The sequence below is a fragment of the Symphalangus syndactylus genome, chromosome 14, assembly GCF_028878055.3.
Source record: "Symphalangus syndactylus isolate Jambi chromosome 14, NHGRI_mSymSyn1-v2.1_pri, whole genome shotgun sequence".
In the NCBI taxonomy this organism is placed as follows: domain Eukaryota; kingdom Metazoa; phylum Chordata; class Mammalia; order Primates; family Hylobatidae; genus Symphalangus; species Symphalangus syndactylus.
The window spans coordinates 102,093,320-102,337,449 of NC_072436.2; the positions used below are offsets into that span (position 1 = coordinate 102,093,320).

At 42.2% G+C, this 244,130-nt stretch overlaps 6 protein-coding genes, 1 non-coding gene and 1 pseudogene across 27 annotated transcripts; 4 read left to right on the forward strand and 4 right to left on the reverse strand.

The window, feature by feature from the left end:
- Positions 1-5,799: 5,799 nt before the first annotated feature.
- ARHGEF33 (Rho guanine nucleotide exchange factor 33) lies at positions 5,800-91,828 on the reverse strand. 11 transcript variants are annotated; one of them, XM_055242452.2, is made up of 20 exons: positions 91,685-91,828; positions 85,808-85,877; positions 62,592-62,701; positions 60,621-60,670; positions 55,767-55,910; positions 52,963-53,127; positions 52,212-52,333; positions 49,788-49,930; positions 45,363-45,422; positions 43,634-43,858; positions 37,133-37,262; positions 30,066-30,198; positions 27,979-28,062; positions 26,768-26,851; positions 24,199-24,347; positions 23,049-23,213; positions 20,608-21,415; positions 15,084-15,223; positions 9,309-9,383; positions 7,430-7,535 (listed from the first exon to the last, which is right to left on the reverse strand). In XM_055242452.2, the coding sequence occupies exons 3-19, from the start codon at positions 62,614-62,616 to the stop codon at positions 9,332-9,334; spliced, it is 2,679 nt and encodes an 892-aa protein (XP_055098427.1). In that variant the 5' UTR covers positions 62,617-62,701; positions 85,808-85,877; positions 91,685-91,828; the 3' UTR covers positions 7,430-7,535; positions 9,309-9,331. The 11 variants fall into 11 exon arrangements, with proteins under 11 accessions (XP_055098432.1, XP_055098425.1, XP_055098424.1 ...); XM_055242453.2 differs by having other exon boundaries at positions 7,472-7,542; XM_055242454.2 differs by lacking the exon at positions 7,430-7,535 and adding an exon at positions 7,968-8,245.
- A 5,184-nt stretch (positions 91,829-97,012) lies between these two features.
- On the forward strand, positions 97,013-97,119 carry LOC129463257 (U6 spliceosomal RNA). The gene has a single exon (XR_008651066.1). It is a non-coding gene; the product is annotated as a U6 spliceosomal RNA (small nuclear RNA).
- Positions 97,120-99,023: 1,904 nt separating this feature from the next.
- MORN2 (MORN repeat containing 2) lies at positions 99,024-106,339 on the reverse strand. The gene is made up of 6 exons (XM_055243462.1): positions 106,169-106,339; positions 105,897-106,026; positions 101,480-101,530; positions 100,985-101,091; positions 100,116-100,252; positions 99,024-99,277 (listed from the first exon to the last, which is right to left on the reverse strand). The coding sequence occupies exons 1-6, from the start codon at positions 106,337-106,339 to the stop codon at positions 99,175-99,177; spliced, it is 699 nt and encodes a 232-aa protein (XP_055099437.1). The 3' UTR covers positions 99,024-99,174.
- On the forward strand, positions 106,073-188,053 carry DHX57 (DExH-box helicase 57). Of its 5 annotated transcripts, none has more exons than XM_055243366.1 (24): positions 106,073-106,220; positions 113,230-113,462; positions 118,109-118,267; positions 119,302-119,490; positions 119,798-120,636; positions 122,782-122,957; positions 125,170-125,291; positions 126,386-126,581; positions 127,452-127,576; positions 133,434-133,567; positions 134,775-134,829; positions 138,607-138,812; positions 143,870-143,986; positions 153,988-154,084; positions 155,856-156,029; positions 156,497-156,697; positions 159,933-160,209; positions 164,699-164,794; positions 164,883-164,966; positions 169,131-169,265; positions 170,903-170,977; positions 179,028-179,162; positions 182,824-183,024; positions 187,407-188,053. In XM_055243366.1, exons 2-24 carry the CDS (start codon positions 113,236-113,238, stop codon positions 187,548-187,550), a joined length of 4,164 nt encoding a protein of 1,387 aa, XP_055099341.1. In that variant the 5' UTR covers positions 106,073-106,220; positions 113,230-113,235; the 3' UTR covers positions 187,551-188,053. The 5 variants fall into 5 exon arrangements, with proteins under 5 accessions (XP_055099341.1, XP_063474187.1, XP_055099342.1 ...); XM_055243367.2 differs by lacking the exon at positions 106,073-106,220 and adding an exon at positions 106,271-106,448; XM_055243368.2 differs by lacking the exon at positions 106,073-106,220 and having other exon boundaries at positions 113,230-113,326.
- Positions 170,984-175,537, forward strand: LOC129462892 (argininosuccinate synthase-like; annotated as a pseudogene).
- Positions 188,054-202,887: 14,834 nt separating the features above from the next.
- GEMIN6 (gem nuclear organelle associated protein 6) lies at positions 202,888-208,557 on the reverse strand. 3 transcript variants are annotated; one of them, XM_055243383.2, is made up of 3 exons: positions 208,444-208,557; positions 207,607-207,753; positions 202,888-205,236 (listed from the first exon to the last, which is right to left on the reverse strand). In XM_055243383.2, the coding sequence occupies exons 2-3, from the start codon at positions 207,732-207,734 to the stop codon at positions 204,861-204,863; spliced, it is 504 nt and encodes a 167-aa protein (XP_055099358.1). In that variant the 5' UTR covers positions 207,735-207,753; positions 208,444-208,557; the 3' UTR covers positions 202,888-204,860. The 3 variants fall into 3 exon arrangements, with proteins under 3 accessions (XP_055099358.1, XP_063474202.1, XP_063474203.1); XM_063618132.1 differs by having other exon boundaries at positions 208,416-208,510; XM_063618133.1 differs by lacking the exon at positions 208,444-208,557 and adding an exon at positions 207,998-208,386.
- Positions 208,558-213,885: 5,328 nt separating this feature from the next.
- LOC134732394 (tetratricopeptide repeat protein 39B-like) lies at positions 213,886-215,944 on the reverse strand. The gene is given in 3 exon segments (XM_063617058.1): positions 213,886-213,939; positions 214,750-215,845; positions 215,847-215,944. Coding segments are annotated over 3 exon segments (1,248 nt in total).
- Positions 215,945-225,447: 9,503 nt separating this feature from the next.
- Positions 225,448-233,230, forward strand: SRSF7 (serine and arginine rich splicing factor 7). 5 transcript variants are annotated; one of them, XM_055243379.2, is made up of 8 exons: positions 225,448-225,714; positions 226,734-226,914; positions 227,206-227,382; positions 228,262-228,336; positions 228,763-228,864; positions 230,127-230,180; positions 230,697-230,732; positions 231,643-233,230. In XM_055243379.2, exons 1-8 carry the CDS (start codon positions 225,687-225,689, stop codon positions 231,695-231,697), a joined length of 708 nt encoding a protein of 235 aa, XP_055099354.1. In that variant the 5' UTR covers positions 225,448-225,686; the 3' UTR covers positions 231,698-233,230. The 5 variants fall into 5 exon arrangements, with proteins under 5 accessions (XP_055099354.1, XP_055099353.1, XP_055099355.1 ...); XM_055243378.2 differs by having other exon boundaries at positions 225,463-225,714; positions 228,763-228,873; XM_063618130.1 differs by having other exon boundaries at positions 225,557-225,714; positions 228,763-228,840.
- The last annotated feature ends 10,900 nt before the right edge of the window (positions 233,231-244,130 follow it).

Consider the following 244,130-nt stretch of genomic DNA (forward strand, 5'->3'; position numbering starts at 1 on the left):
GGGTGTCACCTGGATGAAGTTTCAGAGTGCTAAGGCTTTTGTATTCCATAAAAGAAGTTTTGAGATATCACGTTCCCTGACAGGCAGCTTTTGCTGAGATCTGCTGGAGTGAGGTAGCCTGACCTTTAGCAATTCTTTCTAGGCTTGGCATGAAAATACGAGTTTAGGGTTGTAACTAAAGAATGATGCAAATATACTGTCATTCAGTGTGAACTATAGGATGTAAAAATTGATGAATCCTTAGAGAGCCAATCCCCTGATTTAAAAATTAAGGTAGATGAGGCCTGGAGAAGTGAGATGACTTAGCCAATATCATGTGGCAGTCCAAGCATGAATTATCGAGTATATTCTAGGTAATAAATTTAATAGCTATAGGAAAATAATGTTTTTATTAAACTTGATCCTGAATTTTCTCTTGCAGTGTCACTTCTTGTGAGCTTTAACTCAGTGATTTACTTTTTAACTTATTTTAATCTTCAGGTCATTGCAGATCAGTCTGTTTGGTACAGTCCATAGTTAAGCCTGCCTTTTTGCTGATAGGTGCACATGGTGTCCAGAGGGAAGGATGGCTTCAATATAGAGTACAATTCCAAAAAAGCAGTTTATGGCCATTCTAACATTTTAGGACTCTTGATTCTTACTGGAGGCAAGAAAAACTATAGCCCACTTAAAAGCTAATTTCTCTACCTCAGTAACTCATCAAGAAAAGGAAGAATCAATGTGATAGAAACAAGCAGGTGCTTTGGAATTATGTCTGTGTTCACCTTCTGGTTTCACTACTTATTACATGAGTGACTTTGCAGAAGTTATTTAATCTGTTTCTCATCAATACAAGGAGGTTAACAGATCTACTGTTTGAGCCTATTATGAGGTTTAAAGGTAATATGTGTAAAGCACATGCCTTTGACAGAGTAGGTGCTTACTAAATGCTAACTAAAGTTATGAGGGATGCATTGTCAAAGTTTACTGGCTTTTAGGTATCTTTTAAGAGGTTGGTTGCTTATCCTGAAGCCCTCATAATTTGATTCTTTATGACTTCCTTTGCTGTTTGTCATCACTTAAATTAGTTCTGAGTGACCTTAGGTTATAAGCATTTGATAAGGGCCCATCTGACTATTCAGCATTCAACAAATATTTATTCTTCAGGTACAATTCTGATATTAGGAATATGGCAATAAACAAAACTGGCAAAAGTACATGTCATCATGGGGTTTATAATCTAGTGAGGAGATGCAGACAATAAAAAGTAGTAAGCATAATAAATATATTATACATTCGAATGTTTTCACTTATGAACAAAAATGGATATGGTGACTGGGAATGTGGAGTCCAGGGAAGGTGAAATTTAAATGGGATGGTCAGAGGCCTGCCTCATAAAGCTGACATTAATAGACTTGGAAGAGGTGAGGGAACAAGACATGCATATATCTGGGAGAAGACTATGTCAAGTCACAGGAAACAGCCAGTGAAAAGCCCAGAGGCAGGAGCGTACTTGGTACATGTGAGGAAGAGTGACGCTGCTTGTATCTGGAGAATAAATGTGGGCAGAACAGAAGGAGATGCCATCAGAGGTTTGACAGAGCTCACTTAAGGCTTTAAAAGCCCTTGTAATGACTTTTGACTTCTTAGTGGCAGAGTAACCAGTGACAAGATCTGATTTACATTTTAACAGGATCACTCTGGCTGCCCTGTTGAGAATAAAATAGTGGGAATAGGGAGGCTAACCCAATAGAAAATGGCTTGGACCAGGGTGATTGATAGCAGTGGAGGTGCCTTATAAGAAGAGGTCAGGGCCTAGATATATTTTAAAGACAGCCAATATGCTGATAGACTGAATGTGAGGTGTAAGAAAAACAGAATTGTTAAAAATGACTTCAAGGTTTTGGCCAGAGTAACTGGAAGGATAAATTTACCATTAACTGGGGTGGGGAAGATATGGTTGAAGCAGGCTTGGACATACTAAGTTCAATAAATAAATTAGACATCTTAAGAGATGTCAACGAGGCAGTTGAAGATGTTAGTCTGGAGTTTGGGAGAATAGGCTAAAGATAGTGAATTGGGAGTCAGCTTTAAAGCTAGCAGACTGAATAAAATCACAAAGGAACTGAGTATAGACTAGAAAAAGAAGAGCTCTAAGCAAAGGAGAGCCCTGGGGCATTCTAATGTTAAAAGAGAGGGGACAAGCCAGGCCTGGTAACACCAGCTACTCTGGAGGCTGTGGCAAAAGGACCACTTGAGCCCAGGAGTTCGAGGTTACAGTGAGCTATGATTGTGCCTGTGAGTAGCCACTGCACTCCAGCCTGGGCAACACAGAGATCATGTCTCTAAAATTAAAAAATTAAGAAAAAAAGAAAAAAAAAAAAGGTGGGAAGAGATAGGGAATCAGCAAGGAGACCAAGAAGAAACTCCCAGTGAAGAAAAACGAAAACCAGGAGTATGTTGTGTCTTTGAGGCCTAGTTAAGATAGAAGGACGTGATCAGCCTGTCAAATGCTGTTTGATAGAGTAAGATGACTGAGAAGGAACCATTTGTTTGACAATGTGGAAGTCATTGGTGATCTTGACACAAGCAGTTCAGGGTAGTGGTGTGGGCAAAAGCCTGGGCCCTAGTTTGATAAAGAATGGCAAGAGAGGAACTGGAGCAGTTTCCTCTTTGAAGTTTTATGAAAGGGAAGCAGAAAACTGGGGCATGGCTAGAACCGTCAAGAAAGGATTTCTTTTGCTTTAAAGATGGGAGAAATAAGAGCATATTTGTATGCTGAAGGGTTTGTCCCAGTTGAAAAGAAAAATGTGATAATGAGGAGAAGAGACAGAAGCACAGATGGTATCTACCAACAGTCCTTTACAGTAGATCCTATTAATATCTTCAGATAGATAGGCTTACATACATGAGACGAAACCCAACACATTCAGTTTTCTTGATAAGAATTAAGAGCATTTACAGCTACTATATATCTGAAGGGAATGAGGCAAGAAGGAATAAAAATCTCTATTTTGTAGATAAGGAACAAGTTTAGATGTCTTATTAAAGATTATGTACTAAGCTCTTGGAAAACAACAGATTTTAAAGTTACTTTGTTTGGGAAAAAAAATTTTGATTATTTTTAACATCTGCCAATCTCCCACAAAGATATTTTTAGTATTGCCTACATTCATCCCTTTATGTTCTATATTTAAAACTCAGCTGTAGTGTTACACATCAATTTCTTTTTTTTTTCCCTTAAAATATGTAGCTCTCCATCAGTTTTCTCAACCTTCTTTTTACCCATATCCCTGTTTGAAAAACTGTACCTCTCCCTTCCTTTCCTCCCAACCCATCCCCACCAGGTGAGACTCACCAGCCCATATACTATAAATATCAGGCTGCTCAGATGCTGAGAATGCTGCTCTCACACCTGCAAATGAACTTTCAGGATAAGAGAATCCCAACTGTACCAAAAGCATTATTTTTCTAGGCTCAGGCAGAAAGTTATCAATAGTGATGTTTCAAGAAAAAGTTTAATCTGAAAACTAGACCTAATTTTATGATACAACTTAATGCAGAAAAATCTGTCATTTTTCTAAGTGCATGCAATTGGTTATCTGGAATATACAGTCAATTTTACCAATTTATAGAGTAATGATCATGTGCATATGTATATTCTTAAATCAGAATTTTACTGTGTGTAATTAGGCCAATAAATAGTATGATCTAGTATGTAAGTTTCAGCACTCAGATTCTATTCATAGACTGGATTTTAAAACACAATAAAGAACTGATTTTTGAGATACAGAAAACAAACTGTTCGTTGAAACCCAGTGAGTATTTTTGTTACGAATACAAAAATACTCACTGGGTTTCAACGAACAGTTTGTTTTCTGTATCTCAAAAATCAGTTCTTTATTGTGTTTTAAAATCCAGTCTATGAATAGAATCTGAGTGCTGAAACTTACATACTAGATCATACTATTTATTGGCCTAATAGGTGGTATCTCTAAAATTTCAGTGGGAAAATGACTCGCAGGACTGCATTAAAATGCAGATTCCTTTGGGAAACTACCTATCAGGTCCTGTGCTGATTACCTAGGTGACAAAATATCTGTAAACCAAACCCCCATGACATACAATTTACCTGTATAACCCTGCACATGTACCCCGAACCTAAAAGTTTAAAAATGCAGATTCCAGGACCCCACCTCCAGATATTCTAATACAGTGGGACTGCAATGGTGCCCAGGAATCTGCATTTTCTACAAGTGCCCTCATGGAGGTGATGTATTAGTTATGACTTAAAGGCAGTGAGGAAATGAGACATGAGGTGCTATAGAAAACACTGCTCAAAGCGTTTCCCTGATGTTCTAGTTTCAGGTCCCAGACTAAACTATTTCTTATGGGATGAAATAGCCCACTGGGGAGAACCCTAGAGTACTGGTCCACAAATCCTTGGTTCTCAAAGGCTCCAATTCTGTAGTCAGAGAAGGAGGGCAGTCCTTGCTTGGGCCTATATATACTGATTTCACGAGGCTGTAGAAAGGGCCTATTGCGACTCCTAGCCTGTGCAAAATATCTACTTCATCTTTTGGTAGAGTGCTGCTTTCTGATTATCAACCCAGATACTTCTCAAAGACATCTGTGGTCTCCTATGTACAGTACACTTCTCCAGAGGGCTGGAGGTCACAGATGTAGTCACTGTCAAGTTCTTTTCCACACTGCTCCATCCATGCATTATTTAATGTAATGCAACATTACATTAATAGGCCATAATGCAACATTACATTACAGGCCTGGTGGCCCATACCTGCAATCCCAGCCTTTTGGGAGGCTGAGGCAGGAGGATGGCTAGAGCCCAGGAGTTTGAGACCAGCCTGGGCAACACTGTGAGACCTTGTCTCTACAAAATGTTTAAATCAGCCAGGTTCCTAGCTACTCAGGAGGCTGAGGCAGGAGGACTGCTTGAGGAGTTTGAGGCTGCAGTGAGCTATGAACTTTTTTTAACTGGAGAGAGGTTTTCTAATGCTAGATGCTGTGAAAGTGGCAGTGGTGCCTTTAACTGCTTCTGAAGGCAACTATATTTTATTTCCTTCATGACTGATATTTTTTCTTTAAAAAAAGAAGGCAGGGAGGTAGAGTGATAACTGAATTCTCTGTCAAATTAAGAGTAAAAATTATTTTCTGTAGCTCTCTACTTATTAAAGCACCACCATTAATGATGGCATCAGCTACTTATTGAGCACCTACTATGCAGTCTTCTAGAGGTGGAAAGAAATTTAAAAATATATGGCACAGTTCCTGCCCTTGAGGGGACTTGCATTCTTACTGGGAAGATACGACAAACACATAAAGAGATAAACAAGTTACACCACAAGAAGTCACAAAAAGATGAAGGGACTTAAACTGGGTCTTAAGATCGGCAGAGAGGAAGGAACTAGAGCAAGGGCATGAAGCAAGAGTGAGCCTGGGCAAGATGCACGGCTGACTGGGAAACGGTAAAAACCCAGAAGAGTTTCACATAAAGCAATATTTGGGAATACCGTGTTAGAGACATGCAGGATAGATGGGAGCAAAGAGTACTTGTAGACAGTTAGAAACCTCAGGAAAACTCCAGGTATCAAGTGATGGGAACTCACCTGGAGAGTAAGTAAGTAAGTAGCAGCATTAATTATTACTAGTTTCATAAAATACAACTCAATTATTTTGGAGTTATGCTACAGATGTAGCATCAAGATTTTTCAGAGGATGCTACCAAAATAAAATTGGTGAGGTGTGTGATAGTTTTTAAACCTTTCTAGTAACTGATCAATTTTAGTGATAAACAGAAGATGAAAGGGAAAGGAATTTTATTGTGTTAACATTTTATTTAATAGATTGTGACTTCTGTAGTATTTCACTTTCCATGTCCAGTCGATTTGGCATTGTGCTTTCAAGCACTGCCGGCCAGATAATAAGAGAAAAATCTAATTTCAAATGAATTCATTAACTTCTAGGAAATAAAAATCTTGGCTTAAATACTGGAAACTCAAAAAACTTGGCGGTGATCCTTTATGTGTTCCAGACAACTACTGTTCAAAACGCAGTAGGTGGGTTCCTAATTTGCCATCAGACAAGAAGAAAACCTGCAACACTTACATGTGAACCTTTGCCTATTTTATCAACAAACGCTTCAATAGAGGAACAGCTTCTGAAGACACCAGTTTGAGTACCAAGATTTTGAATGAACAGAAACCAAATACCCCTAATTTACTATAGGGAACTGCCTGGGAATAAAGACAAATTGTTTGAACCCAATTTTTTTCTATTATAAATCTGATGTTTGGGGCATATCAAGGATGCTGACCATCTTGGACATATCCATGTGGAAACAGAGCACATTTTATCACCCCAGAGCCAGGCAGGCCTCGTTGCAATTTGATTCCTCTATCTGAGCTGTAAGAGCTTGGTTTCTTTACAAAATAGGAAAACAGTCAAGTACTGCAATCCTGAATTTTCACTTTGACCTGCTGTTTGTAGCAACTGCTGTGTGTGAGCCATTGAAGTTTTGGTGCTATTGCCACTTTCTTTTCAGGCTGCAGAAAGTCTTTTTAACAAGATGTGGCTAAATCACTGCTTTTTTCCTAGTCCATCTGGTCGTGTGTGTGACACTCAAGATCACTAGTGGATCTTGAATACTGAATACTCAATAAAACAGACTGGACTGTTTCCATCTTCAGCTCAACCCACACAAGGGAAAATGTTTCTTTGCCTTCCTCTCTCCCCAGTTTCTACAGAAATCCTTGTTCCCTTTACTGATTTCCGTAACTACAGAACAAGTTTGGAGATCAATGTGTTTTTAAGCTTTGAACCTTCTGAATCATGGTTTAAGCACAAATTCTCCATAACTCAGATTTGCAACATATAAAATACAGTTCTGTTAATTAATCCTTTGCCTTAAGGGATGTTAGATATTGCCTTGGGGTTTTGGAAGACATGAAGCAAGACAGAACTGGCCCCTAACATAGTGTGTATTAGTCTAAGAACACTGGATGAGTTAAGTTAAATGCCTAGGAAGCATAAAATTCACATCCATGTTAAATATGAACATGCTCAATATTATACTCGGGGAATGACTTCAAGTTGGAAGTTTGCATTCTTACAAACGTTTATTTTCCTCCAAATTTATTGTGTTTTTCTGTAATGATGTGAAAAGTCTTCATTTCCCTTTTCCCCAGTGTTAAGGTTCAAAAAGCCAGATCTTAACCAGAAACTAATCTTCATCTCTTCAATGTCTTGTATGTTGATTTAGTTTCCTATGTAAGTATTTATATTAGTTTTCCTCAGGGATTTATACATCGATATATATATAGATATATATATATATATATTCCTACACAGATATATACAAGCTTTTTATCCTCATCTTACCACTTGACAATACAACTTTAAATATGTTTTACACAGCTGTTCCTTGGTCAAGGTCATTTGCAAGAGCAAGTCGGTTTCTGAAGAAATCTTGTTTGGTGGGTGAAGGATCCATTGAGGGATTCTCATTAGTTTTTTCCCTGTATTCTGATCCACTGGACCTAAAATCTCAGCACACAGATAAAGTACAGGTTGATTTGGTTTTAATTGTTTTCAAATATTTTTATCTATCCCAATTGTTTTGCATTTGTAAAACAGTTGCTTCCTAGAACTGGAATACTTTTTACTCCCCTGAATTTCATGACTTAGGACATGTGTATCTAAGATTTGCATTGAACATAAAGAGAATATCTTTCTAATGCTTTATGGGGACAATTGTGGCAACTGTATATGTCAGTGTAAGATATTATGTAATAACATCATAATAGGGGAACAAAAGCTCAGAAAATTCAAGAAATCCTGTTTTTGATTCAATGAAGTAACAACTCCACAAATTACCAAGGACCTTAAATTAAAATGGATGGAAATCATAGTTCTCAACCAAGGTTATCAAGGACCTTCACTGAATTTGGCATTACATTACAAACTCTTGCTTTTGCTTGTTTTCATTTTCAAATGAAAGATTTATTGAAGCCAACCACACATATATGCTACATTTGGTAGAATGCAGAAATTTGTACAGTAATCAGATTGCAGAGATACTATAATCTCAACCACCACAAAAGAGACCAAAGCCAATCAATAGCCAACAACTCAAATCAGTCCATTTGAGTCCCCAGTCGAGGGTGCATTCTTCCTTTATCTTGGTTAAGCCACTTGGGTAATCCATTCCAGCTCTGCACCTTCTCCAGTTTTCTCATGTCAGAAGTCCCTGGAGGGAGGAGGCTTTCTGGAAATAACCTCTGATAAGCTAGACTGGGGCCCTTTGGCTAGCTTAAACTCTGACCTAGAATGGGTAGAACTAGTCCAGACACTAAGAACCAATATCAAAAAACCTCATGCAGGGTGTATGAAAGTGATGTTAGACATGAAGTTGCTTGTCCAAAGCTTCTATACAACTGACCAAGTTCTCCATATGCTGAGGCTGTCAGGTATGCTTCCACTATCCACCAAAGAAGGATCCAGGGCCTCCGAGTCCTTGCACTATCATTGGTTTGCTACTGTTGAGTCCTCACTCTTGTTATTAAGTTAATCATGACTATCATTTACTGAATTAATGGGCAGAATTCAAACATCTCTTTACATTATTCAAAGAAAGAAGTTGGATCCACAAAGACTAAAAACCGTAACGTCTGGAAACCTGATGACTGACTAGATATTTTCACTTTGCCCTCGATATTCAATATCACAGATGAAGCCACAGCCGCCCACCATGCTTTCTACTTCTGGTTGGTAAGGAACACTTTTCCACTACATCCCAGTGCAGAGAGGAAAAAACTATTCTATCTCTCAACTCCAGTACATCTGGATACTACTCATCAAGCAAGATATCTGGGTGGGATGAGGTTCTCTTCCTTTTCAGGAACCCCCGAGTTCTCCCTTGAAAGAGCCTCCACATGGCCCACCCTAAAACTCCAGGCCTTCTCTCATCTTTCACAGATCCCCCCTACCTCCAGTTCAAATCATCCCTGATAAGTGCAGTTGTGCCCCCAAATTTAGGAAGATATATTTTTGACCATCTCATTCTTTCTCTATGTCTTCCATTATTCAGAAGACTAGGAATGCCTATGTTTTAGGGGCAGGAAGTTGGGGGCAGGATTTGAATTGGGCTGCTATTTCTTCTTGTTCCCCCACAGGACAGTTTCTCATCAGAAAGTCATTAGTCAAAACTTGAAATCTTTGCCTCATATTTCCCCTCTTAGCTACATCTGGTCTATCCAAAACCCAACATGTCACACTTTGATGGTTCCAACATGCAACTGTTTAGTGTTTACCTGAAAATAGGAAAGCTTTGATGTCACCACCAGCCCCAAGGACCACAGAAATCTTCACCAGTTGCGTTCCCATTTCTGAAACAAATGCCAAAATCGCCCTGTCTAGTTTTCAAAGTCCACAAACTCAGCTTAAATTTTTTTAACTGCTCTTCTCGCAAATTGTACCTTCCCTATGTCTCCAATGTCTGAATTTCTCTGCATTTCTTGATATTAATTAAACTAACAGCTAAATTGCTCATCCTTTTCAAAATCCAGCATTCTGCTATAGCCATGACTAAAAGCTCATTTTCATCCTTGTAAAGATCATTTTAACTGACCTCTTTATAACGCTTACATGTATATGGCCACCTGGACTCTTCCAAAGGTGTGGCCGTTAGGCTCTGAAGTAGTGCATACCTAAATGACTAGGAAATAACCTGCAGGATCAAGGAGAAAAGGCGAGCAGATTTGCTTTTATTCCCTTTCTCTATAAAACAGAAATGGCTTTTGAGCTCCTGGAGCCATTGTGGCTGATTGCAGGGCATATCTGAGCAGACATTATAGGGACAGGCAAACACTCGCTGGGGAAGGGTACCATGGCTGCCAGGACATACTGTCACATAACCATCCAAGTATTTGATGGAAAGAGGAAAAGACAACAGACCTGTTGCTAACTTTTCCTTTCACTCAAGTGAAAAAGAAAATAGCAAATTCAGTAGGTCATACCAAGTCTAGATTTCCTATAAATAAACCTTTTGTTTGGAGCTGGGGATGGGGGTAGTTGAACCCAGTGCTGCAAAAACCTCTGATTTAAGAAGGCTTGGTTCTCTGATTGGAAAGACTATCCTCCTTGAAAGCTTTAGGAGACATGCATCTGTCTCAAGAAGTAAAGGGGCAAGGAAACACCCATCCTGTCAGCCAGTCAGTCAGCCCTGGTAATCAAAGCAACAGCCCTTTGTGACTCCACCTTTACTTTCACTAGACAACACTTCAGATTTTAAATACAAAGGATAGCACCAGTATCGTGGAGGCAATCTGATTGATGGAGGAGGGACTGATATATGAGAAAGGACAAGAGGACTAAGGGAATCCACTGGCCCTTTACCTGAGGAGAATTCCAAACAGCTGCAAGAGGACTGACAGCAATTAACCAACATGAGTTTGGAGAGCCCAAAGCAAATGAGCATTCATTTAATAAATATTTGTTGAGTGCCTACTATGTGCTATGTACTATACCTTGAATCAATACTTAGGTTATCCTTAAATTGATCTGTAAGCTCCTACTGGGCAGGAACTATTTCTCTTACATCTTTTGTGCTGGACAGAACCTAGTGTATTGAAGACACTTAATTGAATGGTTGATTTCAAATGGCTTATTGAGAAACATTTGTAATTAAGGTTAAGTAATCTAAAATGTTTACCCCTTCAACTATCCCCTTTAATGTTAAAGTTATATAGGAAATGAAATGGAAAATGAGAGAGAACCCCAAAGTGGGTAAGAGTGGGAGAGGGACTTGAAATGAGCTTTAAGGAAACAGAATAGGTGAGATAAAGTTATCAATGGATTCTTTAGCAGCCCTGCTTTCTATTACATGGTCTGTTCAACAGCTGAAGCTGGGCATATGCAAAAACTGCTGGGAAGACACCAAAAGAAGAGGATTCACTGAGATAAAATGATTACATACGGGGCCCTGTAGAAGTACTCTCTCTGTGTGTGATTAAGAAAATAGACAGTGATGGGACTGATGGAGGGTGATGACGAGAAGGGAGACACTCTGACGCATGTAAATTTTAAAGTGCTAAAGAGGAAGAGAATGAGCGAGAAAGTAATTAATCATTTGGAAGCCATATTCCTTATCTTCCACTATCCCGAAATTTAAGGATAAAAAGAGAGAGTACCATCTACATTCCCTACTCCTAAGCTATCTCACATGATCCTCTTCCCCACTGCCACATCTGCCATCAAGAACACGCGTTAACGTAAGTGTTGCAAGATGTATATATTAAGATGAAGTATCATTTGCCTCAGACTTCACAATAATCTAGGTTTAAGTCTTTGACAGCCTCTGTATAGATCCTTCTAGAATGGGACAGTTTGCCTTCCATCCTGCTCAAAGGCAGGGGAATAAGTATCGGTCTAGCTAACATTAGCCTACCACAGTAAGTCTGTTCCCTCTAAGAATCCTCATTTAAAATGTGTAAAATCACTTAACATTTCCAAACTTTAAGATATGTAGCCTTTATTCTGATCAATTATGGATACCTTTCAGGGACATGTGACCTTGTGTCTGCCCAGGACAAATGTGCCTGAGATGGAAACAATCAGAAGGTCATTCTTTTCCCCAAATATTTTGGGCATTTTTCAGGATTTTTTTAATGATGTCAACTTGACTCTCCCTTTTGAATCCTTGTGGGTATGAGCCTTCGGCCCTCCCAGCCTCAGAGGGAAGAGAACCCTTTCTCAGGTTTTCTGTTGCATCTGGCTCCATGCCTAGCTTCATCCCGAAGCAGCATTCTGGGTGTGTGGGGCCACCAGCCAAACAAGCCCCTATGGAACAAAAAGTGTGTCAGTGTAGACAGGAATGAGCCTCCAGAGGGCTGTGGGGGAGGAAGGCAGCAAGCCCCAGACATGACACAAGTGGCTTTGCTGGCACTGGCTCATTTGGACCTGTGAGGCCAGGCTCTGCAATGGTTCCAGTACTCAGGATTGGCCACTTCTTAAAGTCCTAGGGCTTGCTGCCAGCCTGACCTCCTGACATGCAGGAGGAAAATGGGCTGAATGTCTCTTCTGGTTCCTTCCTATACCTGTCCGCAGGCCTGACTTCAGAGTGCAAGTTCCTGTGTAATGGCTGGGACTATGTCGCTCATGATTCCTATACAAGTGTCTTGCATAGTGCATGCATATAAGATTGAATGCTTAATTGATGAGAAGAATGGTGTGTTCTCATCTGAGTTAAAAGCCACTGCCCTTCCTATGCTACAGTGGGGCCTCCCTGACCTTCCTCTCTACCTTATAATGGAGCAAATCTTCCATGGTCCTCATATGAAAACACTCGGAAAATGCTACTTAAGCTGCCTCTTCAACCCATGCAAAGTCTCCAAAGTGCCCACTGCAGCACCCTAAGCACCTGATGGTACTGACTGACCTAGGCCAAATCTAAAAAGCCAGGAAAGCCTGCTAGACAGACAGTCTTCTCTGTGGCTCCACCTTTACTTCCACTCAGACAACACTTCGGATTTTAAATACAAAGGACAGCACCAGTATTGGTGGTGGCAACATGATTGATGCAGGAGGGACTGATCTATGAGAAAGGACAAGAGGACTAAGGGAATCCACTGGCTCTTTATCTAAGGAGAATCCCGAACAGCCACAAGAGCACTGACAGCAATTAACCAGCATGAACTTGGAGAGCCCATAGCAAGTCCTCTACATTATACCAAGGTCAGTGGGGAGCTACAGAAAGATAAAACCTGGTCTTCTACATGCTAGGGCTTTAAAATTATAGGTCCCAAGGCTTCATTCATTTCTTGCTTCAGGTGATAAAAAGATGTGATTACTCAGATCAAGCTACAACAAAGTCAAACTACAGATAAAGCAAATCTCCACACTAGAAAGGACTCTGGTGATTTCTTAAACAATCTCCCACTTGATGCAGGGACCACTTTCATAGCATCCCTGACCAGAGGCATCCCATGAATCCATTCCTTCATGACGCAGCCAGCTCCAGTTCCATGCAGCTGCATTTTTAGGAAATTCTTCCTCTTAGCCACTGCTCCTAGTTCTGCCCTCTGAATCCAGAGAGGACAAATCCACTCCTTCTGCCTCATATCACCGGCAAAACATTTTCTTACATCTCTCTGATAAATAGGAATTGGTAAAGGGACCAGTGGTGAATCTATTGCTCATTGTTTTCCAATAGACAGCACCCAGTCATTATAAATGACAGTGGGCAAAAAATGGCTGTTTTGGGAATACCGTGGTTTAAAAAACAAAAAAAAGATAGGCTCCAGCTGTGCCCTTAGGATTTTGCAGTCCTTAGAAGGATTCAGGAGTCTGGCCGGGTGCGGTGGCTCACTCCTGTAATCCCAACACTTTGGGAGGCCGAGGCAGATGGATCACTTGAGGTCAGGAGTTCAAGACCAGCCTGGCCAACATGGTGAAACCCCATCTCTACAAAAAAAAAAAAAGAAAAAAAAAATAGCCGGGGCGTGGTGGCGGGCACCTGTAATCCCAGCTACTCAGGAAGCAGGGGCAGGAGAATAGCCTGAACCCGGGAGGCAGAAGTTGCAGTGAACCGAGATTGCGCCATTGCACTCCAGCCTGGGCAGCAGAGCCAGACTCTGTCTCAAGAAAGATTCAGGAGTCTAAATCAGGGTGGGCTGGAGAGGTGTCTGTTTCCAGGTTCTCCCACCCCTGTCAACTTGACAGATGTTGGCGCTGGGTCAAGAAAGATCTAAGTCTATATGATCCTAGAAAGAGGAATACAATTCTCAACTCTTCAAACCCTGAGTAAGGTGGGTTGAGGATCCAGCAAAGCAGCATGCAAGCATGCACTGGGTTCCTTAGCAAAACTGAGAGAGAATGCAGGGCTATGGCTAAATGCAGAGCTGTTGCTCTTCCTTCTTCTTCCCCCTTCTCCAGTAACAACAGGCAGAGACCAACAGTCAGAGGCCGGCTAATCTCAGTACCACCCTCCCCACAGGAGGATAATTGCAATTAGACAAACCAGCAAAAACAAAGTTCTCACTCCAGGGTTGCCCCCAATTCCTCCATCAGGACCACAATCTAAATCAGCCAGTGACCTCGACCTTCAAGGAAAAGGTGATTTCCCTGTGCTTCCTCACTTATCGGCAACTCTCCAAAGGCAGCAATAATGCCTCTGTTTAACTTTTCCATCTACTAAAATACGAAGACTTGTTATTTAAAACTGACTGCAAGAACATCCTCCACCAAGAGTAACTAAGCAGCAGGGAAAATCTCTCTAAGGGAGAGGGAGGTAGGCTGAGCCGGTGGAGATTGAAACAGCAGTCTCTCAGGCAGGCAGTGGCTGGACTGGCAGATCCCTCTACGGTCAAATGCTAATGCTCACCTCTCTCTTCCTTACATTTTATGCTGGGGTTTGGCCACTGCCTCCCAGAATGTAAGACAGTGCTGACCAAAATGCCTGTGGGTGATGTTTTATACAACAACAACTTAGAATCTCAGAAGGACCACAGGAGGAAAATACCTTATTTTTGCCTCCTATGGAATACAGAAACTCCATTAAAGTGATTTCTAACTAGGGCCAAGCCAAATCCACTCATTCAGGGAAAGCACTAATAGAAGTCCCAATAAACCTGAATCAGCACCCAGGATGACAACAGGCCCCTAAATGCAGAAGTGCTGAGATCCCTTAGAAAACTTTCCACAGACGAGGAGATCTGATGGAGCACCCATGACACGCAACCCCAATAGTGGATCCCACTCCTCCCAGTCTAAAGGGGCTTTGATTGTCACCAGCTCATTTCTCAAGGGAACCACCTCTGCCCACTCCTCTGAGGACACATGACTTTAGGAACAAGGAGGGAGGGATAAAAGACAGAAGAGGCAGGGCAGAGAGCTGAGTTTGCTTCTACTCTGGGATATTACAATGAGAAACATCTTCACCCCACCGGAACTGTGGCCACTGGGTGCAGGCACTGTACTTGAAGCAGTTGTGTGAGACCAGGCTACTTTATACTTATTATTGTTAAAACCTCAAGATTTAGCCCAAAGGGAAATGAGTTACAACGCTGTCTTGTCTAAGGGCTACTCACTTCTTTTTAAAGAGCTTGCGGAAGGAGCTGCGAAAGCCCCCCTTCTGGTCTTGCCTGGGATTTTGATCGCTGAAAGATGTTTGTTCACTTTCTCTTTCTTCTTTGGGACAGAATCTGGTAGTATCTTCTAAATGCATCTCCTGGAAACAAAAAAGAGGGATTTTTTTCTTTACTCCTTTCCAACATTATTATGGATCCTGACTATGGGACAATTTTGTAGTGTTGTGACTTTCCTCTCCCATGCCAAAAGACTACCAGTGGGCACCCAATCCCAACTAAAGCAAACCTAGGCTAATGAAGAAACCAGTAGGTGAAAAGAGGGTAATTTCCTGCTGAGTGTAGTATTTTCTATGTATCAAGGCAAATAGTCTAGCGTAATATATAACAATAATTAAAGATAAGGAAATAAAGAACATTAGCTAATGTTTAAAAAGTGGACTTTAAAAGAAGACTACAAGAACGTCCTCCACGAGTGAATAAATTCTTATTTTGACACCAACACTGTCATGCTAGAAAACCAGTAGCAGTCCCCTCTTATCTCCAGGTGTTTCTCTTTCTACAAAATAAGGATGTTCCTTTACTTGTAATGCTAGTTTTAAACTCATGTTCCTAACTCTCCATTTTAAGCATAAATGAGGGAAGGCATTTTTGAGAAGTCAGACCTGTTTAGAAGTAAATGTCAACTAATACTTTCAACCTGAAAATATGCCTGTAGTACAGTTTTTGCAATTCTTAACCCATGCTATTTGGAGTATAAAGCAAAATAAGTTAAAAATAAGGCTGTATCTTTTGTGACCTCTCTAGTTTTTTTTAAGTGTGAGATGTGCTAAATAGAAGTGCATGTATATTTATATGCATGTAAGCCAGATATGCATTTATATACATGTTTATATTCCATATGAACAAAGTATTTACCTTGAGGTGACTATAATTTAAAAGCAACTTTAAAAACAGCTGCTGAATTTTGAATAACCTTTAGAGAACCCCAAGAAGTCAAAGCAAAAACCACACCAATGATGCCCTAAAAGTCTCATGAATTAGATGGGTGACTGCTTGCTGACAGAGAAGCAAAGTGTGAGGATGGATTTTTTTTTTTTTTTTTTTTTTTCAGGAAACATATGGGTCTGACTTTGAGAACTGGGGGTTGCAGATACAGAAATTCTCTGAGATTCTACTAAGATTCATAACTAGACCATGGAGATCGACATGCAGTGTTTCTTAAAGGGTGGTCATGTGACTACAGGATCAAGTTGGGCCTTTATTTAAAATGTAGCTTCTTGAGCCCCATCCCAGACTTTCTGAATCAGAATCTCTGCAGTTAGGCCTAGGTAATCCTTACGCACACTTAGATTTGAAAACGAATGATTTAAGGGAGGGGTCCCCAACTCCCAGTACTGGTCTGTGACCTGTTAGGAACTGGGCCGCACAGCAGAAGGTGAGCAGTGGGGTGGGTGAGCAAGCGAAGCTTCATCTGTATTTATAGCTGCTCCCCATTGCCTGCATTACTGCTTGAGCTCCCCCTTCTGTCAGATCAGCAACGGCATTAGATTTTCATAGGTGCACAAACCCTATTGTGAAATGCACATGCAAGGGATCTAGGTTGCGCACTCCTTATAAGAATCTAACGCCTGATGATCTGAGGTGGAGCTGAGACAATGATGCTAATGCTGCGGAGTGGCTGCAAATACAGATTAACATTAGCAGAGAGGTTTGACTGCACAGAGACCATAATAAATCAATTGCTTGCAGACTCATATCAAAACCCTATCAGTAAGTGGCAAGTGACAATTAAGCTGCATCTGGTGGCAGGCTTTACAGCGGCAAGTAAGTTGATGAACTTCAATGGTACAGCTGCATCTGGTGGCCTTAAAAGTAGGTTTGAGACAATTTCAAATCTCCACATGTTCTGGATTAATGTCAAGGCAGAATATCATGAGACTGCCACAAAGCACTGAAAAGCCTGCTTCCATTTCCAGCATCCGATCTTTGTGAAGCAGGGTTTTCTGCAGTGACAGCAACCAAAATGAGATTACAGAGTAGACTGGACATAAGTGACACACTTCAGGTGTCACTCTCACATATTACCCCCAGATGGGACCGTCTAGTTGCAGGAAAACAAACTCAGGGCTCCCACTGATCCTAGATTATGGTGAGTTGTATAATTATTTCATTGTATATTTCAATGTAATAATAACAGAAATAAAGTACACAATAAATGTAATGCACTTGAATCATCTCGAAACCACCTCCCCCTCCACAGTCTGTGGAAAAATTGCCTTTCCCAAAACTGGTCCCTGGTGCCAAAAAAGTCGGGGACCACTGACTTAAGGCATGCTTCTGCCCACCTACACTTAATGTTTATATGAATCACCTGGGAATGGTCCTAAATTCTGATTCAGTAGGTCTGGGGTGCAAATTCTGCATCTATAACAAGTTCCCAGGCAATGCATTTGCTACTACCCCCAAGGACCATATTTTGAGAAATGGGCTTTTAGAGACTATTTAGTGACTAAATCTATTAATGGTTTAAGGAAAATCTTTCTAGGGAACCATGATCTCAATAGCATTTCACACTTTATAAAGCCTACTCAAAAACTGTATCTTCTTTGGCCTGATCCTCCCAACAACCCTGTGAGATAGGTTGTTTTATTTTGAGACAACTGGAGGCACAGAGAAGCCAAGTGACTTGTCCAAAAGCACACAGCTACTGGGCAGCAGAGCCAGGACTAGAACCTAGATCTCCTGACAGTCACGTGTTCTCACTAGAGCATACCATCTTCTTTCTTGACTCTAAAAGAGACAAAACACTAAAGACTAGGCCTCAGCTAGCTCTGCTGGGCTGGGTGAAAGATATACAGAGTATTTAAAGAGATGAAACACTAGTTTTGCACATCTCAAAAGCAAAGAGTTGATACCTTTACGGATAGAGCTTTTGAGGGGTTTATCTTTTGCAACTAAAACCCCATCCCACCATCACCTCCAACACACACAAACATGCACATATATACTTAGACATGCAGACATGCACATACATGCCCATGCACATATATATACCCACATGGTCTCTGCCCACCTGCACTCTGCATGCCACCTCTCTCTAGGACTCCTAATAACCAGGGCCTTTTTTTTTTTTTTTTTTTTTGAGGAGACTCGCACTTTCGCCCAGGCTGGAGTGCAGTGCTGCGATCTCGGCTCCCTGCAAGCTCCGCCTCCCAGGTTCACACCATTCTCCTGCCTCAGCCTCCTGAGTAGCTGGGACTACAGGAGCTCACCACCATGCCTGGCTAATTTTTTTTATTTTTGTATTTTTAGTAGAGAAGGGGTTTCACCGTGTTAACCAGGATGGTCTCGATCTCCTGACCTCATGATCTGCCCACCTCAGCCTCCCAAAGTGCTAAGACTACAGGTGTGAGCCACTGCGCCCGGCCACAACCAGGTCCTTTTAAGTTTTTAGAAAGAAAAATTGTGTCCAGAAACAGAAATAAGTAATGGGAACTTTGCATGCTTGAAAATTTTAATGATACTGCTAGAGAAAATGCCTCTTTTAACTGACTCCCATTTGCAATTTCCTCGGTATCTCATTTTGAGCTGACTTGATGCATGTCTTACACTGTTAGATGAAACTTGCTGTCCAGTATGTGCAATTAACGGTTCCTGATACATTGTTTATTGTTATTTGGTATGTCTGGTAAACAGCCACAAATATATTACTCATTGTTTGCTTCTCAGATATATTGTTATTTTTGATTAATGGTTTTTGTCTTACAATTGTTGAACCCCAAATTTTTTACAAATCAACTACAAAAGGACATTGTTATTACATACGAAATAAAAGTTCTTTACAGTACAGACTATACTAGTTAGAAGGTTTTGTATGTAAACCTCTGCTTATCCCAAGTCACACTGAATTGGCACTATAATTTCCATTTACTTCCCCTTTCAATAAACTTCTACACTCTGACACATGCCTAAGATTGATTTCTCCAAGAAATTCTGCCTAATCAAATTTTACAAAGCTTGGAGTTGAAAATCAGAGCTAGAGGAAAATCTGAGAACCCCAGGGAACCTCAGCAGCTTTAGCTGAGCACACTATTACATGTTTTTGTCCTCTGCACGGACCAGACACAGACTTTGAGTACTGGAGTGCAGGTGGGCAGCAAGCTCCAAGGCTCTTCATGATCCCGCCCCTTCCTGTTCCTCTGGCCTAATTTCCACCACTCTGACATGGCACAGTATGCCAGAGAAAAGGCATCACCATGCTTTTCTCACGCTTCCCTACCTCACTCTTCCCCTAGCCAACTTCTAGGCAGCTTTTACAACCTAATTCAGACATTCAACTTATCTAGGAGGCCTTCTCTGACCACCATGACCCCAAAGGTTTTAAATATCCCTCCCATGTGCTCCCACAGTTCATTACATAATTCTGTGTTTCTGTGTCTCCTTCCTGTACTAAGCCAGTGGTCCCGGAGGATAGAGACTGGTATATTTCTGAATTTTCAGCAATTAGCACAGAGCCTGGTACAAGACAAGAACTCAGTGTTTGCTGAAAAATTAATGAATGAAAAAAGTCAGTGTCATCACTGTTTCCATTCGAAAATGAGAATAGTTGGAACGGAAGGGTGGTCGCACAGGTCAGAGCTATCATGTTACTTATGCTCTGCTTAATCAGATCAGAGCAATTATTTGCTCAGAAACTATTAGCACTTCGTGGATAAGTATTTAAAGACCTCTTTAAATGACTTTCAGGCTTGCAGACACCACAATTAGACACCAAAATATCAAACACCGGTAGACCTGCAGACACAGGGGTTGGCAATCAGAATACCTCAACATTCACTGAGGCTAAAGTTGTTTCTATTTTGGGATGTCCCTGTCCCAATAGAGTTTGCAAATTAATAGGACACTCTTTTCCAGTCAAAAGAAAAGCAAGCAGAAATAAAGCTGGCTTTGCAGCAAACTGCGCAGCGAGTCTACCTTGAGCTAGGGCAACTTGCTTCCTGCCTAGCTACAAGCAAGAATGCTGCCGGGAGGAAGTGGAATAGGCTGGCGCACCGTGTTCCATAGAAACGACACCTCACAGAGAGAAGAAACACACTGGGCCCGGGACCTGCGGGCGGTGCTCTGAAAAATGTGCAACTCTTCACATCAGCAGGAAGAGATTCCCCATAACTCCCTGAATGTGTGTGTGCCAATCAGGTCTAAAGAGTGGCGGGCTTCTCTGCTACCTCTGCCATCCCTCGTGTACCATATGAGGCAAGCTCTTTGGATACTAGTACTGGAGAACAGGCGCTGCCACTCGCCTTCCAGGACCCAGGAGCCCACAGCTCGCAAGGCGCAGGGCCTGCCCCTGCTCTCCCTCCGCCTCCGCCCGCCGATGGCTCTCGCAGCCGCCCCCGAGCGCGCTCCCTAGCCCCTAGCCTGGCCCGGCCCCGCTCCCCTCCACGCTAGGAGAACTCGGGATGCTTCCTGCAGATCTAGGCCTGGGGCCGTCGACGCTGTGGGTTTCGGTTCGGTTTTACTTTACCCTCCTTACTTCCAAATAGGTCTGTTTTTCGCTTTGGGACCTCTGTTGGGGGAAGAAGGTCCGAGGGGCGCCGCGGGCGGCGACAGCGGCGGCGGCCGGGCCGTGCGGCTGGGCTGCGCGCTCGGCCTTGATGGGCGCGCGGCCGCCGCTGCTACTGCGCGTGCTGTAGAGGCGTGGGGCCACGCCGTCGGCGGGCGGCGCACGTGGGAACTCTTTGAGAGAGCGGCTCAGCGGCTTGGCCTTGCCGTGCGCCTGCGCCGCCGCCTCTAGCTTGTAGGCGCTGCTGCTGCCCGCCGGCGACGTAGCGCTCTTGGGCAGCGGCTGCAGCGGGTGCTCCGGCCGCTCGGCCTCCATGGCGAAGCTGACGGGCCGCAGGAAGCAGATGTCCAGGCTGGACTCGGAGGAGGCGGGCGAGCAGTTCTCGAAGAGGGCGGGAGCCTGGAACGGCTCCTCGTCGTAGGGCGCGGGCAGCGCGAAGATCTCGCCGCCGTACTCGAACTCTTCGTAGGCGGCGGGCACGAAGCTGCGGGCATCCGGCATGAGCTCGGCCGGGGCGCGCAGGGAGCGCTCCACGTTGCCCAGCGGCTCAGCCGGAGAGGGCTCGAAGTCCATCTCCGGGATGGCCTGCAGGGGCCCGGCCAGCGCCTTCACGTCCTGCTCGGCCGCGCAGAACTGCGTCGGTGCCAGAAGGCTCTCGGGCCGCTCGTGCTTCCTGCCGTCCAGCTCCCAGTCACTGGGCTTCCCGGGCTGCAGGCTCTCCATCAGGCTTTGCTGCTGTTGGCTTTTCTTCACTGGGGGCATCAGATGTCTTTAGTGGGGGAAACAGAGTACAAAAGAGGTGTGCTTACGGCCGGTTAGTGCAGGCCTCTCGCCTGCCGGCGCCCCTCCTGGCCGCCCTCCGAGGCGCCTGTGCATGCCACCTCCCGAGCTCCACAAACTTCCACTAAGGCGCTCCCACGAACCCCCGTTCCCAGGCGGAGAGTGGACAAGGCAGTCCGTCGAGCGGAGGCCCGAAGGTATTGTCTGAGCTTATGGGAAATGGCCTGCGGGCCAGGGACGGTCATCACCCCGCGTGGAAGCCCTGACCCTCCTCACCACCTGCGGTGCTCCAAGGCACACCTTCAACTCTCTTCTCTCCCTTGCTTGCCCTAGCAGGGTCATATAAAATAATGGAAACTCAACTTCTGTTCGACTTGTGGATCTGCACACTCAGAAACAAATTACGTTCCTAAAGTAAACGTGGCATGATCTTGATAACTGTTGAATTTGGATGAGGGCGTGTGGAGTTCACTGAACTCTTCTATGTAAATTTGAAATTTTCATAATAAAAATTTTAAAATATTCCTTGTCACTGTAAAGCATGCTATATAATTCATCTCAAACTTCCACCCACAAAGAATTACCAACATGTAAAAGCTGTCACTCGATATGCCCAATTTCATGGAGGGTTTTTGGTTTTGGAGTCATGGGTAATGGATAATTTACACAGTTTACAAACTAGGATAGGGTACCATCAGATGGGATGTCCAGTTGTTCTGGACTTAAATTGACAGACGGACACTGACCAGAAGTGGTTATTCTGCTAGTTTATCTATTCATATTTTAATTCTACCACAAAAATGCACAAAGACTTTGGGAGGCCGAGGCAGACAGATCACCTGAGGTCAGGAGTTTGAGACCAGCCTGGCCAACATGGTAAAACCCCGTCTCTACTAAAAGTACAAAAATTAGCCAGGCACGGTGGCAGCCTGGCCAACATGGTAAAACCCTGTCTCTACTAAAAGTACAAAAATTAGCCGGGCATGGTGGCAGGCGCCTGTAATCCCAGCTAGTCGGGAGGCTGAGGCAGGAGAATCCCTTGAACCTGGGAGGCGGAGGTTGCAGTGAGCTGAGATCATGCCATTGTACTTCGGTCTCAAAAAAAATAAAAACAATGCAAATATAAATGCTAAAACCAGTATCTTACTCTGGTGGTCTTAAAATGAAAATTAGGTGTCACGTTAACATGTGAAAGAGTGAAACAAAATATTGACCTCATTTGAATTATCTTTTAACTTGGAAGAAAGATTGGGAGTTTTATTTTCCATACGCAGAGTGCAGTGGCAGCCATATTGTTCAGTCTGGGTATAATCTCTAGGGGTTTTATATTTTGGCTCTATTTGTTGCATTTCAAAGAAGATGAAGTTTTGTAACTGCCTCAAGAGTTGAAGTGATCCATGAAGTAAATATCTACTTTCTGCCTCTCTTCCCACTTTCTACACCTGTCCCTTAACATTAGTGCCTTCCTCTGGGACCCAAGCATCGGGTTGGCTGCTTGGCTGGCACATATAGGCCTGATAGGGAAAGGGGATGGAGGAATCTAGGCTGCCCTGCTAACCCACACAGACTGGCTGGGTCCCAAAGGCATTGGCATTAACCTTCCCACAGCAACAGGTGCTTACGTGACGGCAGGGCCAGAACTGGGAGCAGAAGGGTAGGGTTGCAGCAACTCTTCTGAGTGGATCCCAGTGTCACGGACAGCCTCAGGACCTGCAGTGGAGGAAGCATCTTGCCCAGCATTGGCGCACTGGGAAGCCAGCCCTTTGTACAGTTTCGCCATGGATGACCTAACAGAATGGAAGTAACAGTTCTCAGGTTGTACAGTAGCAAACTGGCTCTCTGAACACATAGATTATGCCAAAAAAGATAGATGTCTCAGATAAAGTTTGCTGTGAAGGTCTCTATCTCCAGGGGCCTTTGCAAACTAAGTTCCTTTACTTAATAGGGTGCAAGCTGGCAGGACTAGGGAAGCTGATTCACTGGCTGAAAAGAGCTTGGGGGAAGGGGTTGGGGGTATGGAGAGACATCTTCCATAACAGGAGCCCTGGCTTGGGAGACAGCATCTTTTTCGGGTCTGAAGCTTCCACAGAAATGGTTGTTTTCCTCCACAGGAGTTGGGATGAAATTGAAGGAAATCCAGGTCATTAGGAAGCTGTGCTGTGGGTTGCTTCTGCTCCCTCTGAAGCTCAGATTCTCCCTAATCAACACTTCCTATTTCTCCCTAATATAAAACCTATTTGAAATTCCTCTCCCTTATTTGCTTTATTTTTATCCATATCACATATCACCATCTTATTTATTTGTTCACTGTCCAACTCTAAAAAGGAAGCTCCATGTGGCAAAGATTTGGTCGGGGCCATTTTGTTCCTTTCAGTATATTCAGTGCATGGAACAGTGCCTGACACACAATAGGTGCTCAATAAATATCTGTTGAATTAATAAAGAAAACTGTGTTGCAGCCTTTTAACTGCGATTTTGAACCAGGCAAGTTTAGGGCAGTTGAGCTATTTTTGAGGTGGTTAGCAACATGGGATGAGGGCAGGTCTATGTAAGCAGTAGAGTGAAGTGGGTTTTTTTGCTAAAATAATTTCCACCGGGTAGTCAGTGTCTTGCTCCTATAGCCAGCCTGACTAGCTCTTTCTCTCCCCTTCTCTCTTCCCTTCTACCTCCCGCCACTGCATTTCAGCTACTTAACACACAACGTGGGTACTTGTGAAAGACGCCCATAGTAACTGGTCTTCGACCCTCTAGACCGCACCGTCAGAACCTTACTTCTTGAGCTTTTTCCGTTTCTGAATAAGCAAATCTTCATTGCATTGAAACAGCAGGGTGTAGTGTGAGATAAATACTCGGAGGCGCTGGACACACACCAGTAGTAGATAATAGTCAGGGTGCTCCTGCTCTGTGAACTTCAGGACGTTCTGGATGGAGGGGAAAAGGAAGCAGCATTGCATAATTAGCATGAAAATTTGTTTTTTCTCTTCTGCACCTCACCTTGATCTATTGTGGGAGATTCATAGCCATTTAATCAAAACAATGAACAATACACACGACCCATCTAATTATATGCTGAAAGGTCAAACTGGCTGCTCTCTATCATACCAACAGAAAATAAGTCACTATCGTACCTGTTTGAGTTGAATGTGAACATAAAATAATTTCATCTGAAAAGTTAGAAGCATCTCCTAAGTAGACCTCTGAAATAATAGCGGCATTCTAACAATTACTGTCTATAAGTAGTGCCTTAACTCAAAAGAGCCAGACCAATGTTGAGAACGTCAGGCATCAAGGCAGGCGAGGGAGGAGGATGTTTATGATCAAGCCTGGTGGCCCCTCCTGTTACATTCCCCACTGTGCTGTAGTGGAACATGCCTAGGACTTGGATTTGGGAAAGCTAAAATGTATCAAGTACTTCCTACTGCCAGGTAGTAAGCCCTTTACATATATTATCTCATTTAATTGTTATCGCAACCTCCTTAAATAGGTACCATTATAAACTCCATTTAACAAATAAGGAAATCGAGGTACGAAGAAGGTAAATGATCTTCATCAGGTCACGCATCTAGTAAATAATGGAGGCAAGATTTGAACTCAAGTCAGAGAGTGGAACCGGGGCTTGTTTGCCATATTCTACTATTTGCAAAACCTGGGTTTCAGTCCTAGTTTTTTTTACCTACTAGGTGTGTTAACTTGGGTAAATTGTTAACTTCTTCGGCCGTAGATTTTCTCTTGTAAAACATGACAACAATAATACCTATTTCATGGGATTGTTGAAAGGATTAAAAAAGATCATTACTGTGAGAAAATGCTTTTAGGATCTAAAGCTATATACAATTGAAAGTCTTTTCAGGGCACGGGTGGTGGCTCACACCTGTAATCCCAGCACTTTGGGAGGCGAGGTGGGCAGATCACCAGGAGATCGAGACCATCCTGGCTAACACGGTGAAACCCCATCTCCACTAAAAACACAAAAATTAGCCGGGTGTGGTGGTGGGCGCCTGTAGTCCCAGCTACTCGGGAGGCTGAGGCAGGAAAATGGCATGAACGTGGGAGGCAGAGGTTGCAGTGAGCTGAGATTGCGCCACTGTGCTCCAGCCTGGGTGACAGAGCGAGACTCCGTCTCAAAAAAAAAATAAATAAACACAAAAGTAAGCCAGGCATGGTGGCAAGCGCCTATAGTCTCAACTACTCAGGAGGCCGAGGTGGGAGCATTGCTTGAGCCTGGGAGGTTGACGCTGCAGTGAGCCAAGATCAAGCCAAGATCACACCACTGCACTCCAGCCTGAGCAACAGAGCCAGACCCTGTCCCAAAAAAAGTCTTTTCAATATTGATACTTTGATACTGGACTACTGGACTACTACCTTAAATTAATCCTAAGCATTTCTAAGATGCTTTCATTGAATTACTTAAGAAGATCAGTCAGCAATTAAACCAGAACAGGTGGGTGGTGGGAAGAAGAGGGTCTAGTGGGGGTTAGTGAACCTCTCTTTCAACTTTTCTTCCTCTAGGATATCACAAGCCCTGCAGGAAAATGGTGTGAAGACATCAGCTCATCATCTTCATGCCTCTTCTGTGACATAAAGCTTAAGCATGGCATGGTAGAATCTTGGACCCATGCCAAAAGAAAGTAGTCAGGATAGCAGTTAAGTGAGCAGGTTAGATGGATATTTAGATGTCATGTGGTAGCATTTAGATAGCTGTAAAACCAAAATGAGAAGAACTGGATGAGGTGCTTAGAATCTAGCAGGAGTGGTTCTAGAAAGATCCTGGATCAGCTGAGGTGGAAGTTGCTGGTAAGTAAAAATAGAATTTCAGAGGTAAGCATCATGAGCTGAAAATTTTTAGAGATAAAGATTTTAGGCTGGCTGCAGTGGCTCACACCTGTAATCCCACCACTTTGGGAGGCTGAGGCAGGCAGATCACTTGAGGTCAGGAGTTCAAGAGCAGCCTGGCCAACATGGTGAAACCTCATCTCTACTAAAAATACAAAAATTAGCTAGGCATGGTGGCACATGCCTGTAGTCCCAGCTACTCGGGAGGCTGAGGCAGGAGAGTCACTTGAACCCAGGAGGCAGAGGTTGCAGTGAGCCAAGATCGCACCAGTGTACTCCAGCCTGGGTGACAGGGCAAGACTCTGTCTCAAAAAAAAAATAATAATAATAATAATTTAGCTCATACCACAGGGTATTATGAGTTATCATGTAATCATAACAATCTAAGTAAACACTTCTTAGAAATATTAATGATTCTTGAGGCTTTACAGTATTTCTCAGTTGGAAGCCAAAACCAGTAATTATTTAGCATGCAAATCAGTTTGGTGGCTTTCCCACCCATGCCTACCTGCAGATGTATCAGATATTCAGGGATGCGCTGGACTATGTGAAAAAACAACGTGTAGATGTCAGATTTAATCTCTTCATCACCCTGAATGAAAGAAAGGTCAAGTCACTCTTCAGTGTTCCTCCAGCTGTGGCAGCAGAACCTCTGAATCAGTCCCACCAGAGTAGGAAGGGTTTCCTCCCAGAGCATTTTCTTCCCAGAGATTGTCATAGAGCATTGATCTCTCATGGGAGAGGCCACATGTTCAGGGACATGCTCTAGGAGACAGCTGTTCTCCCGCAGGGAGCATATCAAATACTTATTTTGAATCCACCCAAATTTCCAAACTACCCTCTCCTTCCACTCAGCGCAGTTTCAGACAGAAGCAGGCACTCAATAAACTGTATTTGAGCTGAATTAATTCATTAAGACTCTCCAGCAAGTAATCGTGACAATGGTGTAGTAATAGGCTCTAAGGGAGACTTGGCGCCTCAGGAGAATGGAAAAGGGAGTGTCATTAGAACCTAGTCAGCTGGCCTGGGCCGCAGAAGACATGCTGCACTTTCTCCATGTCCCTTCCTTTTCCTTCTCTTCTCTTTCCCAGATATTTGCTGAAAGCTAACATAGTAGGCATTATACTGGGTTGGGAGTAGTGGGGGGTTGAAGTAGAAACTTAGTAAGACAGAGCCTCTCATCTCTTGTGAAATTTGATTAACTCTTAGTGTTGGGGCTTCTGATACTGTTTTTTCCTATTGGTCTGAAATAACTAAATTGTTATAGATGTGTATGTGCTTACTGAGCACCTACTGTATCATTGCAGTAGCAATACTTCAAGCACATGACTAGAGCCACCTTATGATCTTATAAACTGACAAAGGATGACTGAAGTTTAATATTCAGATTCACATCTTCTGAGACTGGAAAAAACCCACCACATACAGCATGTAAGCAGCCTGGAGATCTCTGCATAGAATGCCCATTATAGAACTATAGTTTGTCTATAGTTCCAACGGAATGGAACAGTGGGTCAGTAAGGCAGGGAGGGGACCAATACAATGGCACTGATCCTCAAGTGAGTTCCTTTAACGCCAGTTAGTAGTATTAGTGGCTGTGTTCAGGCCATTCCCCAGCCTAGAAAGCACAGTGCATGTGCTGTATTGACTGGGTGGATGAGCAACATCATATGATGCCATGTGCAGATGAAGGATAGCATATATATGGCGTTAACTCACCTCTTTCAGGACTACAACATGAACCAATGAGATGCACTCAGGCAGGTCCCTTAGGTAGGCAACATAATAATCCAAGAAATTATTCTTTAAAACAAACACAAAAATGCATGGTAAGAACCTGAAAACAGGATCTATAATATTTTTATAGAGTCATATATGTAAAAGAAGGGTACTTTGCAGAGATTATCTTATTCATTTAATATGTTCTTTATTTTATATATTTTGAGGCTTTAAAAAATTTATCTTAGCCTGGGCTCGGTGGCTCACTCCTGTAATCCTAGCACTTTGGGAGGCCAAGGCAGGTAGATTGCCTGAGCTCAGGAGTTCAAGACCAGCCTGGGCAACACAGTGAAACCCCATCTCTACTAAAATACAAAAAATTAGCCAGGCATGATGGCGAGCGCCTGTAGTCTCAGCTACTCGGGAGGCTGAGGCAGGAGAATGGCATGAACCCGGGAGGCGGAGCTTGCAGTGAGCCGAGATTGCGCCAGTGCACTCTAGCCTGAGGGACAGAGTGAGACTCCGGCTGAAAAAAAAATGTATCTTAAAAAAAATTTTGGTTTTAAGGTAAACATCCCTACTGCTTTGGAATCAAAACTCAGCATCGTCTCCCCAATGAGAGAAAGTGAAATAATAAATCCAGGGAAGAGGGAGGTTCACGTAAGCTGAAAATGTATTTTTTTAGTCATGTAACAATAAAAATGTATATTTTATTTTTGTAATTCCATTTCATTTCAGTCAATCATGTACGTCCAGATGAGGGACTCTGCCCATCCCACTTCATGTCATCCAGATCAGTAGTTCACAACATTTTCTAGTAATTGCATATTTCCACTAATTGCATATTTATCTATGCATTATCCCCTTAGGAAAATCATTCTCAGCTTCTAAAGTTATAATAATTCTCAGCTAAAGGAAGCATACTAAACACAAGCGAGTAAAAGTGGTATTAGAGGATATTAGTACATTATATGCACTCTAGTCTATAGAAGAAAATAATTTGCAAACTTTGTATTGTTACCCACAGTTCAGAATAATTGATACACAGAAAGTGATTTCAGGAAGTCTGGCTTGCAGACCAATCTTAATTAGCCCACACAATCTTTTAAAAATAAGAAAATTTCCCACAAAATTCTGGATTTCCAGCTTTTCTTAAAATATCAGAAGCTCTGGCAACTCCAGTCCTTTTTTCCTGCATAATGATTGGATAAAGCTGAGTAGCTATTCCTTGTATAACAACACAGCTGCTCCACTGCAGCTCACACTTCACACCAGTCCATACTGTGTTCACTTCACTCATTTATGCCACTGTCTGGCCCTGTAGGCATTTGAGTTTGCAGCCTCTGACTTGGATCATATTTTCTTTGTAGGATATTATAGAGATTGCAAAATTCAAGATAACAGCCACCCATCACATTTTTAAAAAAATCTCCAAGGAATGAAAATTGTGTGTGAAAATACACATGTATATACAAACTCTCATGTGTATATATATGCATGAGTGTGTATATATCTCATGTGTGTATATATGTGTATATATATATACACACATGCATATATATACATATTTTAATGTATATATACTTTTTTAAAAATTTAATAGAGACAGGGTCTTGCTGTGTTGCTCAGGCTAGTTTTGAAGTCCTGGGTTCAAACAATTCTCCTGCCTCAGCCTCCCTAAGTGTTGGGATTACAGGCACGAGCCACCACACCTGGCCCACAAATATATATACATACATTTATATAAACACACACACACACACACAATACATACACACATCCACATGTGTATTCAACGGAGGCAGTTATAGTACAGTGGAAAGTTATGAACTAGAAGTCAGAAGACCTAACTTAGGGCTCTGAAAGTCACACATCTCCAACTACCTAGCTAGCGGGGTGATTTCAGCGAGGCTTTTAAACCTCTCTGAATCATTCCATCATCTGTACGTAGAATGAGAAAGTTAGACTAGATCTCAGTGGTTCTAGCTGTGAAATTCACTGCTTCTAGATTCTCTATTAAGAGAAGTAGACAAACGAGACACAAATCCATATAAGTAAAATGTATAGAGGGGCAGAAAACACCTTACCTCATCATTTGTTAACTTAAGGAATAAATCTCCAAGAACGCCTTGGCGTGGCCACTTCAGGACCCTTTCCTGCAGTGCATGAAGCAGATCCAGGTGCTGCTGGACGAGGTACCGTAAAGAGCCAGGGAAGAGGCTTGAAACAGAATAGAGACGGAATCACACAAACTAGGTGTAGAGAAGAAAGGACCCTGCAAAAATACATGCAGCAGGGCCCATTCTCCCAGCCATCCAACATACTGTGAGTCACAGGCCTGCATTTAGGATTTTTTAAAGTTTTTCATTGCACACCTAATAGCAGATATCCTGACTACAAAAAAAAAAAAAAAAAAAAAATACAAAAAAAAAAAAAACCTTTACTAATGGCTTCTATACAAATGTGTATTGAACTAATAAAGAGGCCTGGCATGCCACACCTGTAATCCCAGCACTTCGGGAGTCGGGTGGATCACCTGAGGTCAGGAGTTCCAGACCAGCCTGGCCAACATGGCAAAACACTGTCTCTACTAAAAGTACAAGAATTAGCTGGGCATGGTGGCATGCACCTGTAATTCCAGCTACTTGGGAGGCTAAGGCAGGAGAATCACTTGAATCCGGGAGGTACAGGTTGCAGTGAGCTGAGATCATGCCACTTTACCCCAGCCTGGGTAACAAAGTGAGACTCTGTCTCAAACTAAATAAATAAATAAATAAAATACAAATAAATAAAAAGCACATCACTTGAAAGACCTTTTTACATGCTCATTTAAATGACACTCAGTGGAAATTCTAAGGGATACCTTTTTCAATGTTTTGGAGCTATTCCTAGATGTGCAAAATAGTCTATTCTAATTAGTGTTGTAGATGCAGCACTGAGGTGGCATCTACGTGACCATTCTCAGCTACCAGTAGGAGACTGCTATTTAGGTCAGTAGGAAAATTTGTTTAAAGTTGGCAACTAAAAAGCTCAGGGAGTTGTAGGGTATCAGAGGGTTTCTTTTTTCCTTTTCTTCAGTTTCTAAGAGGAATACTGGGCCAGGACAATCTTGTCTGGGTAGGCTATTAATACAGTTTGGATGTGTGTCCCCGCCCAACTCTCATACTGAAATGTAACCCCCAGTGTTGGAAGTGGGGCTTGGTGAGAGGTGATTGTATCGTGAGGGTGAATTTCTCGTGAATGGTTTAGCACCATCCCTTTTGGTACTGTCCCACCAAGTGATAGTGATAGTGAGTGAGTTCTCATGAAATCTGGCTGTTTAAAAGTGCGTAGCACCTCCCGTCTCTCTGTCTTGCTCCTGCTGTGGCCATGTGACATGCCTGCTTCCCCTTTGCCTTCCACCGTAATTGTAAGTTTCCTGAGGCCTCCCCAGAGGCTGAGCAGATGCCAGCATCGTGCTTCCTGTACAGCCTGCAGAACCGTGATCCAATTAAACCTCTTTACTTTATAAATAACTCAGTCTCAGGTATTCTTTATAGCAATGTGAGAACGGCCTAACACAGCTACTGACCAGGCCTGGCTTGTTACTCCCTGGAATTTTACAAAGCACTTTTTCTACCCTTCCATCCCTCTCTTCTCCATCTTGCAATGTACCTCCTTTTTTCTTTTTTTTCCCTTTTTCAGAAGTAATGAAGGGAAGAAGGGAGACGTCAGAGAAGGGTGGGGTGGAGAGGAGAGATAGAGAATCATGGGAGGAAGAGGAAGGGGGACTAGCTGGGTAAGAGTGATGTGATTAGAGGCCTATAGAAAAGAGGAAGAAAAAAATAAAAAGAAGCAGAGTTTTTCTGGGTTACAGCAAGGATTGGAGCTCTAACTTGGTAACTTAAGGTAGGTTCCTTTATGCTTTCAGCACTGCAAGTTTAACAAACAGAAAAGAGATGGTCTGGTTGATCTGAATTTACTTGAATATTTCCCCAGGGTCAAATGAGAGTAAACTCATGGACAACTGGGGTGATTTCCCAACAAGCAAACCTTTGTTGGAACAATAGGAAGGATGCCAGATCGAGAGGAGGTTTTTTTCAACTCATTTCCAAGCAAAGCAAAGTGACCCCTGTGACTGTAGCTCAGAGGAGACACACAAACATGAGAATAGGGTACCTAGCCCCCTATGAAAGGATACGAGGAAGCCTTCCACTCCCATCTTCCACTCCCTCCACCCCCTGTGCCTGGATCCCCCACAGGTACTAAAGAGGAGGGGCCTCCTGACCTGAGAGCTTACAATGGAACAGTGGGCTTAGGAGATCAAAGAAATCCCTGTCCAGATCAGAGGGGAATTTGGAGGGGTAGCTAGGGGGTATACTGACTGGGAGAAGACCATAAACCTGATGAAGAAAAATACAACTGATTGTACTGAAAGAGTAAAATGCTGCACCAGCCAAAGATCTAGGTGCAAAAGATTTCTTCCTAACCAGTGGTTGTAAATGACTTTGTGTAATAGTCCTGGTGTGACCCTGGAAGATATTAGGGCAAAATGGGAAGATCTGACTTTGTGAAGAGTTGTCTATATATGTATATAATGTCTTGGATTATCGATTTCCTTTTTCCTTCATTTCCCTCCCTCCCTCCCTTTCTTCCTCCCTTCCTCTCTCCCTCCCTCCCTCCCTCTCTCCTTCCCTTTCTTCTTTCCTTCTCCCTTTCTTTCTAGAGAGCTGCATTCTGCTACACTGTGGTCAATGTACTTGGAGAATGGGAGAGCTGGTACCAATCTCCTCCTGGACTGCCCACTGGGATGACTGTTTGAGATTTCAGGGTGGGGTCGGAGAAGGTTAAGGCCCCCATCAAGTATTGTGGAAGCACATAAGTTACACGAAAAACAATGACCTACAGTGGGTTCTATACGAAATATTGAAAACGGGCTTTAAACCTTTTAAAAAAATTTAACAAGGGTATTATTTGAAATTAGGAAGGAGTGTGAAATCAGAAGACAGAGAGCAAAGGGAGAAAGACGGCAAGAAGTATAGCCACACTTCACCTGTTTCACTCTTTTGCCTGGCGCCAGACCTGACGCCCAGAAGCAACTTTTTCATGAAGATGAAGTACTCAGAGCTCAGCTTTTTTTTCCTATTCCTTACTGGGGATGAAATTATGGCAACATTAGTAGTTTATTATTTCTAAAGCCTTCAAAGTTTTTATCTCCTAACAATATAGTACTTAATCAATGAGGGAAATACACTAAAAGCAAGAAAGAAAAATCCAGTTATAGTTTCAGGTTAATAACTTAGCTTTTGCCAGCCCAGAATGAGGCCAAAATAACTCCTGAGCTTGGCAGTAGCAGATTCCCGCCACCCTGGATGGGCATGATCATTAAACATGTGCCACCTGGTGGTGATCTGCAGCACGAAGCTTGTTAAGCTCTTGGTGGACATAGCACTGGAGTTTAGCTTACAAGGCTAATTGACAATCCTGCTGAGCTGATCACTGCTCCCTCCATAAGTGTTCAGACAGAACTGTAATCCTGAGGCTGTAGCTCTACCTAGGTGAGTCAGAGCCAAAAAGCCCAGAACTCCAACTTCTGTGATCCTTCGACAAATGACAGCCTGGGCAACAGAGCAAGACACCGTCTTTATAATAAACTGAAAAAGTAGCTGTTAGTGGTATGATGTATAAGAACACAGGGTGGCTCATGCCTGCAATCCCAGCTGGGGATGCTGAGGCGGGAGGATCACTTGAGCCCAGAAGTTTGAGGCTGCAGTGAGTTGTGATTGGGCCGCTGCACCCTTCTCCAGCCTGGGCAACAGACAGAGACCCTGTCTCTAAACAAAACAAATGAACTATAGCCCTCAAGTTCTGCCCAGGTTTCAGCCAGCAGCATGTGCCCCTGAAACTTCCAACCTTTTCAGCCAAGGGCAGGGCTGGCTTCAAACAGGCTGAGGAAGCTCTTGAGTGACTCACTTTTTTTTAGGAAAAACCTAAGGTTTTATTTAATAGGTTGGAGAAGATGTGGCCACCTCAGGCTTGACTGTCAAGTTGTACTTGCACGGGGGTGATTTGCAACCCAGCTTACTTTCCAATGGCGTAAAAATTGCTGGAGGCTTGTGATTTGTGATGGGAAAGTTAGCAAATGTTTTTTTTTGTTTGTTTGTTTTTAATATACTCATTTTCATCTTTGCATGGAGAAAATGCCGATAGAGAAAAGGAACAATCTCATTCTGCTTTGTATTTCCTTCAGCTGGTCTATTTAAAGTACACACAAAGGCTGGGCACAGTGGCTCACACCTGTAATCCCAGCACTTTGAGAGGCCGAGGTGGACAGATCACTTGAGGTCAGGAGTTCGAAACCAGCCTGACGAACATGGCGAAACCTCGTCTCTACTAAAAATATAAAAATTAGCTAGGCATGGTGGTGTGTGCCTGTAATCTCGGCTACTCAGGAGGCGGAGGCAGGAGAATCGCTTGAACCCAGCAAGTGGAGGTTACAATGAGCCGAGATCGTGCCACTGCACTCCAGCCTGGGCAACAGAGTGAGATCATGTCTCAAAAAAATAAAGAAAGAAATAAAGTACACACAGAGGTTTCAGGAAAGCTTTAAAAAAAGAAAGAATAAAGATAATGAGTGGAGGAGGATAATGAAAATCTAACCCTAAAATAGAAAAACGGCTGTACCGCCAAGCTCAAAACCAGAGACTTCATATTCAGTACTAATGAAGAGGGTGGGGTTGAAGCTTTTCTCTGCTTGGTCCATGCAAAGAAAAAGAGGGTTAGTCTAGCAAATAACTAACATGAATAGCATTATCACTGATATCTTGAAATAACTATGATCTTACTTTCATAGAGGATTGTATGATAGCTTTAATTTTTCAATCTTGTAGGATTTGAGGGAGAGATCTACTCCTTCCTCCCAGTGATGGGTCATAGGAGAACCACTTAGAAAAATAGGAAGTGGCAGCAAGTCAATAAGGGCCCTCTCTTTTATCTACCCAAATCTTCTGCAGGGTCTGGTCTCTCCTCTATGACCTCCCGCCTGCTGGAGGCTTGCAACAAGGGCTAGACAAACATATCTAGCAGTCCTACTTAACAAATCAACTGAGATCTGAAGTAAAAACGTACAGGCTGTTCAAGAGGGAAGACTGAGTTTTGAAATAGGAAGAGACAACTGTATGCTTCTGACTCTCCGAGAAACTTTACATATTGCTGTTAATGAAGGCGGTGGCCTTGGAGAAGTGGTCTGATGTATAAGAGCACACAGTACAGGGTCGGGCAGGCTTGCATTTGAATCCCGGCACTAATTGGTTCTGCGGCTTTAAGCTTCTCTGGGCCTTAGTGCCTTCGTCTGTAAGGTAGGGGTCACAGGTTCTGCTGAACATTTTGTGAAGTTACAAATCAAGTGCCTAGCAGAGCAGCTGCTTACTACTCCCTTCCACAGTAAACAGTTTTCTCTTTTCCCTGACTTACCCCACCTCCCCAGATTTTCAGACTAAGAAGAGATGCTGCTGGCTTAGAATTTTCTATGTGGAAGCAAAGCCACACCAAAGGGTACACCGCCTTTAGATTTCATTACCATAAACTGAGTAGGTCTTTGGCAACAGCAAGACAGCTGGAGCCCATAGAGACTTCCAGAGGCCTGCAGCGCAGCTGGGAGGGTCAAGGAGGGGGAATGGGAAGGGTCAGATGGGGAAGGAAGGATGGCTAAGAATCTCTGGGCAGTGTCTGAGAGGTGAGGCCCAGTCCAGATGGTCACAGCTTTAGCTGGGTCACCTTAGCCTTTCTGTTCTTGTTGCTTTGCATTTTGTTTACCTCAGTTTTGTAGTAAAATAACTCTTGAAAATAGGCCACTCGTGGGTCTGTCAGGGAGTAGTGCCTCACTCGGTCATTTAGGTAGGAGGGCAGCAGTGTGTTTTGAGTATATTGTTGGCAGCCACCAAGTCAAATAGATTTGGGGGGATGGTAAGGAGCAAGAAAATATAATTAGGGGCTTCCCTGGGTAGATTCAGAATTTATGAACCACCAGTGTATATTACCCGATGGAATGTTTAAACTAATAATGCCACATATGTCCATAGTAATCCATAATCCAGACTTCCCATTCTTTTGGATTGGCCTTTTCCTCAATTTTTCTGGATTATTATATATTCATTACATTAATCTTTTTCACCAAGTCTTACCTTCCTCCTTCCTACTTTCTCCCAACAGAGAGGGAAACAGAAAAAAATCTAGACTATGAACAGATATAGGTGGAGTGTTGTGACATTGTGAAAGCGTGCTGTTACAACAGGTGGCAGACCCTATGAGCACACACACACACACACACCCATGCATTACCCAGTACTATGAGATCACCCACACGAATAATAAGGCCCAGGTCCAGAGTTATATCAGCCCTGTGTCATTTCTCTAATGGCCACTGAGTGCTTCGGTTTGCCACACATTCATTCTCCTGTGCTTCTAAGAGACCTGTGACCCATTGGGACTCCATGCAGATGGCAACAGAGACCACTGCCTCCCTCACTGTAGCATTTTTTCCCCCTTTAAGTTTTTAAAAGACACGTTAGAGACACTGAAGGCCCAGGAGACTATACTCATTTTCTTACCTTGATGAAAATCTAAGTTTAAGACTTGCCAGGGGTTCCCTATTGCTATGATATAAATGTGTCCCCCATAATTCATGTGCTGGAAACTGAACCCCCACTGCAACAGTACTGGGAGGTGGGGCCTATGGTGGGTGTTTAGGTTGTGAGAACTCTGCCCTATGAATGGATTATTGCCACTACAAAAGGAGCCTGAGGGTGTGGGTTCTCCTGCTCTCTCCTGCTCTTCTGCCATGTAAGGCTGCAATATTCCTCCTCTCTGGAAGATACAACAACAAAGTGCCATCTTGGAACCAGAGACTGAATCTGCCAGCGCCTCGATCTTAGACTTCCCAGTCTCCAGGATTGTGAGACAATAAATTTCTATTCATTATAAGTTATCCAGTCTATGATATTCTGTCATAGCAGCACAAAGTGAACCGAGACACCTGCCATCACTGCCTCTTCTCTTTTCAAAGACTATTTCTGGGACTCTTTATAGGCCCCAGAAATCCCAAAGTGGAAACAATAAACCACTTACCTTAAATCCTAATGAATCTGAAAAGCAAAGGCAATGAGTGCATGGATACCTTCTCTCTTTGGAATTCCTCTTTCCATCTGACCCCTGGAATGTGGCTTTTATCTTCAAGATCAGAGAGATGTTAATGACATATTTTCTTTCAGATTCAAGCAGTTCCAGGGCCACAGTCTGTCTTTTAGCTTTAGAAACAAACCAAAGAGGACTTGCTATTAATCATTTCTTCCTAAAATCCCATTAAATGCAAGCAATAAAAGTGATAAAAGGATATTGAAAGCAATAAAAAAAAACCATCTGCAAGTTTTTGAAAGGTAGAAAGCAGAATGGAGGCACAGTAATTCATTCAGCAGAGCAAAGGGCACAAAGTCTTGGTGTCCCCATCTGCAGTTGGAAAATCTGCTGAGAAGCATCTGGAAAACTCAAGGATTGGAGACACCACGGACAATATAGATAGTGCAAATAAGGGACAATGCTGAAAGCAGGAGCAATCATTGAAAGTATACGTATGGGGCAATTGAACCTCCAGATCCTCACCCCCATACCAGATGGCTTCCTCACTTCCTCCCCATGGCAAACAAGAAAAATGAAACTAGAGAAGCCCTGGTTTCTGGGATCTGGGCTAAAGACTTTAGACATAGTAGAGTTCAGATGCTAAAATGAAAACAAAGGGACTCAGGGAAGGCTTCATACTGAACAGTGAGACTTCCCTCAGCCTCCTTCCCCTGTAGATATCAGAGTGCCAGCAGCCAGGTTTAAACTCTTCAGGCAGGAGATTGGAGGGTCTTCCACTTGAGAAACTGAACTGCCCAAGGGAAAAAGATCCACAGACACTGACATTAAGAGGTCAGCTATCAGCCGGGCATGGTGGCTCATGCCTGTAATCCTAGCACTTTGGGAGGCCAAGGCAGGTAGATCACCTGAGGTCAGGAGTTCGAGACCAGCCTGGCTAACATGGTGAAACCCCATCTTTACTAAAAATACAAAAATTAACCAGACGTGGTGGCACACGCATGTAATCTCAGCTACTCAGGAGTCTGAGGCAGGAGGATTGCTTGAACCCAGGAGGCGGAGATTGCAGTGAGCTGAGATCACGCCCTTGCACTCCAGCCTGGGCGACAGAGCAAGACTCTGTCTCAAAAAACAAAAAGAGGTCAACTATCAAAAGTTAATTTGCCATCTGATTAGCCTATCTATAATGAAGCCCACTGATTGACAAGCTCGGGCCAATACAAAATTTCCAGAGTTTTTCTAAGAGCTCTTTCTTATATATATTTAGCTAAGGATGCTCATACATTTGAATAAAGCTTATACTATAAAAGAATGAGAAGAAAAAAGCATATACACATATATTTTTTATAAAGGGGGGGACCCTGAAGAAACAGAGACAATGCAGGATACAAAAGAATAAAAATTTTTAATCTTACAATTCATATTCTCAAAGAAATATAAGAAACATATTCCAGTCATTTAACAATTGCAGGATGCTATTTTTAAAAAGAGAGGGTAATTTTTAAAGAGGAGAAACTTTTAAACATTGCTTAAAAGATAGAAAAAATTAAAAGGGTAGAAGATGAAGAAATCTCCCTTTCTTAAAAAAAAAAAAAAAAAAAGATAGGAGGGTCTGGGCGTGGTGGCTCACGCCTGTAATCCCAGCACTTTGGGAGGCCGAGGTGGGCAGATCAGAAGGTCAAGAGGTCGAGACTTGCCAACATGGTGAAACCCCATCTCTACTAAAAATACAAAAATTAGCTGGGCGTAGTGGCGTGCACCTGTTGTCCAGCTACTCAGGAGGCTGAGGCAGGAGAATAGTTTGAACCTCGGAGGCAGAGGTGGCAGTGAGTCGAGATTGCGCCACTGCACTCCTCCTGGGCGTGACAGAGCAAGACTCCGTCTCAAAAAAAAAAAAAAAAAAAGATAAGAAAGAGATGTATTGAAGAAAAATAGAAGAGCAAAAGATGTCAGTTGAGAAATCAATCCAAGAGGTCCAACATCAAATTAGTAGAAGTTTCAGAAAAAAGAAAGAAAATGGATGAGAAGATATTATCAAATTAATAACAGGCAAAAAAAATTCCAGGACATGTATTTCCAGAGAAAAGGGCCCTTGTGCCCAGTAAAATTAATGAAAAAGACTCACATCATTACAAGGCATATCACATCACTGTGAAAGTTTAGCACACCACGAATAAAAACAAGATCCTAAAAGTTACCAGATAGAAAAATCAGGTAATGGGCTGGGCACAGTGGCTCACACCTATAATCCCAGCACTTTGGGAGGCCGAGGTGGGCAGATCATGAGGCCAGGAGTTCGAGACCAGCCTGGCCAACCTGGTGAAATCCCATCTCTAGTAAAAATACAAAAATTAGCCAGGTGTGGTGGTGGGTGGCTGTAGTCCCAGCTACTCGGGAGGCTGAGGCAGGGTAATCACTTGAACCTGGCAGCCAGAGGTTGCAGTGAGCGGAGATCACACTACTGCACTCCAGGCTGGGTGACAGTGCGAGACTCCATCTCAAAAAAAAAAAAAAAAAAAGAAAGAAAAAGAAAAATCAGGTAACATGCAAAAAACTGAGTATCAGAATGGTACTGGACTTCCTAATAGCAAAATTAGAAGTTAGAGGACAGTGGAACAATTGCTTCAAAATCATGAGGAAAAAAGATGTCTTATGTGGCCAAATTATTAATCAACTATGTGAAACCATTTTTGCAAAATTATGACAGCAAGAGAAATCTGACATAGCTGACTCCATCTTGTTTCTAACCTCAAGCTGCCCTTGTACATTCCTGAGCATAGGCTGAGATTTTGGGAGCAATTTAGTTCATAGTTCAACTTAAAGCAGGGATGATAATAGCCCTTCCCCAAACTAACCCCACGCCCTCCAATTTGGTACCCAAACTAGCTTTGAAAAACTATCGAAAGGCCAAAAGGTTAGGATTATGAATTACACTAAGATGTAGGCATACTTAAATGATAATCAGCCATTGTTCTGGAGGTCACAAGATTTGTAACTTCCTTGGTTATTCCTATAGATAACATCACTACTGTAGAACCTAAGATTGGTCTTTTGAGACGTTTTTCCAGACTCTTCCATTTCTGGAAGCTGACTGACTCCACCTGGACCCACAACCCATGACTCAAGCAGTCCTGTGGCCCTCACCCAGAGGCTGACTCAGCATATGAGGACCACATCCCTGTGATTTCATCTGCAACCAATCAGCAGCACCCATTCCATAACCCTCTGCCCACCAAATTATCCTTAAAAAATCTCCGGTCTCTGAATTTTCAGGGAGATTGATTTGAGTAATAAACTCTGGTCTGCTGCATAGCTTGCTGTATGTTTATTCAACTCTTTCTCAATTGCAATACAGCAGTTGCAGTAAATCAGCTCCACCTGCACAGCAAGCCAGCAAGAAGGACCTGCCAAGTAATTACATATGTGGAAACTACTGGATGATGTGTTCCACCAAAACTGGGAGTAAACCAAGAAACCAAGGATACAGAAGATGAAAAAATCAACAACAGCAACAAACAGGAATCGAACAGAGGAGAAATATAAAGGGAATTCTTAAGAAGACTGGAAAGTCCCAGGATGATGGCAGTACATTGGGCCAAAGCAGAATAGGATGACGGAGGCAAATGCTCTTTAAAAAAAAAAAAAAAAGATGGCTGGGCATAGTGGCTTGTGCCTGTAGTGCCAATTACTTGGGAGGCTGAGGCAGGTGGATCACTTGAGCCCAGGATGTTGAGGCCAGCTTGGGCAACAAAGGGAAATCCCCACCTCTAAAAAACTAAATGGATAAAAATAAATGAAAAACTAAAAACATTGATGATGTAAATAGTAAAGTTTCTGTTATATTGCTAAGAAAAATTCAAGATCTATATAAATGAAGAGATACACCATGTTCTTTAAATGGAAGACTCAGTACTGTCAAGATGTCAATTATCTGATAATTGGAATTTTTAAAAAGAGAGTCTAAAATTAGATACCCATATAAGACCACTTGACTTTCTACATGCAACAATGGGAAACAGAAGGTATTTTCAATTAATGGTGCTGAAACAACTGGATAGCCATCTGGAAAAAAAAATGAACCTGGAGCCCTTTCTCACACTGTACATCAAAATTTATTCACGATAAGTCATAGACCTAAATGTGAAAGCTAAAACTATAAAGATTTTAGAAGAAAGCATACCAGAGTATCTTCACAACTGTGAGATAGCAAACGTTTCTTAGAAAGACAAGAAAGTCACGAGCTATTTTAAGAGTTTAAACTTGACAGCTGGGTGCAGTGGTGCACACCTGTAGTCGTAGCTCCTTGGGAGGCTGAGGAGGAAGAATCACATGAGCCCAGGAGATCAAGGCTGAAGTGAGCTGTGATCATGCCACTGCACTCCAGCCTGGGCAACAGAGCAAGACCCTGCCTCAAAAAAAGTTGGGCAATGGACTTACTTAGGCACTTTATAAAAGAAGATATGTGAATAGCCAATAAGCATATAAAAACATACTTAATACTAATAATCACCAGGGAAGTGCAAATTAAAACTACAGTGTGATACCAGTACACATCCCTGAGAATGGCTAACATTGAAAGGACTAACCATCCTTCCCAAGTATTGGCAAGTATGTGAAGCAACTGGGCTCTCATACATTGCTAGTGGGAGTATTAGCCAACTGCTTTAGAAAACTGCTTGACATTTTCTTTTAAAGTTAAACATAATCATAACCTACAACCCAGAGATTTTACTCCTAGGTATACACCCAAGAGAAATGAGGGCATATATCCCCCTGCTAAAAAAAAATTTGTACAAGAATATTCATAGCTAGCTAGGCACGGTGGCTCACACCTGTAATCCCAGCACTTTGGGAGGCCAAGGCAGGCAGATCACTTGATATCAGGAGTTCGAGACTAGCCTGATCAACACAGTGAAAACCCTGTCTCTACTAAAAATATAAAAATTAGCCAGACGTGGTGGTGCACGCCTGTAATCCCAGCTAATCAGGAGGCTGAAGCAGGAGAATCACTTGAGCCTGGGAGGCAGAGGTTGCAGGGAGCCAAGATCACGCCATTGCACTCCAGCCTCAGTGAAAGAGCAAGACTCTGTCTCAAAAAAAAAATGTCCATCAATGGGAGAATGGATTTTTAAAAATGTGATAAATTCATTCAATGTGATTAATAAAAAGGAATGAATTGTGTGCAAAAATATGCATAAATCTTTTTTAAAAAACATTACGTTGGGAGAAAGAAGCCAGACACAAAAGAGTACACACTGTATTATTCCATTTACATGAAGTTTAAGAACAGACAAAACTAATTTGTGGTACTAGAAGTCACAATAGTGGTTCTTCGGGTGGATACTGACTGGCAAAGTGCATGAAAGAACTTTCTCAGGTTCTTTCATGCACAGAAATATTGTATGTCTTGATCTGGGTGGTGATCACAGGGGATAGACCCATGTAAAATGTCTATTAGCTTAAGTATAAGCTCTGTGAATTTTACTCTATGTAAATTCACCTTCAATAAAGTATTAGTAAAAAAAAAATAGTGTAAAACTTTTTTTTTTTTTTGAGTTAGGGTCTTGTTCTGTTGCCTAGGCTGGAGTGCAATGGCGCTATCATAGCTCAATGCAGCCTCGACCTCCTGAGCTCAAGTGATCCTCCTACCTTGGACTCCCACGTAGCGGGGACCACAGGCACATACCAGGAGGCCCAGCTAGTTTGTTTTTTTATTTTTTGTAGAGACAGGGGTCTCTCTATGTTGCCCGGGCTGGCTCCAACTCCTGGGCCCAATGGATCCTCCCACCTTGTCCTCCCAAAGTGCTGGGATTACAGGTGTGAACCACTATGCCTGGCTAAACATCTTTTAAAAACATAGAAGCAGGGGAAGACTGCGTACCCAGTCTGAGCCTGCCATTCTCCCTCCCCTGTGCCCCCCAAAAGAAAACATGGAAGCAAGTACCAGAAAAAACTGTCAAAAGAGTTTAAAGTTGTTGGCACTCTTCTTCATAACAAACCTTTTAATACTTTTTTTCATGTATTTGATTTTAAAAATTCAAAATAATTTTAAAAAATTACCTCCCCACAAATAGCCAGGGGGAAATGCCATTGTCTGACACAGTAAGTGTTCAGCAATGATTTATGATATGAAGGGAAGGAAGGAGGGAAAAAGGAGGGAGGACAGGCTCTGTTGCAGTGTGTGATATTTTGGTGGTAGACTGTTGATGAAAGCCTTGTTTCTAGAAGATTCCACGTAACTGGCTAAATAGTTCTGCCTTCTTCTCCACCAACCTTATGCCTTCCACCCCCCCGCCCCCGCCCCATAGCACTCCATTACTAAGTGTCTTGAACACGCAGAATCAAGGTGGTAGTCACTGGCCCTGTGACCTCTAATGGGTCCCTTTACCTCTATAGGCTTTAGTTCATCTGAAAAGGAAACCAGGAACTAGGTGGCTTCATGTGTCCACTGAATCTAAACTGCAAGGATTCTCGCCTTTGAGTTCAAAGCTCTGGTACATCCCATTCTTTAAACTATTAGCCTGCATTCCCCCTTGGAACTTACCAGCTAAGGAGGTTTCACATAAAACGTTTTCCAAGGAGCTGTGTCTACCCTGGCCAGCCTCCTTGAGTTTATCTGGGTGGTCTTTTGTGACGTATTCTTCACCCCATTCTTTACCATCCTTAGGCTGCCTCCACATGCCAGATGGGAGATGGCCCTTGGACTGGATATCAGCCGAGAGGCAAGACTTGAGGTTTTCTTCTGCTTCTGGAGTTGTTGGGTTCACTCCTGGCGGGGTGGGGGGAGGGGCGGGGAAACAAAAAAAAACTGCTATCAAAATCTTTTTTAAAAATATGTTTGTTACCACTTTCAGAGGCCGAGGCAGGCAGATCACGAAGTCAGGAGATTGAGACCACCCTGGCTAACATGGTGAAACCCTGTCTCTACTAAAAATATAAAAAATTAGCTGGGCATGATGGCACACACCTGTAATCCCAGCTACTCAGGAGGCTGAGGCAGGAGAATGGCTTGAACTCGGGAGGCAGAGGATGCAGTGAGCCGAGACTGTGCCACTGCACTCCAGCCTGGGTGACAGAGAGGGACTCCGTCTCAAAAAAAAAAAAAAAAGTTTGTTACTTTTTTTTCTTTTTTTTGAGACAGAGTTTCGCTTTTGTCACCCAGGCTGGAGTGCAATGGGGCGATCTCGGCTCACTGCAACCTCTGCCTCCCGGGTTCAAGTGATTCTCCTGCCTCAGTCTCCCAAGGAGCTGGGATTACAGGTGTGCGCCATCACACCCAGTTAATTTTTATACTTTTAGTAGAGCCGAGGTTTCACCATGCTGGCCAGGCTAGTCTTGAACTCCTGACCTCAGGTGATCCACCTGCCTCAGCCTCTCAAAGTGCTGAGATTACAGGCGTGAGCCACCGTGCCCAGCCTTGTTGCTAACTCTTAACGAATCTGCCTCTGTTTGGGTACAACTATCCCTTGAGGATTAAATATACCAATTAAGGATTGAAAGTGTCCACAGCTGCATGGGGTTCCCTCTGTTTCTGGTCTATACAACCTCTATGCTTTATACCTAGTCTTTACTATATAAGGAGTTTTTTTAAAATGAATTTATCAAATAGTATAGCTAATTTATAGTATGTATTGACTCCTTGTATCTGCTTCCTTTCAGGTGGGCACACCAGATGCTGGAGCACTCCTGGAAAGAGAAACAGAAAGAGGAGGAGGAAGGGTGCCAAAAACAATGTCTTATTTGGCCATTTTCCCCTTGACCCTAATGCTAGAAAGGAAGGAGAGAGGGAAGCTTAAATAATTTATAAAATTCTGAATTGTCAATTAAGTAAATCCTTTTTAAAATTTTGTTTTATCTTCTTTTGTTTCTTTTCTATTATTTAGTCCTTTCTTTATTACCTGCACTACACAGATGTAAAAGTAAGTAACTTTTGAATTAAACTATACAGTGTGTGATCCACGGAAAACTTACGTCATGCTACATTCACCTGCAAGCTTTTGGCAAATGTGAATTCATTAGTCATTGAAATAAGCCAGAAAGAATGAAACATACTGGTTTTGTCTTAAGCTTCCCTAGCCCTTCTCTCTCCTTGGTTCAAATGAGTCACTGACCTGCTCTAGTACACATCTTGGAATCTTCGTAACTTTGTAACTTTATCTGTTGTGAGTTCTTTCATGCCTGGTTTGAAACTGAGGAAGTGGACGCAGGGAAGATAGAAGAGGAAAAGAATGGAATTGTTGGAAGAAAAGAAAACTAAGAGAAGAGTCACTTACCAGGACCCATCATTCCCTTCACATTACTGTCTCCTACATGAACAGATCTGGACTCTTGGGCTGCAGAGAAAGGAAAGCATTCACTTAGCGATCATTCCACTAACATGGATTAAGCACCTTCCATGAGCCCGGCACTGGGGGCAGACTCAGAGATTCTAGTTTCATAGGGGAGGCAGAGCAGTACAAAAAAGAAATTACAGTATAGTTGTGGCAAGTGCTATTTTCTCAGCTGTAAAAAGATATAATAGTGGTACTTACCTCAAGGATTACAATAAGAAATAAATAAGTTAGTATTTGTAAACTGCTTGAAGTTCTACCTGGCATATTGTAAGAGTTAACTAGTTGTTTAACTATAATGGTGGTGGCAGTGGTATGATGGTAATAATAAAAAAAGACAGAATGGTACTGTTGAAATGTAAGTCAGCCTGGGCAGCACGACAAAACTCCATCTCTACCCCCCACCCCCCCAAAAAAAACCCAGAAATTAGCTGGGCATGGTGGTATGTGCCTGTGGTCCCAGCTAAATGGGAGGCTAAAATAGGAGGATCGCTTGAGCCCAGGAGGTTGGGGCTGCAGTGAGCCAAGATTGTGACACTGCACTCCAGCCTGGGTGACAGAGCAAGACACTGTCTCAAAAACAGAATAAACCAGACCCTATCACTTCTCTGCTTAGCCCTCCAATGGCTCCCATTTCAGTGTAAAAGCCAAAGCCCTTATAAAGATCATACAGCCCTAGAATATCTACCCCCAACTCATGCCTGCTGTTCCTTTTTTTTTTTTAACTGCACCTCCTGTTTTCTCCCTGGTTCACTCTGCTTTACCCTCGTTGGTCTTCTTGGTATTCCTTGAACACGTCAGTCATATTCTCACAGGACCCTGACACTGGATGTTCCATCTCTTCCCCTCAGTACCCATAAGTGAACTTTCTCACTTCCTTCAGGTCTTTGCCTGGAACCTTATTTAAAATTACAATTCCTCTTTACTTACTTTTTTCCTTAACTCATCACTCTCTAACATACTACATATCTTACTTATCTTGTTTATTGTCTGCTTGCCTCAGAGGAAAGGCTCCATGAAGGCTGGAATTTTTGTTGTTTTGTTCATTCCTATATCTTACCACCTAAAACAGTGCCTGGGATGGAGGGGAGAGACGGGGGAGGGAGGGAGAGAAAGGGGAGGAAGGGAGAAAAGGGGGAGGGAAGGAGAGAAGGGGGAAGGAGGGAGAGAAGGGGGAGGGATGGAGGGAGGGAAAATGTCAGGGTGGCTTGAATGCAGAGGGAGAAGTTGACGGTAACAAAATATAAGTCTGAAGAGAAAAGCAGAGGCGAGTTCAAACATGGCCATGTAAACTGTGTTAAGAAACTTGGACTTTATTCTGAGGGTGATGAGGAATCAAAGAGAATCTAAGAAGGAGCATCCAGAAAGTAGGGGGAAAATCAAAGAAGTCACAGTGTCAGCCAAAAGAAGAGAATGTTTCAAGAAGGTGGGTATCAAGGATACCAAAAACTATCAGGAGTGGTAAGGATGAAAGCCAATATTGAGCGGGTAGAATAAACAGGAGGTAAGAAAGAAGAGATGGATAATAAAACCATATCTTTCAAAAAAATTAGTTTTCAATTTTCTCGAGCAAGAATATGTCAGGAGTGGGGAGGCTAAACATCTTGAGAGTTTCTTGGGTGGGGAAAGGAACCTAAAAGAGAGGTATACTTGTGCCTGTAAAATGACATTTTCAAACTGACAAGTTCTACAATTATCAGGCACATAAATGATGTTGTTGCATCATGGCTCACATAAATTGGCTGCCTTCTCAGGTGGGGCCATCAGCCATTTGTGATAAGCAGCTCCAGATGGCTCCAATTATCCCCACCCCTTAGCATTCACGTCCTTATGTAATCCTTTCCCTTAGGTAAGGCTGGGTTTACTGATTAGCCTCTACTGAATAGAATATGACAGAAAAGACAGAATACCACTTCTAAGATTAGGTTATAAAAAGACTATGGGTCGGGCACAGTGCCTCACACCTGTAATCCCGGCACTTTGGGAGGCCAAGGTGGACAGATCACTTGAGGTCAAGAGTTTGAGACCAGAGACGTGGCAAAACCCCGTCTCTACTAAAACAAAAATTAGCAGGGCATGGTGTCAGGTGCCTGTAATCCCAGCTGCTCAGGATGCTGAGGTTGGGGAATTGCTTGAACCCAGGAGGTGGAGGTTGCAGTGAGCCGAGATCACGCCATTGTATTCCAGCCTGGGCGGCAAGAGCAAAACTCTGTTTCAGAAAAAGGGAAAAAACAAAACAAAAAACCCCACTGTGGCTTCTGTATTGAGCATTCTTTTAGATCACTTGCCATGGGAGAAGCTAGCTGCCAAATTGTAAGGCAGCAATTTGGAGAGGCCCATGTTACAAGAACTGGAGCCTGTCAATAACCACGTGAGTAAGCTTGGTGTAGATCCCCCATGAGTAGAGCCTTCACCTGAGATGACAGCCATGGCCAGCACCTTGATTACAGCCTTAATGAGAGACCTTGAGCCAGAGGCACTCAGCTAAGCTGTACAGAGATTCCCGACTTAGAGAAACTGTGAACCATGAATGTTTGCTATTTTAAGCTACTGAATTTTGGGACAATAGATAACAGTTGTACCATTTTATCAACAGTGGATAAGCCAAGACTTTCTGAGTGTTTGGTTCTTGAACCCTGTGTTTTAACACAAGCTGCCACCAAGTATGTGCAGAATGTCTTATCATGGCACATTATTCTTAAATTTCTGCAGCAACTCAGTAGAATAAACTATGACCACGTCTATACAGGAGGAAAGGAAGGAGGAATTGCCACTAAATAGTTCATTGAAATCCACGTAGGCAGTGAAATCATCTGGATCAGCTATTTTCAGTGGAGTCAACACATTCTGTGATTATTTATGTCCCTGGGGGCTGTTACACACTGTCTAAACATGTACAAATTTACTTTGTAAAGATAATTTTTAACCTTTTATCTTATGAACATGTTTAGCTGCTCCAGACCTGGCATTGAACTGACTTTTATATTCTAAGCCTATCTCTTTTACATTCTAAGCCTATACTCTTTCCCAGAGAGGATCATCCTTTTATGTAGAGCTGTTCATGTCCTAGAGGAAAGAAAATAGAGCCACCTGCAATGAACCCAGTCCCCAGATGGATCAAGTGAGTTTTCCCAGCTGCATTGATCAGTCTCTCAATGAATTACGCAAATAGGTAAAAAAATAAAAAGGCAAGCCGGGCACGGTGGCTCACGCCTGTAATCCCAGCACTTTGGGAGGCCAAGGCGGGTGGATCACTTGAAATCAGGAGTTCGAGATGAGCCTGGCCAACATGGTGAAACCCCTGTCTCTACTAAAAATACAAAAAATTAGCTGGGTATGGTGACACCTGTAGACCCAGCTGCTTGGGAGGTGGAGGCAAAGAGGGGGAAAAACTTGAACCCAGGAGGCAGAGGTTGCAGTGAGCCGAGATTGTGCCACTGCACTCCAGCCTGGGCGACAGAGCAAGACTCTGTCTCAAAAAAAATAAACAAAAAAATTAAAAAGGCAAATCTGTACTTTGAAGTATGCCAATTAAAAGCCATTTGATTTAGATTTTTAGATTCAGTTATTCAGAATATACATTGTCTATGGTATATAAACCAAATTGTTCCATTAGTCTTAAGCATAGAAAACCACCAACCCTGTCTTTGACACACTGACGGTTGAGAAATCATTGAGTCATTCTTTTGAGGACTTTCTACGTGAGACCATAAATAACAGGAAATGTCATCTAAACAATGTTAATATCTACATTTATTTTTCTGTGTGCAGGTGCTTTGCTAGACATGGTTGAGGAGACAAAGACGTGGCAAATTTTTTTTTTTTTTTTTTTTTTACTTTTCCTGAGCTGAACATAAGTTAATAACCAAAACTCAGACTTCCACTGGAAAGCCAGTTTCTTCGGTACCATTTTTTAATATCTGTTTTAACATCCCTAAGGTCAGGAATGAGACTGGTGACTATTTCAGCCCACAGGCAACATCAGCTCTGGTTTTCCAGAGGAAGACAGGTGCTGAGTTAAACTGCCAATAAAATAACTTATTAGAGTAAGTGATTTTTTTCTAACATTTCTCTCTTATGGGTTAGCATAGTAATGATTGTACAATAAATTATTTTTAATTCAATAGAAATTTAGAAGTATCCAGATTAGTATTCCCCCCACCACACACCCAAAAAAAATATTTAAAATTGGGCAGACTCTCGTGGTCTCAGATCCTCTGGATTCTTCTGAATTCCTGTTACAAGCAGAAAAATTCTACACAATACACCATTTTCTTCTAACAAAGATGGAGGGTTTAAGCCCATTCTTAAGCCCTAGGAATTGGGGAAAAAATACTTGATTAATTCAGTATGATTTGTGAACTGTACCTTTTTCATAGGCCTGAGAAGGCAAAAGGTTGGTAAAGTCTTCGGTTGGAAGAACAGGCTCAGGGATATTGATTGAACGAAAAGGACTTCCTTGTGCTTGGGCAGGCCCGGCCTGTGAGCTGTGCTCTTCTTTTTGAGTTTTCCTAGGAAACAGAAACAAAGACAAGGCTATTCTGGTTCTTAATATCTGATAGGTTACGAGGAGATTCAGTTCAGAACAACTCAAGAAAATGTCTGAATTATTAGGTTGAACTATATAAATTGCTATTTTTGAAAATTAAAAGTGCTGCACAGCAAAAGAAACTATCATCAGAGTGAACAGGCAACCTACAGAATGGGAGAAAATTTTTGCAACCTACTCATCTGACAAAGGGCTAATATCTAGAATCTACAATGAACTCAAACAAATTTACAAGAAAAAAACAAACAACCCCATCAAAAAGTGGGCAGAGGATATGAACAGACACTTCTCAAAAGAAGACATTTATGCAGCCAAAAAACACATGAAGAAATGCTCATCATCACTGGCCATCAGAGAAATGCAAATCAAAACCACAGTGAGATACCATCTCACACCAGTTAGAATGGCCATCATTAAAAAATCAGGAAACAACAGGTGCTGGAGAGGATGTGGAGAAATAGGAACACTTTTACACTGTTGGTGGGACTGTAAACTAGTTCAACCATTGTGGAAGTCAGTGTGGTGATTCCTCAGGGATCTCGAACTAGAAATACCATTTGACCCAGCCATCCCATTACTGGATATATACCCAAAGGACTATAAATCATGCTGCTATAAAGACACATGCACACGTATGTTTATTGTGGCACTATTCACAATAGCAAAGAGTTGGAACCAACCCAAATGTCCAACAACGATAGACTGGATTAAGAAGTGGCACATATACACCATGGAATACTATGCAGCCATAAAAAATGATGATTTCGTGTCCTTTGTAGGGACATGGATGAAACTGGAAACCATCATTCTCAGTAAACTATCGCAAGGACAAAAAACCAAACACCGCATGTTCTCACTCATAGGTGGGAATTGAACAATGAGAACTCATGGACACAGGAAGGGGAACATCACACTCCGGGGACTGTTGTGGGGTGGGGGGAGGGGGGTGGGACAGCATTAGGAGATACACCTAATGCTAAATGACGAGTTAATGGGTGCAGGAAATCAACATGGCACATGGATACATATGTAACAAACCTGCACATTGTGCACATGTACCCTAAAACCCTAAAGTATAATAAAAAAAAGAAAAAAAAAAAGAAAATTAAAAGTGGTCAAATACTAGCAATTCATATGGTTCAACTTAATTCATCATCTCAGCTGGAGAAAAAACTTCAAATATTTACAAATCACCCTTCTAATTATAATATCCACATTCTTATTTTTTTGTTGCTGGCTTCCTTATCATCGGGATCTTTAGAGTTTGCAGTGGTGACAATTTGCTTGAAATGATTTATATTCGCTTAGCAATGCAACTCGAAAGTATCAGGAAGCAGCAGGTCCTCTCCTGAAAACAACCTATTCTCCAGGGTCACACACATATTATTCCTACATTTCTATTTTCAATTTAGTGATATTAAAAACACATAAGTAAGTTGAGCACTGTGGCTTATGCCTGTAATCCCACTACTTTGGGAGGCCAAGGCAGGAGGATCACTTGAGCCCAGGAGTTCAAGACCAGCCTGGGAAAACTTAAGGAAACCCCATTTCTACAATTTTTTTTTTTAAATTAGCTAGCATGATGGCCACACCTATAGTCCCAGCTACTCAGGAGACTGAGGTGGGAGAATCATTTGAGCCCAGGAGTTCAAGGCTGCAGTGAGCTGTGATCATACCACTACTCCAGCGTGGGCAACAGGGTAAGATTCTGTCTCCAAAAAAAAAAAGAAAAAAGGAAAAAGAAAACCACATAAGTAACAATAAAGATTATATATGTTTAATGGTGAAACTTTACTTGATTCAACCTGGTCCAGACATCGTTTAACATAAATTTATTTTCAACCCTAGAATTAAAATAATAATCACATTAGAGACATTTTAGAAAATTAATAAAAAAAGAAAATCACTGATGGTGTCACTACCTTAACATAACTATCATTATTTTTAAGTATATCTTTCTAGTTGTTATTTTACGTATTTTTACACTTGTAATCAAAGCATTCATGCCATTTTATGTCACTTTTATTTTACATATTGTATTAAATGGATTTTTCTATGGTAATAGGTACCATCCATCTTTGGTATCAACCAATTTTATAATTCTATAACCTCCGTCGCATGCCGAGCTGTGGAGCACAGTGGCCAGCTAGCTATATACTGATAGTGGGGAAGGTGTTCCCAGTTCCTCTGCAGAAGCCATTGCTTATGGGTTTGCCTTTGGTACATTTTTAAAAGACACTCACTTGGCTTTAACTTTTCGAGATTCTCTTCGCTTCTCCTGTTGAAGCTGCTCGATTTTCTGTTGCATTTCTTCTTGTTTGGAAGTGATGGCTTGGATCATCGACATGGCATTGCTCAGCTCTTCCTAAAAAATAAGAATTGCTATATTTTAATGTGGTACATGGGGTAAAAGTATATAACATAATCTAGCACACTGTACACTTTTAATACATATTTATTGAATGAATGAATGAGCAATTAAAAAGTTTACTTCCATTGTGGCCTCAAATTTTAACACAGAGCTCCAAAAAAGAAAACATGAAAGATATTTTTCCATGATAACTATGAATGGCCCAGAGGAAAAATTCTTATATTTGGCTGCTATGGAAAAAGGCAAGTTTTCGTTTTTTTCTTTTTTAAGACAGAGTCTTGCTCTGTCGCCCAGGCTGGAGTGCAGTGGCATGATCTCAGCACACTGCAACCTCCACCTCCTGGTTCAAGCGGTTCTCCTGCCTCAGCCTCCCGAGTAGCTGGGACTACAGGCACCCGCCACCACACCCGGCTAATTTTTGTATTTTTAGTAGAGATGGGGTTTCATCATATTGGCCAGGGTGGTCTCGAACTCCTGACCTTGTGATCTACCTGCCTTGGCCTCCCAAAGTGCTGGGATTACAGGTGTGGGCCACCACACCCAGCCAGAAAATGGCAAGTTTTCTACTCCTGTTACTGAGACCAAAATTCTCTTGTCAGCGGGGAAATTAAAGAGGGGCCTACCTTGAAATAGTTTAATGAATTCTTCATCTCAGTAACTTTTTCTTCCATGGAACATCTGCAGCTCTTAACCTTTTCTTCCAAAGCATATTCTCCATGTTGAATTCTTGACAGTTCTTGCATTGCTTCTGTGAAACCAGTTTTGAGTTCGGAGGCTAGGGCCTGCAACTAAATAATGCATGAAAAGTTAATTCAATTTGCTGGAAATTACTGTAAGTGGCACCATTGGCCCTTGAAGTTTTCTTTTGTTTGAGAAACGAGGCTCCTGAAAATCTACAGACCTCATTTACTAGTGTACTTCAGTTTGGACAACTTAAGACAACCTTGGCCCCATTTATCTAAGAAAAAGAGTGTCTTCTTTATATATAGCACATGCTGAAGCTTGATAAATGACAAGAAAGCAAGCTGTTAATTAAGTTTACAAGTGCTTCTGCAAGCTTCTGTTTATTCTAACACCTTTGATTAAAATGAGATTTGCTTGAAAAGAAACATGTATGTGAATCTTGATCCAATAACTCTTCTAATTCTGTGAAAGAAGAAAATGGGTCATATTCTCTCTGGTTATTATGAGAGGCAAGGAAATTCAGTTCTTGTTTTCTTAAGAAATTAAAGAATAAACAGAGTAACAACTAAGCATAACTGAGAATTTATTTGAAAGGAAAGAAGGTTTTTTTAAAAAAAATACTCTTGGATGATATCATGGGAAAGGAGGTAACGGTATTTTGAATGATGGTGGGCTTTAACTCATAAGGAAGGCAAAGAAATATCTGGTAGGGTATGGTAGGAGCTCAGAATGTTGTTGACGGCGATATGAATCACCTCCAGCAGTCAGTCCTGGTCATGTAGGTCAACTTTGACATCATGAAAGAGGTGTTTTGGATCAGGTAGGGTACAAATCCTAGTTCTACCCTAAAGTACTAGGACCTTAGGCATGTTGGTTAACTTTTTTGTAGCAGTTTCCTCATCCATAAAATAGCTATAATAATATCTATTTCACAAGGCTGCCTTGAGAATTAAATGAGTAAATGTAGGTAAGCTGCCTACCATAGCGCATACTTGGTACATAGATGTTCAAGAAACATTCATTCTTCTCCCCCTTTAGGTGGTAAATCAAAAAGTTAAGCACAAACAGAAATGTGGAGAAAATGGAGCATTTCTAAAGTTCAGTTTTATTTATTGAACAAATGAAAAAAGCATTTTCAACAGACAGTAAGTGAATAATAACAATAAGATAATAACATTACTTTCTTGACATTTATGATCTTACACTCTATTAAGTAGAGGAACTCTTAGCTCCACATGTCTCTTTAAAACAGAACCATTTAGAAGATTTAGTCTATAATCAAGTTTTTGTTGTTGTTGTTGCTTTGTCTTGTTTTGAGACAGGGTCTTGCTCTGTCGCCCAGGCTGGAGTGCAGTGGCATGATCTCGGCTCACTGCAACCTCTGCCTCCTGGGTTCAAATGATTCTCCTGCCTCAGCCTCCCAAGTAGCTGGGATTACAGGCGTGCACCACCACATCCGGCTAATTTTTGTATTTTTAGTAGAGATAGAGTTTCACCATGTTGGTCAGGCTGGTCTTGATTTCCTGATCTCAGGTGATCCACCCTTCTTGGCCTCCCAAAGTGCTGGGATTACAGGCACGAGCCACTGCGCCCGGCCTCAAGCATTTTTACTTTAAAGGAATGAAAACTAAAGTCCAGATACCTTAACAAAGTTTCTTTGAGTGTGTATTTCTGAACATTTTCAGAATCAGGTCATCCACATGATTCCCACCTGCAATGGCACCTCCCACTCACTATACAGTGACTTTGTCTCCTATATCACATTTTTAAAATATAGGACTTTGTGGTTCATTGTGCCTTACAAAGGATTGCTGGGAATAGAGAGAAATGAGAGGAACCAGAGAGATCATTCTGAGGAAAAAAAGCAGGGCCTGTCAAGTATTTGGGTCTAGAAGGCTGGGAAACATCATGAGCAATCTATTTTTCATTTCAATCATTTTTAATTATAATTAATCTTTGCAATGGATTTTGGCTCATGTCCTAATTCAGTCATCATGGTGGATTAAATCACCAGATCAACCACTTTCTGATCTGGTAATTTTTCATTATGTAAATGTATCTTCTGTGAGCAAAATAAATAAAATTGATGGCTATATAACATTAAATCAAAAATGCATGCAATTTTTAAAATTGGAAGAAGGAAAGCTGACATTCTTCTTAGTGACATTCACTTAGGTTTCCTGCTTGGAAAAAAAAATAAAAAGGGAACCACTATCCAACAGAAATAGGTTTCATTATCCTTGCTCCCTTAGGCAGAGTTTTCTGCAGAGACCAAAAGGCAGCTGCAGACTCCTAGGAAAAGGACCTTCCTCCCTGCAGAATCCCAGCTCTCAAAAAATTATTAAAATTTTCCCCTAACAGCCAGGTGACATAGGAACTCTGGGAATTCTGAAGCTATTTTTAAGTCATGTGCCCATTTCCTACCAACATATTACTCTGAGCTCCATGAGTACCTGCCACTGAAGTGTTGCTACTGCTTTGTAAACAGCTTCACAGCCCTGACCAGCCAGGGAGGGGAAGCCGTCAGGAGGACACACACCTGATGCAACATGTCACTTTTAAGATGCTGAGGGATCTTACTATCTTTAGCCCCTACAGAGCGGTTTTCAGCTACCAACCTGACCACTCCCTTGTAAACAATAAATACTGTGAAGACACGATCTTAACAACTTTTCTCTGCTCTCTTCAGCTTTCTTTTTTGACAGCCCACAGCCCACCCCAAGGATTAGAAATGGGTGTCTACCTTGTTCTCCAGCGAGTTGAACACGTTCCTCATCTCGTTGATTTTTTCATGAAGCTGCTCTAGAGAGGTTATGATCCCTCCATCCTGCCGCTGGAGGCGGGCTCCCACTGGAGGTAGGTTCAGGGAAGACTTGTACTTCGAAGCCTACGGTACCACAGAGGGCATCTTATGCTCAAAGAAATAGGGGAGAGGAGTCCGAATTCTTCCTATTTCCTGCTCTTAATTTCTGATTCTCAATTTTCTTTCTTTTCTTGGCTTCTTAACTCTTCTTAAGATGAATTTTAGTCAGTGTCTTCCAATTGTTTTTTTCATGAAAGATCCCTCAGGCCTCATACTTAATTTTCACAAATTTCAACTTGTGTTTTATGGACATTTCTTCCTTTTTGCCACATTACCCAGGCCAGGAGGCTACCAAGAGGTAAATTAGGGGGACTGGACCTGTGCCTTGGGAACCTTGTAAAGTCATAAATGTCAAGGTTTGGGAAACTTCCCAATTCCTACAATTCTATAAAAGCAAAAGCCAGGTGTTTCGCAGTGGCACATACACGATGGCAAGGAGACCAAGGTAATTGCTTTGGTTTCCCCCTAAACCAGGATCACTGCAGAAGCAACACGAGTTTTCTGCCAACTTCAATCTTCCAATAATTTAAAATACAAAGTGAGCAGCAAGTAATCTGAATGTCGAGAGTAAACTTCCCATATCTACTCCTCTACATTCCCTGCAGAAGCTGACCCTTCAAATCATTGTTGCAGGGCCTTATTGAGACTGACATGCAGCCTCGTGTGCTTATCGATCCCTGGATACACCACAGGCCTAGAAGAGTTAACTTCTCTAGTATCAGAAGAACATTCCTCAATGGCAAAAAGAGACTGAGTCTCAATCAGGATTTACAAATCCTAGAAAACTTTCAATGGCAGGTTTTGACGATGAAACCTATTACTGTAGGACTGGTTCCCGTAGTGTTTCAATTAGAGGTCCTTTTGGCACATCACTTATTTTCTTAAATTATTTTCATTACAGAGAAAAATGAAGAAAAAAGAGAATCACCAAATAGAATCATTCCAAATTTCATTATTTCAGTATAACCATTAACACTCACGTTTCCTTCTATTTTGTTCTATGCATATAAATGCAGATGTTTATACGGTTGAAATCACACTGCAGATACATTTTGATTCTACCTCTCTTTTTTCCCTCCTAATATTCTAATAAGGCATTTACAATAGCCTTCAAAATTTTTCTAAATGTCTAATTTTGATGGCTACATGATATTCCATCCTATGGATTTGCCAGAGTTTACCTACCCATTCTCTTTTGTTGGAAATTTATGTTGCTTGTAATTTTTCAGTGTTGTAACTAATGCTGTCATATTGTGTTTTTGTTTTAAAATTTTATATATATTTCAGATTATTTCCTTAGAATAAATTCCTAAATATGAAATGCCTGTGGGTCAAAGATGTTAGGTAGTATCTGACCCAAAGGGAAAGCTACTATATCACAGAGAGGCAATATATTCAACTGATTAATAACTATACAAATTATATTTGACCAGAGGATTTGAAAAGTTATAGCAATATGGCTGTATATTCTTGGAAACATTATATATGATATGTAATATCCTAAATTCATGGATTTAGAAAAACATACCTTGAATAATAAAATACATAAAACAATAGAAATAGAAGAAGCCACAGTGTTTACAATCCTAAGGCTACAAGTGAGCTTAAAACACAGCTGGAGTTGAAATCATTAGTGTGAGTGTTGGGCTAGCACTAAATTGTGTAGTTCCCACATCTGTTGCCTTAATTATGGGATCCCCTCTCATGTTAATGGGATAATAATTTTAATAATCTATACGCAAAATGAAGTAATCTAGGGTAAAACGAGTCAGGCAAGAGAAGCCTGACTCGGGAAAAGAGCTCTGATTCAACGACTTTGAGAGGGGTATGTGCAGTGGACAAAGGATAAGAGAAAAAGGAAATAGGGAATAGACTTTTCTAGAAGTTTCTAACAATTACACACATTCACCAGAACTAAATATTATTATTATTTGCTATTTAGTGAAAATATAATACTCCTTATTTTAATCATTGCTTCTTTGAGCTTCAACTTTTTCTTAGCTATCTATAATTTTACTTTGGTAAATTGTGTTCTTTGCTAATTTTCTACTAGGGTTTTAGAAGTTTCCATTTTTATTCACCTTCATGAACTACTTATTTATAATTAAACCTTTGAAATAGTTGTTGTGTCTTTCTGATTTTGTTATTTGCCTCTGAATTTGTTTAAAATATTTTCATGATGGAAATAGTTTAAATTGTAATGTGGATCAACTCTCAAATCTCTTTCTTTGTGATTTCTTCCAGTGCTTTTTAACTTAGACATTTCACATTTGGAGACAAGATAAATATTCACTTATTTTAAAATGTTATGGTTTGAATTCTTTTATATGTAAACCTTTAATTCACTTTGGCATTTGTTTTGATTAAGGTATGAAGTGAGGATCTCTTCTTTTTTTCCAAAGAACCAGACAAAATCTTTCCAACACTGTTTGGCACAAGACTGAATGACTGCATGAGACCTCCTGGCTCAAAGCAATATAGACATCTTGTAATATAGTCATCCATTCATTCATTCAACTCATATTTATTGAATATGTATTATATGCCAGGCATTGTACTTTACACTGAGAATACAACAGAGAGCAAAATGGACTAAATTCCTGCCCTTAGAGCTTACATTCTAGATGAGGAGACAGAGAATTAAAAAACAAGGTGATACATACGATAATGTCAGGTAGGGATAGGATCTATCCAGAAAATAAAATGAGATAGAGAATTACCAAAATATTATATCTTGCTTCTGGTGCCCTCCCTTCTAGTATGGATTTTGTTCTATTATGGTTAACTCCTCCCCAGCTTCCCTCCTTTCTCTTTCTCTTCTTTCTTTACTTCTCCTCTTTCTTCTTCTTCTTTTGGTTAAATGTTGCTTGGAGTAAACAGACTGGGGCTTAGGAAGTGTTCTTTTAAAACAAGGATGGGGTTATAATAGCATCACAGAGGTCATATAGACCAACTTCACTTCCGTTGCTTTGTGTGTTCCACTGCGAACAGATGTACTAGGATTTGTAGTGCAATAAGATAATGAGGCCACCCCCACTGCGGCTATATTTAGCCAACATTCAGGGAGTGACCTACATAAAATCTATAATAGACTTTAAATCATACCTGACTTTAAAGAGGTACTCATACTCATTCAAATGTTATACACAGGTCAGATGAGAACAGAGGGGAAGTGGGCAGGGAAAGCGTCTGGAGGACTTGGACCAGTGAGGCATCAAAGCAGCACTGAGTGAAGACCCATTTTTTGCTTCTAGGCCTTTGTTCAAGCTAGTCCCCCTGCCCAAAACAACCTTACCTATGCCTACTTGTCAAATGCTCAACTTGTCCTTAAGTACCAAGCTCAAATCCTCCAGTCAATATTAATTCATCCCTTCCCCACAGAATTGTATCAATGCCTCTATCACAATTCTTTCAACAGCTTACCTTGTAAGAGCTATTATTCTATGTGTTTTTCAGGTTATGGACACATAAAAATCAATGAGAATGTCTGTTTCATCTGTTTAATCTGCCATGAGGACAAGCAGTAGACTTTACACATAGTAACTGCTTAATAAATGTGTACTCAGTTGAAATGAGGCTGTTTCCCCCATTCATCCTATAGCTGGCCTGAGTCTAGGGGCAATACAGTTAAATAGTGTTTTCATAATCCTGCGTTGACTTGCCCTAATTTGGTTTATAGCAATGATCTCTTACATGATAATTCTGGGAACTAGTTGTCATTTTCACTTTACTGTCACTTAAACTCGACAAATCTAAATAACGTTTCCCCTAAACTATCTACTCTTCTGGACTCCTGTATTTCTGCTTGAGAGAGCACTCTTTTTCCTAGTTACCAGGGCTTAAAACCTTAGATTAACTTTGAAAGCATCCGTTCTCCCAACCCCCACCAAGCTCTGTCAATGTTTTCTTCCTTTTCACGTATTCCACACAGCACTGCCTGAAGTCTGGAGAGAAGCATGGGTTTCCCTAGCCCAAGCTGCTTTTATATTACAAATTATGTCAGAATAAAATTCCATGATTTTTAAGAACAGAGATGTACTTTAAATTTACAGTTGGGAGACAGAAGCCAAGTAAATACCACTTAGAGGACCAAAGCAATCTCATATGACTCTTACTGCAAAGATGTTTGCAGAAATTTTATCTTCCTTGTAAAGCAAATTGTTCCCATTGTTTAAAAAGAGCTTGAAAGTTTTTCCTGTACAGATATTTGAACATTTGCAATGTTACTCCCCTTTTCATTCTCAATTCTCCCTGCTAAAATAGAAAAGTAAGAAAAACAGATTTTGCCCTCTCCTCTCTGATGGAAATGTTATCTTGCAGTGTAATGGCCATGGCGACGGGGGCAGCAGGCAAGAGAAGCAGAGTTGAGGTGGGGGTGGTAGTGCTGCATTTTATAAACGAGATAACTTGTCTTTCAATAATGAGTTCTCAGCCAGGCACAGTGGTGCTCACCTATAGCCTCAGCTACTCAGGAGGCTGAGCTTGAGCCCAGGAGTTAAAGACCAGACTAGGCAACACAGCAAGACCCTGTCTCAAAAAAAAAACTCAGTTCTCTCCAAAGTACACTGTGAGCGGCGGGACCCACTGAGGTGCCTGTCTCACAGCCCTGTTAAGAGAACAAGTGCAACGATATATGCGGAAGCACTTGTGAGTGCTAAAAACATCTACACATAAAGAATAGTCAGTCATCGCTATTATACATGGGAGCATTCGAAACAATCGATTTGTCTTTACCTGGTAAATCTGCGTGGAAGGATTATTCACCGGCATATGTTCATTCTCTCCTGCAGGGAGAAAGAGCTTTGTTTAATCAACACTACTCATTCTGCCCCTATCTTCTCCAGATACATGCAGGGAATAAGGGAACTTACAGGATCCTACATATGTGCCCGCATGACAAGAAACCAATGATTCCGGGGAATAAAAAATGAGCTGAAGTAGGTGGTGTCCATATTCACACATCCTAATCACTAAACCATTATCTACCTGATATACTCTTGCAATAGAAAACCACGTTCTACCACAGTAGGGAAGTTTCTCAACCAAACTGAATGAGGTGTGATTATTAAATAGCCAGAAAGGAATTTGCAGGAAGTGTCTCCTTTATGTTCTTGAGGCTAACTGAAATTGACCTGCGAGGACAGTTCTACAGTCAGGAAGGCGGCTCTTAGCCAGGCATTTAGTGATCTCAGCGAGCTTGCATAAAGTATCCTCTACTTCTTCCACCTCTGATCTTTGCCAGACTTCTGAACTGTGCCCTGCTGTCACTGCCAAGTTCAGCTAAACGAATCTTGCTGTCCTCCTGGGCAAGAGGGCTGATAAAAGGAATTGTCAACAGAAAGGTTCTGGGAAGGATGCAGGCAGAAGAAAACAGTAATGTATAATACTAGACTTTGAGAAACACAGGGCACACACAGAGGAAGTAGTAGGTTGTAGAAAACCATTCACAGGCCAGGCGTGGTGGCTCACACCTCTAATCCCAGCACTTTGGGAGGCCAAGGCGGGTGGATCACTTGAGGTTAGGAGTTCAAGACCAGCTTGGCCAACATGGTGAAACCCTGTCTCTACTAAAAACACAAAAATTAGCTGGGTGTGGTGGCAGGCACCTGTAATCCCAGCTAGTCGGGAGGCTGAGGCAGGAGAATTGCTTGAACCCGGGAGGTGGAGGTTGCAGTGAGTTGAGATCATGCCATTGCATTCCAGCCTGGGCGACAAGAGCGAAACTCTGTCTCAAAAAAAAAAAAAAAAAAAAAAAAAGGAAAGAAAGAAAAAAAGAAAGAAAAGAAAAGAAAACCATTCACAACCTAGAGAGAAAAAGAGATCGGCCTAGAATGTACTTTTCAGAACCACATTGGTTGGCCATAAATATGAGGCAATCCATGTAAAACATTCAGCTCGTTGCTTATCCATTTAGCTTCATCTCCAGTGTGTCACACTGTATGCATCAAGCAGTTTATAGAGGAAGTCCCTGGTTGCAAACATTTGGTTTTGTGGATGTGTATATTGTTCTCTTAAGGCATGCTGGTACAGGAAACCCCTCCAACTTTGGTATTTAAGTCCATAAATAATACATAAACTTAGCCCAGAATTTATACACACAGAAGGCTGTCCCTATAAAATCCATGTGATTTGAGGTTACCCAAACTTCCTGCATAAGCTTGAGTAAAGATTATTTAGACGATTTCATACTATGTCCCAACAGCCTGGTATAATAACAAGAATCAGGGCTTGGGAGGAAATATCCAGATCCCAGACCTAACTTTGATACTTTGTAATTGTCACCTGACTTCCCTATGACTGTTTCCTTTTCTGTAAATTGGAGACGATAAGAGAATCTACTTCTGTATGGTAAATCTACTTTTTACACGGTAAAGATTAAAAGAGAAAGCACTTATGCTTCTAGGCTAGTCTAGAAGGTGACAGATGTCTAGTAGTTGAATCTGTGTCTTGGCCTTACCCAGCATGTTGTTCTGAGGCAGTCCTAAAGTTATTGCTAAGAAAAATAAAGTAACAACATAGACCAAATTCTGATAGCATTTCCTAATTTTTCAGCACCCAGTCTATATTCTTCATAGTCATTATATGATGATAGGGAAATGAAAATAGTTAACATACTTTGTCATGTCTCGAGACAGTGGTAAGACAAGACAAAAACCTATATTCCTTGAATCCTAAGTCCTAAAGCAAGACATAGAAAAATCTGACCTTGCTTTGTTTTGTTTTTTTCCATAGTGCCGGTTACTTCTCTTCTCCAGTTTATTCTTCAACATTGCATCCTCATCGTCCTGGCTCAGGCCACCTCCTCTCCCCTGCACCTGTCAATTCAAATCAAGAGTAAGGGATAACAAGTAAAACTGTCAAAGAAACTGGATTTACTTCATATATTAACTTTAAAAAATTGAAATGAACACAGCTTGAGGTACATGCAATTTCAGAAGAGGAAAAATATTAAGTTGAGTAAACATTTAGCATAACGGTAAATATTTTGTGAATACATATGAAATTCATTATTCAAATTTAGGGTAGTTTTTCAATATGCTACATTCTTATTTGGATCAAATCAATTAATTAAGACCTATTGGTTTTATTAGCAAGTTATATTTTAAGGAAATTTTCTTTCTTTTTTTTTTTTTCAAACAAGGCCTTGCTCTGTCACCCAGGATAGAGTGCAGTGATGCAATCATGGCTCACTGCCGCCTTGACCTCCTGGGCTCAAGTGGTCCTCCCACCTCAACCTCCCAAATAGCTGGGACCACAGGCATATGCCATCACAGCTGGATTTTTTTTTTTTTTTTGTAGAGATGGGGTCTCCCTATGTTGCCCAGGTTGTTCTCAACTTCTAAGCTCAAGTGATCCTCCAACCTTGGCCTCCCAAAGTGCTGAATTACAGGTGTGAACCACCACACCTAGTCCCAGGAAAATTATCTTAAGGAGAAAAAACTTGAGCAGATATGAAGGCCAATGCATCTGTTTCTATTCCATTAAATAGTATGTTCCTTGATAGCCTTGTCCCCACTTTCAGCACCTGGTAGACTCCTTTGCACCCAGGAAGTGCTTAGCAAACGTGCTGTGTCTGACATGACCATTAGACATGAAGCTGCAAGGTGAGAATGCAGTCTAACACACAGTCAGTGTTGTGGATACTGGCCCTCTTTTTAGCCATCCAGCATTTTAACCCCTTCCTAAGTTTGAAGAATTCCCCTGCCTTATGAGACTTGATCAGATGCCTCCCACTATAGAGGCTGAATACGCCAGGTTCTTCTAGCCTTCCTTGCAGCTAAGGCATGCTAGATACACGACCTGGGATATACCACTCAGATGCACCTACCCCAATTAACACTTGCAGTTGCAAAAAGAATTCCTAAGGCAGATACTTGATATTCTTTCTACCTTCTAAGACAGCAGTGGCAGTGAGGGTAGTGGTGGTGACCATTATCTGTTAGAAACATATTAGGAAATTCAAGGTGCTGCTTTCAGTGCTTTCCTCACTAGGACAGTTGTACTATGTGATTTAGGCATTGCTGCTGGCCATTCCTATGGGATTCTTCCCAAACTCGACTCTCCAGCCTCCCAGCAATTCCATGAGCTGTCCATCTCCTTTCAACAAATTCCTCTGCTGCTTAAATCAGCCAGAGATTGTTTTCTGTTGCTTACAACTAAGAAAACTGATTGAAACAATACAAATATACGAACACTATCCAAGATTAAGAAAACACAAGTTTAAACTTTGTTCGTCACTTAAAATAGACAAATCTAATCTATAGTGACAAAATGCAGATCAACAGTTGCCTAGAGCAGGAGGTGGAGGGATAACTGGGAAGAGGCACGGGAAACTTTTTTTCTTTTTTTGAGACAAGGTCTCACTCTGTTGCCCAGGCTGCAGTGCAGTGGCCTTATGATGGCTAACTGGAGCCTTGAACTCCTGGGCTCAAGTGATCCTCCCATCTCAGTTTCCTGAGTAGCTAGGACTACAGGTGGATGCCACTAGGCCTAGCTAATTTTTTCATTTTCATAGAGACAGGAGTCTCCCTATGTTACTGAGGCTGGTCGTGAACTCCTGGGCTCAAGTGACTCCCCTTCCTCGGTCTCTCAAAGTGCTGAGATTACAGTCATGAGCCACTATGCCTGGCCACACAGGAAACTTTTTTGGATGATAAAAATGTTCTACTGCTTAATTGTGTTAGTGGTATATGGGTGAACAAATTTGCCAAAACTCATTGAATGTATATTTTAATTGGGTGCATTTCATCTTACATAAATTATACCTGAAGAAAGTTGATTTAAGACTTCATTATGGGCTCGATGAGGTGGCTCATGCCTGTAATCCCAGCACTTTGGGAGTCTGAGGTGGGCGGATCACTTGAGGTCAGGAGTTCGAGACCAGCCTGGCCAACATGGTGAAACCCTGTCTCTACTAAAAATACAAAAATTAGCCAGGCATGGTGGCAGGTGTCTGTAATCCCAGCTACTTGGGAGGCTGAGGCAGGAAAATCACTTGAACCTGAGAGGCAGAGGTTGCAGTGAGCTGAGATCACACCACTACACTCCAGCCTAGGTGACGTAGCAAGACTCCATCTCAAAAAAAAAAAAAAAAAAAGAAGGCCAGGAGTTCCAGACCAGCCTGGCAAACATGGAGAAACCCTGTCTCTACTAAAAATACAAAATTAACCTGGCGTGGTGGCACATGCCTGTAATCCCAGCTACTCAGAAGGCTGAGGCAGGAGAATCACTTGAACCTGGGAGGCAGACGTTGCAGTGAGCTGAGAGCGTGCCATTGTACTCCTGCCTGGGCAACAAGAACGAAACTCTGTCTCAAAAAAAAAAAAAAAAAAGACTTTATTATAAAATGAAGCTTGTCCAAACCAAAAGAAAAAGACTTTTTTATTCACATACTGAGGTTTATAAAGCAAAATAATAAGTTGGCAGGGTGGGAGGGTACACACAGGTAAAAAGCCATTGGGAAATAGCTACATGGTTATAAATGAGGAATATAAAGAAAGGCCCAAAGTCAAGGCCATATGCTGTTTAAACTCTTTCACATTTTTCACGTAAGCACGAAAGTTATGTCAAGCTAGGGCATCTTTCCTAACTATCTTGAATCTTTTTTTCATTGCTGATACAAATATTACTAAGATGAAAACTTTCTTCTCCTTAGCAATTGTCAATTTACTTGATATCTAATCCATTCTAGGATGAATATAATTAAATCACAGAATGTTACAGCCAAAGAGACTCTGGGAAAATTATTCTATCCGAGTTCTTCATTTATAAAAGAAGTAAATGAGACCTAAGGAGGGGAAGAGAAGTGGCCTGCCCAAAGCCATCTGGCTTTAAAAATGGTCTTTAGAAGTGATTTCTGTTACTACTGGGGGGATGAAAATCTTTAAATATGCAAAGCCATATATTTATGGGATTTTTGTGGGTGATTTTTCCTGGAGATTTAGTCATTACAACTAATTGAAAACAACAACAATAAAAAAATCCATATATCATAGGTAAAATGAAAACTTACACATTTTCTGAGCTAGAATATCCCCATGCTCACATGGTCACATATGTACATATGACAACTTATTTCAAGACATAATACTGTCTTTTATTTTATTTTTTGTAGAGACAGAGTCTTGCTCTTCCCAGGCTGGAGTGCAATGGCATCATCATAGCTCAATGTAACCTTGAACTCTTAGGCTTAAGGGACCCACCTGCCTCAGCCTCCCAAGCAGCTCAGACTACAGGCATGTGCCAGCACTCATGGCTAACTTTTCGCCTTTTGTAGAGACAGCGTCTCCCCATATTCCCCAGACTGTTCTTGACCTCTTGGCCTCAAGCAATTCTTCCACTTTGTCCTCTCAAACTATTGGGATTACAGGCATGAGCCACCATAGACATAATAAACACGTGTGATGGATAGTAAGTTAGAAATTTTATTTAGTAAATTACAAAAGCAACAAAACTACATTAGAGGCCAGGCATGGTGGCTCATGCTTGTAATCCCAGCACTTTGGGAGGCTGAGGCAGGTGGACAGCTTGAAGCCAGGAGTTCAAGACCAGCCTGGCCAACATGGTGAAACCCCACTCTACTAAAAATTTAAAAATTAGCCAGGCGTGGTGGCACATGCTTGTAATCCCAGCTACTCAGGAGAATCACTTGAACCCGGGAAGCAGAGATTGCAGTGAGCTGAGATCGCGCCACCACACTCCAGCCTGGGGGACAAAGCGAAACTCTGTCTCAAAAAAAAAAAAAAAGTCAAAAAAAAAAAAAACTACATTAGAGAAAATTTGGAAAGTATACAGGGGACAAATCAACTATAATGCCTCTGCTTAAACAACTATCATGATCACTTGTTTGTATTGCCTGTTAATATTTTTTCTCTGGAATGTTTTACACAATTATTAATGAAGCCTACCTAAAATTTTGTAACTATCTTTCCCACCTATATTATAGCATAAACATTTTACTTTCTTTTAAAAATTGGACCATGGCTGGGTGCAGTGGCTCATGCCTGTAATCCCAGCATTTTGGGTGGCCAAGGATGGAGGATTGCTTGAGCCCAAGAGTTCAAGATCACCCTGGGCAACATAGCAAGATCCCATCTCTGTAAAGGAAAAAATAAAATAAACATAGGATCATTATTGTTGTACAGATAAAATACATGAAGAAAAACTTTTAAAAATTAAAAAAAAATTGGACCATTATTATTTATACTGTTCTTATTGTGGCTGTTTGAGCAGAGGTAAAAGTGTTCCTCCCCAATCCCAACTGATATTAATAATCTCTGGTATTCTTTTTTCCATCCTCATATAATTGCACACAATCATATACAGCATATACATATATGGAGTGGGGTTATTGTAGGTTTATATATTGTACTTCTCTGCATCTTACTCTCACGTAATACATTGTGGCAATCTCTCCGAGTTAATTGGTATAGATTTAAGAAATTACTTTTTTTTTTTTTTTTTTTTTGAGATGGAGTCTCACTGTTGCCCAAGCTGGAGTGCAGTGGTGAGATCCAGGTTCACTGCAACCTCTGCCTCCCGGTTTCAAACTATTCTCCTGCCTTAGCCTCCCGAGTAGCTGGATAATTTACAGGTGTGCACCACCATGCCTGGATAATTGTTGTATTTTTAGTAGGGATGGGTTTCACCATGTTGGCCAGGCTGGTCTTGAACTCCTGACTTCAGGTGATCCGCTTAGCTCAGCCTCCCAAAGTACTGGGATTACAGGCGTAAGCCATCACACTTGGCCCTAAGAAATTACTTGTAATGACTGCATAGTATTCCATGGTACAAATGAACTGTGTTAATAATTTCTCCACTGATGAACATTCCCTTTATTTTCATTATTTTGCCATGGCAAACAATGCCACAACAAACATCTTGGTACGTAGAGCCTTACATGTTGGTGCTTTTATTTATGTGGAGTTTCCACAGATGTGGCTAGGCTGCTTTCCAAAAAGGCTATAACTATTCTCATTTCCCCCAGGAATATTTATTGCCTGAATACCTTTCTCCTGCATTCCAGCCAATAGTGGATGTTAACATTTTTTGTTCTTGTCAGTCAGATGGGTAACAAGTGATAGTCTATAGCTACTTTTGCTGATTGCTGGTGCTATTGAGCATCTCTATATCGTATACTTACTATAAGTTTAGATTTGCTCGTCTGTCAATTATCTAATCCTCTGATTTGCCTAATTTTCTTTTGGGTTATCTGCCTTTTTTTTTTTTTTTAACCAAGTAGTGACAGCTTCTAAATAATATGTATTAGCTGTTTATTTGTTATATGCAATATTTTTCCCATTTATCTTTTTGTCTTTTGACTTTGTGGTCACTTTTGCTATTGAAAAAAATTTTTTTTTTTTCTGAGACAGAGTCTTACTCTGTCCCCCAGTGCAGTGGCACGATCTCGGTTCACTGCAACCTCCACCTCCTGGGTTCAAGTGATTCTCGTGCCTCAGCCTCCTGAGTAGCTGGGATTACAGGCGTGCGTCACCACGCCCAGCTAATTTTTTGTATTTTTAATATAGATGGGTTTTTGCCATGTTGGCCAGGCTGGTCTCAAACTCCTGGTCTCAAGTGACCCACCCACCTTGGCCTCCCAAAGTGGTGAGATTACAAGCGTGAGCCACCTCGCCCAGCTGGTAGATTGTTTTTGTTTTTTATTGTATTTTATTTTGTCATTAAGCTTATGTTAGCCATAATGAATTGGAAGTTTTTCATCTTTTTCTATAACCTATAAAAACTTCAATTACATTGGAATTATCAGTTCTTTAAAAGATAATAGAGCAGAGCTATGAAACCATTTGATCTTTTAAAGAAGTCAGATCTTCAAGGCCTTTTCAATTTCTTCAAAAGAAATTTATCTAGGCAGCTTTTCAACTTAGTCACTTATATTTTCCTAGGAAACTATGTATTTCCTCAAGTTCATCAAATTTGTTGACAGAGCCTGTAGTCTCAGCTACTTGGGAGGCTGTGGTGGAAGGATCATTTCAGCCCAGTAGTTCAAGGCTGCAGTGAGACAGGATTGCACTGTTGCACTCCAGCCTGAGTGACAGAGCAAGATCTTGTCTCAAAAAAAAAAAAAAAAATTTGTTGACAGAGCATAAGCATTTTCCCATATGCTATATAAGGAATGGTGGAGAGAAAATGAACATTTGTTGAACAGCTGCTATGTGCCAAACATGATGCTTCATATTTTATTTATATTGTCTCATTTAATTAAATTCTCATATTGATTCTGCTGAGGACGTATCATTATCCCCATTTTCTAGATGAGAATACTGAGGCTTGGGAAAATGAGGTAATAATATGCCCAGGATCATGGCATACAGAGCCAGAATTGTAATTCAGGCAGGTCCATATGATTTCAGTACTGGTTCTTTCATTTATTACTCCTGGCTTTCTCCAAATAGTTTCACAATCATTATATTTATTGACTAAGAAATAGTTGCTTGAGAAAATGTGTCATCATTTTCTTTCCCTCCCCCAATTATTAGGGTAATTTTCATTTTTTACTATAATAAATGGATATAAAAAGGAATAGAGTCTTTTTCTTCATATTTAGGACCTTTTTTCTTAAGCAAGTTTCCAGAACAGAATTTCTAGGTTGACGAGAATGATTGTAATAATGAATATGTATTAAAGGGTACAGTTTAAAAGGGAGCTTAATAACAGGATTACACAGAAAGGTAATATGACTTACTCTGGAAAAAGCCTTGCTATGATTATGAAAGTCCCTTTGAGATCTCACTCGTAGTCTGTCTGCTCTTCATTTTGTACTGGGAATCTCTCACTCTGAGCCTAGTAATTCTTCACTGTGCCCTTGATAGACCTTGAATCACTGCCTGCCTTTGAATAAATAACCATCAGATGCTGCCACATGCCTCTCACCAAATTAATGTGGCTCCTATTCCTCCCTGACCTTCCTCCTTTCTTTCCAACTCTATGGTTGCAGTGCTAACCTCTAAAAACACCCATTCAGGCCTTGGCAGACATTGGGGAAAATAATGTTAAGTGAGCCTGTTGGTCTCTATATCATGCCTGATCATGATACAAAGCAATGGTTTTCAGTTTATATTTTTTGAAGCCCTCAGGCTTTCTTGAGTCTGTCTTGAGTGGAGAGAGGAAGCCACCCAGCTGGTGGGGTTCTGGGTCCCCCTTTGTACCCCCTTCAACCAGAGTCTCTCTGTTCTCGTCTGATTCACATACTACAGCTTTGGGGGAAACATTTCCTTTTCTTATTTTTATTTTTAATTTTTTTTTTTGAGACAGGGTCTCACTCTGTTACCCAGGCCGAAGTACAGTGGCGTGATCATGGCTCACTGCAGCCTCAACCTCCTAGGCTCAAGCAATCCTCCTGCCTCAGCCTCTCAAAGTGTTAGAATTACAGGCATGAGCCACAGTGCCTGGCGGGGAAGGATTTCCTTTGAAGATCAGTTTCTGCTGTTTAAAAACAAAGGTTCTAAAATTATTGATATAGAGAAAAAAGAATGTTGAAACAATAAGAAGTTATAGCCATATTTTTGTAAAATTAATTCAGAAAAAAATTTTAAAATAATAAGTTAACAGAAACCTAAAGAATACTGAAAAGTCTCCTGACCCTCCCCTAGACTGACCTAGAACATGTACCCTCCTCCCCACATACACACATAAGACCACAAAAACTGAGGATTGTCTATTACTTTCCAATTACTGCTGTGACAGAAAAGGAAAGTTTGGCACTTTGGGGAATTGAAATTAATTGAAAGCAGACTTGAGTTAATTTCCATTTCAGTGTCCTTTATTGAATGGGTCTTTAGTGCACATTTCTAATTTAGTAGAATGGGAACTTTTTATGCTGGAGGGGAGGGTGATGAGGAAATACTTTCCCCTGAAACTAAAATAATTCATCAGGACAAATCCTGCAGCCATTTTCAAGAAGAGAGTCTATATGATCTTTGTGGTGTAGAAAAAATGCTATAAACATTATGAAAAGGACTATTTGCTTTTTTTTAATAGAACCTAAAAGCAACATTATTTTGTGACAGTAACACCCTGTTTGTTCATGCTTCATAGTTTTCAAAGCACTCTCATGTATGTTATCTCACTTGATCACTACAGCAATGCTGTGCAGTGGGCCAAACACACATTCCATTCATTTTATACCCAAGGAAGCCATAGCTCGTACAAATTATTTGCCCAAAGTTACACTGGAAGTCGCTTCAAGTAAGACCAGTAGTCTTTCTATGTTTCTCTAACTTTAAATCAACTGCTTCATGCCACAGTATTTCAAAGTACTGTAATTTAAGGTACCACTTTAAGGTACCATTGTCATTAAAAAAAGGTATCAATTCCTATGTGGGCTCTGATAGCCATCTGAGTAAACTGGTTGAATGGACTGATACAAGGAAAAAAGTTTTGGCAGGTCTGATGAGAGAAAGAGATTGAGAGAAAGAGAAATAATACAAAGTAGGACTAAAAAGAGGGATGTAACCACCAATTCAGAGAATATGAAATGTTACTTGTAAAATTCAATATGCAATATTTGTTGCCAATAATTTCTGTCTTTTTTTTTTTTTTTTTTTCTTGTAGAGATGGAGTCTTGCTCTGTCACCCAGGCTGGAGTGTAGTGGCAGGATCTCTGTTCACTGCAACCTCTGCCTCCTGGGTTCAAGCAATTCTGCCTCAGCCTCCCGAGTAGCTGGGACTACAGGCACAAGCCGCCACACCTGACTAATTTCTTTTGTATTTTAGTAGAGACGGGGTTTCACCGTGTTGCCCAGGCTGGTCTTGAACTCCTGAGCTCAGGCAATCCGCCTGCCTCGGCCTCCCAAAGTGCTAGAATTACAGGCATGAGCCACCACTCTTGGCTGCCAATAATTTCTAAAAGCTAAATGAAATGGATAATTTTCTAGGAAAACATACATTATTGAAATTTGTTTTAAAAACAGTAGAAATCTTTTTATCCAGAAAACCTATCTGCAGAAAATATTAAAAGGGAAGGTAAAATATCTACTCCCCAATAGGAAATGATTCAGCATAATATCACAGGAAGGTTCTATAAATAACAGTGTCTGTGTTATTTAATCTATGCTATAGAATAGAATATATGTAAATAGCTAAATTTATTCTATGAGGTTCTGAAACCAACTCTGGGATAGCCTAAATAAATAAATAAATAAATAAATAAATAAACATATTCTAAATAAAATATCAGAAAACAAAAATATAACACTATGATCAGCAAAGTTCTAGAAAATAAAAATTAATGGTTATAAAACTATTAATAGAATTAATTAATCAATGTAACACAAGAAAACAAAGAGTACAGTGTGACCCTTAGAAGCAAAATGGTAAGGAGATAAGACAATTATCACAATATGCAGATACACAAGTGTTTAAAACTAGGATACTTCAATGAAAATGCAGCTTTTTATGCCCACAACCAAAGAAAAAAAAAATCATCCTTGAATACATAGCAATTTAAAGTGGCAAAGGTAATAAATTAAAGAATTAAAATTAAAATAGGGGTCTGGCACAGTGACTCATGCCTGTAATCCCAGCACTTTTGGAGTCCAAGGAAGGCAGTTAGCTTCAGCCCAGAAGTTTGAGACCAGCCTGGGCAACATGGCAAAACCCTGTCTCTACAAAAAATACAAAAAAATAAAAAAGAAATTAACCAGTCATGGTGGTGCACTACTGTAATTCCAGCCACTTGGAAGACTGAGGTGGGAGAATCACCTGAGCCCAGGAAGTCAAAGCCGCAGTGAGCCATGATAGAGCCACTGTATTCCAGCCTGGGCGGCAGAGTGAGACCTGGTCTAAAAACAAAAATTTTTTTTAATGAAATAAATAAGAGAATTAAAATAGGACTCTGTCACCAGACATCTCAAATAATAAGTGGCCTTAGTTTGAAAATGGTCCTTGGTGCTCAAGTCAGCCCCTTACATGAGCCTTTGTCAAATATGGGTGCTGCTAGAAACAAGGTGGTTCCTGCCACTGAACCAGGTCACAAGGCCATCACCCCTCCTTAGTTAACTGCCTGCATGGCTGTCCCCTCCCCAGACTGTGAGAAACTAAGGAGTACACACGGAGTTTTATTCATCTTTCTGTCTCCAGCTCCTGGCACCATTCTCAACATACTCTCAACGAGTATTTATGGAAGTGATCTGAATTCTCATGCAATAGACTACCAGAGAAACATGCTTTTTACTACAACTTGCTTCACATCAACAATAAAGACTTAGTGGTAAATATAGAGAGTTTGGCCTGAAGATAATTTTTATTAGGAGAAAAGCCCTATTTTATTTTAACAAGCAAAGTTCCACTGGCAGAAACATATCCCCTTGTTCCCACTCCCTGGCTTGAAAAACCAAGAGAGCAGGCTCTCCTAGTAAATGGTCCCACACCAAAACTAACTGCAGTGATGCTCATCACGGCCAGCAACGCCAAAGTGCCCAGAGCCAGTGAGAACAGGAGCAAAGCATAGAGAATAGGTAATTCCATAGCTCAGGAGCACAGAAGGCTCAGAAATGAAATAACAAAGATCCTTCCATCCTCACTCCACTGGCATGTTACTTTTTGTCATTGTTCACCTAAGATCAGTCAGGATAGAGTAAATTGGTAGAGTTAATATGTGTCTACATCGATCAGGAAAAAAAGAACATCAGCATGCTGTCACCACACAAAACCAACCACTGGCTGGAGATTATTTTAAGTTTAAAAATGCCTCATTGAAGACATAAAAACTTATCAAAAGTTTCAGATCAGGGCTGAAAGTCACTTCCAGGGGCTCTTCTGAGTCATTTTAATACTTGGCATACTTAAATGTGTCAGAACCAGATTTTGTGAGCCTGAATGTCTCATGGCCTCTGTGTCTGGTCAGGGAAGATATGCTTCATCTCTTTTCTTATCCTGATTTGACTCTCTTTAATCTCAATCTTTCAAACAGATTCTCTCCCTGGATTCATCTGAGTGGAAGTTAGAAGCCTCCTGGAGGCCAGGCACGGTGGCTCAAGCCTATAACTTTCAGCACTTTGAGAGGCTGAGGCAAGAGGTCACTTGAGCCCAGGAGTTCAAGACCAATCTGGGCGACATAGTGAGACCCCTGCCTTTACAAAAAGTTGTTTTTTTTTTTATTTTTTTTTTAACTAGCTGGGCATGTTGGCATGCACCTGTAGTCCCAGCAACTTGAGAGGCTGAGGTGGGAGGATAGCTTGAGCCCAGGAGGTCAAGTCTGCAGTGAGTCATGATTGTGCCACTGCACTCCAGCCTGGATGACAGAGTGAGACCCTGTCTAAAAAAAAAAAAAACCTCCCGGAGACACTGTGCAAGAGGCAGAGAGCCCCAGTACAATGTAAATATCTACTTAAAAAGACAATAAAGTGACCGTCACTATACTTTCACTAAGTAAGTCCCGACTGATAGGAAGGAAAGGCAAAGAAGCACAAGAGTGCTCTCCTGGGAAATGCTGGAGGGAAAGAACCCTGAGCTCCAGAGACAACTCCCTCCAGTCCTAGAGATGGCCTTGATTTGCAGAGGGGTACATTAACGTGGAAAAACTTCAATCCTCAGGAAATGTTCCTTCTGCTAAAGCAGAGGCAGTTGTAGGACTCCCAAGATCTGAACCAGGTGGCTGAGTTAGTAGTACCTTGTGAAATGGATCATCAGTCACCAAAGCTTAATTTAGGTGAGAGGGGAAACCAGGTTACTGCTGCCCCTCCTGGGAGAACTTTTTCATAGTTCAGATGAAATGACATCCAATTTGGAGCTGCCTTTGGTGCTTTCAGAACAGCTAGAAAGGAGAAAAAGAGTACAATCCAATCTTCAGAATGACTAAAATTTCCCACTACTGCCCAGTGAACAGACTCCCAGTGAGCAAAGCCTTCAAAAGTTGGAAATCATAGTCAAATCTTGAAAATGGATGAGCTCAGTTAGAAAAATAGCCCACAGCCCGTGCATACTTGACAGGGGTCAGCGATGGTCCCTGGGTACTAAAACTACAGCACTTTCCCCTACAGAACTAGTCCACTCACAGGCCTTATGCATTCCTACCTGGGGATCTCGGTCCTACAACCCTCTGCTCTCTGTCAACCAAGTCTTGCTCAACTCTCAAAGGGAACCTCATGTCTTATACCTTTCATGAAGCCTGCTTTGGCCATTCTCCTCAACTGTCATCTGTCATCTCACCTAAACCAAGGATCATCTTTGAGATGGGGATCTCATTCTGTCACCCAGGCAGTGGTGCAATCATGGCTCACTGCAGCCTTGACCTCCCAGGCTCAAGTGATCTTCCCACCTCAGCTGCCTGAGTAGCTGCCACCAGACCCAGCCTTTTTTTTTTTTTTTTTTTTGTAGAGACAGGGTTTCACCATGTTGCTCAGGCTGGTCTCAAGCTCCTGTGCTCGAGCGATCCTCCTGCCTTGGCCTCCCAAAGTCCTGGGATTATGACAGGCATGAGCCACTGCATCCAGCCAAGTCTCATCTTATAACCGATTATTATCACAAAGTCCAGCAGCAGAAGCCTAGATTGTTGATCAATGAAAAGTGTAAATTCATCATTAGTTTGATTATTTCTTTTATAATTTCAGCTTATCTCATACATGCCCTCCCTAGAGCTAAGGCATACTGAACCCCACCAATTAGTACATTTTTACCACATCTGAAAAGTTTGGAACAATGAGAAAAGGGCTAGAGACATTCCATAAGGAGACCAGAACATGCTGGGGCTGGTTTTGCTAAGAAGCTATTTTTTGATTCCTCAATCTATTGTTGCATTATTTCAATTTCCTTGTTTGGAACAAGTTGGGACAGGAATAAGTTAATAAAAAATAGAAGAGAAGTGTTCCATCCCCCTGCCTCCAAACTGAATTACATACTTCTCCTTTGTCCCAGATAGTTAGATAGCAATCCTGTTTTCAGAATTTTTTTTTTTTTTTTTTTTTTTTTTTTTTTTTTTTTTTTTTTTTTTTGAGACAGAGTCTTGCTCTGTCACCCAGGCTGTAATGCAGTGGCACAATCTTGGCTCATTGCAACCTCCGCCTCCTAGGTATTTTTTTGTAGACATGGAGTTTCACCATGTTTCCCAGGTCATGTTGCCCTGATCTCGAATTCCTGGGCGCAAGTGATTTGCCCACCTGGGCCTCCCAAAGTGTTGGGATTACAGGCATGAGCCACCACACCTGGCTTCTTCAGCATTTTTTAAAGTATGTGAGGAAAGACACTGAACAACCTCACTTGAAGTCTATTCTAGGGCTGCTTAAGCATGCTGTAAGGCAGTGAGTCCCTGTGCAGATTATGCTCATTTCATCTTGTTCTGATGCCACTGGAAAATGATTCTTTCACCTGAAGACAAGTTGATCTAACAGGGCACACATGCTGCCCCACACCATTTCCTGCCTTTAATGCTCTTCAGAGGGTCTTCCATTTTGATTTTCGATAATGCAATCTATGAACATTTTCATCAGGCTTCCCGCTGTAGAACTAAATAAAAGGGTTCCTCAAAGAGTCAGGAAGGCAGGGCACCTGCTGGCCCATACCGTCTGGGAATAGAAGAATACTACACTGAGATCTAACACTGACTTCTTACTGTGAGGCCTTAGGAAAGCCAGGCACCCTCTCTCGGCTTCCATTGCCTCATCTGTAGTATGAGGAGGGTTTCAAAGTCCTGGTAGCTCTAAAGTGCTGAGGCTAAAATTTAACAGGGTAATTCCAAATATCACTTGGCAGTGTGGTAACATGGTGATATCACAACCAATGGCCTCCCTTCCCCAGCCCTCTAGCCCCCAAAGCCTTCTGTAACTGTTCTTTTGTTTAATCCAAACAAATCATCACATTACCCTAAACTGAAATTATGCTAAACAGTTCATCATTTCTCAGTCCCTAGTGTTTTCACTATGCAGTTTTACCTATGTTTTAGTATTCAGGTCTTTAAGGAAAGGAAACAAAACTGGCCTTTTTTTTTTTTTCGGCTAAATGAATATCCCTGGTCACCCTTATATTTCTTTCCAACGAATATTGTCACTGAGCTGTTCCACGGTCACCTGAAACTCAGTCTGTTGAAATCACATTGGTATCTTTAACCTCTCCAGGCTCCCCCTTCAGGTTCCCCTAGCTCCGCCACCAGCACCACCACTGACCCACGCTCAAGACCTCGGAATGATCGCCTCTCATCCTAAAATTCACCAGTTGTGAAATCCTTACGAGTCTTCCTTGGTAAGGTGTCTTTCATTTTCTCCTTTGCTTTTTCATTGTCGCCTCTTTGGTTCAGCCCTGACTGCTTTGTGCCTAAACATCTCTAGGAGCATCCTAGTTAGTTCATCCATCCTCTTCACTGCTAGTAGATTGTTTCCCTTTAAAAATCACTTAGATGATCTTTTGTCCTTGCTCAAAAACTGCAATAGGCATTTTCTTTTTTCTTTTCTTTCTTTTTTTTTTTTTTTTTTGTTACAGAGTCTCGCTCTGTCTCCCTGGCTGGAGTGCCGTGGTGCAATCTCGGCTCACTGCCCACCTCCGCCTCCCAGGTTCAAGCAATTCTCCCTGCCTCAGCCTCAGGAGTAGCTGGGACTACAGGTGCCCACTACTATACCTGGCTAATTTTTTGTATTTTTAGTAGGGATGGGATTTTGCCATGTTGGCCAGCCTGGTCTCGAACTCTTGACCTCAGGTGATCTGCCTCCCTCGGCCACCCAAAGTGCTGGGATTACAGGAGTGAGCCACTGCACCTGGCCTGTTTTTTCATCTTCATAAAATAAAGTAGAGATCTCAAGATCCTCCACAATGTCCCTGGCCCGCCCCTCCAGCCTCATTTCTGATGTGTAGGAGGTCTGCCAGCCGCCTCAGCCTTGTTTGCCACTTGCATTCCTACTTTGTCTCTCCCTTTCCCTGCTGCCTGGTCTGCCCTGCTCACCCCACTCCAATGGACAAATCCTTACTCATTCTCCAAAGTCTAATGCTGGCCCATTCCCTCTCTAGAACTTTCCCCCTTCAATCCAATAGGAAATTATCCTTCCTTTCTTGGAATAACTGTAAAACTCAATAGGAATCAAAACAAATTTTTCTACTGTTATTCATTTTATGTAAATAATCTCATTTTCTAAGTTAATTGTAAACTTCTTTGAGAAAAGAGGCTATTTTTTCCACCTCTTATTATTCCTGGTACATAGGATATATTCTAACATAGAGTAGAAGTTCAATAGGTTTGTTGACAAAGACACTAAACTGTCCCAAACACTGGCAGTGGTAACTATCTAGCAAATAATCCCCCTCAATTAATGAATTATTGATAATTAATTGACAAGGTATTCTCACATCTAAAAATCACGGATGTAGAGATTAAGGGAGAAATAACTGGTAGAAGAAAATCCAGACTGGCAGAGTAGAACAAAGGGATTTAGTGTTCTATCTAGGCCCTAAAGGGCATTTGCAGAGTTATAGGGTCATAAAATAGGATGACCTGCAATAGCTTAGTCCTTGTTATATATATTAGATTCTAGTGTTTAAAATTTAGAAGCAAACTCAATCCTTTTCTTCCTTCACCCACTTTGGAATGCACCTTAGAATCCTTACTGCCTGGTGTTTGCCCACTTCTTTCCTCTTAACACCTGGAAGGTTTGCCTTTGGCCCCTAGTGTCTGCCACTCATCTGCTCCTGGATGCTCCTGTCTCCAAAACAAATTATGTGATGGGCTTTGAATGAGCCAGTAGATGCAGAATAAATCTAAAAAAAAAAAAAAAAATCCATCCCTTTGAAAATAGTGTTTCCAGCCTAGTCCTTGCATCTTTAACTCCTTCCTATACATTTTTTAGCTTAGATCCTTCCTTTAGCATGTGGTATAAATCTGGGTGTAAAATTCACATGCAAAACAGATCCCTGCTTCTTAAAATCCTGTAAGTTCAGTTATCATAGTTTTTTTAATGTACTGTTAATTGCCCATTGGTAAAAATTAAATAAATAAGTAGATGCAACACATTTGAGAAGTCATTAAAATGTTAAAAGACTGGAATCACAGAAGCCCAGAGGAACTCATTTGTGGAAATCCTGGGCTATATGGGATGTGAGGAAGAAGAGTTACGTTGAACCTCAAGCTATGATTTATCTCCACCAAGGCCTATTTCTTTCCTATCTCTTGGCAACTTCAGAATCTTCTCAAATTTACAATATCCTACTACACTACATCAAGGATAAAAAAGATTTAAGGTCTCTGCTTAAATGTCACTTTATTAGAAAGGCCTTCTTTGACCCATACGTATAAGAGAGGAGTCCTGGCCTCTATGCCCTATCTCCCTTTCACTGCTTTATTTTTCTCCACAACATTTACCAGTCAAATGATAATGTTATATATTACTTTGCTCATTGACCATCTTGGCTTATCAGTGCCACCTCATGAGGGCTTGGACATTTTTGTTCACTCTGTATTCCCCAAGACCTAAACCAGTGTCTAGCACAGAATAGGCCTTGAATAAACAGGTGCTGAATAAATGAATAAACCAATCTCATAGTTCGGAAGGACTAAACAAAACAAAACTGCACCCACTATAACTACTTGCAATATTTAGCTAAGGAATCAGTGTAGAGTGGTAAAGAAAATCAAACGGAAGGATTATACAGAGATCAGCCAGCCAAGCCCTGTCACTTTACAAATACGGAAAATGAGGTCCAGAGAGGATAAGTGACTTGGCTAGTCATCAGCTCCTGTTTTGACAGAAAAAATAAAATGATTCACTACGGAGTCCCAATGTCTTATATACATATGGTGATTATGGAATCGGACAACACGTCTTTAATCTCACTGAGGCAGGCCTCAGAACTAAGTGGTATAAAATAACTGTCAGGTCAGATGCCTTGCCCAAATATATCAACCTCACTGCCTGTCATCAACATTATGACTCTATTCCTTTGAATCTTGAGAGATTTTTAAAAACACTTTAATCTGTTCTCAGCTCATACTTCAGCCAGTTGAGAGCAACACCGAGAACCATGCTAGTTGTTAATAGGAAGTAGAAATGGAGAATTTGAGTTTGAAGTCTGGAAGATGTGAATTCAAATCCCAAGTCCATGATTTAAATAGCTGGTTGACCTTGGGAAAATTACTTATCCTCTCTGAGTCTGCTAGCTCAGTCTCTGGAATGACCGTAAGTCTCTAGTGGTGATTATTGCTATGCTTTGCAGTTTGGTCCTAGTACAAAGCTGGAAGCTCAGCTCTAGCCTGAGATCAGCAGAGATAAGAGAAGAAGCAAATGCAGAAGTCTCCTGAGGAGTCCACATGTAAAGGTCTTCCAGGATAGGGATGTGTTAGCTTCCAAGGTCTGAAGCACCAAGGTCTGAAACTCAGAAGTGAGACCCACCTGGGAGCTGGTTACTGCTGCAGCCGTCAGAATGGAGCGCTCCCATCCACATAGCACAGCCTCAGCCCAGCAGTGGGTAGGAAGGGAGCCCACCACCAACCAGCTGCTTGGCAACTGTGGGCCTAAAGTTGGGGTTAGAGCGGGATGAAGGAGCTGCCTTGGCACCAATTTATCAGAGGTGCTAAAATGTCCCCGGAAATGTGAGAGGGAGAAAACTAGATTTATCAGGATTTCTCTTAAGGAAAGTATCTTGTGTGATTGAAAGGAATGCTTCCTTCTGGCAGTTTTACTGATCACGAAAAAGTAAGAAAAATAAATAAATAAAAAGAAAGAAATGCTTCGATAAGCGCCTTGAGGGCAGGTGTGTGTGTGTGTTTGGAGTGAGAGTGGGGTATCCCAAATGCAGGCTTGAGTAGCAACACGTGGTCACTAAAAAGCCTTCAGCCTTCAAAGAAGGCTGAGTCTGGTTTTTCTGCGGGATTTTCATTTTGCTGAGTGGTGTAGCCAGTGTGAGGCCAGAGCTGAACTGTTATTGATCCTGGACAGGAAGCTGAGTACTGCTCTCGGGAGCCTCCTCCTCCACCCTTCCTCCAGGAAGAGATCACCCTCTCTTCATTCAAGTGTGAGATATTGAAAGAAAATCCGTTTAAGCAAGTGAGAGACTTTTAATCTGCCTCAGGTATCTTGATTCAGTTCTGTCTGTGGGACCTTAATCTTAAATCTCAGAAACCCCATCTCACTAACTCCACCTCGTCGGCTCTGCAAATCACACCTCCCCATATCCTATGTGACTGCTCCTCTAATCAGAATCTGGAAAAGCTGTCTGGGAGGAGCTCCTGGTGTGTCCCTGTAGCCAATTAGACATTAGTTGATATGATTTTGCTACTTGTAACACCTAGTGACTGGACTAGCTGAACTTAGTTGGTTTGTTCCTCTATTTCAGAGTAATTCAAATAACACTTTATAGTAGTTAGTATATGTGATATACATGTGTAGATGATCACAGTTCATGCCTTTCACCAAACACTTTCATGCCTCTGTGCCTCTGTTCCTCCCATCTTCTATCCCTCAAATATCTTTCTTTATCTAATGAAATACTTCTCATCCTTCAGGGCTCAATTCAAGCACCTCTTTCTCTATGAAGCTTGCCCCTATCCTCTAAGTCATAATTAGTCAATCCCTCTTCTACTACATTCTCAAACTGCGTTATTAGTATTTCTTCCTGCCAGGAATTATAGGCAAGAGTCTCTATGTATTTACTTATTTATTTTTAGAGATGGGGTCTTGTTTTGTTACCCAAGCTGAAGTGAATGCGGTGGTATAATCCTAGCTCACTGCAGCCTCTATCTCCAGGGCTCAAGCAACCTTCCTACCTCAGCCTCCCAAGTAGCTGGGACTACAGGTGCATGCCACCACACCAGACTAATTTTAAATTATTTTTTGTAGAGGCAAGATCTCGCTTGCTTGCCCAGGCTGGTCTTGAACTCCTTGGCCTCAAGCAGTCCTCCCCTATCAGCCTTCCAAAGTGCTAGGATTACAGTCATGACCCACCATGCCCAGCTGACCATTTCATATTCATATCCATTGTACCTGGCAGGTAATGATTTTTTTCTTTAATTTCTTTTCTTTAATTCACAAATGATAATTGTATATATTTAGAAAGTGTAGTGCAATGTTATGATATATGTATACAACACAGAATAAGTAAATCAAGCTAATTAGCCTACCTGTCACCTCATATACTTGTCATTGTTGTGGTGAGAACATTTCAAATTTATTCCCTTAGCAATTTTGAAATATACAATATATTAACTAAAGTCAGCCTGTTATGCAATAGATCTCAAAAATGTATTCCTCCTATCTTACTGAAATGTGTACCCTTTGACCAACGTGTCTCCATTCCACACCCTCACCCATCCACCCCCAGCCTCTGGAAACCACCATTCTACTCTTGACTTCCATGAGTTTGACTATTTAGATTCCACATATAAGTGAGCTCATGTAGTATTTGCTGCTTGGTGCTGGCTTATTTCTCTGAGCATAATATCTTATGATTACTAGAGTGCTGGACTTGAAGCCTCAGGATAAACATGGCATATCTCCTTATAGTAGCAATTTTACTCTTTATACTAGCAATTTTACTTAATTTTCAGCAATTTTAAAAATTATCAAATATTTTTTAATGATCAGATATTTTATGGAGGGGAGTGCAAAATTAGCTGGACTTTTAAAGATAACTACATTTAAATCATTTGTTCACATTCCTCTGACATGGGAACTATTCGCAGTGGGCACTCAACACAAGTTTGAGTTTGAATTTAATTTCAGGGGATGTTTATAACCAATTATTTCTTTCCCTAAAAAAACCCACAGAACTTTATTTATTCATATTAATAGCAAGCAGACCATTCTTTTTTTAAAAAAAATTAACAAGTTAGAAAAGGCAAACTGGAAAAATCAATGCTATTTCACCTAAATTGTAAATTTTGGCTTAACAAACCTCACTATTTAAACATGTCTGAGAAATCTTTAAGAGCACTACCCTTTGGCAAAGACCAAATGATTCTTTGTATTTTAAAAATGTTTTATAAGATACATTATACGCATAAAATAGCATATGCAATACATGCACAGTTTACTCTTCCAAGTCTTTACAGTATCTGATAAGTAAAAAATTTAAATGAATAATAAATAATAAGTATTTATCAAGTGAAATATCCTTGAGACTTTATGAAGCCAGTGCCAAGAAGCAGGACGTAAAACTAATATTTTCCTTTTTTTAAGTATATTAGGTTAAGTACAGCCAAATAGAAATGAATCAGCTATGATGTTATCTGCAAGCCTTGATTTATACTACCTTGCTTTAAAATTTCAATTATAAAAGCAACATATGCTTAATGTAGAGATGTTAAAAACCTGACCCACTGTACCCTCTTTCTCTTTCCTGCTCGTTGTAGGTGAAAGGGTCAATGGGAAGTCACACGGCCCATCTGGAGCGCCTGGAAGACAGCAGAGGGCATGACAGTGGCTGAATCAGGAGTGAGCGATCCACCTTGAGTGACTGACACTAGCTTGCCTGTGCATGGGACTTACTGCAGCCAAGGAGTCAATGTGCTGCCCAAATTTTGTGTTTGACATACACCCCTTTTATCTCATAAAGTTTCAGAACTTTATTTTCCCAACTTCCTTTGTAAAAGCAATGGCTTTCCAATCAATTCCATTTAATTTTAGCAACATATCTTTTTAAATAATATATCATTTAGTCAATGATCCCCTCCAAAATCAGAATCAAGTGGTCTCATCTACTTTTTATACCTTATTCCGTCATCCAAATTATTATTCTCATGATGATTTATTTAGTCATGCACTAATATAGACTTTCTGCCTACCAATGAAAGTCTTGATCAAAATCGTTCCGTGACTCCTGAAGTTCAAATGTCCTAACCCAACGGACCAACCCCTTTGTGCTCTGGCTTCTGCCCAGCTCTGCAGACTCATCTTTAGTCGCTCCCATACACACGCTGGGCTTCTATCACGAAGACAGTCATGGTTCCGCATCCATTCTAGCCTCTGGGGCTGTTCCCTCTGTGGACATCCTTCCCCTGCACCAGGCTAGCTGTCAAACTCCTAGCATCCTTCAATATTTTGTGCAAATGTCATTCTTCCCTGTCTTTCTTGATATGACCCAGGAGAGTTAAGCCCTGTTTTTCTGTTCTGTGGTATAGCATCTTGTCTACACTTCCATTATAGTATTTCTATCAAACTATAAATTTAAAAGCCTCACTTCTACAAAATCAGGGGTCCATACTCCCAAGGTTTCCACAAATCCTCTAAATTATAGGCAAAATTTTATAGGTTCATTTTCTTCTTGGGAAAGAGTTCAGAGCTCACATCAGTTTCTCAAAGGAGTCTATAATTACTCTCTCAAAAATAAACTTAGAAACCACTGCACTAGATTATGAGTCCCTGGGAAACAGAGAGTGAGTTCTAGAGTTCTTTCAGTCTCTACAGATAGATGCCTAATGTTAGCTCAATGAGCATTTCAGTTATTGTTTAGAGGTAGCTACTTATTCTAGTAAAGATATATAGTAAATTCAACTTCCTCTGTTTTTTTATTTAAGTAGATAGAAAGTGTGATACTGTGAAAAGTATGGATATTTTTCATACATTCAAGTGTGATACTGTGAAAATCCTTCCATATCCTTCTTTTGCCGAGTGTACTATGAAAAGTACACTGGGTTGGGCTGGGTGTGGTGGCTCACACCTGTAATCCCAGCACTTTGGGAGGCTGAGGCGGGCGGACCACTAGGTCAGGAGTTTGAGACCAGCCTGACCAATATGATGAAACCCCATCTCTACTGAAAATACAAAAATTAGCTGGGCGTGGTGGTGTGTGCCTGTAGTCCCAGCTACTCGGGAGGCTGAGGCAGAAGAATCACTTGAACCCAGGAGGTGGAGGTTGCAGTGAGCCAAGATCGTGCCACTGCACTCCAGCCTGGGTGACAGAGCGAGACTCAGCCTCAAAAAAAGAAAAAAAGAAAAGTACGCCAGGCAAAAAGAAAGATATGGAAGGATTTATACCAAACTACTAACAGTGGTTATGCTTGGAAAGAGGAATGGGGTTGGGGGTAGGACGGGCTTTTAAATCCTACCTAAACTCTTCTGTCATGATCACGTTTGTATTTTATTTTACAATGAGCACTTTTGGGTTTTGAAATTTAAAAATAATGTTTTAAATTATGAGACATTTTTCTTAAGTGTCAGACATCTAGCTTCCAATCCCAGCTCTGCTACTTATTTCGTTTTGTGACCTGGGAAAGTTAATCTTCCTAAGCCTATGTTCCCTCAACTGTCAAGTGGGCATAATAGTTACCTAGCCCACATGGTTATTAAGTGACAAAGCCCAGCATGAAGTAGGAGCTCAGAATACATCACTTCAATGGAAAGTAAATGTTGCCTGTTTTTCACAATCATCAAAGACATCCAAAATAGAACTTAATTAAAACATAGTATGGCTGAGCGCAGTGGCTCACACCTGTAATTCCAGCACTTTCAGAGGCCAAGGCAGGCGGATCACTTGAGGTCAGGAGTTCAAGACCAGCCTGGCCAACATGGTGAAACTCTGTCTCTATAAAAATACAAAAATTAGCTGGGCATGGTGGCGTGAGCCTGTAATCCCAGCTACTCGGGAGGCTGAGGCAGGAGGATTGCTTGAACCTGGAAGGCAGAGGTTGCAGTGACCTGAGATCACACGACTACACTCCTGGGCGACAGAGCAAGACTCTGTCTCAAAAAAACAAAACAAAACAAACAAACAAAAAAACATAGTCATTCTTGTCTCAATGCTGTTAGCATTCATATATGCAATCAAGTCTGATGTAACATAGCTGGTTTAGAAGGTGGCTATTTGCCCTTACTGCTAGCTAATTAAGTAATCTCACAATTTGTTTATTTGATGGTTATCAAACCAAGAAGCGTTATAAAATTCTACAAAGAAATTTATAATACTTCTGCTTCAATAATGATCACTGGTTTAAGCTAAGCTCTCAGTTTGCCTGTGTTCTTATTAGAAAACAGTTCTTTGCAATTTTCACTCACCTCGTGCCCTGTCTCCACTGGGAGACATCACAGCATGTTTTTTGAAGTCTTCTTGTTTTCTCTAGAAGTTCTGCAAAAAAACAAAACGCCATTGATAATGATAGCTACCTTGCATTTTATACCATCATTTTTCCTATAATTTTGTAATTAAAAGTTCTTATTATATATGCAATTCACTGTTGTTAAAAATTTCTAATAAGTAAAAAACATATAAAGTAAAAAAGTAAAAGTCTTTGTTTCTTTTAGTCTTTTAGTTTTTAAGTCACTTGGTATTGAGCAAGTACAATCACCTCAGTATTCATATGTTTGGGGGACTAATAAAAATAAATTTCTATGTATTTAAAAACATAGCTGGAGAACTCCAACATGGCTTAGGGACTTTGCTGAATCAGAAGAGTTCAAAGCAGTTGGTATGACCATAAAATATTGAAAGCCACAAATCTAGAGTCTTTTCTAATATTCCACGTTAAATCACCTACTTCAAGTGACGAGTGAAATGTGTTTATAGTAGGTTTTTCTTTAGGGGCCAATTGAAGTGATCTATACTCAAAATTAAGAACAAATCTATTTAGAAAACATTCTGTGATTTATATAATTTTTGCTGCAGTACAGGCAGTTTGGCCAATTCACCGAATCTTCCTGGACTTCGGTTTCCTGACCTGTATGATTGGCTTAGTAATAGTAATACTCGCCTCACGGTGTGGATGTGAAGATTCAGGGACATGAAGCCTGGAGGGAGGGAGACTGGGATGTAGAGTGTGGGGAGGGGTAAAAGCTTACTTGGTCACCTTTTGTCATTTTATCAAGAGGCCTTTATTCTGGGTGAATCCGTTTATTCCCAGCTTGGCTTGCTCTTTTTTTCCTTTAACTTTACTGATTTTTTTTTTCCTTAAAAGACTACTTTTGTACATAATGCTATACTTTGTCTAAAGGAATATGAGAGGCCATGTAAGGCCTGATACTGGCTCTGACAGACACTGCTAGTTGCCACCCAGTATTCATTCTCCTCTTTTTTTGGAAACCCAGTTAAAAGATTGTATTCTCCCTCTTCCTCACAGCTAAGTGTAATGATGAGACTAGATTTCTACCCATGCAATACAAGTAGAAACACTGAGTGACCACTGGGAAGTCTCCTAAAAGGGAGAACACACCTTTTTTCCCCATTCCTCCTTCCTGCTGGCTGAACACCAGTGAGATAGGCGGAGACCTAGCAACCTTCTTGGACCAAGAGGTGATATACTAAGGATGGCAGAAGAGTAAGATGTGAGGAACCTGGGTGCCTCACACCAAGGAACTCATCTAACAGCACTGGACTGCCTACCTTTGTGGGTTTGTTTGTTTGTTTTTAATGTAAGAGAGAAATACACTTCTAGCTTGTTTAAGCCCCTATTCTTCTTCTTCTTTTTTTTTTTTCCAGCATATACAGATTAACCAAATCCTTACTGATATGCTGGCCTTCGAGGAAGCTATCCAGAGCCCAAAAGCAACCTTTTTTTTTTTTTTTTTTTTTTTAAAGGCAGGTTTTCTCTCTGAAGCCCAGGCTGGAGTGCAGTGGTTGTGATCGTGGCTCACTGCAGCCTCGACCTCCCGGGCTCAAGCAATCCTCCTGCCTCAGCCTCTGAGTAGCTGGAACTACAAGGGCATGCCACCATGCCTGGCTAATTTTTTTGTTTTTTGTTTTCTGTTTTTTTGGTAGAGATGGGGTTTTGCCACATTGCCCAGGCTGGTCTCGAATTCCTGGGCTGAAGTGATCCCAGTGTCTCGGCCTCCTAAAGTGTTGGGATCACAAGAGTGAGCCAGCCTGGCAAGAACGATTTTTAATTCTGGAAAGTTTTCTCATATTTCCTTGGAGCCTACATGTGCTTTCTACTTATTAACAACAGTCTTCAGTCTTCAGACTAGAAGTCTTCACTCCAGCCCTTGTTTGTGCCCTGTCTCCCTTGAATTGCCTACATTTTAGATACTACTCACTCATTTGAGCTCTTCAGATAGAAACCTGGAAAATGATGCAACTCAATTGGGAAAAAAAGAAAGAAAGTTTGGCTAAAATTAAGTTTTTAGGGGTTTAAACAGAGTTCACGTGCATTCAACAAGTATTTAATAAGAATATACCATATAAAAGGCATTGTACCAGGTGCTGGGAGAAATGCAAGGATGCCATTGTTTCTGCTTCCAGTCTAGTAGGGAAGATGAGACACACAAATAACTGTAACATATAATGGATCGTGACAAATGAAAAAGAAAAGTGTAAAGTGCCTAAAATTTTCAGAGAAAAGATGAATTCCCTTGTGGGGATTACAGAAAGCTTCATTAAGAAGATAGTATTTGAGCCGGCTTTGCATGATATGTAAAAATGGTCAAAAGGGGATCACCAGAGGGGCCAGGCACAGTGGCTCACACCTGTAATTCCAGCATTTTGGGAGGCTGAGGCAGGTAGAACGCTTGAGCTCAGGAGTTCGAGACCAGCATGGCCAACATAGTGAAACTCTGTCTCTACTAAAAATACAAAAATTAGCCCATGGTGGCAGGTGCCTGTAATCCCAGCTACTCAGGAGGCTGGGGCAGGAGAATCGCTTGAACCCAGGAGGCAGAGGTTGCAGTGAGCCAAGACTGTGCCACTGCACTCCAGCCTGGCAACAGGGTGAGATCTTGTCTCAAAAAAAGAAAAAAAAAAAAAAAGACGATTACTAGAGGAACAAAGCACAAGGCCTAGGTGGACTTAGGAACCCTGGGGGAAAAAAGAAGGTAGAGTAGAAGGTGAGGCTAGACAGGTAGGTTGGGGGCAGATAGAGGGCCTTAAATCTCTTCTTTGGAGCTTGCTCTGCAGTGGAGAGAATGAGTCATTGAAAATGTTTAAGCAGAGGTATAACAAGATCACATATCTCTGGTAAGAAGATGACTTTGTGGCACTGTAGAGGAAAGAGCAGCTGCAAAGAGGCCAGTGAACAGGCACCTTTAATAACCCAAGTAAAAGATAATGATGACCTGAATTAGGGAAGTGACTCTTAGAAAGGAAAGGAGGGCACAGATAGAAGCGACATTTCAAAGGTTGTACCATGAGCCAAATGTATGCTTCACCCAAGAAAAAGAGTTGGATAGTCACTCTCAGATTCAGAAGGAGGAAATATGTCCATAAGGTAATTTTTTAAATTACTCTAAACTTATTTGAACCAGGAGACTAAAAGGAGGCTGAATATGCTACAATAATGAACTTATTGGTTCTACAATTTTAGCAGAGCCTTAACTTTTGTTTTTGTCAATTGGGGATGCACTGACTAACTCTGCTAGGAGATGGGGAAAGCACATTTAAAAATATCTCAAAAAAGAAATACAACCATCCTTTCTTTCCCATTGTTCATCCTTTGCCTGTGGGTTTTACGGTACTTAGCAGATGTCAGTTAGGTTTTTCCACTTTTCCCCAGTTATCTGTTTACCCACCCTTAGGCATCATCTCTACCCACCCCACCTACTCACACACTCCATAAGAAACCCAATGAAAATTTACTAGGAGGAGATTTTTTAGAGAGCATAAGAATTTTCCAGTATTTGCTTCTTCATTGCTCACTAAAACCATGCCAGCATAGCCTGGGGAAAGGTGGAAAGGGCTGGCATTGCCCCATATAAGAGAATTATATCCTCAAATCATTTGAGATAAGTAGGCCCCCAAAAACAAATCCAAAACAGCTACTCCCTCATTCTCAGGAAATAAATTCTAGAGATTTCTTCAAATGGATAAATTTGAGAATCCGATTAGCTGCCACTTTCTCTTTATTTTTCTGATTATTTTAGGAAGACTCAAACAGATGTTAATACTTACTACCCTGTCTTTTTGTCAGTAAAGGCACGAACAGACAACAAAATAATCATGAACATACCAATCAGAAGAGTGCTGTCTGTAATATTAGCATTTATGATTTGTTTCGTTCATCTTATTTGGGGCATTCAGAGTGCTTTACAAATAACATAATGAGGGTTTTTTTCCTTCCATGACTCCCAAGGTGATTCCTGGCACTCGCGAAAGGCACAAGTGATTAGTCAAGTCCTTGGGGCCCAGCAGCAGTAATGTGATGCATGTTGGTTAAACTATGTTTCACACTTATGTAAATTGTGTGGGGGGGGGGTGGGGAATCTTCCACACTGTCCTTGAGAAGATCAGCAAGAATTATGAACTTAAAGATTCTTACATTTATAAAAATCCAAACAAAGAGAAATATTGAACAAATCATACTCCAGTCCTAAAATCAAAGTCTAAGGGTCTTAACCTGTGGTCCCAGGAATAGGGTTTCAGGTCACCTGTAAATCTCCTGAAATTGTGTGCAAAATTTTGTGTGATTTTACTTTTTTTTTTTTTTTTGGCAGAAATGGTGGACTGGTTTCTGAAGATTCTAAAAGCAATTCTTGACACCAAAAAGGTTAAGAACTGCTGTCATTAAAGAAAAAGAAAGGAAGGAAGAGGGAGAGAGGAAGGGAGGAAGGGAGGAAAGGAGAGAGGAAGGGAAGGAGGAAGATCAGTTGATCTTTGTATCCACATTGCTTAGTTTATTACTGGCCCGCTATGTTGCAGTACACCTTTATACACAGAGAAAAGGGAAGGTAAATAAAGGCAATTAAGACAAAGCTAACAATAAGGCCGAGCACAGTGGTTTACGCCTGTAATCCCAGCACTTTGGGAGGCTGAAGTGGGAGGACTGCTTGAGATCAGGAGTTCAAGACCAACCTGGGCAACATGACGAAACCCCATCTCTACAAAAAATACAAAAATTAGCCAGGTGTGGTGGTGTGCACCTGTGGTCTCAGCTACCTGTGGGGGCTGAGGTGGGAGGATTGCTTGAGCCCAGGTGACAAAGTGAGACCTTGTCTAAAAAAAGAAAAGAAAAAAGAAAAAAAAATCCAATAGTATGATCATCTTTTTTCAAAAGCCTCTGAGTTTTCAGATGAGTTTAGATTGCATTTTCAGAGCCCATGGTTATGAAAAATGTAGACATTAATTAATTAAGTTTGTGAAAAATGTTTAGAATAAATATGCATCAAAAACTTTTTTCTCTAGGAGATTTTCTGATCATTTTGTTGAATCCTTCAGAAGTAGCCTTCAATGAAATAGCTATTCCATTTACAGCAATATGATTTTGTACTAAAAGGGGCTATTAAAAATAAAAGGGTGATATAAAGAGAGATTTCTACATATTCAGAATACTATTTCAGCATACAAAAACTCACATAATTCCAATACTAATTATAATAGAATGCTATTCTCACTTAAGACAGTGTTTAAGTTAAATTCGGTTCTTCTCATTACACACCAAAGCCCCATGAAGTGTTTAGAATTAGGTTTCACCAATAAAGCCCCCATGTAATTAATCAGTACACATTCTCAATCAGGATGTGTTTTTTGTTCTGTACATAGAGGAGTGAATGCTGAAGATTCCTCTATTCTTTTTCTGTGTTAGAAAGGAATAAACCAATCTCCCTCCATCCCTAATCTTCTTCATTCTTTAATTATTCTTAATCCCAAAGAGGCATGTCTATGTCAGATTTATGCTGCCTAGCATCCTTTCTTTAAGACTGCTCTCAAAATTTAACTCATCTTCAACTATATTTATTAATATGCAGAACAACTTCAGTCTCCAGTTTATTGATAACCTGCAAAGCACAGTTAAGACATAATATAAAAATTAAGCAAGGAAATAAATGCATGTTTTACAAATTGTTATAACTTTTAAATAAAAGTTATTTCTTTGAAAGTCCACATTAAATAAATGTTAGCATATATTGAATTTAAATGAGTACACCATATGGTAAGGATTGATGGGTTTTCATCTCTTATAAAATTGTTTTCCCTTTCAGTGCCCCTTAAAGCATATAAAAGCGCATACTTACCCCATGTTGCTTGCGGTGGTTATATCATCCTCAGATCAAGGCTTATCTGGGTTCTGAATTAACTTAAAGGTTATAAAAAGAAGCAGTAGAGAGGCTTGACTTCCCCTGAAACGAGACCGTAGTATGCTAACCAGGCTTTTAAATGAGGAAAACTAGTGTCTCTTCTAATTATATAAGCTCCAGGTCAAATTCTAGCATCAACTAATCAAATAACTGAACTGCATTTAGTTTCAATGAGTAAAAGGAAGAAACCCACTTAGGAGGAATATCTTTGGTATATTAGAAAATTGAAAAGTTGTACTTTGAAAAGTTATTAACATAGCAATACAAGTTAAATATTTTAAGAGTAAAATATATATCTTGCTGCCTTAAATAAATTGAAAAAATTAGGGAAAATTTAGTTTGCAGCAAAGCAAATACTTTTCTATATTTTCCAGAAGTTTTTGAATTTAAATTATATGTCCTGGTCCCTGAAAACATCTTCTCACCTTATCTTAACTTGTCCAGTATTTATCTCTTCATAAATTTCCATATAATAATAATATTTAATTCTAAAGCCATGCCAGCTAATGTTAAGCAACATATGCAAAAATGTCCAATTCTTAAAATGTATCTTTGAAAACTTACAAATAGGGTCTTTTGAAATTAGCCATAAAGCTATTATTATGAGAAACTAACAAAAATGCCAATTTTAACATTTTAGAAGACATTGTAACCCAAATTTGTGCCAGTACAGCAAAAAATAACAATATACATTTTTTGGCAATAACATTGAGAAATACAACTATTCACAAGATTTTGAATAGAGAAATATGACAAAGAAGTTATCTATTGCGTACACTATTTTTTGTCAGTTTTAGAATATAGAGTTTCAGGAAAAACATTCAGGCCTTTATTGTAATTTTTTAAATGTAGTCGACATATACTGCTCTGGTAATTTTTAAATTATTTTATGTAAAAAGTAAAGAAGTTTTCTGGACATAGAATATATGACAACACACAGATCTACTTTTTAAGAAATTGAGACATAATTTACATATCATACATAAAATTTGTCCCTGTTAAGTGAACAATTCAGTGTTTTTTAGTATATTTTCAAGACTGTGCAACCATCACCACTGTCTAATTCTAGAAACCGCATGCCTCCCAATTCCTTCCTCCCCTGGCAACCACTAATCTATTTTCTGTCCCTAAGGATTTGCCTATTCAGAGCATTTCACATAAATGGAATCATATAATATGTGGCCTTTTGTAACTGGCTTCTTTTACTTAGTACAATGTTTGTTTGTTTGTTGTTTTTGAGATGAGGTTTGGCTCTGTCACCCATCCTGGATCGTGCAGTGGCACGATCTTCGTTCACTGCAACCTCTGCCTCCTGGGCTTAAGCAGTCCTCCCAAGTAGCTGGGACTATAGGCATGTGCCACCACACCTGGCTAATTTTTGTATTTTTTGTAGAGATGGGATTTTGCCATGCTGCCCAGACTGGCCTCAAACTCCTGGACTCAAGCTATCCACACACCTTGGCATCCCAAAGTGCTGGGATTACAGCATAAGCCACCCTGCCTGGCCAGTACAGTGTTTTTGAAGTTCATTCATGTTGTAGTATCAGTACTTCATTTTTTATGGCTGAATAATATTCCATTATGTGGTCATTTTGTTTATACATTCATTAGTTGATGGACATTTGGATTGTTTCCAGTTGGGGATATTATAAATGTCTTAGTCCATTTGAACTGCTATAAGAAAATACCTTAGACAGGGTAATTTGTAAACAACAGAAATGTATTGCTCACAGTTCTGGAGGCCGTTAAGTCCAAGATCAAGGCACTAGCAGATTTAGTGTCTCATAAGGACTTGCTCTCTTCTTCAAAGATGGCACCTTCTTGCAGCATTCTCTTGTGACAGAAGAGCAAGCAATCTCCTTCATATCTCTTTTATAAGGGCACTAATCCCATCCAGAGGGCTCTGTCCTTATAAACTAATCACCTCCTAAAGGCCTCAACTCTTAATACTACCACGGTAGAGATTAGGTTTTTGTTGTTGTTGTTGTTTTTAGACAGAGTCTCACTGTGTTACCCCTGCTGGAGTGCAGTGGTGCCATCTTGGCTCACTGCAGACTCCACCTCCCAGTTTCAAGCAATTCTTGTGCCTCAGCCTCCCCAGTAGCTGGGATTACAAGCACACACCACCACGCCTGGCTCATTTTTGTATTTTTAGTGGAGAGGAGGCTTCACCATGTTGGCCAGGCTGGTCTCAAACTCCTGACCTTAAATGATGCACCCACCTTGGCCTCCCAAAGTACTGGGATTACAGGCATGAGGTAATTAGTTTTAAACATGAATTTTGGAGGGACACATTCAGACTATAGCAATGAATAATGCTGCCATGAACATTCGTGTGCAAGTCAATTCCCTTGCATACATACCTAGGAACTGCTGAGTCATGTAGTAACTCTATGTTTAATATTTTGAGGAACTGTATTCCACAGCAGCTGCACCATTTTATATTCCCACCAGAAATGTGTGAGGGCTCCAATTTCCCCACATCATTTCCAATCTTTGTATTGTCTGTTTTTTTGTTGTTTTTTTTTAATATAGCCATCCCACCAAACAATGCATGTTCTCACTTATAAGTGGGACCTGAACGATGAGAACACATGGACACAGGGAGGAGAACAACACACATGTTGCGGGAGTGGGGGAAGAGAGAGCATCAGGAAAAATAGCTAATGCTTGCTGGGCTTAATACCTAGGTGATGGGTTGGTTGATAAGTGCAGCAAACCACCATGGCACACATTTACCTATGTAATAAACCTACACATCCTGCACATGTACCCCAGAACCTAAAATAAAATAAAATAATAATAATAAAATAAAAATAGCTATCCCAGTTGGTGTGGTATCTCACGATGGGTTTGTGGGTTTAAGGTGCATTTCCCTGAAGAGTAAGGATGTTAAGCATCTTTTTGTTTACTTATTGGCCATTTGTATATCTCCTTCAGAGAAACATCTGTTCAAATTCTTTGCCATTTTTTTTTTTTTTTTTTGAGATGGGAGTCTCGCTCTGTCGCCCAGGCTGGAGTGCAATGGCGCAATCTCGGCTCACTGCAACCTCCACCTACCAAGCTTAAGCGATTCTCCTGCCTCAGCCTCCTGAGCAGCTGGGATTACAGGTGCCTGCCATCATGCCCAGCTATTTTTTGTATTTTTAGTAGAGATGGGGTTTCACCATGTTGGCCAGGCTGGTCTTGAATTCCTGATCTCAGGTGATCCGCCTGCCTCAGCCTCCCAAAGTGCTGGGATTACAGGTGTGAGCCACTGCCCCCCGCCTCTTTGCCCATTTTAAAAATTGAGGTTTTTTTAATTGTTGGGTTGTAAAAGTTCTTTATAAATTTTGGAAACTAGACTTTTTATCAGTGTCATAATTTTAATTGCTATGGTTTCTGGAAATCTGGAGGTAGCGGTGGGCTCAACCAGTGGGGTGGGGGTGAGAGAGAGGACCACAGGACTATGCCTTTATTAAGGTCCATGGATGTTATCCCTTAGGCTTTCCCTCTGGGGTTGTGGATTGGCTAGTTTAAAGAAAACACGTGGAAAGGGGGAACTTATTTTTGCATGACTTATTTTGACCTGTAGGTTTTATCATAGTCAGCACCTGTGGGATGTGTTGGGTTTTGGGTCAGCAGGGTAAGGAACAAGTGGGCTGTATTGCAAACAACTACAAGGGGAAGGAAAGTTTTAACTAGGCCAAGAGTAATGGGATATGACTGGACGTCAGACAACTTATGTCAGGCCTAAAAATGGATGCTGAGGCAGTGACTATATTAAGCAAATTTCTGACAATCAGATATGATTTGCAAGTATTTTATCCCATTGTGAGGATGGTATTTTCATTTTCTTGACAGTCTCCTTTAATGTATACTTTATTAAAGATAGAAGTGACAAGAGTTAGCATCCTTGCCTTGCTCCCAATCTTAGGGTAAAAGCTTTTCAATTCTTCACTGTTGAGTATGATGTTAGCTGTGGGCTTTTTATATATGATCTCTGTTATGTTTAGGTAATTTCCTTCTGTTCCTAATTTGTTAAGAGGTTTTTTTAAAATAATGAACAGGTGCTCAATTTTGGTAAATGCTTTTTCTGCATCTGTTGAGCTGATTATGTGATTTTAATCCTTTATTCTGTTAATGTGGAATATCACATTAGTTGATTTTCGTATGTTGAACTATCTTTGCATCCCAGGGATAAATCTCACTTGGTCATGGTATATGACCCTTTCCACGTGTTGTTGGAAACAGGAGAAAATGTTCATGACATGGATCTTGGCAATTATTTCATGGATAATGACACCAAAAGCACAGGCAACAAAACAAAAAATAAACAAGTGGGACTACATCAAACCAAAATCTTCTGCACAGCAAAGGAAACAGTCAACAGAGTGAAAAGGTAACAACCTACAGAATGGGTGAAAATATCTGCAAATCATATATCAGATCAGGATTTAATCTGTAAAATATATAAGGAATTCTTACAACTCAATGGTAGAAAATAATAAGTGATTTAAAAATGGATTAGGACATTTTTCCAAAGAAGACATATAAATGGTCAATAGGTATTTGGAAAAATGCTCAATGTCACTAATCATCAGAGAAATAGAAATGAAAACCACAATGAGATACCACCTTATACCAGACAGGATGGCTATCATCAAAAACAAAAAACAAATGCTAAGGAGGTGGAGAAATTGAACCCTTGCTGTTTTGTCTTTCTAAACCCTAAATCCTTGGCTGGAATCACCCCAAAAGCAGTGGCAGGGGGACTTCCCACAAGGGAGTCTCCAACTGTCCTGAGATAGGGCTAGCTGGAATACCAAAGGAAAAAACTCTAAGCTCTAGGGTGATCGGTCCAAAGAATTTATTAGGGAAACTTCCTTGCAGAGCGCTACAGCAATCGCTGAGAGAGAAAAGGAATGTTCTACCCAGGTATGTCTGCAGCAAGGGGATCAGAGTCTGGAGTTTCTATGACAGTTTGAGAAATTTGGCTCAGGGCTAGGGGCCAGTTTCAGTGTTTTGAGCAACAACCCAAACACCTTTCTCAGTGCTTGGGAATGTTCAAGGCCCAGTTTGGGTTCAAGCCTGCTGAGAAAAACCTGTAGCCAGCTGGGTCACAGAGCAGTCAAGGTACTCTGTGATTTTCAGTAAGGGCACAGAAAGAAAGTGGGAAGAACTGGGTTACTATACACTTGCCCACTGTTGCTGGGATTGCAAAACGGTGTAGCTGCTATGGTAAATGCTATGGAGGCTCCTCAAGAGATTAAAAATATAACTACTGTGCTTGCCTTGGCAGAACACATACTAAAATTGGAATGATACAGAGAAGATTAGCATGGCCCCTGTGCAAAGAAGACATGCAAATTTGTGAAGTGGTCCACATTAAAATAATAATAATAATAAATAAATAAATAACAACAAAAAAACTACTATATGAGTGAGCAATCCTACTTCTGTGTGTTTATCCAAAAGAATTGAAGCCGGGTGCAGTGGCTCATGCCTGTAATCCCAGCAGTTTGGGAGGCCAGTCAGGCTAGCAGTTCAAGACCAGCCTGGCCAACATGGTGAAACCCCGTCTCTACTTAAAATACCAAAAAATTAGCCAGCGGTGGTGAAGCACACCTGTAATCCCGGCTACTTGGGTGGCCAAGGCACAAGAATTGCTTGAACCCACAAAGCAGAGGTTGCAGTGAACAGAGATCATGCCACCGCACTCCAGCCTGGGCAACACAGTGAGACTCCTCTGTCTCAAAAAAAAAAAAAAAAAAAGAATTGCTATCAAGATGTCAAATAAATATTAGTACGCCTATGTTCACTGCAGCACTATTCACAATAGTCAAGATGTGGAAACAAACTAAATGTCCACCACGCCTGGCTAATTTTTTGGTATTTTCAGTAGAGACAGAGTTTCACCATGTTGGCCAGGCTGGTCTTCAACTCCTGGCCTGCCTGGCCTCCCAAAGTACTGGGATTATAAGCATGAGCCACCGCACCTGGCTTCAATTCTTTTGGATAAACACCCAGAAGTAGGATTGCTGACTCATATAGTAGCAGTCCACCACAATGAATAAAGAAAATGTGGTATATACATACGATGGAATACTATTCAGCCTTAAAAGAGAAATCCTGTGATTTGTGACAACATGGATGAACCCTAAGGACATTATTCTAAATAAGCCAGTCACAGAAAGACCAGTACTGTATGATTACACCTTTAAGTATGAGGTATTTAAAATAGTCAAATTTGGCCGGGTGGGGTGGCTCACACCTGTAATCCCAGCACTTTGGGAGCCCGAGGGCGGGTGGATCAGGAGTTCGAGACCAGCCTAGCCAACATGGTGAAACCCCATCTCTACTAAAAATACAAAAATTAGCTGGGCATGGTGGCACGTGCCTGTAATCCCAGCTACATGGGAGGCTGAGGCAGGAGAATAAGCTTGAACCCGGGAGGCAGAGGTTGCAGTGAGCCAAGATCGCGCTGCTGCACTCCAGCCTAGGCAAAAAGAGTGAAACCCCACCTCAAAAAAATAAAAAATAAGAAAAATAAAATAGTCAAATTCATAGAATCAAAGAGTAGAATAATGGTTACCAGGGGCTGGGGTGATGGGAAAATAAGAGGTAACTAATAAAAGGCCGTGAAGTTTCAGTCAAGCAAGATGAATAAGCTCTAGAGATCTGCTGTACAACATTGTGCTTATAGTCAACAATAATGTATTGTACACTTAAAATTGTGTTCATTATCCTTAGCAAACTAACAGAACAAGAACAGAAAACCAAACACCGAATGTTCTCACTTATAAGTGGGAGCTAAATGATGAGAACTCATGGACACAAAGAAAGGAACAACAGACACTGTGGCTACCTAAGGATAGAGGTTGGGAGGAGGGAGAGGATCAGAAAAAATAACTATTGGGTACTATGCTTAGTACCTGGGGGACAAAATAATCTGTATAACAAACCCTGTGACATGAGTTTACTGTATAACAAACCTGCACATGTATGCCTGAACCTAAAATAAAAGTTAGAAAATAATAATAAATAAATAAAATGTATTACAGCCTAAAAAAAAAAAAAAGTTTTTTTTTAAAGAGGTCAGATGTTGACCAGGACACACACGCACAAACTAGAAAAAAAAAAAAAAAAGATGACAAAACTCAAACAGCAGATTGGAAATCAACTTTGCCAAGATTTGGATGGTTCTGCCATAGTTATTATAACAAGCAGACTGAATTGAATCATGTAATTTATTTTAAACTAATTGTTAAGACAATGAATATAAAGTTCAAAAAGGTGTAAGTAAGTGATGGTTTTATTGGCAAACTTATAGGGGTAGTGTATGAAGTCATTTCAAATAACAGATTAAGTTGCTTTTCTTACAACTAAAAGCTTCAATTACTATATTTCAACTTTAATTTAACATCACATCTACATGTGAAGCACATCTACATGTGAAGCTTTAATTTCAGGTCTGGAGCAGCTGTAAAATGAAAGTTACCACTCCATTCTAGTCCTTGGATATCAGTATATTCCCCTTCACCTTCCACCCTGCAATAGTAGAAAATAAGTTTTTCATTAACAAAGATGAATAATTTACAGTCCAGACATAAGATTTTCTAGCATAATATATACTATGTCTGAAGCACTATATCCTCTACTTTCAAGCTTTGCTTTTAAACCCAGCATCCTGCTTTCATATCCTACCAAAAAAGCAAACAAACCAAAAAAAAAACAAAAAACAAACCATGTACTATTCCAAACAAACACAAACAATTATTTGGTGTCCAAGATTTTAGGATCACATAATCTAGGTTCACACAAAACCAAAATAATGAGTTAAAAAAATGAAAAGTTTACGTTGGTTATCTAGCTTAATTACTTCACTTATTCAACAAATATTTCTTGACTATCAACGATGTTTGAGGTGCTGTGCCATCACACCTGGCCTCCAACAATTTTTAGAAACTATATCATAAAAGAATATTTAGAATTAAGTAAATACAGTATTTAAGCAGCTGGGCACAGTGGCTCACACCTGTAATCTCAGCACTTTGGGAGGCCGAGGCAGGCAGATCACTTGAGGTCAGGAGTTCTAGACCAGCCTGGCCAACACGGTGAAACCCCATCCCTACTGAAAATACAAAAATTAGCTGGGTGAGGTGGTGCACGTCTTTGGACCCAGCTACTTGGGTGGCTGAGGCAGGAGAATCGCTTGAACCCGGGAGGCAGAGGTTGCAGTGAGCCGAGATCACTCCACTGCACTCCAGCCTGGATGACAGAGTGAGACTCTGTCTCAATAAATAAATAAATAAATAAGTATTTAAGCAAACATACCAGAAAAGAATCTTTTAGAATTGCAGTGATTTTTTTTTTATTTTAAGCTTACCTATTTTCATTGAAATTTCCAATATACTTTGCCCCAGTTGGGAATGTGTAAGTCCCCAGTCCATGAAACATATTATCCTTAAATTGTCCTTCATATACTGCTCCTGAAAAATGCTCAAGTCTTCCAAAACCATTCATCTGTTTGTAACAAAGGAAATTACCTTAAAAACTAATCTTCAGTTTCCCAAGAACCTTTAAAAAATGTACAAATATAAGTCTATCATCTGCTAAGTATTACTTAATCAACTTTGTATTGTCCTTTATTTCCATAGTATAGACAACATTTTTATCATTTTCCTTCATCTGTATCTATCTGTGAAGCCCACTAAATCTAATGTTCTGGATCTGGGACATTTGAACATCAGGGGGTCCATGATGAAGATAATAGGGATCCTCAAGATACCCTGAATGTATCAGAAACCTTAAAGGGCAACCAGTTTAGTTAGTTCAGGAAACCAGTACAAAGCAGTTGTTAAGAATTCAAATTTGGATTCAAGCAGACCTGGGCATACTTTCCTGTTTTATCATTTACTAGCTAGGCAAGAAACCTGAGCCTGATTTTCCTCATTTGTAAAATAGAGTATTAATGGTACCTATCTCATGAGGTTATTATGAGGATTAAATGAGAAAATTATGTAACGGATTCAGCTTTACTCAATGAATAGGAGATGAGAAAGATAATAATGATGATTAGCTCTCTGCAGTGAGTTTAATATTACTCATAAGTTAATATATGTTAATACGATCATTTGTTATTTTTATTATATAGTCTACTCATTATAGGAGTTTTTGATTAATGGTGAAATGCCTGGAATCACTAAACCCACAGGGTTATTTATCCACTGCCAGTATTAAAAACAACAATAATACCTTGTCATCTTTCCAGCTTCCTGTGTAGACAATCCCATTAGGAGTGGTATGAATACCTATTCCATTTCTCTCGTAGATTCCAGAAGATGTTCTTGTACAGTCACCATCTAAACAAAGGAGAAGTACTGAAGATTATAAATGAGAATAGTTATGTCTGGGCCTAATCGCAACTACATCTCATGGGTTTCTTTGGCTCCCTAGCACTGAAACCAGTGAGACCGGAGATGAGTAAATCCATGGACACAGAACATCTTGTAACAATTGAGACTTAAGGGCCAGGAAAATTGACAGATCCCATAGATTTCCAAGGCATACCGTCTAGAGTTAACATTGGAGTTTTGATTTTAAAATCTCTTTATCTGTTAGGATTTCTGTTATTTTAGTTAATAAAGTTAATATCCTAATGGTAGTATTACAAAATTTAACAGTCTCAGCTTTTTATTCCTAAGCTATTTAATTTTCTGTACAGAAAAAGTAATTGAAGTGTATGCTTACCATACTTGTCTCCATTTGGAAAGATAAAGCTGATCTTATACACTTCTGAAGCTGTTTTAAAAGATTTAAAAAGAATGACATAAGTTTACTTTTTTTTTGATAGAGACAAGGTTTCACTACGTTGCCGAGGCCAGTCTCAAACTCCTGGGCTCAAGCGATCCTCCCACCTCAGCCTCCCAAAGTGCTGGGGTTGCAGATGTGAGCCACCACACCCAACCAAGTGTAAATATTCTTATGTCATAAGACCTATAACCAATGTGCTTTCAGCACTATCCAAATGGACTTACTTCTCAAGATCACATCATATAATGATTACTTGGCATTTCCATTGTCTAATGTAGGGTCCTGGGAAAATAAACAATTTTGCCTAGATGATCTCTTTTAAAATGTATTTATTATGATAGCTTTATTAATATATAATTCACACACCACAAAATCTACCCTTTAAAAAATACAATTTGATGTTTTTTAGTATATTCAGAGTTGTGCAACTATCATCACAATCTAATTTTAGAATATTTTAATCATCCCAGAAAGAAATTCTGTACCCATTAGCAGTTACCCATTACGATTCCCCTCAAACACCCCTCACCCCACAACCCCAAACCCCTGGCAACCACTAATCTACTTTCTGCCTCAGGGATTTGCCTGTTCTGGACATTTCTTATAAATGAAATCATACAATATATGGTCCTTTATGTCTGGCTCTTTTCGCTTAATGTTTCCAAGGCTCATCCATGTTGTATCGTGTATCAGTACTTCATTCCTTTTTATAGCCAAGTATATTGTATAAATATGTTGTATAGAAATAGCATATTTTGTTTATTCATTCATCAGTTCATGGACATGTAGGTTGTTTCCAGTTTGGGGCCATTATGAATAATACTGCTATAAACATTGATGTACATTTTTAAAACATACAGCTTCCTAGGAGTAAAAAAAAATTGGTGTACAGATTTTTGTGTGGATATATTTTTATTTCTCTTTGGTAGCCCATATGATTTACTGATAGTCCCACAGAGGTAAGGTGGAGTGAGGAATCTTTAAATTGGCAGTAGGAAGAAATGGAAAATAAAGATAGCAAGTGGGGAAGGGCTGGCAGGTCCACACAGAATGAGACTGGAATGGAAACCAAGTGAAAAAGGAAGAAAGAGGACCACAAGACTGAGGGGGACTCTGGGCCTCAGATCCCTGGACACTTAGTGGACTAAAACATTAGAAACTGTATTTTCCGATACTGAAGAAAACTTATGTAGACAGGGTATGCAGGCCCATCCTTCAGAATCACCTGAGATGCTTCTAAGTTTCTTCTCTCTACCCTACATCTACTGAATCAGAGTCTTTATGGGTGGGGCAAGGGAATTTAAAAATTAATTTAGGTGCCAGTTGAGAAAGGCTGGAGGCTCATCACTGAGGAAACAGAGTTAACACAATAGGTAGAAGACTTAAATTGTAATATCCTCAGAAAGAAAGGGAGAGTATTAGTATCCTTGAAATAGGAACAGGTGATTATAAAAAACAAAAAACAATTAGCAATCCAGGAAATGAATAATATAATTGGTGAAATAAAACTTCTTAGAAGGGATGAATAGCAGAATAGATACAATTGAAAACAAATTAGTGAACTGGAACATTAAGTTGAAAAATGTGCTTAGAAAATAGCATAAAGTGTGAGTGAGCCGGGCGCGGTGGCTCACGCTTGTAATCCCAGCACTTTGGGAGGCCGAGGCGGGCGGATCAGGAGGTCAGGAGATCGAGACCACGGTGAAACCCCGTCTCTACTAAAAATACAAAAAAAAATTAGCCGGGCGTGGTAGCGGGCGCCTGTAGTCCCAGCTACTCGGAGAGGCTGAGGCAGGAGAATGGCGTGAACCCGGGAGGCGGAGCTTGCAGTGAGCCGAGATCGCGCCACTGCACTCCAGCCTGGGCGACAGAGCGAGACTCCGTCTCAAAAAAAAAAAAAAAAAAAAAAAGTGTGAGTGAGATGGCTGGAAAAAAATTTTTTTAATTAAAAAAAAAGAAAGTAGCCAAAGAATTTTAAAAATTTTAAAAAATAATGGAAAGTGGATCCAAAATGCTGCTGTCAGTCTAATAAGAATTCCAGAGGGAAAGAATAAGGGATATTTGAATAAATAGCCAAATTTTTCTCAGAACTGAAGAAAATGACTGCTTGGACTACAAATGGAAACGAAGCAAAATCCCACACCTAGACAGATTACAGTAAAATTTCGTGACATAAAGACCAAAGGCCAGTTAGGCCAGTTAAAAACAAGCAAACAAAAACCAGATTACCTACAATAAACTACAAAGGACTGACATTAGCAACAGTGGATTCTAAAAAAAAATGGCACGATGTCTTTAAAATTCCGAGACAAAATTATTTTCAACCTAATATTCTACATCCAACGAAACTACCAGTCTAAAATCATGGAAACTGGCAGGCACACTGGTAGGATGAATTACTGGCTCATGCCTGGAATCCCAGCACTTTGAGAGGCTGAGGCGGGTGGGTTGCTTGAGCTGAGGAGTTTGAGACCAGCTGGGCAACATGGTGAAACCCAGTCTCCACAAAAAATACAAGAATTAGCCAGGTGTGGTGTTGCATGCTTGTCATCCAGGCTACTTGGGGGGCTGAGGCGGGAGGATCGCTTGAGCCCAGAAAGTGAAGGCTGCAGTGAGTCTGATCACACCCTGCCCTCCAGCCTGGGTGAGACAGCAAGACTCTGTCTTAAAAATAAATAAATAAAAAAGAATTAAGTTTTAAAAATAGAATCTGGTGGCTCATGCCTGTAATCCCAACACTTTGGGTGGGTGAGGTGGGAGGACTGCTTGAGCCCAGGAGTTTGAGACCAGCCTGGGCAACACAGTGAGATTCCATCTCCACCAAAATTAAAAACTAAAAAAAAAAAAAAAAAAAAAAATCTGTAACTAAAACTCAGGTAATATCAATATGGAAATGGTGTGGAGGATAGAGAGCAATCTTGCTAGAATTCTGATCTCGTTTAGGGTTAAATATAGACACTAACACTAAATCTTAGAAAAATATGAATTTAGTTATGTTTGCTCATTTTTTCCCTATAATTTCTAAGATTTGGTTGTGGATAAAGGGTGAAGTATGGTGGTATATAGAAATTGCCATGTGTGCTCATTAATTAGTTATTTACATGTCTGCAAGATTTGAAATTCCAGGAGAGCAGGGACACAGAACTACTTTCTTTCTTATTTTATTTATTTATTTATTTATTTATTTATTTTTTTTTTTGAGACAGAGTCTCGCTCTGTCGCCCAGGCTGGAGTGCAGTGGTTTGACCTCGGCTCACTGCAACCTCCACCTCCCGGGTTCACGCCATTCTCCTGCCTCAGCCTCCCAAGTAGCTGGAACTACAGGCGCCAGAGCTACTTTCTAAGTGTTTAACTAATGATAACTAACTAGATTACCAGATCTGCTTGTAGTTTCCCACAGATGCCATGCTGTACTCTGGGTAGAACACCCTTCTCTTCTTTACCTGGTTAACTGCTATTCATCCTCAATAGCTGGCAAAATAGAGTGTAGTAGTTAGGGGTTCATGCTCCGGCATCGGACTACCTAGCTTTGCATCCAGACTCCACCATTTTCTTTGGCCTTGGACAAATAATTATCTTATGCCTCAGATTCCTCATCCTTAGATGGGGCAAATTAAGTAAATGAACTAATCTAGTTAAAACACTTAGCCCAGTGTCTAAACTCTGTAAATATTAGCTATTGTTTTCTTGTAGCCCCAGCTGAGGTGTGGGCTCTCCCACAAAGACTTTCTTCTCATTACTTGTCAACTTCAGACTCCTTCAGGAACCCCCACGGCACTCTGGGGCTATTCCTACTGTAGTACTTAAGGTTCTATTAAAACCATGCTTTTGTATCGGGATCCCCTATCCCACCCAGTTCCTCCAGGACACGGATGGCAGATTAGTCAAATCTCTTCTCACCCTACTGTCCGACTCCGTATTTAGTACTAATAGTAACAGAACGTCTAGTGAATGAAGGGCACTTCGGAAGGAATCGTTAAGTGCCTATGAAGCAGAACATTAAACGTAATCATATCAGAAAATGGACTGTTTTCAATTGCCGCTAAAATGTTCTACATTCGAAACTTGGGAATGTCAGAGCTAGAGGGAACCTCACAGAGACCGCCCGGCACCGTAGCGGAAACTGAGGCCCAGGGAGGTTGGCACGCGCCTCGGGTGTCTCAACAGCGAATTAACAACAGAATCAGAGCTAGATTCCCAGACCAGAGGCTCCCCCGTGCCCCTCGGCTAGACGGTCAGGAAACATGTCACACACCCACAGGAGTTACCGGGAGCCAAGCAGGTTCTGACTCCACGCTAGTTCGACTTAAAGGAGCCCTTCTCTGCCTGGGTCGTTAGAAGGAGGGGCACTCACTTGGCCGAGAGGTGTTAGAGAGATCTTCCAAACTCTGCGACTCCCCGTGGGCCGCCAGCTCTGCGGCCGGGAGAGAACTAGGCGCTAGGACAGCTCCAGGTGCGACTTGGTTGCTGGGGCGACCGGGCACCTCTCACCCGGAAGCGAATACGCGAGGGGCTGAAGCTGAGCCAATCAGAAGGCGCCGGGGCTGTGCCGCTGCAGCTGGGCCACCGCAGGGCTTCTCCAAGTGAGAACCGTGAGGGTGGCCAAGCCCAGTTTGGACCTCTGACCCTTGGGCAGCACCTCCCGACAGCCGGCTCGGGACCCAACTCTGCGAGCCAGGTACGTCTTCCACTTCTGCGGACAAGTGATGCGCGTTGTGCGCACGGTCTGCGCGTCACCCTGTTTGTCAGTGTGTCTGCCGCCTCCTGCTCCAGGAGTGGTCGGGATCTGAGGAGCATCGCGGCCCAGTGTGTTTCATTCTGTCTGCCTGGGGCCGGTGAATCTGGACCAGCAGGATCCCAGGCCCTGGTACCGGACCAAGGCGAGCTCTGCCGCTGCAAACTGCAGGTGGGGGCTGGCGGGGGCGGGGCGTGAAATTCAGGCTTGGAGCAGGGTAAGGGGTTGATTGAAGGGGTCAGGCTCCGTTCCCTGTCTCCGTCTGTGTGGCTTTTTTGGGGAGAAGGGTGGGGACGATGTGAGTTCGAAAAAGGATACGAGATCTGGATATCTGGATAGAGCTGGATATATTGTGATCAGTCAGAGATCTGCCTGGGAGGAGAGTAGTGTGTAGTCACTTTTCAGTGCCTTGGCTATCAAACAAAGAATACTCTTACAGCCAAACTTAGGTCCCTGTATCCATGGTGAAGAAAGATAGTTGGAATCTTCCCGGGCTAGATGGAATAGATAGTGGAATCTAACCACGTGGATTATACAACCTAATTCCTATTCCTGGAAAACTCTGGGAGAGTGGTATTGGATACCATTACAGTCAGTAAATCTTCGTTTAAAATGTTAAGCGCATGTCTCAGATCTAGTTGTAAAAGTAACATTTAATGGGTTGGTGTGAGACAACTTGTTTTGAATCAGAGTAAGTATCCTCTTGCTTTTTCCTAATGTTTCTCAGTACACAAATTTACCTGGGCTGCATGGTTTTTGAGATGAAGTTCTAATCTGTCTGATTTGTTATTTCCTTTCCCTAAATTTTAGAAATAATAGGTAATTATGGCCAGGCGCGGTGGCTCAAGCCTGTAATCCCAGCACTTTGGGAGGCCGAGGCGGGCGGATCACGTGGTCAGGAGATCGAGACCGTCCTGGCTAACACGGTGAAACCCCGTCTCTACTAAAAATACAAAAAAATTAGCCGGGCGTGGTGGCGGGCGCCTGTAGTCCCAGCTACTCGGGAGGCTGAGGCAGGAAAATGGCGTGAACCCGGGAGGCGGAGCTTGCAGTGAGCCGAGATCGCGCCACTGCACTCCAGCCTGGGTGACAGAGCGAGACTACGTCTCAAAAAAAAAAAAAGGAAAGAAAAAAGAAATAATAGGTAACTATTGGTGCACAACCTTACAGAATTCAGTCTGACCTGTTATTTTTCTTGCCTGTTAAGATTTTAATGACTCTACATTTTTGTGAGTAAAGTTGACATTTGAACAACATGGGTTTGAACTACACGGTTCCACTTATAGGTGGATTTTTTCCAACTCAACACAGATTGAAAATACAGTATTTCAACTAGGCACAGTGGCTCATGCCGTTAATCTCAGCACTTTGAGAGGCCAAGGTGAGACGATTGCTTGAGCTCAGGAGTACCAAACCAGCTTGGGCAGCAAAGCGAAACCTCATCTCTACTAAAAAATGTTTAAAGTAGCTGGGTGTGGTGGTGCGCCTGTGGTCCCAGCCATTCAGGAGGCTGAGGCAGGAGGATTGCTTAAGCCTAGGAGATCGAGGCTGCAGTAAGCTATGATCATACCACTGCACTGCAGCCTGGGTGATACAGCAAGATCCAGTCTCAAAAAAAAAAAAAAAAAGAAAGAAAAAAGAAAAGTCAGTATTCCTAGAATGCAAAACCCACATACAGAGGGCCAACTTTTCCTCTATGCAGGTTCTACAGGGCTGACTGGAGAACTTGAGTATCTGTGGATTTGGGTATACATGGGGGTTCTGGAACCAATCCCCTGTGTATACCGAGGGATGACTATTTCATGGCTCATTCTCTCAATTTCTTCCAGATGTCCTTTAAAATCTCAAAGGGGCCTTATCCAATCACTCTATCTAAAATAACCACCTCAGGGTTTTTTTTTCCTTGATAGCACTTAAGTAATAATATATATATATTTGTTTAATGTCTGTCTTACCCTCTAGAAGGTAAGCCTCACGAAGCAGAAATTTTGTCTTTTTTGCTGTTATATCCCCAGGATCTGGCACATAATAAGTGCTTAATAAATATTTGTGGAATGAACAAATAGATGAACAAATCTCCATTCCCACATAAGTCATTTTTTCAACCTTCAATCATTCATTCCACAAATAGATATTGAATTCCTACCATATGCTAGACACTGTGTTAAGGGTACAGTGGGAATCAGACATAGTCTTGTTTTCAAAGAGCTTTCTGGGAGTAGAAAGGAGAGACAAACTTAAGATAAACACTGAATACATATGTATAATCATCAAGAATTTTGAAGAAAGAAATACCTAGGAAGACCTAGTTTAATATCCACATATTTGTGAGTTTCCCAAATTTTTTCTAGCTTTTGATTTCTAATTCCATTTTGGTTGGAGAACATAGTTCATATTATTTCTTTCTTTTTAAATTTATTGGGGTTTATGGCTGGGCATGGTGGCTCACACCTGTAATCCCTGCACTTTGGGAGGCCAAGGTGGGCAGATCACCTGAGGTCAGGAATTTGAGACCAGCCTGACCAACATGGTGAAACACCATCTCTACTAAAAATACAAAAATTAGCCAGGGAGCATGGTGGTGGGTACCTGTAGTCCCAGCTACTCGGGAGGCTAAGGCAGGAGAATCGCTTGAACCTGGGAGGCGGGTTGCAGTGAGCCAAGATTGCACCACTGCACTCCAGTCTGGGCGACAGAGCGAGACTCCGTCTAAAAAAAAAAAAAAAAATGTATTGAGGTTTCTTTTATCACCTACCATGATCTATCCTGGAAAATGTTTCATGTGTTCTTGAGAAGTATGTATATTTTGTTGTTGGGTGGAATGTTCTACAGACACCTATTAGGTCTAGTTGGTTAGAGTGTTGTTCAAGTCTTTTATTTCCTTGTTGATCCTCTGTCTAGTTGTTCTACCATTATTAAAAGTGAGGTACTGAAGTCTCCTACTATTATTATTGAATTGTCTAATTCTCCCTTCATTTCTGTCAGTTGTTGCTTTGTGTATTTTGGTGCCTTATTATTAGGTACATATGTGTTTTTAATTGTTATCGTTTCCTGATGGATTAGCCCTTTTATCATTAAGAAATATCCCTATCTCTAGTAACATTTTTTGCTTTAAAGTCTGTTTTGTCAGCTATTAACATAGCCACTCCACCTTTCTTGCAGTTGCTGTTTGCAAGATCATCTTTTTCCATCCTTTTACTTTTCATTTATTGTGTCTTTGAATTTAAAGGGCCTCTCCTGCAGACAGAATATATTTGGATCCTGTTTTTTAACAGTCTGACAATCTCTGTCTTTTGATTGGGCTGCTTTATTCTCTCACATTTATTTTTATTATCTGTATACTGGGAATTACATCTAATTCTATTCTACTTTTGGATGTCTGTGTGTCTCAATGTCTTATTTTTTATTCTGTTCTTTATGCTTTCATTTGCATTTAGTCATTAAGTGAATATTTTCTAATGTAGTATTTTTGTTATTGCTTTGGGGTTTATGAACAGCTTCAGATTTATACTAGCTTAATTCCAGCAATATTGCTATGGTTTGAATGTTTACCCCCAAAGTTCATGTGTTAGACATTTAATTTCCAATGCAACAGTGTTAGGATGTGGGGCCTAATAACAGGTAATTCGATCATGAGGGCAGAGCCCTTATTAATGGATTAATGTCACTAGCATGGTAGTGGGTTAGTTATAGCAAGAATGAGTTATTATAAAATAAGTCTGGCTGCTGGTACCTCTCTCTGTATTGTGCCCACTTCTGCCTTCCATCTTCCACCATGAGATGACACTTGGCAGATGCCAGCATCATGCCCTTGGACTTCCCAGCCTCCATTACCATGAGCCAAATAAACTTCTGTTGTTTATAAATTACCTAGTCTGTGGCATTCTGTTATAGCAGAAAACAGACTAAGACAGATACATAGAAGTATTACTTTTATATAGCTCTATTCCTTTCCTCCTTTTTATAGTATTGTTATATATATTATATCTATTAATGTTATATACCCAACTATACTTGTTACAAGTATTACTTTACTGTCTGTAGTCATTTTCTCAGCACAGTACAATTATGCTCCCACCAATCTTCTTTGTGCTGTTATTGGCAAATATATTACATACATATTACCTTCTTATAGGTTACAGGCCCAACATTGCATCATGTACATATTATTTTATATAATTGCTTTTTAAATCATTTCAGAGAAAAGAAGAAACAATACATTTATACTGGTTTTCAAATAAATAACTGTCCAATATAAATGTGGATTTTTAAAAATAATTACTCAATTACCTTTAACAGTACTGTTTGTTTTTTCATGTAGATTTAAATTACCATCCAGGGACACTTGCTTCAACTTGAAGAACTGTTAGTATTTCTTGTGAGGCGGGTCTATTGGCAACAAATTCTCTCAGTTTTGTTTGTCTGAGAAAGTTTTCATTTTACCTTCATTTTTGAAAGATAGCTTTCCTGGATTTTTGGTTAACTATTTTTTCTTTTCTTTTCTTTTTTTTTTTTTTTTTTTGAGATGGAGTCTCGCTCTATCACCCAGGCTGGAGTGCAGTGTCATGATCTCGGCTCACTGCATCTTCCGTCTCCCAGGTTCAAGCGATTCTTCTGCCTCAGCCTCCCAAGTAGCTGGGACTACAGGTGCGTGCCACCTCGCCCAGCTAATTTTTTGTATTTTTAGTAGAGACAGGGTTTCACTGTGTTAGCCAAGATGGTCTCGATCTCCTGACCTCGTGATCTGCCCGCCTCTGCCTCCCATAGTGCTGGAATTACAGACGTGAGCCACCATGCCCAGCCCTATTTTTTTCTTTGAGTACTTTAAATATATATGTCATTACCTTCTGCCCTCCATTGCTTCTGTGAAGAAATCAGTCATTAATTTTATTGGGGTTCCCCCTTGTAAGTGATAAATTGTTTTTCTCTTACTCCTTTCATGATTTTCTCCTTGTCTTTTGACCTTCAACATTTTTATTGCAACGTGTCTATTTTGTGGATCTCTGTGTTATTTTCTAATAGTTGGAGCCATTGAGCTTCCTTTTTAATAAATCAGAAAAATTTTCTACCATTATTTCTTTGAATATTTTTTCTGCTCTTTTCTTTCTTTCCTTTCCTTCTGGTATTCTCATTATGTGTATATGGTACCCTTGATGGTGTCCCACATTTTTCCAAGGCTCTGTTCACTTTTCTTCATTTATCATTCTCTCTGTTTTCAGCTTGCATAATCAATGTCAGTCTGTCTTCAAGTTCATCAGTTCTTTCTCTTGCTGGTTCATGTTTATGGTTGAGCTTCTCTAGTGAATTTTTAATTTCAATTATTATACTCTTCAACTCCAGAATTCCCATTTGGTTCTTTTTATATATATAATTTTTTATCTCTTTATTGATGTTCTCAATTTGATATGACATTGTCATCATACTTCCTTTACTGCTTTAATTATGCATTCCTTTATTTCTGTGAACATACTTATAATGACTATTTTGAAGTCCTTTTCTGTTAAATCTGACAACTGATCTCACTCATAGGCAGTTTGTGCTTTTTCTCTCCAGTGTGTGGGTCATACTTAAGTGTTTCTTTGCATGCCTTGTGACTTTTTGTTGTTAACTGGACATTTTAGATAACATACTGTAACAACTGTGGGTACTGATTCTCCCCTTTCAGGGGCTTCTTATTGTTATTTGCTGGTTTAATTTTTAGTGACTGGCTAGAATATTTTAGTGAAGTCTATTTCCCTCCTATGATTTTAAGCCTCTGTTATTGCTCCTCTGGGAGGTACAGCTTTGGGTATGCCCATGGTTGATTGCTGAATTGTTTTCAACAATGCTCTGGAGAGTAAATTCCTTTACAAACTAATCCAACCAAAATATGCCTTCTTTGAAGCAATAGTTTCTGAGATCCCGGTTTAATACTTGTTCTAATCCCAGAAAGGAACTTCCTAGTGATCTTATTCCTTGGTTTGCTTCCTGCAAACTAGTTGGCCAACAGTCTAAACTATATCTTCATTTAATCCTGTAATCTCCCTTTCCCCACAACCTTGCTATTCTTGAAAGCACCTTTAGGTTTAAACTTCTCCACACTCCACTGTAAATGGAGTCAGTCCTTTGGAAAAAGATTAGGAGCTATCTGTCTTATGGCCTACTTCCCTTTTGCCTTTGGCAGAATCTCTGAGCCCAAGCTGTGTTCCTGATAGAGCGTATATAAATTTAAATTTTGTCAAAACATATATTAAATACGTGAAAACTTCTCAACTGGATTTTTTAAATCCTATACTAGGCTGGGTGCAGTGGCTCACACCTGTAATCCGAGCACTTTGGGATGCTGAGGTGCGCGGATCACTTGAGACCAGCCTGGCCAACATGGTGAAACCCTGTCTCTACTAAAAATACAAATATTAGCTGGGTGTGGTGGTGGGCACCTGTAGTCCCAGCTACTCCAGAGGTTGAGGCAGGAGAATTGCTTGAACCCAGGAGGCAGAGGTTGCAGTGAGCTGAGATCGTCCAGCCTGGGTGACAGAGCAAGACTCCATCTCTAAATAAATAAATAAATAAATAAATAAAACTCTAAATTAGATCTAACCAAATGAGAATCTAGGATTAAAGCCTAGACATGTGTATTTTGACACTTCTCCATGTGTTTATGATGTACATCTTTAGTTAAGAAATCTGTGTCAGAGACATTCACTAAATATTAGTCCTGAGGTAGAAGTGCTTATAAATCTTTTGTGAAGATTTATCCATACTACCCCTAAACTGGCTGGCTCTTTTTATTGTGCAGTTTTAAAATTTTTTCACTGGAACAGATTCAGAATCCTGCCCTAAGACTAGCTCTTTTTATATGTGCATTTTCCTTTGTTTCTTTAAATTAGCCTATATTCATAAGTTTGGCAAACAAAGGATTATCATACACATCTGGTTTTATGATGTCTACATTAATTTTTTTCTCTTGCAGGTGAAAATGAGTTCTTCAGTAAGAAGAAAAGGCAAGCCAGGCAAAGGAGGTGGAAAAGGGTCTTCTAGAGGAGGAAGAGGAGGCAGGAGTCACGCCAGTAAATCTCATGGGAGTGGTGGTGGTGGCGGTGGCGGTGGTGGTGGTGGAGGTGGCGGCAACAGAAAGGCCTCCAGTAGAATATGGGATGATGGAGATGACTTTTGTATCTTCAGTGAATCAAGGCGCCCTTCCAGGTCATTATAACTCTTTGAATGTTTAAATATGGAAATGGTATCAACCCCTAATGTATGGGACAACAGATGGCTGAGAAGGGAAACAAAGTCGAGTAATTCTGGTCAAATTAATTGTCTTCCTCTTTGTAACCCTTTTCTGAAGGCATGATGGGAAATAACAGCTTTTGTGTGTATGTAGGTTGCATGACACTGTGAACTGAGTGTAATACTGCTATTATACCCAGTGTTACTAGGAAAGTAAATACAGAAATAGTGTGATGAAAATTATTTTAAGTATTCCTTAGGCATCATAGATTGATGTTAAAATGATGATGTTAACATTGACCATGGACAGGTGTGGTGGCTCACGCCTGTAATCCCAGCACTTTGGGAGGCCCAGGCGGGTGGATCGCTTGAGGTCAGGAGTTCGAGACCAGCCTGGCCAATAGGGTGAAATCCTGTCTCTACTAAAATACAAAAATTAGCCAGGCATGGTGGCGGTCACCTGTAATCCCAGGTACTAGGGAGGCTGAGGCTGGAGAATTGCTTGAACCCAGGAGGCAGAAGTTGCAGTGAGCTGAGATCACACCACTGCACTCCAGCCTGGGTGACAGAGTGAGACTCCATCTCAAAAAACAAACACTGAACAGCCTAAAGTGCAACATGACTGAACTGTGTCTTTCTGGTTGATGAGCTGTGTATTTTCCAGCCAAATCAGCCATCATCTGATGGTGTTACATGTGGTGACCAGTAACAGATGTCTTATCTAGGCTTCTCTCCTGTTCAACTTCTAACTAATGAATGAATTACGGGAATTCTAGTAATTCTAATGAGTATTTAATAAAAGTAAATGTTTTGCTGTTGCATGTTATACAGTATAACTACAATTAGGCATCACTTAGTGACAGAGATGTGTTCTGAAAAATGCATTGTTAGGCGATTTCATTGTTGTGCAAACATCATAGAATTTACTTGTACAACCCCAGATGGTACAACCTACAACGCACCTAGGCTATATGATGTAGCCAATTGCTCCTAGACTACAAATCTATACAGCATATTGCTATACTGAATACTCTAAGCAATTATAACACAATGGTAAGTATTTGTGTATCTAAACATGTCTAGTTATAGAAAAGGTATGGTAAAAATAGAGTATGAAATTAAAAATGGTACCTATATAGGGCACTTACTGTGAATGGAAGTTGCAGGACTGGAATTGGCTCTGGGTGAGTCAGTGAGGGAGTGGTGAGTGAATGTGAAGGCCTAGGGATATTACTGTACACTACTGTAGACTTTATAAATAGCAAGCAGCATAGTCTCTCTATGTTGCCCAGGCTGGTCTTGAACTCCTGGGCTCAAGCAATTCTCCTGCCTTGGCCTCCCATAGTGTTGGAATTACAGGCGCGAGCCACTGTGCCTAGCTAAGAACCTAACTTCTGAGTTAGCTACAGCTCCATAGCTTTTCAAAACATGGACATTATAGGTTCTTGGAGTCCGTAGATGTTCATTCATTTGGTAAGTATTTACTGAATGCCTGCCATGCACCAGGCACTGTTTTAGGGACTAAGAATTGTAGCAGGGAGTAAAATATTGTCCTTATCTAGAGAGAATGGGATTTGAGATAGAAAAACCATAAACGTATAACATTACCAGGTGGCGCATGCTATGGAGAGAAATAAAAGAGCGTAACAGGGATATAAAATACCAAAACAGAATTGCTATTTTATGTAGAAAGCCCCCCTAACAAGGTATCATGTGAAGAGGGGCAAGAAGTAAGTAAAGGAATAAACTGTGAAGTTCTGAGTGTAGAGCATTCAAGGCAGAGGGAATAGCAATTTCTTAAGGCAGGAATGTGCTTGGAAGGTTTAGGAAATAGCAAGGAACCATGTGGCTAGAATGAGTGGGCAAGAAGGCAAGTGGTAGGCAATTAGATCAGAAAGGCCAGACTGTATAGGACTTCATGGGCCATTATTAGCACTTTGGCTTTTGCATGAAGTAAGACAGAAGGCCTTTGGAGGGTTTGAGGCAAGGGTGTGTGATATTATCAGTCAGTCTGGCCAGAGTTGCTTCTATTCAGTATATGCCTTTATGTGAATTAGAAAATGGTGCTCCTTCCTTTGGACAGTTATAGCCCCACACCAGGATCATGGCTTAGCTAGCAGAGCATGGACCGGATTTTGCTGTCCCTTCCTCCCTCTTCTTCCATCCCAGCCAGGAGCCTTTGTGCAGTGTACAGTCTATGAATCCATACTCAATAGCATTCACTGGGCGTGCTTTGTAGAGAATAAACTATAAAGAGGCATGAGTTGAAAGCAGGGAGACCAGTTAGGAGATGTTCTCCAAGTGTAGATATAAAATAGATAATTTAATATATAAATCTGAGGTTCAAGAAAAAGATCTAGGCTGGAGATGTAAATGTATGAGTCTTCAATAGATAAATGCTAAAGTTCTGAGTCTGGATAAAATTGAATAGAGAAGGTATCTGATGTTTGAGCCCTGGGACACTCTAGGTTTTAAAGCTAAGAGAATTTGGAATGTTCCCAACACAAAGAAATGATAAATGTGTGAGGTGTTAGATATCCTAATTACCCTGATTTGATCACTACACATTGTATGCATGTATCAAAATATCACATGTACCCCATTCTCATGCTGCTATAAGGACATACCCAAGACTGAGTAATTTATAAAGGAAAGAGGTTTAATTGACTCACAGTACCACAGGGCTGGGGTGGCCTCAGGAAACTTACAATCATGCCGAAAGGGGAAGCAAATGCATCCTTCTTCACAAGGTGGCAGGAGAAAGAAGAATGAGAGCCAGGTGAAGGAGGACATCCCTTATAAAACCATCAGATCTCGTGAGAAGTTACTCACTATCACGAGAATAGCATGGGGGAGACTGCCCCCATGATTCAACTACCTCCAACCGGTTCCCTCCCATAACGTGGGGATTATGGGAACTGCAATTGAAGATGAGATTTGACTTGCAGCCAAACCATTATCAACCCTATAAAGAATGTACAATTATTATGTATCAATAAAAATTTTTAATTAAAAAATAAATAAAGCTAAGAGAAAGTATGAAAAACAAAGGGGATTGAGAAGGAGCTGCCAATGAAGTAGGAAACTAAGAGAGTGGTTTTTGGAAGCCAAGGGACAAAGGTGTTTTAAAGGAGAGTAGCCAATAAGATTGAATTGTATGCTTAAAGAGGGTACACATTTGTGGAAAAACTCTCTGGTAGGTCAATGAAAATGTGCACTAAGAATTGTCCACTGGATTTGACAATGTGGATATCATGGTTAACCTTGACAAGAGCTGTATTAGCATAGGAAATACTGATTGGGTTGTGTTTCAGAGAGAAGAGGAAAGAAAATGGAGACGGAGACAATGATTTTGATAACCTAAATGAGAAGTTTTACTATAAGGGAGCTGGAGGGAGGAAAGATGGGGCAGTAGCTACAGGGAGATGTGCACTCAAGGGAGGATTTGGCTTGGTTTCATTTTTTTAAGAGGGTAGACCTTGTAGTATGTCTGTATGCTGATAGGTATGATCCAAAGAATGAAAAACCAGTGATGTAGAAAGGGGGATAAGTGCTGGAATGATTTTCTTGAGGAGATTAAAGAGATTGGCATATAGTTTACAAATAGAAAGACTGACTTTAAGATAAAGGATGACTTTAAGATAGGAGCATGTGCAACTCCCAACTCCCCCTCATTTTTAACTGATCATTTCCTAATGATCAGACAAATCATAAAAGATTATATATGCTGTGTAATTTATTTATTTTTTTAAAATAGAGACAGGATCTTGCTGTATTGCCCAGGCTGGTCTCGAACTCCTGGGGCTTAAGCAATCCTACCACTACAGCCTCTTAAAGTGCTGAACTTACAGGCATGAGCCAATGCCCCTGGCCTTTTTTTTTTTTTTTTTTTTTTGTGATAATCAGAAATAAAGATAATTGGGTATTTTAGAACCAGGGCCTAATATTCACAAGGAAGAATGAAACTCAGTGGTTTTCAGATTTTAATGCAGAATGAAATGAAATGCTCTTCATGTCCTATAGTGCAGAGGAAACCATCATTACCATTGCTTTTTCCCAAGGATTCTTGAGTTAGTGAAGCCAGAATTAATGATTAAGAATCTGTTAAGTTTTGTTGTTTTTTTTTTTTTTTAGTGGAGTCTCGCTCTCTTGCCCAGGCTATAGTGCAGTGGAGCAATCTTGGCTTACTGCATCCTCCACCTCCGAGTTCAAGTGATTCTCCTGCCTCAGCCTCCTAAGTAGCTAGGATTACAGGAGCGTACCGCCACGCCCAGATAATTTTTGTATTTTTAGTAGAGACAGCGTTTCACCATGTTGGCCAGGCTGATCTCAAACTCCTGACCTCAGGTGATCCGCCAGCCTCAGCCTCCCAAAGTGCCAGGATTACAGGCGTGAGCCACTGCGCCTGGCCAAGAATCTGATAAGGTTTTTTTCCAGCAGGTCTGATATAATAAGGTGTGGTAAATACTATAGAAAATGGAGAATCTCCTCACATTCATTGTCATCTTTTGTAAGATACTTGACAATCCAGTTTGTATTGTGTATATTTGGGGACCCCTGAGGAGAGTGTAAAAGTTCTGATTGCAGGTATGTGTGTAATTTTGCTCTTTTGTTCTCTATAGACCTAGCAACAGTAACGTAAGCAAAGGAGAGTCACGCCCAAAATGGAAACCCAAAGCCAAAGTACCCCTTCAGACTCTACATATGACTTCTGAGAATCAAGAGAAAGTGAAAGCTCTTCTCCGAGACCTGCAAGAACAAGATGCTGATGCTGGATCTGAGTAAATTGTTTTATTTGAATCAGTTATTATATTAAGGAAAACATACTGGCAGTGTGAAGGTCCTGTGCATCTTTGGAATGCTGTGTCAGTACTGATTCTATTGTGGCCATTTAATTAGTTGAAAGTGAGCCAAGAGAAGTACAAGAATAATTATTCAGCCACAATTTTAGAGTGAGTTTGTTTTGCAACATCCATGGGATTGCCTTTTTATCTTTATTTTTTTCCAGGGCAATGCTCATATGGATTCAGTAACTGATTTCTCTGTAACCTTCCAGATAAACCCTTCTAATGAACAAATAGAAGTACTGTTCAAGGAGCAGATATTGACTCAGTCAGGTGCAGTTTTAGGATTTGCTTTTCATGGCTATCTGCCTAAGAGAAAGCTTTTACTCTTAAATCTTAGTTGTTTCCCACTCTACTGCATTTTGGCTCTTTTCCTTTGGATTTCAGTTGGAGAAGTTAATTCCTTCTTTCCATTTACCAGAATTAATTAGTGTCCAGTCATGAACAGCTCATTTTCCATCCTATCTACAAATCTCTTATCTGTTTTAGATTTAGAAAAGGAGATTATGTAGCAAAACAAACAATTAGGGATAGTTTTTTTTATGAATGAGAAGAGAGAGGATAGCCAAGGTTTCTGTGGTTAAGAACACAGGCTCTGGAATCTGTCTGCCTTTGGCAAAATCTCTATTTGCTCCTTAATGTGTAACCTAGGCAATTACTAATCCTCTCTGAGTCTTAGTTGATCATCTAAAAAAAAAAAAAAAAAAGGACATTCCAGTAGTATTTGGTACAGTTATTGGGAAGATTAAAGGAGTTAGTTCATACAAAGCACTTAACACAGTACCTGGCATTTAATAAATGCCTGGTAAATGTTAATTGCCAAGATAAAAATTAATAGTTCAATATAAGATTAAATCAGCAACTGAAGAGTAGTCAGGATCCTATGAATTAAATTCTTAGACCTTTGCTAAATTTTTCTTTGAAGTAAGTAGAAAGTAATATCTAATATATGAAAATGTTGCCTTTGCTAGAAGAGGCATTTCTGGGGAGGAGGAAGATGATGAGCCTGAGTGCTGTAACGATGAGCGGTACTGGCCAGCTGGACAGGAACCTTCCCTCGTTCCCGACTTGGAGCCTTTGGAATATGCTGGCTTAGCCCCAGTGGAGCCTTATGTTCCAGAATTTACAGTCTCCCCATTTGCAGTGCAAAAACTTTCCAGGTGATTGCTTTGATCATTTACGGGAGTTGGGAAAGAATTCAAGGAAACCGAAATCATATAAACCCACTACTCCTCTTTGTATACTTTCCTATTATGTGGGTTCCAGCAATGCCTGATAGGCCTAATATGCATCTTATCGGAAGGGGTCATTCAGGAGGGCTTATTGTTATCAGGGATGCTTTTTCAAAATACAAGCCCTGCCTATGTGTAGTCATAACTTCATATAAGCATATTTAAATGAATTTTACTGTAATGGTGTGATACTGCTTTTTATGTGTCATTTTTGTCGTGTTTTTGTCCTTGACAGGTATGGTTTCAATATTGAACGCTGTCAAGCGGTCTTGAGGATGTGTGATGGAGATGTGGGAGCATCACTAGAGCATCTCCTTACCCAGTGTTTTTCAGAGACATTTGGAGAGAGGATGAAGATCTCTGAGACAGTCAACCAGATAAGCTTGGATGAGTGTATGGAACAGCGACAGGAAGAGGCATTTGCTCTCAAGTCCATCTGTGGAGAAAAATTTATAGAAAGAATTCAGAACAGAGTCTGGACCATTGGGTTAGAACTGAAGTATCTGACAAGTAGATTCCGCAAATCCAAGCCAAAAGAAAGTACCAAAAATGTACAAGAGAATTCACTTGAAATCTGTAAATTTTACCTCAAAGGAAATTGTAAATTTGGATCAAAATGCAAATTCAAACATGAAGTGCCCCCAAATCAAATTGTTGGGAGAATAGAAAGAAGTGTAGATGATTCTCATCTTAATGCTAATGAAGATGCATCTTTTTTATATGAACTTGAAATTCGATTTTCTAAAGACCACAAATATCCCTACCAAGCTCCCCTTGTGGCATTTTATTCCACCAATGAGAACCTACCTCTGGCTTGTCGTTTACATATTTCTGAGTTTCTTTATGACAAGGCCTTGACATTTGCAGAAACTTCGGAACCTGTCGTATATTCTTTGATAACCCTTTTAGAGGAAGAATCGGAAATAGTCAAGTTACTAATGAATACCCATCACAAGTATAGTGTCCCTCCTGTGAACTTTCTGCCAGTACCCTCTAGGACCAGAATAAATAATCCTGCCTGTCATAAACCAGTGATTCCAAATAATTCGTTTGTTTCTAATCAAATTCCAGAAGGTATGTAAGGCATTGATCTTGTGGAGGGAGGCATTCAGAATGATGGGTTTAGAAGTCAAAGCTTTTAAGGCTGGTCTAGGATGGCTTAGTGATCTTGGACAAGCTGAACAAGCCATTCAGTCCCATGGGCAAAAGGGAATGAGAATTCCCTGAACTGTAATTGTATCTGACTTTAATTGTAAGGCTCAATTGTGTTGCTGTGGTTGGGCTCTGAGTTGAAAGTTTGTAGTGATGTATGTTTAACTATATAAAATCCGAGGCTTGGAAGGACCTTAAGGTACCTTCTCAGAAAATCTGTTTTATTTAATTCATTTGGTTTTCATATGTTTATTTCTTATATTGTGTACTGAATTACTTTCAAATGAATTTTTAGAGATATTTTGCTTTCTATACCACTATCCATAACCTCCTGCTTTTGGTGTACTAGACCCCCAGAATTCTTTAGGGATAGCTCTATGAATCCCTAAATCCTCAAATACTTGTGCAGGCTTCTAGCTTTGTCTAGATCTAGGTTTACTGTGCAGATTCTTTTTATTTTTGTTTTTTTGAGATGGAGTTTCACTCTTGTCCCCCAAGCTGGAGTGCAGTGGTATGATCTCAGCTCATCCCAGGTTCAAGCAATTCTCCTGCCTCAGCCTCCTGAGTAGCTGGGATTATAGGCACCTGCCACCACGCCTGGCTAATTTTTCTATTTTTAGTAAGACAGGGTTTCACCGTTTTGGCCAGGCTGGTCTTGAACTCCTGACCTCAGGTGATCCACCTGCCTTGGCCTCCCAAAGTGCTGGGATTACAGGCATGAGCCATCACACATGGCCTACTGTGCAGATTCTTACACCACAAGTAAGCCCCTTTCAAAGAAGTCTCTGCTGGGTGTGGTGGCTCATGCCTGTAATCCCAGCACTTTGGGAGGCTGAGGTGAGAGCACTGCTTGAGCCCAGGAGTTTGAGACCAGCCTGGGCAGCATAACGAGACCCTATCTCTACAAAATATGTATATTTTCTTAGCTAGTCAGCCATGGTTGTGCACTCCTCTGAGTCCCAGTTACTCAAGAGGCTGATGTGGGGGAATCACTTCAGCCTCGGAGGTAGAAGCTGCAGTGAGCCATTGCATTTCAGCCTTGGAGACAAAGTGAGACTCTATTTCTTTAAAAAAAAAAAAAAAAAAAAAAAAGGATCCTCTTTTATTTGTTGCTATCTATCTTTCTTCCAGAGAAACAAAAGTTTGTATTATTTCATAAGAGTCCTTGGGTAAACTTCAATGAGTGGAGAACAGTGACGCTGTTCTGAGATGTGGCTGCTGGTCAGTTAGCCAGGTTCACTCACTAACCACCTGACCCACTCCCAGATGGCAGCTTCTAGTGCATGGGATTCAAATGTGTTCCTTTGGAAATGAAAATTATGTGTCATGGACTTTTTTTCTAAAATAATAGTTTTATTGAGACATAATTTATATACCATAAAATTCACTCTTTTAAAATACACAATTCAATGGTTTTTAGTATTTTTATAGAATTGTGCAACAATGACCACCTTTTAATCCCTGGACGTTATCATCACCCCGAAGAGAAACCCTGTACCCACGTACCCATAGCAGTCTCTCCTCATTTTCACCTTCCCCCAGCCCCTCACAACCACAAATCTGCTGTCTCTCTATGGATTTGCCTACTCTGGACATTTCACAGAAATGGAATTATGCAATATGCAGCTTTTTGAGATGGGCTTCTTTCACTTAGCTAATGTGTTCAAGGTTCATCCATGTCCTAGCACATATCACTACATCATTCCTTTTTATTAGTGAATAATATTCTATTATGTGGACATGCCACATTTTGTTCATTGATTCATCATTTGATAGACATTTGTGTTGTTTTATGTTGTGGGATTTGGGGACACTTGCATATAGTTGAAACATTCACTGCTAATTCTTTTAATGTTAATTACTTTGTTTATGCTTGATAAAAGTTTATTTGAGGATGCATTTTAAGTTCTTTAGAAATAGAAATACTAGAAATGAATGAACTTACTTTATTCAAGTTTTAACTTTTTCTCCATTTTGACTTTTTGTTATTGATACTCTGTTAGTGACTTTCCCCTTTTGTTAAAGAAAGGGCCCCATACTGAAATGTTTTCTTTTATTTCCTTCAAGTTGAAAAAGAATCAGAATCTGAGGAGTCAGATGAGGATGAAGGTCCTGCACCTGTTATAGTAGAGAATGAAAGCTATGTGAACCTTAAGAAAAAGATTTCCAAAAGATATGACTGGCAGGCAAAGTCAGTACATGCTGAAAATGGTAAAATCTGCAAGCAGTTCCGAATGAAACAGGTAGGGTATGCTGAGAGAATGAGTAGCATTGCCTCCCTAATATCTGGATGATGGGATTAGGAATTAGGAAGTTTTGGCTACCCTCCCTAATATTCTTTTGGTTCTTTTTCTCCCTGAGTGCTCAAAGTTTCTACAGGCCACAGCAAACTTAAGTGCATATGCTAGATGGTTTTGGAAAATCCTATAGCTGGTACATGGCAAACACACACATATATGCCAAATAGTCTCAGAGTCATGTGCCTTTGGTACTGTGACAGACAATCTGGTATGTAAAAGGAATATCAATACTGTGGTTTAATGGCCAGGCATGGTGGCTCACGCCTGTAATCCCAGCACTTTGGGAGGCCGAGGTAGGTGGATCACCTGAGGTCAGGAGTTCAAGGCCACCCTAGCCAACATGACAAGACCCCGTCTCTACTAAAAATACAAAAATTAGCCAGGCATGGTGGCAGGTGCCTGTAATCCCAGCCACTTGGGAGGCTGAGGCACGAGAACTGCTTGAACCTGGGTGGTGCAGGTTCCAGTGAGCCACAATTGCACCACTATACTCCAGCCTGGGCAACAGAGCAAGACTGTCTCAAAAACAAAACAAAACAAAACAAAACAAAAACAAATACTGTGGTTTAGAGCCAGGCGGGCATGGTAACACATGCCTGTAGTCTCAGCTACTTGGAAGGCTTAGGCAGGAGGATCACTTGAGACAATGCCAGCCTGGAAAACATAATGAGACCCTGTCTCTAAAAACAAAACAAAACAAATACTGCGATTTACCTTAGAAAAAATTAATATATAAAAGGAGAAGGATAAGGAAGATCTTTTACCCTGTTTCAAAGACTGAAAGGATAAATAATGTGCCCAAGGTCACATAGCTAGTAAGTGGTTTAGCCAATTCTGTTTCTAAAGTCCATTTTGTTTTTACCCCATTCACATGAAGATTATTTTAAAAGAATTCATAAGTGAACCCTGAGGGCAAAGTTAGAGATAGGGCAGAGGCAAGTTGCTTAACCAATATGGGAATTGGATTAAATGCTCTCTAAGGGCCCTCCAGTTCTAAAGTTCTGTGAGTCTGATTTTTGACACCATATAACACCATCACAGATGTAGTGCAATACCCATAGAACATCACAATGTATATAAATTGCACTGTAGGTAAGATGATAGAAACAAAAAATTAGATATTCAATTTGATCAGTGTGATAAGTTTATGATAAAATTATACGTAGGAAATGGCATGTTCCTGTAAATTTATTACAGTATTCAAAAGTATAGCCAGAGTTTTAATAAACAAGGCAATGTTTATAGCATTGGCCATTAAACATGAAATTGATTTATATAGTTGTAGTGACCTCTCAAAAGTAACCCTTTAGTGAGTGCTTTTCTATTATTGATTTAGGTAAAAATCTGATATTATTTAGAGCTATGCTGCCTGATATGGTAGCCCCTACCCATGTTTGGCTGTTTATATTAATTAATTAAAATTAAAAATTCAGTTCCTCAGTAATACTATTCTTCACATTTCAGGTGCTCACTAGCCACATGTAGCCAGGTGTTGCTGTATTGGACAGCACAGGTATAGAACCTTTCCATCAACACGGAAAGTTCTATTGGACAGTACTGGTATAGAGACTCTTGTTGGGAAGAACTGGATATGTGCTAAGCAAGAGGGCTTTATTTCACCCAGAAAATCTTTCAGTTTATTCAGATGTTGGAAAACTATTTAATGTACAGGTTCCACAACTCATTCTGGCTGATTCTCTGAGCAGCATTCTGAATAAAGTCCTCTACATCCAATCCCAACAAATCCAACAAAGGATCACTCAAGGCCAGCAGTGCAAGACCATCCTGGGCAACATAACAAGACTCTGTCTCTATAATTTAAAAAAAAAAAAAAAAAAAAAAGCTGTAATCCCAGCACTTTGGGAGACCAAGGCAGGTGGATTGCTTGAGCACAGGAGTTTGAGGCCAGCCTGGGCAACATGGTGAAATCCTGTCTCTACAAAAAAATACAAAAAGCTGGGTATGGTGGCACACACCTGTAGTCCCAGCTACTTGGGAGCTTGAGGCGAGAGGATCGCTAGAGCCTGGGAAGTGGAGATTGGAGTGAGCCGTGATCGCACCACTGCACTCCAGCCTGGCAACAGGGTGATACCCTGTCTCAAAAAAAAAAAAAAAAAAAGTAAACCAACTGATGTCTTATCTTTGATTTTATTAGGCTTCCAGACAGTTCCAGTCCATTCTGCAAGAGAGGCAATCACTCCCTGCTTGGGAAGAAAGAGAAACCATTCTTAACTTATTGCGTAAGCACCAGGTGGTTGTCATAAGTGGTATGACTGGGTAAGAATGCAATTTATTCATCTGCAGCTTTCATCTATAAATATTATATGCACCCTGGTTACCATAACCAGTTCAACTTGTTAAAAACTGTAGCTGGATTTATAGACATTATATACATCTGCCTTGAGACATAAGGTAAAAAAAAAAAAAAAAAATCCAGCTGAAGACTTTTAACAAGGCTCATGTTTAAATTTAAAGGATAGTTCTAGAACATTTAGCTTGAAAGCTTTTTATCTTCTGAATTTATTCTGATTTCCTGTCACCCAGGCTGGAGTGCAGTGGCATGATCTCAGCTCACTGCAACCTCTGCCTCCTGGGTTCAAGTGATTCTCATGCCTCAGCCATCCGAGTAGCTGCGATGACAGGTGCAAGGCACTACCATACCCAACTAATTTTTGTGTGTTTTTAGTAGAGAGGGGGGTTTTACCATGTTGGCCAGGCTGGTCTCGAACTCCTGGCCTCAAGTGATCCGCCTGCCTCGGTCTCCCAAAGTGCTGGGATTACAGGCCTGAGTCACCACACCCAGCCTTTATTTTTCTTTTAAAAACAACTTAATTGTGGTGCGTTATTTTTCCTGTTTTACATTCTCCTATTTAGCAGGGACAAGTTGCAGAATTAATTTAGTTATTTATTCAAGAGTATACAATTTAATAATTTTATTTGTGTCCAGACTCAGTGATATGGTAGTAATTCATATCTTCTAGTTTATCTTTTTAACCTCAGCCTAATCATAGCTAAATTAATACCTATAAAATATTTTGATAATCATAAGCTAATACTCCTTTTCTTTAGGGTTCATGTGTAGAGTTTACATTCCTAGAAGCATTTACAGACCTTAATTTAATGCCTGTTCAATAGTCCCAATTTTACAGATGTTATTAAGCTATTATTTGATTGTCCTTTTGATTGGAGTGCAAATTCCTAGAATTTCCCACCTCTTGGTAATAAGTCAGGAGGTAGTTTTAGAAAATACCTGAAACTGAACAACTTTTATTCTAATTAGCTTTATCACTTTTCTCATTCCATATGATTGCTTCTTTAGTTAACTAGCCCTTGAAAACTTCATTTTAGGACTTATTTGTTTTAATATACAGATGTGGGAAAACCACACAGATTCCACAGTTTATTCTGGATGATTCTCTGAATGGACCACCTGAGAAGGTAGCCAACATCATCTGTACCCAACCCCGACGAATCTCTGCAATCTCTGTTGCTGAACGCGTTGCTAAAGAAAGAGTAGAGAGGGTGGGTCTGACCGTGGGATACCAGATTCGGTTAGAAAGTGTCAAGGTTTGTATGCTCTGCTTATTTCCTGGTAACAGAAATTTATGGTTTTTAGGTATAAAAAGTTTTGGGGGTTAGGAGATTCATGGGCAATTTGGGATATATACTTTGAGGTTATTTTTAAATTAATGATTACCTTTGGTAATCATTTATTTAAATATTTAGAAATATTAAGAAATATTTTGGTATAAGAACTCTTATGGCCAGGTGCGGTGGCTCACACCTGTAATCCCAGCACTTTGGGAGGCCAAGGCAGGCAGATCACCTGAGGTCGGGAGTTCGAGACCAGCCTGACCAACATGGAGAAACCCCATCTCTACTATAAATACAAAAATTAGCTGAGTGTGGTGGCACAGGCCTGTAATCCCAGCTACTCGGGAGTCTGAGGCAGGAGAATCCCTTGGACCTGGGAGACGGAAGTTGCAGTGAGCTGAGATCGCGCCATTGCACTCCAGCCTGGGCAAAAAGAGCAAAACTCCGTCTCAAATAAAAAAAAAACTCTTATTTGGTTGTACTAAATTTCCTCTGTAAAGCTTTTTATTTTTTATTGGCAGAAGTCATCTAGTAAAGACTGTTTTGCTCTTGAACTTGGGACATAATCCATTTAACCAAATAAGGAGCAGACAAATTGAGAACTGATTTCATTAGTCACTGTTTTTCAATGCTTTTTATGAAAATCTTAACATTTTGATATGAAGTAGAAAGGCTTTTATTACTGTCCCTGGCAAGAAACTATATTTAGTATGGTTTCCTATTAAATGGAACTGCTGGTGTTTTCAATATTTTTTATCCCTATCCATTCAAAATGGCTTTCCAGTAATGTTTCCCTTTTTTGAAAATTTTATTAATGATTTATATTGCTCTTTCATGTGTAAGTCCTCAGCCACCAGACTGTTATACTGCACCACGGGAGTGCTGCTGAGAAGGCTAGAAGGAGACACAGCTCTACAAGGAGTTTCCCATATCATTGTTGATGAAGTTCATGAGAGGACGGAAGAAAGGTAAAACAAAGACTTTCCCAGTGAACACACACTCACCTGAAATGAAGGCATGGCGGAAAAAAATTCTTTTCTAGTTCCAATTCAGTTTCATGCAGTTAGTAATGGTAATTTGCTGCAAGGAAGGCCTATGTTAGAGAAGAGCAACTGCTTTCTTGATCTCCAGGGTCTATAACACTAAAAACGACAGCACAAGCTCATCACTTATTAGATGGAGTCATCCTATTAGGTTAGAAGGTATACTTCACACCATCCTGGGCGTTATGCTAAGTTGAATACCGTATTTAATAGAAATAAGAGATGTCATGCATGCTGTGGCTGAATGTATCTTCTTCTTTGTTTATTTGGTCATTCAGTCCTGACATTGATTCATGTATTTATTGAGCCTGCATTAAACGCCAAGTGATGTATTAGTTGCTGGGGATACAGTGATGAACAAGCATGTATGGCTCCCCCTTATCTCTTACAGTCTGGTAGAAAAAATAAATAATGAACAAGTAAACAAGCAAATGATTGCAAATTGGAATAAGCACTATGAAGGAATAAACAGCGTGCTGTGTTTGGAGAGAGAGACCCATAGATGCTCAAAGATCGTATCTCTGTAAGATGACAATTTAAATTCAAAATTGAAGTATAGCTGGGCGCAATGGCTCACACCCATAATCCCTGTACTTTGGGAGGCCAAGGTGGGAGGATCACTTGAGGTCAGGAGTTGGAGCCCCACCTGGGCAACATAGTGAGACCATGTTTCCACGAAAAGTAAAAAAAAAAAAAAAAAAAAAAAAAAAAAAAAAGGAATAAATAGCCAGTAGTCATTCTACTGGGGATACAGGAAAAAAAAAAAAAAAATTAGCCAGGCGTGATGGCTCACACCTATGGTCCCAGCTACTCAGGAGGCTGAGGCAGGAGAATCATTTGAGCCCCCAGGAGGTTGAGGCTTCAGTGAGCTGTGATAGCACCACTGCACTCCACCCTGGTCAAGAAAGCAAGACCCTGTCTCAAAAAAAAAAAAAAAGCAGAAAAGAAAACTGAAATATGAGAAGGAATCCCAGGTGACAAATGGGGGTAAGGAACGTGTGTTTGAAGATTGTGCAGTGGGGAAGGGGCTTTGTGAGTCCAGAAACAAGGAAGGCCAGTGCACCTGCTGTGTAGCAGCAAAGGGGAAAGTAGCATAGGCAAGAAGCAGCAGGAGCCAGACCTTCCAGGGCCTTAAGCACCATGAATAATAAGGCATGTGGATTTTATCTTATGAAATTAGAAGTCATGGGGTAGGGGGAGGGATAGCATTAGGAGATATACCTAAGGCTAAATGACGAGTTAATGGGTGCAGCACACCAACATGGCACATGTATACATATGTAACAAACCTGCACATTGTGCACATGTACCCTAAAACTTAAAGTATAATAATAATAAAATTAAAAAAAAAGAAATTAGAAGTCATTAAAGGGTGAGGCATAAAATAAAAATTCTTGCCAGACACAGTGGTGCATGCTTGTAGTTCCAGCTACTGAGGAGGCTGAGGCAGGAGGATTGCTTAAGTTCAGGAGTGCAAGGCTTTATATAGTGTGCTATGATTGCACCTGTGAAGAGCCACTTCAGACTGGGAAATATCGTGAGACTCCATCTCTAAAAAAGAAAAAAAAAAATTAAAAGTCTCAATATTTTAAGTACTGAAGAGGGCCAGGAAGATGGATGGCATTAATCATAGTTTGTCATGTGGATCATGCCCTAGAGCAGTAAAAGAAAACTAGTGGGAAAAAAGAGAAAGTCCTGTAAAAATTATGAAGTTTTCCCACAAAGTATTATACCACTATAAATATCTTGAGAAGAAGAAAAAAAGTCTAAGTAAATTTGATGGACTGATAGGAAAGCAGAAAATAGCTAAAAGCAAAATATTTAAAAAAAAGGATTGGTGGCAGGCTCCTGTAGTCCCAGCTACTTGGGAGGCTGAGGCAGGAGAATCGCTTGAACCTGGGAGGCGGAGGTTGCCGTGAGCCAAGATCGCCCCACTATACTCCAGGCTGGGTGACAGAGCAAGAAAAAAAAAAAAAAGGAATTGAACAGAGAAGACATATAACCAGAAGAACTATTAGAAGAAATAGTACATTACTATTATTAGTAAATAAGAAATATGAAGTAATTAGAAACCAAAGAAAGCAGACTTTTAGATAAAAAGAATGAACCAAAAGAAAAAGAAATAATTCCTAGAAGAAGACAATAATAAATATTAAATGACTATACAGAAAACATTGGAAATCTCTAAGGGGCAAATAATCTTTGTAAAAACTCCAGAAAACAATGGGAAAAAAAATTAATGGTAAATAATGTCATTTTGCCACTGTTGAAAATGAACACCTGAAAGAAGAAATTTTTTTAACAAAATCACTGAACAACTTGGAAGAGGAAGCCAAATAAAACATTCTCTCAGATTAATGGTATTTAAATGATTGAGTTATAAAGATAAGTTTAAACTTTTAGGGAAAATTATATCCAGTATAATTTTGAATATGAAGAGTAGCTTTGGATTCCATAACATTTGTACTTCCACAAACTTAAAGAAATGAGAACATAGCACTGGATTTGGTTCCTGGCTAAAATAGGACAAAGGTTTTTATAAAACCTAAGGATCTGTAGAATATAAACAGTTAACAATTCAAAAGATGTTCACATCTGAATAAAGATTAATTACACAGTGGAGAAGGGTGCCTCAAACATTTACAAATACCAGTTTACAAGAAAGGGTATACAAATTACAAGGAAAAGTAGGGGAATCTTTGCTAACTCTAACTGCAAAAAGCAAAAACTAATAAAATCTAGGAACAAAAATCAGTAAAAATATTGACAAGATTAAAGGTTGAATATCAAAAGGTGACAGTTGTGTTAGTTTGAAATTTTAATACATTTTCTAATCACAGAGATGACATGATCATTCTAAAGCATTTAGTAAATACCAAAAAATGTAAAAGAAGAATCTCTGTCCCCTATAGAATTGCTAGTTACATGTTATAATTTTGGTCTCTTTTCTTCTGGGAGTATATTGGGAGTTAGAAGAGGGATATGGTAGAAAGAGAGATGTATTTCCACAAACACTATTGAGATTATATAGTTTTGTTGTGCTGCTTTTGATTTAATAGAATGATAGCATGAGTTAATGAATTCTCTTTTTTTTTTTTTTGAAACAAAGTCTCCGTCATCCAGGCTGGAGTGCAGTGGTGCAATCTCAGCTCACTGCAGCCTCCACCTCCCAGTTTCAAGCGATCCTCTTGCCTCAGCCTCCCAAGTAGCCAGAACTACAGGTGCACGCCACCAGGCCTGGCTAATTTTTGTTATTTTTTTAATAGAGTCAGAGTTTCACCATGTTGGCCAGGCTTGTCTTGAACTCCTGAGCTCAAGTGATACGCTCACCTTGGCCTCCCAAAGTGCTGGGATTACAGGTGTGAGCCACCACACCCAGCTGAATTATCTGTAAAACTAAGAATTTCATAAGGAAATTCTGAAGTCTGGATATACCATAAATTACTTAACCATTTGCCTGTTGTTGTTAGATTATTTCCCTTTTCCCTGAAAAAGAAACAAAAATAGTCATAAATGTAATTAAATTAGCTCATTGAAAAGAGCTAAGTAGTATAAGAATATGTTTTCATTAAAAGCTCAAACAGGCCAGGTGTAGTGGCTCACACCTACAGGCCTTCCATTCTGGGATTACTGATTATATGTTCAGTAATCCCAGCATTTTGGGAAGCCAAGACAAGAGGATCACTTGAGCCCAGGAGTTTGAGACTAGCCTGGGCAATATAGGGAGACACCATCTCTACTATAAAAACAAAAACAAAAAAATTAGCCCCAGCTACTCAGGAGGCTGAGGCAGGAGGATCACTTGAACCCAGAAGTTCAAGGCTGCAGTGAGCCATGGTAACGCCACTGCACTCCAGCCTGGGTGGCAGAGCGAAACCTTGTCTCAAAAAAAAAAAAAAAAAAGAAAAAAGAAAAACGTTATAGATAAAGTGAAAGTCCCTCTTACTACTCCCAAACCACTCTCAGTTCCTTTCTTAGAAGTAAACTGGTAGTACGTCTTTCTATGCATGGATATAGACGTTTACTTTGTTAGAAATAGTTACTTTTGTTTTCTGACATTTTTTTCTTACACGGATGATATATTCATTTAGTAAGTCAATGAATATTCATTGAGTACTTACTATGTCCCAGACATTGTCGTAGATCCTGGAGTAGTGAATAAAATTCTTGTCCTTGTAGAACTTGTGTTCTAGTGGGAGAGCTCATCAATAAGCAAGATAAATAAGTAAAATACAGAATATGGTTAAGTGCTAAGAAGAAAAAATAAAGCAGAAAAAAGACAATAGAAATTCAAGGGAGGAGGGCATTTGAAATTTTAAATAAGGTAGCCAAGGAAGTCCTCACTGAAAAACTATCTTTGGAGTAAGAACTTGAAGGAAGTGAGAGAGCTACCTGTGTGAAGGGCTAGGAGAAGCCCAGTAATCCAGGCAGATTAATAACATGTACAAAAGACCTGAGGTACATGCCTCAAAGACAGCAAGCAGAACAGTGAGCCGGTGCTGAGTGAATGAACGGGGAGCACTAGAAAAAGATGGGGAGCATGGGGTGTAGACCATGCCATATAGAGCCTTGTTAGTAAGGATTCTAATGAGAAGTCATTGGATTTTAAGCAGAAGAGTGGCACAATCAGATTTTTCTTTTTTGTTTTAAGAGATGGGGTCTTGCTATGTCGGCCAGGTTGGTCTTGAACTCCTGGCCTCAAGCATTCCTCCCACCTCAGCCTCCCAAACTGCTAGGATTACAAGTGTGAGCCACCGCACCCTGTCAGCACAATCAGACTGACATTCGAAGAGCATTATTGGTTGGCTGTATTGAGAACAGATTGCAAGCGGGCAAGGGCCAAGAGACCAATTAGGGTGGTGTTATTCTGCCGTGTATATTATTCCAGGCAACTTGGGATTTTTCCTACTAAAAATATGTCTTAGAGATGTTTTCATGTTATTATCTAGAGCTCTACCTTATTCCTTGTATCTGCTTCATGTTATTTCATAGACTGGATATTGTTATAATTAACCATTTCTCAGTTGATGGACATTTGGGTAGTTTCTATTGTCTTATTATTACAAACAATGCTATAACAAAAATCTTTGTATGTGCCTCTTTGTGGTACACGTAGATACCAAGAAGTAGAATTATCAAATTTGTACCCTATACCAGCTAAGAGTAAAAAAAAAAATTATAAAATTTGATGATAAATCCTGTTGAGATTTTGATTGGTACTGCCTGGATTTGGTTTATTTGGGAAAGAATTTATATCTTTATACGGGTTGAGCATCCCTATTCCAAAAATCTGAAATGGTCCAAAATCTGAAACTTCTTGAGTGCTCACATGACACTACAAGTGACAGATTCCACACCTGACACCTTTGATCTCCAATGGTTCAATGTATACCAACTTTATTTCATAGACAAAATTATTCAAAATATTATATACAGTTACCTTTAGGCTATGTATAGAAGGTATATATGAAACATAAATTGATTTCTTGTTTAGAGTTAGGCCCCATCCCCAAGATATCTCATTATGTATATGCGACTATTCTAAAATCTGAGAAAATTTGAAATCTGAAACACTTCCGGTTCCAAGCATTTCACGTAACGGATATTCAACCTATAATAGTAAGGCTTCACATCCAAGAACAGGACACATTGTTCTATGAATGTTATGGTTTTTTTTTTTCACAGAGATCTTACACATTTCTTGCTCAAAATATAGTAAAAGTTACTAATTTTCATGTGTTGAATTTGTTTGATCCTCAGGTGTTTCTTTTATTTTCTCTAGTGACTTCTTGCTGCTAGTTTTGAAGGACATTGTATCGCAGAGGCCAGGTCTTCAAGTTATTTTAATGAGTGCAACTCTAAACGCTGAGCTTTTTTCAGAATATTTTGATTCCTGCCCAGTTATTACTATACCAGGTGAATAAAATGCATCATTAAATATGTATCATTCTAATAAGCAAGTATAATTATTTTAAAGTTTGAGACATAAGTAGATATACTTCTTTCTAGAGAAGTGATTCATTTATAACAAAATCATAAACCATATAATGCAGCTGATAAGGAGGTAACATATCTTGCTGGGAGATTTTTATTTTTATTTTTTTTGAGACGGAGTCTCGCTCTGTCACCCAGGCTGGAGTGTAGTGGCGGAATCTCGGCTCACTGCAACCTCTGCCTCCCGGGTTCACGCCATTCTCCTGCCTCAGCCTCCCGAGTAGCTGGGACTACAGGCGCCCGCCACCACACCCGGCTAATTTTTTGTATTTTTAGTAGAGACGGGGTTTCACTGTGTTAACCAGGATGGTCTCCATCTCCTGACCTCGTGATCTGCCCGCTGCGGCCTCCCAAAGTGCTGGGATTACAGGCATGAGCCACCGCACCCGGCCATTGCTGGGAGATTTTAATTTTTTTTAGGGGACTTTTAAAAAAACTCATAGTTACTTATTTCTAGCATTCCATTGTGTTTAACATCAAAGTTGATAGTGGCAGTCTGTCATAAAGAGGGAACTTGTGTCTGTGACAGTATATTTGTTCATTTCTGGATTCTGCTAAATTTCTAGATGTTGGTCCACTCTGGCAGAAAGTGAGGTTGGATAGTCTGTGTTTTCTTTTGACACTTCCACAGTCTCATTGTGGAATTAATTTATCACCCTGAGCTTTGATTTATCCTTCTTCAATTGAATACTAAAAAGACACTTTGGAAACACTGACTGATAAAAAATAGTGCAGTTTGTTTTAGTTATAGAGAATGCTGGCAATAAATCTAAGGAAGAAACTTTGTGTTTGATCTAGAATACAATTGTTGAATGTTTAAAGGTCCTCTGTGGTGGAAGTGGCGGGGGCGGTAGGGGGAGGGTATGAAAGGTGTAACAGGTAAAAGAAAAAAAGTCTTAGCAAAGGATCATTTCTCAACCTATACACTGCTTCTGTTTACTGACTGAAATCTACCCTTTCCAATTTCTTTTACCATGAACTTTTCTTCTTGATATTTTTAAGACCACAGAACAAATAGGATGTTAGCATGACAAGCTTTGTTTTAAGAGAATTTTATATATATAAACTATTTCAAGATGGTCGAATGGGTGTTCTCAGGCTTTTCTATTTTATCTCCTTGTTTTTCTAGGTCGTACATTTCCTGTTGATCAATTTTTTTTGGAAGATGCAATTGCTGTGACAAGGTAAGGAAGACACTAATTAAGATTCAGTGAAAGGACCTGGCATGGTGGCTCATGCCTGTAATTCTAGCACTTTGGAAGGCAAAGGTGGGAGGACCCTTTGGGGCCAGTTCAAGACCAGCCTGGGCAACATATTGAGACCCCCATCTCTTGAGAAAAAAAAAACAAAAGATTCAGTGAAACTTTGAAAACAGAATAATGTTTGACCCTCAGTGTGCCAGAATACTAATATATGTGTTAGTCTTTTTTTTCTAATTTTTCTACACTTGATCTCAAAAAGCCCAAGAAGTGATTTTCTTCTATTTTTTCTGTTTGAACATTTTGTTCTCCCCTCTCTTTCAGCAAACAGACTGCCAATATTTAAATCCTCCTACTTACTTTTTCTTTCTTTCTTTCTTTCTTTTTTTTTTTGAGAGAGTCTTACTCTGTTACCCAGGCTGGTGTGCAGTGGTGTAATCACAGCTCACTGCAGCCTCGAACACCTGGCTCAAGTAGTCCTCCTACTTCAGCCTCCTGAGTAGCTGAACTACAGACACACACCACCATGCCTAATTTTTTTTTAATGGTTTTGTAGAGACAGGGGTCTCATTATGTTGCCCAGGCTGGTCTCAAACTCCTGACCTCAAGCAGTCCTCCTGCCTTGCCTCCCGAAGTGCTGGGATTACAGTCATGAGCCACCATGCCTGGCCCCCTCTACTTATTATAACTTTGGCAAGTAGCTTAATCTCTCTGTACTTAAAGAATTAATACTTGCTGATTCTGCTGAGAGCATAAAAAAATTAATGAATTAATACTTGCAAACTGCTTAGAACTGTGCTTGGCACATAGTGCATGCTCTCAAATGTTAGCAGTTATTGTCCGGGTGTGGTAGCTCACACCTGTAATCCCAGCACTTTGGGAGGCCGAAGCAAGCGGATCACCTGAGGGCGGGAGTTCAAGACCAGCCTGGCCAACATGGTGAAACCCCGTCTCTACTAAGAATACAAAAGTCAGCTGGGCATGGTGGTGCATGCCTGTAATGCCAGCTAATCTGGAGGCTGAGGCAGGAGAATCGCTTGAACCTGGAAGGCAGAGGTCGCAGTGAGCTGAGACTGCGCCATTGCACTCCAGCCTGGGCAGCAGAGTAAAACTCTGTCTCAAAAAAAAAAAAAAAAAAAGTTAGCTGTTATTATCATCATGATCATCATTCTACTTGCATAGAGTTTGCAGTATAGCCTGAGTGTTAAGATATCTGTATAAACAATCGTAAGTACTAGGTAGAAAATGTTAATGTCCATTGCATATAAACAGATCTCTCTTCTTTGAAAGCCCTACTTTCTCTTCTTAGTCTTTGATCTTGAGGATTCCCCAAGATTTTCCTTGCACTGTTTCTTCTCACTATTAACTCTCCCTTGGCTACCTTAGACTCATGTGTTTTCAGCTGTCATCCCTGTGCCGAGAACTCCCAGATCAGTATCTTCATTCCTGACCTCTGAGCTCTAGAATGAAACACCTCTAATATCTGGCAGCTTAAATACAAGTCAGAATTTTTCTCCTTCTCTGTTCCTTCCTTCTCTAATAAGCCCCCCTCCTAATTCCATATTCATGTAATGGTACTATATTCTCAAGCTAAAAACCCAAAACCAGTGGCTCTCAAATTTTAATGTGCAATAAGAATACTTAGGGAGCTTATTAGAATTATTATTTTCTGGGCCCTATCCCACTACCATTGATATGAGTTTCTGAGGTAATCATCTTTCAACTAGTTTGCCTGTCTTTACTTTTTCAAACTCACTGCTTCCAGAATATATATATATATATATATTTTTTTTTTTTTTTTTCTTTTTTCTTTTTAATACAACCTCACTCTGTCACCCAGGCTGAGTGCAGTGGTGCTGTCATAGCCCACTGCTGCCTTGGTCTCCCAGGCCCAAGTGATCCTATTACCTCAGAATACCAAGTAGCTGGGACTATAGGTGTGTGCCACCATGCCTGGCTAATTTATTTTTAGTAGAGACAAGGTCTCACTATGTTGCCCAGGCTCAGAATTATCTTTAAACATAGAATTGTTCACATTCCTCCTATTCTTAGACACTTTCATTAGTTCCCTGTCACTCACACTTTGTGGACACTCAAGGCCCATATCATCTGACCCCAGCCAATATTTAAGTTCCCTTCCTTCTTTAGTTTCCTACCTACAAAACCTTAGCACTGTCAGACTACTTGTTGTTTCTCAAAGATGCCATACTATTACTATCTATATTTCTTTTTCCCGTTTCCTTCTCTAGTCATTCTTTAACACCCAACTTGAATGCTACCTCCATGAAATTTCCTATTTTCTGCTATTAAAAATTAATCACTTCTTTATTAGAAGTCACAGAGTACTTTTTTTGTGCTTCTAATGACATTTGTTTCTGTCTGTCTTACAGTATAGTGCATTGTTTTGTTCTGTTCTCACTAGTTGGTAAGCTCCTTGAAAGTATATTTATTTTTCTATACCACACCACCACCATCGCCATAGTCCCTTGACCAAAATAGGCATTCAGTAAATATTCAATAAGCAAACAAACAGTGAATGTGAAAAGAGTATATGGCATTTAATGGAGAGAAGGGGTTGGAGGAAGTCAGGATTATAGAATCATAGGTTTTTAAATCTTTTTTTAAAAAAGCTACAATACGGCTGGGCGCGGTGGCTCACGCTTGTCATCCCAGAACTTTGGGAGGCCGAGGCGGGCGGATCACAAGGTCAGGAGATCGAGACCACGGTGAAACCCCGTCTCTACTAAAAATACAAAAAAAATTAGCCGGGCGTGGTGGCGGGCACCTGTAGTCCCAGCTACTCGGAGAGGCTGAGGCAGGAGAATGGCGTGAACCCGGGAGGCGGAGCTTGCAGTGAGCCGAGATTGCGCCACTGCACTCCAGCCTGGGCGACAGAGCAAGACTCCGTCTCAAAAAAAGAAAAAAAAAAGCTACAATACACTTTATGCAAATGAAATCTTATAGGAAATCATAGAGAAATGAAACATAAAACAAGAATGATTGGGCTGAAAGAATAGCCCCCAGTTACTTACTTTGCTCCCATTCCCTTACCTTTCCTTGGGGCTTTGAGCAACACTTAAGGCTCCAGGGGAAAAAAATGGAGCCACTTACCTATGCCAATATCCCAAAAGATGAGAAAGTAAAGCCCTTTGAAATTGACTTGTTAGAAGTCTCATGGCAGGTTAGTTTAGTGGCAGACAGAACTCAAATCCAGAGTTTTGGTTCCAAATCTATTTGTTTTTCTGCTTTGCCATGATGTCTAATAGTATTGTCACTAACAAATATTAAACTATCCAGTTGTAAGAGTTTTGAAATGTTTTAAGGATAGTCTTAGGTTGATGTTCAGCCAACAGCTAGAAACTTGGGTCCAAATTTGATTGCAACAAAAGGAAATCAGCTGTCTGGGAATTATCATAGAAACAAGAGGATCAATAAGATTGCCAAAGAAGAATCAAAAATGAAGGGGGGTGTTACTAAGGCTATACCTCAAATGTGTTTTCTGAATGTCCTTGCCATTATTTCTGGATAGAGCTTCTCTCCAAATTCTTAGCTGGTCTCCAAGACAGACCTAAAAGCATTGCAGTGTGTTCCCAACCAGAAATAGGGTACAGCCAGAATCCTGGACTGGTGGAAGGATAGCACATGAATTGGGCAGAAACAGTGACATTTTGCTGAATGAGCACATGAAACAGGTGAATTCTTTCCCTTCTCACCAACAGAACCACATACACACAACCACATTCCTCTGTCTTTCTTTCTCAGGTATGTATTACAGGATGGGAGCCCATATATGCGGTCCATGAAACAGATTTCAAAGGAAAAGCTTAAAGCAAGGCGGAACAGAACTGCATTTGAAGAAGTGGAAGAAGACCTGAGGCTTTCCCTTCACCTCCAGGATCAGGATTCTGTCAAAGATGCAGTGCCAGATCAACAGTTAGATTTTAAGCAGCTCCTGGCCCGCTATAAAGGTAACATGCCTCCTAGGGGAATATTATAATTATGCCAAAGATTTCTAGTATTCTTTCTTACCATGATTTGGAAGAAGAAAAATATGATTCTTGTTTTGTAGTTACATTGCCTTTAATTCATCAGAGCAACCTTAAACCTAGAAAAATAGTTCGGATACATATTTAGAATACAATTGTTACTATATTTGCCAATGGGTTTTTTTCTAATTATAAAAGAAATATGTGCTCATTAGAGAAAAATTGTGAGGTAGTAAAATATAAGTTATATTCTTGTACATTTTGTAGCTTTTTGTTTTGATATGATTTCAAATTTATGGAAAAGTTTGCAAGACTAAACGATGAACTCTCATATATCCTTTACCCCAATTCACCAGCACCAGTTGTTAATGTTTGCTTCATTTTTTGCTTAATCATTTGCTCTGGGTTCATGTATTTTTTTTTTTTTTTCTGAATCTCCTGAGAGTAAGTTGCAGATATGATGCTCCTTTACCCTTAATACTTTAGTGTGTCTTTCCTAAGAACAAGGACATTCTCTTACATAACCACAGTACAGTGATCAAAATGAGGACATTTAACACTGATACAATTATATAATTCACAGTCCATACTCAGACTTGAACAATTATCTCAATAATGTTTATTTTTGCTGTATTTTCCTGATTCAGGATCCTATCATGGATCATATATTACATTCAGTCATGTATTCTTAGTCTCCTTTGATCTAGAACAGCTCCTCATCCTTTGTCCTTCGTGACCTTGACATTTTTGAAGATTATTTTGTAGAATGTCCATCCATTTGGGTTTGGTATTTCCCCATGATTAAATTTAGGTTATACATTTTTGGCTGGAGCATCACAAAAATGATCTTGATTTCTCAATGCATCATATTAAAAGGCACATGGGCCCCGTGGTGTTGATTTGTCCCATTATTGGCAATGTTAACTTGTTCACTTGGTAAAGGTGATGTTTGCTAGGTTTCTCCACTGGTAATTACTGTTTCTTTTGTAGTTAATAAGTCACTTGTGAAGCAATATTTGACATGATTTTAAAATCCTTTAATATCCCACTAGTTTTAGCATTATTCATGGGCTTTTAAAATAACATCTTTTGAGGCCTAACCTGTGCTGAGCTTTTTATGTATTTTGTTAGGTACTTCCTCCTCCCATGCCAGACTCTAGCTGGCCACTCTTTGTTCCTATGTGGTCTTCTATCCATATAAGCTAAACTGAGCCCATAGAAACCCCAGGATTACTACTTTTGCTTTCTTCCTTGAAGCCTAGACTAGAAGCAGGTCTCAGCTGCCCTTCTTTCTCCTTTTTCCCTAGACTGTCACCCTGTTCCTCTTAGTTCTTCCCAAAAAAGGGTGTTTATCGTTCATGAGTAAGAGCTTCCAACCCGTTACTGCTTCTGTAGGATAAGGGGCAAATGAATTTTCCTTTTTCTGCATCTACCAAAGACAGTTCCCAATCCTGGATGTGGAATGGTAATCACCAAGGAATTAACATATTAGCCATTATTTTGTTGTTTAGGAAGATAAGCATAGCTCCCTAACATTTTATTTCATCTTCCCAGTATTGAGAGATATAAAGCTAAGAGAATGGACTTGTGCCTTATAGATCTCGGTTCAACTCCCAAGGCTCTCATAAAACCAACTAATTATCTTGAGCAAGTTCTTTATCATCTCTGTGCCTCAGTTTCCTTATCTGTAAAGTGGAGTCATTTAGAGGAGTATAATACAAACCTACAAGGATAGTGCCCAGCTAGTAAGTACAGATCCATGATTCTAATTAAAATATGTCTAACTCAAAAATTTGTGTTCTTTTTATACATCATACCAACTGATGATTCCCATTCCCTTATTCCATTAAATTATGGAACAAGAAAATTCCTTTGAGGCTGGGCACGGTGGTTCATGCCTATAATCCCAACACTTTGGGAGGCTGAGGCAGGAGGATCACATGAGCCCAGGAGTTCAAGACCAGCCTGGGCAATATATTGAGACCTTATCTCTACTACAAATGTTTTTTAAAATTAGCTGGTCATGGTGGTTGGCACCTGTAGTCCCAGCTACCCAGGAGGCTGAGGCGGGAGGATTGCTTAAGCAAAGGGATTCAAGGTTGCAGTGAGCGATGATCGCACTACTGCACTCCAGCCCCAACAGAGCAAGACCTTGCCTTAAAAAAAAAGAAAATCCCTTTGGCTTCTATTTCAAAATTCTGGAGTTTTCTTTTAAAATTATCACTGAATCTAATCCATGACTTTCTAATTGTAAGCACAAAGGTTACTAAAGTTCAGAAAGTACCTTTGGGACCCCCTTTTTAAGGAAGGAGAATGGAGGAGTTGAGGTCAAGAAACATGACTGCCACCAGCTTCTGTATGGTACTGGGCTGATTGCTTAGCTTTTCTGAGCTTCTGGTTCTCTGTTTTTTGTTTGTTTGTTTGTTTAAAAAAAAAAAAGTCCTTACAAAAATTAGCCAGGCGTGGTGGCACACGCCTGTAGTCCCAACTATTTAGGAGGTTGAGGAATGAGAATAGCTTGAACCCAGGAGGCGGAGGCTACAGTGAGCCCAGACTGCACCACTGCACTCCAGACTGGGCAACAGAGCAAGACTCCATCTCAAAAAAAAAAAAAAAATGCCTTGAACTAGTTGATCTCAATGTTCTTTTTCACCTTTCAGAAAATTAAATAATGTTTCTTGGCTCAATTTTTAAGGCATTTTCTAGTTTTTCTTTGAAAAAATTAATAATCAGTCATTTAAAATATATTATTGATTTGGCTGGGCACAGTGGCTAATGCTTATAATCCCAGAACTTTGAGAGGCTGAGGCCGGAGGATTGCTTGAGCCCAGGAGTTCAAGACCAGCCTGGGCAACATGGTGCTGCCTCGTCTCTTAAAAGAATTTTAAAATTAGCTGGTGTGGTGGTGTGCACCTATAGTCCCTGCTCCTCAGGAGGCTGAGGTGAGATATCATTTGAACCCCAAGGGCCAAGGCTGCAGTAAGCCATGATCACGCCACTGCACTCCAGCCTGAGCAAAAGAGTGAGACCCTGTCTCAATAATAATAATTTAAAAAAACAAAACTATGTTCAGTTTTCTTTTTTCGATTAGCTGATCCTTTCTTCTTTTTGAAAAGTCTGGCTTTTTGGAATCTTGGCAAAGAAAAGTGATTCTGTTCCACCTTCCTCACCCAACCACACCCTTGTTTGTGCAGCCTGTTTCTTCCTTTATTTTCATTTTTGACCAACATGGCATTCATTCCACTAGAACAACATTGTTTCAAAACTCCTTTTTTTTTTTTTTTTTTTTTTTGAGATGGAGTCTCGCTCTGTCGCCCGGCAGGAGTGCAGTAGCGCGATCTTGGCTCACCACAACCTCCGCCTCCTGGGTTCAAGTGAATCTCCTGCCTCAGCCTCCCAAGTTAGCTGGGATTACAGGCGCCCACCACCATGCCTGACTAATTTTTTTTTTTTGTATTTTTAGTAGAGATGAGGATTCTCCATATTGGTCAGGCTGGTCTCAACCTCCTGACCTCAGATGATCCACCCATCTTGGCCTCCCAAAGTGCTGGGATTACAGGCATGAGCCAGCACGCCCAGCCGAAACTGCTTTTGTCCCTCTTCAAACTTCTCAGCATCATATAGGAAGTTTCCCTTCCTTGGTACCAGTTAGACTGTAGTTAGGATGATAGGTCATTAGGAGGGCCTGAGAAGAAAGGGCAGCAGTCTTTGAAGAGTTAGTCACCCCAACAATATACTATTGCTTTTAAAAGAGCTGAGGTGGCCGGGCGTGGTGGCTCACGCCTGTAATCTCAGCAGTTTGGGAGGCCGAGGCAGGTGGATCACGAGATTAGGAGCTCGAGACCAGCCTGACCAACATGATGAAACCCCATCTCTACTAAAAATACAAAAATTAGCTGGCCGTGGTACTATGTGCCTGTAATCCCAGCTACTCAGGAGGCTGAGGCAGGAGAATCACTTGAATCCAGGAGGCGGAGGTTGCAGTGAGCCAAGATCACACCACTGCACTCCAGCCTGGGCGACAGAGCAAGACTCTGTCTCAAAAATAAAATAAAATAAAATAAAAAAGAGCTGAGGCCTGTAGTACATCCTACAGAACTACATCATTTACCAGATCACAGATAGATTAGGAGATTCTGAGTGGGGAGATTGTGAGGGTCTATGAGTAGACTCCACAGGTGTTAATGAAGATATTACAATCACATTTATTTTTCAGGGAAGATCCATCACTTATCATTTTCTCAAAGGAACCTAAAGGTTCAGCGAGTTACTGTTATAAAAATGCTGGTGAAGGCTGTGGTCTCTGTCCATTGATTGCCATAGGTTAGTGTTACCTGGACTTCCAGCATATCTCATTCATGATTCAATTGAATCTAGAAGTTTCTAAAATGTATTTGACTTTGAATTTTGTTTCTAGAACTTAAGCTTTCAATAAATATTTGAAGGGTAAAAGAGGGGAAGGAATGAGGAGAGTAAAAACTGGCCCATCTGGGTCTTTCCAACAGAGTCAGGAGCCTGCTTTTTGGGTCATTGTTCAAGCAAAAGTTACTTCTGATGAGGCTGGATTTTCTGGGAAACTAAAAGAAAAAAGTGGGCTGGGTGTGGTGGCTGTAATCGCAGCACTTTGGGAGGCTGAGGCAGGAGGATTGCCTTAGCCTGGGAGTTTGAGACCAGCCTGGGCAATACAGCAAGACCCCATGTCTACAAAAAATAAAATTAAATTAACCAGGCATGGCGGTGCATACCTGCAGTCCCAGCTACTCAGGAGGCTGAGATCAGAGGATCACTTGAGGCTGGGAGGTTGAGGCTGCAGTGAGCTGTGATCACACCACTGCATTCCAGCCTGGGTGACAGAGCAAGACCCTGTCTCTAAAAAAATAAAGAAAAGAAAAAAGTTCATTTCAGTACATTAAATGTTAATATCTGTGCTATTAAACCAACACTCACCTAATTCACAGGCATATTGTATATGGTATAAATATACAATAAAATACATCAACAAGGTATAAATATCCTTCTCATTTTTACCTTTCTTTCAGGGGTTAACAAGTCAGTCATCAAAACAATGTCCATCATGGATTTTGAAAAGGTGAATCTTGAATTAATAGAGGCCTTATTAGAGTGGATTGTGGATGGAAAGCACTCCTACCCTCCAGGTAACTGCTTCTTTATTCAGGCTTGAATGATCCACAAATGAAACACAGTCCTTGGCTAAATGGGAGTCTACTCATGAGTGTTTGAATTACATGCAAACTCTTTGCACACAAGCTACAAGGCAGTGGGGTTAAGAGCACAGGCTTTGCAGTCTGGTAAACTTCCCAGCTCTGCTATTCAGGAATCTTGTAACCTTGAATAAAGTCCTTATCTTTTTTTTTTTTTTTTTTTTTTTTTTGAGACGGAGTTTCGCTCTTGTTGCCCAGGCTGGAGTGCAATGGCGCGACCTTGGCTTACTGCAGTCTCCACCTCCCGGGTTCAAGTGATTCTTTTGCCTCAGCCTCCTGAGTAGCTGGGATTACAAGCATGCACCACCACACCTGGCTAATTTTGTATTTTTTAGTAGAGACAGGTTTTCTCCATGTTGACCAGGCTGGCCTTGAACTCCTGATCTCAGGTGATCCGCCTGCCTTGGCCTCCCAAAGTGCTGGGATTACAGGCGTGAGCCACCATGCCCGGACTAGTCCTTATCTTCTCTATGCTTCAATTTCCTTGTTGTAAAATGAAGACAGTAATAAATGCTGTTACGTAAAACTATTTTGGGGATTAAAAGAAACCATATATAAGGCACTTAGCACAGTATAGTTAAGGCTCAGTAGATACTACCCCTAATACTGATGATGTTATAATAATACAGGCCAGGTGCAATGGCTCACACTTGTAATCCCAGCACTTTGAGAGGCCAAGGAAGGTGAATCATTTGAGTCCAGGAGTTCGAGATCAACCTGGGAAATGTAGTGAAACCCCATCTCTACAAAAAAGTGCAAAAATTAGTCAGGCGTGGTGGCACATGCCTGTAGTCCCAGCAAGGGGTTGGAGTGGGAGGATTACCTGAGCCTGAGAGATGGAGGCTTCCATGAGCCATGATCGCACCACTGCACTCCAGCTAAGGCAACAGAGCAAGACCCTGTCTCAAATAAACAGAAAAAAACCACACACCACATTTTGTATGTTATATGTATTACATACTGTCTTCTGTTTCTTTCTTTTTTTTTTTTTTTTTTTTGAGACAGGTTCTCACTCTCTTGCCCAGGCTGGAGTGCAGTGGCATGATGTCAGCTCACTGTAACCTCTTCCTCCCGGGTTCAAGCAGTCCTCCAGCCTCAGCTTCCCAAGTAGCTGGGACTACAGGTGTGCACCTCCACGCCTGGCTAATTTTTGTATTTTTAGTAGAGACAGGGTTTTGCCATGTTGGCCAGTCTGGTCTTGAACTCCTGACCTCACGTGATCTGCCCACCTTGGCTTCCCAAAGTGTTGGGAATACAGGCGTGAGCCACTGCACCTGGCATACATACTGTATTCTTACAACAAAGTAAACTAAAGAAAAGAAAATGTTATTTAAAAAGTCATAAGGAAGAGAAAATATATTTACTATTCATTAAGTGGAAGCAGTTTATCATAAAGGTCTTCATCTTTGTTGCCTTCACATTCAGTAGGCTGAGGAGGAGGAAGAGGAAGAGGAGGGGTTCCCCTTGCTGTCTCAGGTGGCAGAGGTGGAAGAAGTGGAAGGGGAGGCAGAAGAGGCAGGCATGCTCATTGCAACATTAAGGAAACATTGTAATTTCTGTCTGACTTTGCTCTTTCATTTCTCTAAAAATGTTTCTACATAGTACCAATCCTTACCCTGTTTGCTTTGGTTTCAGTGCTCTGTCATAGAATGGTCCATTTCATAACAGAAGTTAAAAGCAGTCTTGAGTCTTTCTCCCAGTTTGTCTAATGTCAATGTGTTTGCTGGCACTGCTGCTTCTTATACGTCTTCTTCCTCATTGTCTGGCACTGGTTCGGAAGCACTCATCTCCATCAAGTCATCTTCTGTTAATTCCCCTGGTGTGGTGTTTGCTAGCTCTTGAATTTCTCCAAGATCCATATCTTGAAATCCTTCACCACTGCCACCATCTCCCCAACTTTATTCCATATCCATAGTCTCTTTTATGATTTTCTCAATTGTCTTATAAATCCTGTGAGGTCATGCACATCTGGACGCAGCTTTGTCTAGTATCAGTTTATTGTTTTAGGCTTGATGGCTTTCACTCTTTTTCTGTAACAACCATGGCATCTTCAGTGGAATAATCCTTCCAGACTTTCATGATGTTCTCTCTATCAGAATTCTTTTTTGTAGCATTGACAGTCCTTTCCATAGAGTACCCTGTATAATGAGCCTTAAAGGTCCTCATGAACTCCTAATATAGAGGCTAAATTAGAGACATGTTCAGGGACAAGTAGACCACTTCAGTGTCTTCGGTGTTGAACTCATGGGGTTCTGGGTGGCCAGTGGCACTGTCCAATATGAAAAGAACTTTGGCAAGGTGCTTCCTGATTCCAGGGACAAAGCATTGATGGAACCAGTCCAGAAAAGGGGTTCCCACTGGCCAGCCTTTCTTGTACAACCAGAACACTGGCAGCTGGTGTTTCTTCTTTCCCTTCAAGGCCAGGGGTTAACTTTATAGACAGGGCAGTGCTGATCATGAACCCAACTACATTTGCATAAAAGAGTAGATTTAGTGTATCCCTTCCTGCCTTAAATCCTGGTACTCACTTCTCTTCCTTACTAATAAATGTCTTTTGTGGCATTTTTTTTCTAGAAGAGGGCACTTTCATCAGTTATTTGAAACCTTTTCAAGCAGATATCGTTTCTCCTCAGTGCTTTTCTTAATGGCATCTGGGAGCTCATCATCTGCTGCCTCTTGGTCAGCAGAAGCTGCTGCTTCTGTTATCTTGATATTTTAAAAGCCAAACCTCTTTCTAAAATTGTCAAACTATCCTTTGCTGGCATTAAATTTCCCAGCTTTAGATCCTTCCCTTCCATTTGCTTTAAGTTGTCATATAATACTTTGCTTTTTCTTGAATCATATAGGTATGCCTTATAGCAATCTCGCACCCACATAAAAACTTCATTTTCAATGAGATCAAAAGGTATTCCTCGGCATAAGATTTTCACACCTGCTGCCATAGCTGCAGTGACGGCTTCACAAATTTCTTTTTCTTCTTTCACAATGGCCCTTACTCTGGATTCATTTATCTGGAAATGGCAGGCAACCACAGTTACAGACCTCCATCTGTGGAACATATTGAGCAATCCCCTTTTGCTTGTAATGTCATGACTTTTCTCTGCTTCTTGGGAGTACTTACAGCATCACTAGTGGCACTTCGTATAGGCCCCATGATGTCATTCAAGATTTACTGTATTCCACTAAACACAATGAAAAATGCACAAGAACCACAGAGATCACTTTTTACTGTAATATACAATATTCTGACAAAACAAATGACTTACTTGGAGATGATTAGTGTCACAATACATTTTTAAGTGGATTCTCACATCACTTGAGCTCACTGCAGTAGCAACAGGAGGTGGCTACAAAATCATTTTTTAAATAAAGTTACTACAGTAGTGTACTGTACTATAGTTCACTGCATGCAGTTGTGATTTTTTTTTTTTTTTTTGAGACGGAGTCTTGCTCTGTCACCCAGGCTGGAGTGCAGTGGCGCAATCTCGGCTCACTGCAAGCTCCGCCTCCCGGGTTCACGCCATTCTCCTGCCTCAGCCTCTCCGAGTAGCTGGGACTACAGGCGCCCGCCACCACGCCCGGCTAATTTTTTTTTGTATTTTTAGTAGAGACGGGGTTTCACCGTGGTCTCGATCTCCTGACCTCGTGATCCACCCGCCTCAGCCTCCCAAAGTGCTGGGATTACAGGCGTGAGCCACCACACCCAGATGCAGTTGTGATTTAATACTGCTTTTTTTTTTTGAGACGGACTTTCGCTCTTGTTGACCAGGCTGGAGTGCAATGGCGCGATCTCGGCTCACTGCAACCTCCGCCTCCCAGGTTCAAGCAATTCTCCTGCCTCAGCTTCCCAAGTAGCTGGGATTACAGGCATGCGCAACCACACCCGGCTAATTTTGTATTTTTTTAGTAGAGACGGGGTTTCACCGTGTTGGTCAGGCTGGTCTCGAACTCCCAACCTCAGGTGATCCACCCACCTCAGCCTCCCAAAGTGCTGGGATTACAGGCATGAGCCACCATGCCCTGCCTGATTTAATACTTCATTTTTACATTTGTTCACATTTCTCTAGATGCAAATGGCACCAGGTATGGTCCATAAGTGTGTGTGTGTGTGAGTTTTGATTATTTTAACTTTTTATAATAGGTTTGTGTGTATTTTATGATATACTATTTTATGATATAAATAATAAAATAGGCTAGTATCTATATATGTCTTATGCATTCATGATATATCTCTTTCTTAAATTTTTTCATATTTCTAGGCTATGCAGTTTGTGTGCAATTTTTTTTCAAATTGTCACAAATCTCCAAAAATTTTCCAATATATTCATTGAAAGAAAATTGCCAATGAGTAGACCCATGCAGTGCAAACCTATGTTGTTCAAGGATCAACTGAACACTTATAGTTAAACACTATTACTACTGCTGTACTAAACACAGAGCAATCACTACTTTACTCACTGTCTTCCCATCCCGGTAGCCTTCTTAACCTCACTTGCAGTCTCTTATCCCTAGAATGAATACTCCAAATCTTCTCTTAACTAAATCCTTTATTTTCTTCATGTTTCTCCTCAATTTACCTCTACAGACCACCCTATGTGTTGTCTTGCCCCACTCCCCTTACTCTATCATCTAAAAATAGGCCGGGTGCTGTGGCTCACGCCTGTAATCCCAGCACTTTGGGAGGCCAAGGCAGGCAGATCACCTGAGGTCAGGAGTTCGAGACCAGCCTGGCCAACATGGAGAAACCCCGTCTCTACTAAAAATACAAAAATTAGCTGGGCATGGTGGCGGATGCCTGTAATCCCAGCTACTCGGGAGGCTGAGGCAGGAGAATCACTTGAACGCGGGAGGCAGAGGTTGCAGTGAGCCAAGATCACGCCACCGCACTCCAGCCTGGGCTACAAGAGCAAGACTCCATCTCAAAAAAAAATAAAATAATTCATTTTCATTGTAGCACTTAACACTGTCTGAAATTGGAGTTTTGCATACTTCAGTAGGATGTAAGCTCCTTAAGAGTAGAGATTTCAGCAAGGCACAGTGGCTTAACCACCAAGCAACAAGAGCAAAACTCTGTCTCAAAAAAAAAGAAAAAAAGAATAGACATTTCTTGTTTACCACTGTATTTCTCAGACCCTAGAACAGTGCCTACAACATTTAGGTACAGAGTAAATATTTGTTGCGTGAATAAATGAATGTAATCATTAAATGGAATAATGGATCAAAAAATTACTTCGTGTTGGCTGGGCATGGTAGCTCATGCCTGTAATGCCAGCACTTTGGGAGGCCGAGGTGGGTGGATCATCTAAAGTTAGGAGTTCGAGACCAGCCTAGCCAACATGGCAAAACCCCATCTCTACTAAAAATTAGCCAGACATGGTGATGGGCGCCTGTGATCCCAGCTACTTGGGAGGCTGAGGCAGGAGAGTCGCTTGAACCCAGGATATGGAGGTTGCAGCGAGCCAAGATTGCACCACTTTACTCCAGCCTGGGTAACAGAGCAAGACTCTGTCTCTAAAAAAAAAATATATATATATATATATATATATATATATATATATATATATATTAATTTATGTGGTCATAAAGAACTTAAGAGTGCCGGGCGCGGTGGCTCACGCTTATAATCCCAGCACTTTGGGAGGCCGAGGCGGGCGGATCACGAGGTTAGGAGATCGAGACCACGGTGAAACCCTGTCTCTACTAAAAATACAAAAAATTAGCCAGGCGTGGTGGCAGGCGCCTGTAGTCCCAGCTACTCGGGAGGCTGAGGCAGGAGAATGGCGTGAACCTGGGAGGCGGAGCTTGCAGTGAGCCAAGATCGCGCCACTGCACTCCAGCCTGGGCGACAGAGCGAGACTCTGCCTCAAAAAAAAAAAAAAAAGAAATGGGAACAGCTGCTCTCTTCTGCTTACACTTTAATCATTATGTGGTTTTCTTTTCTTTCTTTTTTTTTTTTTTTTTTTTTGAGACAGAGTCTCTGTCACCCAGGCAATGGAGGTGCAGTGGCGCAATCTCGGCACTGCAACCTCCGCCTCCTGGGTTCAAGCAATTGTCCTGCCTCAGCCTCCCAAGTAGCTGGGACTATAGGCATGTGCCACTGCACCCAGCTAATTTTTGTATTTTTAGTAGAGACGGGGTTTCACAGTGTTGGCCAAGCTGGTATCGAATTCCTGACTCAGATGATCCGCCTGTGTTGGCCTCCCAAAGTGCTGGGACTACAGGCATGAGCCACTGCACCCAGCCCATTGTGTGGTTGTCTAAAGAGACTTGTGAGCCATATAAAATTATTTAAATGCCTTATTTTTACTCGGCAAGTAGTGAGTGTTGGCTAATACAGTATCACTTCAGTGGACTGAATATCTTGTTTCTTTTTTTTTTTGAGACAGTCTTGCTCTGTCACCCAGGCTGGAGTGCAGCGGTGGGATCTCAGCTCACTGCAACCTCTGCCTCCTAGGTTGAAGCAATTCTCCTATCTCAGCCTCCTAAGTAACTGGAACTACAGGTGTGCACCACCATGCCCCCCAGCTAATTTTTGTAATTTTTTTTTTTTGAGACGAAGTCTCACTCTGGAGTGCAGTGGCGTGATCTCAGCTCACTGCAACCTCTGCCACCCGGGTTCAAGTGATTCTCCGCCTCCTGAGTAGCTGGGATTACAGGTGCACGCCACCATGCTCGGCTAATTTTTTTGTTTTTTTTAGTGGAGTTGGGATTTTACTATGTTGGCCAGGCTGGTCTGGAACTCTTGACCTCAGGTGATCCACCCGCCTTGGCCTCCCAAAGTGCTGGGATTACAGGCGTGAGCCACTGTGCCCAGCCTATGTTGTTTCATTCCAAAGGAGAAGACTGTTATTGAAAAAAATCAAGCATAGCAAAAAAAATCAGAAATGAAGAAGAAATGTTAGAAAATTACCTAAATTTTGTAATCCCAGCTACTTGGGAGGCTGAGGCAGGAGAATCGCTTGAACCCAGGAGGCGGAGGTTGCAGCAAGCCAAAATCCCACCACTGCACTCCAGCCTGGCAGCCTGGGGGACAAGAGCGAGACTTCATCTCAAAAAAAAAAAGAAAGTAAATTACCTAAATTTAAAGCAGAGTAGATATAGTGACTGGGAAGTCAGTGACATATGTGACATATTCGTGAACATTAAAGCTATCCCAGACAGATGAGGCACATAAAAATATAGACAAAAATTTTTTCAATCCATATATAATAGTATGTTTCATCATTTTTTAATTTTGTGGCTTTTTTTCCTTTGTATTTTTCTTTTTGCGTATCTTCTCTTTTAATAAATAATTTTTTTAATTTTTCTTTTTGAGACAGAGTTTCACTTTGTCACTTAGGCTAGAGTGCAGTGGCATGATCACGGGTCACTGCAGCCCCAAATTCCTGGCTTAAGCAATCCTCCAACCTCTCTCAGCCTCTCGAGCCCTACTAAATTTTTAATTTTTTGTAGAGACAGTGTCTCCCTATGTTGCCCAGACTGGTCTCAAACTCCTAGGCTCAAGCAGTCTTCCCACTTCAGCCTCTCAAAGTGCTGAGATTACAGGCATGAACCACCATACCTGACCTCAATAAAATTTTCTGGCATTTTAGCAGAGAGGATCATGGGGTATGTAATGGAAAGAACATGGATCTGATGCCAGAAACCCTAGGTTTGTGTCTGTGACCTGAGTCTGAAATTACTGAGTCACTAGTAGGGGTACTAGTAGCCTTCTTTTTTTTTTTTTTTTTTTATTGAGACGGAGTCTCACACTGTGGCCCAGGGTGAAGTGCAATGGCATAGTCTCGGCTCACTGCAACCTCCACTTCCTGGGTTCAAGTGATTGTCATGCCTCCGCCTCCCGAGTAGCTGAGATTACAGGCATGCACCATCATACCAGGCTAATTTTTGTATTTTTAGTAGAGATGGGGTTTCACCATATTGGTCAGGCTAGTCTCAAACTCTTGACCTCAGGTGATCCACCCATCTCAGCCTCCTATAGTGCTAGGATTACAGGCCTGAGCCACCGTGCCTGGCCACTAATAACCTTCTCAATGGATGGCTATGAGGATTAAATGAGATAATATATGTGAACATTCTTTGTTACTATGGAGTATTTAAAAAAATGCTGTAAGATCTCTTTCAGCCTTCATCAGAGTTCCAGTTTTGTGGTAATTCAGATTCCTCATTTATTTAGTGGGAAGGATAACTGTGACTGAATCATAGGTCATGAGTTCTCTGCTGACAGATCCTTGTTTTATATCCCATTGCACTTCACATGGAGCTGACATAGGCACCCAATAAATATTTGTGGGATTAAAGGGGGGCTGGTGAAAACAGTACCATTTTTCTCCCTGAATAAAGCACAAAAGAAGGTGACTATTGCTGAGTGACTGCTCTTCACACAGAAATATACTATAATCAGTTTTCATGCTTATTTTCTTTAATGTAAAATTTAAAAGCCCATAAACTGTTAACATGATATGGCTAGTTAATGGGCTGTCTCTAAAATATATCTGAATTTAGATTACCAGATTGGCCAGCCAATTATAGTTTCTTTTTCTCATTTCCAGTAAAATGTTTATGGATTTTATTTATTAATAGAGAGAATAGTCTTCCTGTCTTATAAGGTTTGGAGAATAACTCTTCCTATAGAAATAGAATGTCAAGGTCAGGTGTAGTGGTGCATGCCTGTAGTCCCAACTACTCGGGAGGCTAAAGCAGAAAGATTGCTTGGGCTCAAGAGATCAAGACCATCCTGGGCAGTATAGTGAGACCTCGTCTCTAAAAAAAGAAAAAAAGAAAAAAAATAGAAAGTAGCCAGTGGGGCCAGGTGCAGTGGCTCACGCCTGTAATCCCAGCACTTTGGGAGGCCAAGGCGGGCAGATCACGAGGTCAGGAGTTCGAGACCAGCCTGACCAACATGGTGAAACCTGTCTCTACTAAAAATACAAAAATTAGCCGGGCGTGGTGGCATGCGCCTGTAATCCCAGCTACTCAGGAGACTGAGGCAGGAGAATCGCTTGAACCTAGGAGGCAGAGGTTGCAGTGAGCCGAGATCACATCATTGCACTTCAGCCTGGGCAACAGAGCAAGACACTGTCTCAAAAAAAAAATTAGCCAGTGTACTGAAAAAGTTTATTTATAGAGCTTAGCTAGGCCAGGCACAGTGGCTCATGCCTGTAATCCCAGCATTTTGGTAGGCTGAGGCAGGTGGATCACTTGAGTCCAGGAGTTTGAGACCAGCCTGGGCAACATGGCAAAACCCCGTCTCTACTAAAAATATAAAAAATTAGCTGGGTGTGATGGCATGTACCTGTAGTCCCAACTACTCAGGAGGCTAAGGTAGGAAAATCACCTGCCTGAGAAGGCTGAGGCTGCAGTGAGCCGTGATCGCCCAACTGCACTTCAGCCTGGGTGACAGAGCAAGGCCTTATCTCAAAAAATAAAAATTAAAATAAAAAAAGAGCTTAGCTAATAATTCTTGGCATTATGCTGACAGACATTATACTTTTCCACACCTCAGTTTTTCTGGTTATAGAAAGATAAATCTCCATTTTGTCCTTATTAAGTCAGAGAATATATAAAACACGTAATTATTTATTTGTTTAAATCCTCTGGGACTTTACAAAGAAAATAAAACTGATAGTGAAAATTTCTCTCTCTTTTTTTTTTTTTGAGAAAGGGTCTCGCTCTGTTGCCCAGTCTAGAGTGCAGTGGCGTGATCTTGGCTTACTGCAAACTCCGCCTCCCTGGCTCAAGTGACCCCCCTACCTCAGCCTGCCGAGTAGCTGAGACCACAGGCGAAATTCTCAGATTATTGCATATTTTGGTTAAAAACAGCTTTATAATCTATATTAGTTTTTCATTTACTTATCATATTCTTTTTTTAAAAAATTTTTGGTTCTTTTCTGTGCCTATGCTTACCCACATACTGATTCTTTTTATATACCCAGGTGCTATACTTGTATTTTTACCAGGACTAGCAGAAATCAAAATGCTTTATGAACAGCTACAGTCTAATTCTCTTTTCAACAACAGACGTAGTAATCGGTAAGCTAATTGCTTTCTATATTCTTAATCATCCATTGCAGTTACCTCTAAAGATATCATCACCCTCTTTAGACCCTGGAAGAGTACCACTCTCCGAGCATACATTTGTTTATGCCAGCTGGAAATGAACAAACCTATTTGCTGCAGGAAATCAGTTATTCCCCTTTTATTAAAGAAAAATATTGGCTGGGCGCAGTGGCTCATGCCTGTAATCCCAGCACTTTGGGAGGCCAAGGCGGGCAGATCACCTGAGGTCAGGAGTTCGAGACCAGCCTGACCAACGCAGAGAAATCCCATCTCTACTAAAAATACAAAATTCGCTGGGTGTGGTGGTGGGCGCCTGTAAACCCAGCTACTTGAGAGGCTGAGGCAGGAGAATAGTTTGAACCCGGGAGGCGGAGGTTTCGGTGAGCTGAGATCACACCATTGCACTCAAGCCTGGGTAACAGGAGTGAAACTCCGTTTCAAAAAATAATTCTCTTCACTTAGCATAGTGACTCAGCAAATTTGTATGTAATTTTAGATGTCAGAGCCCCAGATAGTGGGGGAAGGTAGGGGAAAGGCAGTGTTAGTAACAACAAAGAAGTCCTACCATTATGAGAGAAAATCATCTTCAATAGTTCCTATTCCAGGAGCAAGACACACTGGGTGTGTCTTCATATTTAAGGGGAAAACTATTTGACAAATGAACACTCCCTAAAAATGTAAGAATGAAGTTTCTGAGGTTACATCATTGTCATCGCCTCTCTTCTCTGTGTGTGTGTGTGTGTGTGTGTGTATATGTACATATATATATACACATATATAATATATACATATACCTACACACACACACTCACACACACACACACACACACACACATATATATATATATATATATATATATATTTTTTTTTTTTTTGAGACTCAGTCTCGCTCTGTGGCCCAGGCTGGAGTGCAGTGATGTGATCTCAGCTCACTGCAACCTTCGCCTCCCAGGTTCAAGCGATTCTTCTGCGTCAGCCTCCCAAGTAGCAGGGATTACAGGCTCTTCTCTGTATTTAAAGGAAGAATGATTCTTTGCTGATTAGTTTGCACTAGGCTTGTTGCTTGTAGAATATCAATTATTTATTCCTCTTCATTATTTATTACTGAATTACACTCCAATATTTTTCCCAAGTTGGTATGAGGTTTTTGGTTCCTAGAACTAAATAAATATTTTGTAAAAATCAGAAAGGACTTTACCTTTTATTTTATTTTATTTTGTTTTATTTATTTTATTTTATTTATTTTATTTTATTTATTTTATTTTATTTTATTTTATTTTATTTTATTTTATTTTATCTTTTGAGACAGAGTCTCGCTATTGTCGCCCAAGCTGAAGTGCAATGGCAGGATCTCAGCTCACTGCAACCTCTGCCTCCTGGGCTCAAGTGATTCACCTGCCTCAGCCTCCCGAGTAACTGGGATTACAGGTGCCCACCAACACGCCTGGCTGATTTTTGTATTTTTAGTAGAGACGAGGTTTCACCATGTTGGCTAGGCTGATCTCAAACTCCTGACGTCGGGTGATCCACCCACCTCAGCCTTCCAAAGTGCTGGGATTACAGGTGTGAGCCACCGTACCCGGCCAAAACTTTACTATGTAGAAGAGCTGGGCTCTGAGGACAGGTTATGGAGAAGTTGCTAATATCTGAAGTCATGTTGTTGGTTTTAGTAGAAATTCACCCACTGTAATCTAGTTTCACTTCTATGTGCTAGAATACTTCATGTACTTTTATTTCCTTCCAGATGTGTTATTCACCCACTTCATTCATCTTTATCCAGTGAAGAGCAGCAGGCTGTGTTTGTAAAACCTCCTGTAGGAGTAACTAAGATTATAATTTCCACCAACATTGCTGAGACATCCATAACCATCGATGATGTTGTCTATGTCATCGATTCTGGGAAAATGAAAGAAAAGAGGTATTCCGTCTTGTGGTGATGTAAGAGAGGGGCTAAAAATGCTTCATTTAGGGAGACACAGTTGTTAATGGCTAATGCTATTAAGCTACATGGATTACTGTATGAAAAAGTACTTTATGAAAACTGTACGTGGATGTGTGAGTGATTCTGTAGCCAAGACCATGGACCTTAACGTCAAATGGGGATGAAAAGTAATGAATTGCTTTTTCTCTCTTTTCGTCATGTAATTTTATATGTGCTTGTATGAAAAAGGGTTGAATAAAGAAACTGTGTAGTTTGGGAAACTCTGCACTTGATGCCACTTAAATTAGCACTAGCTACTCCTACCAGGGACTCAACTATCCCAGAATATACAGGGCACTGTGTCCCTCTACAGGAGGAAGCTGGTTCATCTATTCATCATACCAAGCAGTCCTGGCCACGTTTTTATAAAATGACTCGATTTTATATTTTCTTTTTCTTTATAGATATGATGCCAGCAAAGGGATGGAAAGTCTAGAGGACACCTTTGTATCTCAAGCTAATGCTCTACAAAGGAAAGGCCGAGCAGGCCGTGTTGCATCTGGGGTCTGCTTCCATTTATTCACTAGCCATCACTACAATCACCAGCTTTTAAAGCAACAGCTACCAGAAATACAAAGAGTGCCATTGGAACAGCTGTGTCTAAGGTGACATCTGGTTTTTTGTGTTTTGCTTCCAAAAGGTCTAAATATTTCTCACTCTATTAAGTTCCATGTTTTCCTTTTACTTCTAGAAGATATTTGGCTAAGAATGACCACCAATAATCGCATTTATTTGTGAAGAAAGAGATCCTTAGTGTTGCCTTTACCATTCCTTTTCAATTTCTGCACATAAAGATCTCTTAAATTGCAGAGCATGGCCCTAAAATAGAGCTTAAGAATACATATGTAGGGCCGGGTGTGGAGGCTCACGCTTGTAATCCCAGCACTTTGGGAGGCCAAGGCGGGTGGATCAGCTGAGGTCAGGAGTTCGAGACCAGCCTGGCCAACATGGCAAAACTCCATCTCTGCTAAAAATACAAAAATTGGCTGGGTGTGGTAGCACACACCTGTAATCCCAGCTACTTGGGAGGCTGAGGAAGGAGAATCTCTTGAACCCAGGAGGCAGAGGTTGCAGTGAGCTGAGATCATGACATTGCACTCCAGCTTGGGTGACAAGAGTGAGACGCCATCTCAAAAAAAATAAAATAAAATAAAATTTGAATATTAAGAAAATAATAATACATTTGTAGGCCTGGTGTGGTAGCTCACACCTGTAATCCCAGCACTTTGGGAAGCCAGCGTGTGAGGATCACTTGAACCCAGGAGCTTGAGACCACCCTGGGCAACATGGCAAAACCCCATCTCTACAAAAAATATAAAACTTAGCTGAGCATGGGGGCACGCACCTGTGGTCCTATAGCTATTTGGGAGACTGAGATGAGAGGATCGCTTGAGCCCAGAGGTTGATCCTGCAGTAAGCCATGCACCACTGCCCACCAGCCTCTGAGACAGAGTGAGGCCCCATTTCAAAAATAAATGAATAAAATTGGCTGGGTGCCAAGGCTCACGCCTGTAATCCCAGCACTTTGGGAGGCTGAGGCGGGCAGATCATTTGAGGTCAGGAGTTCGAGACCAGCCTGGCCAACATGGTGAAGCCCCATCTCTAATAAAAATACAAAAAAAAATTAGCTGGGCATGGTGGTGCGTGCCTGTAATCTCAGCTACTGGGGGAGGCTGAGGCAGGAGAATCACTTGAACCCAAGAGACAGAGGTTGCAGTGAGCTGAGATCGTGCCACTGCACTCCAGCCTGGGCAGCAGAGCTAGACTCCATCTCAAAAAATAAAAAATAAATAAATGAATAAAATAAAAATGAAATTTAAGTAAGTGGATTACTGTCAATTCATGTCTTAAAGTGAACTACATTAAGTGAGAAAAGGCTAGGTACCAAAAATATACATGTTAATAAAAATGTAAAATTGTATGTATATAGATTGGCAACTTAAAAAGGAGCTGTATGGGAAGTAAATAAAATTTTATGTGTGTTGCACTTTTCTCTAAGTTGCTGATATTCATAATTTGTTTTTTTTTAAATGAGAACTTTTTCTGAATGAAGTTCATAATTTAAAACACTAGTTTTTGAAGAGCTATCACGAGGCAGGACACAATGCAGATTAATTTTATAAACAATGACTGCAGCTTTGGGCTGGGTGTGGTGGCTCATGCCTGTAATCCCAGCACTTTGGGAGGCTGGGGCAGGCAGATCACCTGAGGTCAGGAGTTTGAGACCAGCCTGGCCAACATGGTGAAACCCCATCTCCCGTAAAAAAATATAAAATTAGCCAGGTATAGTGGCGCACGCCTGTAATCCCAATTTCTTAGGAGGCTGAAGCCGGAGAATCACTTGAACCCAGGAGGTGGAGGTTGCAGTGAGCCAAGATCATACCATTGCACTCCAGCCTGATCAATAAGAGTGAAACTCCATCCCAAAAATAAAAATAAAAATAAATAAATAATGACTGCAAAATAAATAATGACTGCAACTTCAGATGTGAGAAGGAATAAGTGGATCATTTAAACCTTTTTCATAAATACCTTTAATTGTATAGCAGTCAGAACTATCTAAGCTAATCATGTCCAGTTTTTATTATGGTAAGAATACTTAATATTAGATCTACCCTCTTAGCAAATGTTTAATTTTACAACACAGTACCGTTAACTATAGGCATAATGTTGTACAGAAGAGCTCTCAAACTTAACTCATTTTGCGAAACTGAAACTTTATACCTACTGGACAGCAACTCTTCATTTTCCCCTCATGTCCAGCCCCTGGCAACCATTCTACTCTCCACTTCTGTGAGTTTGACTATTTTAGATACCTCATACAAGTAGAACCATCCAGCATTTGTCTTTTTGTGACTGGCTTATTTCACTTAACATAGTGTCCCCAAGGTTTCATCCATACTGTTGCACATTGCAGAATTTCTTTGTTTTTTAAGCCTGAGTGGTATTCCACTGTATGTATATATATACTGCACTTTCTTTATCCACTCATCTGTCAATTGACATTTAGGTTGTTTCCACATCTTGGATATTGTGAATAATATTGCAGTGAACACAGGAGTGCAAGTATCTCTGCTCTGCAAGATTTTTTTTTTTTTGGAAACAGAGTCTTGCTCGGTCACCCAGGCTAGAGTGCAGTGGCGTGATCTTGGCTCACTGCAACCTCCACCTCCGGGTTCAAGTGATTCTCCTGCCTCAGCCTCCCAAGTAGCTGGGATTACATGTGTACATCACCATGCCTGGCTAGTTTTTGTATTTTTAGTAGAGACGGGGTTTCACCATGTTGGCCAGGCTGGTCTCGAACTCCTGACCTCAAATGATCCACCTACCTCGGCCTCCCAAAGTGCTGGGATTACAGGCGTGAGCCACTGCACCTGGCCTCTCTACAAGATTCTGACTTCAATTCTTTTGGATGTATACTTAGAAGTGGGGTTGCTGGATCATATGGTAGTTCTATTTTTAATTTTTTGAGGAATCTCTATCCTGTTTTTCATAGTGGCTGCATCATTTTACATTCCTACAAACATTGTACAGGGTTCCAAGTTCTCCACATCCTTGCCAACACTTACTATCTTTTGTCATGAACTCTATTTCATAATTCGATCCCACTGTTACGGAAAGAAGCATTTTGAAAGTTTGTAGAGAGAATTTTATTCTGAATATGAATAAGTTTCAGAATCTGAACGTGTTTTTGTTGTTTATTGGTAGAAGTAGAAAACATGAGATTTTAAAAATTTTTACTTAAACTTGTAAATTATTATCACTCACAAAAGAAAGTATTCCTCTGTGTCATCCCACCAGAAATAAAATTGACAAATTATTATTTTGTTTCCTTTTCAGAATTAAAATTTTAGAGATGTTTAGTGCTCATAATCTCCAGTCTGTGTTTTCTCGGCTCATTGAACCTCCACACAACGATTCTCTTCGTGCCTCAAAAATACGATTACGAGACTTAGGAGCATTAACTCCAGATGAAAAATTGACCCCTCTTGGGTATCATTTGGCATCTCTGCCCGTGGATGTGAGAATTGGCAAACTAATGTTGTTTGGGTCTATCTTCCGCTGTTTGGATCCTGCTCTCACCATTGCTGCCAGTTTGGCTTTTAAGTCTCCATTTGTAAGTAAACAACATTCATCTAAACTGGAGTCTCTAAGAGGACCATAGGTCTCTAAGGAGACCATGGGGGAATCAAGGGCATGTGAGCCCCCTAAAAATATGCTTGTGTGTTAGATGTGAATTTTTTAGGGCACTTCTGCATGGGACGGAGAAGGTCAAAAATAAATTTCTGAAAAGACAAAAACAAATAAAACAAACAAAAAGATTTTTTAGGGAACAATGTCATCCAATCCTCAAAGAGATCCACCTTCCAAATAAAGACTGAGAACTAGAGATATAACTTATTAAAAGTAATCCAGGCCAGGTGCGGTGGCTTATGCCTGTAATCCAATCACTTTGGGTGGCTGAGGCGGGCAGATCATTTGAGGTCAGGAGTTCGAGACCAGCTTGGACAACATGGTGAAACCCTGTCTCTATTAAAAATACAAAAAATTAACCAGGTGTGGTGATGCGCACATGTAGTCCCAGCTACTTGGGAGACTGATGCAAGAAAATCGCGTGAACCCGGGAGGAGGAGGTTGCACTGAGCCGAGATCGCGCCACTGCATTCCAGCCTGGCGACAGAGAAAGACTCCGTCTAAAAAAAAGAACAACTGATATTAATTCTTCTTTAGGGTCGGGCGCGGTGGCTCACGCCTGTAATCCCAGCACTTTGGGAGGCTGAGGCAGGTGGATCACCTGAGGTCAGGAGTTTGAGACCAGCCTGACAAACATGGAGAAACCCCGTCTCTACTAAAAATACAAAATTAGCCGGGCATGCTGGTGCATGCCTGTAATCTCAGCTACTCAGGAGGCTGAGGCAGGAGAATCGCTTGAACCTGGGAGGCGGAGGTTGCAATGAGCCAGTCGCGCCATTGCACTCCAGCCTGGGCAACAAGAGCGAAATTCCGTCTCAAAAAAAAAAAAAAAAAAATTATCATTAAATGTTTAGTAGAATTCAGTGGTATAAAGCCACCTGGGCTGGGGGTGGTAGAGTGAGAGGGTTGGTGGGTAGTTGTTTTATTATTAATTCAATCTCTTCATTAGTTCTAGGACTCTTCAGATTGTCTATTTCTTTTTGAGTCAGTTGTTTTGAGTCAGTTGTGATAGTTTATGTTTTTCTAGGAATTTTATTTTCTCTAACATCTAATTTATTGGCATATAATTATTCATAATGTCCCTTTATAATCCTTTTTATTTCTGTAAGGCTAGTAATAATGTCCCTTTTTCTGATTCTAGTAACTTGAGGTTTCCCTCTCTTTTTCTTGGTCAGTCTAGCTAAAGATTTGTCAATTTTCTTTGTCTTTTCAGAGAATCAACTTTTGGTTTTATTTTTTGTTTTTGAGATGGGGTCTCGCTCTGTTGCCCAGGCTGGAGTGCAGGGGCGCAATCTCGGCTCGCTGCAACCTCTGCCTTCCAGGTTCAAGCAACTCTCCTGCCTCAGCCTCCCGAGTAGCTGGGATTACAGGCTCGTGCCACCACACCCAGCTAATTTTTGTATTTTTATAGAGACGGAGTTTCACCATGTTGGTCAGGCTGATCTCTAACTCCTGACCTCGTGATCTGCCTGCCTCAGCCTCCCAAAGTGCTGTGATTGCAGGTGTGAGCCACCGTGCCTGGTGGTTTTATTAATTTTTTTCAGTTGTTTTTCTGTTCTTTATTTCATTACTGTCTGCTCTTTATTCTTTCCTTCCTTCTGTTTACTTAAGGCTTAGGTGGCTCTTCTTTTTCTAGTGTCTTAAAGTAGAAGTTTAGATTATTGTTTTGAGATCTTTCTTTTTTATGTAAGCATGTACAGCTCTCAGTTTTTCTCTAAGGACTATTTTAGCTGCATCCCATACATTTTGGTTTTCCTTTTCATTCATCTCAAAGTATTTTCTGATTTTCCTTTTTATTCTCCTGTGACTCTTTGATTATTTAGGCATGGGTTGTTTAATTTCTATATATTTGTGAGTTTGCAATTTTTTTTCATTATTTCTAGTTTCAGTCTATTGTGGACAGAGAACATATTTGTATTATTTCAATCCTCTTTAAAAAGTATTGAGCTTTGTTTTATGGTCAAGCATATGGTCTATCCTGGAGGGTGTTGCACGTATACTTGAGAAGAAAGGATTTTCTGCTGTTGGGTGGAGTGTCAGTCTGCCTGTTTTTTTTTTTTCTTCATTAAAAAAATCTTTTTTACTGGTCCTTTCATGATAAGCAATCTGCCTTTATTTTTATCATGGCTTATTTTATATAGTTAGGAGAATAAATGGATATATTCATTTTCTTCAGTTTTAATGTTATATGTCATCGAATTATAAACTCACAGATCTGCAAAAGTATCTTAGTCCAGCTCCCTGACTTAATAACAAATTATAAACCAGCTGGTTCAGTGGTAGTGAGTTATCTCAATTGATTGTTGGGACTTGACTACTCCTTAAAAAAGGAAATGATAAAACCAAGGACCAGAAGAGGTGACATAACTTGCTGGGGGTACACAGTATCAACCTTGTGAACAGGACTTCCATTGCCTTTTCCTAAATCATCTAAACCAACCTCTCACTGACCATTTTCTTTTATTGGAATAAAGAAAGACTCATTAGAAATGTTGATGTCTGGTGTGAGGTTCCATGGTGTAATGGTGAGCACTCTGGACTCTGAATCCAGAAATACAGAAATATTGACATCTGCCTTTGTTTAGTGATCTGAAGAAAAAAAGAGAAAAGAAATGTTGATGTCTGGCTGGGCGCGGTGGCTCACGCCTGTAATCCCAGCACTTTGGGAGGCTGAGGTGGACGGATCACGAGGTCAGGAGTTTGAGACTAGCCTGGCCGATATGGTGAAACCCCATCTCTACTATAAATACAAAAAGTTAGCCGGGTGTGGTGGCGCATGCCTGTAGTCCCAGCTATTCAGGAGGCCGAAGCAGGAGAATCACTTGAACCCAGGAGGCAGAGGTTGCAGTGAGCCGAGATCGTACCACTGTACTCTAGCCAGGGCAACAGAGTGAGACACTGTCTCAAAAAAAAAAAAAAAAAAAAAAAAAAAGAAATGTTGATGTCATCCATGGCCAAAACTGAGCACTTGTCCTTTGCTGGACTCTGTAAACATAATATTAATCTCCCACGTGCAATCCTTTTCCCACTGGCCTGTCTAAAAAGGAAGGAATTTTACTTTCAAGTAGAAACTAAAATTTTATTGCTGTTGTATTAGTTATAAGATTATTTAAATATACAAAAATTAGAGGCACTATGGTTGGTTTAGAATGATTTTCAGTGGTGTTGCAACTAGGGCATTGGTTTAGATTGCCATGAGAAACTACTGCAGCTCATGCTGATATCTTTAGAGCCTGAGAAGGCAGAGAAATATCATCGGATTAATGAATTGGTATGTGTAAAGCGGTGAAATTTAACTTCCCTGCTGATTTTACACATTTGTAGGGAAAAGGAAGACCTGTAAACATTTGTAATAAAATAAGAGGATTCTTCCCAGTGTAGATTTTCAAGTAAAACAATAAATAAGAGTAAAACACTAGTTATGGGTATAGAAGCAAGGGAGACTCAAACGTAGAAGATGAATAAGAATCTGTAAAATAACACAGATAACAGAATGTTAGCTTTTAGATATAGCTTTAGAATGAGTGGCTCTTTGGGCCGGGCGCGGTGGCTCAAGCCTGTAATCCCAGCACTTTGGGAGGCCGAGGCGGGCGGATCACGAGGTCAGGAGATCGAGACCATCCTGGCTAACACAGTGAAACCCCATCTCTACTAAAAATACAAAAAATTAGCCGGACGTGTTGGCAGGCGCCTGTAGTCCCAGCTACTCGGGAGGCTGAGGCAGGAGAATGGCATGAACCCGGGAGGCGGAGCTTGCAGTGAGCCGAGATCGCGCCATTGCACTCCCGCCTGGGAGACAGAGCAAGACTCCGTCTCAAAAAAAAAAAAAAAAAAAAAAAGAATGAGTGGCTCTTTGATGACTCTTGGCCACTTGGAACTAAAAGACCCAGAAGAGCTTATTTTGGGTGGGCAGGCAGACTGACAGAGCAAAGACTGTGAGCTTGCCATTTACCATCATAATTGCCTTTAATTAGCTGACCCACTAATTACATTTTTTCCACACAAAATCCTTTCCCAAGGTATCTGGCTTTAGCAATAGGAAAATGCCATTTGAAACCTCAGATAAAAAGTATCCTGTAGGCCCTGGTGTGGTGGCTCATGCCTATAATGCCAGCACTTTGGTAGGCCAAGGTGGGCCAATTGCCTGAGCCCAGGAGTTCAAGACCAGCCTGCACAACATGGTGAGACTCCGTCTCTACCGAAAATTTTAAAAAATTAGCTGGCATGATGGGGCACACCTGTAGTTCCAGCTACCAGGGAGGCTGAGGCAGGAGGATTGCTTAAGCCTGGGAGATAAAGGTTGCAGTGGGCTATGATCACACCACTGCACTCCAGCCTGGGCAACAGAACAAGACCCTGTCTTTGGAAAAAAAAAAAGTGTTCTTTAAATCTGATTTTCCTCTCTCCTTTAGGTATCTCCCTGGGATAAAAAAGAAGAAGCTAACCAGAAAAAGCTGGAATTTGCATTCGCAAACAGTGATTATCTGGCCCTTCTACGAGCATATAAGGTAAGTATATAACCTAATAGCTTAGTTTTATTACCAGTGTTGGCACTAAAGACTGAGTAAGCTCAGTTTGATTTTCTCCAAAATTTAGGGATGGCAGCTAAGTACAAAAGAAGGCATGCGTGCAAGTTATAATTACTGCAGACAAAACTTCTTGTCTGGAAGAGTTCTGCAGGTGAGTTGTGTCTGTGGCTTTTTCTTCATTTTGTATTAGAGTAGCTCACCAGAGGGTGCTGTAACTTTGTCTCATGTGTCCTGTCTTAACATTGCAAATGTTATTTCTGGAATATGTTTGGCTTTACCAGCCGTGTAAAATGGACTCCTGCACTGTGGCATCAGGCTTTCTGTGCTGAACCTTTCCACTGACCTCCTTTTCTGTGGTGAATTTTTGTTTACTTATGTGGAGGATAGAGTAGAACATAGGCAGTAAGATTGCTGCTTACTGGAAGTCAGTTTTTTCAGTAATTACACCAGGGATTCTTTTTCATTTGTTTGTTTTTTTGAGATAGAGTCTCATTCTGTCTCCCAGGCTGGAATGCAGTGGCTCAATCTCGGCTCACTGCAACCTCTGCCTCCCGGGGTCAAGCGATTCTCCTGCCTCAGGCACCTGAGTAGCTGGGGCTACAGGCACATGCCACCATGCCCAGCTAATTTTTTTGTATTTTTAGTAGAGATGGGGTTTCACCATGCTGGCCGGGCTGCTCTCGAACTCCTGACCTCATGATCCACCCGCCTTGGCCACCCAAAGTGCTGGGATTACAGGTGTGAGAAACCACGCCGGGCTACACCAGGCATTCTTAACCTGAATCCCTAAGCCCCTGAAATTGTATACAAAATTGTATGCTTATACATATGGGCATTATTCTGGAGAGACAGACCATAGCTTTCATCAGCTTTTCAGAGAGGTCCATGGCCATCTCTAATCCCCTTATCCTCTCCCCAAAACCAAAAAACTAATACTGAACCAGATTTTGTTAATTTTTCTTACATCTATCAGAACCTACTAAGTGAATATAATGAGTATACAAGAAAATGTTTAGCCGGGCGTGGTGGCTCATACCTATAATCCCAGCACTTTGGGAGGCTGAGGATTGCTTCAGCGCAGGAGTTTGAGACCATCCTAGGAAACATGGCAAAACCCCATCTCTACAAAAAATACAAAAATCAGCCAGACCTAGTGACATGGGCCTGTAATCCCATCTACTCCAGAGGCTGAGGTGGGAGGATCACTTGAGCCTGGGAGGTCAAGACTGCAGTGAGCCATGAATGCCCTACTGTACTCCAGCCTAGGCCAACAGAGGGAGATCCTGTCTAAAAAAATAAAAATAAAAAATGTCTTATCTCTGTATAATGTAGACAGGGCTTCTGTCTCCTGTTGCAACAGTGTTTTAGGTGCCCTTTCAAAGTGATATGAGGCCAGGGACTATGGCTTATGCCTGTAATCCCAGCACTTTGGAAGGCCGAGGGAGGCAGATCACTTGAGGCCAGGAGTTCAAGACCAGCCTGGCCAACATAGCAAAACTCCATCTCTATTAAAAATACAAAAAATAGGCCGGGCGCGGTGGCTCACGCTTGTAATCCCAGCACTTTGGGAGGCCGAGGCGGGCGGATCACGAGGTCAGGAGATCGAGACCACGGTGAAACCCCGTCTCTACTAAAAATACAAAAAATTAGCCGGGCGTGGTGGCGGGCGCCTGTAGTCCCAGCTACTCGGAGAGGCTGAGGCGGGAGAATGGCGTGAACCCGGGAGGCGGAGCTTGCAGTGAGCCGAGATTGCGCCACTGCACTCCAGCCTGGGCGACAGAGCGAGACTCCGTCTCAAAATAAATAAATAAATAAATAAAAATAAAATAAAATAAAATACAAAAAATTAGCTGGGCATGGTAGCTCATACCTGTAATCCCAGCTACTTGGGAGGCTGAGGCATGAGAATCGTTTGAACCCAGGAGATGAAGGTTTCAGTGAGTTGAGATTGTGCCATTGCACTCCAGTCTGGGCAACAGAGGGAGACTTTGTCTCAATAAATAAATAAATAAATTCCAAAGTGGTATGAGAAGCCAAACTATGATGGCACACATCTTTGCAAAGCATGTTTACTCAAAGATTTTGGGGCCCTGCACAGTGGCTCATGCCTATAATCCTAGCACTTGGGGAAGCCAAGGCAGGCAGAACCTTTGAGCCCAGGAGTTCGAGACCACCCTGGGCAACATGGCGAAACCCCGTCTCTACAAAAAATATAAAAATTAGGCCAGGCGCGGTGGCTCACGCTTGTAATCCCAGCACTTTGGGAGTCCAAGGCGGGCGGATCACAAGGTCAGGAGATCGAGACCATCCTGGCTAACACGGTGAAACCCCGTCTCTACTAAAAATACAAAAAATTAGCCGGGCGTGGTGGCGGGCGGCTGTGGTCCCAGCTGCTCGGGAGGCTGAGGCAGGAGAATGGCATGAACCCGGGCGGCGGAGCTTGCAGTGAGCCGAGATCGCGCCACTGTACTCCAGCCTGGGTGACAGAGCGAGACTCCGTCTCAAAAAAATAATAATAATAAATAAATAAAAATAAAAAATTAAATAAAAATTAGCCAGGCGTGATGGTGCACGCCTGTGGTCCCAGCTACTTGGGAGGCTGAGAATCACTAATCAAAGGTGGCGGGGTGGGGGGCGGTATTTATACGTACAGGGTAATAAGAAATATTTTCTCAAGTCATTAAGATGCTTAAATATAAGATGAGGATATTTCTTTTAAATTATATTTCCTACTAAATTTATTTATTTTTTTCATTAGGATATGTGTAGATTTTGCTGTGACTTATGAGGTCCATCAAACAAGAGTTGCATCTTTTCACTAAACTCCAGCTTAGATTGTAGGATTGTTTTTATTAAGATTTCAATTAAAACTTTGTCGTGAAATAGAAACTGTGGTATATTTAACTCCTAATTATATTCTAGTTATCCATGTATACTTGAGACATTCCAAGAAAATAATTACACTATCATTGAGAGACAGAGTAGTGTTGCTTAGCTTTCAGTTCCTTGAATGATTATTATTTCCTTCTCTTTGTCTGATGTGCAGCCTATGTGAGAACAGTAGCCACAAGAGAAAGAAGTTTGTGCTTTCTTTCTCACATTTGTGCTCAGCCACTAAAAGGAGAGTCTAAATCTTAAACCATGGCTGGGCGTGGTGGCTCACCCCTGTAATCCCAGGGCTTTGGGAGGCCAAGGTGGGCGGATGACCTGATATTAGGAATTCGAGAGCAGCCTGGCCAACATGGTGAAACCTCTGTCTCTACTAAAAATACAAAAATTAGCTGGGCGTGGCACACACCTATAGTCCCAGCTACACGGGAGGTTAAGGCAGGAGAATCGCTTGAACCCAGGAGGCGGAGGTTGCAGTAAGTCAAGATTGCGCCACTGCACTCCAGCCTGGATGACAGAGCAAGACTCTGTCTCAAAAAAAAAAAAAAAAAAAAAAAAAAGTTGGGCACAGTGGCTCACACCTGTAATCCCAGCATTTTGGGAGTCCGAGGAGGGTGGATCACGAGGTCAGGAGATCGAGACCATCCTGGCTAACACAGTGAAACCCCGTCTCTACTAAAAATACAAAAAATTAGCCAGGCGTGGTGGCGGGCGCCTGTAGTCCCAGCTACTTGGGAGGCTGAGGTGGGAGAATGGCGTGAACCCGGGGGGCGGAGCTTGCAGTGAGCCGAGATCGTGCCGCTACACTCCAGCCTGGGCGACAGAATGAGACTCCGTCTCAAAAAAAAAAAAAAAAAAAAAAATCTTGAACCACTTAATGATGTCCCTATTCCTAGGAAAAGATATGAGCCAGCAAGACCATAATGAAGGAGAAAAAGGAAACATTCTGCTGAGTTCCACCGAGAGCACGAACCACTCTAGGCCTGAGTAAGGAACTGAGAGGACAGGAGCAGAAATGCAAGTAGGAAAAGCTAGATAGTAGACAGTGCCACAGCACTTGGAGTTGGAATTCCAGTCAAAACAAACTGCATTTTTTGCTGTCCTAAGAATTTCGTGGAAAATCAGGCCTACCCAAAATCCAGTGAAAGTGTTTCAAATTGTAATCTAGAGTTAAATAAATGATCCTTGGATTTACTGAATTTTTGCATTTCTGCATAACTGTTTCACTTTGTCTGCCAGTTTGTGTAAGTGAAAGCTGCTTCTTGGAAATGACCAAACAAGATCCTCTTCATACCTGAGTAATGAATCCACTTGAGCCTCATTGCTATCCCCTGAAATAATGCATTTTTGTAGTCACTCATTTTTGTAAGACTTAACACTTTGTTATGCTGATGCCCTTGCTTAAAGGTTTTTCCACTTCTTTCAGGAAATGGCCAGCCTCAAACGACAATTCACGGAACTGTTATCGGATATAGGGTTTGCAAGGGAAGGGCTCAGAGCAAGGGAAATTGAGAAAAGGGCCCAAGGAGGAGATGGTGTCTTAGATGCCACAGGAGAAGAGGTAAAGACTGTGGAGTTGGTTCTTATTTCTCTTTAGTTAGCACCTAAATACAATCTTAACCTGGGAACACTTGTAGACATTCTTCTTCACTTAAGCCTATGAGCAGTGGGTTAATGGCATTCTTGATTTTCTACTTTGCACAAATAAATATCAGCTGACCTGGCACAGTGGCTTGTGCCTATAATCCCAACACTTTGGGAGGCTGAGGCAGGTGGATTGCTTGAGCTCAGCTAGAGCAACATGGTGAAACCCCTCATCTCTATACAAAAAAATTAGCCAGGCATGGTGGTGTACCACCTGTTGTCCCAGCTATGTGGGATGGTGAGGTGGGAGAATGATCTGAGCCTAGGAAGCAGAGGTTGCAGTGGGCTAAGATTGAGACGCTAGAGTATAGTGTCTATACTCTAGCCTGGGCAACAGAGCCAGACCCTGTCTCAAAAAAAAAAAAAAAAAGTATTAAAAAAATGTTTTAAGTGTCAGTTAACACTCATAAGAATAGAGGGGGCGGGGCATGGTGGCTCATGCCTGTAATCCCAGCACTTTGGAAGGCCAAGGTGGGCAAATCACTTGAGGTGAGGAGCTCGAGACTAGCCTGCCCAACATGGAGAAACCCTGTCTCTACTAAAAATACAAAATTATCCAGGCGTGGTAGCACATGCCTGTAATCCCAGCTACTCGGGAGGCTGAGGCAGGAGAATCGCTTGAACCCGGGAGGCGGAGGTTGCGGTGAGCCGAGATCGCGCCATTGCACTCCAGCCTGGGCAGCAAGAGTGAAACTCCATCTCAAAAAAAAAAAAAAAAATAGAGGGTTTTCTGCTCATTGTTGCTGTTGTTTTTGGTTTTTAAATTTCATGCTGCTTCTTGATAAACTCATAATAGATAGAATAGACTTCCGGTAGAATTTTCTCAAATCAGGCCAGCATTTTTTCTAACAAAAGACAGTTTTTTCTATAACTGTAGGAAAAGCACTTCTGTAAGATGAACCTGATGCCCCTGTGTTCCGAGTGCAGTTAGCACTTTCCGGAGATTCTGAACATGTCATGAAGCAGGATTTTTTTCTCCATTTATACTTAGGAACACTGGCTTTGTAACTGCTTTGCAAAAGTCTAGAAAGTCATTGTAGGCTCCTTGGAGTGGGTCCAATGTGACTGTGGTCCAGTAGATTTGTTTTTTTACTTAGAAATAATTTTTCTAGCAAAGAGATAGAAATTAGGTGCTCTTTTTTTGCTTTAAGATAGAGATCAAATGTAATAAAATGGTAAATTCTATGGCACAGACAGAAATAGCCATATTAGAGCCAGACACAGTGGCTCACGCCTGTAATCTTAGTACTTTGAGAGGCCGAGGTGGGCAGATCACTTGAGGTCCAGAGTTAGAGACCAGCCTGGCCAACACGGTGAAACCTCATCTCTACTAAAAATACAAAAATTAACAGGCATAGTGGTGTATGCCTGTAATCCCAGCTACTCGGGAGGCTGAGGCAGGAGAATCGCTTGAACCTGGGAGGTGGAGGTTGCAGTAAGCTGAGATGGCGCCACTGCACTCTGGCCTGGGTGACAGAGCAAGACTCCGTCTCAGAAAGAAAAAAAAAGGAATAGCCATATTACTTGTTAATTAATGCTGTACTTTTCTCATAGGCAAACTCAAATGCTGAGAACCCCAAGCTGATATCAGCAATGCTGTGTGCTGCTTTGTATCCAAATGTAGTGCAGGTAACAAAACATTTTTCCTAGAGCCTTCCATTTTTTGTTTGATTTGTAGCCAAGTGAAGTAAGTTAAGATGTGCATAGTAATCATCTTAAAGAGATATATACACATGTGTGCACACACACACACCCTTTTAAACTTAGTATACATTTTCGGCCAGGCGCGGTGGCTCACGCCTGTAATCCCAGCACTTTGGGAGGCCAAGGCGGGCAGATCACGAGGTCAGGAGATCGAGACCATCCTGGCTAACATGGTGAAACCCCATCTCTACTAAAAATACAAAAAAAGTTAGCTGGGCATGGTGGCGGGCACCTGTAGTCCCAGCTACTCGGGAGGCTGAGGCAGGAGAATGGTGTGAACCCGGGAGGCAGAGCTTGCAGTGAGCCGAGATCGCGCCACTGCACTCCAGCCTGGGTGACAGAGGGAGACTCCGTCTCAAAAAAAAAAAAAAACTTAGTATACATTTTCAATCCTTCAGTTCCCAAAATCTGTTTGGATACATTATTCAATAACACATTTATTGTATAAAATTTTTAATCCTTCTGACATATGATATTCCAAAAATTAAAATAGACATAAATGTCAGTCGGCCAACCTATATATAACTAACTTTCTATGTTAGTTGGAAACTTGATTCAACTACAGTTTATCTTACACTCTCTACTCTGGACTAAAAGTAAATAGCCAGGCATGGTGGCTCACGCCTGTAATCCCAACACTTTGGGAGGCCGAGGTGGGCAGATCACGAAGTCAGGAGTTTGAGACCAGCCTGGCTAACATGGTGAAACCCCGTATCTACTAAAAATACAAAAATTGGCTGGGTGTGGTGGTGCATGCCTGTAATCCCAGCTACTCAGGAGGCTGAGGCAGGAGAATTGCTTGAACTCAGGAGGCAGAGGTTGCAGTAAGCCAAGACCATGCCACTGTACCCCAGCCTGGGCCACAGACCAAGACTCTGTCTCACAAACAAACAAACAAGCAAGTAAACAATAAGGGCGAGGCGCGATGGCTCACGCCTGTAATCCAAACACTTTGGGAGGCCGGGCGGATCGTCTGAGGTCAGGAGTTCGAGGCCAGCCTGACCAATATGGAGAAACCCCATCTGTACTAAAAATACAAAATTAGCCAGGCGTGGTGGTGCATGCCTGTAATCCCAGCTACTCAGGAGGCTGAGGCAGGAAAATCGCTTGAACCCGGGAAGCAGAGGTTGTGGTGAGCCGAGATCACGCCATTGCACTCCAGCCTAGGCGACAGGAGCGAAACTCTGTCTCAAATAAAAATAAAAAATCAGGGCCGGGCGCAGTGGCTCACGCTTGTAATCCCAGCACTTTGGGAGGCCGAGGCGGGCGGATCATGAGGTCAGGAGATCGAGACCATAGTGAAACCCCGTCTCTACTAAAAATACAAAAAATATTAGCCGGGCGTGGTGGCGGGCGCCTGTAGTCCCAGCTACTCGGAGAAGCTGAGGCAGGAGAATGGCGTGAACCCGGGAGGCGGAGCTTGCAGTGAGCCGAGATTGTGCCACTGCACTCCAGCCTGGGCGACAGAGCGAGACTCCGTCTCAAAAAAAAATAAAAAATAAAAATAAAAAATAAAAAATTAGTGCTTTGCCATAAGACCACCTGTGGCCAGCCTTCTGGAAACCCTACTGAGTGTGCTCTTGGACTTTTACCTGAGTTGTGATTATCCATCCTTTACAAGGCATGATTTTCCCCCAAAGAGTTTCAATTTGGCAGAATACTGAATCATTTTTCAAAGTCTTAACTTTTTTTATTAAATCCTCAGTTAACATCTGACTGATTTATGGCTCATTTTCTGCTTAGCATTTGTATGCTTTTCAAACCATTTGAAATGTACTTTTAAAAAATTGTTTGTGCTTTGTAGTGTGGTTATGAAAGGGAAAAAAGTCATTTGTATATAGATTTACTGGTTTTGATATTACACTCTAGTAATGTAAGGTCTTACCATTGGTGGAAGCTGGGTGAAGGGTACAAGGAACTCTGTACTATTTTGCCTCTTCCTGTGAGTCTATAATTATTTCAAAATAAAAAGATTATTTAAAAAAGAATGTGGGGGCCAGGAGCATTGGCTCATGCCTATAATCCAAGCACTTTGGGAGGCTGAGGTGGGCGGATTGCTTGAGCTCAGGAGTTTGAGACCAGCCTGGGCAACATGGCAAAACCCTGTCTCTAAAAAAAGAAAAAAGAAAAAGAATGTGGGGAAAAATCATTTGGAGACTTAAAATGTAGAAACAAAGAACATAAATGTGGTATAAGAAGTTTTAGGTGACAGTATAGTTTTGAGGCTAAACCAAAAAGGAAAAGGTGATATATCTGACTGTATATCTAAGAACTCGTCAATAAGAAAGACTTGGGCCCTGCTCTATTGCCTGCCATTGCTCCCCAGGCCCCGAGTGGTTCACTGAGCCATGAAGACAGATTCCAGGCATCAGGAATTGCACCTCCAATCCCAGATGCTATGTTCAGCAAAAGCTCCATGGTTCTGGCCTACAGTGGTGGCCTGGACACCTCCTGCATCCTCGTGTGGCTGAAGGAACAAGGCTATGACATCATTGCCTACCTGGCCAACATCGGCCAGAAGGAAGACTTCAAGTAAGCCAAGAAGAAGGCACTGAACCTTGGGTCCAAAAAGGTGTTCATTGAGGATGTCAGCAAGGAGTTTGTGGAGGAGTTCATCTGGCCGGCCATCCAGTCCAGTGCACTGTTTGAGGACTGCTACCTCCTGGGCCCCTCTCTTCCCAGGCCCTGCATCACCTGCAAACAAGTGGAAATTGCTCGTTGGGAGGGGGCCAAGTATGTGTCCCACAGTGCCATGGGAAAGGGGAACGATCAGGTCTGGTTTGAGCTCACCTGCTACTCGCTGGCCCCGCAGATTAAGGTCATTGCTCCTAGGAGGATCCCCGAGTTCCACAACCAGTTCAAGGGCCACAGTGATCTGATGGAATATGCAGAGAAACATGGGATTCCCATCCCAGTCACTCTGAAGCACCCATGGAACATGGACGAGAACCTCATGCGCAACAACTATGAGGCTGGAATCTTGGAGAACCCCAAGAACCAAGCACCTTCAGGTCTCTACATGAAGATCCAGGAACCAGCCAAAGCCCCCAACACCCCCAACATTCTCAAGATTGGGTGAAGGCCGGGCGTGGTGGCTCACGCTTGTAATCCTAGCACTTTGGGAGGCCGAGGCGGGCAGATCACGAGGTCAGGAGATCAAGACCACGGTGAAACCCTGTCTCTACTAAAAATACAAAAAATTAGCTGGGCGTGGAGCGCCTGTAGTCCCAGCTACTTGGAGAGGCTGAGGCAGGAGGATGGCGTGAACCCGGGAGGCGGGGCTTGCAGTGAGCCGTGATCGCGCCACTGCACTCCAGCCTGGGCAACACAGCGAGACTCCGTCTCAAAAAAAAAAAAAAAAAAAAAGATTGGGTGAAAAAGGGGTCCCTGTGAAGGTGACCAGCATCAAGGATGGTACCACCCACCAGACCTCCTTGGAGCTCTTCATGTACCTGAATGAAGTCGCAGGCAAGCACAGCATGGGCCATATTGACGTCGTGGAGAATCGCTTCATTGAAATGAAGTCTTGAGGTATCTGCAAGACCCCAGCAGGCACCATCCTTTACCACCCTCACCTAGACATTGAGGAACAGGAAGTGCGCAAAATCAAACAAGGCCTGGGCTTGAAATTTGCTGAGTTGGTGTACACCGGTTTCTGGCACAGCCCTCAGTGTGACTTTGCCCACCACTGCATCGCCAAGTCCGAGGAGCGAGTGGAAGGGAAAGTGCAGGTGTCCATCTTCAAGGGCCAGATGTACATCCTCTGCCAGGAGCCCCCACTGTCTCTCTACAGTGGACAGCAGGTGAGCGTGAACGTGCAGGGCAATGATGAGCCAGCCAGTCAATGCCACAAGTCTCATCAGCATCAATTCCCTCAGGCTGAAAGAATATCATCATCTCCAGAGCAAGGTCACTGCCAAATAGACCCCTGTACAATGGGGAGCTAGGGCCACCTCAGTTTGCAGATTCCCCAAGTACAGGCACTAATTGTTGTGGTAATTTGTAATTGTGACTTGTTCTCCCTGGCTGACAGTGTAGTGGGGCTGCCGGGCCCCAGCTTTGTTTCCTGGTCCCCCTGAAGCCTGCAAAAGTGGTCACCAAAGGGAAGGGTGAGGGGCAGCTACAGTGGGGAGCTATAAAATGACAATTTAAAAAAAAAAAAAGAGTAAGGCCAGACACGGTGGCTCACATCTGTAATCTCTGCACTTTGGGAGGCCGAGGCGGGCAGATCACCTGAGGTCAGGAGTTTGAGACCAGCCTGGCCAACATGGTGAAACCCCATCTCTACTAAAAAATACAAAAATTAGCTGGGCGTGGTGTTGTGTGCCTGTAACCCCAGCTACTTGGGAGGCTAAGGCAGAAGAATAGCTTGAGCCTGGGAGGCGGAGGTTGCAGTGGGCAGAGATCGTGTCATTGCACTCCATCCTGGGCTATAGAACATGACTCTATCTGAAAAAAAAAAAAAAAAAAAAAAGGAAGACTAAATAAAAGATCTAACAGAACCTAATAGAAAAGTGGGCAAAGGACATGACTGAACAGACAATACATACACAAAAATTATATTCAGTGTTACTAGTAAGAAGAAATGCGAATTAAAACGGTAAAGAAGGCTGGGTGCAGTGCCTCACGCCTGCAATCCCAGCACTTTGGGAGGCCGAGGAGGGCGGATCACAAGGTCAGGAGTTCAAGATCAGCCTGGCCAGTATGGTGAAACCCTGTCTCTACTAAAAATACAAAAAACATTAGCCAGGCATGGTGGCAGGTGCCTGTTGTCCCAACTACTCGGGAGGCTGAGGCAGGAGAATCACTTGAACCTGGGAGGCAGAGGTTGCAGTGAGCTGAGATTGCGCCACTACACTCCAGCCTGGGCGACAGAGCAAGACTCCGTCTAAAAAAAAAAAAAAAAAAACAACGGAAAGAAATAGCCTCTTTTTACGTTCTAAATTGGGCTGGGCATAGTGGCTCGTGGCACTTTGTAAGGCTGAGGTGAGAAGATCACATGGGGCCAGGAGTTTGAGACCAGCTTGGGCAACAGAGTGAGACCTTGTCTCTACAAAAAAATTTTTTTTAATTAGCCAGGCATGGTGGTACATGCCTGTAGTCCCAGCTACTCAGGAGGCTGAGGTGGGAGGATAACTTGAGCCCGGAAGTTGAGGCTGCAGTGAGCCATGATTGTGCCACTACACTACAGCCGGGGTGACAGAGTGGGACACTGTCTCAAAAAATAATAGGTAAAACTTTTTAAAAATTATAATACTGCCAGACGTGGTGGCATGCACTGGTAATCTCAGTTACTTGGGAGGCTAAGATAGGAGGATCACTTTAGCCCAGGAGTTCAAGGCTACAGTTAGCTATGACTGTGCCCGTAAATAGCCACTGCACTCCAGCCTGGGCAACATAGAGAGACCCTATCCCTAAAATAAAAAATAGGCCAGGTAAGGTGGCTTATACCTACAATCCCAACATTTTGGGAGGCCCAGGTGGGAGGATTGCATAAGGCCAGGAATTGAAGACCAGCCTGGGCAACATAGCAAGACCCCATCGCTACCAAAAATAGATTAAAAATAAATAAATAGTTGTTTGATAATAATGCAAATAAATAAATAATATAATGCTGGTGCTATCATGAACCCCCCAGAATGAGTACTCTTACTCTGGGTGGGAATATAAGTTTATACCCCTTTCTAGATAGCAGTTTTCTTGTTTGTTTGTTTGTTTGTTTTTTTGGAGACGGAGTCTGGCTCTGTCGCCCAGGCTGGAGTGCAGTGGCTTGATGTCTGCTCACTGCAAGCTCCGCCTCCCGGGTTCACGCCACTCTCCTGCCTCAGCCTCCCGAATAGCTGGGACTACAGGCGCCCGCCACCGTGCCCGGCTAATTTTTTTTTCTTTTTGTATTTTTAGTAGAGACAGGGTTTCACTGTGTTAGCCAGGATGGTCTCGATCTCCTGACCTCGTGATCTGCCTGCCTCGGCCTCCCAAAGTGCTGGGATTACAGGCGTGAGCCACCGCGCCCGGCCAGATAGCAGTTTTATTCCTAGGGATTTGTTATTAGGAAATAATTGTATATATGCACAAAGATACAGCTAGGAGAATATTCATTTCAGCACTGTTTATAATTGCAGACAATCTAAATTTGAAAAAACAGGGAATTTATTGTTTAAATTATTATAAATTCTTACAACAAGGTCTTATATATACACCAAAAATTATGTTTTAGGAAAATATGTCACAACATGGAAAAATGTTCTTAATATATTAAGTTTCAAAAAGTAGGCTATAAAAAAAGATTCTATTTTAGTTTCAAGACATGTTTATTTTCAAGACATCATTGAAAATACATCATTTTCAAGCTATTTATGTGTTTATGATTTTCTTTTTCTATAAATATAAATATAAATTTGGAAGAGAAGATTAAAATGATATTTACTGGCTGGGCACGGTGTCACGCCTGTAATCCCAGCACTTTGGGAGGCTGAGGTGGGTGGATCATGAGGTCAAGAGATCGAGACCATCCTGACCATGGTGAAACCCCGTCTCTACTAAAAATACAAAAATTAGCTGGGTGTGGTGGCACGCACCTGTAGTCCCAGCTACTCAGGAGGCTGAGGCAGGAGAATCACTTGAACCCAAGAGGCGGAGGTTGCAGTGAGCCCAGATCACACCACTGCACTCCAGCCTGGTGACACAAGAAGACTCCATCTCAAAAAAAAAAAAGGCAAGACACAGTGGCTCACGCCTGTAATCCCAGCACTTTGGGAGACTGAGACAAGTGGATCACCTGAGGTCAGGAGTTCGAGACCAGCCTGGCCAACATGGAGAAACCACTTCTACACTAAAAATACAAAATTAGCCAGGCGTGGTGGCACATGCCTGTAATCCCAGCTACTTGGGATGCTGAGGCAAGAGAATTGCTTGAACCTAGGAGGCGGAGGTTGCAGTGAGCTGAGATTGCACCGTTGCACTCCAGCCTGGGCAACAAGAGCGAAACTCCATCTCAAAAAAAAGGCCGGGCGCAGCGGCTCACACCTGTAATCCCAGCATTTTGGGAGGCCAAGGCGGGTGGATCACAAGGTCAGGAGATCGAGACCATCCTGGCTAACACGGTGAAACCCCGTCTCTACTAAAAATACAAAAAATTAGCTGGGTGTGGCGGCAGGCACCTGTAGTCCCAGCTACTTGGGAGGCTGAGGCAGGTGAATGGCGTGAACCTGGGAGGCGGAGCTTTTAGTGAGCCGAGATCGCGCCACTGCACTCCAGCCTGGGCAACAGAGGGAGACTCCGTCTCAAAAAATAAATAAATAAAATTATATTTACTGGTCCAGTCACAGTGGCTCACGCCTGTAATCCCAGCACTTTGGGAGGCCGAGGCAGGCGGATCGCTTGAGGTCAGGAGTTCAAGACCAGCCTTGCCAACATGGTGAAACCACATGTCTACTAAAAATACAAAAATTAGCTGGGTGTGGTGGCGCACACCTGTAATCCCAGCTACTTGGGATTACTGAGAAAGGAGAATTGCTTGAACCTGGGAAGCAGAGGTTGCAGTGAGCTGAGATCATACCACTGCACTCTGGCCTGAGAGACAGAGTGAGACTCGGTCTAAAAAAAAAAAAAAAAAAAAAAAAAACAAGAAATGTGTTGGGATTGGGATACTCAGATCTCTGGTCCAGTGTCATCAGCTGGGTCACTGCACCTGATCATCAGTACAGACCCAAAATATCAATATAGTTTTCTCCCACATGGCTGCAATGTGGTATAGTCACCCAGAGCCACTGCACCTATATTCACACTTCTTGGTGGGAAAAAAAAAAAAAAAGCATGTGCTTGTTCTGCTTTCAGAAGGAAACAAAATAAGAAAGAAAGGGAAGAAACAGGAAAGCTATTCAAGCAAGACTGGTTTTGTGCTTTTGTGCCAAGAGATACTTTCTATGAGAATATATATATTATATGTCTATTTTTACAAATACTTGTTGTTTAGGTGAAAAGCCCAGAAGGAAAATTTCAGAAGACCAGCACTGGAGCTGTCAGAATGCAACCAAAATCAGCTGAGTTGAAGTTTGTCACCAAGAACGATGGATATGTACATATTCACCCTTCATCAGTGAACTATCAGGTCAGAATGGTGGAGTATACTTAATGTTTACAGGTTTTCCTGGGGTAGGATACACAATTCCTTAAATTCAGCCACACCATGTTCTATCACTTGCTGTCCCCAGCAGTACCACTGACTTAGGGAAGATTGAATAAGAATAAACAGACTGGAAATTGGACTATTTCTGGAAAGACTATTTCCATTTGAAGAAAATTCTACTGAATACCAAAAAGTACTCAAGCCTGCTTTCAGATATAAAATTGTTTCTTTGCAATGGTAATTGAAGTCATGAGCTAATTACATCACTGAATCTGTGCCTTAAAAGGAAATGAATGACCTATTCTTGCATACCACTTCCTCAGCTCTCAGCCTGCCGCTGTGAGGCTTCTGCCCCCACCACTTCACTAAACCCATCAGAAGTAACAAATAACTTCTTAGTTGTCAAAGCCAGTGTCATCCTTTGGTCCTCATCATGCCACCTCTCACATGGTATTTGACATTGCTAATCTCTCTTCCTCTTGAAATTCTCCTTGATGTTATTTTTGCTTCTGAAATATCACTTTCTTCTCTCTCTCTGTTCATCCCCTCTATCTCCTTTATTAGCTTCTCTTCCTTTGCTCTGAAACAGTGGTTCTATCCTTTGTCCTTATTCTCTCATCATCACGCACTCTTCCTGAACCACCAAAGGCACAACAGCACTTACACATCCCAACTGCCACTTACACACAGACACAGACCCCAAATCTGTCTCTCCAGACCTGCAGTTTTTTTCTGAGCTCTCCTGCTGGAAAACATCAGCTAGAAGTCTTTTAGTCATCTCAAACATAAAAGCTGAAAAATCAAACTCATGATCCCCAATTCACTTTTCTCTTTCTGTGCTGTCTTGGTGGAATGATACCATCAAAATCAGAACGCTGAAGTCACATAGACTCCCACTTCTTTTCTTATGCCAACTCAGTTGGTCACCAGGTCCCAAGAATCCCTCCTTTTTGACATCTCTAAGATTTGCCTTTTATCCCTACTGCCACTTCCTTAGCTCAAATCCCAAACATCATTTGCCTGAAATTCTATAATAATCTTACATCTGGTGCTTTCTCTCTCCAACCTTCTACTACTCTACTGCTGCCAGAATTACCTTTACAAAACATCAATTTGACTATGTCGATTCCCTGCTTAAATCTTCATATCCAGAGTGTACCACACACTCTCACATGACTCTTTACGTGGCCCTTCCTATCCCTTGTCACCAAATTTGAAACATTCAGGCTGCTCTATCCTCTGGAACTACTGCGGACCATGTTCACAAAGCCTGGAAAGGATTTCCTTAAGCTTAGAGGACTTTGAGGGTCAGGAGGTCATCTGCCCTTTCAGCCTGTTAGGAACCAGACACCTGAGTTAGCTCCACACCCCCTCCTTTTTTTAATATACTTTTTTATTGTTGTTGTTTTGCATGTTTCTCAAGAACTACTACTCTTTTAAGAATCCAAATTGTTCATGCATCCATGTAATATCTACTAGCGCCTACTCTGTGCCAGGCACTGTTGTAGGCTGTTGAGGACAGTGGAAGAACCTAGATGGACACAGTCTCTGCCCTCAAGGAGCTTATGTTCTAGTGAGGGAGACAGGCAATACATAAGTAAACAGAATCTCAGGTAATGCTATAAAGCAAAATAGAGCAGGATAGAGAGACAGAGAGTGACAGGAGAGGGGCCCTGCACATGGGGTGGTCAGGGAAGAACTCCGGGATGAGAAAACAACTGAGCAAATCCTAAATGAAGAGCAAGTCATGCAGATGTAGAGAAAGGAGAAACATTCCAGCAGAGGACATAAGTGCAAACACCACAAGGTGGGAGTGTATTTGATGTGTTCCAGGAAATGCATGAAGAGGCCAGTGGAGAGGGATGATCAAGGGTGAGAGTGGTGGGAGATGCACGGGGATGAGTAGGCAGGGGCAAGGTAGGGCGGGGTGGTACCCCGCCCCACCATTAGTCCTTCAAATGGCAAGGACTTGAGATTTTTATCCTTGGACACCATTGGAGGGTTTTGAGCCATAATTGGACTTAATGTTTTTGTTTTTATTTTTATTTTTATTTTATTTACTTATTGAGACAGAGTCTCTCTCTGTCACCCAGGCTAGAGTGCAGTGGCACAATCTCAGCTCAATGCAACCTCCACTTCCCAGATTCAAGCGATTCTCATGCCTCAGCCCCCTGAGTAGCTGGGATTACAGGCATGCGTCACCACTCCCAGCTAATTTTTGCAGTTTTGTAGAGATGGGGTCTCACCATGTTAGCCAGGCCAGTTTCAAACTCCTGGCCTCATGTGATCCACCTGCCTCAGTCTCCCAAAGTGCTGGGATTACAGGCGTGAGCCACCACGCCCTGCCAGACTTACATTTTTAAAAGATCACCTTGATTTCTGGGTAGAAAAGACACTATAAAAAATGCATAACTAGAAGTGGGGAGAGCACTCAAGAAGACATCACAGTGGTTTCTGTGAGATGACAATGGTTTGTACTAAGTTGGTAGCTGGGTGCCTGTAATCCCAGTCCTTTGAAAGGCCAAGGCGGGCAGATGACTTGAGTTCAGGAGTTTGAGACCAGCTGGCCAACATGGTGAAACCCTATCTCTACTAAAAATACAAAAATTAGCCAGGTGTGATGGTGCAAGCCTGTAGTCCCAGCTACTTGGGAGGCTGAGGCAGGGGAATCACTTGAACCTAGGAGGTAGAGGTTGCAGTGAGCCAAGATCATGCCACTGCACTCCAGCCTGGGCGACAGAGCAAGACTGCGTCTCAAAAGAAAAAAAGGCTGGGTGCGGTGGCTCACACCTGTAATCCCAGGACTTTGGGAGGCCGAGGCAGGCAGATCACCTGAGTTCAGGAGTTCAAGACCAGCCTGGCCAGCATGATGAAATCCCTGTCTCTACTAAAAACACAAAAATTAGCCAGGCATGGTGGCAGGCGCCTATAATCCCAACTACTTGGGAGGCTGAGGCAGGAGAATCACTTGAACCTGGGGGGCAGAGGTTGCAGTGAGCTGAGATCATACCATAGCACTACAGCCTGGACAAAAAGAGCAAAACTCCGTCTTAAAAAAAAAAAAAATTTTGTATCTGCAGAAGTGGTGATAATATGTCAAGCCATTTTGTATTTTGAAAAGAGAGCTGACTGGACTTAGTGACAATGTAGATGGTGTGAGGGGAAAAAGAATAGTCAATGATGACTCCTAAATTGGGGGCCTGAGCAGCTGGGTGAATGGGAGCATCATTTCCTGAGATAGAGAACACTGCAAGGAAGAAGAATCAAGAATTCCATCTGGGCCAGGCACAGTGGCTCACACCTGTAATCCCAGCAATTTGGGAGGCCAAGGCAGAAGGATTGCTGGAGCCCAGGAGTTCGAGACCAGCCTGGGCAACATGGTGAGACCCTATCTCTACAAAAAAATTTTTAAAATAAAAGTTTTTTTTTTTAACACAAGTGTGAGATACTTATTAAATGTCCAAGAGGAGATGGCAAGTCAATAGTTACGCATGCAAATCTGGAGCTCAGGAAAGTCATGGGCTGTAGATAAATTTGGGGAGTCATTAATAGACAGGCAGTATTTAAATCCATGGAACTGGTGGTGTGTTCCCTTTCTGTTGCCAGTGACATCACTGTCATCATCGGAGGCTTTTTGTTACAGGTGAGACATTTTGACAGCCCCTACCTGTTGTACCACGAGAAGATAAAAACTAGTCGAGTATTCATCCGAGACTGCAGCATGGTGTCTGTGTACCCACTGGTCTTGTTTGGAGGAGGCCAAGTGAATGTGCAGCTTCAAAGAGGAGAGTTCGTTGTCTCTCTGGATGATGGTTGGATCCGTTTTGTAGCTGCTTCCCATCAGGTAAAGGGTGAATTGGTCTGTTCTATGAGGCTCAGGCCATGAGGGGCTTTGACAATAAGAAGTTATGAAGTCAAGGGCATTCCTCTAGGGACCAAGGTAACAGAGCTAATTAAAAATGAATGACGGTGGCCGAGCCCAGTGGCTCACACCTATAATCCCAGCACTTTGAGGGCCAAGGCAGGCAGATCATTTGGGGCCAGGAGTTCGAGACCAGCCCGGCCAACATGGTCAAACCTTGTCTCTACTAAAAATACAAAAATTAGCTGGGCATGTTGGTGGGTGCCTGTAATCCCAGCTACTCAGGACGCTGAGACACGAGAATCGCTTGAACCCAGGGGGCAGAGGTTGCAGTGAGCCGAGATCATGCCATTGCACTCCAGCCTCGGCAACAGAGCAAGACTCTGTCTCAAAAAAAAAAAAAAAATGAATGACGGTCTACAATGGGACACTAAGAAAGAGTGAGGCTGAAGTGAAGCCAGGAGTGGAGCCCTAGTAAGAGTTCCAGAAAGCACACTGTGAGGGGAAGTCTGGTATGGGCTGGGGTTTGTATAAAAGGCTAGGACAGAAGCTATAAAGTGAGGGTGCTGGACTTTCCTTATTGTTATGTAAATAATAGATGTTCACCAAAGAAAAGTCAGAAAATACAGATAAGCAAAAATAAATAAATAAAAACCACCCTGATTCCACCACTACCATTTTGAGAAAAAGATAATGGGTCTGAATTCTTCATTTATTCTTAGGTCTGAATTATTCACTATATGGAGTCTCTGTGAAAAACATTTCATGGAGAGTACATATTTAAGAAACAGAACTTCAGCCGGGTGCGGTGGCTTATGCCTGTAATCCCAGCACTTTGGGAGGCCGAGGTGGGCAGATCACCTGAGGTCAGGAGTTCAAGATCAGCCTGGCCAACATGGTGAAACCCCATCTCTACTAAAAATACAAAAAAATTAACCAGGTATGGTAGCGGGCACCTGTAATCCCAGCTATTCAGGATGCTGAGGCAGGAGAATCTCTTGAGCCCAGGAAACGGAGGTTGCAGTGAGCCGAGATCATGCCATTGCACTCCAGCCTGAGCAACAAGAGGGAAATTCCATCTCAAAAAAATGAATACATAAAAATACAGAAAAAAATCAGCTGTGCGTGGGGGCGGACGCCTGTAATCCCAGCTACTCAGGAGGCTGAGACAGGAGAATCACTTGAACCCAGGAGGCAGAGGTTGCAGTGAGCCGAGATTGCACCACTGCACTTCAGCCTGGGTGACAGAATGAGACTCCGTCTCAAATAAATAAACAAATAGATAGATAAAACTTCAGGCGGACACCTGTAATCCCAGCTGCCAGAGGCTAAGGTGGGAGGATTGCTCAAGCCCAAGAGGTCGAGGCTTCAGTGAGCCATGATTGCACCACTGCACTCCAGCCTGGTGACAGAGTGAGACTCTGTCCCAAAAAAAGAAATAAATAAAACTTCATTTTAATATCTGCATCTGTTAGAATTCTTATGTTACAAGAAGCAGATATGCCAACTCAAACATAAAAAGAAATTGATTGGCATATTTAGCTTTAAAGTCTAGAGCAGCAATGTCCAACAGAAATATAATGTGACCCACATATGTAATTTTAATTGTTCTAGTAGCCACATTTTTAAAAGTAAAAAGAAATAGATGAAATTAATCTTAATATATTTTATTTAACCTAATACATCCAAAATGTTTTAATTTTAACATGTAATCAATATAAAAACTATTGAGATAGTTTACATTACCTTTTCATATTAAGTCTTCAAAATCGGGTATATATTTTATATTCACAGCACATCTCAGTTTGGGCTGGCCACATTTCACGTAGACATTAGATAAGCCACTTGTGACTAGTGGCTACCTTACTGGATAGTCCAGGTCAAGAAGGCCAGGCAAGGTTGGTTTGATTTAGCAGTTCAGTGGTGACAAAAACATGGTTAACCTAGTGGTATTGAAAGGGCTGCAATAGCTCCTGGCATCACATGTATGCAGCATACGGTCCAGAAGAGCCAGAAACTTTCTTGCCTATAAGCTCAATCAAAGCTCCCCTCCTAAACCAATCCCTGTGACCAAAGGGATGTCCTGAACTTGAAGACCTGGAGTACCTGAGGCATTCACCCTGGCAAGGCTCACAGTGTGAACCTGAGTTAGAGCAGGGTCCAAACTGCATGGTTCCCATACAGTGGGGAAGGGGCAAAACAGATGTTCAGAAGATATCTACAGTGCCACAACATCAGCATAAGCAAAATGCCATAAAAGCATACAGTATATCCCAAAGCTACAGAGATTTTTGATTCATCTAATATCTTCCACTTTTTTTTTTTTTGAGATGGAGTCTTGCTCTGACGCCCAGGCTGGAGTGCAGTGGTGCCATCTCGGTTCACTGCAACCTCCGCCTCCCATGTTCAAGTGATTCTCCTGCCTCAGCCTCCCGAGTAGCTGGGATTACAGGCATATGCCACCACCCGGCTAATTTTGTATTTTTAGTAGAAACAGGGTTTCTCCATGTTGGTCAGCCTGGTCTTGAACTCCTGACCTCAGGTGATCTGCCCTCCTCGGCCTCCCAAAGTGCTGGGATTACAGGCATGAGCCACCGCGCTGGCTAATTTTTTTTTTTTTTTTTTTTTTTTTTTTGAGACAGAGTCTTGCTCTGTCGCCCAGGCTGGAGTGCAGTGGCACGATCTTGGCTCACTGCAAGCTCCGCCTCCCGGGTTCACGCCATTCTCCTGCCGCAGCCTCTCCTAGTGGCTGGGACTACAGGCACCTGCTACCATGCCCAGCTAATTTTTTGTATTTTTAGTAGAGACGGGGTTTCACTGTGGTCTCGATCTCCTGACCTCGTGATCCGCCCGCCTCGGCCTCCCAAAGTGCTGGGATTACAAGCGTGAGCCACCGCGCCCGGCTAATTTTTGTATTTTTATTAGAGATGGAGTTTCACCATATTGGACAGGCTGATCTCAAGATCTCAAACTCCTGACCTTGTGATCTGCCCACCTCGGCCTCCCAAAGTGCTGGAATTACAAGGCATGAGACACTGAGCCCGGCCCACCCTTTTTTTTTTTTTTTTTTTGAGATAGAGTTTTGCTCTTGTTGCCGAGGCTGGAGTGCAATGGCGCAATCTCGGCTCACCACAACCTCTGCCTCCCGGGTTCAAGCAATTCTCCTGCCTCAGCCTCCCCAGTAGCTGGGATTACAGGCATGTGCCACCATGCCTGGCTAATTTTGTATTTTTGGTAGAGTTGGGGTTTTTCCACATTGGTCAAGCTGGTCTCGAACTTCCACCTCAGATGATCCACCTGCCTCAGTCTCCCAAAGTGCTGGAATTACAAGTGTGAGCCACCCGGCCCAGCCTATCTACCATTTTTTTTTTTTTTTTGAGACAACAAGGTATGCAGTGGAGTGATCAGTGATCAGTAAATTTTCTTTTCCTTTTTTTTGAAACGGAGTTTCGCTCTTGTTGCCTAGGCTAGAGTGCAATGGCTCGATCTTGGCTCACCGCGACCTCCACCTCCCAGGTTCAAGCGATTCTCCTGCCTCAGCCTCCCAAGTAGCTGGGATTATAGGCATGCACCACCATGCCCAGCTAATTTTGTACTTTTAGTACTAAGAGACAGGGTTTCTCCACGTTGATCAGGCTGGTCTCGAACTCCTGACCTCAGGTGATCTGCCCATCTTGGCCTCCCAAAGTGCTGGGATTACAGGCGTGAGCCACCGTGCCCAGCCCTATCTACCACTTTTAATTCCCCATTTTCCTGCTTCTCCTCGTGGAATAAATCATAAAAATTGACCAAACTTTAATATGGAGAACACTATATAAAAGCCATACTTCCAGACTGAATCTTTTCTTTTTGGGGGAGCGGGGGGGACAGAGTCTCGCTATGTCACCCAGGCTGGAGTGCAATGGTGCAATCTCAGCTCCCTGCAACCTCTGCCTCCTGGGTTCAAGCAATTCTCCTGCCTCAGCCTCCTGAGTAGCTGGGATTACAGGCGCATGCCACCACGACTGGCTAATTTTTGTATTTCTAGTAGAGGCAGGATTTCACCACGTTGGCCAGCCTGGTCTTGAACTCCTGATCTCATGATCCACCCGCCTCGGCCTCCCAAAGTGCTGGGATTACAGGCATGAGCCACTGCGCCTGGCCCGAATCTTTTCTTTAGATGAGATGTGATAGAGGCACTTTTTTACAATGGACCTCATTTAGTCTATTACAAAATGAAAATGTGTTTAGGTTTTTTGCTCCTAATGGAGTTAAAATTAGTACCAGAAATCTAAATAATGGTAATCATAACTGGGGTATTTCCCTCCAATAACTTATCCTGCCTGTTCCTCCAAGCACTGCTCATATTGTAGCTTTCATTTTAGGTGGCTGAATTGGTAAAGGAGCTTCGTTGCGAACTTGATCAGCTTCTCCAGGATAAAATTAAAAACCCAAGCATTGATCTGTGTACGTGTCCTCGAGGATCCCGGATCATCAGCACAATTGTGAAACTTGTCACCACACAATAAAGAGCAGTCTTAGAGAGTGCTTGCTACTCACCTGCTTCTAGCTCACCTGGGAAATAACAGCAGAACCTCTACCTCGAACTAAAGACCTGTTGGGGCTGGCCCTGGTGGAGGAGCCCAGGGCATGCAGCCCAAGGCAGCTGAGGCAGTGCATATACCCTTAGGGCCATTTCTAACAAAGCCTTGGCCACTCCCAGCACAATTTGGAGTGTCAAGGGTGAGAGCCTAAAACCCAGCTTGCCTGTCTTTGTCTCCGTGACTGTTCTGGAGTGAATTAAGTTCACCTGATAACTCAAAAGTGAATGTATAATACAATTCCATTTTAATCTGTGTATTCTTTTTCTCCTACTTTTTACTGGGGTGAGACAGGGGCATGAGGAGAAATACGCCTTTTTTTTCTTTTCTTTTCCTGTCGCCAAGGCTTGACTGAGAGAAGTCAGAACAGAGAAAGGGAAAAAAAAACAAAATTATGTGAACAAGCAAAATTAAAATTTCATTTTAGGCTATTGGCTACTGAGTAAACTTGACTTGTGAGGGATTTTTATTTTTACTCATTAAAAGTCAACTTAAAAAAATTGAATGAGTTCTCTTTTGGTATTAAAATGCAAGCTGGTCTTATCGATAACACTCCTATTCTTACAGAACAATCTGGATGTCTTCATAGTTCTACATTTAGGAATCTTTACTCTGTCTTATGAACTCACCCAGACACAATGGCCATGTTTCTTATCACCGAAGGAGAATTTTAATAGTATTCCTGGGGCAGAGTTGGCATGGATGAGGTCAAAAAGGTTACCATCGGATTTACAGCCACCACAATGCTTTCCGTGAAATTGCTTATTTTCAACCACCTCTTAGGTTAATGGGGCGCTAGCATTTTGGAAACACATCAGGGGATTTACATTTTCCCTGGACATCTATCAGTATGGCCAGGAAGGATCCCAAATTGCTGAGTAGAAAAAATATTTGTATGTTTGTTTAGACCTCAGGGCCGGACGCGGTGGCTCATGCCTGTAATCCCAGCACTTTAGGAGGCTGAGGCGGGCCAATCACATGAGGTCAGAAGTTCAAGACCAGCTTGGGCAACTTGGTGAAACCCCATCTCAATTAAAAATACAAAAATTAGCCGGCTATGGTAACAGGCACCTATAGTTCCAGCTACTCGGGAGACTGAGGCGGGAGAATCACTTGAACCTGGGAGGTGGGGGTTGGAGTGAGCCGAGATTGCACCATTGCACTCCAGCCTGGGTGACAGAGTGAGACACTGTCTCAAAAAAAAAAAAAAAAAAAAAGGACCTTAGGACAGGGTCACTACAGGTTCCATAGTATGGATAGAATTCAAACTAAATCAAAACCATCTCAGTGAAATCAGTGAAAGGTATTTACTTTTCAAGGTATTATTTAGTTAAGTTTTCAGGAAGTCTCCTTGGCTGTCCAAAATGATTATTATCAAGTATATTTAAGCTTCGGTGCACTTGAAGAGCTTAGACTCTAAGCAGTATTTTTAAAAGGCATCGATTCATGTCATCGCTTTAAATAAAAAACATACATATGCAAGCACCCACAGAATCCAAATTCTGACTTGCTGTTGAAACAAGGCTCCTATTACAGAACTGATTAGGCTGAGACCTTTAGAAGAAATGAAGAGAACTGCATTAAACCTCTAAAAAAGTTTTCTTTTCCTTTCTTTTTGACGGAGTTTCACTCTTATCGCCCAGGCTGGAGTGCAATGGTGGGTTCTCGGCTCACTGCAACCTCCGCCTCCTGAGTTCAAGCAATTCTCCTGCCTCAGCCTCCCGAGTAGCCAGGACTACAGGCACATACCACCACACCCAGCTAATTTTGTATTTTTTTAGTGGAGATGGGGTTTCACCATGTTGGCCAGGCTGGTCTCGAACTACTGACCTCAGGTGATCCACCCACCTCGGTCTCCCAAAGTGCTGGGATTACAGGTGTGAGCCACCGCGCTCAGCCTAAAAAAGTTTTTAAAAATCAGTTTTCATGGCCAGGAGTGGTGGTTCACGCCTGTAATCCCAACCCTTTGGGAGATCGAGGCAAGTGAATCACCTGAGGGCAGGAGTTCGAGACCAGCCTGACCAACGTGGAGAAACCCTGTCTATACTAAAAATACAAAATTAGCCAGGCGTGGTGGCGCATGCCTGTAATCCCAGCTACTCGGGAGGCTGAGGCAGGAGAATTGCTTGAACTTGGGAGGCGGAGATTGTGGTGAGCCGAGATCGCACCATTGCACTCCAGCCTGGGCAACAAGAGCGAAACTCCATCTCGAAAAACAAAAACAAAAACAAAACCCATCAGTGTTCACTCGTGGTGCTACAGTGGTGCTCATGCCGCCCTAGCTAGAGCCATCTGCCCAAGTGGACCTGCAGCATTTAACACAAGGTTGCCCCAGAGCACTCAGCTGGGAGATAATTAACAGCAAAACTTTCCACCCAGTGAAATTGATTCCCTTGGGAAAGCCAGCTCTTGGATGGTCACTTCCAACCACATATAGACACACAAATACTGTCATGGTATAGATGTGTCAGAATGTGAAAAAGGTTGGGAAGCCTTGACATAACGCATTGAGTAAGAATATCCTCGCCCCAAAGACTAAACTTCTTAAGCTCATCATTAAAATAATGAAATAAGAAATTAAATAGAATTACTTATTTATGATGAAAGATCAGAATGCAAGCCGGGCATGGTGGCTCATGCCTGTAATCCCAGCACGTTGGGAGGCTGAGGTGGGTGGACCACTTGAGGTCAGGAGTTCGAGACCAGCCTGACCAACATGGTGGAACCCCATTTCTACTAAAACTACAAAATTAGCCGCGCATAGTAGCGCATGCTGTAATCCCAGCTATTTGGAAGGCTGAGGCAGGAGAATCACTTGAACCCAGGAGGCGGAGGTTGCAGTGAGCCAAGATCGCACCATTGCATTCCATCCCGGGCAATAAGAGCGAAACTCCATCTTAAAAAAAAAAAAGAAAGATCAGAATGCAGTATAGTGTTTCAAGGATTTTTTTTTTTTTCCTGAGACGGAATCTCACTGCGTCGCCCAGGCTGGAGTGCAGTGGCGCAATCTCGGCTCACTGCAACCTCCGCCCCTGGGTTCAAGCGATTCTGCCTCAGCCTCCCGAGTATCTGGGATTACAGGCACCTGCCATCACACCTGGTTAATTTTTTTGTCTTTTTAGTAGAGATAGGGTTTCACCATCTTGGCCAGGCTGGTCTTCAACTCCTGACCTCGTGATCCACCCACCTCGGCCTCCCAAAGTGCAGATTCCTTCTGCTCTTTGATAAACAAATGATTAAAACTTGTAAGATTTTAAAGACCCTTAAGTATAAGTGATTGGCTACAAATCCCATCTAAGACCAATTTCTTTGATAAATAATTTTAGAGGTGACAGCTTAGAAACAGCAGAAAGTCTCTCCATGTTAATGATTCATCACGGTTAGCTGTTCGCCTAGCCATTCCATCGCTTTACATTTATGGGACCAAAAGACACGGAAGAAGCCTATCACTCCAGAACAGTCTGAAACTATTGCTCTGACAACAAACTGAATGAGTTGTTTCTATGTTGTTTCCACTTAGGGCACCTCTATACTGTGATCACGCAAGTATTGACTGACACAGATTCATGACCAAGATCTAACTTCTGAAAACAACAACTAGCCTTGTATTTATTAACTAGCTGAGTATCTTAAGCAAACTTTACCCCTACATGTGGGGGAAAATAAGCCAGAGGAATTATGCTTAATTCCCGTGTGATTTAGGAGGAAAAAGCCAGCCTCTGCCTAGGCTTGTTCAAGCATAATGCAGTGTGAGCATATTCTGCTGCCTCCAGGAATTCATTATTTATGTGGCAACTGAGTGACATCCACGAGACAACCTCAATAGTGTGACTCCCTGAGTTCACCCGCTATGGGCCTGGCAATAGAGAAAACAACACAGACTGGAGTCCCCACAGAGCCAGCCTGGGCTGCACCTGAAAAATCACATCCTCAGTCTTAATGCCTTACATTTGCTGTATTCTAATTTTACAAAGTGCTTTCACAGATCTTTTTTTTTTTTTCCTGAGATGGAGTCTCACTGTGTCACCCAGGGTGGAGTGCAGTGGCACAGTCTTGGCTCACTGCAACCTCCGCCTCTCAGGTTCAATTGATTTTCCTGCCTCAGCCTCCTGAGTAGCTGGGATTACAGGCACATACAATCATGCCCGGCTAATTTTTGTATTTTTAGTAGAGACTGGGTTTCACCATGTTGGCCAGGCTGATCTTGAACTCCTGGCCTCAGGTGATCCGCCCGCTTTGGCCTCCCAAAGTGCTGGGATTACAGGCATGAGGCACTGTGCCCAGCCCACAAAATCTTATTTTATGTTAACCTCTTAGGACCAGGTTCAAACCATTGCCCAGAAAGGAAAAGGAACTGACATTACCATATGCCTACAGATCCACATGCTAGGCTTAGATTTTTATCTAAATTAAGCTGCTCAGATAATATTAAATAGGAGGATAAAGATCAAAGTTCATTACTTGCCAGGGAGTTTGAGTTGTTAATAATCTGATATGGAACTCAAGGAAGAAGAAGACAAAGCTCATGCTTTGTCAGCCTATGACCCCTTCGATCAGAACGCTTAGCTCATCTCATTTCCTAAGATCTTCCCAATTAGTCATAGTACAAAATAGAAGAGCAGATTTGTTTCACAACAAGTATTTTATTAATATTGTTCCCTTGCTAGATTCCAATAGAAGTAAAACAAATATTTTATTTATTTTTTTTTTGAGATGGAGTCTCGCCCTGTCGCCCAGGCTGGAGTGCAATGACACCATCTTGGCTCACTGCAACCCCCACCTCCCAGGTTCAAGTGATTCTTCTGCCTCAGCCTCCTGAGTAGCTGGGATTACAGGCATGCGCCACCACGCCTGGCTAATTTTTGTATCTTTAGTAGAGACAGGGTTTCACCATGTTGGCCATGGTGTTGTTTCATAAAAATACAGGACAGCCAGGCATGGTGACTCACGCCTGTAATCCCAGCACTTGCAGAGGCTGAGGCGGGAGGATTGCTTGAGCCCAGAAGTTCGAGACCAGCCTGGACGACATAGGGAGCCCCTGTCTCTATAAAAAATACAAAAAAAAATTGGCCAGGCATGGTGGTGTGTGCCTGTAGTCCCAGCTACTTGGGGAGGCTGAGGCAGGAGGATCACCTGGAGCCCAGGAGGTTCGAGCCATGATTGTGCCAGAGCACCTAGCCTGGGTGACAGAGCAAGATCCTGTCCTAAACAACCAAACAAACAAAAAAGATAAAGGGCAGCAACCAAAACATGAACAACCTGTTCCCCCAGATAGTTCAGCCTCTTTGCCCCATCTAGGCTAGCCCCAGAGCTGCTCCTGAGTCAGTTCATGCCTGGCTAATTGACTAAATAAGCCAGGACACAGGGCCCCAATTGATACAGCTATGATAAGGGATGGCTTAGAATCTAGTCACCTAGATTTTTTTCACCTCTTTGAATTTTTTAGGAGAGAAATGGCAACAAAAACCATTATGAGGCATTTGTTTGGAAAACCAACTTCTAAGGGGTGGTCTTAGAAATTCAGCTCAATCTCATAACTACTAGCAATGAAAATCAGTGTTTAAAATGATCCCTGATATGCTACAAACACAATATTGAGAAGTCAGGTATAATAATATATAATTGGGTCAGGTGCGGTGGCTCACGCTTGTAATCCCAACATTTTGGGAGGCCGAGGCGGGCGGATCACGAGGTCAGGAGGCTAGGCACAGCGTAGCCAATATGGTGAAACCCCGTCTCTACTAAAAATATTTTAAAAATTAGCCAGGCGTGGTGGTACGCACCTGTTGTCCCAGTTAACCAGGAGGCTGAGGCAGGAGAATCACTTGAACCCAGGAGGTAGGGGTTGCAGTGAGCCGAGATTACGCCACTGCACTCCAGCCTGGACAACAGAGCAAGACTGTGTCTCAAATAATAATAATCATAATAATAATATACTATTATTATTTAATAAACATTCTCAGCAAGAGCATTTCAGTGAGGTGTTATTAATTATTCCTTTATTCAGAAAATGCAGTTACTGCTACCTCCTCCATCCTAGGTTTTACTGAAAATGGCCTGAAGGAGTTACTTCTCTTCTATGTTGAATGAATTTATACTATAGAAATTATCCATGTCTGGTTTTCTTTCGTGGTAATAAAATACATGAACCTTCAGGTGGACAAAAAGAAAATAATAATAAAAGACAGGATAGCAGCCAAGAAGGTCCATTTATGTCCTGAGAGTCCACTTTGAGCAAGTGTTGCTTCATTCCATCCTTTGGGTCCTCTTTTTTTTTTTTTGAGACAAGATCTCACTCCAGTGCCACTGGAGTGCAGTGCTGCGATCACCGCTCACTGCAGCCTCAACCTCCCTGGGCCCAGGGGATCCTCCTGCCTCAGCCTCTGGAGTAGCTGGGACTACAGACATGTGCCACCATGCCCAGCTAATTTTTTGTACTTTTTGTAGAGTCGAGGTTTCACCATGTTGCCCAGGCTGGTCCATCCTTGAGTTTGAAATGTATTTTAACAACAATGCCTGTTAACCTTTCAAATAAGACTTTATTTGTTCATAGAGATTAACAAATACGGGGCCCTATCCTGTACAAACAGTATAAAGAAGTTTCCTCACCCGGGAGACAATGTAGGGGTTCTTTTATTTTTCTGTTTTCTGAGACAGGGTCTTGCTCTGTAGGCCAGGCTGGAGTGCAGTAGTGCAATCTCTGCCTCTCGGGCTCAAGTGATCCTCCCACCTCAGCCTCCCGAGTAGGTGGGATTACAGGCATGCGCCACCATGCTGGGCTAATTTTTTTTTTTTTTTTTTTTTTGTACTTTTAGTAGAGACGGGGTTTTGCTGTTGCCTAGGCTGGTCTCCAACTCCTGGGCTCAAGCAATCCACCCACCTCTGCCTCCCAAAGTACTGCGATTACAGGCTTGAGCCTCTGTACCCGGCTCAATGTAGTTTTTATTTGTTTTAAACAAATGGTTCTCAAATGCGGGCAGTTTTGAGGGGGCAGGAAACATTTGGCAATGTCCAAAGACATTGTTGGTTTTCACAGCTTGTGGGGTGGGAGTTGCTACTGGCATCTAGTGCTTAGAGGCCAGGGATGCTGCTAAATATCCCACAAGGCACAGGATATCCAAAGAAAAAACTACTATAGCCAAGGTGAAGAAAACCCTGCTTTAAACAAAATGAGGTAAGTAATCACTAACAAAGTCTAATAGCTATTAGGTGTAAATTATGCCCATAGACATCTCTGAAAACGAAAATATATTTTGAATTACAGAAAGTGAAAATCTCGGCTGGGCGCGGTGGCTCATGCCTGTAATCCCAGCAGTTTAGGAGGCCAAGGCAGGTGCATCACCTGAGGTCAGGAGTTCGAGACCAGCCTGGCCAACATGGTGAAACTCTGTCTCTACTAAAAATACAAAAAAATTTAGCCTGGTATGGTGGCACACGCCTGTAATCCCAGCTACTCAGGAGGCTGAGGCAGGAGAATCGCCTGAACCCAGGAGGCAGAGGTTGCAGTGAGCAGAGATCGTGCCATTGCACTCTAGCCTGGGCAACAGAGCAAGACTCTGTCTCAAAAAAATAAAAATAAAGTGAAAATCTCTGGCAAATCAACTCTAATAAATATGTACTGTGTGAATAAGAGCTTGTGTGTACATTGTGTTGTTATCAAGAATTCTGAGTACTTAAGAATCTGAAGAAATTGTATGTACAAATGAGAAAAGCCTGGCACAGATGAATAGGGATATATTTACTTTAAAAACATGTTCTACCATTAAATTTTGTTTTGGCTTTTTACCAAAAAAAATCACTTTTGTTTTGTTTTTGTTTTTGAGATGGAGTCTCACTCTTGTTGCCCAGGCTGGAGTGCAATGGAGCGATCTCAGCTCACTGCAACCTCTGCCTCCCGGGTTTAAGCAATTCTTCTGCCTCAGCCTCTTGAGTAGCTGGGACTACAGGCACCTGCCAACATACCTGGCCAATTTTTATATTTTTAGTAGAGATGGGGTTTCACGATGTTGGCCAGGCTGGTCTCAAACTCCTGACCTCAGGTTATCTGCCTACCTCAGCCTCCCAAAGTGCTGGGATTACAGGCATGAGCCACTGCGCCTGGCCAGAATCACTTATTTTGAAAATGTGAAGACATGACTTGTATGTGAATGCTGCTACTGCTAAACCTCTGCACTACAAAATTCAAGTTGTCACACTTAGGCCCACATTAAAATGTTTAAAACACACACATGTACACACACACACCCTGTTACCTTATCTTTGAACAAAGTCCAACCTAGTTGACTTTGGCCAATATGCTTTTTTTTTTTGAGACGGAGTCTCGCTCTGTCGCCCAGGCTGGAGTGCAGTGGCACGATCTTGGCTCACTGCAAGCTCCGCCTCCCGGGTTCATGCCATTCTCCTGCCTCAGCCTCCCGAGTATTTGGGACTACAGGCGCCCGCCACCACACCTAGCTAATTTTTTTTGTATTTTTAGTAGAGACGGGGTTTCACCATGTTGGCCAGGATGGGCTCGATCTCCTGACCTCGTGATCTGCCCACCTTGGCTTCCCAAAGTGCTGGGATTACAGGCGTGAGCCACCGCGCCCAGTTTTGTTGTTTTGTTTTGTTTTGTTTGAGACAGAGTCTTGCTCTGTCGCCCAGGCTGGAGTGCAGTGGCACAATCTTGGCTCACTGCCAGCTCCGCCTCCCGGGTTCACGCCATTCTCCTGCCTCAGCCTCCCGAGTAGCTGGGACTACAGGCGCCCGCCACCACGCCTGGCTAATTTTTTGTATTTAGTAGAGATGGGGTTTCACCATGTTAGCCAGGATGGTCTCGATCTCCTGACCTCATGACCTGCCTGCCTCGGCCTCCCAAACTGCTGGGATTACAGGCTTGAGCCACCATGCCTGGACTGTTTTGTTTTAAAGTATATGACTCTAGGGTTATGAATGTAGAATTTTTTTTTGTTTTTTGTTGTTTTTTGTTTGTTTTCTTTGAGAAGGAGTGTCACTGTGTTGCCCAGGCTGGAGTGCAATGGCATGATCTCAGCTCACTGCAACCTCCACCTCCTGGGTTCAAGCAATTTTCCGGCCTCAGCCTCCTGAGTAGCTGGGATTACAGGCACTCACCACCACGCTAATTACCACCTGGCTATTTTTTGCATTTTTAATAGAGATGGGGTTTCACCATGCTGATCACGCTGGTCTCGAATTCCTGATCTCAGGTGATCCACCCGCCTCGGCCTCCCAAAGTGCTAGGATTACAGGCGTGAGCCACCACACCTGGCTGACTGTAGGATGTTTAAAGTGAAGCCTGATTAGAAACTTTAGTTCCTAGGCTCAGTAACCCTTCTCCTATAGCGTGAACTGGAAAAATCCGTTTGTTTTAGGACTTGATTACTAGTAAGATTACCAGACAGAACAGCAAAGACATGCTATGCTCCTTAGAAGACAGATGTCTTTACAAATCAGGAGCCATGCTATAGGATGGACACCAAGGTACTATCCCATGTGGTAAAGAAACTAATCCACTGATTATAGACCAAGAGCAAAACAATTAGTAATTAGAAACGTTTCTGTTAATGCTGCCCTTCTGTCTCTGAAATTCACCTGTGCACCTTCCCATTCAAACTCCAGCTGTTGCTATTACTTCTAGCTCATAAATATTTATACCATCCTTTTTTACAGTAAGCGTGACTAAGACTGAATTAACCGAAGCATGAAATCTGATTAGTTAACAAGAAAGCCACCCGGCGCGGTGGCTCACGCCTATAATCCCAGCACTTTTGGAGGCCGAGGCAGGCTGATCACCTGAGATCAGGAGTTTGAGACCAGCCTGACCAACAAGGAGAAACCCCATTTCTACTAAAAATACAAAATTAGCCAGGCGTGGTGGTGCATGCCTGTAATCCCAGCTATTCAGGAGGCCGGGACAGGAGAATCGCTTGAACCTGGGAGGCGGAGGTTGCGGTGAGCTGAGATCACACCATTGCACTCCAGCCTGGGGCAACAAGAGTGAAACTCCATCTAAAAAAAAAAAAAAGCCAATTGTCCAGTTTATAACTAATGTTTGCCACTTGGCTAGTTTGAAACCCATATTGGGGTTGCCAAAATGCCCCCCATGTTTATGCTTATAATTTATTTCCCTCCCTCCTTCCCTCTCTTTCTTTCTACACAGTGTCTTGCTCTGTTGCCCAGACTAGAGTGCAGTGGCACAATCTCGGCTCATTGCAACCTCTGCCTCCCAGGTTCAAGTGATTCTCATGCCTCAGCCTCCCGAGTAGCTGGGATTACACGCGTGAGCCACCACGCCCAGCTAATTTTTGTATTTTTTTATAGAGATGGGGTTTCACCACGTTGGCCCGAGCTGCTGACCTCAAGTGATCCACCCGCCTCGGCCTCCCAAAGTGCTGGGATTACAGGCGTGAGTTGCAGCACCTGGCCTTAAAATTTCAATTTAGCATATTTTAAAGAAGTGCTATGTGTCAGTCACCCTGTTAGGAACTCAGAATACAAAGATAAATAGGGATACATGCGAACAGAGAAATAAAGTTTATTTGAACACTTTTTTTTTTTGAGACGGAGTTTCACTCTGTCACCCAAGCTGGAGTGCAGTAGTGTGATCCTGGCTCACTGCAACCTCCGCCTCCCGGGTTCAAGTTATTTGAATAATTCAATCTGGACCATAATTTAGCCTCCAGAAGGGTCTGAAGAGTATGGATGTCTGTCGAAATTAAAAGGGAGCTAAAGGGATTCAACCAAGTCTCTTAATTGTGCTTTTTAAGACTTTCTCAGGCAGGGCCCTGTGGCTCATGCCTGTAATCCCAGCACTTTGAGAGGCTGAGCTCAGAAGTTCCAGACCAGCCTGGGAAACATAGAAAGACCCTTCCTCTACCAAAAAAAAAAAAAACTTTTTTAATTAACTGGGCATGGTGGGTGTGCCTGTGGTTCCAGCTACTAGAGAGACTGTGGTGGGGGCACTGCTTGAGCCAGGTGTTCCATACCAGCCCTGGCAACATAGGGAGACCCTGTCTCTAAAAAAAAGAAAAATGTAAAAATTAGCCAGGCATGGTGGCGCCCGTATTCCCAGCTACTCTGAAGGCAGAGGTGGGAGCCCAGGAGGTAGTGGTTGCAGTGAGCTGAGATCGTGCCACTCCACTCCAGCCCAGGTGACTGAGTGAGACCCTGTCTCCAAAAACAAACAAACAAACAAAAAACAAGCACCGTTAAGAACATACAAATGAGAGAGGCTGGGAGAAAATATTTGCAAATCACTTATCTTCGTTTTTGAGAGGCGTGATCTCGGCTCACTGCAACCTCCGCCTCCCAGGTTCAGGCGATTCTCTTGCTTCAGCCTTCCGAGTAGCTGAGACTACAGGCGCACATCACCATGCCCAGCTAATTTTTGTATTTTTAGTAGAGACGCGGTTTCACCATGTTGGCCAGGATGATCTCAATCTCTTGACCTCGTCATCCGCCCGCCTCGGCCTATCCAAAGTGCTGAGATTACAGGCGTGAGCCATTGCGCCCGGCCAATAAATACCCTATTTTAAAAATGAGTGCCTTCCTGGAAGAAGTTGCAAAAAAAAAAAAAGGGGGCGGGGGCAAAATATCTCAATAAACGTTTCGACAAAGAAGATAAACAAACGGTTTAATATGCACATGAAAAGATGCTCAATATCCTTAGTCGGCTAGGGAAATGCAAAACGAAACCACAAGGAGATACTGCTTCACAACCTAACTAGAATGGCTGTCATCAAAAACAAAGGCTGGGTGTGGTTAGTGCCTCAAGCCTATAATCCCAGCACCTTGGGAGGCTGAGGAGGGAGGATCATTTGAGTCCAGAAGTTGAAAACCAGGCTGGACAGCACAACCAGACCTCCTCTTTGATTAAAAAAAAAAAAAATTAGCTCATGTGGTGGCCTGCACCCGGAGGCTGGATTGCTTGAACCTAGACGGTCATGGCGGCAGTGACCTATGATTTTGCCATTAAACTCCAACCCCTGTGACAGAGCCAGACTCTGTATCAAAAATTAATTAAAAATAAAAAACTCAGCAAAGTCTAAGTAATCACAATTTTATTTTTAAAAATGGGCTAGGTGCAGTGGCTCACGCCTGTAATCCCAGCACTTTGGGAGGCCGAGGCAGTCGGATCACCGGAGGTCAAGAGTTTGAGACCAGCCTGACCAACATGGAGAAACCCCGTCTCTACTAAAAAAAATACAAAAATTAGCTGGGCGTGGTGGCGCATTCCTGTAATGCCAGCTACTTGGGAGGCTGAGGCAGGAGAATCACTTGAACCTGGGAGGCGGAGGTTGTGGTGAGCTGAGATGGCAACCTCACACTCCAGCCTGGGCAACAAGAGCAAAACACCATCTCAAAAATAAATAAATAAATGAATAAAGACTACAGAAACAAAGAAAAAAGCATTGATTACAATTACCTAAAAGTCTTTAAAGGATATTAATATGCAAAAGCGAAAAACATGTATGGGTACTGGAATAATTTTATTTTTGCTTGAAAAAACACTTAATGGGGGCCGGGTGTGGTGGCTCATGCCTGTAACCCCAGAACTTTGGGAGGCCGAGGTGGGTGGATCAGGAGTTTTAGACCACCCTGGCCAACTTGGTGAAACTCCGTCTCTACTGAAAATAAAAAAATTAGCTGGGCGTAGTGGTCCACGCCTATACTCCCAGGTACTCAGGAGGCTGAGGCAGGAGAATCACTTGAACCTGGGAGGCAGAGATTGCAGTGAGCCGAGACCGTGCCACTGCACTCCAGCCTCGGCAACAGAGCGAGACTCCGTCTCAAAAAAAAAAAAAATTAGCTGCATGGGTGGTGTGTGCCTGTAGTCCTAGTTACTCAGGAGGCTGAGGTGGGAGTATCGCGTGAGGCCAGGAGTTTGAGGCTGCAGTGAACTATAATCGCGCCATTGCACTCCAGCCTGGGTGATAGAGCGAGACCTTGACTCTTAAAAAAAAAAAAGCATTGTGAAATTTTCATCAATTCTCAGCAAATTAAAACAATTGATTGAATGTTTTAAATGTCGCTTAAAAAAAACTAAGTGCATGGAAAAATCAACGTCAGTATCTTTAGAAGAAAAAAGTGGACTTAGGAAATCAGATGAAAAGGGGATGGTGAGAAATCAGTGCAAAGATTGGAAACTTTGCTTCCAAGTTTACAAAATACACAGTGGAAGTCGAAACAGCCTTTTATTTTAAAAAGTAGTCTTGATAATGTGTTCAAAGACTGCCCTGGCTACCGCCCAGAACTGGCAGTAAATAGAACCAGCTTTGGGGAGGAATCTATCTCCGGGGAATCTGGAATCACAGAGGCTGACAGCCCAAAGGAGGAACTGGAAACAGGTGAGTGAAACTCCTGGGGAGAATCTCAGCTGAGGAACTAGCTAGGGAAACTCCCTAAGCACGAAGGTTTCTATGGCAGATCAGGATCACTTACCCCTTCAAGCACTCAGGTTTTGTTTGCAGGCAAATTGTTTACACAATCAGAGGACTCAGTTGCCAGGAAATAGTCAATGTTCCCAGCTCATTAGTCTGATGGCAAATAAATCTACCAATATCAAGGCACCAGGCCTGGTCTCTGAGCCAAGATCAAGTCCAATTGATGCTGTGGATAATTTCCTACGTGGCTTTTTTTTTTTTTTTTTTTTTGAGACAGTCTTGTTCTGTTGCCCAGGCTGGAATGCATACAATCTTGGCTCACTGCAACCTCCGCCTCCCAGATTCAAGCGAGTGCCTCAGCCTCCTGAGTAGCTGGGATTATAGGCGCTCGCCACCACACCCAGCTATTTCTTTTTTTAGTAGAGACGGGGTTTCACCATGTTGCCCAGGCTAGTCACGAATCCTGGCCTCAAGTGATCCGCCCGCCTCGGCCTCCCGAAGTGCTGGGATTACAGGCGTGAGCCACTGCGCCCAGCTGGCTTCTTCCTTTTCAAAGGCCTCCCTCATCTTGTCAGAGTCATTTCCTTGCTGACTTCAGTCTGTTCATGTTTACCTTCTATTTGCTTTCTGAAGACATCCAGGGTTTGAACAGGAGAGTCTTAGCCACTAGGAGAAAGGCGATGTGTGCTAAATTTTGCTTTCAGGATCATGGAACTTCGAAGCCGTGAGGGAGGAACTTTCTGTTCCCCTAAAGTTTCTGAACTGCTTCTGCAAGTGTGGTCTGGGAACGGTAACATCATTATCTGTGAGTTTGTTGGAAATGTAAATTCCTGGGTCCCAACTAGAACTACTGAATCAGAATCTGTTGGGACGAGGGTCCAGCAATCTGTTTTGAAAAGCCCTGCAACTGATTCTGATGCTTGCCAACGTGGACTATACCATCTTGTTATTAGACAACTATGCAGGAAAACAGCTGTATTATCAGACTGTATCCAAAGGCCCTGAAACCTAAATATTTGCTGATTTTGATGCTTGCCAAAGTGCAAGAAGCACTGGGCTATACCATCTTGTTATTAGACAACTATGCAGGAAAATAGCTATGTTATCAGGGCCTGTATTCAAAGGCCCTGAAGCCTAAATATTTTAAAATATTTCGGCCGGGCGCGGTGGCTCACGCTTGTAATCCCAGTACTTTGGGAGGCCGAGGCGGGCGGATCACGAGGTCAGGAGATCGAGACCACGGTGAAACCCCGTCTCTACTAAAAATACAAAAAATTAGCTGGGCGTGGTGGCAGGCGCCTGTAGTCCCAGCTACTCGGGGAGGCTGAGGCAGGAGAATGGCGTGAACCCGGGAGGCGGAGCTTGCAGTGAGCCGAGATTGCGCCACTGCACTCCAGCCTGGGTGACAGAGCGAGACTCTGTCTCAAAAAACAAACAAACAAACAAACAAACAAAATATATATTTCTTACAGCTAGACATGGTAGCTCATACCTATAATCCCAGCACTTTGGGAGGCCAAGGTGGAAGGATCACTTGAACCCAGGAGTTGAAGACAAGCCTGGGCAACATATCAAGACCCTCTTTTAAAAAAAAAAAAAAAGCCGGGCGCGGTGGCTCAAGCCTGTAATCCCAGCACTTTGGGAGGCCGAGGCGGGCGGATCACGAGGTCAGGAGATCGAGACCATCCTGGCTAACACAGTGAAACCCCATCTCTACTAAAAATACAAAAAAAATTAGCCGGACGTGTTGGCAGGCGCCTGTAGTCCCAGCTACTCGGGAGGCTGAGGCAGGAGAATGGCATGAACCCGGGAGGCAGAGCTTGCAGTGAGCCGAGATCGCGCCATTGCACTCCCGCCTGGGAGACAGAGCAAGACTCCGTCTCAAAAAAAAAAAAAAAAAAAAAAAAAAAAAAAAAAAAAAAAAAAAAAAAAAAAAAAAAAAAAAAGCCAGGCACGGAGGCTCTCATGCCTGTAATCCCAGCACTTTGGGAGGCCACGGCGGGCAGATCATGAGGTCAGGAGTTCGAGACTAGCCTGGTCAACATGGTGAAACCCTGTCTCTACTAGATATACAAACATTAGCTGGGCATGGTGCTATGTGCCTGGTAATCCCAGCTACTGGGAGGGGGGTGGCGTGAGGAAGAATGGCTTGAACTCAGGAGGCAGAGGTTGCAGTGAGCCGAGATTGTGCCACTGCACTCCAGCCTGAGTGACAAGAGCAAGACTCTGTCTCAAAAATAAACAAACAAACAAAAAACAGCCGGGTGCAGTGGCTCACACCTGTAATCCCTGCACTTTGGGAGGCCAAGGCGGGCAGATCACCTGAGGTCGGGAGTTTGAGACCAGACTGACCAACATGGAGAAACCCCATCTCTACTAAAAAAATACAAAATTAGCGGGGCGTGGTGGCACATGCCTGTAATCCTAGCTACTCGGGAGGCTGAGGCAGGAGAATCGCTTGAAGCTGGGAGGTGGAGGTTGTGGTGAGCCAAGATTGCACCATTGCACTGGTGGATTGCCTGGGGAACAAGAGTGAAACTCCATCTCAAAAACCAAAACAAAAACCCACAAAAAAAACAGAAAACAGTAATTCAATAGGTAATGCTGTGTCACAATAAATTTTTTTTTTTTTTTTTTTTTGAGATGGAGTCTCGCTTTGTCACCCAGGCTAGAGTGCAGTGGCACGATCTCGGCTCACTGCAAGCTCTGCCTCCCGGGTTCATGCCATTCTCCTGCCTCAGCCTCCCAAGTAGCTGGGACTACAGGTGCCTGCCACCACGCCCGGCTAATTTTTTTGTATTTTTAGTAGAGAAAGGGTTTCACCGTGTTAGCCAGGATGGTCTCGATCTCCTGACCTCGTGATCCACCCGCCTCGGCCTCCCAAAGCACTGGGATTACAGGCGTGAGCCACCGCGCCCGGCCAAGACAAATCTTTTAAAAACAGACATATACAGTTAGTGAAGAGACTTAACAAGACCATGATCTTACCATAATATTTTATATTGAATCTAACATGTTACATTTTTTTCCAAATGCTTTTCTTGCCTAACAAAAATGGGGGCGTAACCCCATGACAAGAAAAGACCCATACAGATGAAACCCCGTCTCTACTAAAATATAAAAAATTAGCTGGGCGTGGTGGCATGTGCCTGTAGTCCCAGCTACTTGAGAGGCTGAGGCAGGGGAATCAGTTGAACCTGGGAAGCGGAGGTTGCAGTGAGCCCAGATTGCGCCACTGCACTCAAGCCTGGTGACAGAGCAAGACTCCATCTCAAAAAAAAAAGAAAAAAAAAAAGAAAAGACCCATACAATTCTAATGTCCCTGTGCTAATTTTTTTTTTTTTTTTTTTTTTTTTTTTGAGACGGAGTCTCGCTCTGTCCCCCAGGCTGGAGTGCAGTGGCGCGATCTCGGCTCACTGCAAGCTCCGCCTCCCGGGTTCATGCCATTCTCCTGCCTCAGCCTCCCAAGTAGCTGGGACTACAGGCGCCCGCCAACACGCCCGGCTAATTTTTTGTATTTTTAGTAGAGTCGGGGTCTCACCGTGGTCTCGATCTCCTGACCTCGTGATCCGCCCGCCTCGGCCTCCCAAAGTGCTGGGATTACAGGCTTGAGCCACCATGCCCGGCCTCTGTGCTAATTTTATGCATGGGATGCTATACTTGCCCTGGTTCATTAATTTCCCAAGGAAATTAGCACTTATAACCCACTCCGATTTTACCAAAACAACAAAGAATTACACACACACACACACACACACACACACACACACACAGTCATGTGCCTTTACATTCAAAGCATTTTATGAGGGATAAAAAACAGTCTTTTTCTATCAGTATGTTCACACTTCCTGGCCTCTCATTGGGAAGCTGTAAGATGTCCTTCAATAAGATCCTGAACACGCGACAGAATAATCTCATTAGAGCTGCTGCAATTTTCTGGACCATACGGTGGGTCTATAGTCAGGACCCCAGCCACACAGAGAGTCCTGGGAGAATCTCCCTGTTCAGTGATGGGGATGTGGTTCTTCTCAAGCCATTTCTTTAGGCTGTTCTTTCTCTCTTCCAGGTCCTCTGGGCTGTACGCTTTGCAGTCTCCAGACGTGAACAAATGCATCAGCTTCTCCCTTACTCTATGGTCACCTTCATTCATAGTTTCAACAGTCTGCACAGCATGTCCCATAATTCCGGTCACAGACATGCTGCCATCTTCAAGGAAGTTCACAAGGACGATACTTTGGAGGAAAAGTAAGTTTAGAGGCATCATCAACCCAAGTAGGTCACTAAAATAATAGATGACACTCTACTCTGTTTGAAATTAATCCTGCACCAATGAATGCTTCCATTTATTCAACAAACATTCACTAAGGATCTTAAATATGTAAACTTTTGCCCAGCCTACAACCAATCATTGTGGGATACAATTAAAGGATCAAACAAGAGTTATGAATGCCTTAAATGTGTATTAGAAAAGAAGGCAGGGTAGCCGGGTGCGGTGGCTCACGCCCGTAATCCCAGCACTTTGGGAGGCCAAGGCGGGTGGATCACGAGGTTAGGAGTTCAAGACCAACCTCTGGCCAAGATGGTAAAACCCAATCCCTACTAAAAATACAAATATTAGCTGGGCGTGGTGGCAGGCACCTGTAATCCCAGCTACTTGGGAGGCTGAGGCAGAGAATTGCTTGAACCTGGGAGGCGGAGGTTGCAGTGAGCCAAGATCATGCCACTGCACTCTATCCTGAGCAAGACTATCGTGGAAAAAAAAAAAAAAAAAGAAGGCAGGGTAGACTTAACTTTTAGAGTTAAAAAAACAGTAACTAGGCCGGGCACAGTGGCTCATGCCTATAATCCCAGCACTTTGGGAGGACAAGGCGGGCAAATCACTTGAGGTAAGGAGTTCAAGGCCAGCCTGGCCAACATTGTGAAACCCCATCTCTACTAAAAGTACAAAAATTAGCCGGGTGTGGTAGCACACGTCTGTAATCCCAGCTACTCAGGAGGCTGAGGCAGGTGAATCACTTGAATCCGGGAGGCAGAGGTTGCAGTGAGCTGAGATCGAGCCATTGAACTCCAGCCTGGGCAACAGAGCAAGGCTCCATCTCAAAAAAAAAAGGCCAGGTGAGGTGGCCCACGCCTATAACCCCAGCACTTTGGGAGGTCAGGTGGGCGGATCACAAGGTCAGGAAATGGAGACCGTCCTGGCTAACACGGTGAAACCCCATCTCTACTAAAAATACATGACTGTAATCCCAGCTACTTAGGAGCCTGAGGCAGGAGAGTCACTTGAACTGGGGAGGTGGAGGTTGCAGTGAGCTGAGATCACGCCACTGCACTCCAGCCTGGGCAACACAGCGAGACTCCATCTCAAAAAAAAAAAGTTTTTGTGGTTACATTTATTTAAAGTCCTTATCTTTTTTTCTTTTTTTTTGAGATGGAGTCTCGCTCTGTCACCCAGGCTGGAGTGCAGTGGCACGATCTTGGCTCACGGCAAGCTCTGCCTCCCAGCTTCACGCCATTCTCCTGCCCCAGCCTCCAGAGTAGCTGAGACTACAGGCGCCTGCCACCACGCCCGGCTAATTTTTTTTTGTATTTTTAGTAGAGACGGGGTTTCACCGTGTTAGGCAGGATGGTCTCGATCTCCTGACCTCGTGATCCACCCACCTCGGCCTCCCAAAGTGCTGGGATTACAGGCGTGAGCCACCATACCCGGCCTTAAAGTCCTTTTCTTTCAAGAGATATAGTGAAGTATTTATAAATAAAATTATAGGCTGGGGATGGTGGCTCAAGCCTATAATCCTAGCACTTTGAGAGGCCGAGGTGGGCAGATCACCCGAGGTCAGGAGTTCGAGACCAGCCTGGCCAACATAGCGAAACCCCGTCTCTACTAAAAATACAAAAAATTAGTGGGGCATGTTGGCACACATGTGTAACCCAGCTACTGGGGAGGCTGAGGCACGAGAATCACTTGAACCTGGGAGGCAGAAGCTGCAGTGAGCCAAGATCGTAACTGCACCACTCCAGCCTGGGCAACAGAGTGAGACTTCATCTCCCCCACCCCCCCACACACACACAAAAAAATATATATATAGTAAGAATAATTTCTATGCCCAATTTCTATGAAGTTGCCTGGTCTGATAAGTAATCCATAGTCATAACAGCATTTAGATTCAAAGGCAGTTAAGTTCTCATATGTAGGCTGGGTACAGTGACTCAGCCTGTAATGCCAGCACTCTGTGAGGCTAAAGCGGGCAGATCCTTGGAGCTCAGGAGTTTGAGACCAACCTGGGCAACATGGAGAAACCCCGTCTCCACAAAAAATACAAAAATTAGCCAGACGTGGTGGTGAATGCCTGTAGTCCCAGCTACTCTGGAGGCTAAGGCGGGAGAATCACTTGAACCTGTGAGGCGGAAGTTACAGAGAGCCGAGATCTTGCCACTGCATTCCAGCCTGGGTGACAGTAGAACCCTGTCTCAAACAAACAAAAAATTCTTATATGAAAATATTAATAATTAGCTTTTCATTTATCTGCTTTCTTAGTTTGTCTGTAACATACAGGCAGCACAAAGGGGTGTCAAGATTTCAGGCAAGTAGGATGCATACTCACTTGGCAGAGACTGGGTCTGTAGTTAAAACCCATCCTTTATACTCCTTCTTCTCACTGGCTGTCACTCGGACCTCTTTGTACATGTAATCTTGCCATTCTAAGGGGCCTTTCTTCATCCATTCACTCATGATTGCCACCTGGCTAGATCTGAAACAACCACCAGTGCTGGTTAATATATGTTCCACCTAAGCAAATGTCTTATCCCTAATCTCCATCCTATCCTAGAGACAGAGAACATCTGTTTTTTGCCTCAAGTTCGTAATAAGTTACTTAATACAATTAAGTATTAATGCATGTACTGATAGGAACTGATACTATAGTTGGGGAAAAGAACACGTGTAAAGGCTGCTTGAGAATTTTTATCAGGAAAAGGAAAATAGTTAATATGTACAATTCGGCCTAAACCAGAGGGGTCACCGATTTGCCGCGGGTGCAGTCTGAGGAAATTCATCTGGCACAGATCTATTCCGATCCACAACCACATTCCAAATCGCTTTCCCTCTGGCCTGCAGATGATGCTCAAATCCTTCAACTCTGCTTTTCCTTCCATCGATCAAAGGAGTTCGCCCCACTCCTCAACTGAAGCAGAAAACTCTCCGGATATCCACCCACGCGCTCTCTGGCTCTGTGTCTCCGCTGGATCCCGCCATCGAGAGGCACCCCCAATTTATGACAACTGCCCCTTAAAATTTGTTTGAAGGATGCACAAACGAGGGGGCAGCGGCTACAGCTCTAGAGCTTAGATTTCTGGTCCTGTCCTGCAGCCACACGATACCTAAGGCTGTACTCAAAACCAAGTGGTACTTAACGTTTAATCCTGACAAACGAGAAAAATACCAGTTAAAAAACCCCTCGCAGCACTGGGTACTCAGCAACCACGCTTTGAGGAAGGATCGTTGAGCGGAGCCCGCCTGAGACCAGCATGCTTTGCGCCGATCGTCACTTCCTTCCTCCAGAATCCTCTGTTTTGTAGTCCTACTTGGAGGTCTGAGAGTCGCGGGGCCTCGAGTGCAGGGTGCGGACAGGGGCTGAGATTCTTCTGTAGTAATAATAATAATGAGCCGCCATGTCCTCTAGGGCTATCCTTCTCCATTGCCACGACGGACAGTTCAAATAATCTTTTTTTTTTCTTTAAAGAGGAAAAAGCGGCCGGGCGCCGTGGCTCACGCCTGTAATCCCAGCACTTTGGGATACCGAGGCGGGCGGATCAGGAGTTCGAGACCAGTCAGGAGTTCGAGACCAGCCTGGCCAACATGGTGAAACCCCGTCTCTACTAAAAATACCAAAAATTAGCCGGGCCTAGTGGCGGGCGCCTGTAATCCCAGCTACTTAGGAGGCTGAGACAGGAGAATCGCTTGAACCCGGGAGGCGGAGGTTGCAGTGAGCCGAGATGGCACCATTGCACTCCAGCCTAGGCAACAAGAGCGAAACTCCGTCTCAAAAAAATTAAAAATAAAAATAAATAAAGAGGAAAAAGCTCGTGCCAGGTCCTCAATGATAGTAGACTTGGAAATGCACTTTTGCCTTAGAATCAAAGCACATGAACCCTCAGAGTAAATCCTAAAGCTCTATGAATGTGAGGTGAACGTGCCGTGGAGAAGAGCGATAGGGCTGCTACAGGAAAGGGGTCCTGATCCAGACCCCAAGAGAGAGTTGTTGGATCTCGCGCAAGAAAGAATTCAGAGCGAGTCCGCAGTGCAAAGCAAAAGCAAGTTTATTAAGAAAGTAAAGTGGTGAAAGAACAGCTGCTCCATAGACAGAGTAGGATGTTCCCGAAAGTAAGAGGAAAATGTCCACCCTAGATATAATAGTCCTATGTATGAGGAGATGCACTCTGCTACAAGGGTTTATGATAAAGGATTAATTATCTTAATTACTATATTTTTCAAGCATCAATATTATTATCTTTAAAGCAAAATTAGGAATGCCTTTGTTCTCCAGCTATTGGGATATCTGGACACTCCCAAGTCTGGGTCTGTTTAGTAAACTTTTTTTTTTTTTTTGAGACAGAGTCTCATACTGTCACCCAGGTGGAGTGCAATGGTGCAATCAAGGCTCACTGGAACCTCCACCTCCCGGGTTCAAGCGAGTCTTGTGCCACAGCCTCCCTAGTGGCTAGGATTACAGGCATGCACCACCACATCTGGCTAATTTTTGTATTTTTAGTAGAGATGGGGTTTTGCAATGTTGGCCAGACTGGTCTCAACTCCTGACCTCAAGTGATCCGCCCGCCTCAGCTTCCCAAAATGCTGGGATTACAGGTGTGAGCCACCACGCCCGGTGGTAAACGTTATTAATTTGTTCCCTTAACCGTAAACATCTAGAGGCTGGGAATGCCTAACTTTCTGAGAATGCAGCCCAGCAAGTCCCAGCCTCATTTTCCTAGCCCTCACTCAAAATGGAGTCACTCTGGTTCCAACGCCTCTGACAGGGCCAAGGTATTTCTTGTTTGCTTGGCTTGTATAGGCAATTAAAATGCCTGGTCCTTTGGGATGTGCCCTCAGTACAATCTTGAGAAAGGTGCAGAAGCTGGAAAGAAATGAACCAAACCGGGTTGAATTTTATCTAGCAGATCACTCTCTACAAACCCCTCCAGTGGAAAAGTGCAAAAGACTTGCTTCTGCTACGGATTTCTGGTCACGCACTTAACTGGCTTCTGGCATGATCCAGAATCTTTTTTAGGACTGAAAAATGGTACAAGGTGGTAAACACTGAATTCCTGGAAATGTAAAAACCAAGGGAGATTTACAAAAACCGAATGAAAATACTATTAAACAAAGGTGTAGAAAACATCAAAAATTAATCAGCTTTTCCCTTACTCCTTGAGATTTAGGTTCCATATAATCTTCAAAGTATATTTTCTTATTGTCATAATTTGAATAATCTTTCCCATAGCCTTCAGAAAGTGGGGCTCTTGGCCGGCCACACTGGCTCACACCTGTAATCCCAGCCATTTGGGGGCCAAGGCAGGGAGATCACTTGAGCTCAGGAGTTAAAGACCAGCCTGGGCAACATGGTGAAACCCCATCCCCCCAAAAAATACAAAATTTTGTCTGGGTATGGAGGCACATGCCTGTAGTCCCAGCTACTCTTGAGGCTGAGGTGGGAGGATTGCTTGAGCCCAGGAGGCAGAGGTTACAGTGAGCCATGATGGTGCCACTGCACTCCAGCCTGGGCGAGAGCCAGACTCTGTCTCCAAAAAAAAAAAAGAAAAGAAAAAAAAAGTAAGTGAGGCTCTTATGCTGAATCTCATCAAACAGCTTCTCAGCACAAATATTTACTCCTGTCAAGGCAGGAATGTGATAGTAATAAATGGCAATGCAGGGGTAGCAGCAGCTGCCTCCATTAGAAAATTAATCGGAGCATCTTTGTTTCATGGTTTGAAAAGAAAGGGGCAGTGACAGCAATGCCATTGGCTTCTATTTCTTCTGCATGTTGGGCCAGTTCTTATGATTCTTTCAAGCTCAATACTCCTATATCAATCACTACCTGATCCAACATTTACCAGTTTATTATAAACAATATTATAAAGGATACATACGAAGAAATGTATATGGGGGACCAGGCCCAGTGGCTCACACCTGTAATCCCAGCACTTTGGGAGGCCGAGGTGGGTGGATCACCTGAGGTCAGGGGTTCAAGACCAGCCTGGCCAACATGGTGAAACCCCATCTCTACAGAAAATACAAAAATGAGCTGGGAATGGTGGTGTGCGCCTGTAGTCCCAACTACTCGAGAGACTGAAGCAAGAGAATGACTTGAACCTGAGAGGTGGAGGTTGCAGTGAACCAAGATCATGCCATTGTATTCCAGCCTAGGCGATAAGAGTGAAACTCTGTCTCAAAAAAAAAGAAAGAAAGAAAGAAATGCATATGGGGGATGGGACGTGGAGTGTCTGTGCCCTCCCTGGGTGCACCACCCTCCAGGAATCTCTATGTGTTCAGCTATCTGGAAACTCCGCCTAGTACCCTTTTTATTTTATTGTATTTTTCATTTTTTGAGACAGAGTCTTGCTCTGTTGCCCAGGCTGGAATGCAGTGGCACCATCTCAGCTTATTGCAAACTTCGCCTCCAGGTTCAAGTGATTCTCCTGCCTCAGCCTCCCGAGTAGCTGGGATTACAGGCGTCCGGCACCACAGCCGGCTAATTTTTTGTATTTTTAGTAGAGACAGAGTTTTGCCATGTTGGTCAAGCTCTTCTCGAACTCCTGACCTCGAGTGATCCGCCTGCCTCGGCCTCCCAAAGTGCTGGGATTACAAGCGTGAGCCACCGCGCCCGGCCAACAAAACCCTTTTCTAACTATCTCCCTAATAAGGCCGTCAGGAGAGAAACCATACATCATATCCTCAGCACTGTTCAGTACCTGCATACAGTAGGCGTTCAATACATATTTGTTTAACCAATTAATAAATGTGCTCTTCATTGGAAGAAGTTGAAATACTTTACAAAACACAAAAACATTATTTAGGCAGAGAGTTTCTTGTTTCATAAGTGACCAAAATAAACAGAACAGAAAAAGTAAATTAACAGGTCAAATTTCAGATTGACAAAGCAAGTAACAACAGGACCTTTGCTTTTTCAAAGAAAGTTCCCTCCACTGCAGAACAATGTAGTAGTAGTAGTAGTAGTAGTAGTAGTAGTAGTAGTAGCAGTAGTAGTAGTAGTAGTAGTAGTAGTAGTAATGATAATAATAAATGTTTATTAGCTCGATCTTAACATAGCAAAACCACAAGACAGATACTATTATTACCCCTATTTTATAGCCAAGGAATCTGAGATACAGAGACCCAAGGCCACACACAGCTAGTTAGTGGCAGAACTAGGATACAAATTCAGGTAATCAGGCCAGAACCTGCCCTCTTAACCACTATAACCATACTAATTAAATAATAAAGAATAACTCAAGCACAATTATTCACTTCAAAGTCTATTTTTAATTTATGAGGAAAATGTTTTTAAAAGTAAACACTGCTAAATCTTGAAATACCAGCTCCTCATCTTGTTTTAGTTGGTTGTTTGGATACCCAAAGTATTAAGGTAGCATGTTTCATTGATGTGTTTTTAGTAAAATACGCTTTTCTAGCAACTTCTGTGTGTTTTTTTTTTTTTTTTTTTTGAGACAGAGTCTCGCGCTGTCACCCAGGCTGGAGTGCAGTGGTGCGATCTCTGCTCACTGCAAGCTCTGCCTCCCAGGTTCACAACATTCTCCTGCCTCAGCCTCCCAAGTAGCTGGGACTACAGGCGCCCGCCACCACGCCCGGCTAATTTTTTTGTATTTTTTAGTAGAGATGGTTTCACCGTGTTTGCCAGGATGGTCTCGATCTCCTGACCTTGTGATCCGCCCACCTCGGCCTCCCAAAGTGCTGGGATTACAGGCGTGAGCCACCATGCCCAGCACAACTTCTGTTTCAAAGGGTGACTACCAGGAAGACACACTTAGCCAGACTTAATGACCTGGAAATTAGGTCATTTTTCAATCCCTAAGGCAAGTAAAACAATACCAAGCCCTATCCCTACAGCTGCTATTTACTCTCAGATTGACCCACTCACAATGGATAGATGCAATCGGTTTAAATATATTGAAGAGCTGGTCTTATTAACAATTACACCTTAGGGAGGACAACTAAAGGGAGGGTTCATGGTAACAAAACTCTTCCTCTGACAGCCAGTGTATCTATCCTCTTGGCCTCTCCCAGTTATCTTCAAAGAGTTTATGTGTGTGTGTAGAATAAGGAGAGGGCTTTCTTCTCTATCCTGTGGCAAATTATAAACTCACGTTCTGCTTCTTACTAAAAAAGGGTAAGAAATACTACTGATCACACAGGGTGGACAAGCCCCTCTGGTATAAAAAGCCAATAAAAATGATTGTGTATAAGCGAAAATCATTCAGAGTCTGTGCCATTCAGTGCACCATTGTTTGGAAATTTGTCTTTTTCTTTAATTTTTTAATTCTTCGCTAAGACAGCAGAAGAGGTGATTTATTGTACGCTTGTTTTTTATACTCGGCCATACGTGAACACAGAAATAGTCCAGAATGTAACAGGTCCAGGGCAAGGAACCATCATGGGCTGTTTTGGTTACAAGCAAGGTGGGTCTCAGAGGTGGTTTCCATGATCAGATGGTGATGGAAGCTCTAGATCCACTTAGACAGCAGCATGCAGTCCAACAACTTGTACCAGCATCTCCAGCTTCTGGCATTCCATGTTTCTGGGTACACAAGCTACTGGTTGACTTGGACCTCTGCCTCATCTTTCTTCTTTTGCACTTCAGCCTGTGCATTCACGTCTTCCTCCACTTGGTTCTCACGGCATAGAGGTTTCCAAGAAGATGGCGCTAATGCCGAGAGAAAAACAATTAAATAAAAATACGTATAGGGCACTGGGATCCCTAGCATAGTGAGTTGTATACATTATCTAGTGAGATGTTAAAAATGTTTTTGAGGTTTTGAAAATGTTCTCTAATATAATTGACAAATTTATAACATAGAAGAGAATTTTTTTAAATGTACACCATTTGCCTTTTCTTTTTCAAGAATGTGCTTCACCTCATTTGCCTCTAAGACATCGCATTTTATAGGCATGAGAAAGAAAGGGGGAAAAGTCATGGCCCATTCCTTTCTTGTTACTGATCAGATTCTTGGCAGCCGCCTCTTGGATTTTTTTCCACAAAGATATGATTTTTCTACCTATTAATTACTTGTTCACTGTAGATATTTCACTTACACTAAACAAAACCGCACTTTGTGTTTAAGTCATTTTTTCTTTGGCTGTTTGTTCAAGTGCTATGTGAGTCGTAAACTGTAATCGGGCTTCCATGGAATAGTCTTTGTAATTTCTTTTTTTTTTTTTTTTTGAGACGGAGTCTGGCTCTGTCACCCAGGCTGGAGTGCAGTGGCGCGATCTCGGCTCACTGCAAGCTCCGCCTCCCGGGTTCACGCCATTCTCCTGCCTCAGCCTCTCCGAGTAGCTGGGACTACAGGCGCCCGCCGCCATGCCCGGCTGATTTTTTTGTATTTTTAGTAGAGACGGGGTTTCACCGTGGTCTCGATCTCCTGACCTCGTGATCCGCCCGCCTCGGCCTCCCAAAGTGCTGGGATTACAAGCGTGAGCCACCGCGCCCGGCCCAGTCTTTGTAATTTCTTACGTTGTCTAGGTTTTTTGTTGCTCTGGCATAGTCTCCTTTTAGAAAGTGTAAGATTCCCAGTTCATAGTAAGTATATGGCACCAAATAGTGGTCATATTTTAATAATTTCTCCTTTTGAATGACACGATTAAAGTAATACTCAGCCTTTGAATATTTGCCTAAGTGTTTCAGGCATAGGCCTTTCAGTAAATTTAATAAACTTATGTAATCTGTGCCATACTCTTTGTGTGGATTTTCTTGTAAAAGATCTTCTCCTTTGTCGATTATTGATAGCCAGCTTGAAATAAGCTCATTCTTTTTGCTCATGACTCGGAAACCACTCCAGGCAGAAATGAACTCCAGAAGGGGCTGGGCTGTAAACCAGCCCATTGTAGTACCATAGCGCTGACCCTTCTCTGCAACAAACTTCTCTATTGGCACAGCACTGCCTAAAAACTTAATTTTCAGGCTTTCCACTTTTAAGAAGAGAGAGTTCATATCCTCACTTACTCATTTCACAAAATTAGAAGGAAGCAAAGCCAGGATGATAGCTTTACTGTACATGTATATTGCCTTGGACCATCTGCTGTGTTGAGACAGTAGATTGGCATAGTGGTAAGCCTGTCTCCAATCCTGCAGTAAAATGTGGCACCACATGAATTCCCAGTAACAGAGGTGATGAACCTGCTTCCATTCATTCTGAGTAAAAATGCACTCCTGTAATTTTAGCTGTGCATTTTCAAAATCTCCTTTCAACATATTAGAACGTGCATGAAAAAATTTAAATATGACACAGTTCGGAAATTTCTGGAGGTAGACTAGGAAGAGATCCTCTGTAGCAGAATTGTAAACCTTTTCAACACCAAAAGCTACATAGATATAATTGTAATAAAATAGTAGAGTCAAAAGACTTAAGATATTATTTATATGGGTTTCAGATGCACTCTCATGAAGCAAAGCCAAGCCCACTCCTCTATCACCAGAATATCCAATAATATTGAGTAGTTTAAGTGTCCTTGGTGGCATAAGTGATAACATCAAATTGAATGCTCCAAGTTCAAATTTTATACCTCCAACCAGGTGTTTGTGGGCTTTGCTTTGGTTGTCAGGTATCTGTTAATACTTGTTGACAGTCTTTGTATATTTGGTAACTTAACCCAACACCGATCCCGCTTTTAAGAAAAGCAAGCATGCTTTCATCCTCTATAAATGACATAAAGGATTTCAAGATCAAACACTCAGCATAACAGACTTCTGCATGCGATTCCTCTTCTGTGATAGCTGTTATTCCCTGTCTACTTACTAGATGAGACAATGTCATTTTAGTTTTTCTTCGGAAATTATCACAGGTTTTCAAAGCGTCCTTTGCAGCCATCATTCCAATCTGTAAATCCTGTGGCTCAAAAGTCAGGACGGCCTTGACAACCATAAGGATACCATACATTAGGGAATGCTACATACTGTTTTTAGACCATGGATGAATGAGATTTATTGCATCTGAGAATCTGTTATTTAGAAATAAATACAATCCAGTGGTACATTCTTCCAAGGAAGATGGTAGATTCATTGTTGTTGCCACAGGGATACTTTCACAAGCATCTTCAAACTTGTCCTCCTGATTACCTTTTATTTTATTTAGAGTAAGTGACATATTTGTTTCCCCACTTACAGATGAGAAATATATGAAGTGGAAGTGGAGTGACGTGGTTGTAATGAGGGTAGCTCCTGATCTCCTGATTGAGGTCACTTCTTCCACACAAAGCTCAGTCTGAGGTGTTGCTGTTAAAATAGAGGCAAACAAACAACCAGCTGTAAGGTGCAGCATTAGGATATTATCATCTATGTCAGACAAGTGGGGAACAAAAAATAATTTTAGTTACCCAGAAGATGCATTTCTGAAAAGTTCAAATCATTTGGAATGTACTAAACAAAACATGCTTTTTAAAAAATTTCTAAATTTAACTATAGATGAGGAAAAAATGCTTTTTTAAAAACACTATAGGCCGAGTGCGGTGGCTCACGCCTGTAATCCCAGCACTTTGGGAGGCCAAAGTGGGCGGATCACCTGAGATCAGGAGTTCAAGACCAGCCTGGCCAACATGGTGAAACCCCGTCTCTACGAAAAATACAAAAAAAAATAGCCCGGCATGGTGGCAGGCACCTGTAATCCCAGCTATTCAGGAGGCTGAGGCAGGAGAATCGCTTGAACCCGGGAGGCAGAGGTTGCAGAGAGCCGAGATCGTGCCATTGCACTCCAGCCTGGGGGACAAGAGTGAGATTTTGTCTCAAAAAATAAATAAAAAACTGCAAAGTAAATCCTTTGTAAGCAAAATAATTATTTTGTAGCCATTCCTCCAACATATCAATTTCATATGATCAAGCTTTTCTATATTTGTGTTGTAGAACTGTACTGTGATAGCTGTAAAATTTCTCTTTGGGAAGGCCTTGGGGGACAAGAATCTGGCCAGAAAAGGGAATGTCTTTATGTAGCTCTCTCTGTTTCTTTTTTTTTTTTTTTTCTTTTTTGAGACAGAGTCTTGCCCTGTTGCCTAGGATGAAGTGCAGTGGTGCGATCTTGGCTCACTACAACGTCTGCCTCACAAATTCAGGAGATCCTCCCACCTCATCCTCTCAAATAGCTACGACGATAGGCATGCACCACCACGCCCAGCTACCTTTTTTTTTTTTGGATTTTTTGTAGAGATGAAGTTTTGCCATGTTGCCCAGGCTAGTCTCGAATTCCTGGGCTCAAGTGATCCACATGCATCTGCCTCCCAAAGTGTTGGGATTACAGTCGTGAGCCACTGCGCCTGGCCTAAAACTAACTTTTAATGAAATGAAATGTTATGGTCAGTTATATAGAACTTCGGACATGGAGAGAGTTGTGTAAACCTAGAAAGATTTCCTAGCATTGTTTTTGTTAGAAAAAAGAAATTCAGACTGGGTGCTGTGGCTCACGGCTCTAATCCCAGCACTCTAGGGAAGCCGAGATGGGCAGATCACGAAGTCAGGAGTTTGAGACCAGCCTGGCCAACATGGCAAAACCCTGTCTTTACTAAAAATACGAAAATTAACCGGGCATGGTGGCGGGTGCCTGTAATCCCAGCTACTCGGGATGCTGAGGCAGGAGAGTCTCTAGAACCCGGGAGGCGGAGGTTGCAGTGAGCCGAGATTATGCCATTACACTCCAGCCTGGGCAACAAGAGCAAGACTCCGTCTCAAAAAAAAAAAAAAAGAAAGAAAGAAAGAAAAAGAAATTCAAATGTTAATAGCTGTTATCACAGCATTAACATAGTATTTGGTAGGAAATCTTTTTTTTCTACTGGGAGTCATTTAATACCTGGAAACTGGGGTGGGAGTGGGTACAATGGAAGGCCAATTACAAATAGCAAGCTGGGGATTACAGGTATGAGCCACCGCACCTGGCCATAACCTAGCTTTTAAAAGATTAGTGATTACTGGCCGGGTGCGGTGGCTCACGCTTGTAATCCCAGCACTTTGGGAGGCCGAGGCGGGCGGATCACGAGGTCAGGAGATCGAGACCACGGTGAAACCCCGTCTCTACTAAAAATACAAAAAATTAGCCGGGCGTGGTGGCGGGCGCCTGTAGTCCCAGCTACTCGGAGAGGCTGAGGCAGGACAATGGCGTGAACCCGGGAGGCGGAGTTTGCAGTGAGCCGAGATTGCGCCACTGCACTCCAGCCTGGGCGACAGAGCAAGACTCCGTCTCAAAAAAAAAAAAAAAAAAAAAAAAGATTAGTGATTACTTTTGCTAACAACCTGAAACATAACTGACTCTTCAGTGTAAAAACAAGCATTTATCAGGCCAGGCACAGCCAATTAGCTTGCTACAAGAGCAAAACTCCGTCTCAAAAGAAATAAAAAGAAATAAATAAAAGCTAGGTTATTTATACATTTACCTGACAGGCTCAGTTCTGAGTGGAAAAGCCATGTAGCCAATTAATAGAGAAATTTTTTTTCTCCTTTTATTTTTTTTTTTGAAATGGAGTCTCGCTCTATCACCCAGGCTGGAGTGCAGTGACACGATCTCAGCTCACTGCAACCCCTGCCTCCCACGTTCAAACGATTCTCTTGCTTCAGCCTCCTGAGTAGCTGGGATTACAGGTGCATGCCACCGTACCTGGCTAATTTTTGTATTATTAGTAGAGGCAGGGTTTCACCATGTTGGCTAGGCTGGTCTCAAACTCCTGACCTCAAGTGATCCACCCTCCTTGGCCTCCCAAAGTACTGGGATTACAGGAGAGAGCCACCACCCCTCACCAAATGTTTGTGTTTTTAGTAGAGATAGGGTTTCACCATATTGGCCAGGCTGGTCTCAAACTCCTGACCTCATGTGATCCACCTACCTCCACTTCCCAAAGTGCTGGCATTATAGGTATGAGACGCTGTGCCCAGTCCTATTTTTTTTATTTTTATTTTTTTTTTGAGACGGAGTCTCGCTCTGTCGCCCAGGCTGGAGTGCAGTGGCGCAATTTCGGCTCACTGCAAACTCCGCCTCCTGGGTTCACGCCATTCTCCTGCCTCAGCCTCTCTGAGTAGCTGGGACTACAGGCGCCCGCCACCACGCCCGGCTAATTTTTTGTATTTTTAGTAGAGATGGGGTTTCACCACATTAGCCAGGATGGTCTCCATCTCCTGACCTCGTGATCCGCCTGCCTCGGCCTCCCAAAGTGCTGGGATTACAGGCATGAGCCACCATGCCCGGCCCAAAAATCCATTTTAAAAATCAAATTGGGCAGATTAAAAAATTAACATCCAGTATTAAGGAAGGTACTGAGAATCAAATACCATTGCAGACTTGTTTTTCACTTCAGCGTTACCTATAACATAAAACATGAAAGCAATCTAAACTTCTTACAAGAGAGGATTCCTAATTAATGGAATATTATGCAAACAAAACGTTGTAGAAGAATATTTAATGACTTAGAAAATTGTTTATGGCACAATGCATTGTATTAGTTGGGGTTCTCCAGGGAAACAAAATCAGTAGGATATCTATATCTATATCATCTATCTATCTATTGAGATTTAGTGTAAGGAATTGGCTCATGTAATTATAGAAGTGAAATAGTTTGAGTTTGCAAATCTATCAAAAAATAAAATGTCAATAAACTACAGGATTTTTAAAGAAAACAGACAGTCACAAATAGTGACTGGGAAGGTATAAAACTGAATGTGACTTTTAATTTTTTTTTTTTTGAGACAGGGTCTTGCGATCTCGCCCAGGCTGGAGTGCAATGTCATGATAGCTCACTGTAATCTCTGCCTCCTGGGCTTAAGCCATTCTCCTGCCTCAGCCACCCAAGTAGCTGGGGTTACAGTTGCATGCCACCATGCCTGGCTAATTTTTGTATTTTTAGTAGAGACGGGGTTTCACCATGTTGGCCAGACTGGTCTCAAACTCCTGACCTCAGATGATCCGCCTGCCTCTGCTTCCCAAAGTGCTGGGATTACAGGTATGAGCCACCGCACCCAGTCTTGAATGTGATTTTTTAAAAAAGATTCATGGGGCCGGGTGCAGTGGCTCACGCCTGTAATCTCAGCACTCTGGGATACTGAGGAGGGCAGATTAGGAGGTCAGGAGTTCAAGAGCAGCCTGACCAACATGGTGAAACCTGTCTCTACTAAAAATACAAAAAATTAGCCAGGCGTGGTGGTGTGGGCCTGTAATACCAGCTACTCAGGAGGCTGAGGCAGAAGCATAGCTTGAACCACAGTGGCGGAGGTTGCATGCCATTGCACTCCAGCCTGGGCAACAGAGCAAGACTCCATCTCAAAAAAAAAAAAACAGAGGCAGGGCACAGTGGCTCACTCGTGTAATCCCAACACTTTGGGAGACCAAAGTGGGCCTGGGCCTAGGAGTTCCAGACCAGCCTGGGCAGCACAGTGAGATTCCCTTCCCAATCTCCCCCACCCCCACCATCTCTACAAAAAAATAAAAAGCCAGGAGTGCTGTTGCATGCCTGTAGATCCAGTTAGTCAGAAGCTGAGGTGGGAGGATCCCTTGGGCCTGCGAGTTCCAGGCTGCATGAGTTGAGATCGCACTCCAGCCTGGATCAGGGAGAGAGATCCTGTCTTAAAAACAAACAAGCAAACAAACAAAAACCCACCCTACAGTTTCCTAGAATTATTCCCTCTGATTATGTACCATGGAAGGTTGTTTACTGTTTTTGGCTTTGTTTTTTAATTGTTTTGTAGAGATGGGGGTCTTATAATGTTACCCAGGCTGCTCTTGAACTGGACTCAAGCAATCCTCCTGCTTTGGCTTCCCAAGTGCTGGGATTGCAGGTGTGAGCCACCAGGCTCAGTCTATTGTATTTTTATGCACAAATACCTTTATTCCTTCTTTAGAAAAACAGCCCCTGGGCCGGGCATGGTGGCTCACACCTGTAATCCCAGCACTTTGGGAGGCCAAGTCAGGCGGATGAACTGAGGTCGGGAGTTCGAGACCAGCCTGACCAACATGGAAAAACCCCATCTCTACTAAAAATACAAAACTAGCTGGGTGTGGTGGCACATGCCTGTAATCCCAGCTACTCAGGAGGCTAAGGCAGGAGAATCGCTTGAACCCAGGAGGCAGAGGTTGCAATAAGCTGCAATCGCGCCATTGCACTCCAGCCTGGGCAACAAGAGCGAAACTCTGTCTCAAAAATAAATAAATAAATAATAAATAATAAAATTATTTAAAAAAAATAATATCGTTAGGGTCTTGCCATGTTGCCCAGGCTGCTCTCAAACTCCTGAGCTCAAGCGATCCACCCACCTCTGCCTCCTGAGTGTTGGGATTACAGGATGAGCCACCTCACCCGGCTGTTTCATAATACAATGTAACATTCCTCAGAAAACCTCAACATTACCTAGATTGTTTTACACACCTAAACCATCCATTTAGGTAATATTCGTATCAGTGGGGCATTCCTACATCACATTAATCCTTTTCCTAGTTTCACTCTTGAAGTTAGTCAAAGCACTGCAGTTCTTTAACTATTGCTCTCTCTAGCCTCTCATCTTTTAGTACCGATGGTTGTCCTGTACTTGGCTAATGAGAAATTAATTTCTTAATACAGTATGAAAGAATTATGAACATGCCTCTTCCTTCCCAGAATGTCCTAACAGCATTCTAGAGGAAACAGAAAATCATGAAATGTTGAAAAAGAAAAGAAAGCTGAACATAGCTGTTTGGCTTGACCTACAGTACACACATACACAGCACATACATAAATACATATTAAAGACTAGTATTTGTTAGCATAGACTACTTATTTATATTAAAAATAGATTATTGGTGTGGCAGAGTGGAACGTTGGGGTCCAGGAGGTGGACTCTGAGGTCTGCCCACTTCTTACCCTGCCTTAAAAACAAAAAAAAAACAACAAAATAGATTAATGTGCAGAAGGTTTAAATTTGTTTTTCCTTTCTTGTTTTAACGTTTTCACATCCAAGCTCAAATGGTGATAATGACTTAAAAGTGAAACTGAAATGGTGAGAGAAGTAAGATTAAAAAGGGAACTTTTTCTTTAATATTTATCTGGAAATACCAAATGTAGAAAATGCAGATACATTTTGAAAACTGCTGTAAAAGGCTTATGAATTACTCCCCTTTCCTAAACTAATAATATTGTTAAAATTTAACAATAGTAACATGTTAATAACTAATATTTCATATTAGGAAATATTACAATATTTGAATTAAGTAGTTTTCATATTCAAACAATCTGAGAATGTAATCTAAATTTAACACAGATTTCTAGAGGCAGAAACTTATGTGGGTGAATGTGATTTCAAAAAGAATCAGCAGGAATAAAATTTCTCTGCACAGTAAAATCTCCCTGATTTGGACTGACATTTAGTGAAAAGAATTGGTTGCCTGTTCTTAGAGAAAGCGTGTTCAGTAGAAAGTAGAATAGTCTATGGAAATAGTATACAGTACTATTATTTTTTCATGGTAACCAGATTAACAAAGCCTGGCCTTGTACTGGCCCTGCTTTCATAGGAATAAATAGTATGTAATTAGCTTATTGAACACCTGTCTCCAAGACAGGCATGTCTGTGAATCAGGATTTGAAAGCAATTGGTTATAAATTTTAAAACTGCTTCTGTTTACTATTACTTGCTTAGAAATTTCTTTAGTACAACTATAGACTTTGTTTTGTTTTGTTGGTAGAGATGGGGGTCTAGTTCTGTTGCCCAGGCTGGTCTCAAAGTCCTGGCCTCAAGCAATCCTCCCACCTCAACCTCCCAAAGTGCTGGGATTACCGGCATGAGCCACGAAGCCTGACCTAGACTTTGTATTCAGAGTCAAAAAAAAGTTTATTGAAAAAAAAAAGTTTATTGAGGTTTATTAGGAATTATACAGTATAATATGCATTGTCTTTCAAGCAGTTATCTATGCTTGGTTCAACAGTAATTTTCTTTTTTTTTGAGTCAGAGTTTTGCTCTTTTTTTTTGGAGACGGAGTTTCACTCTTGTTGCCCAGGCTGGAGTGCAATGGCGCGATCTCGGCTCCCTGCAACCTCCGCCTCCCGGGTTCAAGCAATTCTCCTGCCTCAGCCTCCCAAGTAGCTGGGATTACAGGTGTGCACCACCATGCCTGGCTAATTTTTTTGTATTTTTAGTAGAGACGGGGTTTCACCATGGCCAGGCTGGTCTTGAACTTCTGACCTCAGGTGATCCGCCTGCCTTGGCCTCCCAGAGTGCTGGGATTACAGGCGTGAGCCACAGCGCCCAGCCTAGGAGTTTTGCTCTTGTTGCTCAGGCTGGAGTGCAATGGCAAGATCTCAGCTCACTGCAACCTCCACCTCTCAGGTTCAAGCGATTCTCCTGCCTCAGGCTCCTGAGTAGCTGGCATTACAGGCATGCACCACCATGCCCAGCTAATTTTGTATTTTTAGTAGAGATGGGATTTCTCCATGTTGGTCAGGCTGGTCTCGAACTCCTGACCTCAGGTGATCCGCCAGCTTCAGCCTCCCAAAGTGCTGGGATTACAGGCGTGAGCCACTGCACGCGGCCTCAACAGTAATTTTCATAGCTTCTTAACAGAAGAAAGTCAACTTAGTGAGGCTTTACAGAATTTATATTCTATCTTTCAGGGACTATATCATCTTTTTTTTTTTTTTTTTTTGAGACGGAGTCTTGCTCTGTCGCCCAGGCTGGAGTGCAGGGGCATGATCTCGGCTCACTGCAACCTCTGCCCCCTGGGTTCAAGCATTTCTCCTGCCTCAGCCTCCCAAGTAGCTGGGACTACAGGCACACGCCACCATGCCAGGCTAATTTTTTGTATTTTAGTAGGGACAGGGTTTTACTGTGTTGCCCAGGCTGGTCTCGAACTCCTGAGCTCAGGCAATCCGCCCGCCTAGGCCTCCCAAAGTGCTGGGATTACAGGTGTGAGCCACTGCGCCCGGCCCCTATATAGTCTTTATAATTATTGTTTAATTCTTTTGTGAAGAATCTATAGATCTTTATAATCATTTAATTCTTTTGAGAAGAACCTTGTTAAGACAAAAATCACCAAGACTAAAGGAGAACACATATACCTACAGAGCTTCTATTTTCTTCTTAGAGATCTTCCTGAGACAGATTAATTCTCTCCCTAACTTAATCAATTTAAAAAATATGCATAAAATCATAGCATGACCTGGAGAGAATCCATGCTTTATTCACCAACTAGGCCTGCTTTCCCTGTACTCTACCATTCCACACCTGTACACACCAAATGAAGCTGCAGAAGATAAAAAAGATAAAAATGCAAATACCTAAATATGTCTTTTTTTATGTACATTTCCAACTTTTGTGTATTCCAAGAATTTACGATGTAATGTCTATGTTTCTGGCAAAAAAGAACTTTTTCTCTATTTGTAGTTGGTGTCTAGAGCAATTCTAATGTAAAGAAGTTTTGCATTTATTTGGTACTGTTGAGTGGCTGAGCAGCAAGGCTGATATTTCCACTGAGATACACAAAGATGACTTAGGAGTCCCAGTCGTCAGGATCTGAGTATTGGTGGATCACACGTGTTACAAAGCAGAAAGCATTAGGAAGAGCAAATCAGTTACTTTGAGCTTCAGATGCAAATAATTTCCAAATTGTCACTGGCCAAAATGCTTTAAACATTCAGGGTTTTGTCACAATTTCAGTATAAGGGGGGGAGGGGGAGCGGGACCCCACAGCTCTATTCCTTTGTCTTTCATACTCCAAGAACTCAGACCGTAGTGGTGACAAACTGGTGACTGGTTCAGAAGAAGCTGGAGGGGGCGTGCAGGACAGGAGGCTTTACCACCAGTCCCTGGGTGCGTCATCCTTCCTAAGGTCTGTGGTGTAAAAACCACCACTCAGAATGACGGGGTTCACGGACTTTTCACCATGGCCAAACCTTCGATTACCTCTGATGAGCCCCAAAGATCACAGAGTAGCTGACTAGGCCAGGTCCCCCAACAGAAAGGCGCGACGGCTGCATCAGCGGTTAAATTGTACAGCCTTTCGTAGGCCGATCTAATGCATCCGTGCTAAGGTTGTTAAGGCTGAGGGTCCCTAGACTGGGGAAAACGAAAGGAGGCAGAGGGTAGGGAGACGGGAAGGAAAACAAGGAGGGTGTAGAAAACCGGGAGACGAGGGGGCGGGACAGCATGGGGAAGGCCTCAGGTTTACGGGAGAGATCGTGGAGTTTCCATGGAAACGTATCCCTCCGCCCAAGATCCGCTTGTTAGTGTCTTCAGTTCCTTCCGCGTCGTTCCTCGGCTGTTTCCGCCCAGCTCCTTTGTGCCGCGCAGAACAACGAGATGACGCATGCGCAAAGCTCAGCTGCCGCATATATAAATGCGAACCCGGGTTCTTCCTCGTAGTGCCGCCGGGACTGTTGGCGGGTTAGGGTGTGTGTCAGCTTTTGTGTCACTCTAGCCTTGGGAGCTGCGAGCTGAAGAGCCGAGCACGCGGGTCGGTCATCATGTCGCGTTACGGGCGGTACGGAGGAGGTAAGAAGCTAGAGTCCGGTGAGGGACGTTGGTGTGGGTGTAGTGAGCACTGCGAGGCCGTAGGGTTGGCGCGGCGGTTGGGAGACGGTTATTCCGCGTGCGTAATGGCGGCTTCGGCGCACGCCATACGAAGCCGGAGGCAGCGGAGGCCGGGTGCTGAAGGGAGACAGGGGATGGCAGGTGTACATCTCTACCGAGTTCCGTACTCTTGGGCATTTTTGTGGCCCAATCCAGCCTGAAGCAGGGTTGAGATGACGGTTTTCGCGTTGCCTTTCTCGGAGCCGCCCGCCGGCCCCCCTCCCCCCGCCCTCGGCGGCGGCTGCCATTTTGCGCACATTGACGACCGTGGTGGCGCATTTCCTCAGCGCTTTCCCGCCACTTCAGCGGACAGATCTGGCCGCAGCTGTAAGATCGTGGTTGTGTTTGAGACGGAACGAAATTGGTAGCTGTGAGCTGCGTGTTCTCGTCGAACAATCGGTTAAATTGCGGAATGGGAATGGGGACGTAATCAGCGACTGGCTTTTTTTTTTTTAGTTATTTCGAGCGCGGTTTATGGCTCTGGGGCGGGGAGCTGGAGTCTTGGGCGAGCCTGTGCCTGGGACGGTTGCCGCGGAGGACGAGAGGCGGCGCAGCCCTGCTCTCCTGGCCCGGCCCCTACCGAGGCGACGCCGCTGCCGCTGCTGGCCCGCGCGCTCCCGGTGCGCCCGGCCCTGCCGGGACTCATGGGCGGGGCCGGGTCGGATCCCTCCCCAAGCCTCGGTGTATGCTACCACGCATCTCTGCTTGTGTTTGGGAGGGTCACCCCGCATTATTTAGAACGTTAAGAACTTTGTCAAAAGTCTAGTTTTTCAGGGATTTGCGGGCTTTCACCAGTTTTAGGACTAAGTTCAGTGTGGGATAGAGGGCATTAAATGTGCGTTACCCAATCTTGAGGATGGCCCGTTTTAAGGCAAATAAGTAATTGAAACTTGAGCCAGATTTTGCATAACGTGCATTCTTCTATTTGCGTTTTTAAACAGAAACCAAGGTGTATGTTGGTAACCTGGGAACTGGCGCTGGTAAAGGAGAGTTAGAAAGGGCTTTCAGTTATTATGGTCCTTTAAGAACTGTATGGATTGCGAGAAATCCTCCAGGATTTGCCTTTGTGGAATTCGAAGATCCTAGAGATGCAGAAGATGCAGTACGAGGACTGGATGGAAAGTAAGTAAGATGTTAATGAAACTTCTGTTCATTAAAATATACTGTGGCTAGATAATGAACTTAGTGCTAAGTTTGGATTCTGAAGTCTGGGAGAGGTCTTAAATAGCTGGTCATAGTGTTACATGCTAAAGGCACACGAAGGTTAAAGAAGATAGCAGAGATGGAGTTAGGGCTTAGTAAAGACCGCCAAAGTTTCTGAGGGGGAAGGAGTGGTTGGAAAGAGTTCTTTGTAAATCTAGAAGTCCTGAATATATTTTTAACTTTAGAATTTTGTTAATTTGCTTTTATTAGAGTGATTTGTGGCTCCCGAGTGAGGGTTGAACTGTCGACAGGCATGCCTCGGAGATCACGTTTTGATAGACCACCTGCCCGACGTCCCTTTGATCCAAACGATAGATGCTATGAGTGTGGCGAAAAGGGACATTATGCTTATGATTGTCATCGTTACAGCCGGCGAAGAAGAAGCAGGTATTTATTTTAATAAAGGAATGGTTGGTATTCTAGTTAATCAAGTAATTCTTTTATTAGCAAGGCAGAAACTAGTGTTTTTCTATAAACTTGAATGTTAATTGTACAGGTGTATTTTACAATTTTTGTTTAATTAAAAAAATGTTACTATATTAATAATCAACCTGGTCAAAACCTTTCAGGTTTCTTCGTTTGAGTCAGTCGCCTTGATTCAGAATGTCACGAGCCTTATGATATGCTGAGGCGCCTTGCAAATCCGACAATTAAGATCCTCCTAGACCTTGAGGTGATCAGCATAAGAGGCCAGATCCCCTCGAGTCATCTACACCTAGCTTCACCTTATTCTTTAAAGGGCAGAAAATTTGAGACGGTGATCGCCGTAACAGTAAATTTGGCTTACAATTGGGGGCCCCCCTCCGGTTTAGAAAGAGGAACACCAGATTGACCACATTCCCAACTAGAAAAATCTTCTTGCGTCAATCAAGCCTCACCTGGCTCATTTGGCTGTCAGTTTGATCGTCGTTAGATTGAAGAAAACATCTAGATGCAGCGATCGGCTATAGATACTTCTAGATCGTCTAGATCTACTAGACCATGGGCCAAAGAGGGTCGACCTGCAAACTTGCAAGGTTTATTTTAAATACACATTACAGTGTTTTATATTATGTAATTCTAAGTTGTAATTCAGCTTTTAACAAATCTTTTTTTAGGTAGTAAAAAAAAAAAAAAAAATACTCAACAACTAATAGGCCCAGAGTTTATTTCCAAATGAGACACTAAATTTAAATAGTTTTGAGATTTGATTTCAGCAGAGGCACACAAACTCTTAAAAATGAGTTATTGTCTGACATTTTGTTTTTTCTCTAACTTGAAAAATAGGTCACGGTCTAGATCACATTCTCGATCCAGAGGAAGGCGATACTCTCGCTCACGCAGCAGGAGCAGGGGACGAAGGTGAGATCTGGTTTAATTGAAGTCTTTCTGTATTATTATTAAATTCACTGATAGTCCAACACAGAAAAAGCTCATTATTTTTTTGGAGACAGGGTCTTGCTCTGTCACCCAGGCTGGAGTACAGTGGCATAACCACGACTCACTGCAGCCTTGATGACCTCTTGGGTTTAAGCAGTCCTCCTGCCTCAGCCTCCCGAGTAGCTGAGACTGTAGGCACTGCCACCATACCCAGCTAATTTTTATTTTTGTAGAAATGGTCTTGCACTGTTTCCCAGGCTGGTCTCAAGCTCCTGGGCTCAAATGATCCTCCCACAGTGCTGGGATTACAGGCATGAGCCACTGCACCGTTCCCCAGTTGAAGTCTTAACAGGCCAAAAAAAAAAAAAAAAAAACTGTGGAGATGGACTTAAAAGTTCTTTATTGTAGGTCAAGGTCAGCATCTCCTCGACGATCAAGATCTATCTCTCTTCGTAGATCAAGATCAGCGTCACTCAGAAGATCTAGGTCTGGTTCTATAAAAGGATCGAGGTATTTCCAGTATGTAACACTTTTTTTCCTTACTTGTGTTTGGATTGTTCACATCTTAGCAGTAGAGTGTCTTAAAGACATAATTCAAATGGATTGCTTCAGGGAATATTTGAGATGTAAAAGTTTGGAATTTATATGTAACTTGTAAAAAAAACTAAAGAACCAGAGCTTTACTCTTTGTAGAAAGCCTTAAAAGGAGATAGAATGGAAAAAATTGTAAAATAAGTATTGCAACATGTAATTAACAATATTGTTATCTGTACCAACGATAAAACCGTGGTACAGAATGCTACTGGGAGTTAAATGGCTGTTTAATAGCACAAAACCATTAAATGAAGGAATTCTGAATCTTGTGGTCTATTTGAGAAAGCTATGAACCATCTCTTTAGATACATTTAAAAGATAGATATGTCAGTCTGATTTGGTTTGTCTGACAGATTGATGGCTCTCAAACCTAACTTGATGATCCAGTAATAAAGCCTTACTAAGTGGGAGTGGCTTTCTTTTCGTCTGGCTTTATCACCTGAATTAGTCTCAGTTCAGGGGTCTGGTTATTTTCATCTTGCCTTAGCCTCCTGAGTAGCTGGGACTGCCATTGTGTACCACAGTGCCCAGCTGAGGGATCTGTGCCTTAAGTGAGGTTAGTTTTGTTTTTTTTTTTTTTTTTTTTTTTTTTTGAGACGGAGTCTCGCTCTGTCGCCCAGGCTGGAGTGCAGTGACGCGATCTTGGCTCACTGCAAGCTCCGTCTCCCGGGTTCACGCCATTCTCCTGCCTCAGCCTCTCCAAGTAGCTGGGACTACAGGCGCCCGCCACCACGCCCGGCTAATTTTTTTGAATTTTTAGTAGAGACGGGGTTTCACCGTGGTCTCGATCTCCTGACCTCGTGATCCGCCCGCCTCGGCCTCCCAAAGTGCTGGGATTACAAGCGTGAGCCACCGCGCCCGGCCAAGTGAGGTTAGTTTTGCTTCCTTCATACCAGTCTCATCAAATGAAAACCATGTATTTCCCTTGGATATTACACAGTGTTTGAGAATGTTACTCCTGTACGGAAACTAACCAATTGAGTGATAGAAACAAGTAATTGAAATGGTGGTTCCTTATGTCTGGTAACAGTTTGTTTGAAAGTGTTTTAGAGTAAGGCAAGTGTTGCATCTTGTTTAGTTTTAGCTTCTCTGCGCCTAACCTAATACAATGTTGAGTAGTTAAGGAAATTCCTTTGGACTGATTGATATAATTGTGTTTTTCACTTTTTTTTATTAAGATCCCCGTCGAGGTCAAGATCAAGATCCAGGTCTATTTCACGACCAAGAAGCAGGTAGGGTAAAAATTTGATTATGCTTTTCTAGTTATATGGCACCAATATCCAAAGAGTTCAAAGTGTTTTTAATTGTTGAGGTTTTAAGTGTTAACTCTAAACTTAGGTGTCAGTGGGAACACAGTACCTTATTTATGTATGTCCTATTTATTACTGGCTGACTTTCCCTAAACAAGGGAATGTAAAACTATAGAGAGAAAGAAGCTTGTGACTTGGGGGATTATATTAAAGAGGCCCTTGTTAGAACTGATAGGTGCATGGAGAAGCATCCCAAAATTAATGTGCTTAAAGCAGAATGTAAAAGATTAATCATGGTGTAGTAATTGACTCATTTTTTGAAAAACAGTTGTTGAAAGATTGGCCTTTGTTAGCAACAACTGGTAGGATGTTTTTCAATTTAAGTGCAGTCTGACATTTTAAGCTTAGGACATTTGGGGGTTTGTTTTGGTATTGGTGACTACAAGAAAGGGAGTGGTTAGTACTCTTTATTTAATAGAATTTCTCATGTTTTGACAGCCGATCAAAGTCCAGATCTCCGTCTCCAAAAAGAAGGTAAGCTAAATGTTTTGTTGCCAAATCTTGCCTGTCAAGTGTGGCCTCTGCAGAATTTGTTTGCTTACTGCTTTGCAGTCTTTGAGCTCTTTGGAGAATTGGTGCTATATAGATTAAAATACTATGCTAAGTTTCTGAAATAATTTTTTTTTTAATTCAAGAACATTAGTTTATACTTTTGATGGAAATATTTAGTCATAAAATGTTAGGGTGATTATTAAGATGTGATTGGTCCTGTGAGTACTTGGTAGAAATTTTTCTAAGAAATATGCCTTTTCCCCACATGTACAGTAGATACAAAGGAGAAAAGTCTTGCAAATAAGTTACCTGCCTAGTGCTACTTAATGACCAGAAAACTTCAGATAATTGTCATATTTAACTGCAAGTTGACCTTCCAATTTTGACGAGGAGGATAGTCTAATTTTTTTTTTTTTTTTTTGAGATGGAGTTTTCGTTCTGTCATCCAGGCTGAGGTGCAGTGGCTCAATCTTGGTTCACTGCAGCCTCTGCTCCCCGGGTTCAAGCAATTAATTATCCTGTCTCAGCCTCTTGAGCAGTTGGGATTACAGGCGCCCACCACCATGCCTGGCTAATTTTTTGTATTTTCAGTAGAGACAGAGTTTGACCATGTTGGCCAGGTTGGTCTCAAACTCCTGACCTCAGGTGATCCACCTGCCTCGGCCTCCCAAAGTGCTGGGGTTACAGGCGCAAGCCACCATGCCTGGCCAGGATAGCCTAATCTTAAGCCAGGGACAAAAGATGAATATATGTAAGTCTCATGTCATTTTTAGGTGTTTACTCTGGGAAATTAGTACCTTAGGCCACCTTTGAATTTATTGAAAGTTAGTACATGTACATGAGAGTTTCAATTGACACTAATTGGATCCAAACCTAATGTTTTTCTTTTTAGTCGTTCCCCATCAGGAAGTCCTCGCAGAAGTGCAAGTCCTGAAAGAATGGACTGAAGCTCTCAAGTTCACCCTTTAGGGAAAAGTTATTTTGTTTACATTATTATAAGGGATTTGTGATGTCTGTAAAGTGTAACCTAGGAAAGATAATTCAACCATCTAATCAAAATGGATCTGGATTACTATGTAAATTCACAGCAGTAAGATAATATAAATTTTTGTTGAATGTATTAACATCCTATGGTCTGAAAATGTGGGTTTTTATTTGGCACATTTAAATAAAACATTTCTAACTAGATTTTTGATTTGTGTTCAATATTAACACTTCTTAATTTGATAAATTTCAGAGTCAGACTTTACAATTGTTAACCTTATTCATGCATACCTACGTTCAGAATTGAAAGGTGTTGGTTAAGTCTTGAACATCACTATTCTATACATAAAACTTGGCCAGGATCTTAAGGGACTTTGAAAATTCCATTTTACCCTTGTAGCTTTGGGTAAGATAACCTGAGTCCCCTATAACACAGCATGAATGCATCATGACAGATCCTTAAGTTGGCTAATCCGTTTGAAGTTGGCGTTAGTAGGTATTGTATGATCAGTAGTGAAGCTAGTAGGACCACAGATTTGTCTAAATGAGCATGACAGGAACTAAGCAAAACTGATTAAATGTATGAGAAATAGGGAGAAACTGATTTATGGATGATAGTATAAATTGCAGCTTTCAGGCTACTAGGTGGCATAGTGTCAATTAGAACTCCCCAAGATAATGGGGAGTTCTACTCAATGGTCTTTTGTTTCTTTGCTTTCTACATTAGTTAACCACTTTTATACCAAAAAATGCATGTGTGAGGAATTGTCAAATTGGGACAAAACACCTTCATGTAAACCAGCTTTGCAAAATTTTCCAGCCCAGATACTCTTCATCTATTCAAATGGATTGTCTTATTCTGAGCAAAGACCTGTTAATCTTCAAGCTAGGTTTTGCAGTTCCCAACCACAACATTCATCTATTTTGCCAGGCTGGTGCAAAGTAATTAAAGATGTCAATCAGAAATGTCTATGAGACTAAAGTGGTTTTGTAAATCTCAGCTATATTTAGCAGCACTCCATGTAGCTAGTATTTTTTGGTAGCATCTGGTAGACCTTAGAATGTTATAGCCAGTAGGTTCTTTATTGGAATTTTAAATATCTTAAGAATAGGGCAGTAACAGTTACTTTTGAGAGTTTTCTGGTCAAGCTTTTACCAGGCATTCTCTAGCCTTGGTCCAAAAAAAAAAAGAAAAACCTGCTGGTTGCACAGATACCTAGGCTTGTCCATTTATGCGTTTCAGCAAAGTCATTGGATACCATTGTAACTTGGGAATACTGGTCTGCATCAAGTTTATTCGGTAGTTTGATCGCTAGTATGTTGGAAGTTATTTGGATTCTTTGTTTTTGGAATTTTGACTGGCTGAATTATGGTTGGTATAAAGTTATGTGTATAATTGGCAGGCTTATTTATCTGTTGCACTTGGTTAGCTTTAATTGTTCTGTATTATATAAAGATAAGTTTACTCAACAATAAATCTGCAGAGATTGAACAAATAATCCTGATACTTAATTTTTGGAAGTGGGAGCTCTCAGCCAAAAGTAGGAGGCATTAATCCTGTAGCTTTAGGATGGGCAGCTAGCAGCGTCCTAGAAATGAGTATTGAAAGGATAAAAAGGTGTGGAGGAGGGGTAGGGTCAAAAATGGTTTTAAACAAATTCTACACTTGTGGGGAAAAGGGCTGTTTGGGCCAATACCTCTTACATCACGTGCAGCTTGGCACCCCTGTTACCGATAGATGCATTTCAAAATAAGGTTTGGTGCATTCCCCACTTGTTTTCTGTGATTGGAACTGCCAAATTGATTGTTACTGATTTGAAGTGCTGGTCCAGACTCATTCCTTCTAAACTTCTAGCCTAGCACTGATGGGTAATCAGTTTTTATTTTTAATTTTTAAAATTTTTTTGCTTGCTGCAGTGGCTCAAGCCTGTAATCCCCCAGCTACTTGGGAGTCTGAGGCAGGATAATCGCTTGAACCTGATTGAGTAGAGGTTGCAGTGAGCCAAGATTGTGCCACTGTACTCCAGCCTGGGCGACAGAGAAAGACTCTGTCTCAAAAAAAATTACTTAGTGTTGCAGTGAATAACTGTACAGTACATCATTGGCAGGTGAACGTGCTTATTTAGATCATCCTCGGAAATGGGTATGTGCCTTATAATTTTCGCTGGGTACTGTTGGTTTGCCTTCATGGCAGTGTGTAGGAGTACATGTTTGTATCAGTTCCTACCTGACGGGCTATCAAACTTGATTTTTACCAATCTCAAGTTGAAAAATGGTGTTTCAGCATGGATTTTTTTTCTAAGACGGAGTCTCGCTTTGTTGCCCAGGCTGGAGTGCAGTGGCGTGATCTCGGCTCACTGCGCCCTCTGCTTCCTGGGTTCAAGTGATTCTCCTGCCTCAGCCTCCCAAGTAGCTGGGATTACAGGTGCCTGCCACCACGCCCTGCTAATTTCTACTTCTAGTAGAGACAGGGTTTTGCCATGTTGGGCAGGCTGGCCTTGAACTACTGACCTTAGGTGATCTGTCTGCCTCGGCCTCCCAAAGTGCTGGGATTACAGGCGTGAACCACCACGCCTGGCCTCAGCATAGATTTTTATTTTTTTTGAGGCAGGTTCTCTGTCGCACAGGCTGGAGTGCCATAGTACAATCAGCTTACTGCAGCCTCTGAACTCCTGGGCTCAGTGATTCTGCCACCTCAGTCTCCCAAGTTGCTGGGACTACAGACGTGCACCACCACACTTGGCTATTTTTTTTTCTTAATTTTTCTTAGAGATCTCGCCTTGTTGCCCAGGCTGTTCTTGGACTCCTGGGATTAAGTGATCCTTCCATTTTGGCCTCCCAAAGTGCTGGGATTCCAGGTGTGAGCCACCGTGCCCGGCCATTTTACATTTTGAAGTGTTTGAAAAAGAATAAAAATTTTAACATTTTATGACATGTAAATGGTGTGAAATTTAAATTGTAGTGTTTATAAAGTTTTATGGAAATAGCTATGACTTGTTTGCTTATGGGCTGTGACTGTTTTTGTGCTAACAGTAGTGGAGTTGAGTAGTTGTGACAAAGTCCGACAAAGCCTATAATATCTACTCTCTCCTTTTCATTTTACAGAAAATATTTGCCAGCCCTTGGTTTAGATATTTGTCTTCAACTTTACAACTTTCAAAACAATTTTATCTCTGGGGATCTTGGGTACCAAGATTATTTGTAGGGTTGCCAGGGCCTTACCAAGATAGACTTTTGGTCTGGGAAGCCTGACTTCTCCAGGACTCTTCTCTTGAAGTGCTTTGTGAAGCTAGGGGGCAAATTCTAGCCCAACACATTTACGCACTTACCATAAAATTGATGAATGAGACCATACTAAGGAAAGCTTTTACTTTAGGGTAGTGGGCAGACTAAAGTCACCCAGGGTGCTTAAAGACATTCAAATGAAAGAATCACTGGGGGTGAAACCTGGGTATTAATCTAAAAATTTCGCCTGGTGATTTTTTCTGAAACAGCATCTGTCACCCAGGCTGGAGTGCAGTGGCATGATTGCTGCCTTTACTCCCTGGGCTCAGGTGATCCTCCTGCCTCTGCCTCCTGAGTAGCTGGGACTACAGGCACATGCCACCCCACCCAGCTAACTTTTGTATTTTTTTTTCTTAAAGATGGGGTTTCACCATGTTGCTTAGGTGGGTCTCGAACTCCTGGGCTTAAGCATTCCACCGGCCTTGGCCTCCGAAAGTGCTAGGATTACAGGTGTGAGCCACAGTGCCTCATCTCTCCCCTGGTTCTTCTAATATGCAACCAGAATTGAAAACCACTGCTCTGGAAGTGGTGTTAGTTACTGGAAGATTGGCCTGGTTTATTCTACTATAATAAGGAAGTAGCAGCACTCACATGTGAATCAAAGAAGGATTCTACTATGCGTCCTCTAGGTTTCTCTGATTGTCTCCAAATGATCCCATGCTGGAAAGGAAACTGAAAAAAAAAAACAAACCAGAAACTGCATTTTAATTTATATTAGTACCAGTAGAGGTCGCTGTGCTCAAAGAAATAATCATCTTAAGTTAACGTTCTATTCAGAAATTTTGTTTTTTTGTTTTTTTTGAGACAGAGTTTTGCTCTTGTTGCCAAGGCTGGAGTGCAGTGGCGCGATTTTGGTTCACCGCAACCTCCGCCTCCCGGGTTCAAGCTATTTTCCTGCCTCAGCCTCTTGAGTAGTTAGGATTATAGGCATGTGTCACCATGCCTGGCTAATTTTGTATTTTTAGTAGAGATGGGGTTTCTCCATGTTGATCAGGCTGGTCTCAAATTCCCAACCTCAGGTGATCCACCCGCCTCAGCCTCCCAAAGTGCTGGAGTTACAGGTGTGAGCCACCATGCCTGGCCCTCTATTAAAGAATTTTGAAGAAGTATTTACCAGGTCTGTATGACGACCTAAACTCCCCTACACTCCGTCACAAAATAAGCCCTGGCAGGGCACTGAAGGAGAAGGACAGCATTTTGTGTGTGTGTGTTTTTTTGGTGGTTGGTTTTTGTTTTTGTTTTTTTTTGTTTTTGAGATGGAGTCTTGCTCAGCCACCCAGGCTGGAATGCAGTGGCATGATCTTGGCTCACTGCAACCTCCTCCACCTCCTGGGTTCAAGTGATTTCTCCTGCCTCAGCCTCCCAAGTAGCTGGGATTACAGGTGTGCGCCACCATGCCCGGCTAATTTTGTATTTTTAGTAGAGATGGGGTTTTGCCACGTTGGCCAGGCTGGTTTCAAACCCCTGATCTCAGGTGATCCACCCGCCTTGGCCTCCCAAAGTGCTGGGATTATAGGCATGAGCCACCATGCCTGGCCTAAATATTTTTTTTAGTATAAAAAATTAAGTCTTAATTCCTCTTGATTTTTTTAAAACTATTTTTTAGTTAGTGGTTGAATCTTAATTTATCACAATCTAGTTCTGATTAATACTCTGGTAAAATATAGAAATTACACTCCAATGCTATTTCCTTTTACTCTTCCCTCTTTTAAACTCGATACTGTGTTGTAAGTATTGTTTTGCGCAATCTTACATCTTTTTTTTTTTTTTTTTTTTTTTGAGACAGAGTCTCACTCTTGCCAGGCTGGAGTGCAGTGGCGTGATCTCGGCTCACTGCAGCTTCTGCCTCCTGGGTTCAAGCAGTCCTCCTGCCTCAGCCTCCCGAGTAGCTGGGACTACAGGCACATGCCACCACGCCCGGTTAATTTTTGTAATTTTAGTAGAGACGGGGTTTCACCATGTTGGCCAGGATGGTCTCGATCTCTTGACCTTGTGATCCGCCTGCCTCAGCCTCCCAAAGTGCTGGGATTACAGGCGTGAGCCACCATGCCTGGCCAATCTTATGTCTTTTAAGAGAATAAATGAAAAAATACAACGTCTTTCTTATTAATCCATATATTTACTATTTCTGATCTTTATTTCTTTCCATGGATTCTGGTGTAATTTCAGTATGAAGGACTTCCTCTAGTATTTCTCATAAGGCAGGCTTGCTAGCAATGAATTCCCTAGTCTTTATTTCACCTTTGCTTTTGAAGGATAGTTTTGGGTGATAATTGAATCTCTGGTTTTGAAGCACTTTGACCATGTCATTCCATGGCATTGTAGACTCCATTGTTCCAGATGAGAAGTCAGCTGTTGTCTGGTGCTGGTGGTCCCCTGTAGCGAGGAGTCATTTTTCTCTTGCTGCTTTCAAATTTTGTTTGCTTTTGACATTCAACAGTTCAAATGTGTCAGCAGTTTGATGTATCTAGATGGGAATCCCTATTCTTGAAGTTTGTTGAGCTTCTTAGATTTATAGATTAATGGTTTTCATCAAATTTGGAAGTTTTTTGCCATTTTTTTTTTGTTCCTCTCTTTGGACTCCCATTACACATATGCTTATGTGTCTGTTTTCTCACAGGTCTCTGAGGTTCTGTTCAGTTTTCTTCAATCTCTTTTGTGTTTTTCAGATTGAATAATTCCTATTAATCTACCTTCAAGTTCACTTACTCTTCTACTGTCTCAAATCTACTTCTTTTTTTTTTAATTTTTTTTTTATTAATTTTTTTTGCACACATAAACAATAAACATTTTCTAAAAATACATACAAACAAAAAGATGCGTATCAAACATATTAGGAAGGTTGCACATGGGAAGTCGGGGAATAAAAATGGGGGGTGGAAGTTAAATGAGAGAGGGACTTTATATGGATCAGTGATAATAACTCAGTCCTCTATTTGACAAAGAAGAGGGAGAAGGAAGAGGAAGAAAAAGAAAGTGGGATAAAGGATCAGAAAGGGAGGAAAATAGAAAAAATTAGAGTATGACTCCAGGGTAGACCGGTTTTGTTGTCACTGAGTTGGTTGGTTGGTTTGTCTGCTGTATTTTTCATGCTTCGCCAAGTTGGCCAGACTGGTCTCGAACTCCTAGCCCGAAGTGATCAACCCGCCTCGCCCCCCAGAGTGCCGGGACCACAGGCGTGAGCCACCACGTCCAGCCCCCACATTGCCCCTGGCCTCCGTGGTAGACCTCCCAGACTGGGCGGCCAGGCAGAGATGCTCCTCACTTCTTCCCAGACGATAGGTGGCCGGGCAGAGGCGCTCCTCACTTCCCAGACGATGGGTGGCCGGGCAGAGGCGCTCCTCACTTCCCAGACGATGGGTGGCCGGGCAGAGGCGCTCCTCACTTCCCAGACGATGGGTGGCCGGGCAGAGGCGCTCCTCACTTCTTCCCGGACGGGGTGGCCGGGCAGAGGCGCTCCTCACTTCCCAGACGGGGCGGCCGGGCAGAGGCGCTCCTCACTTCCCTGACGGTGGGTGGTCGGGCAGAGGCGCTCCTCACCTCCCAGACGATAGGTGGCCGGGCAGAGGCGATCCTCACTTCCCAGACGATGGGTGGCCGGGCAGAGGCGCTCCTCACTTCCCAGACGATGGGTGGCCGGGCAGAGGCGCTCCTCACTTCCCAGACGGGGCGGCCGGGCAGAGGCACTCCTCACTTCCCAGACGATGGGTGGCCGGGCAGAGGCGCTCCTCACTTCCCAGACGGTGGGTGGTCGGGCAGAGGCGCTCCTCACTTCCCAGACGGGGCGGCCGGGCAGAGGCGCTCCTCACTTCCCAGACGGGCGGCCGGGCAGAGGCGCTCCTCACTTCCCTGACGGTGGGTGGTCGGGCAGAGGTGCTCCTCACTTCCCAGACGGTGGGTGGTCGGGCAGAGGCGCTCCTCACTTCCCAGACGGGGCGGCCGGGCAGAGGCGCTCCCCACTTCTTCCCGGACGGGGCAGCCGGGCAGAGGCACTCCTCACTTCTTCCCAGACGGGGCGGCCGGGCAGAGGCGCTCCTCACCTCCCAGACGGGGCGGCCGGGCAGAGGCGCTCCTCACCTCCCAGACGATGGGTGGCCGGGCAGAGGCGCTCCTCACCTCCCAGACGATGGGTGGCCGGGCAGAGGCGCTCCTCACCTCCCAGACGGGGCGGCCGGGCAGAGGCGCTCCTCACTTCTTCCCGGCCGGGGCGGCCGGGCAGAGGCTCTCCTCACTTCTTCCCGGATGGGGCGTCCGGGCAGAGGCGCTCCTCACTTCTTCCCGGAGGGGGCGGCCGGGCAGGGGCGCTCCTCACTTCTTCCCGGAGGGGGCGGCCGGGCAGAGGCGCTCCTCACTTCCCAGACGGGGCGGCCGGGCAGAGGTGCTCCTCATTTCCCAGATGATGGGTGGCCGGGCAGAGGCGCTCCCCACCTCCCAGACGGGGCGGCGGCCGGGCAGGGGCTGCAATCCCAGCACCTTGGTAGGCCAAAGCAGGCGGCTGGGAGGCGGAGGCTGCCGCGAGGCCAGACCACGCCACTGCACTCCAGCCCGGGTAACACCGAGCACCGGGTGAGCGAGACTCCGTCTGCAGTCCCAGTACGTCGGGAGGCTGAGGCGGGCAGAGCACTCGGTGTCAGGAGCTGGCGACCAGCGTGGCCAAGATGGCGAACGCGTGCCTGCAGCCAAAGGAGAAAAAGCAGGCAGCGGTGGAGCGTGCTGGTCTGCGGCGCAGGCAGCAGGGAGCCAAGTAGATTGCAGCGTGGGCCACAGAGGGACAGAAAGAAAAAGAAAGGAAGGAAGGAAGGAAGGAAGGGAGGGAGGGAGGGAGGGAGGGAGGCTCAAATCTACTTCTGACTCTCTCTAGTTAACTTTTTGTTTTGTTTTGTTTTGAGACAGTTTCACTGTGTCGCCCAGGCTGGAGTGCAGTGGCATGATGTTGGCTCACTGCAACCTCTGCCTCCCAGGTTCAAGTGATTCTCGTGCCTCAGCCTCCCAGTATTACAGGCACAGGCACGTGGTGATGCCTGGCTAATTTTTGTATTATTAGTAGAGATGGGGTTTCGCCAGGTTGACCAGGCTGGTCTTGAACTACTGTCCTCAAGTGATCTGCCCACCTCAGCCTCCCGAAGTGCTGGGATTACAGGTGTGAGCCATTGTGCCTGGCCTCTCTGGTTAACTTTTTATGCATTATTGTAGTGTTTTCAACAAACTTTTACTTGATTCCCTTTCTTTTTTTGAGGTAGTGTCTCACTCTGTCACCTAGGATGGAGTGCAGTGGCACGATCTCAGCTCACCACCTCCCAGGTTCAAGCAATTCTCCTGGCTCAGCCTCCCAAGTAGCTGGGATTACAGGTATGCACCACCACACCTGGCTAATTTTTGCATTTTTAGTAGAGATTGGGTTTTGCCATGTTGGCCAGGCTGGTCTCAAACTGCTGGCCTCAGGTGATCCACATGCCTCGGGCTCCCAAAGTGCTGGGATTACAGGTGTGAGCCATCAGGCCCAGCCTACTTGATTTCTTTTTATAATCTCCAGTTTTTTTGTTTTTGTTTTCAACATTCTTGTGTTAATCTTTTAAGAGACAGAGTCTCCCTGTGTTGTCCAGGCTGCAGTGCAGTTGGCTATTCACAGGTGGGATCATAGTATACTGTAGTCTTGAACTCCTGGGCTCGAACAACCCTCCTGTCTCAGCCTCCCGAGTAGCTGGGACTACAGGCATGAACTACTATGCCCAGCTTCTTACGCTTATTTTAAAATTCTAGGGGGTTGCCTTGTGTCTGCACAGCTTAGGGGGCAGCCACTTTCTGGAGAGTTTGTGCTGACACCTCAACTAGTCCTCTGCTGATGGGTCTGTGTGTAGGTAGGTGAATAATTTTAATATTCAGGCTGCTTTCAAGTGTATCCTGAGTTTTACTTTTTGTTGAGCCCTTCATCTCTGTTGCACAGGCACCCAGCCTCCCATCAGCCAAAAATCTGCTTGCTGCAGCCACGACTGCAACCTCAGGCCAGTAGAGCCATAGGCCCTCCGTGCCTGCACAGCACTGGGATCGTTACTTCTATTGATGATGGTTTGGGTATGGCTGCCACTCACACCTCCAAATGGAGTGAACCGTCTTTCAACCACAGCTGCTTGCTCGTCCTCATGTTCTGTTTTGCCTCAGCAGAACCTTCACAATTACTGAGTTGGCGGAGTGAGGGGGATGCGAACAGCCCCAGGCAAGAACACTACAGACTCCCACTATTCCTACTCAAAGCTCAGTAGTTTTTCAGACAACATATCTCAGACTGGAAGGTTTTTTTTTTTTTTTTTTTTTTTTTTTTTGAGACGGAGTCTCGCTCTGTCGCCCAGGCTGGAGTGCAGTGGCGCAATCTCGGCTCACTGCAAGCTCCGCCTCCCGGGTTCACGCCATTCTCCTGCCTCAGCCTCTCCGAGTAGCTGGGACTACAGGCGCCCGCCACCACGCCCGGCTAATTTTTTTTTGTATTTTTAGTAGAGACGGGGTTTCACCGTGGTCTCGATCTCCTGACCTCGTGATCCGCCTGCCTCGGCCTCCCAAAGTGCTGGGATTACAAGCATGAGCCACCGCGCCCGGCCTTCAGACTGGAAGGTTTTATGTCTGTTTCCAGAGCACCAAAATTGTTTTGAGCTGGGAGTAGTGGTGCGTGCTTGTAGTTGCAGGTACTTAGGAGGCTGAGGCTGGAGGGGGGATTGCTTGAGGGCAGGAATTCAAGACCAACCTGGGCAACATAGCAAGACCCCCATCTCTATAAACAACAAAAAAATGTTTTGTCAAATTTTTTCAGCATTTTAATTGCTTGAACTATAATAAGGAGAGGATTTGCTGACGTCCTTTCCTGACTATAGCTGGAAGTGCTGCCCAGAGCACGAGACTTTAATGATGATCTGTGTAACTGAGTTAAGCAGGAAATGCCTTGGTTGGAAAAGGATTGCACTCCTGTCCAAACAGCCTCTTGAAAACTGGTGATCCAATTGCTTAAAATGGTTAAGAGTGAAAATGGGAACTGGCCAGGGACCAGGACACATGCTGGGCTTCCTTCCTGCCCTGTGCTGGTAGTCCTGCATTTTTTTCATGTTCTACTTTTTGTAAACTCTCCAATTCCACCTCCACAGCATGACATCTTAGTCTTTACAGCAATGTTTGTGTAATTATTTTAATATGACATCTTACCTTGTACAATTTTTTTTTTTTTTTTTTTTTGAGACAGAGTCTCGCTCTGTAACCCAGGCTGGAGTGCAGTGGCGCAATCTAGGCTCACTGTAACCTCCACCTTGCAGGTTCAAGCAGTTATCTGCCTCAGCCTCCCGAGTAGCTGTGATTATAGGCACCCGCCACCATGCCTGGCTAATTTTTGTGTTTTTAGTAGACAGGGTTTCACCATCTTGGCCAGGCTGGTCTTGAACTCCTGATCTAGCCATCTACCGCCTTGGCCTCCCAAAGTGCTGGGATTACAGGTGGAGCCACTGCACCCAGCACCTTCTAAAATTTTATTTCTTGCTGGTGGCTTCAGCGATTTTATCATAAAATCACACAATTATGCTCACATGCTGTCACATGTCACAATCTATATCTTATAAGCACATGGAAGGGCTTCTCAAGCAAAGTTCTCGTGTGTTTCATGAAAAAGGACAGATTGGTTGCTGCCACAAAAAGAGTTTCTCTAAATTTTTGCTTCCCTCAGATGCATGGTGTGGCAAACGTAGCCTTTTTTTTTTTTTTTTTTTTTTTTTTTTTTTTTTTTTAGAGAGTCTTGCTCTGTCGCCCAGGCTGGAGTGCAGTGGTGAGATCTCCGCTCACTGCAACCTCCACCTCCCTGGTTCAAGCAATTCCCCTCTCTCAGCCTCCTGAGTAGCTGGGATTACAGGCGCATACCACCACGCCCAGCTAATTTTTTTGTATTTTTAGTAGAGACTGGGTTTCACCAGGTTGGCCAGACTGGTCTCAAACTCTTGACCCCAGGCAATCCACCTGCCTTGGCCTCCCAAAGTGCTGGGATTACAGATGTGAGCCACAGCGCCTGGCCGCCTTTTTACTTGCTTTTATAAACACCATTAATTTAAATGCCAGTAACTTATTTCAGCTGCCCCACAGGTAATGAATATCCTTACTTGGACTACTGTAGACTTGGCTTCTTATAAAAACAATAATCTTTCTGGACAGAAGAAAACAAAGTATTTGGCTAATTAATTAATTAATTTGGCATTCTCAAACCTAGAGGCCATTAAGAACTAATTTGTAGTTGTTACATTTCTTTGTTTTGTCTCAGTGGATCCAGGGCTGGAATCGCCCGCACAGTGGCAGCAGGGGAGACCCCATCAGGGAGTGCTCCAAACTGTCTCGAGGTAGGGCCGGCTGGGATTCCAAAGAAAGAAGCTCTAAGCGCCAGGGTGATCAATCCAAAGCATTTATTAGAGGAACTTCCTTACAGAGTGCTGCAGCAATCGTTGAGAGAGAAAAGGGGTGTTCTGCCCAGGTATGTCAGCAGTGAGGGAGTTTCTATGACAGTTAAAGGAATTTGGCTCAGGGCCAGAGCCAGTTTCTTTTTTTCTTTCTTTCTTTTTTTTTTGAGACAGTCTTGCTGTCACCCAGGCTGGAGTGCGATGGCGCGATTTTGGCTCACTGCAACCTCCGCCTCCTGGGCTCAAGCAATTCTCCTGCTTCAGCCTCCCGACTAACTGAGATTACAGGCGCCCTCCACCATGCCCAGCTAATTTTTTTGTATTTTTTTTTTTTTTTTTAGTTGAGACGGGGTTTCACCATGTTGGCCAGGCTGGTCTTGAATGCCTGATCTCAGATGATCCACCTGCCTCGGCCTCCCAAAGTGTTGGGATTACAGGCGTGAGCCACCGCGCCCGGCCCAGCGCCAGTTTCTTTTAGTGTTTTAGGGAACAACCTAGAGAGCTTTATCAGTGCCTGGGAATGTTCAAGGCCCGGTTTGGGTTCAAGCCTGCTGGGAAAAATCTGTAGCTGGCTAGGTGACAAAGGTCAAGGCACTCTGTGACTTTTGGTCAGGATACAGACAGCAGGGGCAACTGGCAACTCTACACTTGTGAATCAGAAAACGTTCATTTTCTTCTCTGGGATTTCCTAAAT

Excerpts from the sequence above, each read along its gene's own strand:
- ARHGEF33 (XM_055242449.2), bottom strand. The coding sequence starts at position 62,616 with ATGGAAAAAAACAAAACAAAGCAAG. Across the intron at positions 30,199-37,132 it reads AGGAATTCCAAAGAGAGAAG|CCTCTTCCCTGGCTCTTTAC; the intron begins GTATCCATGCAC and ends TTCTGTTTCAAG. Across the intron at positions 7,536-15,083 it reads CGCAAGCTCTTTAAAAAGAA|GTCCAGTGGATCAGAATACA; the intron begins GTGAGTAGCCCT and ends CTGAGATTTTAG.
- MORN2 (XM_055243462.1), bottom strand. The coding sequence starts at position 106,339 with ATGCTCCTCAGATCCCGACCACTCCTGGAGCAGGAGGCGGCAGACACA. Across the intron at positions 101,092-101,479 it reads TCCAAATGGAGACAAGTATG|ATGGTGACTGTACAAGAACA; the intron begins GTAAGCATACAC and ends TCCTTTGTTTAG. Across the intron at positions 99,278-100,115 it reads GGAAATTTCAATGAAAATAG|GGTGGAAGGTGAAGGGGAAT; the intron begins GTAAGCTTAAAA and ends CTACTATTGCAG.
- DHX57 (XM_055243366.1), top strand. The coding sequence starts at position 113,236 with ATGAGTTCTTCAGTAAGAAGAAAAGGCAAGCCAGGCAAAGGAGGTGGA. Across the intron at positions 118,268-119,301 it reads GATGCTGATGCTGGATCTGA|AAGAGGCATTTCTGGGGAGG; the intron begins GTAAATTGTTTT and ends TGCCTTTGCTAG. Across the intron at positions 138,813-143,869 it reads GCTCCTGGCCCGCTATAAAG|GGGTTAACAAGTCAGTCATC; the intron begins GTAACATGCCTC and ends CCTTTCTTTCAG.
- GEMIN6 (XM_055243383.2), bottom strand. The coding sequence starts at position 207,734 with ATGAGTGAATGGATGAAGAAAGGCCCCTTAGAATGGCAAGATTACATG. Across the intron at positions 205,237-207,606 it reads ACAGACCCAGTCTCTGCCAA|TATCGTCCTTGTGAACTTCC; the intron begins GTGAGTATGCAT and ends TTTCCTCCAAAG.
- SRSF7 (XM_055243378.2), top strand. The coding sequence starts at position 225,687 with ATGTCGCGTTACGGGCGGTACGGAGGAG. Across the intron at positions 226,915-227,205 it reads GTACGAGGACTGGATGGAAA|AGTGATTTGTGGCTCCCGAG; the intron begins GTAAGTAAGATG and ends TGCTTTTATTAG. Across the intron at positions 228,874-230,126 it reads AAAGGATCGAGGTATTTCCA|ATCCCCGTCGAGGTCAAGAT; the intron begins GTATGTAACACT and ends TTTTTTATTAAG.